Here is a 260,520-nt window from a genome sequence, read left to right on the forward strand (position 1 = left end):
ATTTGCAGAAAAGAGTTCCAAACTTCTACCACCCTTTGCATGTAAAAATGTTTCCAAAATTCCCCCTAAAGGGTCTGCTTCTAATTCTTAGACCATGTCCCCTTGTTCTAGACTCCCAGTCAGCAGAAATAGTCTCTAAAACAAAAACAGAAAATGCTGGAAAAGCTCAGCAGGTCTGGCAGCATCTGTGGAGAGAGTTAAGGTTTCAAGGCTGTATGACTTTTCTTCAGAGCTTTGAGAGTCCAGAACTGTTCCCAGTACTTCAAGTGTGATCTGAGCAGGGCTTTTTTTAATAATGGTAGCATAACTTGACAGGGGGTTGACAAGGTAGATATTATTTTCACTGGTTGGGGAATCTAGAACACAGGGGCTCAGTCTCAGGGTAAGGAGTCAATCATTTAGGATTGAGATGAGAAGAAATTTTTTCATTGAAAAGATTGTGAATCTTTTGATATTCTCTACCTCAGACGGCTGTGGATTCTCCATTGTTGAATGTGTTTAAGGCTGGGCTAGACACGTTTTTGATCTCTCAAGGAATTAAGGGATATAGAAAGCAAGCAGGAAAGTGGAGTTGAGACAGCACATCATCCATGATGGTACTGAATGGCTCGAGGGGCTGAATGGCCCATTCCTGCTCCTGTTTTTTATGTTCTTAACTTCTGCCACATTGTATTGTCATCCTCTTGCTATAAAAGCCAGCATCCATTAGCCTTTTTAATTATTTTCTGTATTTGTTCATGGCATTTTAATGCATCTCAAACCCCAAGGGCAGAATCGTCCCAGATTGGCACTAAGTACGGTAGCGGGTGGGAAAATGACGTTTTACTCGCCGGCCGCAATGGCGGCTTCTCACACTGTATCATCCCAAATCCTGCCACATTAATTATGCATTCCCGGGAAACACGCTGTTTCGATGGCAGGCGGGCTCTCATTCACCCACCGCCCCATCACCTCGCTGCTTTCTCACATCGGGCGCCAAGCTTAAAGTGCAGCCGCGCACACACCTCTCAGTGCTGCCAACCCAGGACTGTTGCACGGAAGACATGGCCCTGAAAGGCAAAAAGACTGCAGCCCCCAGGTTTAATGACAAGTTCCTTGAATGCCTTTTGGACGCAGTGGAGGCCCACCGTGATGTCCACTATCCCTGGCCTGGCCGCAGGATAGGCAGCAACATCACCAATCTGGCTTGGGAGGTAGTGGCAGCGGTGGTCAGCGCCAACACCCTGTAAAAGAGGACAACCACCCAGTGCCGAAAAAGGATAAATGATCTCCTCCGTTCTGCCAGGGTAAGTCACTGTTCTCATCACTCCCAACTCACACACTCACAAACCTATTCACAGGGGCCCCACTCACTGCCAGTTCAAGGAACATCACCATTCGCTCTCTCTCACACACCTTCAATGTCCTCATCCCGTCCATGGGACCACTCACCACCCACACATGCCAGGCACACTTATCATCTGGCCCAGCAGGCATCCTGCTTACACTCTCTCCATCTCTACTCATGCAGGATAAGCTGGCACACAACAACAGGGAGAGGCTGCAGACCGGTGGAGGAATGCCTGAAATCAAGTTCCTGACGGACTTTGAAAACAGAGCCATCCAGCTGGCCGGCCACGATCTGGACCAGTCCCGTGCTGACGGTGAGGTCGGTGGTGCTCTACCAAGTGAGGACCCAACAGTACAATATCCATCTGACAACCATGCTGTGAGTGATGTGTCCTATTTCACAGGCCACTGCCATGCACTAATTATCTCTCCTTGCTTTCGCAGGCACATCTGGGAAACTGCCGACAGAGTCCACGACCCAGGGCCTCCAATCAAGTCTGGAAGAAACTTCTGAAGAGGAACCTGAAGGCACCTTAATTGAAAACCCACCACAGCGCTCACCCACACCCTCCAACAGCGCAGAGACACACACCTCAGAGGAACCTAGCTTTAGAGCAGCCTCGGGATCACAATCTGGTGAGCACATCGCACTGTCTGATCCACAGCAGGTGGTGGCAGGGACTTCCCAGATCCCCGGCACTCGGAGGACTGCTGGAGGCCCGAACGTTGTTGAGTCCGAGTCAGATGACAAACCTCTGGACTCAGTCATGTCACAGTTGCTAAAGCTGCAAAGGCAAGCACGGGAACATCAGGAAGGGATGTCCGCTGCACTCCTCAGATTGCAAGGCACGATTTGTCTGCCTTCACTCTGAGGTGATACCGCTGGCATGCCAATGCACCGAGGTCAACTCTGGTAGGATGGTGGCCGCCAGGGAGATCTTGTCCAGGATGGTGCTCCCGCACTGCTGCGCGGGCTGAACTCCATTGCTGATGCCATTGATGGCCTCCAACGGTGTGTACGTGAGAGGGGTGCAGAGCAGCTCAATCTCACTCCAGCTACCCCTTATCCTCAAGGAGTCAGCCTGGGGCTCTCGAGCACCCATAGGGAGGTGCACACTCTGGGACCAACCACCCAGGTGACTCCGGGAAAGTCCGGCCTATCCGAATCCCCTCTTCCTGTGACCCCAGCAGCTCCAGCTCCACGGGCTGAGGAGGGTGCCGCTGCCACACAGCGGGACCCTCCCCAAAAACAGGCCGGGGCCAGCTCTCAGCCCTCCAGAGGACGCCCACCAAGGTCATCACAGACAGGGCATCGCAGTCAGCAGGCTGCCTCCACCTCTGTTGTGGGTATCCAGGGAGCACCAAGACGTAGTGGCAGGGTTAGGAAGGTTAAGATGTAACTCGTTTTTTGTTATGAAACGAATAAACTAAATTAACAATCGAGGGACAATTTAAAAGACAGCCCCTTAAAGGAAGACTGCGAAAACAAAAGACAAAATTTAAAGGAAACTTACAAATATTAAACCAAAATGTGATTAAAGGGGTTGATAAAACATCCTAGTCCCCTGGTGCCCACCGGGCATGGGAGGCCTCGACGGTGCCAGTAGACACTGCGTGCTCCCTCTCCAGGGACACCTGACCATGGAAGAGGGGCAGACAGTCGGGTCAGACGACCCACTCGATCGCCCGCTGCCTGGACCTGTTAATGGCCAACTTGGCCAGGCCCAGGAGCAGGTTCAGGAGGAGGTCCTCCTCCCTCCCGGCACCCCCTCCGCACCGGGTGCCTGTAGATCAGGAGCGTGGGACTGAAGTGCAAACAAAACAAAAGCAAAAGGATATTCAAATAACTAAAAAAGGGGGTGCAGCCTACAACACCCCACGCACACATGGTCCATGGATTCCACAAGGCCGCAAAAAGCGCAGGTCTCTTGGGAATCCGTGAACCGACACATCCTGTGGTTGTACGGAACTGTTACACGCAACACCCTCCACCCCAGGCCCCCGATGGAAATCGGGAGGGCACCTCCGTAAAGGGCCACCCACTGGGGACCTCTGCTGTCAGACAGCAACAAGGCACGCCAGGGCGTGTCCGGACGGCGGTCGAGGGCAAGGAAGTGAAGGGTGTGCATCAGCAACCCAAACAGGAAACCCCTCCCAGCCGTGCTAAAGGGCACGGAAGGCATTTCCGTGAGGCAACTCAGGTTGTGGGGCACCAGCTCCCAAGGGAGGGCTCGGGGCATGGGGCCAATGTGGAATTCCGTCCGAACATGGGTACGCCCTGCGCCCCGGGAAGGGCATCTCCCACATTGCAATACTCTCCCCCAGGACCCCCGCGTAGTCGCTCCCCAGGATGACCCAGAACGCACCGAAGAACTCCATGGTCAGCCCGCCCAGCCCCGGGGATTTGCCCCTGGAGAAACTGTCGAGGGCACCGGTCAGCTCCCCCAGACTTATAGGGGAGTCAAGCTTTCCAGCGCCCTCCAGACCGACCTGCGGCAGGTCCTCCCACAAAACTCTATGATCATCCTCGCTGGACGGATCCGGAGGGAACAGGGCAGTGTAGTAGTCTCGGGCAATGGCCCTGATGCCCTCCGGATCTGAGACAAGGGATCCGTCGTCGGCCCGTCGCCGTGTAAGGAGCTACTGACGGACCCTGTGCCTTTTTTCCAGCAAGTAGAAGGGGGAGCTGCGGTCCAGGTCCTGGAGGAACTGGATCCGCGACCTCACGAATGCACCACAGGACCCGACGAGTTGCAGGTCCCGCAGCGCGCCCCTCTTCTCATCATACACCAGCCGCAGGGCCGGGTCCACGTCGGGCTGACGGAGACGTGCCTCCAAGTCGAGCACCTCCTTCTCCAAATCCTCGACGCTGGATTTCTGCCTCTTTGTCGACCCCTTCGCGCACTCCTGACAGAAAACTCGGACGTGAGTCTTGCCCACGTCCCACCATAGCCTCAAGGAGGGGAAGCCTCCCTGCTTCCTTCTCCAGCCGGCCCAGAAACGACAAAACGAGTCCAGGAACCGCTCGTCCCCCAGCAACAGGTTGTTAAAGGGCCAGTCCGCGGACCCCATCCGAGCGCAGAACAGAGCGAGCTCTGCCCACACCAGACAGTGGTCCATGCATGGCACCCACTGCATGGAAGCTGATGGAACGTAGGACACGTACGTCCTCGAAATGTAAAGACGGTCGAGTCTGGACACTCCGACTCCAGGTGACACAAAAGTGAAAGCGCTGAAGTCAGGATGGAGATGTCACCAAACGTCCACCAAGTTGAAAGACCCGACCAGGTCCCGCAACTTACTCACACCGAGCGTGCGGTGCTGGGTACCGTGATGGTCCCGGGCCTCAGGGGTACAGTTGAAATCCCCCCCAAGGGCAATGCACTCGCCTGCGTCGATGGAACCCAGATGAGCGGACACTTCCTCAAAGAAGTTTGCTTGCTGCTGCGCGCCCAGGAGAGGGTACACATTCACAAAGTGAAGCGCTGCGCCCCCCAGGCGCACAGTGAGGTGCAGCAACCGGCCTGGCACCGGCTCCTTGACCCCCAAGATCTCTGGCTGAAAATGCGGGGCCAACAAGATAGCCACCCCGCCAGAATTGGAGGCCAGGTGACTCATGTAGACCCCACCTCGCCACTACAGGAGCCACCTAGCTTTGTCTCCCGGAACGGTATGGGTTTCCTGCAGGAAGCACACCGCATACTTCCTGTCCCGGAGGCCCGAGAAGTTCTGGAACCTGTGCTGTGTGTTCCTGCTGCCATGGATGTTGAGGCTGGCTATGGTAGTCTTCATTGTCAGAAGTATGTGCTACCATCACCTGAATAAAAGAAGGAGGGGACTTTTTTAAAGTCTTGCTCTCCTTCAGGGGCCCAGTGAGAAATGTATGGACCCTCTGCTGGGCGTTCCTGTCCAACTCAGGGGCATTTAGGGCCTCATGGGTGGACCAGAACATCAGCGGAAAAGAATACCACCGGTCCATAGCCAACTCAACTCTGTCTCGGCAACTGCGATTGTCCCACTAAAAAATCCTGGAGTTCCCGCACAGGGATGAGGGGAGAGTCAGTGGGGAGCACCTGGGGATCCACCACCTCACCCAATAATGACTCTAAGTCGTCCCCGGTGCTCACCAAGGAAACTCCGTCCTCCTCCAGGTCGTCGCCTCCCCCATATTGAGTACAGGGGCTGGTCCGGAGCTGCCAGTCAGCTCCACCTCCACCTCGATCCCACCTCCAGGATCAAGGCCAGAGGGGTCCTCTCTGGTCTCACTTTCTGTTTCTGGGCCACATGCGATAGCAGTTCAGAACCCCGCTCCTCCCTGGGAACCGGGTCAACCAGGCGAGTCCAGAAAAACTCTGGATCCAGGACGGAGGTGCCCGGCGCTAAAGTTTGGAAGGGAGCAGGGAGGCCCTCCTCACCACTGCAGCCCAGTTACCCAGTGCTTGGGGCCATAGAGGGACTGCTGCAGTCCCCTGGCGGGCCAGATGGCACCTCAGAGGTACAAGGTGGCTCGTGGTGGGGCACCACTGCAAGCGAGGTACCCTCACTGACCCACGAGGGGCCCTGCTCAGGGGGCTGCAGCAAGGGGATGGGGATTTGGGCTCCCCCCAGAGGGCAGAGTGAGGTGGTGCCACCACCTATTCACTGGGAGAGGAGACACAATTGCCCTCACCAATAATGAGGTCCTCCCCCCTCCAAGGGGTGGCTATCTTCTGGAATAGGCTGGGGGCTGGGGAGACCTCCCTGCCGCCTCGTCCAGCCCCTCCGGGCGGTCCGCCCTCTGGGGTTTGGGCAGGTCCTCTCTCTTTAGTAAGACCGCCGGCTCGGGGTCACGCGCCCCCATCACCTCCGGGCCCGGGAACCCGCACGGGGACGACGCTGGGCCCAGCACATGGCGCTGAGGCACACACAGGCCCGGGAGCAGGCGCGGACACATCGCAGGGGGCCGGATGGTGCTTTTCTCCCCCGGCTGGTCTCGCTGGGTGTCTGGGGATCAGGGTTGGTTTGGGGAGTTCGGGGGGTTTGGGGGGGGGGGGGGGGGGGACGGTGGGGGGGCTGCCTCCAAATGCCGGCTCTTCCTCTGCACCTTCTTCTGGGGGGGGTGTCTCTCCCTCCACCTCGGCAGCAGCTGAGGTGACGGTGGCTGCCGGCGGCTCCTCCCTTGAAGGAAGGAAGATGTAGTGGTGGCGGGGGGCGAGGAGCGGCGGTGCCAGCCGTGGCTGCCTGGGTGGTATTGGCAGCCTTGGTGGCGGGGCAGTTCTTCCTTACATGCCCCACCCCCTTGCAGACATGGCACCGCACGCCATCCGCGGACCAAAAGCGCGGAAGGCGGACCCCTCGAGGGTGACATCAAAACCCCCTCGGTGCACTCCCCCTGGGGCCAGTGTACAGAAACCTGGCGCCGGAAGGGGTACACGTGCAGGAGGCTGGCTTCCTTCAGGCTGAGCGAGATCGGTGCCCCCCCCCGCACCCCACAACCTCACCTCTCACAGGTGACAAAGGTGGGGGAGGAGAAGCTCATCGGGATGAAGGGCGGGACGTTAGATAAGATAAGTCTCTGGGCGGTGGCCTCCAGAGGGTCCGCCACCAGGAACCCACCGTGGGCCCCTTATCGAGGGCGAGGTGCACCGCCCGCTCGGCCTTCAAATGGAATACGGCCTTGCCGTACATCTTAGAGGCTACCACTGTGGCCGAGGGGCCGACAGCCCCGGCCAGAGCCTGCACACACGCCTCAGTCGACATGGTGGAGGTGGGGTGCAGCTCTTCACCCCGAGCTTGCGGGTCAGTAGCCTAAAAGGTGACAGGGCCACAGGGGAAGCAGGAGCTGAAGAGGCCACCGCTCCCCCTCTGCCACCGGCTACACCCACCCCCGGTGCAAGCAAAATACACACAACAAAAGAGCAAAGGGGAGTGGGAGTAAGGGAGAGCGAGAGGGAGGGGGGGAGGGGGAGACAGAGGGGGCAAAGGCAGGCAGGCGGTGGGGGGGTGGTTTCTTGAGGTGGGGGGGAGGGGGGAGGCGGGTAGCACTCCCAGGCACAGTTCAGGATGATGGTAGATGTCCGTAGATGCAGCTGGCTCTGGGTAGTACTAGCTAACCCAGGCGTGGCAAGGGAGGGCAGAGCGGGGTGCAGGCTTTCTTCCCCTCAAAGTGCAGTCTCTCACAGCCCTCCCTGCTCAGATGTTCTATTCCTCCCTCTGCAGACAACCAAACAGACAAAAGGCCGTTCTTTTCTCCCCCAGGCACCCACCTCTTGCAGCAAAATTCCTCCCCCTCTGGCTGGAGTTGGGTCCTCGCCCCTCCGGCTCTCTCCAATCTCCCAGGCTCTTCAGGCCTTGCTAGGGCCGACCCTGTAGCAGCAGCAGGTTGTAGGAGTCTCCAAAAAGAACAGAGTCCAACTCCCAAACTCCTTACTCTTCCCAGTGGATAGCAGAATTCTTCCTCCAGATGAAGGCCAAAAACAGAAGCCCCAGAAGCAGCAATCCAGAGGCAGAAACAACAATCCAGAGGCAGAAACGGCAATCCAGAGGCAGAAATAACAATCCAGAGGCAGAAACAGCAATCCAGAGGCAGAAACAACAATCCAGAGGCAGAAACAAAAATCCAAAGGCAGAAACAACAATCCAGAGCCAGAAACAGCAATCCAGGGGCAGAAACAAAAATCCAAAGGCAGAAACAACAATCCAGAGGCAGAAACAGCAATCCAGAGGCAGAAACAACAATCCAGAGGCAGAAACAGCAATCCAGGGGCAGAAACAGCAATCCAGGGGCAGAAACCACAATCCAGAGGCTGAAACAATCCAGAGGCAGAAACAACAACCCAGAGGCAGAAACAACAATCCAGAGGCAGAAACAAACATCCAAAGGCAGAAACAACAATCCAGAGCCAGAAACAGCAATCCAAAGGCAGAAACAACAATCCAGAGCCAGAAACAGCAATCCAGAGGCAGAAACAACAATCCAGAGGCAGAAACTACAATCCAGAGGCAGAAACAACAATCCAGAGGTTGAAGCAGCAATCCAGAGGCAGAAACAACAATCCACAGGCAAAAACAGCAATCCAGAGGCAGAACCAGCAATCCAGAGGCAGAAGCAACAATCCAGAGGCAGAATCAACAATCCAGAGGCAGAAACAGCAATCCAGAAGCAGAAACAGCAATCCAGAGGCACAAACAGCAATCCAGAGGCAGAAACAACAATTCAGAGGCAGAATCAACAATCCAGAGGCAGAAACAGCAATCCAGAGGCAGAATCAACAATCCAGAGGCAGAAACAGCAATCCAGAGGCAGAACCAGCAATCCAGAGGCAGAAACAACAATCCAGAGGCAGAATCAACAATCCAGAGGCAGAATCAACAATCCAGAGGCAGAAAAAGCAATCCAGAAGCAGAAACAGCAATCCAGAGGCAAAAACAGCAATCCAGAGGTAGAAACAGCAATCCAGAGGCAGAAACCGCAATCCTGGGGCAAAAACTACAATCCAGAGGTAGAAACAACAATCCAGAGGTACAAACAGCAACCCAAAGGCAAAAACAACAATCCAGAGGCAGACACAGCAATCCAGAGGCAGAATCAACAATCCAGAGGCAGAAACAGCAATCCAGAGGCAGAAACAACAATCCAGAGGTAGAAGCAGCAATCCAGAAGCAGAAACAACAATCCAGAGGCAGAAACAGCAATCCAGAGGCAGCAGCAGCAACCCAGAAGCTGAAACAACAAACCAGAGGCAGAAACAGCAATCCAGAGGCAGAAACAGCAATCCAGAAGCAGAAACAACAATCCAGAGGCAGAAACTGCAATCCAGAAGCAGAAACAGAAATCCAGAGGCAAAAACAGCAATCCAGAGGTAGAAACAGCAATCCAGAGGCAGAAACAACAATCCAGAGGCAGAAAAAACAATCCAGAGGCAGAAACAACAATCCAGAGGCAGAAAAAACAATCCAGAGGCAGAAACAACAATCCAGAGGCAGAATCAACAATCCAGAGGCAGAAACAACAATCCAGAGGCAGAAACAGCAATCCAGAAGCAGAAACAACAATCCAGAGGCAGAAGCAACAATCCAGAGGCAGAAGCAGCAATCCAGAAGCAGAAACAACAATCCAGAGGCAGAATCAACAATCCAGAGGCAGAAACAACAATCCAGAAGCAGAAAATAGAACAATCCAGAGGCAGAAACAGCAATCCAGAGGCAGAAACAACAATCCAGAGGCAGAAACAGAAATCCCGTGGTTGAAGCAGCAATCCAGAGGCAGAAACAGCAATCCAGAGGCAGAAAAAGCAAGCCAGGGGCAGCAAAGCAATCCAGAGGCAGAAACAACAATCCAGAGGCAGAAACCACAATCCAGAGGCAGAAACAACAATCCAGAGGCAGAAACAGCAATCCAGAGGCAGAAACAACAATCCAAAGGCAGAAACGGCAATCCAGAGGCAGAAACAGCAATCCAGAGGCAGAATCAACAATCCAGAGGCAGAAACAACAATCCAGAGGCTGAACCCACAATCCAGGTGAACAAACAACAATCCAGAAGCAGAAACAGCAACCCAGAGGCAGAAACAGTAATCCAGAGGAAGAAAAAGCAATCCAGAGGCAGAAACAACAATCCAGAGGCAGAATCAACAATCCAGTGGCAGAAGCAGCAAATCAGAGGCAGAAACACATATCCAGAGACAGAAACAGCAATCCCGAGGCAGGAACAGCAATCCAGAGGCAGTAACAACAATCCAGAGGCAAAAACAGCAATCCAGAGGCAGAAACAACAATCCAGAGGCAGAATCAACAATCCAGAGGCAGAAACAGCAATCCAGAGGCAGAAACAGCAATGCGGAGGCAGAATCAACAATCCAGAGGCAGCAACAGCAATCCAGAGGCAGAAACAATAATCCAGAGGCAGAATCAACAATCCAGAGGCAGAAACAGCAATCCAGAGGCAGAATCAACAATCCAGAGGCAGTAACAGCAATCCAGAGGCAGAAACAATAATCCAGAGGCAGAAGCAACAATCCAGAGGCAGAAACAGCAATCCAGAGGCAGAAACAAAAATCCAGAGGCAGAAACAGCAATCCAGAGGTAGAAACAGCAATCCAGAGGTAGAAGCAGCAATCCAGAGGCAGAAACAGCAATCCAGAGGCAGAAACAGCAATCCAGAGGCAGAAGCAACAATCCAGAGGCAGAAACAGCAATCCAGAGGCAGAATCAACAATCCAGAGGCAGTAACAGCAATCCAGAGGCAGAAACAATAATCCAGAGGCAGAAGCAACAATCCAGAGGCAGAAACAGCAATCCAGAGGGAGAAACAAAAATCCAGAGGCAGAAACAGCAATCCAGAGGTAGAAACAGCAATCCAGAGGTAGAAGCAGCAATCCAGAGGCAGAAACAGCAATCCAGAGGCAGAAACAGCAATCCAGAGGCAGACAAAACAATCCAGAGGCAGAATCAACAATCCAGAGGCATGAGCAACAATCCAGAGGCAGAAGCAACAATCCAGAGGCAAAAACAGCAATCCAGAGGCAGAAACAGCAATGCGGAGGCAGAATCAACAATCCAGAGGCAGCAACAGCAATCCAGAGGCAGAAACAATAATCCAGAGGCAGAAACATCAATCCAGAGGCAGAAACCACAATCCAGAGGCAGAAACAGCAATCCAGAGGCAGAAACAACTTTCCAGAGGCAGAAGTAACAATCCAGAGGCAGAAACAGCAATCCAGAGGCACCAAACATCAATCCAGAGGCAGAAACCACAATCCAGAGGTAGACGCAGCAATCCAGAGACACCAAACCACCGGCAGAAAACACACTCCCAACTGCAGCTCAGGCAACAACGAAGTGCAGCTGAGCCCAGTCAGGAAGATGTCGTTGCTCAGCCTGGGCACAGAATGTGGTGGGCAGGCAATGTGAAGATCTATGGACTATCCCGCTGCATGTTGTCATCATCCTCCTGGAATTGAGCGACTATTAGGGCCATCGCTGCTTCTCCATGACAGAAGCTTTATCATAGAGGGTATGCGCGCTGCCATAAGCCAGTCTGGAGTCAAATGTTCGCAGATGCAACATGAGGATCTATGGCGTCTCCTCACTGTATGTCGTCATCATCCTCCACAAATCTAGCAGCTCTGAGGGCCTTCTGAGCCCGCCTGCCTTGCCTGGCCAGTGCGAGGGGCTCATCGCCATCATCGTCACCTTCGAGGACCTCTTCACCCTCATCCCCATCGACATCCTCCTCATCAGAGGAAACCTCCAGCTCCTCCTCAGCCAGCTCCTTTCTCCGCTGCAGCACCAGGTTGTAAAGGGCGGAGCAGGCGAGGACGATGTGCGACACCCTCTATGAATTATATTGCAGGGCTCCACCAGACCAGTCCAGGCACCAGAAGCTCATCTTCAGCGAACCAATGGTCTGCTCCACCAAGTTGTGAGTTGCAGCATGAGCCTCATTATATCGTCGCTCTGCTGCAGTCTGAGGCCACCGCATGGGTGTCATCAGCCACGGCCTCTGCGGGTAGCCCTTGTCCCCCAGGAGCCATCCTTGCAGCTTCTGTGGACCCTGGAAGACTCCAGGGACCTGTGACCAACTGTGTTCATGGACACTCCCTGGAAATTGTGTGTAGACCTGCAGGATGTGTTTGTGGTGGTTGCACACCAGCTGAACATTCAGCGAATGGAAGCCCTTGCAATTGATATAGTTAACCTTATTGTAACAGAGATCTGAGTGCCATTTGAGTGCAGTCGATGGCACCCTGCACTTGTGGGAAACCCGAGATCTGGGCAAATCCAATCGCTCTTGCATCCTGGCTGTCCTGGTCCCAGCAAAATGTACTAAGTTGTGTGCCCTCACGAAGGTGGCATCCGTGACCTCATGGATGCATTTGTGGGTGGAGGTTTGTGATAATCCATAGAGGTCTTCAGTAGCATGTGCGGGAGCTCCAGCTGGCCCTTCTTCCTTAGGGTTCTGCTCCTCCCTCTGCGCAGCCAGGTGCCTCCGTTGCTCTCTTCTCCATCGTCTCTGCTCTCTGTAAACCATGAGGCATACAGTTAGTTCACCAGGCTCCATCCTCCTGATGTACTCCTCCTGCAGGATGAAAGAGAGAGACTCATGGGTTAGCATGGGTGTACTAAGAACCTCTCTTGGTTATTTCTGAAGGCCCCAGAGAGCGCTGGCCACCACTTGGATGGCCAGAGATTAGTGCACTGCATGGCTGCCCGAAACCCCACCCACCTCCACCCCACTCCACCTGACCAATTGGTGGTAGCTTTGCCCATTGGACTGCATGCTGTGCTCTCAGCTCAGGCACAGGCATTCTTCTAACCCACACTGCAAGGCTGCACTGTTAGCTTGAACCAAGGAGGAGACTGGTCCAAACTGGGATGATGATATTGCAAGGGGCTGTGAGCACTTCCTCCAGTGACTGCTCCAGGGCCAGCTTTCGCAAGGAGACTGTACAATGTGCCCAGTCGTCCAACTGTTCTGCAGTCCACTAAAACACTCATTAGTTTGCAGTCTGTGCCCAAGGGGCGAAAAGCTCTGGAGCACTTGGTGGCACTTTCATACCACTGCCTTGCTTGAGTGGGCAGATAAACTAGAAGCATCTGAACTGTCTCAACTGCAGAGGAATTGTTACTTTACAAGGTTTCCCTAATGCGTGACCGCTTCCCTCCCCCTCACCCTATACATGTTTGTGCACTACTTTCAACTGCAAGGCAGCTCTTACCTCCACCCCCAAGTCACCTCAACAGCAGGGTAGCATTTGCCCCCCACCGCCCAATTTGCCTCAACCGCAGAGCAGCCCTTGCCCCCCTCGCCCACATGCCTCAATGCCTCAACTTTCAAGTCCAACAGGCAACCTTCACGAGTGCAGCGCAATGTTACTGTGTATTCACCTCTGCGTTTCCCTCAAAGTGCTGCCTGCCAAGTGCAGGTCTTATATATGCTGTTGTGAAACACGTTGGTGTGATTGGATGATCCAGTGTGGGGGCGAATGATTCTGGCAAGCTGGCCTTATAATAATATGCAGATGTATTACAATGAAGTTCCCAACGTCCGATAGCGGGAAACATGACCTGCCATTGATGGGCAGAGTGGATGATTACAAATTGGTTTTACAACCTCGGTTTTTGGCCTTCTTGCCATATTGTTCACTCATGCCGCCGAACATGCCCTACGCCAATGAGCATGAAAAATTCTGCCCCAAGTTTCTTTTCTTTGAACCTCCACTGGTTTTAACTTTTCCCCATTTAGATAGCACTCTGTTCATTTCAGGTCCACAGGGGATGACCTCACATTGACATCCATCTGCCACGGTTTTGTCTTTCACTTGATCTCTTAATATCTATTAGTAATTTTATACTTCTATCTATACTGCTTACAATGCTGGCTACCTTTTTATCATTTGCAAATTTGGATATGTGACTTTCTATCCCATCATTTTAGTTGTTAATAAATATGGAGAATAGTTGAGGCTCCAACACAGATCCTTACAGGACACCACTAGTCCCACCCTGCCAATTACTACCTACCCATTATCTTTACTCTCTGCCTCCTGCCACACAGCCAATTTCCTAACTAACCTTCAATTCCATGAGCTTCAATTTCAGCTAACAGCCTCTTATGAGGAACTTTATCAGATGCCTTCAGGAAGTCCATTTAAATAACATCCATAGCCATTCCTCTGTCCACTATTTTAGTCACCTCTTCAAAAAAATTCAATCAGGTCCATCAGGCATGACCCACACTTTACAAATCCACACTGGCTCTCTCTGATCAGCTGAAAATTTTCAAGGTGTTCAGTTACCCTATCCTTTATTAAAATTCTAGCAAATAACCAACAACAGTTAGGCTAACTGAAAGATAATTCCCTGGGTTCCATCTCTCAGTTTTCTTAAATAGCAGAGTGACATGCACAATTTTTCAATCTAAAAGAATGGTTCCTGAATCAGGAGAACCTTGGAAGATTATAATTACTGGACGCAATGTTCTCACTTTTTCTTTCAAACCTGGGAAAAAGCCTTCTGGTCCTGGGGATTTGTCACTGTTTAGTGTCATTAATTTCTCCATTACTGTTCTCTTGCTTACATTAATGTTGTTGAGTCACTGTTCCTGATTTAATGTCAGCTTCCCTGGGATGTCTGGCATGCTGACCTCTTCCTCTACTGTAAATACTGATTTAAAATAATTATCCAGCATATATGCCATTTCCTCATTTTCATTGATATTAGCATAGGGCCCACATTGCTTATGACCACCCTACTTTTTCTAATGTAATTGCAAAGATTTTTATGTTGAATGTGCAATCCCTTGCAAGTTTCTCTTCATTCACTGTGTTTGAAGCTCTGTTTCACCACCCTTTACTACTCTTTTTATCTTTTCCATTCCCCAGGGCCTGCACTATTTTTTGTATTCTGTAAAATTGCATTTTTACATCTTACCTATCAGGGGTATAAACTGGTTCTGTATTACATTACATTTTCTTTTGAACACTTCTCACTAATCTTCTGTTGTTTTACCCATTAACAGACTTGTCCAGTATACTGTGGACCCTCTTTGTCTCATCTCATTGAAGTGAGCCTTACCTAAATCAACAATCTTGGGAGCTGTTTCACATTTCTCCCTTTAATATACAACTTTGAACTCGATCATATTATGATCGCTTTCAGATAAATAACGCAGTCAGGCTGTTATCTAAATTTGGCTCATTTCTCATTATCTTGTAAAGCCTCCCTCTCTCAAGGCCCATCTCCATGGCAACGTGAATCAAAAGGGCCTTGTATCCAGGTAGATAAACTGATTAGCTATTCTTTAGACCCCAACTCTATTCTCCTGGAAGTAAATGGGCAGTTTAAAGCATAACTGTTTACAACTCGACATTCTCAACACCTTCCTGAGACTTTGGAGACTAGCAGTCTAATTACTTTAAAACAGATGCTGAGGTCATTTTATCCAAGTGTGAACACCTTGTACCTTCCTTCCAGCAAAACAACCCGGGCCTCCCTTTAATCTTTAACAGCCATGGCACGCAGGCCTGTTGTTTGGCAGACTTCAGAACATGTCATGTGACCCCCTTCATTTTATCTTAAATTAAAGACACAGTCCTGAAACATAGCAATCTTGTAAATCTTCTATCTGTAACACTAGTTTAAAGTCCTTATAACAGCCCTGTTTATCCTTTCCACTAGGGCCTGGTCACAGTCTCATTCCGATGGTGCCTGTCCCAGTGGTACAGTTTCTTCCTGTCCCAGTACTGGTACCAATGAAATGGAGCCCCTCTTTCTTATACCACTCATTCAGCCAAGTGTTCATCTCCCTAATTTGCTTATCCCCACACCAATTTGTTCATGGCTTTGGTGATCATCCAGAGTTTATACCCTTTGAGTTCCTGGTACTCTCCAAGCAGGATTTTTGTTCTACTCTTCCTGTTGGGCGCAACATGGATTACAACAATTGGATCCTTCCCCTCTGTCTCTAATATCCTTTCATGTTGCTTTGAGATGTACCTCTACCTGGAACCAGGTAAGTAGCAGACCAGGCAAGATTATTCATCCTGCTTACAAAGGATGTTGTCTGCCCCCTAATTATTAAATCTCCTACAACTGCAACATTATGCTTCCCCTGATCCTACTCCTTCTCCTCCCTGTTTTGGACAGCTCCTGCCATGGTCTGCAATCTTGCTGTCCTGACAGTCTTTATCTTTATCCTCAAAGATAGCAAGTACATTATTAAATTTATTAATTTTGCTTCCAATTTCCACCCCTCCATCATTTTCACATGGTCCATCTCTGACACTTCCCTTCCCTTCCTTGACCTCTCTGTCTCAATTTCTGGTGATAGACTGTCCACCAATATTCATTACAAGCCTACCGACTCCCACAGCTACCTCGACTACAGCTCCTCACACCCCACTTCCTGTAAGGAGTCTATCCCATTCTCTCAGTTTCTTCGCCTCCATCGCATCTGTTCTGATGATGCCACTTTCAAAAACAGTTCCTCTGACATGTCTTCCATCTTCCTTAACCAAGGTTTTCCACCCACGGTGGTTGACAGGGCCCTCAACCGTGTCCAGCCCATCTCCCGCGCATCCGCCCTCACACCTTCTTCTCCCTCCCAGAAACATGATAGGGTCCCCCTTGTCCTCACTTATCACCCCACCAGTCTTCGCATTCAAAGGATCATCCTCCGCCATTTCCGCCAACTCCAGCATGATGCCACCACAAAACACATCTTCCCTTCACCCCCCCTGGCGGCATTCCGCAGGGATCATTCCCTCTGGGATACCCTGGTCCACTCCTCCATCACCCCCTACACCTCAACCCCCTCCCACGGCACCTTCCCATGCAACCACAGAAGGTGCAACACCTGCCCCTTTACTTCCCCGCTCCTCACCGTCCAAGGGCCCAAACACTCCTTTCAAGTGAAGCAGCATTTCACTTGCACTTCCCTCAATTTAGTCTACTGCATTCGTTGCTCCCAATGCGGTTTCCTCTACATTGGAGAGACCAAACGCAGACTGGGTGACCACTTTGCAGAGCACCTTCAGCCTGTCCGCAAGCATGACCCAGACCTCCCTGTCACTTGCCATTTCAACACTCCACCCTGCTCTCATGCCCACATGTCTGTCCTGGGCCTGCTGCATTGTTCCAGTGAAGCTCAACGCAAACTGGAGGAATAGCACCTCATCTTCCGACTATGCACTTTACAGCCTTCCAGACTGAATATTGAGTTCAACAATTTTAGACCATGAACTCTCTCCTCCATCCCCACCCCCTTTCCGATCCCCCTTTTTTCCAATAATTTATATAGATTTTTCTTTTCCCACCTATTTCCATTATTTTAAAATGTATTTCCATCCATTGTTTTATCTCTACCTTTTAGCCTATTTCGATCCCTTCCCCCGACCCCACCCCCACTAGGGCTATCTGTACTTTTATTAGCACATTCCTTAGATAATATCACCAGCTTCAACACCTCTTTGTCCTTTTGTCTATGACATCTTTTGGTTATCTCCACCTATCACTGGCCCTCTATCCAGCTCTACCTGTCCCACCCACCCCCCCTTAAACCAGCTTATATTTCACCTCTTTTCTAATTTTCCTTAGTTCTGTTGAAGAGCCATACGGACTCGAAACGTTAACTGTGTTCCTCTCCGCAGATGCTGTCAGACCTGCTGAGTTTTTCCATGTATTTTTGTTTTTGTTTTAGTACATTTTACCTGTTAGTTAAGATCAGTTTCTCTGGATCCTAATTCTCTATCTCACTGAGTTCCCTTTATCCTGTACACTACAAGTCACACTGACCCCATTCTAAACCTGCATCTCCCCACCTGTTCACCTGTTATGACCAAAGTCTGGAGCAAGCTGTCCACCCTTTGTGTGTCTCCAACTCGCACTCCAGCTCAATGACTCTGACCCATAGAGATTCGAGAGGAGTTCATCTCCTGCAGATACGTTCACTCGGGGCAGTTTCACTGTCCACAAACTCCCACATTCTGCAATCCTAGAACAACCTGCTCTGCCAAATCTTAGTCTAGATTATATAAATTTACTTTTTACAATTTTACACACCAACTTGCACTAAACGTTAAAACATGTGACAATTTTAAATCCTTATTGCCTCATGCTTACATGAACCACTACAATTATTAGAGGAGAAACTCAACATCCCCTTCCCCTCTGCACCGAATTTCCACTTTCACCAAATTTCCAACTTTTACATTCTGTTTACGATGCACTTGTCTATAAATGCACTGAGCGACTTCCCAGTCCGCAAGCAGATACTGTTTACGCTTAACGTCAATATTAGAGGTGGGGAGGGATAGAGGGATGGGGGGGGTTTGGTGGTGTGATAGAGGAGGAAAGCATATAGGGATGAGGGTGGGGGTGGGGTGCTACAGAACCAGCCACTAGTGCAAACTCCTGAATCATTGATAATACATTTAATTCACCTGCTGATGGCCAAAGTGGATAAATAGATCTCATCATTAAAACGATTATTCCGTGTGAATAACCCAATGTTCTGTTTGTCAGCTTTGTACTGACAATTTCTCTGAACTATATCCAACTCTCTGATCCAGCAGTAATTGCCTAACACAAATATACTGACACATAACTACATCACTTGTCAGACTTCAATCAGCAAATTTACCAGTTACCCTCATTCTTAGATTCCATGCTTCTTTTAAATAGTTTCTCACTTGAACTCAAGCAATATGAATGCTGCAGCCTGGTCCCATTTTAAAATAAAAATTACGAGCCCTCTATCCATCCCAAGCTAATCCATTTCACCACTATTTCCCCATAGCCTGCTGTATCAATTCCAATCTAATCCCGCTGCCCGCTTTATCCCTGTGTCAATCCCAAACTAATCCCACTGCCCCACTCTCCTCATAGCCCTGTGTCAATCCCAAACTAATCCCACTGCCCCACTCTCCTCATAGCCCTGTGTCAATCCCAAACTAATCCCACTGCCCCACTCTCCTCATAGCCCTGTGTCAATCCCAAATTAATCCCACTGCCCCACTCTCCTCATAGCCCTGTGTCAATCCCAAACTAATCCCACTGCCCCACTCTCCTCATAGCCCCGTGTCAATCCCAAACTAATCCCACTGCCCCACTCTCCTCATAGCCCCATGTCAATCCCAAACTAATCCCACTGCCCCACTCTCCTCATAGCCCCATGTCAATCCCAAACTAATCCCACTGCCCCACTCTCCTCACAGCCCTGTGTCAATCCCAAACTAATCCCACTGCCCCACTCTCCCCATAGCCCCATGTCAATCCCAAACTAATCCCACTGCCCCACTCTCCTCATAGGCCTGTGTCAATCCCAAACTAATCCCACTGCCCCACTCTCCCCATAGCCCTGTGTCAATCCCAAACTAATCCCACTGCCCCACTCTCCCCATAGCCCTGTGTCAATCCCAAATTAATGCCACTGCCCCACTCTCCCCATAGCCCTGTGTCAATCCCAAATTAATGCCACTGCCCCACTCTCCCCATAGCCCTGTGTCAATCCCAAACTAATCCCACGGCCCACTCTCCCTCCATAGCCCCATATCAATCCCAAACTAATCCCACTGCCCCACTCTCCCTCCATGGCCCTGTATCAATCCCATGGCCCACTCTCCCTCCATAGCCCCATATCAATCCCAAACTAATCCCGCGGCCCACTCTCCCTCCATGGCCCTGTATCAATCCCACGGCCCACTCTCCCTCCATGGCCCTGTATCAATCCCATGGCCCACTCTCCCTCCATGGCCCTGTATCAATCCCATGGCCCACTCTCCCTCCATAGCCCTGTATCAATCCCATGGCCCACTCTCCCTCCATAGCCCTGTATCAATCCCATGGCCCACTCTCTCTCCATAGCTGTGTACAGCATTAGACAGACAAATCTATCCCTTACTTTCTTGCCTCCTGCATCCTGAGTTAAAATTGTAACATTCCTGCTCCTACCTCAGGAGTTCTCACCATGGAGGGGAAAATCAGCATTGACTTCCCCCACTCCGCAACTTCATCCAATTCTCCCTTCTCAGGTTGTATGGGTACGGCCACCAATTGAGGACAGGATTGTGACGCCTATCATGGCCCAACAGCATGTGAACACTCACTTTCTAAGCTGTGGCTCGGTGGATCACCCTCATGCCTCTGAGCAGAAGATTGTGGGTTTAAGCCCCGCTCCAGAGGTTTGCACACATAATTCCTGCTGACATTCCCAGTGCAATGCTGCAATACAATCCCAGCTCTGCACTGTCAAAGGATCGGTTCTGAGGGAGCACTGCACTGTCGGAGGGCCAGTACTGAGGGAGTGCTGCACTGTCGGAGGGGCAGTACTGAGGGAGTGCTGCACTGTCGGAGGGGCAGTACTGAGGGAGTGCTGCACTGTCGGAGGGGCAGTACTGAGGGAGTGCTGCACTGTCGGAGGGACAGTACTGAGGGAGTGCTGCACTGTCGGAGGGACAGTACTGAGGGAGTGCTGCACTGTCGGAGGGACAGTACTGAGGGAGTGCTGCACTGTCGGAGGGACAGTACTGAGGGAGTACTGCGCTGTCGGAGGGGCAGTACTGAGGGAGTGCTGTGCTGTCGGTGACCATTGTGGTATCTGGCTGTGCATAAGGGGTGCAGAGGAGATTCACCAGGATGTTGCCTGGGATGAAATATTTAAGTTATGAAGAGAGGTTGGATAGGCTTGGGTTGTTTTCGTTGGAGCAGAGAAGACTGAGCGGTGACCTGATTGAGGTGTACAAGATTATGAGGGGCATGGACAGGGTGGATAGGGAGCAGCTGTTCCCCTTAGTTGAAGGGTCAGTCACGAGGGAGCATAAGTTCAAGGTGAGGGGCAGGAGGTTTAGGGGGAAAAACCTTTTTACCCAGAGGGTGGTGATGGTCTGGAATACGCTGCCTGGGAGGGTGGTGGAGGCAGGTTGCCTCACATCCTTTAAAAAGTACCTGGATGAGCACTTGGCACATCATAACATTCAAGGCTATGGGCCAAGTGCTGGTAAATGGGATTAGGTAGGTAGGTCAGGTGTTTCTCACATGTCGGTGCAGACTCGATGGGTCGAAGGGCCTCTTCTGCACTCTGTGATTCTGTGAAGTTGGCTGCTGTGTTTCCTGCATTACAGTGACAACACTTCAGAAGTACTTGATTGACTGTGAAGTGCTTTGGGACATCCTGCGCTTGTGAAAGGCACCGGATATATGGGAGTTGTTCCTTCTCTAGCAAACAGATGAAGAATAACCAGTGGATTTGTGTGTGTATAACCAGACAGCAGGATCTCAGCACCTTCAGGGTTTAGTGATAGGGAGAATAATGATCGAACAGGGATTTTATCAGCAGGTATAATCAGCAAGGAAAAGACATGTCTGTGCTCAGGTCTGCATCCAGATCCCCCTGCACTGGGCTCCCTTTTCAATCTTCAAAGCATTTGTAACTGTTGTGAAACGTGAAATGAATTTCCTGTATGAATGCTCCTCCCACAGCATGAATCCTGTTCACTGTCAGCAAACTGGACCTGCTGTGGAATTAGAGGGTGAACTAAATCTCTCCCCTCCCCAGGTACCGATGACATTGACCAGTTTCCTCACATCAGTCAACCACAGAAGCTTCAATAACTCCACTGCTGCAGAAACAATTCCCTCAGAGTCAGTACTCACTGATCGAGGGGGCCATACTCACTCACTGATCGAGGGGGCCATACTCACTCACTGATCGAGGGGGCCATACTCACTCACTGATCGAGGGGGCCATACTCACTCACTGATCGAGGGGGCCTTACTCACTCACTGATCGAGGGGGCCATACTCACTCACTGATCGAGGGGGCCATACTCACTCACTGATCGAGGGGGCCATACTCACTCACTGATCGAGGGGGCCATACTCACTCACTGATCGAGGGGGCCATACTCACTCACTGATCGAGGGGGCCATACTCACTCACTGATCGAGGGGGTCGTACTCACTCACTGTTCGAGGGGGCCATACTCACTCACTGATCGAGGGGGCCATACTCACTGGCCTGTTGTACCGTGCAGGTTGGACTGAGCCTCAAATCTCCCTCTGGCATCCAGTCTATCCAGATTGGGACTGTAAACTCATTGGCCTGTCACTTCCAGTAAGGGCTGACTGCAGGTTGTAAATTCAGTGACTGACTGTAACCGGGAGATTAAAATCGGGGAGGCTCAAGAGGGCAGGATTAGCGGAGTGCAGATATATTGGAGGGAGAAGGTTACAGCGATAGGGAGGGCCCAGGTCAATAATTTGAAAAAAAGGATGAGAATTTTCAAATCAAGGCATTGCCAGATTGGGACCAACATTGCTCGGCAACGATGAAGGGGGATGTGTGAGGGGGGTGGGGCGGTGGGGCTGCGGGGGTGATGGGTGAACGAGGCTCAGTGGTAGTTAGGCCATTTGCAGCAGAGTTTGGGTGAGGTGAAGTTTACGGATTTCTACAAAGTTTACAGATTGCATCCAAACTTTGTGGAATATGGGAGGCTGACAAGGAGGGCCTTGGAATAGTCCAGGTTGGAGGTAATGAAGACAGGGATGAGGGTTTCAGTGGCAGGTGAACTGAGACAGGGCAATGTTGGGCGTTGTTACAGAGGTGGAAGAAAGTGGTCTAAGCGATGTGTGCATTAATGCTAAAGGCGCTATATAAACATAAGTTGCTGTTGTACACAAAGGGCCAACTGCTTGTTTCAGGCATTATCTCTGGACACCTCCTTTTCTGTCCTTACCAGTATGGTGGACAGTGCAGTTCCGGCACAGAATGAGTCTGTGTGGCCAGGTTGCTATACTGGACACTTGGGCATCATTTTGGGCCTGAATGTGTGGCGTTATCAGATTTCTCAAAGTCACTCCTGACCCCTCAATTAACAGGGAGGTGGTGGCATCCTGATATTGTCACTGGACTAGTAATCTGGAGTACAAGGCTAATGCTCTGGGGGCCTGGGTTTGAATCTCCACCACAACAGATGGCGAAATTTGAATTCAATAAAAATCTGGAATTAAAAGTCTAATGGTGACCATGAAACCATTGTCGATTATTGTAAAAACCCCTATTGTTTACAAATATCCTTTAGGGAAGGAAATCTGCGGTCCTTACCTGGTCTGGCCTACATGTGACTCCAGACCCACAACAATGTGGTTGATTCTTAACCGCCCTGGGAAATGGCCTAGCAAGCCATTCTTTTTTTTATTCATTTATGGGATGTGGGCGTCGCTGGCTAAGCCAGCATTTATTGCCCATCCCTAATTGCCCTTGAGACAGTGGTGGTGAGCTGCCTTCTTGAACCGCTGCAGTCCATGTGGTGTAGGTACACCCACAGTGCTGTTAGGGAGGGAGTTCCAGGATTTTGACCCAGCGACAGTGAAGGAACAGCGATACATTTCCAAGCAGGATGGCAAGTGGCTTGGAGGGGAACTTCCAGCTGGTGGTGTTCCCATGTGTCTGCTGCCCTTATCCTTTTAGATGGTAGCGGTCGTGGGTTTGGAAGGTGCTGCCTAAGGAGGCTTAGTGAGATCCTGCAGTGCATCTTGTAGATGGTACACACTACTGCCACTGTGCATCGGTGGTGGAGGGAGTGAATGTTTGTAGATGGGGTGCCAATCAAGCGGGCGCTTTGTCCTGGATGGTGTCAAGCGTCTTGAGTGTTGTGGGAGCGGAACTCATCCAAGCAAGTGGGGAGTATTCCATCACACTCCTGACTTGTGCCTTGTAGACAGTGGACAGGCTTTGGGGAGTCAGGAGGTGTGTTACTCATCGCACAATCCCTAGCCTATGACCTGCTCGTGCAGCCACAGTATTTATATGGCTAGTCCAGTTCAGTTTCTGGTCAATGGTAACCCCCAGGATGTTGATAGTGGGGGTTCAGTGATGGTAATACCATTGAATGTCAAGGGGCGATGGTTGAATTCTCTCTTGTTGAAGATGTTCATTGCCTGGCACTTGTGTGGTGCAAATGTGACTCGCCACTTGTCAGCCCAAGCCTGGATATTGTCCAGGTCTTGCTGCATTTGGACATGGACTGCTTCAGTGTCTGAGGAGTTGCGAAAGGCGCTGAACATTGTGCAATCATCAGCAAACATCGCCTCTTCTGATCTTATGAGGGAAGGAAGGTAATTGAATGAATAAAAAGAATGGAAATTGACAACAAGTTAATAAATTCCAAATAAGAATCATTTCTGCATTATCACTCATCCTATATCCAGGATTTTGAAATCCCCAATTCCTTTGATTCACTTCCTGCTTGCTGTTGCTCAGCAACAGTGCTGAGCTCCTCCTGCTTGTGCCCTTGGTAACTGCAGCAAAACAACAAACAGGAGCTCCAACAGAAACCAACCAAGAAAGCAATAGCAGCAAACAGTTCAAACAATCACAAGACAGGATCACTGTGTCAGGAGCTGGCAAACACAGCTTGCTACAGGTCAGTTCGGTTCATCGCAACCCCTCCTTGTTAACCCCCTCCCCAATACTCCCCCTCACATGGTGATTGAGGGGAGGCTGGACTCATGGCTGTGAAAGGGGGTTTCTGTAGGGCCATGAGGGCAGGTCGCACATGGACAGAAAGATCCTTCCCGATGAGAGCATCTGACCTTTCACTGTCCATCCCACTGCCCACTCCCCTGCTCATTACCCACCCTCGCCATCCTCCTGCCCCTCTACCACACCCAAGCCACCTTCCACCCCTCTTCATCCTTCCCATCACCAACCCCCTCCACAACACTGGTCCCGTCCTTTTCATCTGCTCCCTCCCACTCCACATGCCAGCACCACCACCCCCACCCTCCCAACCCCGCAGGCTTCAATTAAAGATGCAATATTAAATGTATCTTCTGTGCTCCCACCTCTCAATAGGTTGTGGATTAATGTCTCACTCCAGAACACATAGTCTATGCTAATGCACCCAGGATGCAGGAGCGCTGCACTGTCTGACAGGAAGTACTGAGGGAGTGCTGTACTGTCAGAAGGGCAGTACTGAGGGAGTGCTGTACTGTCGGAAGGGCAGTACTGAGGGAGCGCTGTACTGTAGGAGGGTCAGCATTGAAGGAGTGCTGCACTGTCCCAGGTGCCATCTTTTGGATGGGATGTTAAACAAAACCATGCCTTCCCTCTCAGGTGCACATGATTTTTCCATGGTGCTGTTTAGAAGATGAGCTGGGAAGTTCTCCCCAGTGTCCTGGACAATACTTATCCCTCAATCAACATCTTTAAAATAGATTATCTGATCATATCACATTGATGTGACCTTTATTCTCACATTTCTTACACTACAACAGTGACTACACTTCAAAATATGTCATTGGCTGGGAAACACTTTGGGATGTTCTGAAGTTGTGACAGGCATTGTATAAATGCAAGTTTTTTTTTTATTTTTCTTTACATCAGTGTAGGATGCTGTAAAAGGAGCTTGATGCACTGGCCCCTCCTGAGATCTGTGCACTGCATCATGGCTACTCAGAGAACAAATGAAACTGAGTTGGAAGTGGGTGAGCAACTAATGGGTTACATCGTTGGCCAGTCTCTACCACAGGAAACACAAGTAAGACCAGGGGAATATAAAAAATATTCCTTGTCGTAATAGCACTCTCTTGTGCCTATTTGTGCATGTATGTATATAAACCAAAATCAGAATAAACCAGTTCAGTTATGTACTTGAACTCCATGTGGCACACAGTCTCTTTTTGTCCTGCAAAAATGTCACACTAGTTTTTTTTTTAAATGTCAAATTATTTCTATTATTGCACCTCCCTCCAAATGTTGGTGTTGTGTCTTCTGGTTTCCATAACTTCAAAATGCTCACACTTTTGGACTCAAAATGCTGGAGCTTCATCAAGTATAAATCCTACAGCTCCCAATGTGCTGGTGGGCTGATCCATTGTTTCTCAGCACATGACTACAGTGCAACAGTGAATGTGGCACCCTGGATTCGCATAATAATTGGTTCCTGACTCTTTACGAATAATATAACAGTATAACAGTTGAGCAAAGATAAAAACAAAAAAATAAAAGCTACTGCGGATGCTGGAAATCCAAAACAAAAACAGAATTACCTGGAAAAACTCAGCAGGTCTGGCAGCATCGGCGGAGAAGAAATCAGTTAACGTTTCGAGCCTTCATGGCCCTTCGGCAGAACTGAAGCATAGTTAGAAGAAGGGAGAAATATACAGTTGAGCACCTGCTCATTAAAGCCAACAATCTACCCAACAAAATTACTAACAGCTCACATCAAAGTCTTAGAGAGGATGAGGAGAAGTTTTACCAGAATGGTACACAAGAACAGAAGAAATAGGAGCGGGAGTAGGCCATATGGCTCCTGGAGCCTGCTCCACCATTCAATAAGATCATAGGTGATCATCTGCCTCAAATCCAGCTTCCTGCTTTAACCCCATGTCTCATGATTCGGCTAGTATCCAAAAATCTATCAATCCCAGCCCTGAATATACTCAATGATGGAGCATCCACAAGGGGCACAGAATTCCAGAGATTCACTGTCTTGTTTTTGTTTCTATGATGCAGACAGGCCATCGACATTGTAGCTGAGCTAACTTTAGTGATAACACATTTTCCTAACATATCTGCAGTAAATGAATTCTATCGAGACAGGTTCCAACATGTGCTATCTGACCTTCAACTCCAGGTCAGGTGACCCCCCCTATCTAGTACAGAGTACCGTATAGTATCTAATACTGGAGTCCACTACCACAATCAACTATTATCATGACATTTCCCTTTTATTTAAGAAAACAAACTTTTATACAACTCAAGTACCCAATGTCTCTTATCTATTCTTTCCCATTCTGTTTTGATCAGTCTGTTTTGTCTTTTACTCATCTCTGTATCTCTGTGGTTTGTTCACAATTCTTCCACAGGATGTTCTGAATGGTGACAAGAGGTGATTTTGAAGGACAAGGGGCCTTCTCCAGCTCTGTGTCACTATCTCCCCTTGGATAGTGTTCAGGACTCTCAGGCTTTGTCTGGTTATTTGTTGCTTCTCTGGTGCATTCTGATTTTTGATCTTCAGCCACACTTTCTGGTTCAGAGCAGGGTTGTGTTTCATTTGTTTTCCGTAAGAATTTCCAGTTTCTCCTGTGCTGATGTCAGCTTGGAGTCTGCGCTATGTAAGACCTTGGTTCTCCTGTGATTCCTGTGACAACAGCAGGATTCCAGATCCCTTCATGCCGAATCCTCCCTGTCTCTCCCGTGTTCAGGTCAGGCAGAGGTCGGGCGCCTCAATCAAAGCTCTGTTTCTGCTTCTGCTGTCTCAGTTTGAGCAGGACCTGCACGCAGTAGTTCACTGGCTGTGGAAATAACAGGGCGCAGGTGGAAGCTTAGTTCTTAGCCTTCTCCCCGTCAGGAGCTGTGCTGGAGATAATCCAATGCCCTTTCATGGGGTATTCCTGAAATCCAGCAGAGCCAGGTGGGGGTCTCTTCTGTCTGCCTTTGCCTTCTTCAGCAGATGTGTTAAGGTGTACACGGTACGTTCCACCATTCTGTTGGATTGTGGATATTTGGGACTTGACGTAATGTGGCAAAACTCCCAGTCCTGTGCAAATTTGCGAAACTCAGTGCCTGAGAATTGTGGACCGTTATCTGAGCTGAGCGCTTCAGGTATGCCATACGAACAAAAATTGATTTTAAATGATTTATTACAGCGATGCTCTTGCTATCATTTCTCAGCAGCACAGACTCAAAAATCTTTTGAGTAATAATCTACAGCTAGTAGGCACTCACTGCTGTCAAATATCAACAAGTCCACTCCAGTTTCCTGCCAGGGCCTCTCTGGAACACTGTGTGGTTGAAGTGGTTCTTTTTGTTGCGATTTACTGTACTTTGGCACACTGCACACGCACTCACCATTTCCCTGATTTGTGCTCCCATTCTAGGCCAATACATTACATCTCGAGCTCTTCTCCTGCATGTTTCTATGCCGAAGTGACTTTCATGTATGCGTTGCAGCATTTCTTTCCTCAGTGTTACAGGAATTATGATCTTTACTCCCTTGAAAAGTATTCCTGCTGCTACATGAAGTTCCTCACGAAAATTCCAGTACTCTTGTACAGCAGAAGGGGCTCCGCTCCGATGTGTGGGCCAGCCAGTTTACACAATCTGCTGCAGTTTTCTCATTGTTCTTGGTCACTTCCCTGATCTCATCCAGTTTGGTTACAGCCACAGGTAAGTTCTTTGTCAGCATTTGAACCTGTGTTTCCATTTCTTTATCCTCTTCCTCCGTGATGGGTAGGTGTGCACATGACAGAGTGTCTGCGATGTACATTCCCTTGCCCGGTTTGTATTTAAATCTGATCTAGTTCTTCTGCAGATGCGTTAGTAATCTTTGATTCTTGGTGGTGCACAGTTCGGGGCTTTTTAAGTAGAGCTCCCAAAGGCTTACAGTCAGACTCTACCTCCACGTCTTTGCCATAGACAAACTGGTGGAAGCGTTCTAGGCCAAACACAATTGCTAGCATTTCTTTCTCTATTTGGGCACACCACTGCTGTGTTTCAGGCATTGCCTTTGAAGACTATGCCACTGGTGCCTCATTTTGCAAGAGGACAGCTCCCAGGCCAGTCTTTGAAGCGTCCTCTGAGATGTTGACTGGCTGACTAACATCGTAATACTTTAACACTGGTGCCTGGCTCAGTGTTCTCTTCAGACTGGTCAAAGCTTCCTAGTGACTTTGTTCCCAGTGCTATTCCACGTCATTTTGTAGAAGTTCTCTGAGAGGTGCTGTCAGGTCTGACACATTTGGAATGAACTTCCCAAGATAGGTCATTCCCAAAAACTCCAAGTCTTTCTTACATTCTGGGGGTGGCATGTTCACGACTGCTTCAATTTTATTCAGGTCCAGCTTTAGCCCCTCACTTGTTGGCACATGTCCCAAGTACTTGATTTCATGAAGGCCTATTTTGCATTTTTCCTTCTTCAACTTGAGGTTCCTCTCTGTAGCCCTGGCCAGCATCTGCCTCAGTCTGTGGTCATATTCTTCTCATGAGGCTCCCCAGACCAGCACATCATTGATATAGGTTTCCACATCCTCTAACCCTTCAAACAGTTGCTTCACTCTTTTGTGGAACACCTCCGGAGCTGAATTAATACCAAAAGGTAAGCGTAAAAACCTGTATCGCCCGAATGGTGTGTTGAAGGTACAGAGATAGAAGCTGCGCTCATCCAGCTTGACCTGCCAGAAGCCTGAACTCGCATCCAACTTGCATCTAAATGAATAGCGTTTAGCATCAGCTAGCTTACACGTGATCTCTTCCACCGTGGGTAGCTGTTAATTTTCTCTTTGTGTTGCCTGGTTTAGATCTCTGGGATCCAGACAGACTCACAGATTCCCATCTGATTTTTTTACACTTACAATTGGATTAACCCACTTTGTTGGTTCTTCAATTTTCTTGATGATGTGAAGTTTCTCCATTCTGTCCAACTCTGCTTTCAATCAGTCTCCCTGCATTACTGGTATTTTCCTGGGCGGGTGTATTTTGGGTGTCACACAGTTTCATCAATCTTGGTGGTGTGTTCTCCTTTTAGGCAGCCAATCCCCTGGAACACATCTTTATACTCGCTCAGGATGTCATCAGTGGCAACAGTCATTATTCTCTTGATTAGCTTCAGATTTTCACAAGCTTTGATGCCAAGCGTGGGTTTTGCATCAGTTTTCACCACTGTGAATGGAAATGCTTGAGACTGTTTTTTGTGGTTTCCTTTAAATGTGCACTTGCCTTCTACTGCAATTTTTTCACCTGTATAAGTAGACAGCTTCACTTTTGTTTTAGTTAGCTGTTTTTCTTTGCTTATCTTACCACACAGGCTTATGTGAATGACATTTGCTTGTGCACCTGTGTCAAGCTTGAAATTCACCATCATGTTGGCAATTTTTACATCAGCCTTCCATTCGCCTTCTTTGGAATTTGTTGTTACTGCAGCAACGAAAAGTTCTGTTTCAGTGACTGTGTCAATCGTGTGCACTTTCTTCGATTTACACATCTTAGCGAAGTGATTTAGTTTATCACAGTTCTTACGCTGTTTCCCGTAGGCTGGACAACTACGTGATAAATGCTCTGTTCCGCGTTGGCTACATTTAAATGTTTTAATAGCAGTTTTGTTCTTTTTACGTTCAGACTGTCTATTTGTTCTTTCCTGTGGCTGTTTCTGTTTAACTACATCTAACTGTTTTACTGTGTGTGGTTTATCATCTTCTGTCATCTGTTTAATCTGGCATTTCGTTGTCTCCGCCACTCTGAAGACATTTATTGCTTTCTCCAGCGTGAGATCAACTTCTCTCAAAAGCCATTCTCTCAGAGAGTCATTTGCGATTCCACAAATTATTCTATCTCGGATGAGTGATTCTTCAAGCTCTCCAAATTCACATGATTTAGCTCATTTTCTCAGCTTATTTACATACTGACTAACGTTGTCACTGCCTTGTGTGCACGTAAAAAATTGGTATCTTTCATTCGAGATGTTTTTCTTAGGGCTGCAGTAGGCTTTGAATTTTTCCATTATTTCTTTCAAGTCATTTCATTTCTCATCACTTTCAAATGTGAACGTGTTATAGGCTTTGAGGGCTTCTTCCCCTGCTACATAAAGAAAGATGGAAGATTGTCCTGAGGGTCTTTTTTATCACTGCCTGTTGCTGTGAGGTACAGCTCGAATCATTGTTGGAACCTCCTCCAGTTTTTGGCGAGATTTCTCTCCAAACTGAGCTCTGTCAGTGGGTCCAGAGCCTCCATTGCTGTGTTTAGTTCACTTCTGACACCATATCTTGTTTTTTTGTTTCAATGATGCACACAGGCTGTCGACATTGTAGCTGAGCTAACTTTATTAATAACACATTTTCCTAACATAAACACATATCTGCAGTAGCTGAATTCTATCAAGACAGGTTCCAACATGTGCTATCTGACCTTCAACTCCAGGTCAGGTGACCCCCCCCATCTAGTACACAGTACCGTGTCGTATCTCCTCAGCTCAGTCTGAATTTTCCAACCTCTTATTCTGAGAATGTGCCCTCGTGTTCTGGACTCTCCATCCAGGGGTAACAGCCTCTCTTTGTCCACCTTGTCAAGCCTCTTAAGAATTTTATATCTTTCAATGGGATCACCTCCCATTCTTCTAAACACCAGGGAGCATAGGCCCAGTTTACTCAGTCTCTTCTCATGGGACAGCCCTCTCAACGCAGGATTCAATCTAGTGAATCTTCATTGCACCCCCTCTAAGGTGAGTATACCCTTCCTTAGGGAAGGAGACCAAAACACACAGTACTCCAGGTGTGGTCTCACCAAGACCCTATATAATTGCAAAAGCAAAATACTGTGGATGCTGGAAACCTGAATCCCTATATTAATTGTAGAAATGTGTCCTTACTCCCATACTCCAGCGACCTTGTAATAAAGGCTAATTTATCATTTACCTTCCTAATTGCTTGTTTGTATTGCATGTTAGCGAGTTCACCTTTTAACTCTCTTGGATTTCTACAACGTTTGAAATTAATTTTCAAAAATAATTAGCCAACTTCACCCTGAGGTGAGTAGATTCTGTCAGTTTATTTTACTTGAATGCTACAATCTGAACTAACAGGTCTTTTGCTATTTTTACCGGGTGTCCAGTAAAGTTTAACACTTTTGACATTAGCTAACATCGCACCAGTTCCCAAGGTGCTTTTGTGCAGCAGTGGAGGTACAATGCTGTTCAGGGTATGGAGGCGTAGCGGTTGTGTCACTGAGTTAATAATCTAGTGGGAGGTGAGTCCAAATTTCGCTGTGGTAGATTGAGAATTTGAATTCAGTAAAAGTGACCTTGAAGCTGTTGGATTGTTATAAAAACCAAACTTGGTCACTAATGTCCTTTAGGGAAGGAAATCTGCCGTCCTTACTCGATCTAAACTTATTTGTCACTCCAGTCCCACACCAATGTGGTTGACTCTTAACTGCACCATTAGGGTGCAACTAGTCATGGGCAATAATTACTGGGCCTTGCCCTAAGATGTGTGAAAACAATTAAGGTCAGGGTCAGATGTGGATGAGCACGGGGTTTGGAATTTGAGGTAATGAAGAGGGAATTCTGCTCAAGTCTTTCTTTTGACTCCAGATTACTCACCACTTTTAAACTCTCATTGTTATCTCCGGGAGATTAAACAGAGCAAAGAGTGCGTGACAGTTCCTCTCAGGAGATTTTGAAAGCCATTGAATTTTGTTTTTAAATAATTGAAAACACAGAATGCTTTTCCTGGACTTGACTCCATTAGAATGAATTCTTCATTTCCAATAAAAGGGATTTACATTTTCAAATAGGAAAAGGTTCATTACTGGTCAAATCTGTAGTAAAATGAATCATTACTGCATTAAAATTTTGAGTTGGGATATTTAAAAGGTACAGCTTTTGAGACATTCAGTGCAGAATTGGTTTTATTAATGTTCATGGCTAAGAACCATGAAAAATAAGGAATTGTTCAAACTGCATCAAGCTATTAAACAAGCTGGCAGCTATCAGAGTCCAGCATGACAGTGGCTGCAATAACTGTTCCCCTGCAATTTTGATAAATGAAGCATTTTGCCTATTGCTGTGAGGAGGTACGGCCTTAACTAGCTGCACCACCACCAAGACCACCTACTTTCACCTCAGTAATATCGCAAAAATCCAGACCTGCCTCAGCTCATCTGCCTCTGAAACTTATCCATGCCTTTGTTACCTCTAGACTTGACTATTCCAATACTCCTGTCTGGCTTCCCATCTTCCGCTCTCCTTAAACTTCAGTTCGTTCAAAGCTCTGCTGCCCTCACATCCTAACTCAAAACAAGTCCTCCGTCACCCACGTGTTTGCTGACCTGCAGTGGCTCCCATTCCTGTGACACCTCGATTTCAACCATCTGTTTTAATCCCTCCATTACCCCTGCCCCTGCCCTACCTCTGTAGCCTCTTCCAGCCCCACTACAGTGCGATCAATATAATACAGAAGGAGGCCATTCATCCCATTGTGTCTGTGCTGGCTCTTTGAAAGAGCTGTCCACTTAGTCCCACTCCCCTGTTCTTTCTCCTAGCCCTGCCACTCTACTGTAAAAGGTGTTATATACATGAAAGTTCTTCTAACCCACAATTCCTCTTTACAGGCTCACGCTGACCTGTAAAGTATTTTCAGCACTTCCTTTTTTAACTTCAGCTTTCCAGCATCAAGTATTTTTTTAAATTCCTTTTTATTTATTCTTCCATTTTAATTTCTGTGACCACTCGCTGATTGTGTTGGTATTCCTGCTGCCAGCTCCCAGATCACTTTCTCTCTGTCTCACTCTCTCTCTCTCTCTCCCTTTTCCCTTTTCCGTGACCTCTGATTCTAACCTCACCGTGTGTGTGGGGATTGAATTACACTCTAAGTCTGGCGTCCTGCATCCAGTACCGGTGGTCACAGTCAACAAGACAGTGACGCTGAGAATGTTTCAAGTTTGCTTGTCCTGTGTACTAGGAGAGCAGGTTGTGTGCCTGATGTGGAATACATCCAGCCCGTGACCTGCCCTCAGTGTGGGGGCAGTGAAAAGGTTCCGGCTAGCTGTGAGTCACATTGATTCGAATTAAGCTTCACGTAAATCTGGTGATTCAAACTCCCCGTGAGGTCTCGTCCAATCCTCCTTTTATGTTAATTCTGCCTGAGTTAACAAGTGCAGCTGACTTTCAATCTGCTCTACCGTGTTACGGGATGTAAATGGCCAGTGTGTGTCTCACAACTCCCTCGTGGAAGGGGTTGAACATCCCACGGGAAAATTAATCCTGGTCAGAGATGGAGCGTCATGAATTCAGGTGGCTCTTTTAACATGGCAAAACGTTTGTGTCTGCATCAGGCACTGTAACACCGTGGCTGTATCAATGCTGCCAGGGGAAATGGGAAAGGCAGTTTTATGTCTCAATATCTCACAAGCTAAAATGGAAAGATTATTGTTGCAGGAACATTGCCTCAAAGGAAAACATTTATATGGTGCCTTTCAGAGTCACAGGACATTCCAAAGCACTTTACAGCCATTGATGTACTTTTGAAGTGTAGTCACTGTTTTAATTTAGGAAATGCAGCAGCCAATATGTGCACAGCAAACTCCCACAAACAGCAATGTGATAATGATCAAATCGTCTGTTTGGTGATGTTCATAGTGGGAAAAACATTGCCAAGGACACCGGGGAGAACTCTCCTGCTCTTCTTTAGAATAGTGGCCATGGGATCTTTTACATCCATCTGAGAGGGCAGACAGAGCCTCAGTTTGACTTCTCATCCAAAAGACAGACCTCTGACAAAGCAATATTCCCTCAGTACCTCCCTGACAGTGCAGCGCTCCCTCAGTACTGCCTCCCTGACAGTGCAGTGCTCCCTCAATACTGCCTCCCTGACAGTGCAGTGCTCCCCCAGTACTGCCTCCCTGACAGTGCAGTGCTCCCTCAGCACTGCCTCTCTGACAGTGCAGCGCTCCCTCAGTACTGCCTTCCTGACAGTGCAGCGCTCCCTCAGTACTGCCTCCCTGACAGTGCAGCACTCCCTCAGTACGGCCTCCCTGACAGTGCAGCGCTCCCTCAGTACTGCCTCCCTGACAGTGCAACGCTCCCTCAGTACTGCCTCCCTGACAGTGCAGCGCTCCCTCAGTACTGCCTCCCTGACAGTGCAGCGCTCCCTCAGTACTGCCTCCCTGACAGTGCAACGCTCCCTCAGTACTGACCCTTCAATAGTGCTGCACTCCCTCAGCACTGATTCTCCGACAGTGCAGTGCTCCCTCAGTACTGCACCGCCACCCCGCCCCCCACCCCCCCACACCCCTCCGATGGTAAACCGCTCTCTTCTTACTGACCCTTTAATAGTGCTGCGCTCCCCTCAGTACTGCCCCTCTGGCAGTGCAGTGCTCCCTCAGTACTGCCCCTCTGGCAGGGCAGTGCTCCCTCAGTACTGACCCTCTGGCAGTGCAGTGCTCCCTCAGTACTGACCCTCTGGCAGTGCAGTGCTCCCTCAATACTGCCTCTAGCCTGCCTTCACCTACACTTCTGCATTCTCTCAGTACTGCACTTGAGTGTCAGCATGCATTATGCGCTGAAGTGACTGGATATTGAATCCATGACCTTCTGACTCGGAGATGAGAATGAGAACCACAGACAATTAGTCCACTTGGCCCACCTCGTTCCCCAGCACCAGATCCAGCAATGCCTCTTTCTGATTTGGACTGGGAACATACTGATCAAGGAAGTTCTCCTGAACACATTTCAGAAATTCCTTTTCCTCCTTCCCCTTTACTCTAACACTATCCCAATCAATATTTGGATAATTAAAGATCCCTGAGCTAATAACCCATATCATTCTATGAGTTCCCTCTCTCTCTCTCTGTCCTACCCCCACCTCACCCCGTCTCTTTCTCTCTCTCTCTCTCTCCTTCCTTTATCTCTCCCTCCGTCTTACACTTTTTAGGTGAATTTTTAACCTTTTTTATGAACAGAAACTGGACTGGGGGCTGTTAAAATTGGCTAAGAGCCTCACTCACCCACATGTCTCTCCATTCACTCTGTCTTTGATTTTAACAGGTTCTTAGGAACAGGCAAAGGGGAAAATTATGAGATTGAGTTCAGATTTGAAGGAATATAGCATGACAAATGTTTACTGTGACTTTGCATTTCAATAGTTATCTGAAAAAATACCGCCCTATATTCAATTTTGAATGCATGTTGCCTTGATCCCTGTTTCAGCTGCTGGCTGAGGTTTCTGCTTCACCGTGTGTTCAGGGTCTAGATGGGGTTCTTTGAGGTTTGCCTACTTGCCTTCGGTAACCTACTCAAGACTGTAGTTTGTTCAAACCATTATTTATTTACAACTCCATGTACATCTTAGGAACTCTACGCGTGTTTGTCTTCACCTCTTTCAGATCTCTGTTACTTAGTCATGTGTCATTTCATCATAGTTACACAGGCATCATGTGCTTCTGATGTTAACCCTTTACTTGACGGTTTTGAAGCTTCCTCACAAAAGGAGTCAGGGTGAAAGGGCCACCAAGAGGCCCCTCTTTATTTACTTACCTTGTGGGATCAGGTTGAGCAGGGTTGTTCCTCTGGGACCCACATGGCCTAGCTTCCCCCCACTCCCTGAATTGCCCCCTCTCCTCCCGCCTCCCCACCCCCCACTTCTGAACCTGACCCTCTGCAAAACCCCTCACCCAGTGTCAGGGGAACTTCTATTCTGACTGATCAATTCCAGCCATTTGAAATTCATCACCTGCTCACCCAACACTGCTTGAACCTCAGCTCCAGGTGAGTGACTGACCAGTGCTTAACGTCACCTGGATCTCACATTACCAAGCTCAGGGTGGGTGAAGGTGAAGTATTGACACTCTCGTCTCCCAACACCCACGCCACTCAGACTCCAGCTTAAAATAAGGTTTGTGTCTTTGTCTCTGTGTTGCTGCATCTCTTTCACTCTCTCTCAATCTGCTTGTCTCCACACCTCTTAGTCTCTCACTGTCCCTCTCTCCCTGTCTGTCTGTCTCTCACACACTAGCACTCAGCATAGAGTGGAATCTAGTGGAGCTCCTGGGAGCAGGAAATGAGGTGGCCTTAATCATGGGAGGTGAAATGTCAGCCTCCCAATGATGGGATGAAAGTTGAGAAGTAAATTGTCAGCAGATTGAACATGGATCGTGATTCCCAATGGCAAGTGGTGGGAACCTATTCTTAACACATCAGCATGTCATGCATAGTCATTAAAATTAATCTGGTCACCAGATTAAATTATACCTTTGTGATTAAATTGGCAACAAATGAGAAACACGTGCCTTCAGGCTTATAACTGGTTAAAGTTGGTGTGCAGCAGCTGAGGTAGTCTTCCTGGTGGAACTGGATGGAGTAGGAGCAGCTTTTCTTGTATGGAGAATGTTGTTGGACCAGGGGAGATAAGGCTGAGCTGTTGTGTTGAGCTCAGATAGCGGCTATACAGGGAGGCTGGGGCATGGCTGTCCATGGAAGGAAGGTCAGGTCATGGTGGCCCGAGGAAGGGTCATGGCAGGACAGAGGGAGGGAGCTGGATGACAGAAGGATGGTCAATCTCTACTGAAGACAGCACAAGCAAGATAGAGGGGAGAGCAAGGGTGATTGAGGGCAGGTCAATGGTAAGATTGGGAGAGTTGAGGTTAACCAAGGGCAGGTCAGGGGTGATAGACGGAGGGTCAAGGGTGATGAATGGCAGGTTGAGGGTGATGGGTGAGCAGGTCCAGCTTTCCAAGGTAATGGAGGAGGGGCAGCTCTAGGTTGACAGACAGTTGACCAAGGTGATGCTGGGTGGTTTGAGGGTCATAGAAGGCAAGGCTATGGTGATAGAGGGAGAGTCAAGGATGATGGCGGGAAGGTCAAAGGTGACTGAAGGGGTGTGCAGGGTGTTGGCTTTCAGCTACCGCGATCCAAGTGTGGAAGGTGGGGAGGTGTTGGCAATAGCTTCAGTTCAAATTGCTCCTCTCAGACAGGCAGAATGATGATGCTGGCTTCCAGAGAGTGGATGCCTGTCCGAATGCTGTTTAAATAAAGTGCCCAAAACCTCTACCACTGTGAGGTAATGGTGGGGTCGGCAAGTCCCTGCAACCCAGGCCGCACAATTCGCTCGGCCGTTAGATCATGCATACATAATTGGCTGATCGCTGCATAATTGCCACTGAGCAGAAGTCCTGCTCACTTCCGGTCCCGCCGTTGGGACACTCAACACTGCAACAAGAATCTGCCTGCAACTCACACACACACACACACACACACACACAATCACACATACAGACACACACACGCACACACACAGAAACAATCTCACACACACACACACACACACAAACAATCTCACACACACACACACACAGAAACAATCTCACACACACAGAAACAATCTCACACACACACACACACAGAAACAATCCCACACACACAGAAACAATCTCACACACACACACACACAGAAACAATCTCACACACACACACACAGAAACAATCACACACACACACACACACACACACAGAAACAATCTCACACACACACACACTAACAATCACACACACAGACACACACGCACACACACAGAAACAATCACACACAGAAACAATCACATGCACACTAACAATCACACACACAGACACACAAACACACAATCACACACACACGCTAACAATCACACACACAGACACACAAACACACAATCACACACACACACTAACAATCACACACACAGACACACAAACATACAATCACACACACACACTAACAATCACACACACAGACACACAAACACACAATCACACACACACACTAACAATCACACACACAGACACACAAACACACACAGAAACAATCACACACACACACTAATAATCACACACACACTAACAATCACACACACACATATACACATACACTAACAGTCACACACACGCACACAAACACACACATACACAGAAACAATCACACACATCCTATCACACACACACTAACAATCACACACACAGAAACAATCACACACACATTAACATCACACACACACTAACAAGCACACACACACACACACACACACACAGAGAAACAATCACACACACAAACACACAGAAACAATCACACACACACACTAACAATCACACACACACATACAGAAAGAATCACACACACACTAACAATCACACACACAGACACACACACACACACAGAAACAATCACACACACACACACACTAATAATCATGCACACACACACTAACAATCACACACACACATGTACACACACACTAACAGTCACACACAGGCACACAATCACACACATACACAGAAACAATCACACACACCCTAACAATCACACACAAACAATCACACACACACACACGTACACAGAAACAATCACATACACACTAACAATCACACACACACAAACAATCACACAGAAACACACTAACAATCACACACACACACGCACTCACACATGCACACACAGAAACAATCACACACACAGAAACAATCGCACACACTAACAATCACACACACTAACAATCACACACACACACACAGAAACAATCACACACACAAAGAAACAATCACACACACACTAACAATCACACACACTAACAATCACACACACACACACACACACAGAAACAATCACACACACAAAGAAACAATCACACACATGCACACACACAGAAACAATCACACACACACACACACACTAATAATCACGTACACACGCTAACAATCTCTCACACACATGTACACACACACTAACAGTCACACACAGGCACACAGTCACCCACATACACAGGAACAATCACACATATCCTAACAATCACACACAAACAATCACACACACACACACACAGAAACAATCACACACACAGAAACAATCACACACACTAACAATCACACACACACTAACAATCACACAGAAACACACTAACAATCACTCACACACGCACACACAGAAACAATCACACACACAGAAATAATCGCACACACAGAAACAATCGCGCACACACTAACAATCACACACACCAACAATCACACACACACACACACACAGAAACAATCACACACAAAGAAACAATCACACACATGCACACACACAGAAACAATCACACACACACACACACTAATAATCACGTACACACACTAACAATCTCACACACACATGTATACACACACTAACAGTCACACTCAGGCACACAATCACACACATACACAGAAACAATCACACACACACAGGAAACAATCACGCATACACACAGGAAACAATCACACACACTTACAAGCACAGACACACACACACACAGAAACAATCACACACACACACTAACAACCACACACACAGAAACAATCACACACAGACTAACAATCACACACACAGACACACACACTAACAATCACACACACAGATGCACACACAGACTAACAATCACACACACAGACACACACACTAACAATCACACACACACTAACAGTCACACACACACAATCACACACATACACAGAAACAATCACACACACTAACAATCACACACACAGAGAAACAATCACACACACACACACACACAGAAACAATCACACACACACACTAACAATTTCACACACACATTAACAAGCACACACACATACACTAACAATCACACACACACTCAGAAACAATCACACACACAGAAACAATCACACACACACACAAACAATCACGCGCACACATACAGAAACAATCACACACACGCACACACACAGAAACAATCAATCACACACACACTAATAATCACGCACACACACTAACAATCTCACATACACATGTACACACACACTAACAGTTACACACACATGCACACAATTATATACATACATAGAAACAATCACACACACTAACAATCACACACACAGAAACAATCACACACACACACACTAACAAGCACACACACACTAAAGCACACACACAGAAACAATCACACATACACACACACAGAAACAATCACACACACACAGTAACAATCGCGCACACAATCACACACACACTAACAATCACACATACAGAAACAATCACACACACACACTAACAATCACATGCACACACACACTAACAATCACCCACACACAGATACACGCACACTAACAATCAGACACACACACACACAGAAATAATCACACACACAGAAATAATCACACACACACATACACAGAGAAACAATTACACACACACTAATAATCACACACACACACACTAACAATCACACACACACAGACACACGCACACTAACAATCAGACACACACGCACTCAATCACAACACACATGGAAACAATCACACACACACTAACAATCACACACACACACACTAACAATCACACACACACGCGCACTAACAATCACACACACACTAACAAGCACACACACACACACACACACACACACACAGAAACAAGCACAGACACACACATACACACAAACAATCACATACACACACCTTTGACCTTCCCGCCATCATCATTGGCTCTCCCTCTATCACCATAGACTTATCTTCTGTGATCCTCAAGCCACCCAGCATCACTTGATCAACTGTCTGTCAACCTAGAGCTGCCCCTCCTCCATCACCCTGGAAAGCTGGACCTGCTCACACATCATCCTCAACCTGCCATTCATCACCCTTGACCCTCCATCTATCACCCTTGACCTGCCTCGATTGACCTCAATCCTCCCAATCTTACCATTGACCTGCCCTCAATCACCCTTGCTTTCTAGCGCTTTCTTCAGTAGAGATTGACCTTCCCTCTGTCATCCAGCTCCCTCCCTCTGTCCTGACCATGACCCTTCCTAGGGCCACCATGACCTGACCTTCCTTCCATGGACACTCACACACTAACAATTACACACACACACACACACACACACACACACACAAACAATCACACACACAGACACACTAACAATCGCACACACATTAGCAATCTCTCACACACACACACATTAACAAGTACACACACACACTGGCAATCTCTCACACACACACATTAATAATCACACACACACAAACAATCACACACACACAATCACACACAAACACACTCACTATATTCACACACACACACTAACAGTCACTCACACACATATACAGGAACACACACTAAAACACAGTCATATACACTCAGTCACACACACTCTCTCACTAACACACACACACACATACACACACAAACACATACACATATTCACACACACAAGCACACACACAATGTGGTTAAAGAGCCCTTCACTGCTGCATAAATACTTCAGGCACTGCAGCCTGGTTTGCAGTTGAGATGAGCCAACATGCAGTGTCAAACATTGATAATTCAGCACTAACTGGGCAATTATAGACATGTGTTTATAAATGAACATGATTGATAACTATGCTGATATCACTGCTTTCCGGCTGCCTGGAGATTAAGGCACTCTGATGGGACAATGTAGGGAAAAGAAAAGCTTAGAGTCTCTGCTACATAGTTTCTGCAGAGAATCAGAACTCTATGAGTAAGAAGTAAACTGTTAACATTAAGAACATAACAACATAAGAAATAGGAGCAGGTATAGACCATATGGCTCCTCGAACCTGCTTCACTATTTAATACAATCATGGCTGATCTTCTGCCTCAACTCCACTTTCCTGCCCTCTCTCCATATCTCTGGATTCCCTGAAAGACCAAACATCTGTCCATTTCAGTCTTAAGCACCCACAACCCTCTGGTGTAGAGAATTCAACACCAGATTCACAACCCTCTGAATGAAGAAATGTATTCTCATCTCAGTCCTAAGCCTATCCTGAGGCTTTGACAAAGTGATATCCCAATAACAACAGCTTGCATTTATATTGTGCCTTTAATGTTGTAAAACATCTCAAGGGACTTCTCAAATTGATTGTCAGGAGTCATGTGACCTGCCCTACCTTGTCTGCATGAAAGCTTTTGACAAAATGCCAGATGAAGGGCTGCTAATTAAACTGAAAGCTGTGGAAATTCAGGATAAATGCTGGAAATGCATTAGAAAGTGGTTGACGGGCAGGAGACAGTCAGTACTGGTTAGAGAGGATATGCCAATGTGGACCAGTACAGAGTGGAGTGTCTCAGCAGGCAGTACTGAGACTGCTGTAGTGGCGAATTCACATCAGTGACCTGGATTCAGCAATTCAATACAAAACAATCAGATATTCAGATGATGCCAGACTGGGAACGGGTACTGGGATCGGATGAGGCCATTCAGAAATTACAGAATAAGATGCATAAAATATATGTATGCAGAACGGTGGTTGATGAAACTTAACACTGAGAAAGGTGAAATACTACACAAAGGATGAAAAATATGTAACAGCAATTCTCATGTGTGGGGTCTTTAGCCCTGAAAGATCGACTGACAGACTGAGGTTCCTCCACAGATGCTGCCTGACCAATTGAGTATTTCCAACTTTTTCTGGCTTTGTTTCAGATTTGCAAGTTCTGCAGTATGTGTTTCCTGTTGGGGCAAATGCAGAATGTTTCAAATGATTGTGGGCCATACACCGAGGGCTCATAGAAATACCATTAAAGTTTACAGCACAGTGTTATGATATGGATATGTACCTTTAAGGGAGCATAACTTAAACTGCTGTCAATCACTAATACTCTGACAGGATGTGATGTATTAGTCTCATGACTTGTAATCCATCTACAAGCAGCAGGATTAGAAGTTAGACATATGTACTTAGCCTCCTACTTAACCCTGTCTGTATATAGTCTTCTCTTTAAATTAAGAACCCATAGTACAGTTTCACCAATCCTTGTTGTATGATTGGCATGTTTACATTGAAGAGAAGAATGTAACATGGCGGCAGCATGTTATTGAAGATTTGACTGATAACTATACAAGCCTCAACCCTTCACACACAGCAGAAGAAAAGAACTGGTGTGAAAGTGAAACAACTACCAAGCCTGACACTGTGATTTTGCAGCTCTGTAGGAATCCTACACTCTGTACCTTCATTCTGGGACATTGTCATACCAGCCAGCAGGCACTGAGTCTCAGTAAGATTGTGCAAATTTGGGAGAGCTTAAATAGTATAAGTTTAGCTGCTGTGAGGTTTAAGCAGGAACAGAAATTAAACAGCTGACTCTGGAAAGTCTAACTTTAAGCAGAAGTTTCCGACAGGAGAGACTCCATTACTACTGCTTACTGTCTTTACGGGAGGTCTGGGGAAGTTAAATACTGCAGACTAGGCTGGGAAGAAGAATCCATCCAGTAACAGCCCCTAACAGCCTGACAAAGCCCGCAAAAAAGCTTTTTTCACTGTTTAATTTTAGTCCTGAAGTTTGCAGTACACATTCACACCAAAAAGCACCGTTTGTGGGCGGAGCTTCAGGAAACCCTGAAAAATCAGAAAGAGCTCAACAGCGCCACCATTGCAGTCAAGCAATAACCTCTGACCAGCTATGGCAGTGGCCACCAAAGGTACTGCAACCTAGAGCTAAATTCAGAAGCGCTGTCAAAACAGCTTCAAAAAGCTGTCAACAATTCCAGAGAGTATTAAAAATCCTGAAAAAGCTATAAGATGACCACAAGATTTCCAATATTCAATTGGAAGGCAACAGATCGCCTATCTGAATTTACTTTGTTCTGATACCGCTTAGAACTGTGTTTTCTGGACCTCAATATTTTCGAACCAGATAAACAAGCCATTAAATTTTAAATTGCTACAGGCAATGAAGGTCTCTACAGACTGAATATATCAAGCCTGTCCGATGATCATCCTAAAAATCCAGATAAAATATGGTCAACACTTGAGGATCAATTACGAGTGAAGCTCAACTTCCAAATACTTCGTCTAGAATTCATACCCTTTAGAGAACAACCGATGGAGACCAGTGATCAATTTATAAGTTGATGCAGAGACAAGGGACTTGTTGTGATTTCACAGCAGCAGAGCTGGCCAATTGAATAATCGAGTTTGTGATAGCATCTACCCCAATAGAAGCATTCCATAAAGATCTCTTGGACCAAGCCAAAAGCTACACTGTTGAAGCACCACTGGAAACCGGAAGGAAATATAAAGCCATACTAATGGGATAGACAGAGTCTACAGGCTATGCTTAATTCATCCACCATCAATAGCCAATGCAGGCAAGTCGAGTAAACAATGTGGGCAGTGCAGCCTCATACATGCACCCACACATTGCTCAGCTTTTAACACTCTATGCAAGGCATGTGGTGCCAGTGGGCACTGGAAGCCCCAATGCAGAAAGCAAAGGCCAAACAAGTGGTTCAACATCATGAAAAGCCACAACCAGAGGCCAGACAGCTACAGCATTCCAACCAAGAGCACGTACCAAACAGCGTGAAGACATGATCCACAAAATGACTGGTCAAATGACATGGTCAGATGATGAGAGTGACACACATCATTGACACACAAAGTCAGCCAACATTCAATAGGTGAACACCAAAGTGTGTATTAGCACAATGGTACCAACAGAAGCTTTTGCAACCATCCAGATTATATATCCACAGATGCAGGGTCAGCATAACCTATATGCAAAACTGGATACTGATGCAGGTGCAAACATCCTTCCATTTTGTACACTGAAATGTATGTACCCACACAAGTGGTAAGTGATGGATCAATTAACTAATGCCAAACTCACTGCATACAACGACTTGGAGACTCTTGTCCCTGGGATCCATTAAACCCAGGTGTCACTACAACAACTCATCCTGGTCACCCCAGATATTTTATATTATGGACATCAGTGATGGCAGGCCTATTGGCGTTAGTCACCATTCATGATAACGTCAAGGCAATGATGAAGACCACAAACCACAAGTAGCACCATTGGAAACTCTGTGCTTACAGTGGGAGAAGACCACCTAACTTTGCAACACAGATCATCAGCCAACAGGACACACGATACGGTGTGAACTGAATATGCATATTCCGAATGTGCACACGTCATCATACTGCGGAACAAACAGGGAATTACTATTTGGCAGACAAGTGTGACAAAGCTCCCCAGTCATCAATTGTCGGTATTCCCGGGAGCATTACTCGAAAAACAGGGGAAGATGAAAGATGTCCATGACCGGCATGCTGGTGATGAATTACCCAACCTGAACGTCGGACAGAAATTTCAAGTCCAACATCCAACTGATGGCACATGGAATCCAGCAGAAATTGTCAGCAAATGCTCAGAACCAAGAACATATCAAATACAAACACCAAATGGCATGAGAATGCAACAATACGGGTGCCAAATCAGAACAATACCATAACCAGAAACACTGGCTAAAGGAGCTGCTGATGGTGGCATTAAGGTCAGAAAGCAGCGACACACAGCGACACACAGTCTAAGATGTAACACAAAGAGCCTCTAACCAGAATTCTAAAAATGTACAGCAGCCTCCAGCCAGGAGGATCATAACTAAGTCTGGACAGATAAGCAAATTGTTGATACATTTCAGAGACTTGTAAATGTATTGTTTTTTTATAATGGTTTATTCAGACATAGTGCTATTTTGTTTTGTTGTCATGTAAGTAATTTGATTCTTTAAAGATAAACCTCTATCTTAAAAAAAGGGGGATGTTATGATATGATGTATATGTACCTTTATGGGTGCGTATCATTTACTGCTGTCTATCACTACCCCCTCAATAGGATGTGATTTATTAGTTCCATTACTTGTGATCAGTCTACAAGTAGCAGGAGTAGGAGCCAGACATGAATACTTAGCAACAAAAACAGAAAATGCTGGAAAAACTCAGCAGGTCTAACAGCATCTGTGGAGAGAACGACAGAGTTAATGTTTCAAGTCCATATGACTCTTCTTCAGAGGTAAAGAGAAGTAAAAATGTGATGAAATTTATACTGTTTAAGGGGGGATGGAGCAGGTGAAGCTGGATAGAAGGCGAGCAATATGTGGAGGCAAAGGAGAGATTGGCAAAGATGTCATGGACAAAAGGACAAAGGGGTGTTAATGGTAGTGGTACTGGCTAAAGGAGGTGCTGATGGTGGCATTAAGATCAGAGAGCAGAGTGTGATAATAGCAGAACAAGGGTAAGCACTCTGGAAAGAACAACGTGAACAAGTGACAGATGGCCCTAGTGGGGGCGGGGTGGGGGGAGGGGACGGTGGTGGGAAAAAAGATCGAAAATAGGAAAAAAGTGGGGGTAAAACAATGAATTAAAAAAATGAATGAAAATGAAAATAAATAAAAATAAAAATAAGTGGACAAAAATAAAAAATAAAAATGAATATTGGAAAAGGGGGATAAAAAAGGGGTGAAGATAGAGGAGGGAGTTCATGGTCTGAAGTTGTTGAACTCAATGCTAAGTCCAGAAGGCTGTAAAGTGCCTTATCGGAAGATGAGATGCTGCTCCTCCAGTTTGCGTTGGGCTTCACTGGAACATTGCAGCAGGCCAAGGACGGACATGTGGGCATGAGAGCAGGGTGGAGTGTTGAAATGGCAAGTGACAGGGAGGTCTGGGTTATGCTTGCGGACAGACCGAAGGCGTTCCGCAAAGCAGTCACCCAATCTGCTTTTGGTCTCTCCAATATAGAGGAGACCACATTGGGATCAGCGAATGCAGTAGACTAAATTGAGAGAAGTGCAAGTGAAGCACTGCTTCATCTGAAAGGAGTGTTTGGGCCCTTGGAGGGAGGAGGTAAAGGGGCAGGTGTTACACCTTCTACGATTGCATGGGAAGGTGCCATGGGAGGGGGATGAGGTGCCGGGGGTGATGGAGGAGTGGACCAGGCTGTGCCAATGGGAACAGTCCCTACGGATTGCCGATAGGAGGGGTGAAGGGGAGATGTGTTTGATGGTGGCATCATGCTGGAGTTGGTGGAAATGGTGGAGGATGATCCTTTGTACGCGGAGGCTGGTGGGGTGAAAAGTGAGGACAAGGGGGACCCTATGATGGTTCTGGGAGGGAGAGGAAGGTGTGAGGGCAGAGGCGCAGAAGATGGGTCAGACACGGTTGAGGGCCCTGTCAACCACCGTGGGTGGAAAACCTCAGTTAAGGAAGAAGGGAGACATGTCAGAAGTGCCGTTTTGGAAAGTGGCATCATTGGAACAGATGCGACGGAGGTGAAGGAACTGAGAGAATGGGATGGAGTCCTTACTGGAAGCAGGGTGTGAGGAGCTGCAGTTGAGGTAGCTGTGGGAGTCGGTGGGCTTGTAATGAATATTGGTGGACAGTCTATCACCAGAAATTGAGATAGAGAGGTCAAGGAGGGGAAGGGAAGTGTCAGAGATGGACCATGTGAAGGTGAATGCTTACCTTGTCCTGCTATTACCACATTCTATGCCCTGTAAAACTGAAGCATAACCTCCTTACTTTTATGTTCAATGCCTCTCCTAATAATAGATAGCATCCCATTAGCTTTCTTTATTACTTGCTGTACCTGCACACTAACTTTTTGTTGAGTGCTTCAGGAGGAGTTGAGGTTTTGAAAGGTGCTATAAAAATGCAAGTCTTCCTTTTTATGTCAGCACTCCCACACCACTCAAGAAGCTTGACACCATCCAGGACAAAGCAGCCTGCTTGATTGGCACAACATCCACAAACATTCACTCCCTCCACCACCGATACACAGTAGCAGCAGTGTGTACCATCTACAAGATGCACTGCAGGAATTCACCATGGCTCTTTAGAAAGCACCTTCCAAACCCACGAGCACCAGTATCTAGGAGGACAAGGGCAGCAGATAGATGGGAAAGCCAGCACCTGGAAGTTCCCCTCCAAATCACTTACAATCCTGACTTAGAAATATATCGCCATTCCTTCTCTGTTGCTGTGTCAAAATCCTGGAATTCCCTCCCTAACAGCACTGTGGGTGTACCTACACCACATGGACTGCAGCAGTTCAAGAAGGCAGCTCACCACCACCTTCTCAAGGGCAACTAGGGATGGGGAATAAATGCTGGCCAAGCCAGCGAAGCCCACATCCCGTGAATGAATAAAAAAAAATTTAAGTAGTTGAGGAAAATGACATGGGAACATAATGGACACGTAGGATTTGAATATTGCTCATGTGGAGGATAAACACCAGCATGAAATGGATGGGCTGAATAGCCTAACACAGTTTGTAATTTCCATATTGTTCTATAGAATAGGGTTGTACCTACCCTAGTGTGTGCTGATAACCAGTACTGACAGAAGGGGGCTGAATTTTAACTGGACTGACACAGCAGGAGATGCTCAGCTTTACAGAGCCAGTATGGTGGCGTTGGGAAAGGTTTGCACTCTAGACGAGACAGTGGGATGCTCACACGGTAACCCGGCTGTGTGCTCAAAAGTGTTTACATTCTCATGTCTTACCATCAAACGGTCAGTCATTCTGATATTTTTGGGAAGGTGACTGATACTAAACTACTTTCTTGCTTTGACTCGCAGGGCCACAGCTCCCAGTCACCCCAAACACAGCAACTGGACAGTGAGATGGAAACTCACAAACAGGTTCTTCAGAAACAGCTTCCATTCTCAAACAGGGATAAATTCACCAGTAATCAGATTAACCTCTTGACTTTGGAATACCAGGAGAGGTAAGATTAATCCTCTGAGACTCTGAGAATGGTCTGATTGTAAACAGTGTCTCATGTTATGATCCCAGCTAGAGAAGTCTTAGACCTTTCCTGTCTTCCTTCTGTGGTATACACATACCAACTGAACTAAAATATCGCCCTGTGCCCTCTGTGGGTCTCTCGCTAATCCCCTGTTACTAGGCAACAGCGCAGTTTTTTTCTTATTTTTTAAATTTGTTTTAACTTCCCTAAACTACTAACCCCTTGGTAACCCATCTCTTCGCTAAAAATGCATGTATACAAACAGGGGGACTTCCCAGCTCCATTTCAAAAAAAACACTAAAAATTTAAACCAAGCCCATCTTAACACACAAATGAAAAAAGAATAAATTAAACTGAAAGTTCCATCTCGTTCCTAACGCCCACAATTACAAATATAACTTACTTAAAACTGTATCTAGTTCCTAACATTCAACAATCAAATACACTGGGCCCAGTTTTAGCCACCTCATGTTGGGAGAAGGTGGAGTAGTGGTAATGTCACTGAACTAGTAATCCAGAGCTAATACGCTGGGGGCACGGGTTTAAATCCAACTATGGAAGTTGGTGAAATTTGAATTCAATGAATAAGTCTAGAATTTAAAGCTAGTCCTGTTGATTGTTGTAAAAACCCATCTGGCTGATTATTGTCAGTTAGGCAAGAAATCTGCCGTCCTTACCCAGACTGGCCTATATGTGACTCCAGACCCACAGCAATGAAGTTGACTCTTAATTGCCCTCTGAAATGGCCCAGCAAGCCACTCAGGTCAAGGACAATTAGAGATGAGCAACAAATTCTGGCCTTGCCAGTGATGCCCACATCCATGAAAGGATACAGAAAAAAACATAGTGGCTGGTATTGAAGAGGGACATTAGACTAAATCCCAATATTAAATACCTTAGTTATTCAAGGATACTGTGCCTGTAGACTTTAGAGAAACATAGAATTGGGAGAGTTAGATGTGAAATAACGATTGTGTTTATGTGGGACAATTTAACTGACTATTCCCTCTACATAATCCAGCCTGATCCCTTGTCCAGCTCTGACTATACTGTCATTGACAGGGTCATCTCACTGAACAGAGGAATTGAGCAGAAAGAACAGGACCTTCAGAGACTGAAAGCACTGATTGCTGAGAGAGACGCTGAGCTCCTCGCTGCACATCATCCTGTGACAATACCTTCCACACAGTTGGTGTCGACTTGGTTTGAGGTGCAGGATGCAAAGACTAGCTTGCTGGAGTTACAGGCAATGTAAGTGCCACTATTTTACTTGATGTATTAGCCAGGTCAGTAACATGGGTCAGATTTAGTGTAAGCCTGTCCTCAACACTCAGATAGTACCTGGGAGATGTGTCAGCCTCTCACCTGATCCAATAACTATCCAGGAATGGAGTCCCAGGGCAGTCAGATCAGCAAGAGGCTTCCCTGGTACTTCTTATAGCTGGGCTGACACAACAGGGGATGTCTGCAGGGGATGTTGGGGGAAGATTGCACTAACAGAAGGATTAATTCCAGCAAGCCTGGTATTATGAGAGGTCCTTTCAGAATGTGCTGGGTCCCACTTTCACCTTTGTGAATGTACAGTTCATCTGCTTCTTTTTATTTATTTTTTGGGATGTGGGCATGTTGGCAAGGTCCCACTTCTTGCCCATCCCCTTCAGTCCTGAAAAGGCTATGAAGCAGTTTGGGAAGTCTAGAGAACATGAAATGCGTTACATAAATGCAAGTTCTTTCTGTCCTTGTATCTACGGAAAGTGAAACATTCATAAATATAAATATAAGTACATTTTATGCTATATTTGAACTAACCTAATTGACCTAGTTATTGTCTGCAACATTTTTTTTCTATTCTTTCACGGCATGTGGACATTGCTTGGTAGACCAGCATTTATTGCCCTTAAGAAGGTGGTGTGAGCCGCCTTCTAGAACCGCTGCAAGCCAATGTGGTGTAGGTACATCCACAGTGCTGTTAGAGAGAGAATTCCAGGATTTTGACCCAGAAACAGTGAAGGAACGGTGATATAGTTCCAAGTCAGGATGGTGAGTGGCTTGGAGGGGAACTTGCAGGCGGCGGTGTTCCCATATATCTGCTGCCCTTGTCCTTCTAGGTGGTAGAGGTTTCAGGTTTGGAAGGTGCTATCAAAGGATGTGAATTCCTAAGAGCTGTGGCACACCTTGGTTTGATCCAGGAGAAGTGAAGAAACCCTGAACATCCTGGAAAGTATGGGGAACTCTTGGGTGGAATTAAAAACAGAACTGGAAATGGTCTGCTCTGGTTTTTGTGGTCAAAGCATAAGGGTTTACGAAATATAGTGTAAATTAGTAATACTTGCTTTGTTTAATTCCTGTACAGTAAAAGCTTTTGTTTAAAATGTGAAACTTTGTGGTATGGTTCTTTCAGTCAATAATTGGGTGTTTGATTTTCTGGAATTCTCTTCCCAACAGCACTATGGGTGTATCTACACCACATGGACTGTAGTTGTTCAAGAAAGTGGCTCAGCACCACCTTCTCAAGAACAATAAATGCTGGCCTAGCCAGCGACGCCCACAACCCGTGAAAGAGTAAAAATAAACTTCGATTCTCTTCAGTGTTCCTGCTATTCTGTGAGTTTTGAGATTTCTTGGGGTCCATCCATTAGCATTCAGCCAGGCAGCCCTCCAATTGTCTTTAAGCACCTTATGATTGTGGACCCTCCAGTTCAAGTATGGGCTTCACTGCCTTCTTGCTTAGTTGTTTACAGCTCCTGGCAGATGTCTCGTTCCCTGCCTGATTTAAAGCTGGCTTTACCTGTGAGAAAACGCACAGATAAACCCCAAACAAAAGAGTGCATCCCTGCAATCTATCCCCATGGCAATGTAGCACCTATGGAAAGTCCCAGGTGGAGATTTAAACCCAATTGCCAAACCTGTGCTTTGGTTTGAAGACTATGTGTATACTTTAAGAAATTCCCTCGTTTACCAGTTGCTTTTCAGCCTTTCTTTGATCTGTGGAATTACGTGAGTAATTAATTTCTCCAATGAAGACAGGGCAATTCTTCTCAGGCTTATCGGGCCTGAGCTTCCTAGGAGTGGCAGTCAGAGATGGATTGCCACTCCGCTCCCAGTTTTTTACCTGAATTTTTTTTCCATCCTGTCTCACCCGACCTTCCGATTCAGGCCGGGCAAGATCCAGGCAGCGTGGCGCATCCGTAGGGCCTAGCTTTGAGTGCAGCTCTGTCAGATGCAAGGATGCCACCCTCCTAAATTTCTACTGCACTAGCTGCCGTAAACCAGATAAATTAAAGGCCCAGCCAAGTTTAAAGGTCCTTGCCAGGCCAGGGAGAAGGGTAAGTGTATAAGGTATGTGGGTAGGATTTGTTGGGGGGAAATTTGGGGCAGATCGGTTGGGTCGGATTGGTTGGGTTGGATTGGTTGGGTCGGGTCAGGCCTCAGGGGGGCTATGGGTTGGGTCGGACCACAGGGGACAGGGGCGGGTCGGGCCTCGGGAAGGGGGCCTCCGGATTGGGTCAGTTTGGATCGGGCCTTGGGCAGGTGGACGACAGTTCGGGCCTCGGGGTGCAGGGGCAACAGGTTGGGCCTCAGTAGCGGGGAAAAGCGTTGGGTTGGGCCTGGGGGTTGCAAGGTTGGTGGTGGGTGGGTTTAGGTTGAGCCTTGGGGGTGTGGGGGTGAGAGTCGGGCCTGGCGGGAGGAGGGGAGAGAGTCCCCATGAGGGTGGAGGTAGTCCCGTGGGTTGGGGAGTTGCCGTTGGGAGGTTTAGTCCCTTGCGAGGGGGGGGGAGTCTTTTGAGGGGGGAAGTCAGGAGGTGGGGAATACCCCTGGGTGGTCAAGTGGCAGGGGAGTCTCCGTGTTGGGGAGTAGTCGGAGGTGATGGGGGGAAGACCCCTGCTGGTTCGGGGGTGCGAGGGAGGGATCCCGTGGATTCTCAGTGTGAGTCTGTGCAATAGTTACCCAGAAGTTAGAAGTGGTTTTAATTCCTCTAACTTATTCTGGGTAACTATTGATATAACCCAGTCATTTAAATCACAATTTTTGAATGGTTCCCAATGCTCAGGGGATGTTTGTATTTCCGGGCAATTGCTGTGCAAACAATTTCTGAAATCCAGAGTTTTAATTATCTTACATTTACAAATTTAATTTCCCCAACAATGAAACTTATATATTGCTACAACATATGAATCATGAAATTAGACATTTTCACAACACAGTGCAATATATTTGCTCAAAGAGTAAGACTTTTCATGAAATGTGTAATCAGCCTGCACTTTTTCAGGGTTTGTTTTTTTCATTCCTGGGTTGAGGGCAGCACTGGAAAGGCCAAAATCTCTTTTCCATCCCTAGCTTCCCTTGAGAAAGTTGGTGGTGAGCTGCCTTCTTGAACTGTTGCAGCCACAATGAAGGAACATAAGAACATCAGCAGATAAGAAGTAGGAACATCAGTAGGCCATTTGCTCCCTCGAGCCCTCCCTCTCCACCATTTAATAAGGCCCTGGCTGATCTGCAACCTTAACTCTAATTTCCCACCCAATCCCCATTTCCCTTGATTCTCTTAAGAGTTCAAAAATTTAACAATCTCAGCCTTGACAATTCCAACACACTCCTTGTTGGCCTCCGATGTTCTCCTCTCTGCAAACGAGAGGTCATTCAAAACCCTGCTGACCACATCCTAGCTCGCACCAAGCCCCATTCACTCAACACCCCTGTGCTCACTGAGTTACACTGCTTCCTGGGTCGATCCTGATTGGCCAAGGTGTTTGATTTGATCAGCCAGCTGTTGGGACGTAAGAGCCGACTTGCCAACCAATCAGCATCCATTTCTCCTGTAGTATAAATGGTTTGAAATTTGACATTCTTGCATTTGTCCTGATGACAGCGAGATGAAAAGCTTCAGGAACATGTCCCTCTTTTCAACGATATTCAAGTTCTGTACTACCAGTCAAGAGTCGTTAGTCTGTGGAATTCTCTTTCACAGAGAGAAATGGAGGCTGGATCATTGAATATATTCAATGACAGATTTTTCATTGGCAAGAGAGTTAAGGGTTATGTGGTAACAGGCAGGAAAGTGGAGTTAAGACCACCATCAGCCATGATCTTATTGAATGGTGGAACAGTTTCGATGGGCCGAATGGTCTACTTCTGCTCCTACTTCTTATGATCTTTTAATCAGTAGGTTAGATGACAAGTTGTTTACATCAATGCCATTTTATTCAGCCTCCTCACCATATGTATCTATCCCAACCCAACACTGTTCTCTGAGGAATACTCAGTTATGGGATTAGAAGCTGATTGATGTAGACAGCTCGTGACACCTCCTATACAACATTCTCTTCATATAACAATTAATCTTTATGCTGAGAAAAGGTGTCATAACCATTTTGTAACATTCTGGAACATTCTCTTGGGAAAGGTATGAAGAAGAAGCTGCTCAGAAAGTCAGACTGCAGGAACAAATCCAATACCTGAACCAGCAGCTGGAGATACAGAGTGAGCGGCACAGCAAGGTAAGATGACAGCAGCTGCACAGGAGATCGACCCACTGTTTATCACCCCTCCGTCACCTTTCCAAACGTTCTGCCCTCCTCTCCTGAAGGCCTTAGTTTCCATGTAGGTCTAGCAAATCCGCTAAACCAAAACTCAGCAAAATCACTCCAACTCTTTCACCCAACATCGCTCCCAACTCACAGTCCGATCCAAAAAACACCTGTATTTATTCAGAAAATCAGAAGATTTTACAGCACAGAAGGCTGTTCAGCATACCATGCCTATGCTGGCTTTCCCATTCCTTTGGCCTTTCCCCATAGCCGCTTTTTTTCCTTTTCAAGTATTTTTCCATTACTCATTTGAAAGTCATGCTGGATTTTGTTCCCCTCACTGTTTCTGGCTGGAAACCTGCATTCTTTGGTGATGATCTGAGATTGATGTCCTCTAGTGTCTCCTCACTGACCAGTACAAATAGTATTTTTCCCAATTACCTCTTCTAATTTTAAATACTTCCGTCAGATTTCCTCTTAACCCTGTTTCAACCCAGTGAATCTCTTCTCCATGCTCTCCATGGCCTTCATTGCCATCCTTTCGAAAAGTAAGATATTCAAAATGGGATCCCCATTCCAACCAAGGATTGTGCAGTTTTGCCATTTGGCACGGAATTGGCCCAGATTTGTACTAAGTGCGGTAGCGGATGGGTAAAATGCCGCAATGGAGGCTTTTAACGCCGTATTGGCCCAAACCCGCTGCATTAATTTTGCATTCCTGGGAAATATGCCATTTCAATGGTAGCCGGGCTCTCATTCACTCACCACACCATCACCTCGCTGCTTCATCATGCCCAGAGCCATATTTAAACTCCAGCCGTGCACACCTCTCAGTGCTTCAAGCCCACGACTGTTGCAAAGAAGACATGGCCCTGAAAGGCACAAAGACTGCAGCCCCCAGGTTCAATGACGCGTCCTTCGAATGCCTTTTGGATGTAGTGGAGGCTCGCCGTGATGTCCTCTACACCTGCTCTGGCCACAGGATGGGCAGCAACCTCGCTAATCCGGCTTGGGAGGTGGTGGCAGCGGTGGTCAGCGCCAACGCCCTGCAAAAAAGGACAGCCACCCAGTGCCACTACAGGATCAATGGTCTCATCTGTTCCGCCAGGGTAACTCACTCTTCTCATCACTCTCAACTCACACACTCACAAACCCATCACACATCCACAGGGATCTCACACCTCAAGGGACACCACCACTAACTCTCACACACACCCTCACATCTCCATCAGGCTCATAGCCTCTCGGGCTCGAGTCCTCATCCCATCCAGGGCTCCGCTCACCACACAAACATTCCACGCAGTGCCATGTGTCCTACTCACACTCTCTCCATCTGTTTTCATGCAGGAGAAGCTGGCTTACAACAGCAGGGAGAGGTCCCAGACCGGGGATGGACTGGCCAAATTAGGCCCCTCACTCACTTTGGGGAGTGTGCCATCGTGCTGACTAGTGAGGACATGGACCATGCCTGCGATGATGTGAGGTCAGCAGTGAACATCCTCATAAGGGTCCTGCACCACATCATCCCTCTCTCAATATAACTGTGAGTGCTCTCTCTCCTGCTTTTGACTCTGCTGCCATGCACCAATCATCTCTACTTCGGTTCACAGGGAGCTCTGCCAAGTGACCGACACCCTCAGCCACACAGTCCCTCAGCTCCATCCTCGTCCTCACCTCCAGCCAAGAGGACACCTTCTCTATTGAAGAACTGGAAATAAGCAGCCTGGAAGAACCATCACAGCGCTTACCCACACCCTTCACCAGCAGAGACACACACCTCAGTGGGATCTAGATCTAGAGCAGGCTCCGTTCACAATCTGGTGGTCCCCACATGGACACATGTCCGAAGCAACAGGAGGCAGGTTCAGCTGAGCTCCCCGGCATTTGGAGGGCTGCTGGGGAAGATGCATCTGTGAGGCCCGAGTCAGATGACGAGCCTCTAGTTTCAGCCTTCCAACTCATCCTGGAGAGTCAGCAGACAGGAACATCACACAGAGCTGTTGGAAGCCCTCAACAGAGTGGCACACAAGTCAGAGGAGTGCGTCCACCTGCTCTCTGATGAAGTGGTGCCCACATGTGTGTGTATGGACATCTCCATGGGGAGGATGGCGGACACCATGGAGACCCTGGTCCAGCAGAATGTGGAGATGTGTGCAGACCTGCACTCCATCGTGGTAGTCAATGGTGAGTTCCTGCAGTGGCAACGCGAGAGGGAAATGGGGCAGCTCAACATCCCTCCAGGCGCTCCTTCCCCTCAAGGAGTCAGGCCGGGGCCCCAGGGCACCCGAAGGGAGGAGGAGCAGCAGCTGGACACCCCTGGGTCATCCACTCAGGAATCTCAGAGGCTGTCCTCTCCCTCCGAGTCCCCTTTGCCCGTGAGCCCCTCAACCTCGCCCTCTGTCACTGCAGAGGGAGCAGCTGGCCAACGAGTGATTCTGGAGGGAGAAGTGTGTGTGTGGCAGGGCCTTTCGGAGCCTCATGCAAGCACTGTCCCACGCACGGGGATCCTTCACGTATCACGCTCACCTAAATGCCCTGAGCATTTTGAATGCTGCTGGGGTTCATTTTCAGTTGTCTATCTGAGCTGACCTGCATCTCCGTCCACACACTGACCACACTCCATGCAGCACCTGATCTCGCCCTCCACAGCTCTTGTTTCACTTTGATTTAGACACCCATGGTCTGGAGTCCGTTTTTCATTTGCTACCCCATTTTTCCCCTCCCTCAGTTACCCATTTCCTTCCCCCATCCCTGGCATCACCTTCCACCTCCCCTCCGTGACCTACCAGCCACAACCCTTTTCCATCAGGGATGTAGGTGAACATTCATGTTTCCTTCTTTCCCGAAAATCATAGCCCCATCCACATTCACCTCCCCGACCTCTTCCTTCTCACCCCCAAGGTCTGTGTCTGCCTCCAAGTCCCCACCAATCATCCTTGCCGTCCCTTCCACCACTACCATTGAACCCTCATCCTCCTACCCTATGGCCTCACCCTGCCCTCAGTCATTCTCTCCATTCTCTCATATGTTGCCCACCCTCAGTTCGTTACCCAGGAGGCAGTCATAGATCCATCAGACCCCTCCCTTGCATGTTCACCTGGACATCCCCCTGCCACAACCCCCACCCCAGGCCCTTCCCCCCTGAACCCCATCCCCCTCTGGACCCCTTCCCCCCTGGAACTCCTCATCCCCTGGAACCCCTTCTCCCCCTTTAATCCTTCCCCCCCTTGCTTAGTACCCCCCCCCCAACTTCCTGACTCCCTCAGACACTTTTACTTCTTCCTTCACCCTTAGTCCTTCCCTCCTCCCGACTCCTTGCTCCAGCCTTGCCTCTTCTTCCACCTCACTTCTTCCTCCAGCTTTTCTCCTCCTCCCTTCCTGACTCCTTCCTCCACCCTTACTTCTTCCTCTATTCTTACTCTCTCCCATCTTTGCACTCCTTTCTCCCCCAGACTCCCTCCCCTCGCCACATTCCTTCCTCCACCCTTACTCCTTCCCCTCTCCGGACTTCTTTCTCCCCCTGGACTCCTTCCCTCTTCCAAACTCCTTCCCTTACACCTTCCACCCCCCCTTACACCTACCTCCTCAGTTGCCATCTTCTCCCTTGTTACCCCCTCCTCCCCCATACTCCCTCCCGGCCTCCCAACCTCACCCCCGACACCTTCATTCCCACCCCCCTGACACCTCTTCCTCTCAGAGCTGATCCTAGACCTTCCTCCCCCGCCCCCTTGACCATCATCCGTTGTGAGCATCAACGGTGACTTTCCGACTTCTGTGAGCTGCCTTACGGCAGAGCCATGTCTGTGAGAAACCCCCCAACATGCCACGGACGTTCCTCCAGTGTGCCATTGGTGTCAGGCTCCAGCATCTTCTGCTCCTCGGAGTCGGTGATGTGAGCAAGGCCCTGGCGGTAAGTCCCGATTTCTGCAAGTCACACTTGTCAAGACGTGTTCTGCACTGGTGTGTCCTCCCGCTGATGTGGGCGGATGATCCAGCGTGGGGGGGGATTAGTCCGGCAGACTGGCCTTATAATGATAGGCAAATGTATTACAATAAGGTTCCTGATGTCCAATGGCAGGGAACGCGGCCCTCCATCGATGGGCTGAGTGGACGAGCGCAAACTGATCGTGAAACCGATTTTTGGCCTTCTCATCATATTGTGCATTTATGCCACTGAACGCGCCCGACACCAGCGGGCACGGAAAATCCCAGCCTTAGTCTTTGTTTTTCTGTGCTCTTTCCCAGTTTAGAGAGCCCAGGAGCCTGCAGAGGGAAACTTCCCTCATCCAACTCCTGTGCCAGCTGCCATACAGCGAATGTCAGCAAAACGACCAACTTCTGTAGGTGAGTTCCCACCCAGCTGATCTTCCCAAGTCCACGGTCCTCCGTCTATGACGTATGTCCAGCTACCAATCCAGGATAACTCCTTTCCTGCCTTTGTTTTACAGGGTTTCACAGCTTTATCCAATCAGTAACAACGTATAGTGCTTTCATTAAATAAATATGCAATTTCTGAGAATTCCCTAGCCTGTAAACTTCAAAAAAATCTTTCAGTAACCCACTCCTATTTTTCACAAACACAGATCTTAAAACCCCCATGTTCAAATTCTTCCATTCCATGCCTCCCAGGTTCTGTAGCCTCCTCCAGGCTCACAACCCTCTGAGATATCTGCTTTCCTCCAATTCTGGTCTCTTGCCTAAGATTTTAATCATTTCACCATTGCCGGCTGTGTTTTCAGTTGCCTGAATCTTAAGTTCTGGAATTCCCTCCCTTAATTTCTCTGACTCTCCATCTCTCTCTCCTCCTTTAAGATACCCCTTAAAAGAATTTGTTTATCTGTCCTAATATCTCCTTATGTGGTTCAGTGTCAGTTTTTGTTTGATAACTCTCCTGTGAAAGGCATGAGGATGCTTTAATATGTACTGTAGGGTGGCTGAATGTACTATTAATGATAGAGTTGATCTGCAGACACTTCTTGGGTGGAAACTTTAAGTTTATTTACAATATACTCAGCAGCAACTACACGTGCGCTTTCAACTCCAACTCTATCACTACACTGTCTGCTGAGGTAGCCCATGCTACTCTCCTACTGGTCACTACAGATCATGTGATCTCTCCTAACAAGTGTTTTGCTTAAAGGTACATTACACACTAAATAAACCATAATCACTACATTCCTCCCTCTTTAACTCGGCTATACATATTAAGTCTACAAGTACATATTTTTCAAGACAACATAATATTTACACTGGGTAAGGAATTTACAAGTTCAGTCTTTCAGGTGATTTCCTGGTACGTGTGGAATGTCGCAGCTCCACAGCTTCAGATTCTTTGTCAGGAACCTCCTTTTCCAGAGTTGCCTGAACATCAGGTGCTTCTGTGGGCACTTGTAGTTCTGTATCCTCAATTCTTACAAGAACATCAGACATGTCAGTCCTGGGTTGAGTATCCTCAACAGGAAATGCAGACCCAGTCATGGTCACTGGTGGTACCAAATCTTGGTGATTTGTCTCTCTCTTCCTTAAATGGTCCATATGTTTATGGATGATCTGGCCTTCCACCTCCACGTGGTAAGATTGAGGTCCAGTCACTGCACTTATTTCACTCGGTAACCACTTTAGTCATTCCCCTAAGTTTTTCACATATACCGGATCTCCCGTGATAAATTTCCTCTCGTGTCTATGCCAGTCGTGTCTAGTTTTCTGGCTTCCCTGAATCCTTTCCACCTTCCCTTCTAAATTCGGCATTATTACGCTCAATCTCATCCTGAGACGGCGTTTCAACAATAACTCCACAGGTGTGACACCTGTTGTTGTGTGAGGGGTAGTCCTGTAATGAGAGAGAAAGCGTGCTAGCTTGGTTGCCAAGGAATCGCCAGTTAGCTTTTTGTTGCCTGTCTTGAACGTTTGATCTGCCCTTTCGGCCAGTCCGTTTGAGGAAGGGTGATAGGGTGCAGTTTTCACATGAGGGATACCGTTGAGGCTGATAAACCATTGAAACTCAGCACTTGTAAATGCCGTGCTGTTTTTGGAAATGACTACTTCTGGTAGTCCATGAATGGCAAAACTTTGACGTAGTTTTTCAATTGTAGTGGCCGACGTTGGATACTTCAACTCATACACGTTCAGCCATTTTGAAAGGGCAGCGACAATGAGCAGAAACATTGTTCCCAGGAAAGGTCCAATGTAGTCAATGTGTAACCGCACCCAGGGTCTACCTGGCCACTCCCATGAGTGTAACAGAGCTGTCACTGGCAACTTTTGCAGTTGCTGACATTGCACACAGTGCTTTACTAAACTCTCTATTTCGCCATCCATCCCAGGCCACCATAGATAGCTGCGTGCTATGGTCTTCATTCAGGAAATTCCTGGGTGGGCACTGTGTAGTTCAATTAAAAGTGGCTCCCTTCCATTTGGAGGAACTATAACATGTGGTCCCCACAATAAGATGCCATCCTATTTCATGTCTTCTGTTAAAGTACGGCTTCATTTCGTCAGACATAGGCTCCTGTGACCAATCATAAAGCACTTGTTCGTGTACTTGCGATAGGACTGGGACCTGACTTGGCATTTACAAGTGCTGAGTTTCAACGGTTTATCAGCGTCAACGGTATCGTTCATGTGAAAACTGCACCATACCAGCCTTCCCCGAGTGGACTGGTCCAAAGGGTGGTTGAAACATTCAAGACAGGCATGAAAAGGCTAACTGGCGATTCCTTGGCAACCAAGCTAGCATGCTTTCTTTATCATTACAGGACATCCAACAACATACAATACATGTCACACCTGGGGAGTTATTGTTGAAACGTCATCTCAGGACGTGATTGAGCTTAATAATGTCGAATTTAGAGGGGAAGATGGAGAGGAGTCAGGGAAGCCAGAAAGCCAGACATGACTGGCATAGTTGCGAGGGGAAATTTACTGGGAGATCCGGTATACATGAAAAACTTCAGGGAAGGACCAAAGTGGTTACCGGGTGAAATAAGTACAGTGACTGGGCCTCAATCTTACCACGTGGAGGTGGAAGGCCGGATCATCCATAAACATATGGACCATTTAAGGAAGAGAGAGACAAATCACCAAGATTTGGTGATGACCGGGTCTGCATTTCCTGTTGAGGATACTCAACCCAGGACAGATATGTTTAATGTTCCTGTAAGAGTTGAGGATACAGAACTGCAAGTGCCCACCGAAGCACCTGATGTTCAGGTAACTCCGGAAAAGGAGGTTCCTGACAAAGAATCTGAAGTTGTGGAGCTGTGACGTTCCACACGTACCAGGAAACCACCTGAAAGACTGAACTTGTAAATTCCTTACCCAGTGTAAATATTGTTGTCTTGAAAAATATGTACTAGTAAATATAAAGTAAAAGGAGGAGATATGTAGTAATTATGGTTTTATTTAGTGTGTAGTGTGCCTTTAAGAACTTTGCTAAGATCACATGATCTGTAGTAACCAATAGGAGAGTAGCACGAGCTACCTCAGCAATCTATGTAGAGATAGAGTTGGAGTTGAAAGCACACATGTCGTTGCTGCTGCACATATTGTAAATAAACTTAGGTTCCACCCTAGAAGTGTCTGCTGATCAACTCTATCATTAATAGTACAACTCGGCCATTCTAAAACACTATTTATCCTTCAGTTGACATCACTGAAACAGATTATTTGGCCATTTTTACATTGCACTTTGTGGGATCTTACTGTGCACAAATTAGCTGCCATGTTTCCAACATTATAACAATTTTTACACTTCATAAGCACTTACTTGACATTTAAATGACCTTGGGATGTCCTGTGGTTGTGAAAGGTGCAATAGAAATGCAAGTTTTTCTTTCACATGACGATCTCAATAACTGCTGCTTTACACTCTCAACATTTTTTTCCACAGGAACTTCAGACCATGAGTAAGAGAATCGAAAGGTCAAAGGTTTTGATTCAGCAACTTGACAAGCGAATTGGAAGAGGTTACGATGAAGCAACTTTGAAAATCATGCTTGAGGGCGAGAGGGAGAAGGCAGAATTTGAATTTGGGATGTTTCAGCAGAACATCTCAGAAGCCTACAATCAAAACGTACGCTCAGATGTTTTTATACAGTAATTCTGTCCATTTGAAACAGTGCTGAAGATGAACATGAGTGACAGGAGGAAACCATTTAGCATTTCAACACTGCACCGCCCTTCAATTTTACCATGGCAAATCTGCAGCTCCATTTGCAAGTTAAATGCCCTTCCAGACAATAAACATTCAATCAGGCCCACAAAATGCAGGAAATCTCACTGAGCTGCGAGGGACAGAGCCCACACTGAACTGTGAGGGATAGAGCCCACACTGAGCTGTGAGGGACAGAGCCCACACTGAGCTGTGATGGACAGAGCCCACACTGAACTGTGAGGGACAGAGCCCACACTGAGCTGTGAGGGACAGAGCCCACATTGAGCTGTGAGGGACAGAGCCCACACTGAGCTGTGAGGGACAGAGCCCACATTGAGCTGTGAGGGACAGAGCCCACACTGAGCTGTGAGGGACAGAGCCCACACTGCGCTCTCAGGGACAGAGCCCACACTGAGCTGTGAGGGACAGAGCCCATGAGGGGATTGAGGTGCTCTGCACTGCTTTGTGGAATCAGAAATCTGACCTTTTTCCAGCATATTCAATACACACTTAGCCCAGAGTCATCCTTCCCAACCGTCTATTAACAATCAGAAGATATTCAGATTGAATCTCAGGGTGGTGCACCCAGGGATATCATTCTTCTCTCATTAGCTGAAGTATGCATTTAAGCACAGTCGCATAATGTGTGTATGAACTGAACAGTAAAGGAATATGTGCGTGTAAGCACTTACATGTAGACCCTTTCTCTTGAGCCTGATGTGAATCAGGGACACCCTCTTCTGCTGCCGGAATTATCAATCATCGATTCACCAGGGATTCACAGCAATGAGAAACACTCTGAAACCTGGCAGACCTTGAAATAACAGTGTTAGCAGAGTATGAACACATGGATGTTATATGTTGTACTTAAATCACTCACATAATAACCGACTGTCACTCAGTGACTGGGAAGACAGGATGAGGTCCTGACTTGTGCATTTAGAGGATGGACGTTTTATTTTTCTTATTTATTCAAGGTGCTTTTTTATTCTTTCACGGGATGAGAGCAAGGCCAGCATTTGTTTCCCAATCATAATGGCCCTTGAGAAAGTAGTGCTGCACTGCGTTCCTGAACTGTTACACTCCGTCTGATGCAGGTACACTCACAGTGCTGTTAGGGAGAGAGCACCAGGATTTTGACCCAGCGACAGTGAAGGAACAGCAATATATTTCCAAGTCAGGATGGTAAGTGACTTGGAGGGGAACTTGCAGGTGGCGGTGTTCCCATGCGTCTGCTGCCCTTGTCCTTCTAGGTGGTAGAGGTCACAGGTTCGGAAGGTGCTGTTGAAGGAGTCATGGGAGTTGCTGCAGTGCATCTTGTGGATAGTAAACACTGCTGCCATTGTGCATCGGTGATGGAGGGAATGGTTGTTTAAGGTGATGGATGAGTGCCAGTCAAGTGCGCTGCTTTGCCCTGGATGGTGTCAAGCTTCTTGAGTGTTGTTGAAGTTGCACTCATCCAGGCAAGAGTATTCCATCACACTCCTGACTTGTGCCTTGTAGATGGTAAACAGGCTTTGGGGAGTCAGGAGGTGAGTTACACTCTGCAGAATTCCCAGCCTCTGACTGTGTGACATCATAAATGATGAGCTTTCCAAAATCTTTTAATGAAATTACAATGTAATGTTTAACTGGTTAAAGAAAGACTTGTATTTCTATAGTGTCTTTCAAAATCTTAGGATGTCTCAAGATACTTTACAGCCAATGAATGACTTCTGAAGTATAGTCACTGTTGTAATGTAGGAAATGCAGCAGCCAAATTATTTACAGCAAGAGCCCACAGCAAGCTGTTAATGACCAACCAGGTAATCTGCTTTTGTGATTTAGTTGAGGTATGAATATGAACCAGGACGCCAAGGCTAACCCTCCTGTTCTTCAACAAATAGTGACTGTGGGATCTTTTTGAGAGGACATATGGGGCCTTGGTTTATCATCTCTAAGAACAACAGTGCCTTGAACAATGCAGCACACCCTCAGTATTGCCCCTTCAGTACTCCTTCAACACTGCCCCTACAACAGTGCAGCACTCCCTCAGTACTGCCCCTGGGACAGTGCAGCTCTCATTCTGTACTGCTCCTCCGATATTGCAGCACCCCCTCGGTATTGATCCTCCGACAGTGCAGTGCTCCCTCCGTACTGCCGCTCTGACAGTGCAGCACTCCCTCCGTACTGCCCCTCCAATAGTGTAGCACTCCCTCCGTACTGCCCCTCCAATAGTGCAGCACTCCCTCCGTACTGCCCCTCCAATAGTGCAGTGCTCCCTCCGTACTGCCGCTCTGACAGTGCAGCACTCCCTCCGTACTGCCCCTCCAATAGTGCAGCACTCCCTCCGTACTGCCCCTCCAATAGTGCAGTACTCCCTGTGTACTGCCCCTCTGACAGCGCAGCACTCCCTCATTACCGACCTTGAGGATACTGAGGGTTTATTGAAAGGGCTGCTCTATTGATCTAAAGTATTGAGGCGATGACTGAAGGGAAGATTTAGGTTCTAGTAAGTGCTTATGGTGATGAATCTTTTATTTTAATCAGGTGGCAACATTAATCGCACTGCAGACCAGTGATCAAATCCTGCTGGACCATGAGAAGTCACAAAGCCGACAGCTTCACCAGTGCACCGAGGTTCTCAGAGAGCAAGTCACTGCTCTGCACAGTAAGGTTGATATTCCTCAGCCAGGGCACACCTCAAATGAACCCTACCTTGATCTTTGCACAATGCTATGCCAATCACAAAAAGCAACAATTGTTATAATCTAGAATGTGCTGTCTGAAAGGGCGGGGGAAGCAGATTCAATAATAACTTTCAAAAGAAAATTTGATAAATACTTGAAAAGGAAAAAATTGCAGGGCTATGGGGAAAGAGCACAGGAGTGGGACTAACTAGATAGCTCTTTCAAAGACCTGGCATAGGCACACTGGGTTGAATGGCCTCCTTCCATACTATATCAATCTGTAATAAGTCATTATTACCAGAAAGAATCCATGGTTAAGCAATGTTCACGTATTTGTGTCAGGAATTTCCAATTCCTGGTTTTTTTGTGCATTGTGACTTTCTATTAATTTCTGGATTTTTGCTGATTCCTCGAATACCAAACCTTCAGCCTTCTGTCCGACTGCTGTCCTGTACGTTAAACACTTTGAGAGGTTTCTGAGAGGTGTGATCAGATGATCAAAACAAATCTTATCTCTTCCTCCTTCTCAGAACAGGTGAGATAAGACAGACCTGGAGCAACCTGAGGCAGCAGGAGACCAAGTTCAGTTGGGTTGAGAAAATCGGACGTGGTAATTTGGAGGGTAAACAATAAAAATTATAAAGATAGGCTCACATTTCTCTAGCATCTTTGACAAACTGAAGAATCGCAAAGCGTGATTACATATAATTGATGAGTGCCAAGAAATCCTTAAAACGAACCTTGCATTCAGCGTGGGTCTGTAGCTAACACACCTTTCAAAGGTGTCACTCTAACAAGTGTGATATCAGGACATCATAATTCCCTCTGGCAAACAAGTAAGTAATTAACCATAATCTACAAAGGACCATAAGCATCAATAACAGGATAGGCTAAAATATGCACTTAATCATTTAGTTGCCAATCATGTAACATACGAACCCAATATAAACACAAATAGCACTGAGTAACCAGCTGATTTCAGGGTCAATATTTACAAAGCAACAAAGCTCACCAATTAAAACTCACCTATCAAACACTGAAGCATTTTCTACTCACCAGCTTCCTTTACTACTTTGGTCAGATTGTGAAAGTATTTCACAATCTATATCAGAACAAGAACGGAAACAAATGACATAATTCTAGAATTTATCCACAATATTGGTGATGTAGAAAAGGACGGCACTTCTGACCTGCCTGAAACTGCACTGGGCTTTCACCGGAGCAGAGAGGTTTGGGGATTGCCAGATTCTCTCCACAAATTCTACACAAGAGACAGTCAGAGAGGTCGATACATTCTTAGTTTTGTAACAGAGAGAGCGGTGCCTTGTCAGAAGGCCAGTACTGAGGGAGCGTCAGTACTGAGGGAATGCTGCACTGTCAGTGGGGTGATGGGCAGTACTGAGGGAATGCTGCACTGTCTGAGAGTCAGTACTGAAAGAGTGCTGCCCTATCAGAGGGGCAATACTGAGGAAGCCCCACACAGTCAGAGGGTCAGTATTGAGGGAGTGTTGCACTTTCGGAGAGGCAGGACTGAAGGTGCGCTGTAGTGTTGGATGGACAGTACTGAGGTAGTGGTGCACTGTTGGAGGGTCAGTACTGAAAAAATGCAGCCCTGTCAGAGGGACAATACTGAGGAAGCCCTACACAGTTGGAGGGTCAGTATTGAGGGAGTGCTGTACTTTCGGAGGGGCAGGACTGAAGGTGCGCTGCAGTGTTGGAGGGACAGAATGGAGGAAGCCCTACACAGTTGGAGGGTCAGTATTGAGGGAGTGCTGCACTGTCGGAGCCTCAGTACAGAGAAAGTGCTACACTTTTGGAGATACCATCTTTCAGATGAAATTTTAAACTAAGTCATTGTCTGCCCTCTCAAGTGCATATAAATATCCCATGGTGCTACTTTGAAGAAGAAGAGAACCCAGAAGAGCCAGTGAGTTCTCTCCAGTGTCCTGGCCAATATTTCTCCCTCAACCAACATCACTAAAACAGTTTATCTGGATCACTACCACATTCCTGCTTATGGGATCTTACTCTGTGCAAATTGACTGTCTCATTTCTTACATTTCAACAATGACTACACTTCAAAAGTAAATTGGCTGTAAAGCGTTTTAAGACATCCTGAGATGGTGAAAGGTGCTATAGAAATGTAAATTCCCCAGAGGCCATTGTTGGGGCCCTTGCTCTCCCTGATAAATTTTAATAACATAGACTTTGGTGTGCAGGGCACAATTCCAAAATTTGCGGATGATATGAAACTTGGAATCATTGTGAACTGTGAGGAAGATAGTGTAGAACTTCGAAAGGGGCATAGATAAGTTGGTGGAATGGGCAGACAGGTGGCAGATGAAGTTCAATGTGGAGAAATGTGAAATGATTCATTTTGGCAGGCAAAGCATGGAGAGACAGTGTAAAATAAAGGGTACAACTCTACAGGGGTTGCAGGAGGAGAGGGACTTGGGTATATACATGCATAAGTCATTGAAGGTGGCAGAGCAGGTTGAGAGTGCAGTTAATAAAGCACACAGTATCCTAGGCTTTATTATTACATGATAGAGTACAAGAGCAAGGAAGTTATGACGAACTTGTATAGGACACTAGTTTAACATTAGCTGGGGTATTGTGTATGGTCCTGGGCACCACACTTTAGGAAGGATATGAAGGTATTGGAGGGAGTGCGGAAAAGATTCACGAGAATGGTTTCAGGCTGAGGAGGTTCAGGCATTAAGATAGATTGGAGAAGTTGGGACTGTTTTTCCTGGAGAGGAGATTTGATAGAGGTATTCAAAATCCTGAGGGTCCGGACAAAGCAAACAGGGAGAAACTGTTCCCACTTGCGAAGGATTGCAAATGAGAGGACACATATTTAAAGTAAAAGACAAAAGAAGGAAAATTCCCATGAGGAATATCCTTTTCACCCAGTGAGTAGTTAAGGTTTGGAATGCGCTGCCTGAGAGTGTGGTGGAGGCAGGTTCAATCGAAGCATTCAAGAGGGAACTGGATTATTATCTGAAAAGGAGGAATGTGCAGGGTCATTGGGAGAAGACAGGGGAATGGTGCTAGGTGAATTGTTCATTCTGAAAGCTGGCGAAGGCATGATGGGCCAAATTGTTAATAGGATCCAAGCCAATTGGTGTGGCTGAAACCTAGACACGGAGGTTTTTTTTTATTGAGAGAGTTAACTGACTTGTTCAGTGTCACAGCTCACCTTCCACTCCCCCAGTGTCCCAGCTATCCCCTATTTATATGTGCTCAAAGATAATTCATACCCTTCATTTGTTTCTCATAACCATAACAATGTAATTGACAAGACATTAACACAAATGGCCTCCTTCTGTGCTGTAACAATTCTGTGATTCTGTGAAGCTCGTTCTTTTCCTTTCTGAATAAAACTGCTAGATTCTTCCCGTTCCTTGTCCAGACCCTTCTTGATTTTGAATAACTGTCTCAAATCTCCTCTCAACCTTCTTTTCTCCAAGGAAAACAGCTCCAACTTCTCCAATCGATAAACATAACTGAAGTTCCTCATCGCTGCAACCATTCTTGTGAATCTTCTCTGCAATGTCTCTAATGTCTTCACATCCTTATTTATTCTAGCATATTCTCCACTACTAAAACAAAAGAAAGATTTGCATTTATATAGCTCCTTTTATGATGACCAGACATACCAAAATGACCCAGACCTCCCTGTCGCTTGCCATTTCAACACACCACCCTGTTCTCATGCCTACATGTCCGTCCTTGGCCTGCTGCAATGTTCCAGTGAAGCTCAATGCAAACTGGAGGAACAGCACCTCATCTTCCGACTAGGCACTTTACAGCCTTCCGAACTGAATATTGAGTTCAACAATTTTAGGTCATGAACTCTCTCCTCCATCCGATCCCCCTTTTTCCAATAATTTATATATATTTTTCTTTTCCCACCTATTTCCATTATTTTTAAATGTATTTCCATCCATTGTTTTATCTCTACCTTTTAGCCTATTTCGATCCCTTCCCCCCACCCCAACCCACCCCACCCCCACCCCACCCCCACTAGGGCTATCTGTACCTTGCTCATCCTGCTTTCTACCCTTAATGTCCCCATTAGCACATTTCTTAGCTAATATCACCACCGTCAACACCTCTTTGTCCTTTTGTCTATGACATCTTTTGGCAATCTCCACCTATCACTGGCCCTCTATCCAGCTCTACCTGTCCCACCCCCCCCTTAAACCAGCATATATTTCACCTCTTTTCTATTTTCCCTTAGTTCTGATGAAGAGCCATACGGACTCGAAACGTTAACTGTGTTCCTCTCTGCAGATGCTGTCAGACCTGCTGCGTTTTTCTAGCACTCTTTTTATTTCAGATCTCCAGCATCAGCAGTATTATGCTTTTATAAAGTCTGTTTTTAGTGATGTTGATTGAGGGATAAACATTGCCCAGGACACGAGGGAGATCTCCCCTGCCCTTCTTCAAAATAGTGTAATGTGATCTTTTGCATCCATCCGAGAGCACAGACAGGAACGTGGTTTAATGCCTCATCTGAAAAATAGTACAACACTCCCTCAGTACTTACACTGGGGTGTATATCTTAACTGTTGGGCTCTAGTCCTGAAGCAGGACTCGAACCCAAAAACCTAATGGCTTAGAGGCAAGAGTACTACCTGCTAAATCACGGCTGACATAACGCTCTCAGGCTAACTAACCTGTAGTACCCTGTTCCCCTCATTTCTTAAATGGTAGTGTTACATTTGCTAATTTCCAACCCACTGGGACCATTCCAGAATCGAGGGAATCTATAGGGTCAAGAACAATGCATGATCTAACTCTGCAACCAGCTCTTCTATAATCAGGTCCATGGGATATGTCAGCTTTTCAGTTCCATTAAGTTCTCCAGTACCTTTAATATTAATATTAATTACTATAACTTTCTCACTCTTATTAGACACTTGATGCCCCACAATTTCTGACATATTCTGTGCACTGTAATGACAGACAGAAAATATTTGTTTAATGCCTCTACCATCGCCTGATTCCTCATTGTCATTTCTTGTCTCAACCCACATTTCATTTCAACAATCTCTTCCTTTTATGTACTTGCAGAAGTTCTTTGGTTCTGTTTTTATATTTCTTGCTAGTTTATTCTTATTCTTCCTCTTTATCAATTTCTTGGCCCTCCTTTGCTGATTTTTAGAACGCTCCCAATCCTCAGGCTTGCTACTCTTCTTGGCAACATTATAAACCCCTCCTTTTAATCTAATGCTATCCTAAACACCTCTAGCTAGCCTTGGATGCATTACTTCTCCAGCGGAATTTTTATTCTTTAGGGAATGTTTATGTGTTGACTATTATGAAATATTGCTTTAAATGTTTGCCTTTGCTTAAGTATCATCATGTCTTTTAATCTAACACCCCAATACAATTCAAATAATTTGCTGCTGATAACTCTGTAATCTGCTGTGTTTAAATCTAAGACACTAGTTTTGGACTTAATCGCATCACTCTCAAACTTAATATGAAATTTTACCGTGCTATGATCACTCTTCCCAGATGATCTATACGATTGCTAATTAATCCTGTCTTATTGCACAATATCTGTCTTTTCTAAAAGTCAAGTACCCTGGATTATTTAGTTCCCAACCTTGGTCACATTGTGACCACTTGTCCCTAATGCTAATTAGATCAAACTCATTCATCTCTATTTGTGACATTAACTCATCTATCTTGTTACAAGTGCTTCTTGCATTCATATATAACAGGTTTAATTTTAACTTTAACACCCTACTTTCCTCCCCACCCATGTCCCTCCCACCACCTGAAATAAAGCTCAAATATTGATCTTTTAACCATATTTGTGATAGGTCATGTGTTTTGAGTAGGGGAATGTTGTTGTGTTGTGGGTACTGTCAGAGGAAGCTCAGTGCCAGATGTTAGCTGGAATGTTTGAGCAGGAAAGTCACTACAATCAACACTGTCTTCAAGCTCTCCAGGAACAGATTGAGGTCAGTTTACAATGCTGTTGACTAAGCAGATGTACCAGATGCTCTTTTCCTGCTTAAGCGTATCTTACTGTCTGATTGCTCTGTTAATTGTTTAATGAGCACCATGTGCTGCTGACTGCTGAGACCCATATAATTCCAGGTCCCAGATTTGATCTTTGGGCTGAACATAGGAACAAGAGAAGGCCATTCAGCCCCTTGAGCCTGTTCCAACATTCAATTAGATCACTGCTGATCTGGAGCTTGAATCCTTTTGCCCACATTGGCTCCATATCCCTTTTAACTTCAACACCCCGCTCCTCCCCAGCTACATCCCTGCCAACTCCTGCAAAATAACTCAGATATTCATTTTACCCTTGGTATGATTTGTTAATAGTTCACTCAGGGAGTCCAATTGTATGTTGTTTTGTGCATGTTGTGGTCTGGATCTGTGGATAGTGATGGTAGAGGCTCCAACATTCTTTCCATCACAAGGCTGACCAGGAATCTCTCCTCCTCTGTCATTGCCGTGTTTTGGAAGGATTTGCAGGTTGATGCTCAACCTGTTTGGCTGCGTTACAACCACATCTTCCTTGCCCATCAAATCCTGGGGTGGGGCTCAAGCCCAGAGCTTCTGGCTTAGAAGCAGGGACACTACCCACTGTGCCACAAACCATCCTCATCTTACCTTTAACCCAATAAAGACCTACCTATCTCAGTTTTGAAATTTTCAGATGACCTCAGCAGCCACCACCATCACCACTGCCCCCACCACCCCACTCCCCCATCCCCCTCCAGCCTCAATAGCTTTTTGGGGAAGAGAGTTCCAGATTTCTATTAGCGTTTGTGTGAAAAGATGCTTCTGGTCCCTGTAGGGCCCGATTCTAATTTTAAGGTTGTGCCCCCTTGCTCTGGACTCCCCCGACCAGAGGAGATAGTTTCTCTCCAGCCCCCCTATCAATTCCTTTAATCATCGTAAACACCCCATTTAGATTGCCCCTTAGTCTTCTGTACTCCAGGGAATACAAGCCAAGTCTATGCAACCTGCCCTTGTAAATTAACCCCTTTCATCTTTGTATCATCCTGGAGAATCTGAATTCTGATTTCTAATATCCTTTGGATAGTTTCATTCCTGGGCAGCCTGGTTCTAATTTTAAGATTATATTCCTTGTTCTGTATCACAGGCTGGGGGGCAGTTGGAGCATCGGGAGTCACTGGACAGGCGAGGGAGGCTGTTGGAGAAGTGGGTGGGGAGCTGCTCGAGCAATGAGAGGACAATTGGAGCAGTGGCGGGGGGAGCTACTTGTCAGTTGGGGAGGGGGTGCTGTTGGAGAGGTGAGGGAGGCTGATGGAGCAATGAGAGGGGCTGATGGAGGGTTGAGAGAAACTGATGGAGTTGAGAGAGGAGAGTGATGGAGAGGTAAGAGAAGCTGATAGAGGGGCGAAGAGGGCTGATGGAGCAGTAGGTGGGGGATGATGGAGCAGTGGGGGTGTGATGGGGTAGCGAGGGGGCTGGTGGAGCAGTGAGAGGGGCTGGTGAAGAAGTGAGGGAAGCTGGTGAAGAAGTGAGGGAAGCTGGTGAAGAAGTGAGGGGGGCTGGTGGAGCAGTGAGGGGGGCTGGTGGAGCAGTGAGGGGGGCTGGTGGAGCAGTGAGGGGAGCTAGTGAAGGTGAGGGGAGCTGGTGGAGCAGTGAGGGGGGCTGGTGAGTGAGGGGAGCTGGTGGAGCAGTGAGGGGGGCTGGTGGAGCAGTGAGGGGGGCTGGTGGAGCAGTGAGGGGGGCGTGGAGCAGTGAGGGGGCTGGTGGAGCAGTGAGGGGAGCTGGTGGAGCAGTGAGGGGGGCTGGTGGAGCAGTGAGGGGGGCTGGTGGAGCAGTGAGGGGGCTGGTGGAGCAGTGAGGGGAGCTGGTAGAGCAGTGAGGGGGGCTGGTGGAGCAGTGAGGGGGGCTGGTGGAGCAGTGAGGGGGGCTGGTGGAGCAGTGAGGGGGGCTGGTGGAGCAGTGAGAGGGGCTGGTGGAGCAGTGAGGGGGGCTGGTGGAGCAGTGAGGGGGGGGTGGAGCAGTGAGGGGAGCTGGTGAAGACGTGAGGGGGGCTGGTGGAGCAGTGAGGGGGGGTGGAGCAGTGAGAGGAGCTGGTGAAGACGTGAGGGGGGCTGGTGGAGCAGTGAGGGGGGCTGGTGGAACAGTGAGAGGAGCTGGTGGAGCAGTGAAGGGAGCTGGTGGAGCAGTGAGGGGGGCTGGTGGAGCAGTGAGGGGGGCTGGTGGAGCAGTGAGGGGGGCTGGTGGAGCAGTGAGGGGGGCTGGTGGAGCAGTGAGGGGGGGTGGAGCAGTGAGAGGAGCTGATGGAGCAGTGAGGGGAGCTGGTGAAGGTGCGGGGAGCTGGTGGAGCAGTGAGGGGGCCGGTGGAGCAGTGAGGGGAGCTGGTGGAGCAGTGAGGGGAGCTGGTGGAGCAGTGAGGGGGGCTGGTGGAGCAGTGAGGGGGGCTGGTGGAGCAGTGAGGGGGGCTGGTGGAGCAGTGAGGGGGGCTGGTGGAGCAGTGAAGGGAGCTGGTGGAGCAGTGAGGGGGGCTGGTGGAGCAGTGAGGGGGGCTGGTGGAGCAGTGAGGGGGGCTGGTGGAGCAGTGAGGGGGGGTGGAGCAGTGAGAGGAGCTGGTGGAGCAGTGAGGGGAGCTGGTGAAGGTGCGGGGAGCTGGTGGAGCAGTGAGGGGGGCTGGTGGAGCAGTGAGGGGAGCTGGTGGAGCAGTGAGGGGAGCTGGTGGAGCAGTGAGGGGGGCTGGTGGAGCAGTGAGGGGGGCTGGTGGAGCAGTGAGGGGGGCTGGTGGAGCAGTGAGGGGGGCTGGTGGAGCAGTGAGGGGGGCTGGTGGAGCAGTGAGGGGGGCTGGTGGAGCAATGAGGGGAGCTGGTGGAGCAGTGAGGGGGGCTGGTGGAGCAGTGAGGGGAGCTGGTGGAGCAGTGAGGGGGGGCTGGTGAGTGAGAGGAGCTGGTGGAGCAGTGAGGGGAGCTGGTGAAGGTGAGGGGAGCTGGTGGAGCAGTGAGGGGGGCTGGTGGAGCAGTGAGGGGAGCTGGTGGAGCAGTGAGGGGGGCTGGTGGAGCAGTGAGGGGGGCTGGTGGAGCAGTGAGGGGGGCTGGTGGAGCAGTGAGGGGGGCTGGTGGAGCAGTGAGGGGGGCTGGTGGAGCAGTGAGGGGGGCTGGTGGAGCAGTGAGGGGGGCTGGTGGAGCAGTGAGGGGGGCTGGTGGAGCAGTGAGGGGGGCTGGTGGAGCAGTGAGGGGAGCTGGTGGAGCAGTGAGGGGCTGGTGGAGCAGTGAGGGGGCTGGTGAGTGAGGGGGGCTGGTGGAGCAGTGAGGGGGCTGGTGGAGCAGTGAGGGGAGCTGGTGGAGCAGTGAGGGGGGGTTGGTGAGTGAGGGGGCTGGTGGAGCAGTGAGGGGGGCTGGTGGAGCAGTGAGGGGAGCTGGTGGAGCAGTGAGGGGGGCTGGTGGAGCAGTGAGGGGGCTGGTGGAGCAGTGAGGGGGGGGTGGAGCAGTGAGGGGGGGGTGGAGCAGTGAGGGGGGCTGGTGGAGCAGTGAGGGGGCTGGTGGAGCAGTGAGGGGGGGGTGGAGCAGTGAGGGGAGCTGGTGGAGCAGTGAGGGGAGCTGGTGGAGCAGTGAAGGGGGCTGGTGGAGCAGTGAGGGAGGCTGGTGAAGCAGTGAGGGGGGGGTGGAGCAGTGAGGGGGGGGTGGAGCAGTGAGGGGAGCTGGTGGAGCAGTGAGGGGGGGGTGGAGCAGTGAGGGGGGGGTGGAGCAGTGAGGGGGGGGTGGAGCAGTGAGGGGGGGTGGAGCAGTGAGGGGGGCTGGTGGAGCAGTGAGGGGGGCTGGTGGAGCAGTGAGGGGGCTGGTGGAGCAGTGAGGGGGGGGTGGAGCAGTGAGGGGAGCTGGTGGAGCAGTGAGGGGGCTGGTGGACCAGTGAGGGGGCTGGTGGAGCAGTGAGGGGGGCTGGTGGAGCAGTGAGGGGAGCTGGTGGAGCAGTGAGGGGGCTGGTGGAGCAGTGAAGGGGGCTGGTGGAGCAGTGAGGGGGCTGGTGGAGCAGTGAGGGGGCTGGTGGAGCAGTGAAGGGGGCTGGTGGAGCAGTGAGGGGAGCTGGTGGAGCAGTGAGGGGGCTGGTGGAGCAGTGAGGGGCTGGTGGAGCAGTGAGGGGCTGGTGGAGCAGTGAGGGGCTGGTGGAGCAGTGAGGGGGGGTGGAGCAGTGAGGGGGGGGTGGAGCAGTGAGGGGGCTGGTGAGTGAGGGGGGCTGGTGGAGCAGTGAGGGGAGCTGGTGGAGCAGTGAGGGGGCTGGTGGAGCAGTGAGGGGGGCTGGTGAGTGAGGGGGGCTGGTGGAGCAGTGAGGGGGGCTGGTGGAGCAGTGAGGGGAGCTGGTGGAGCAGTGAGGGGGGCTGGTGGTGCAGTGAGGGGGGCTGGTGAGTGAGGGGGGCTGGTGGAGCAGTGAGGGGGGCTGGTGGAGCAGTGAGGGGAGCTGGTGGAGCAGTGAGGGGGGCTGGTGGAGCAGTGAGGGGGGGGTGGAGCAGTGAGGGGGCTGGTGAGTGAGGGGGGCTGGTGGAGCAGTGAGGGGAGCTGGTGGAGCAGTGAGGGGGCTGGTGGAGCAGTGAGGGGGGCTGGTGAGTGAGGGGGGCTGGTGGAGCAGTGAGGGGGGCTGGTGGAGCAGTGAGGGGGGCTGATGGAGCAGTGAGGGGTCTGAGGGTGAGTAGATTACAACAGTAAGTACACTTCCCAACTGTTTCATTAACTGTAAAGTGCTTTTGAAAGTCCTGTGATTGTAAACGGCAATGTATAAATGGGAGCTTAATGGTCCCGTGCTATTTACTGTTCCCAGGTCTTGTGTCAGCGGCTGAGTCAGCTGGATGAAAGGTCAGCTGTACAAACAGCACCACTCCCTCCGCAGGACGAGGCTGAACTGGTGATGAGGCAGCGAGGAGTTACTGAGAACAGGTACCAGACTATGACCTGTTAGGTGTATATCACTCAGCCTCTGAACTCAAGTAAACATCATTAACAGTAAATTATTCAGCATAACACTATGTTCAGATTACATTCATGTTAAACAGTGACAATTTATGTTAGTTTAGCATCTTTAACGTAACCATCCCAATGTGCTTCACAAGAGCATTATAAAGCACTCAAGTCCTTTCTTTCTTTAAATTGTCCAGTTTGAGCTGCAGAGCAAGGTAGGATATAATCTGAATGGGATTTGAATCCAGGGCCTTGTGGCTGAGCAGCAAGAGTGTTGCCCACTGATCTATGACTGTCAACAAGGCACAATTAGCATTCAAAGAAGGACGGCTTAATGAATGCTGTGTAATACAATTAGTGAGCTTTAATATTCTGTGATTATCAGTCAGGTATCCTCTTGGGAAGCTTCTAACATTTCCCTCCTTTCTGTGAATCAAGGCTACATAAAGAGTTGGCTGGTTGGTCCTGGAAAAGCTCCGGAGAGGATTCTTGTGAAACACAGGGCCAGGCAGAATCTGACGGAAGGAGCCCCGACCTTAGAGAGAAGGAGGAAACTGAGGGGAAGGTGTCAGGGACTGCCCAAGATTCCCAGATCGAAATTGGACCTGCAATCTCTCCATCAGCCTCTGCACTCGTCCAGGGTGAAAAGCTGCAAGGTCCAGGTAAAATAAAATCAAAATACTGCTGGCGCTGGAAATCTGAAACAAGAAACAAAAATAGCTGGAGAAACTCAGCAGGCCTGACAGTATCTGCGGAGAGAAAGACAGAGTTAACGTTTCGAGTCCGTATGACTCTTCTACAGAACTAAAGAGAAGTAAAAATGTGGTGAAATGTATACTGTTTAAGGGGGGTGGGACAGGTGAAGCTGGATAGAAGGTCACTTCAGTCTCCAAGTTCGGTTTGAAACTGTGAATACTAATTTTTACTCTCATTTTACACAGATGGACATTGTGTTTATAGCATAGAAACAGACCATCTGGCCCAACAGGGCTCTGATGGTGTTTATGCTTCACACAAGCCTCCTCCCACCCTCTCTCCATCTCACCCCATCAGCACATCCTTCTATTCCTTTCCCCCTTGTGTGTTTATCCAACTCCCCCTTAAATACATCTCTGCTATGCAGCCCAGCTATTCCTTGTTGTCACGAGTCCCACTTTCTAGCATTCCCTGAGTAAAGAAGTTTCTCTGGAATTCCCTATTGGGTTTATTTGACTGCCTTATCGTTGTGGCCCCCGGTTCTGGATTTGTCTGCTTGTCTAATTTTGTTGTGCGTGTGGGACTGAGTCCTCTAGGGCAGGGGACCCTGCGGTTTGATTGCTGCTCAGTGCTGACTCAGTTGGTCACAGCCTCATTGGTGACGGACACCTTAGTGCCCCAATGCTAAAAGAGAAAAAAAAAACCAGGTGGGATTCACATGCCCGGGTGCAAATTAATTCTACTAATATTAAATGTGGACCAGGGTGGGCTCCGAACCTCCTTGTATCTGAACAGTGAGGCAGCATTCAGTGTCTAAAGACAGACTGTTTACTGAGGTATCAAACACTGGCTCTACCCACCTCAAAGCAGAGTCACTAAGCTGGGGCAGGACATAGTTGTTTAACTTCAATTCACTGAGTGGCTTTCAAAGGATTTTCCCAGCATTTTCTCGTGTGTTGGGGTGTTCTTCTCCATACTCTTAATGCTGTGAATGTCTGCCTCTTTTAACAGATTCACAAATCACCCAGGAGTCAGCAACAGAGAAGAACTGGGGCTCTTCACATCTCGCAGCCAGTGGGAACCCAGCAAAGTCCAGGTACCAGTGCGGTGCAGACCCAAGGGAATGGCCTGAGTGGATCTGTCAGAAACGCACCTTGTCATCTTACATCAACTGTGCTGGTGACTCGTGATTGGTGCATCTGTCAGTGCTCTCACTCTCTGTGATTGGTGCACCTGTCAGTGCTCATCCTCTCTGTGATTGGTGCATCTGTCAGTGCCCTCCATCACTATGATTGGTGCATCTGTCAGTGCTCTCACTCTCTGTGATTGGTGCATCTGTCATTGCTCTCACTCTCTGTGATTGGTGCATCTGTCATTGCTCTCCCTCTCTGTGATTGGTGCATCTGTCTGTGTCCTCTCTCTCTGTGACTGGCATGCCTGTCATTGCTCTCCCTCTTTGCAATTGGTATACCTGTCTATGCTTTCCTTTTCTGTGGTTGGTGCATAATCCCTCTAACAACAACCTAACGGAACAATAAAAACACCATCAGACCTTGGTTTAAGTTACAAACTACCAAACAAGTTTGTTCAAAGTGAGCAGCAAGAGGCAATGTATCAACTTGCAAGCTATTTTTGCTGACGTGTTAATGTAACGTGTTGCTTAGAGACAAAATGTCTGATACTTTGCTAACTCTGCTGATAGTTTTGTAGAGTAAAGGGTTAACTCATCAGAAGCATACATAATGCTGATATAGTAATGATGACCGATCACATGACTGTGAAGTAAGAGAGATCTGGAAGAAGGAGAAGCTCCAACCTCTTGTAAAGGTCCAAATGTGTAAACATTTGCTGTAAATAAAGAGTAATGGTTTTAAGAAACTACAGATTCGAGAAGCATACTTTGGGAGAATAGACAATCTCCAAAACTTCCATCTAGACCCCAAGCACACAACGAAACATGGTGGTAGTGAGCAAAAGACCCAGTGGACCTTAAAAAGAACATACAGGGCTGTTAAGAAAAGAGATCCTTGTAGGAAGGACAAAAGGAGAAAAATTAAGACTCACCAAGACATCGGAACATCGCGGGAGCAACTGATACAAGGTGAGATACAGACCCAGAGACCGGACAGCAGTAAGCACAGGCCCAAAGTAGCAAATAGCACAGAAGCAGGAACAATTCCAGAGCTCAACAGAAGCATGGAATCCACACCACCACTCCCAGACCATTTCAGAGTGCAGAAGGCTTGAAACAGGCCCAAAACTGCGACAACTTCAGAAAAGGGTTCACAAGGTTCAGAGCTGCTTTAGGATTACACAAAGAAAATCAAAAGGACCAGGTCAGTACACTACTTTATGCAGTAGGATCTATTGCTGACAACATCATAACAAGGGAGGAGGTTGATGAGACTTCAACTTCTTATGAAGAATTTCTGCAAGCTTTCAACTCTTATTTCGGCATCTGTTGGAATTTAATAATTGAGAGGGCTAAATGTAATAAAAAAAAGCAAAGAGCAGGCAAAAGCATGGATTCATTCATCAATGATCTCTAGGCGGATAGGGAATTGCAATTATGGAATCTTTAAGGATGAGCTGATTTATGACAGAATGATAGCTGGGGTCCTAGATGAAGCATTATCAGATCTCTTATAGAACAAAAGAGGATTTAACACTAGTGAAAGCAGTGCAGATTGCGAGGCAAATGGAGCTCAGGAAACAGAATCAGGTATTTGATCGGGTAGGAGATGCCCCGTGGAGAAGATCAATTGAGACCATTCAGTTTGTAGGCCATAAGAGAGAAAGCATGCCAAAGCCCAAGCCTATTAAAATGGGGTCAGTATTGGGGCCTGAATTATTTACAATTTACATCAATGACTTGGATGAAGCGACCGAATGTATGGTTGATAAATTTGCTGATGACTCAAAGATAGGTAGGAAAGTAAATTGTGAAGAGGACATAAGGAGTCTGCTAAGGGACATAGATAGGTTAAGTGGGTGGGCAAAAATTTGGCAGATGGAGTGTAATTTGGGAAAACGTGGAGTTGTCCATTTTGATAGGAAGAATAGAAAAGAAGTATACTATTTAAATGGACAGAGATTGCAGGACTCTGAGGTACAGAAGGATCTGTGTGTCATGATACATGAATTCTTAAAGGTTAGTATGCAGATACAGCAAGTGATTAGGAAGGCAAATGGAAAGTTGTCATTTATTGCAAGGGGAATGGGATATAAAAGTAGGGATGTTTTGCTACAGTTGTGAAGGACGTTAGTGCGATTGCATCTACAGCACTATGTACAATTTTGGTCTCCTTATTTAAGAAAGGATGTAAATACTTAAGAAGCAGTTCAGAGAAGCTTCACTCAACTGGTACCTTGGATGGGGGGATTATCTTATGAAGAAAGGTTGGACAGGCTGGGCCTGTATCCATTGAAGTTTAGGGGAATGAGAGGTGATCTTATTGAAACATATAAGATCCTGAGGGGAGTTGACAAGGTGGATGCTGAAAGGATGTTTCCCCTTATGGGAGAGACTAGAATTAGGAGAGACAGTTTATAAATAAGGGGACTCCCATTTAAGGTGGCGATGAGAATTTTTTTCTCTCAGAGGGTCATGAATCTTTGGAACTCTCTTCCCAGAGAGCAGCGGAGGCAGGGTCATTGAATATTTTTAAGGCCGGGGTAGATAGATTCTTGACTAACAAGGGAGCCAAAGGTTATTGGGGATAGACGGAATGTGGAGTTGAGGCCACAATCAGATCGGCCATGATCCTATTGAACGATGGAGCAGGCTCGAGGGGCTGAGTGGGCTACTCCTGCTCCTAATTCGCATGTTTGTATGTTTGATTAGAAATGGTTAACCATGAAACAGCCCAGGCACATCTTTACCTGAGCGTAGGCTATCAATCAATAGAGGGCTCCTCCCTTCCTCCACTGGGATAAGGGGTCAGCACTATCAATCCTTCAAAAGCATGTAAAATTCGCAATAGATTCTGGAACGCAGATCAATCCAAGTTGTATTTCTCCTCTACCTCCAGAGCAACTACCTGTGTAAAGATCGAGGAGGTGGATTGCAAAGGTTGCTTTGTTCAACTCTTCAACACCTCCTATGACAGGAATGTGGATCTCAGTGGCTACACCCTGCAGCAGAGAGTTGGTGCTTATGCAATCTCCCTGTACCGCTTCCCACAGTACACGTGGCTCCCAGCACAGCGATGTCTCACGGTAAATGCGTCAATAGCCAAGTGTATGTCTGTTGCTACTGCCTGCATATCATTACTATCTGTCTCAGTTTGTCTGGTGTTGTTGTCTGTCTCGATATTGTTACTATCTATCTATCTGTCTGTCTACCTGTCTATCTATACATCCATCTACATGAAGGTTTTTGAGTGGCTGTCTCATTTCAAAGTACCAGAATGATAAGCTCCAAACGCATCTCTGGGTTGAAAATTTGCTACTGGCCTTGGCCTCCAATCAGGCCTTTCAACTCTGCTGAAGGATCAGCCAGTAATAGTTGGGCAATTTAGCACCCCCCCCAACTCTGGCCAGGTTCTTAAAAATTCATTCCCGGGATTTGAGCATCACTGTCAAGGTGCCCGTCCCTATTTGCCCTGAGAAGGTAGTAATACAACTGAGTGGTTTGCTGGGCTCCACTTCAGAAGGCAGTTAAGAGTCAAACCTCATTGCTGTGAGTCTGGAGTCACATATAGTCCCGGGCAGGGTAAGGGCAGCAGGTTTCCTTTCCTAAACGACATCAGTGAAACAATTGGTCTTTATGATAATCCAACAGCTTCGTGATCACTTTTACTGATAGAAGAATTGTTTGTGGGATCTTGATGTGCACAAATTGGCTGCTGCATTTCTCTACCTGACAACAGTGACAATACTTCAAAAAGTACTTCAGTGGCTGTTACATGTTTTGGGATGCACTGAGGATGTGAAAGGTGCTCTATAAATGTGAGTCCTTTCTTGCTGTTCCTGCTCCATGACCCCTTCAACATAGCCAAGATAGGGAACGCAGAAGCGAATCACAACCCCACATTAAAATGTCCATTGCGTGCATGGTGTTCCACCACCCCCCACCTTACTTCACTTTGTTTCTCTAAGCAGGTTTGGGCTGCAGCAGCTGACAACTCCCAGAGACTTCCACCTGACATTGTGTGGAAAGAGCAGCACAGATTCTGGAGTGGACCACAATGTACCACAACTCTTTGCAAATCAAATGGACAGGTAAAGGAGGGAGGGGGAGTGGACCCCAGAAAACCTGCTCTGAATTGGCCTGGGACACTCAGGCCTCTCCAACTGCTGTCTGATGCGATGCTTCAGGTCTAAAGGCTGCCAACAGCCATCTCATTTTTCACAGCCGTTGATCAAATCTGCAAATCCAGCTCTCATACGGGCTGTAAAACCCCAGTTACAATTTCCAGGTCCCGGTCTGCTAACGTCAGTTTCAAGCTTTATGTTCAACGACAAAGCAAGTTGGCTCTTCGTTGTTTGACATATTGAGGGAGTGCAGACAAATCTATATCTCACTGTGTTAAACCAATATCTTATGTAAATTAAACCAGAACTAGGGGCCATAATATTAGATAGCTATTAATAAACCCAATAGAGAATTCAGGAGAAACTTCTTTACTAGAGAGTGGTGAGACTGTGGAACTCGCTACCACAGGGAATGTTTGAGGTGAATAGTATAGATGCATTAAAGGGGGACGCTAGATAAACCCGAGGGAGAAAGGAACGGAAGGATTTTCCTGTAGAGTGAGATGAAGAGGTTGGAAGGAGGCTCACGCGGAGCATAAACACCAGCATGGACTAGTTGGGCCAAATGGTCTATTTCTGTGTTATCAAAGTTTGCCCCTCAGTTTTGTAAGAGAAAGGGAGAATTCTTGGGGCAGAATACAATCCACTTCAGATGTCGGTGAGTGGAGTAAAGTCTGCTACAGACTCTCGGTCAAGTACTGTTTAACTCAATAATGACGAGAGAATGGTGCAGTCCAGTTCATAAGGGATTGAGGTTCACTTACTGGAGCGACCAGCGATTACCTAAATGACCTGAAGTGATATCCCAAGGATGTATCAAATGGACAGATGTACCACAAGAACTGGATTGTGAATGACATGCGTATGGTTTATATGCTCAAGTCGAACGTTAATGGATTATTGCTATCTACTCTCGCTGCAGGCCATCGCTTGGTACACCCCCTTGCACAGATCCTTGGCTGCTGCTAACTCCTTTGATGTGGAAGATGATTCCTCAGATGAATGGGTCCCTCTACCCCTGAACAAACAGCAGACATCTCAAATGGTTTCCCCACAGAAACAGTGCATGAAGGAAGAAGGCTCAGCTCCCAGTCCTGAAACAATAATTCAATCTGATACTCGGAGAAACAGCTGGACAGACATTGTGCCGTTACAGAAAAGGTAACAATACACAATCACTTCAAGGACACTTAACTGGGCCTGTAGCTGGTATTCAAGAGCCAGTTAGATGCTGCGGATCTGCGGAATTGTAATGGTTCCCAACACAATAGAGTTTACTGCACAGAAGGAGCCCATCACCCCACTGTATCTGTGCTGGCTGGTAGCTAGAATAGTCCCACTGTCTCACTCTCTCCCCATAGCCCTGTATCAATCTCAAACTAATCCCACTGCCTCACTCTCTCCCCTTAGCCCTGTATCAATCTCAAACTAATCCCACTGTCTCACTCTCTCCCATTGCTCCGTATCAATCTCAAACTAATCCCACTGTCTCACTCTCTCCCCATAGCCCTGTATCAATCCCAAACTAATCTCACTGTCTCACTCTCTCCCCATAGCCCTGTATCAATCTCAAACTAATCCCACTGTCTCACTGTCTCCCCATAGCCCTATATCAATCTCAAACTAATCCCACTGCCTCACTCTCTCCCCATAGCCCTGTATCAATCTCAAACTAATCCCACTGTCTCACACTCTCCCCATAGCCCTGTATCAATCTCAAACTAATCTCACTGTCTCACTCTCTCCCTATAGCCCTGTTTCAATCTCAAACTAATTCCACTGCCTCACTCTCTCCCCATAGCCCAGTATCAATCTCAAACTAATCCCACTGTCTCACTCTCTCCCCATAGCCCTGTTTCAATCTCAAACTAATCCCATTGTCTCAACCTCTCCCCAAAACCCTGTATCAGTCCCAAGCTAATCCCTCTGCCTCACTCTGTTCCCATGGCCTTGTATCAATCTCAAATAATCCCACTGTCTCACTCTCTCCCCATAGCTCTGTATCAATCCTAAACTAACCCCACTGCCTTGCTCTCTCCCATAGCCCTGCATCGATCTCGAACTAATCCCACTGTCTTTTTCTCCCAATAGCTCTGTATTCCTCTGGTTCAAATATTATTTCAGTTTTTCACTTAAAAGACATGTTTCAGCCTCTCCCTGAAGTAAAGAATTCCCTGCTCCAACAACCCTTTGTGAAAAGACATCCTTCTAACCTCTCTTCTCACTCTCCCAGTGACCATTTTTAATCATTGCCCCTCCTCATCACTAATTCCCCAACCAGAGAAAATATGCTTCTCTTATTCAAAATACAATATAAATTTAAAAATCTCTATAAGATAACCTTATACCTTCTCTGCTCCAGTGGAAACACTCTCAATATCTCCAAACCTCCTCATAACTCTAGATTCCATTCCTGGATCCTAGTAAATCTACACAGTCTGCTCTCTGTGGCTGTAGTGTCCTTTCTGCAATGGGCCACAAAACTGTCTTTAACTGTGGCCTAACCAGTATTTTGTACAAAATTATCATTATTTCTTTACACACGCACTCTATGCTCCATTTATAAAACCCAAAATACTATTGGCCTTTTTGATAACTTTATCTCCCTGTATTTGGACTTTCAGTGAATTCTATATTTAAATCATAGGGATGTCTCTGTTTATCCTCACTCTCTAGTGTCTTTTAATTTAGTGTTCACTTTGATTCCTTGTTTAATTTCCCAATATCTACTCCCTCACACATCTCCACATTAAACTGCATCTGCCACCTGTCTGCTTGTATTTCCCTAACTGGCACATTGTCTTCCTGAAGTTTCTCACCATCCTCCTCATTGTTTGTGTCATTAGCAGATTTGGAAATTGTACTCCCTTTATTCAAATCCAAATCATCTATGGACACCAAGAGGTAAAGTATAGCCAACTTTGAAGCCTGGAGCACACACTGTCTCCAATCTGAAACTTGCAATTCACTCTACCCCAGTGAGCAGAACAAATAATAATATAGGAATAGGAGGAGGTCATTTAACCCTTCAAATCTGTTCTGTCATTCAATGAGATCACGGCTGATCTGCATCCCAACTCCATATTCCTGCTTTAACCCATCTTCCTAAATACCTTTGGATAACAAAAATCTATCAATCTCAGATTTAAATTTACAAATCTAGTATTAATTGCCATTTGCGATTCTACCAGCCTTTGTGTGTGGAAGTGTTTCCTAATTTCACTCCTGATAGGCCTGGCTCTAATTTTCATACTGTGTCCCTTAGTCCTAGCCTCCCAACCAGCGGAGATAGTTTCCATTGATCTACCCTGTCTGTTCTCCTATTATCAGAAAAACTTTGATCAAATCACCACCATTTCATTAACCTTTTTAATTCCAGGGAATTAAAGTTTGTGTAATCTCATAATTTAACCCTTGGAGCCCAGATATCATTCTGGTTAATCTAGGCTGAACTCCCTCCAAAGCCAATACATCCTCTCTAGGTGTGGTGCCCAGCACTGTTCACGGTAGTGGTCTGACCAGGGCCAAATACAAAATAGTTTTAAACTACTGAGGGGGCTGAATAATAATGAGCTGATATTAATAACCATCTTCTTACGTCTTACCCTAGGGGAAGTATTTCTGCTCTTTTTTCCTCAAAAGATGCACATCCCCAGTCCAACACCTCCAGCCTCACAGAACACAGCAGTTTATGGTCTCATAGCTTGGGAGAAACAGACATTAGGTCCTATCTACAGTCCAGTCTTATATCTCTGCCATCAGATTCCTTACCAGGTAAGTCTGTTCTAAGTGCGTCACACCCTCTGCAATTCTGTGTCCTCTGTATGTGTTTTTCTTGTTGTGTTCCGTGCCTCTTTTTCCAAGGATCTCCAGCAGACAGGTGCCACATTTACCTCGTCCAGATGGCACTGTGAAATTCAAGTGGTTTCATCACATAACTTCCATCCGCCCCACCCCAATACCGTGTGTCAGCTGTGTGAGTGTTAGCCTTGGCTAGTGGATTGCCCATGTCTGTCTGTGAGTCAGGACATAGTGGGCTCATAGTCCCACTCCAAAGATCCCAGGATGTCCCAAAGTACTCTACAGCCTTTGAAGTAACTTTGAAGTGCAGTCACTTTTGTGGGAACCAAAAGCTTTTACAAACAGAAGTGAGATAATGACTGACAATCTGTTTTGAATGATGTCTGTTGAAGGATAAATATTGCCCAGGACACTGGGGAGAACTCCCCTGCTCTTCAAGTAGTGGCTGTGGGATCTTTTATGTCTATCTGAGAGGGCAGATGATGTCTTGGTTTAACATCTCATCTAAAAGGCAGCACCTCTGACAGTGCAGCATTCCCTCAGTACTGCACTGGGTTGGGACTTGAACCTTTGCCCTTTTGATTCCTAGGGGTGAGAATGCTACCCACTGAGCCTTAGTCAACACATGCAGTGTTTTACCCGCTAAGACAATGTAAAATGAGATTGTCCTTCTCAGCTTGTTGTTAAATTCTCTGTCTGCCCCTCATTTCCAGGTTTAGTTACTCCCGATTCCTCCAGGCTGCAGTCGCCAATTCAGATGTCCAGACGATCAAGTGACGTTGAGGGACTAAATTTAACTGTAAGTGACAGAATGTACAAGCTGAATGGTACAAATCACAATCAACACTGTGTTAACATACAAGCCACCTTAAAGTTTGGCGCCATCTGACCCCCAGCTTCCGACAAAGCTGGTGACTCGAAAAGATCCCTTCAAACAAGACATGTAAAAACATGTAATTACATGCCAAGTGCAGCGGGACATGGGCTTGTACCTCAAGTTTGGTACCTGAAGACACGAGTCTGGCTGCTTCCACTTTTCTCCTCTACTCCTCTCCCTCCTCCCTTCCCCTCCAAGTCATGGTCTCTCTCTCTCCCTCTCTCAATGCTGCCTCATCTCTTCCCCCCAGTAATCAGTGGGCCTGATATCTCCCTTCCTTCCTATATCTCACAGCACATCCCTATACATGCCCCAAGTGGTGAAAAATACCAGTGCAGATTTCCTGACACCACATCGTGAGTCATAGAATCACACAACACAGGAGGAGGCCATTCAGCCCATCATGCCTGTGCTGGCTCTTTGAAAGAGCTATCCAATTGGTCCCACTCCCCCTGCTCTTTCCACATAGCACTGTAAATTTTTCCTTTTAAAGTATTTATCCAATTCATGTCCTTTCATGAATGGGCAAACGTCAGAAACCAGATTGCTGTGATACAGGAACTGGCTGCTCATTCTTCCCTCTGAGTCAGAAGGTTGTGGGTTCAATTCCAATACCAGAGGTTTGTGCCCTATAGTCTTGGCTGATGATGCAACATGGTACTGAAAGAGTGCAGCACCGTCATGGGGTCAGTGCTGAAGGAGTGCTGCACTGTCAGAGGGTCAGAACTGGGGGAGTGCAGCACTGTTGGAGGGGTGATATTGAGGGAGTGCTGCACTGTTGCAGTGGCAGTACAGTGGGAGTGCTGCACAGTCAGAGGGGTGATATTGAGGGAGTGCTGCACTGTTGTAGTGACAGTACTGTGGGAGTGCTGCACAGTCAGAGGGTTGATATTGAGGGAGCGCTGCACTTTTGGAAGTGCTGTCCTCCGGATGAGTCGTTAAACAAGGCCCCATCTGCTCTCTCGGGTGGTGTAAAAGATCCCACGGGCACATTTTGAAGAAGAGCAGGGAGGATTTTGACCGGTGCCCGGGCCAATATTTATCCCTCAAACACCATCACTAAAATCAGATATCTGGCCATTATCTCACTGCTGTTTGTGGGAGCTTGCTGTGTGCATATTGGTTGCTACATTTCCAATATTACATCAGTGACTATATTTCAAAAGCAGTTCAGTGATGGTAGAGTGATTTGGAACATTCTAAAGTTGTGAAAGATGCTATGGAAATGTAAGCTCTTTCTTTTTTCTACCCAGTAACTTTCTGGATTTGTATCTGTTTGAACAGGCTGTTCCACCTCGACTAGATAAGGCTCGCTTACTGACTGGGTGGGTCAATCAAAGGAACGCACGCCCAAAGTATGGACTTCGATTTATGAGCTACCCACCCTTCACAACAGACACACACGTTGCAAGGAGATAGGGAAATGTCACTGACATGGATCATTGAGATTGTGAAGAAGGAAAGCATTAGGAGGCCATTCAGCTCCTCAAGCCTGCTCCACTATTCAGTTAGATCATAGCTGATTTTTGCCTCAACTCCGTCCACCTGTCTTAGCTTCATATCCTTTTATACGCTTTCTAGCAAAAATCTATTGATCTCAGATGATTGAGCCACTATCTACAGTTTTTTTAATGGGGTAGTTCCACAATTCTACTACCCTTTGCACGAAGGAGTGTTTCCTAACTTCTTCCCTAATGGCCTGGCTCTGATTTTAAGGTTATGTCCCCTTGTTCTGAACTATCCCATCAGAAGGAAAAGTTTTTCAGTATCTATCCTATCGATTGCTTTCAAAATTCTCAAAAACCTCAATCGAGTTACCCCCTTAACTTTCTACATTCCGAAACCAAGTGGAACTCAGCTGGTAAGTGGGGCTGAGCAATCAGTCTGATCAACCAGTGTTACCCTCGTCCCTCCCGTGAGTGATACACAGACCATTGGGAGGAAGGGGGACAGTTTGCTCAAGAAAATGGGAAGAGAGCACCACAATGGAAAGAGGGGGAGCTTGCTCAGGCCTGCAATAGCATCTCCTATTTCAGTTTGTTAATATTGCAGAACATTTAAAAATCCTTGAAATTCTTGATAAAGCCTAAAGGCTGAGGCTGCTTTTCAAGCCATATATTATTTTTCTTAACTACTCTGGGGAGGTGGGTGTTGCCGGCAAGGTCAGCATTGTTGCTCATCCCTCATTACCCTGAAAGGCAACCACTGCAGTCTGTGCGGTGATGCTGTTCCCATGACTTATTTCACCAGGTAACTTCCAAGCGTTTCAGGACAGACTGAGCTACCGATTGGATTGTCCTTTCCAATGGGAACAATGGGGTGAGTGTGAAGGTACGGACTGGGACCTCTGAAGAGTTCAAATCCCACAATTTGAGAATTTGAATGAATTTAAGAACAAAATCTGGAACTGGTTTCAGTAAAAGCGACAGTGAAGCCATCGGATTGCCGTAAAAACCCAACTGGTTCATTAATGTCCTTTCAGGAAGGAAACTTAATGTCCTTACCCGGCCTGGCCTATATGTGACTTCAGTTGCACATCAACATGGTTGACCCTCAACTGCCCTCAGTTGTATCAAATCATTATCTACTGCGGTTCAAGAAGATGGCCCAACACCCTTTCTCAGGGTAACTAGGGATTGACAATAAACACTGGCCTTTTCAGTGACATCCCTATCCCAAGACTGTTTGAATATATAAAACAAGGAATTCAGATTAATTTTTACTATCATATAAACATGTTCAAAGCTTGTACAACAGACTTCCAAGTTCTAAATAAAGTTGCTACACTGTGTATACCCAGAGAGCGTATAATAAAGTTATCACTAATTCTATTTCTGATGATTTTGTTCAATACATACGGATTTTTACATGCTGGGATGGTTTGAAAGTCTAGTCTAGTTTCCCAATAACTTACTAACACGGACCATAAGAATACAAGTAATAGGAGCTGGGATCGGCCATTCAGCCCTTTGAGATTACACCACCATTCAGCAAGATCAAGGTGATCTTCTACCTCAACTCCACGAACCTGCACTATCCCATTGCTCTTAATCCCCTTAGTATCCAAAAATCTATTGGGCTCTGTCTTGAATACATTCAATGATTGAGCATCCACGATCCCCTGAGGTAGAGAATTCCAAAGATTCACAATCCTCTGAGTGAAGAAATTTCTCCTCATCTCAATTCTAAACGGTCGCCCTCTTATTCTGAGACTATGACCCTGTGTTCTAGATTGTCCAGCCAGGGGAAACAGCCTCTCACCATCTACCCTGTTAAATTTATATGTTTCAATGAGATCTTCTTTCATTCTTCTAAACTTCAGGGAGTACAGGCCTAGTCTACTCAATCTCTGCTCATAGGACAATCCCTTCATCCCAAGAATCAATATATGTTGCCTATATTGCACTATATTGCACTATATTGAACCTATGTTGCACTTTCTCTAAAGCAAGTGTTACGGACCGAAGGGTGGTGGAGTGTCAGTTCAAACAGCACTGTAGTGCAGCAGAGCTGGTAGAGACCCTCACTACAGAAACTTACCCCTTGGAGGGCACGGCACTACGTGTGCCTGAGCCGGAGAAACTCTCAGGGAGTGTTTGGAGTTCTGTCCTTCCAGGAGCCGCGTCCCCGTACTCATCCCAAGAAGTGAGCAAGTCCGTGGTGCTGCTCTGGGATACAGGGGCCACTCAGCCCTTAATGTTGGAGGCAGACATAAACCTACCCACCAAGTTCTCCCTGAAAGCCAAGGCACTGATCAGTGGAGTGGGAGGAGGATCTGTGTTTGTCCCTCTCCATAGGGTCCACCTAGAGTGTGACCTACTTTCAAGCCCCTGTGATGCTAGGAATCGCCCCTGAATTAGCCAGAGAAAGAAAAGAAGCCAATATTGGCAGGCAGGAGTCTGCAGGTGTGCAGAGAGTTGGAGAATGTTCTGAGGCCCTAGAGGGTGAAGTAGAACCAATAACCATTGAGCGAGAAATGCTAAAATTCAACAAGGCCGAACTTCGGCCAGTAGAGTTAAAAAAGGCCCAGGGAGGGTCAATAGAGTGTAAACCAGACCCACAGAATATCCCAGAATTAAACAGGGACCAGAGGAGTCCCAGAGCAGGGCAAGAAATAGTGAGTGAGACACCTCACCCAGTTGAAGAGCCACAAGAGTGTATAGCAGGAGCTGAACCTCCACTTGAGGGCGGAAGTGTTCCAGGGGGCATGGAGCATGTTAGAAGAGCAAACGCTCCCAAACTAAAGGCACGGACTAAGGAGCCAATGGTTGGTTTAGCTGATAGCTTTATGGCAAATTTAAATGGGGTCCCGGGAAGTTTCCAAATAGAACCAGATAGAGAGAGGGTGATGCCTCACTTAGTTGAGAATCAACAGGGAAGTAAAGTGGGAGCTGACCATCCACCAGATGGCAAAGGTGTTCCAAAAGACATGGGACAGCTTAGAGGGAAACCCACTCCCAAAGCAAAAGAGAAAGCAGGGAACAGTAACAATGAATTGCAGAGAGAACCTAGGTGAAGCCCACGTTGAACCCCTTGTGATCCAACTGACCAACGGAGAAATTCCAACAAGATTGGACCCCATCCTCACCCACCTTAATGCAGAATTGCAATGCAACCTAACAAGGCTGCCGACTGCATTTAAAACACCCTGTAAATGCACACCAGGCTGCATCACTGTAGCCCTACCTGGTATGGATGTGGGAGAGATCCCTTTCCTAGGGCAACCTCTTTATCATCTGGCCCAGGTTCAGGAGAACATCACCCGCTTGATGCAGTGCCAACCCATAGTGCCTAACAACCTTATTGGAATGCCCCGGCGAGTCTCCAAAGCAGCTTCTTCCTGGCTGGATGTCAATGCAGTGCTGGGGCAAGGGCTCCAGTTGGGGGGGTGGTGGGAACAGGTGGGACAAGGCAGCACAGACTGAAGGAAGTACACAAAACACATGCCGGGGGTGGGGGTGAAGAAATCGGCCAGGCACTTGGAGAAGCATTTCAAGGTTGAACGTTCCTCTGCAGCTGAGACCTTTCAGCTTCAGCTCCATTGACATGCTGGGAGTCTGGCTTCTGAAACAATTATTCCCAATTAAACAAGACAAATTCCTGATGGTGCCACTGATTGCTCCTGAACTTTTAACCCCTCGGGCATAGACTGCAAAATAATCTGAATTTTATGGGGGCTGCAGAACAATCGGGGCGACTGGGCAAGTTAGAGGATGCCCTTGCGAGAGGTGGGCATGGAACAGTTGCTGAGGGAGGCGCTCAGAACCCTTGCTTTGTAGTTATTCAGGCTTTGAGCTGTAACCCTCACGGTCCAAGCTAACCACGCAGCCTTGGGGTGCAGGTTAGGATAATACCTGCGCCTGAGCTGAGAGCACAGGATGCAGTTGAGTGGCCGAAGCTGTCCCCACTCGGTCATGTGATGTGGGGCGGAGCTGGGTGGGATTTTGGTCAGGCATCAAGCAAACTAAGCACTGGTCATCCAGGTGGTGGCCAGGACTCTCCAGCATGCGTGAAGGGGCCTTGAGACACAGCTGGAGCCAGACACTTAACCAAGAGAGGTCCTTGGGAGACAGTGAGGAGACCATCAAGAACGTGGAGACTGGTGATCTCGCTGCCTGCCTCATACCTTATAGGCAGGATAGAAAAAGGAGATGAATATGATGGAGGCACCTGGCCTGGCAAAGGGAGGAGCACAACCCTCAAGATCAAGGGGCAGCAGAGCCTCCTCCACATCTAGAGGCAGGTCCACAGAGAGGCATCATTTGTAGGTGCCTTGTTAGACCCAGGGTATATAGACAGTGCTTGCCCTACCTGCAGATGAGCAAGAACCGTTGTCACCAAAGGCTGCGATTCTCAAGGGAACTGGTTACTCACAGATGCCGCCTTCTGCAGGATTTGGCGCCTCGGGGACTCGGAGGGCATCCTCTGCCAGTGGCACTGGAAATGACCGCTACGCTCAATTTCTACGGCAGTGGCTCCTTCTAGGGCTCCACTAGTGACCTGTGTGGGATCTCTCAAGCCTCCACCCACAAACGTATCCAGGAGATCGTGGGCACCATCTTGGCCGAGGCACAAAACTTTGTCAATTTCAACCGAGATCAGGTGAGCCAGGAAGCAAGAGCACTGAGACTCACTGAGATTTGTGGTTTCCCACAGGTGCAGGGTGCCATTGACTGCACTCACATGGCTCTAAGATCTCCATGGCAACAGGCAGTCCAGTATGTGAACTGCAAGGGGGCTTCCGCTCACTCAACATTCAGCTGATCTGCACACGATACCCAGGGAGCGTCCACAACTCCTACATCCTCAGCAGGTCTCAGATCCCTAACATCTTCCAGGGTGCACAGGGGCTACAGGGCTGGCTCCTCTGGGACAAGGGTTACCCACAGAGGATGTGACAGATGATGCCCGTGCAGTGGCCTGAGACTCCAGCTGAGAGAAGGTACAACGAGGTTCATGATGCAGCCCGGACTTTGGTGAAGCAGACCGTTTGGATACTGAAAATGAGGTTCCGGTGCCTCGACAGATCTGGTAGGGCACTGCAGTGCCCCCCCTCAGAGGATGTCATGTGTCATCATGGCTTGTTGCATGCTGCACAACCTGGCGATGCAAAGGTGGGAGGTCCTGGATGATGAGGAGACGGAGGAGCTGCACGTCTCCTCCGATGAGGAGGAAGTGGAAGAGGGGAGGGTGATGAGGTCCTGGAAGCCCAGGATACAGGTGATGAGGCCATTGCTCTGGCCAGATGAGGCAGAGGTCCTTGGGAGACACGGGCTGACCCTTGTGTCTTTCTTTTTGATACTGCAGTGAGGAGACCATCAAGAACGTGGAGACTGGTGATCTCGCTGCCTGCCTCATACCTTATAGGCAGGATAGAAAAAGGAGTTGAATGTGACGGAGGCGCCCGGCCTGGCAAAGGGAGGAGCACAACCCTCAAGATCAAGGGGCAGCAGAGCCTCCTCCACATCTAGAGGCAGGTCCACAGATAGTTGTCATTTGTAGGTGCCTTGTTAGACCCAGGGTATATAGACAGCGCTTGTCCTACTGCAGATGAGCAAGAACCGTTGTCACCAAAGGCTGCGATTCTCAAGGGAACTGGTGCAAGATTCCATGAGGAGGCTGGTGAGATGCAGTAAGGACTCTCCTGAGAGCACAAGATAGCAACTGGGAGCGTCTGGCACCAGCCTGGCAGAGGTCATCACACTCACGCTCTGTGCAGAGTCTCATCGCATGGAGACCTCGCTGGGATACAACAGGAACATTGACTTCAAAAGTGCTTGATCCGTTTGCATGCATAATCACCTGTCCCCTTCAGCATCACACCTTCATCTGTCTAGAATGCAGACGAGAAGGGGGGGGCAGCCCCACCTCAGATGTGTTCAGAACACACGTAGCATCACATGACCCAACAACACTAGGTACGATATTCCTGCAGTAAACACAACCAACATCAAGGTGCAGGCATCACTGAGGTGGGCTGTAACTTTGGGATGGGACAATCTCTGTGGTCAGAGGGTTACGCACTGCACAGACAAGAGGCCCTAGACTGTGACTTGTGACTTCATTTTGTGCAGGGACCAAGGTTTCACTCCTGAATGACACAAACACACCTCATCATAACAAGGAGCCATAAACAGGAAGACACGATTATAAGTGAATTTACATTGGTGAACATTATTTACAAGTGATTAACACCAGTGCCAACATTGTGCCACAACATCTTCTTGGCTTTCTTAACCCTGCCGCTATGTCTTGGTGCTCCATCAACATCCACAGTGGAAGTGGAGGCAGCCTGCTGACTGCTACACCCTGTTACGTGTGATGACCTTGGCAGGTGTCCTCTGGAGGGCCCTGGCCTGCTTTCAGGTCCTGCGTGGCAGTGCCACCCTTCTTGGCCTCTGAAGCTGGAGCTCCTGGCATCACAGGAAGAGGGGAATCGGATTGGCCGGTCACTCCCAGAGTCACCTGGATGGATGACGTCGGGTGTGCACCTGCTGAACCTCCTCCCTACGGGTGTCTGAGGGCCCCTGGCTGACTTCTTGAGAGGACGGGGCAGCTGGACTGAGCTCAAGATGCCCTGCCTACTGATGGATGCCAGCTAGTGCCTCAGCGATGGAGTGCAGCTCCTGCAGCAGTGCAGGACCGATGTCCTGGACCAAAGTTTTCACAGCAGCCGCCGTCCTACCAGTGTTGATCTGAGTGCGTTGCAATGCCAGCGCTAACACATCAGACTGAAGGCAGACAGACTCCTCCATCGTGCCTTTCAATCTGAGGAATGCAGCAGACATCCCTTCCTGATGTTCCCGAGCTTACCTTTACAGATCCAGCAACTGATGTAGAACTGAATCCAGAGGCTCATCTGACCTGGACTCAGCAGATTCCTGGCCTCCAGCAGTCCTCCGAGTGCCGGCACCCTGGGATGTCCCTGCCGCCGCCTGCTTTGGATCAGACAGTGCGATGTCCTCGCCAGATTGTGACTCTGAGGCTACTCTAGAACTACGTCCCAATGAGGCGTGTGTCTCTGCGCTGGTGGGGGATGTAGGTGAGCGCTGTGACGGGTCTTCAATTAGGGTGTCATCAGGTTCCTCTTCTGAAATATCTTTGGGGCATTGAGTCGAGGGCCTGGCTTATGGACACCCTTGGATGTTTCCCAGCTGTACCTGCAAAAGAAAGGAGAGATCATTAGTGCAAGGCAGGAGACTGCGGAACAGGAGACATCACTCGGAGCATGGTTGTCCGATGGATGTTGTAATGCTGGATCCTCACTTGGTTGAGCACCACCGACCTCACCATCAGCACAGGAACGGACCGCAATCTCGCTGGCCAAGCGAATGGTTCTATTCTCAAAGTCGGTGAGTATCCTCAGTTTGGGCATTCCACTCCCGGTCTGGGACCTCCTCCTTTTGTTATGAGCCAGCATGGCCCGGATGAAGACGGATGGAGAGATTGCAAACAGGACGCCTGCCAGGCCAGGTGATAAGGATGCCAGGCATGTGTGGGTGGTGAATGGTGCCATGGAAAGGATGAGGACACAATTCGTAGAGGAGATGACGGTGTGTGTGAGAGAATGAGTGGGATCTGTGTGGATGTGTGATGGGCTTGTGAGTGTGTGAGTTGAAAGTGATGAGAAGGGTGACGCACCCTGGCAGAATGAAGGAGATCATTCATCCTCTTCTGCACTGGGTATCTATCCTCTTTTCTAGGGTGTTGGTGCTCAGCATCGCTGCCACCACCTCCTATGCTGGATCTGTCACCTTGGATGAGGGTCTTCACCCGGAGCGGGGGTAGAGGATTTCGCAGCAGGCCTCCACTGTGTCCAGTAGGTGCTCAAGAGAGGTGTTACTGAATTTGGGGGCAGCATGTTTCCTCCCTTTGGAAGCCATGACTTTCCACCAGCTTTTGATCCTTTAGAGAGTGCGAGCTCTGTGCAGGGGCAGCCTTTAAATATGGCACCTGGATTACAGAAGGCCTGAGGTGACAGCAGAACGGGCGAATCAGAGGATGCCCTGTCAGCAACCCGACATGAAACCTGTGCCTCTTAACTTTTTCATCAAAGTAGCGCACTAAACGGCGAGAAAAGTCGCCATTGCTGTCGGCAGGTCAAACGCCAGTTTCACTGCCCATTTTCAGACTTTGCTGATTTCAGGGAAAATTCTGCCCACTGTTTCTTATTTTTAACCTGGAATTTTCTGCTGAACAAAGCCGATTAAGATGGTTGACTCTCTGTCTGGAAATTATCCCCAGATGTCTCTGGAACAAAAGAATTCTCTTCATTTTGGGAATGTTGCACCTCATTATGCCTAAGGAGCTTCTAACAGACCACCTGTCCACTGGAGAGACCAAACGCAGACTGGGTGACCGCTTTGCAGAACACCTTCGGTCTGTCCGCAAGCATGACCCAGACCTCCCTGTCGCTTGCCATTTCAACACACCACCCTGCTCTCATGCCCACATGTCCGTCCTTGGCCTGCTGCAATGTTCCAGTGAAGCTCAACGCAAACTGGAGGAACAGCGCCTCATTTTCTGACTTGGCACTTCACAGCCTTCCGGACTGAATATTGAGTTCAACAACTTTATGAACTCTCTCCTCCATCCCCACCCCCTTTCTGATCCCTCTTTTTCCAATAATTTATATAGATTTTTCCTTTCCCACCTATTTCCATTATTTTTAAATGTATTTCCATGCATTGTTTTATCTCTACCTTTTAGCCTATTTCGATCCCTTCCCCCTACCCCACTCCCACTAGGGCTATCTGTACCTTGCTCGTCCTGCTTTCTACCCTTAATGTCACCTATTAGCACATTCCTTAGATAATATCACCACCGTCAACACCTCTTTGTCCTTTTGTCTATCACATCTTTTGGTTATCTCCACCTATCACTGGCCCTCTATCCAGCTCTACCTGTCCCACCACCACCCCTTAAACCAACTTATATTTCACCTCTTTTCTATTTTTACTTAGTTCTGATGAAGAGTCATACGGACTCGAAACGTTAACTGTATTCCTCTCCGCAGATGCTGTCAGACCTGCTGAGTTTTTCCAGGTATTTTTGTTTTTGTTTTGGATTTCCAGCATCCGCAGTTTTTTGCTTTCACCTTGTTAAAGACAATTACTAGTTAAACAGGTGATGGGCATTGATTATCCCATCTAAACAGAATAAAAAGATACAGCTGGAACACTTTGTGTGGAAGCCAGTAGCACTGAGGATTTGTCTTGAAAATAAACCAGCTTGAACCAAAAGACCAGCCTGGATTAATTCTTCCACTACAACCTCTTATTGTGAATAACAGTCGGTTTTATCCTTGTTGCTAAATGTTACAGCTTGATGGAGCAGCTGGTTTGGTGAAGAAACTTTATTTAGGAGACATTTAGAGGTGCTTGCACACTAGACGCGATCTCTCTGTCAGAAGCCCCGCCCACCAGATTACCCATGCAATAAGCTTATTGGTCGAAGTCCCTGTAAACTCATCACATGATGAGTGATTGACAGGAGGGAGGGACAGTACAGCCAGTTACTACAAAGATGGTACATGCAGGGTGATGAAACCCCCAGAACAATGTGAGTGGACCCCAGCGTGAGAGGGGGAGAAAAATCAGTCTAGGCTAGGACCCCAAAAATGGATTCACAAACATGTTTCTGGGGCGTGTAGCATCATCCCCCAAATGGCAGCAGGTGCTCGGTTTGCAGCAGTGAGGAGCTAGTGAGTGTCAATGATTTTGTGAAGTGTTTTGGGACACCCTGAGACATGAGAGAAATGCAGTTCCTTCCTTTTTATTTATTCCTTTGGCTGCTCTCAATAACCTTCACCCTCCTCCTCCTGCTTGGTATCGTTTCCTAGCACAAAATGATTTGTAATGTCTCCCTTCACCCAAGGAGGCAACAGAGACACATGTGATACAGCCTTTTGGCCAACAGATGGTGATGGTTAGCCCACAATTTTGTTTCCTCAATAACAATAACTTAAATCAGACCTGTTAAAATCTAAAACTTAAAACTAAAGATGTCTGGGCTGTAATTTAATCCAAGGCTGCAGATGACACTACAAACCAAAGACAAAGTTGTAATCTGAACCTTTGGATTAAATTAGAACTGTAAATCACTTTCTCCATTGCTGTGACTAATCTATTTACATTAATGTGCATGTGGAACCCTAATGCTCAGCTATCTTTGTTCCCTTCCTTTTTTTTACATCTCTCAGGAACTCTAATACCTCAACTGAGAGGGCAGGAATGCCACCTGCTCCCAAAATGAATGGATTGACCACAACCCCCACAGATTTTTCTTGTATTCCCTTGATACCGGGGCTCAAATGGAACTTTCAAGACCAAGGGGAGGGAATATTCCCCTCATCGGGCGGGTGCAGCAGGCGGGCCTGGGAGCGTCCGCGAAATGGCCCGCTTCCCGGGATCAGGCCCCGACAGCGATTTCACGCTGCTGGCCAATTAATGCGCTGGGAGCTTCAGCGATGCCGGGGGCTTCAGCGATGCCGGGGTGGGGCTGGAAGGAGCGCGAGCGCTGAAGTTTGCGCACACAGTGGGGTGCACTCTCTGAAAGCTTCCTGAAGGCACAGGGCTGCCTCAGGCAGCTGGAGCTTTTTAAAATGACAAATAACGATTTTAAAAATAAGGAAAACGTCACCACATGTGACTCTGTCACATGAACAGGGACGTGAAAAATGAGTTTAAAACATGTTTATTGTTTTTTCAGTCACTGTTGAAAGCCTCATCCCGCCCGTCGATGTGGTTTTGCAAAAAATGCAAAAGCCGCCTGGCACATTCACCCACCACCAACTGTAAGGTTGGATGGACAGCAAAAAATTCAATTTAATTAATTGATTCATGGGCTTAATAGCCCCCTTAATTGTCGGCAGGCATGCTGCCGACTCTCACGCATGCTGCCGATCAAAATATTGTGTGCTATTTCACGCTTATGCATGTCGGGTACGTGCCTGCATGCCGATTTGAAAATCCTGCTCCAAGTTTTTGTTTAGTGAGGGTATTAAGGGATATAGGGTAAAGGCAGGAAAATGGAGTTGAGGCACAGCTCACCTATTAACTAACTGAATGCTGGAGCAGAATCGAATGTCAGAATGGCCTCCTGTTTCTGTGGTCTTCTGATGCCTCATGAGTTTATTCAGTATAGAGGCCAGCAGAGATCAGAGAGCCTGAGCTGTTAATCAAGCAATGTTTTTTCTGGGGCGCAGCTGTTTCAACAAGAATAATAGTTGTCCATGCTCTCAGGCAAGCATACATAATGAGGCTTGGTTGAGACCCAGTCAACCATTAGGCTTGTTGAAACAGCTGTGCCCCAGAGAAAACATTGATTGGCAGCTCTCTGATCTCTGCTGTCAATTTCACAATTTTTGTTTACACAACCTTAAGTGGTTTCAGGGGTTTGTAGTTTTTGTTATTGATACTTTAGAGGGTCTGGATGATTGACACATTGGTTTGTAGTGAAATGCCTTTTTATCAATGTAGGAGAAAGATATGAATGAATTACTTTTTAAAAGCTTATCTTTTACATATGCTACTGTTACGATAGGATTCATTGGTTCTAGATAGTGTGTAGTGGGTCAATGGGCATGGAAGGGCCAGAGGCATAGGGAGCATGGGAGCCATAGAGGGTGGGTGGAAGGGCAGAGCTTGGCACAGGGGGCATGAGAAGGACCTTTTGAACTTACCTTTTATAAGAACCCCTCATGCAAAAAAATGTTGATGGCTCTCTGAAGGGCCGTGAACCATGACTCTTTAAAAATCTGGCCTGACTCCACGAAAATTGTAGAGGAGTAGGACATGCCTATCTCTCAATGGAGCCGGCCAGGTTGGGAGTACCAGATATGGACTTTTGACAGAGACCACCCCACACCCTTTAAAGGCACTTCTAAAAATCAGACAGCCCAGGAAGGGGATTGGGAATCCCGGAATCGGGACCTGTCCGCCATTTTTAAAAGGCTTCCGAGTTATCCTAACTCGATCAAAATCCAGGCCCAAGTGTCTTAGGAATAGAATTCCAGACCTTGCCTCTGCTGGGAGAGAGAAAGAGAGAGTGAGATGTTTGTTAATTCGAATTAAATTTTAAAAAGATGTAAAGTTCTAATAATCTGTTTTATTGATGTTGATTGAGAAATATGTATTGACCAGGGCAGTGGAAAGAACTCCCTTCCTCTTCTTTAAAATAGGACCTTTTACCCAATTGAGAAGATGGGGCCTCAGTTTAACATCTCATCTGAACAGTGCTGGGGATGAGGGACTTCAGTTATGTGGAGAAACTAGGATTGTTCTCCTTGGAGCAGAGAAGATTATGGAGAGACTTAATAAGATGTTCAAAATCATAAGAGGTTTTTGATGGAGTGAATAAGGAGAAACTGTTTCGATTGGCAGGAGTGTCAGTAACCAGAGTGCACAGATTCAAGGTAATTGGCAAAAAACCAGAAGGGCGATGAGGAGAATTGTGATCTGGAGTGTCTGCCTGAAAAGAGATGGAAGATTTAATAGTAACTTTCAAAAGGGAATTAAACAAATACTTGAATAGGATAAAATTGCAGGAATGTGGGAAAGGTCAAAGGAATGGAACTAGTTTGATAGCTCTCACAAAGAGCAAACACGGGCACAGTGTGCCAAATGGGCTCCTTCTGTGCTGTATCATTCTGTCTAAACATACTGCACTAATTGTAAATTTATCTTTACTTGGACAGGATGCATTTTTCAATCAAAATAGAGTGTTAAATTCTTCATTTGAGCTTTGTGGAACTGCAGTATAGCGAATGCGCAAAGCATTTGTTCGCACTTCCAGGTCTCTCAGTTTCCATATTATAAGATGCAATTTAATTATTTCTGATATTTTTCACAACTGTAACTCATGATTGAAAGTGTTTGAAACACAGTGGCAGTGCATAAAATATCCTGGACTTTAGGATGATGTATCACTACTGTTACTCCATCATCGCTGAGCCAGTGTCCCACACCACCGTGGGAGCACCAACATCACCATTTAGACTGGCAGCGATTCAGGGAGAGACCTCAGTGTCATCGCAAGACATTCAGGGCACTGGAAATTCCCATGTTTCAGATTTTCAGTATTTTACTTGGGTGAGTTATTGGTGTATGACTTTTGAACCTTGGGACCATGCCCCTTCTTGCATTAGATTTTTGAATTTCTTGCAGATTTCTTAGCTTTTCCTATTTTCAGTCTGAATGAAATCAGAATGCGTGTGTTGTAATTGTGTTTGATGTGTGTTTTGGTGCTCACTCTATGCAATTCAAAAATACCACACACAGTTTAGATTGTTGCAATGCTGTCCAAATTCCTTCCTTATCTCAAGCAGTGCTTTGTGGCTATAAAATGATGGGATGGGTAAAGCGTGATCTTACTTGTGAATTATGCTTATACTTGTTGCATTAGTGTGAAAAGAGCTTTACTGATTTCATTGACTTGTGCTAGAGGCAAATCCTGTCTAAAATGGCCTTAACTATAACCTCCATTACAACCAGCAGTGCCAGTTAATAAGTGGATAGCACTCTCGCCTCTGGGTCATGCGTTCAAGTTTCCACGCCAGAGACCTGAACACCGAATCCAGGCTGACATTCCCAGTGCAATACTGAGGGAGTGCTGCATTGTCAGAGGTGCCGTCTTTTGGTTGAGATGTTAAACTGAGGCCCCATTCACCCTCTCAGGTGCATGTAAAAGATCCCACAGCACTATCTGAAGAAAAGCATGAGTTCTACCCCAATGTCCTAGGCAATATTCATCCCTCACCCAATACCGAAAACAGATTTTCTGGTCATTATCACATTGCTGTTTGTAGGATCTTGCTGTGTGCAAATTGGCTGCTGCATTTCCTACATTACAGCAGTGACTACACTACAAAAGTACTTCATTGACCGTAAAGTGCTTTTGGACATCCTGTTGTAGTGAAAGGTGCTATAGAAATGCAAGTCTTTCTTTCTTTACACCTCCTCTGCATCTTTGGCAAGGCATCCTTCCTAAAATGTGTTCCCAGAATTGGCCACAATACTCCAACTGAGACCGAACCAGCGATTTATAAAGGTTGAAGGCATCCCTGCAAGGAACATGCTGCATCCCAGCTTGACACTTGAGTCATACTCATGGGTCCCAAGTGGTTTTGACTAAGAGTAATGAGTTTAGTGATTGCTTCAGCTGTGAGGTGGGGCATTGGAAACAGAATCTGGCAGGCTGCCTCCCTCCATAGCTGGCTCCTGACTGAAGTGTGCAGAGCTGGAGCCAGGCGCTATGAAGGAATACATGACCTGCAGGCCAACATTCCAGGGTTGGAGGAAAGGGGTGTGATAAAGGGGGAAAATAGACAATATAGCATTCATTGTAAATTATTCCTCTTCAATCTGCTCAATTAATAATAGGTTCATTTAAAAAAAAATCATTCTCGGGATGTGGGTGTCACTGGCAAAGCCAGCATTTATTGCTCATCCCTAGTTTCCCTGAGAAGGTGGCGGTGCACCTTCTCCTTGAACCACTGGTAGCAGGTTTGAACCAAGTGAGTGTCTTGCTAGACCACTTCAGAGACCAGTTAAGAGTCAACCATGTTGGTGTGGGATTGGAGTTACAAATAGGCCCAGAACAGGGCAAGAACAGCAGGTTTCTTCCCTATAGGATGTTAGGGATCCAGTTGGGTTTTTACAATTCAACATCTTCAGGGTCACTTAATCAGCCGCTCCTCTTTAAAACAATGTGTTGGGTGGCTCCTCTCACATTAACCTAGAACAGTCATGAGTATATGTGACCATTTCCTCACTCTCCGCCAAGACAGTAAAGACTGGAATTCCATGTGAAATTCACAGCACCCAAGATCTTGCACTATTATGAAGCATAGAAAAGGGACTGTTTGCTCTCCCAAGCCACAGCTGGGTCCCAGGGTATATCTCCAGGGCCATGTTGATTTGACAGTGCTTAGTTGCTGGGATGTGGGGTTAATGGAATAGGGCAGTACAATATGCAATCAGCCAGGGTTCCCTCCCATGATCATCATCAACTTCCCCATTCAGGGAAGTACAAAAGTGCACACTGAGTGATGCCTTTCACAGCCAAACAGTCTAAAACTCAAAGACAGGAGTCACATTTACAAAAAAAAAAATCTTACAATTATAGAGCATCTTTCATGACCTATCCAGCTAGCCAAGTGCTTTTTGAACTGTAGACAGTGTTGGAATGTAGAAAATACAGCAGCCAATTTATGCACAGCGAGCTTCCACAAACAGCAATGAGATAATGACCAGATAATCTATTTCAGTAATGTTGTTGAGGGATAAATATCGGCCAGAACACCAGGGAGAACTGCCCTATTCTTCTTCAAATAGTGCCAAGTTACTTGAGCAGGTAGACTGAGTTTAATGACTCATCTGAAAGACTGCAACTCGACAGTGCAGCATTCCCTCAGTACAGCACTGAGGCAGCCTGGATTTTTGTGCTCAGGCTATTGGAAAGGGACTTGAGCTAAAATCTTTTGACTCAGAGGCAAGAGCGCTACCCACTGAACTACAGTTGGCTCAGCCCAAGAGTTGGCCACCTGGGCAAAGTACTGGATGGTGGTTGGCACTGGTGGAACTGGACCTCAATGCCTTTAAGAATGGAATAGGAGAAAAATATGAGTGGTTGGGGCAGTAGAGGTGGGTGGTGGGAAAAGAGAAAACTGGCAGATAAATAGTATCTCACTCTATAATAGAACACAAAACATTTAAATGCATTGCCAGGCAAAGTGGAATATTTCATATTTTTTATTTAAATGCGATGAAAACAATAATTTTTAGTCACCAACAATCCAACCATTTACAGTAAAAAATAAATACTGTGCTATTATACAATTCTACATCAAGTTCCCTTTCACCTTTTGTGCCTTGATGTACTGGAGAACCAGGCACAGATTACATTATATACGCAGTGGTAATCAGTATGTATATCTAGTTATTCACAGAAATAACACAACACACATTGTTTCAGATCCTTTGATGATTCAGATGGTGAAAGGATGAGCCCATTTGAACACTTGTGAAGTGGGTGCTTAACCAAATGTCTTTGACATGTCAATATTCCCAAAATTATGTCCATATTTTGCTTGATGTCCCTGAAAATGTCTCGGGCCCAGCACCTTGTATGAACTGGTCACAAAGCACTCACCACACAGCTTCGTACCCCTCAGCACAGACTTCTGAGGACATTGTGAGGGCTATATACACAAGGCACTCAGCTCCAATGCCAACCTCTCCTCAACAGCTGGTACCTGCTGCTCACGTGAGTACAGTTAGCTGTGCTTAACTTGCTGGGACTCCTTGTTGAAACTGATGACCTTATCAGAAGCACTGGAGTTAACAGGAGAGGGCGCAAGGGCAGCAGGATAAAGCATTACTTCTGTATTCTGGCTGTTCTGAGTAATTAGTACATGCACAGACAAGCGGATGAGATGATTCAGTGTGCGAGAAAATTATATTGGCTGTACAGTGCAGTACAATATACAGTCCTTTTCTCATTAGAAAGGAGTTAAATCAATTTTTTTTAAAAAAGAAGAAATGATTTAATCCAAACATGGGGAAAACATGACCATGTCATCCTTTGAAGGAAATATAGTGAGGGGAAACCATTGATACTTGTTGTTTGATTTTGTGTGGCTTTCTTGCTGCTTGCGTGAGGGAAGTTCACTTCAACCCATTGAACACTTTGTAGAGAAAACCATGAATTACTTGTTTTAAAATTACGGTAATCTATTACAAAATTAACTTGTGAATAACTGGAGGGATGAATGTTAATATCTCTTATAAAATTCCAGACGAAATCATTAGCTGTTAGCAGATCCTGTATTGCTAAAGTCATAATGTATAGACATTAAAGATGTTTGTGATAAATATTAACACTGTCTTTGAAGGGCATTAATTTTATTTTTGTTTTCGCCATTGTTTCCCATTTGGATAAACCCCCATTGATCAGAAGTACACTATAGAGAAGCTCACTTTATACTTGAACGTCACAGGCTGCTTATTAATCCACATTAACAATATTACAGCTCTTTCTGGGCATCAGAAATTAACATAATTTACACTTCAAAGTAGAGCACAACCTTAATAGAGGCTGCAGTATGCATCCACCCACACTCTGTGATTCTGTGGGCACTTCATATGCCCATCATTTAGTGAAATAAAAGCAAATTATTGAGTGCACATATGTCTATGTATGTGTGTGTATATTTTTATATTTGTGTAAATATATTTTCATATATGTGTGACTGTGAATATTTGTGTATTTAACCAAACATTTCTTGGTTGGAGGCACACGATAGGAAAATCTGTGTACATGTTTAAATGTGCATTTGAATGTTTGTATGTGTGTGCAAATTGTGTAAGTGTAAGCACATTTACAGTATGTTTCTTGGGATGGGAATACAATAAATTAATTTAACTTATATTATTCTGATGCAATTCCTTAAGAAAACCACACAAATCTTCCATAGTAAATGTCAATCAATTGTGTTACTGTCTGCTTTCAAGTCACTTCACTCTAGTTATTTCACAGTCTGATTTTTGCCATAACTAAGTAACACCTAAAATTGCAGCATTTCAAAATGTTGTTTGCCATTAAATCTTCCTAGGAAAATATAGTAGGGTTAAACAGCAAGTCTGGTAATATGACTGTACATTTGTTGGCTTTTAAAGGCCTGTAAACAACATACTGCAACTTCTAATCATTTAAGCAGTAATTTATATTAACTGTGTGGGTGTACAACAAACATGCATTTGTGTGATTGGCTTATCCATCCTTTTCATCTCCAGGACCAGGGTTGAAGACAGGTGTAGTAAAAGTGTTTTCTCACTTTCCCATGCTCGAGAGTCATAATTAAAAGGTTTTCAGACAGTTACAACGGAGCACAAAATGGGCCTCATTATCCAGAACTGCTACAAAGTAAACAAAGGCAACATCACTTTGGATCAAAATCAATAGAGGTTATAGTAAGTTCTATAATAGAGCCCTCCATCTTTTAACATGTGAAACAGGTGCTTTAACAATGTGACAAAGAAACATGAAAACAACAAGTTGCATTTAGATAGCATCTTTAACAAAGTAAACTGTCCCAAGATGCTTAACATGACAAAAATTGACACTGAGCCACATAAGAGATATTAGGTGCCCAAAAACATGGCCAAAGAGGTAGGTTTTAAGGAGCATCTTAAAAGAGAAGTTGAGAGAAGCAGAGATACAGGTCAGTTTAGAGAGGGAATTCCAGAGCTTGGGGCTTAGGCAGCTGATGGCCTAGCTGATGAGGTGATGGAAATCAGGGATGCACAAGAAGCCAGAATTGCAGGAGTGTAAGTAGAGAGGAGTGAGGTCATGGGGGAATTTGAAAACGAGGATGAGAATTTAAAATCAAGGCATCTGGGGACTGGGAGCCGTTATAGGTCAGGAAGCACAGGGGTGATGGGTGGAAGGACAGCTGCAAATCATCTTAAACTCTGATGAATTAAGCTCACTGCAGATCCAATTACTGTTCAATATGGTTGTATGCTCTTATCTTGATCACAAATGATTCAAAAATATTTTTTGTAATAATTTTCAGTTGAGCAGAATGGAAAACTGGAACAAATAATTCAATCATGGATCCACATATGATTATAGAGCACATAATTTCCCAAATGATGGGGTGAGTCATTTGATTTCCTGGAAGTATGATGACAGCATTTAACCCCACAAGCACTGATAGAATAGGTACATTTTCTCAATTGCTAATGTCAGTGAATTAGTCTGAAATATAGATAAATGTGATATAGCTCTGAAACAGTGGAACATCTGAAAACAATTCAGTTTGTGACACAGCGATTCAGTGTTAAGACTTCCTGATTTCTCTTGAATTATTTTCACATTAAAGGAATTGATAAAATCGAGTTCAGACAATACCTTTTGAGATTGCCATAAACTCTGGAACCAGGGACACAGGTGCCAGTTTAGAAGATGATGGGACACAATAATCTTAGGTCTAAGTACTTAACACTAAACTGGGTTGGGGTGGGCGGGGGGGGGAGTGAACATGCAGAATGGGTTACAGGGTGTTATAGATAGGGTGGGGAAATTTAAGGAATTCTTGGATAGATAACTAAGTGTTGGGCCAGACAGATTACTGCAGAATCTCCTCAGCACCCACATTTTTCTGCACTCCTATTCCAATCTTTTCATCAACAGGAAAAGTACATCAGCTCAATCAACATCTGCAGAACGGGTAGGCAGTCTACTGTTTGGACTTGTATGTTTCTTTGGTAGAAAATGAAGGGAGAGTAGGACAAGAGGCTCAGCACTTGAAACTGAAGACGATTCATTCCCTATGTAGACTTTGGTGTCTGGTTCCTTCAATTTCTATAATTTTTCAGATTTCTAGGTACACAGTATTCTGCATTTAACCATTCTTAACTGTGGTCTTGCATTTGGAACAAAATACTTGTGTGTCAAATAAGCGAATCAACATTTAACTCAGGACATTTCAGAAGGGGTTTCAATCGATTACAGACATCTTTCTACGCACATTTAGATTTTGTAGGGATATCAGCGTTTTTAGTTTTGTACAATATAAACAGATTAAAGTAGTTTATTTTGTAATCATCACAGAATGGTACAAGACATGATTCTTTAGGAACCTTTGTAGGATGTCTTTTACAATTTGTGATACAGCTTACTTGTTGCCAAATGCACCATAACATCAGAAATATACATCTATATAGCATCTTTATTGTAGATAACTATCCCTAGGGAATTCAGTGGTGAAAGCAGCATAAAAATGGACACTGAGCCTAGGAAAGAGATATTGGAGTTGACTTAAAGTTTGATCAAAGAATTGGAGTTTAATGAGTGTCTTTTAAAGCAGGAGAAAGGAGAGGTGAGAAAGGAAATTCCAGAGTATGGGGGCAAGTTAGCTGAAGGCATCATTGCAATGATGTGCACACTCCCATCTCTGCCCCAAGAGAGAAGCGGGGAATTGTGGAGGGCATTATAGGGCTGAAAAAATTAACAGATATAGGGAGGGGCCGGGGCCATGAAGGGTTTAAACATAAACATGAGAATTTTAAATTAATTAAATCAGCAAGGAAAGAGGTGCTGCATGAAGGATAAGTGGGATTTTTGGATGAACTCAAGTAGGGTGGAGGATGGGAGGTTCGACCAGGAGAGCAGTGAAATAGTTTTGTCTGGGGTTGACATGGACGAGGGTTCAGCAGCAGGTTGTCCGAGGCACGGATCGAAGCAGGCAATGTCACAGTGGTGGAAATAGGTGGTTGCTTTGATGATGAGGATATAGGCTTGGAATTTGAACTCAGGGTTGAGCAGGATGCCGAGGTTGCAAATAATCTGATTCGGCCTAAGACAGTGGCCAGGGAGGCAGATGGTGAGAATACAGAGCTTGTGCCAAGGTCTGAAGATGAGTGCTTTCATCATACCAATTTTTGGTTAGAAAAATTGCATGTCATCCAAAACTGGTAGTTGGACAAGCAATAAGACAGCACTGAGGCACACGATGGGGGAAGAGAGATGATGGAGAGGTAGAACTGTGGATGTAATCACCACAGGACAGCATGAAGTTCAAGAACAGGAGTAGGACCATAAGACCATAAGACATAGGAGCAGAGATTAGGCCATTCGGCCCATCGAGTCTGCTCCGCCATTCAATCATGGCTGATAAGTTTCTCAACCCCATTCTCCCACCTTCTCCCCGTAACCTTTGATCCCCTTACCAATCAAGAACCTATCTATGTCGGTCTTAAATACACTCAATGACCTGGCCTCCACAGCCTTCTGTGGCAATGAATTCCATAGATTCACCACTCTCTGGCTAAAGAAGTTTCTCCTCATCTCTGTTCTAAAAGATCTTCCCTTTACTCAGGGGCTGTGCCCTCGGGTCCTATTCTCTCCTACTAATGGAAACATCTTCCCCACGTCCACTCTATCCAGGTCTTTCAGTATTTTGTAAGTTTCAATCAGATCCCCCCTCATCCTTCTAAACTCCATCGAGTATAGACCCAGAGTCCTCAAACGCTCCTCATATGTTAAGCCTTTCATTCCTGGACCTTGGGAATATAGGTTAAGTATTTTAAGGTGGGAGAATAATGTTGGTTTTGAAGGGCAGAAAGATAGTGCCTGAGGAGATGAAACTATTTACAAAGGCAGGTAGCAGGGGGACCGGGAGGAGAGATTGGGCAGTCAGAAATTTAGTGGGAATAGAGTCGAGGAAATAAGAGGTGAATCTTGTGAAATTAGCAAGGATTTCAACTTTTATCTCAGAGCAACAAATATTTAAGGGTGCAACATTTTGCATCATGCATACAATGCAAGAGATTGATGTGTACCATTAAAAATCTCCTAAGCATTCTAGTGGTCCATAAAGTGCATAGAACAGTCTGTGTTTATACCTATAGACATCAGCTTGTTGTCTTGTTTCCTCTGCTGGGCAGAAGCAATGGTCTGTTTGGCAATCGCTGTAGCGCAGCCTTAGCAGTCAGGGGTCGTACAGGGTTCAGGGAGCGAGGTCTCTCAGGTGTTTTTGTGGATGAACGGATTATTGGCTGATGACTGTCAATAACTTTTTGAGGTCTCCTGTCAACCTTTGACCTGTCAATAAAATAATATTCATTATATGTTGTTCATCTGAGAGAAGCAGGGGAATTTGATACATTGGTTCGTCGCCAGGTTTTAGTGGTACTGATGAGAACATTTTCTGCACTGGATGGCCAACCCCTTCTGTGCAGCATTGGCACTGACTATCACTGCCACCGCCTCCCAAGCCGGAGTGGTGAGATTGCTGGACCTCCTGCGGCCAGAGCAGGGGTGGGGGACATCACGGCGGGCCTCCAAAAAGCATTTCAGTGATGGGTCACTGAACTCTTCTTGGCTGTCAGGGTCATGTCTTCACTGGAACAGTCCTGCGCTGCAAGTGTCAAGAACTGCGGCTGCAGTTTAGATATGGAACCCAAAGTGAGCAAATGGTGAGGTAACCAGTGAGACGGCATGTTTCCTGCGGTTGCATAATTAATGAGGCAGGAAGCGGATGATACGGTGTGAAAATACACCATTGCAGCCGGCGGGTAAAATGTAATTTTTCACGCCCTCTACCTCACTTAGTGTTATTCTGGGACAATCCCGCCCACTGAATCTTATAGCACAGAAGGAGATTATTTGGCCCCTTGAACCTCTGTTGACTTTCTGAAAGGGTTCCCCAATTAATCCAACTCCTCTGCTCTTTCTCCACAGCCCTGCGAATTATTCTTTTTAAAGTTATAAATCCAATACCCAATCTGAGCGATTGAAAAATCTGGTGCTATATTTTCTTCTTAGATGAACAATGTCAAAATGCTTGTTTTAATCAAAATTTTTAGCTTGCAAACAATGAAAACACATGATTGCTGGTGACCTGATTTTGTCAAAGGGAATGGAAGAAGACAATCACAGTGCACATATCATATCACAGTAATTCTTTAACTCTTCTCTAACAAGAAATTAGTCCATTAAATTTTACAAATGCAAAGTTTGTTACTCTGCTTGTGGCGTGAATAATATTTAAATTCTAAAAGCCCGTTTTACTGGGCAATCCCGGGCATGTGGTGAAGGTCAATCCCTAACTATACAAAGGAGACAACACAGTGATCATGATTTCACGGTCTAAATGATCACTTCATCTCTCACTTACAAAGTTTGCATGGTTAGACTGTGCCTCAAGCTGCAGTTTGCAATTGCACTTGCATTCATTCTCCATTATATCAATCTCGCTGCCGTGACAACCAGCACTTTCAACTTGAAATTGGTGGATAACTATTACATGTGCCTAAATATAGTGATACAAAACTGTAGTGGGTTCTGTTGTTGAACTAGCAATCCAGAAAACATAGAATCATAGAGTAATTTATGGCATAAAAGGAGGATATTCAGCCCAGTGAGTCCAAACTGGCTCCCTGCAGAGCAATACAGTCAGTCACACTTCCCCACTCGTTTGAATTTGAATACTGTTTTTTAAAAAAAATCTGGAAATAAAAAGCTAACTTCAGTAAAAGGGACCATGAAACTATTAGATTGTCAAAGAAACCCAACTGGCTCATTAATGTAACTTAGGGGATGAGGTGTAAGAGAGAAAGGAGGAGGAAACAGCACAAAAATTGTGTGTGTAGCAAACATGTACTGAATTTGTCCAAATTTCCTCTGGAACTCAAATAATGCCTACTGTTTATAGGTGTAGAGTGAAGTGGACCAACCATACATGGGGGAGACACAACTGTGACAACAAAAACAGCAGACCATGACCTAATCATCTTATCACCTACTCCTCACACATACACAATTATATTGTCAGGTAACAGTAATCAGTGGTTCTGTTACTAGATGGATAATCCAGTAACTGTGGCATCTCACTCACTGCAAGCTCAAGGGACATCACCACTCACTCTCTCACACACCCTCACATCTCCATCTGGCCTCAACACCTCTGGAGACTGCCTCCTCAGTCCTCATCATCTTAAGGCCACTTGCACAGATCAACATGTGCCCCCACACATATCCTGGGATACACCCCATCCCCAGTACAACCCTCACCCTGTAGCCTCTTCCCTTGCCTGAGGCTACTTCTCCCCCTTTACCAAACAAGCCCAATCCCTGCAGCTGTTGAAAAGCCACCCCGCCTTACAGCTGGTCTGATAGGTAGGGACCTGCCTGTGAACCCCCTAATGTGATGTGGTGTTGCCTACGAAGCTTGGCGCTGATGACCGCGAATGCTGCCCGAAGCCAGCTAGGCAAACAAACCTCGATGTCCCAAGCAAAGTGCAGCTCGCCAGGTGCATGTCGCTTATGTACAGTTGAGAAACACATCAGCGTGGTGCCTGGATGATCCAGCATGGGGGGGATGATTCCGTCGAGCAGGGCTTATAATGATATGTATTAAAATGACATTCCCGATGTGCAGCAGAGGGAAACGCAGCCTGCTATTGACGGGTGGAGCAGACAATCGCAAACTGGTTTCACAACATTGTGAAACCGATTTTTGGCCTTCCTATCATGTTAGCCGCTCATTCCCGCCATGATGCCCAACGCCAACGGGGACAGAAAATTCCGCCCTATGGGTTTTGGTATCAGCGATTTGAGAAGGTGCCTCAAAACCACCTTCTCAAGGGCAATTAGGGATGAGCAACAAAATGATGGCCTTGCCAGCGATGCTCAGATCCCATGAAAAGAATTTTTAAAAAATCAAAGTTGCCTTGCTGTAAACAAAACAAGTTATTCTAAACTTGTGTCAACCTTGCAAATAATACTCAATGGTATTGTGATTTAGCTAGATATTATTAATAATATAGATAGAAGGCACAGTATTGTGCGAGCATTCATACTTTACACTTCTTAATCCAACTGTGGCTGGTCCAGAAACTGGTCTTAAGCTCTCGACAGCAGAGTACACAGTCAGCCTGTCCTCAAGCCTATTTCTTGGTTGAACTCCATGTGAAAATGCAGCTTCTCTGTTTTCATCAAGCACAGTATAGTTCTCATCACCTCTTTGCAACAGTTTGCTTTCCATCTGGACAGACCTTCTTAAGCATCTAACCCTAAAGTCAAGTACTTTGTGAGACCTTGTGGGTGCTTCTTGACGTGATGGAGGAACAGGAGACAATGTTCGATTAAAGTCCGCAACCAGCAAGCTTTCTGCATTGGAAGGGAAATCTGAAAGAAATACATTTACTGAGTAGGGAAACACAACTTTAACTGGCTCTAGAGCTCTAGTCTTGAAGTACTGCATTCAGTGCTGGACACTGCACCTCAGGAAGGGTACATTGGCCTTGGACTTGATGCAGCGCAGATTCAACAGAATATTATTGGGTCTTAGACAATTGACAAGATGAGTACAGGCTGCTTATACTAGGCTTGTATTCCTTTTAGAAGATTAAGGGGTAATCTGATTAATCACTTCATAATTCTTGCATTAAATTGTATCTGCCATGTGTCTGCCCATTTTACCAGTCTGTCTATGACTTCCTGCAGTCTGTTGCTCTCCTCCTCTGTTTACATCAGCAGCAAGCAATATCTTCCCCAGGGCATTGCTGTTTCAAGAGAGTAATGGATGTCTGAGCTCTGGCTCTACACATGAAACTTGAAAATGTAGTAAACAGAGGAGGAGAGCAACAGACTGCAGGAAGTCATAGACAGACTGGTAAAATGGGCAGACACATGGCAGATACAATTTAATGCAAGAATTGTGAAATGATTCACTTTGGTTGGCAAAATGAGGAGCAACAAAATAAATTAAATGGTACAAATTTAAAGGGAGTGCAGGAACACAGGCGCCAGTATGTACATAAATCTTTGAAGGTGCAAGACAAGTTAAGAAGCCTGTTTAAAAAGCATATGGAATTCTTGATGTTATAAACTGAGTACAAAAACATGAAAGTTTTAATAAATCTTTATAAAACACTAGTTAAGCCTCAGCTGGAGTACTGAATTCAATTCTGGGCCCCTCACTTTAGCAGGAGGATGTCAATGTCTTGTAGAGGATGCTGGGAAGATTTACTAGAATAGCACAGGAATGGTAGATCAGTTAAGTGGAGATATTAGAGAAACTGGGTTTATTCTCCTACGAGTGGAGAAGAATAGAAAAGATTTGATACAGGTGTTCAAAATTCTGATTGGTTTCAATGAAGTAATAAGGAGAAACTGTTTCCAGTGGCAGAACAGACAGTGTCAAGAGGGTACAGATTTAAGGTGGCTGGCTCAAGAACCTGAGGCTACATGAGGAAATAATGTATGCAGCAAGTTATGATGGTCTGGAATCTGCTGCCTGAAGGGGTGCTGGAAACAGGCTCAATAGAAACTTTCAAAAAAAGAACTGGATAAATATTTGAATGGGAAACATTTACAGGGCTTTGGGGAAAGAGCAGGAGAGTGGGACTAATTTGATAGCTCTTTCAAAGAGCTGGCACAGGCAGAAAGGAAGAAGGACCTCCTTTTGTGCTGTGTGAATCAATGATTCTACGGCTAGGTTTTGTTGTGATAATATAAACAGCCAACTGAAACCACATGTAAAGTTTAAGACCTTAGGCAGCAAGTCAAAATGTGCTGGAGTAGTTTCCAAACAACATTCATACCTGAACAAGCCAGAAACTGAATTGCATTTTTAAATCAAATGATCCAACTTACATGGGGATGAAGGGACTGATTCTGGTGAAACAGGGCCATTCCATTCATTGGAGCAGTTGTCCTCCTTCTCCTCATCACTAGAACTGTTACTCAGTACACCATTATCATTATGATCAATCTTCAACACTTGTGTGTCTTGTTCCTTCAGAATAGCTTTGAGGCGCCTTTAGAAGAAGTTATGTAAGAGTCATTGCTCATCCCTTCAGTATTGATTTATTTTTACTAAGGCTGGAGACATAAACAAAATTGTTTGAGATCTATTATTTCAGATAGTTCCTACAGATGTGGGTATGCGCAAGAGATTCTTTTATTTTCCCTGGTCTCTGTATTTTCCTAAAGGCACACTCATGGACACAACAGCCTTCTGCTAACTTGCATAAGTGCCTACTCTTGTAACCTTAGTGAGTGGCTGTAGACTATTCAACCATAGCAAGCATTACTGCCCAGTCTGATCCTGTTCTCATCCAATGTGTGTGCACACATACATGCACATAAACACACAAACACAAATATGCACATACAACAAAAAACATTTATATAGCACCTTTAATGAAGTAAAACATCCCAAAGCACCTCACGGAGTGTTATCAAACAAAATTTGACCCCGAGTTACATCAGGAAATATTAGGACAGACATGCTCAAGGGATAGATTTAAAGGAGTATTTTAGAGCAGAGAGAGGCAGAGAGGTTTAGGGAGGGAATTCCAGAGCTTAGGACCCAGGTAGCTGAAGGCACTGCCGCCAATGGTGCAGCAATTAAAATAAGGGATGCGTATGAGGCCAGAATTGGAGGGATTTTGGAGGGTTGTGGGGCTGGAGGAAATTATAGAGATAGGGAGGGGGGCACAATGGAGCGATTTCAAAACAGGAATGAAAATTTAAAATCAAGACATTGCTTAACTGGAAGCCATTGTAGTTCAGCGAGCACAGGGGTGATGGGTGAACGGGATTTGGTGCAATTTGGGATATGGCACAAAATAGTTTTGGATGACCTCAAATATATGGAGGGTGGAAGATGAGAGGTTGGCTTGGTGTGTGTTGGGATAGTGAAGTTTAGAGGTAAGAATGATAGAGGTGAGGTTTTAGCAGTAGATCAGCAGAGGGAAGGGCCGAGTCGGGTGATGATACGGGCGTGCAAACAGGCGGTCTGAAGGTGTTGTATCTGAATGCACGCAGTATACGAAATAAGATAAATGAGCTTGTGGCGCAGATTGAAATTGGCAGGTATGATGTGGTGGGCAACACAGAGACATGGCTGCAAGGGGATCAGGACTGGGAGCTAAATATCCAAGGATATACATCCTATCGAAAAGATAGGCAGGTTGGCAGAGGGGGTGGGGTTGCTTTGTTAGTAAGAAATGAAATTAAATCGATAGCAAGAAATGACGTAGGGTCAGATGATGTAGAATCTGTGTGGGTAGAGTTGAGGAACCGCAAAGGTAAAAAAAACCATAATGGGAGTTATGTACAGGCCTCCGAACAGTAGTCAGGATGTGGGGCACAAGATACACCAGGAGATAGAAAAGGCAAGAAAGGCAAGGTTACAGTGATCATGGGGATTTCAATATGCAGGTAGACTGGGAAAATCAGGTTGGTAGTGGATCCCAAGAAAAGGAATTTGTGGAATGTCTACGAGATGGCTTTTTGGAGCAGCTTGTGGTGGAGCCCACTAGGGAACAGGCAATTCTAGATTTAGTGATGTGTAATGAGGCAGATTTGATAAGGGAGCTTAAGGTGAAGGAGCCCTTACGAGGAAGTAACCATAATATGATAGAATTTACCCTGCAATTTGAGAGGAAAAAGCTGGAATCAGATGTAACGGTATTATAGTTGAATAAAGGCAACTACAGAGGCATGAGGGAGGAGCTGGCCAGAATTGGCTGGGAGATGAGCCTAGCAGGAAAGACAGTGGAACAGCAATGGCAGGAGTTTCTGGGAGTAATTTGGGAGACACAGCAAAAATTCATCCCTAGGAAGAAGAAGCATACTAAAGGGAGGATGAGGCAACCATGGCTGACAAGGGAAGTCAGGGACAACATAAAAGCTAAAGAGAAAGCATACAATGCGGCGAAGAGCAGTGGGAAACCAGGGGATTGGGAAGACTACAAAGACCAACAGAGGACAACTAAAAAAGAAATAAGGAGGGAGAAGATTAAGTATGAGGGTAAACTAGCCAGTAATATGAAAGAAGATTGCAAGAGTTTTTTTAGATATATAAATGGTAAGAGAGAGGCAAAAGTGGACATTGGGCCGCTGGAAAATGACGCTGGAGAAGTAGTAGTGGGGAACAAAGAAATGGCGGAGGAACTGAATAGGTACTTTGCGTCAGTCTTCACAGTGGAAGACACGAGTAACATCCCCAAAGTTCAAGAGAGTTGGGGGGAAGAGGTGAGTATGGTGGCCATTACCAAGGAGAAGGTGCTAGGAAAACTGAAAGGTCTGAAGGTGGATAAATCACCTGGATCAGATGGATTACACCCCAGAGTTCTGAAGGAGATAGCTGAAGAGATAGTGGAGGTGTTAGTGGTGATTTTTCAGGAATCACTCAAGTCAGGGAGGGTTCCAGAGGACTGGAAAATCGCTAATGTAACCCCCCTGTTTAAGAAGGGAGTGAGGCAAAAGATGGGAAATTACAGGCCGATTAGCCTGACCTCGGTCGTTGGTAAGATTTTAGAGTCCATTATTAAGGATGAGATTTCAGAATACTTGGAAGTGCATGGTAAAATAGGGCAAAGTCAGCATGGTTTCATCAAGGGGAGGTCATGCCTGACAAATCTGTTAGAATTCTTTGAGGAGGTAACGAGTAGGTTAGACAAAGGAGAGCCAATGGATGTTGTCTACTTGGACTTCCAGAAGGCCTTTGACAAAGTGCCATACAGGAGGCTGCTCTGTAAGATAAGAGCCCATGGTGTTAGAGGCAAGGTACTAGCATGGATAGAAGATTGGCTGTCTGGCAGGAGGCAGAGAGTGGGCATAAGGGGGTCTTTCTCAGGATGGCGGCCAGTGACTAGTGGAGTTCCGCAGGGGTCAGTGTTGGGACAACAACTTTTCACTTTATACATTAATGATCTAGATGAAGGAACTGAGGGCATCCTGGCTAAGTTTGCAGATGATACAAAGATAGGTGGAGGGACAGGTAGTATTGAGGCGGGGAGGCTGCAGAAGGATTTGGACAGGTTAGGAGAATGGGCAAAGAAGTGGCAGTTGGAATACAACGTGGGGAAGTGTGAGGTCATGCACTTTGGTAGAAAGAATAGAGGCATAGACTATTTTCTAAATGGGGAGAGAATTCAGAAATCTGGAGTGCAAAGGGACTTGGGAGTCCTAGTCCAGGATTCTCTTAAGATTAACTTGCAGGTTGAGTCGGTAGTTAGGAAGGCAAATGCAATGTTGGCATTTATTTCGAGAGGACTAGAATATAAAAGCAGGGATGTGCTGCTGAGGCTTTATAAGGCTCTGGTCAGACCACATTTAGAATATTGTGAGCAATTTTGGGCCCCGTATCTCAGGAAGGATTTTCTGGCCCTGGAGAGGGTCCAGAGGAGGTTCACGAGAACGATCCCATGAATGAAAGGCTTAACATATGAGGACTCTGGGTCTATACTCGATGGAGTTTAGAAGGATGAGGGGGGATCTGATTGAAACTTACAGAATACTGAAAGACCTGGATAGAGTGGACATGGGGAAGATGTTTCCATTAGTAGGAGAGAATAGGACCCGAGGGCACAGCCTCAGAGTAAAGGGAAGACCTTTTAGAACAGAGATGAGGAGAAACTTCTTTAGCCAGAGAGCGGTGAATCTATGGAATTCATTGCCACAGAAGGCTGTGGAGGCCAGGTCATTGAGTGTATTTAAGACCGACATAGATAGGTTCTTGATTGGTAAGGGGATCAAAGGTTACGGGGAGAAGGCGGGAGAATGGGGTTGAGAAACTTATCAGCCATGATTGAATGGCGGAGCAGACTCGATGGGCCGAATGGCCTAATTTCTGCTCCTATGTCTTATGGTCTTATGGACTAACAAGGCAAGGGAATACACAATGAATGGTAGGACCTTAGGAAGTACAGAGGATCAGAGGGACCATGGTGTACATGTCCATAGATTCTTGAAGGCAGCAGGACAGGTAGATAAGGTGGTTAAGAAAGCATGTGGAATACTTGCCTTTATTAGTCAAGGCATTGAATACAAGAGAAGGGAGGTAATGATGGAGCTGTATCAGGCATTAGTTAGGCCACAGTTGGAGTACTGTGTGCAGTTTTGATCGCCACACTATAGGAAGGATGTAATTGCACTGGACAGGGCGCAGAGGAGATTAACCAGGATGTTGCCTGGGCTGGAGCATATCAGCTATGAAGAGAGACTAGATAGGCTAGGGTTGTTTTCCTTAGAGCAGAGAAGGCTGAGGGGGGACCTGTTTGAGGTGTACAAAATTATGAGGGCATTGATAGGAAGAAACTTTTCTCCTTAGTGGAGGGGTCAATAACCAGGACACATAGATTTAAGGTAAGGGACAGGAGATTAGAGGGGATTTGAGGAAAAATATGTTTTCACCCAGAGGGCGCGGCGGGGCGGGGGGGGGGGGGATGTGGAGAGGTTCTGGAACTCACTGCCTGAAAGGGTGGTAGAGGTGGGAACCCTCAACATTTAAGTAGTATTTGGATGAACACTTGAAACACCATAGCTCACGAGCTATGGGCCAAGTGCTGGAAAATGGGATTACAGTAGATAGGGGCTTGATGACCAGCATGGGCATGTTGGGCTGAAGGGCCTCTTTCTGTGCTGTAAAAATCTACGACTCTATAACTGGGACACTGGGAATAACTCCCCTGATGGAGTTTAGAAGGATGAGGGAGGATCTGATTGAAACTTACAGAATACTGAAAGGCCTGGATAGAGTGGACGTGGGAAAGATGTTTCCATTAGGAGAGAATAGGACCCGAGGGCACAGCCTCAGAGTAAAGGGAAGACCTTTTAGAACAGAGATGAGGAAAAACTTCTTTAGCCAGAGAGTGGTGAATCTATGGAATTCATTGCCACAGAAGGCTGTGGAGGCCAGGTCATTGAGTGTATTTAAGACCGACATAGATAGGTTCTTGATTGGTAAGGGGATCAAAGGTTACAGGGAGAAGGCGGGAGAATGGGGTTGAGAAATTTATCAACCATGATTGAATGGCGGAGCAGACTCGATGGGCCGAATGGCCTAACTTCTGCTCCTATGTCTTATGGTCTTAGCGATGGTGTGGATATGTGATTTGAAGCTCATCTCGGGGTCAGATGCAACACCAAGATGCAAACAGTCTGGTTAAGCCTCAGATAGTTGCCAAGAAAAGGGATGGCATCGGTGGTTAGGGAACAGAGGACACACAGTCACGGACACACACATGCAAACACAATCTAATGCAATGGGCTGGATAATGTCTGAAGTTATTTCAGTGCCTGAATTGAATTATGCTCATTACATATTTAACATATAGCTGATTCCCAAATGTACTGACTGTAAACCTCTAGCCTTTCTTTTGCAAATTTCAAATTAACTTTTCTAGCAAAGGAAGTTCCCTCATGTTGCAAAGCCATCATTCAGATTAGTCCCTGAATGAACCTGAAGGAATAGCAACTAGTTCCATTTTGGTGCAGGATGCTCCCACAGCTATTTGTTACAATCCTGTTAGGGACCGTTAACGTTTAAAAAAGAAATCCGAACAGCCAGCAATTACCCGACAGAACTATGCCTCAAGATTTTACGTTTTTAAACAAAAACAAACTTTATTGTATATAAAGAGAAATTAAACAAAGCAAGAACCACTAACTTAACACTATAGCTTATAAAGGCTTATGCTATGAACTCAGTTCTACTTTTTACTTCCCATAAGAGTTTCCTTATCTTACAAAATCTTGATGGTTTATGCACTTTTCCTGGGACCAACCCAAAGGTATGCCCCAGCCCCTGGAATTCACTTTAATTCTTCCCAGTAGTCCAGCTATCCTCCAAGGTAAGATTCTATAGGGGTCCTTCCATTAGCTTTTGGCTCAACGATCCTTCACCTTTACAGACCTTTTCACGACTGTGAGAAAGCAGATAGCCAATTGCTTTCCCACAGCTTTCCAAGCTAATTCTGCTGACTGCTGTCTGCCAAAAGGTTCTGTGAGGACCACCATAAGTTTCTTCCACTAGCTGTAGGCAAATCTTCCAGCTGCTATTTCCTCACAAAATCCAAACTGAGATTGAGCCCCACCTGCATTCCACATCGTGAATGATGAAGTTAGTATTTTCTCTGCTTGAAGGGCAGACCTAATTAACTACCATTTCCTGTTAGCTCTCTCAATCCAGATGCAGTCTACACAAAAGCAAAGCTACAACTGCCTTGGTGCCCGAAACTGAACTGCTTGCTTTTGTCAGCAAACACACTTAGATAACTTATACAAAAGAACCTTCCACCCCAATATCCCATTTCTTTGGCAATGTGGCATGCTTTGAGGCATCCTCAAACAGAAATGTAAATTATTATTTTACCTTCAACACAACTCTTTGATTCTGCAACCCATATGAATAATTTATATTGCTAATGCAGTTTAACAACTCTTTCTTTAGGCTCCCTTAATCCATGAAGAAATCTCATGTTTGTAAAGCTCATTTCAGCTTTCTTTCACCTGGAACTACATACATAATTTAAATCTTTTTTTTTTGAAGTAGGGACAGACCTGGCTCTATTATGCTAAGATAGAAAACACCATAAAGTCTACAGTTTTCACAATGTTAACTCTAACCTCGAAGATAAACATAAGTTTAAGTGTAATCAGCTCCAAGCTTGTTTGAATTGTATTTACATCACAGTTATTACCAGTTTCTCAATTACAATTTTCCTTTTATCTTACATTTAACACTTTAATTCCTAAAACTAAAAGTCATATTCTAAAACAAATAAACCATGAGAACCAGATTTTCACATATTAAATAGCAATTGGAAATTTCACTTGCTGGTATAGATATTGTGTTTCAGGATGGCCTGATTTTACCAATAAACATCCATCAATATGAATAACTTTCTTGAAATAAAAAGAGCAAGTTCTGGACACACAATGCAAGTTAGTAAAGGTTAGAGTGCAATTTAGTTAAGTTTAATGTTGAGACTTTCTACCCTCTTGTAAACTTGAGGTCATTCAAAACTCTGCTGCTGTTTCCTAGCTTGAACCAAGTTCCGTTCCCCTAACACCCTTGTACTTGCTGACCTACATTGGCTCCCGTCAAGGAATACCTTGATTTTAAAATTCTCATACCTGTTTACAAATCCCTCCATGTCCTTGCCCCTTCCTATCTTTGTAAGCTTCTCCAGCCCCACCACCCTCCGAGATATCTGCACTCCTTTAATTCTGGCCTCTTGTGCATATCCGATTTTAATTGTTCCACCATTGGTGGCCATGCCTTCAGCTGCCTCGGCCCCAAGCTCTGGATTGCCATCCCTAAACTTCTTCACCTCTTTACTTCTCTCTTCTCCTTAAAGACACTATTTTGAACCGACCTCTTTGACTAAAATTTTGGTCATCTGACCTAATGGGCTGTAATTTACAAACTCGCCAACGTTGGATTTGAGGGATACCCCAATGATGCGCTGGGGAATCCCTCTCAGAAGTTCCCAGGTAAGGGTTTGCATGGCAATTGCCCAGAAGTGCACACTTCCTCTGGACAACGAAATGCGAAAATGCAATTTAATTGACAAATTTTGGATGGTTCCGCCAGGGCTACACCAATAGTTACCCAGAAAAATTAGAAATAAAACCTCTTCTAATTTCTGGGTAACTATTGTAAACACCCAGACCAACCCCCACGGGACTCCCCCCACCTCCCCACAGGACACCACCCACACCCCTGACCCCCCCACCTCACAGGATTCAACCCACATCCTTGACATCCCTCCCCAAGGGACTCCTCCCACACCCCCACAAGGACCCCCTCCACCCGTGGGCCTGCACACTATTGACCTCTGATCACCCCTGCAGGCCCGACCTGATCTCCCCTTGACCTTCAGTACCCCCCCACTCTCCCATCCCCCCAACCTCCAAACCCACTCTACCCTCCCCCCCCCCACCATCCTCAAATCCCCCTTACACCCCCCAAATCCTATCCACTTAGCTCAGACACTTACCTTCTCCCTGGTCTGTCAATTTTACTGGCCTCTTTAAACTTGACTGCTTTATGGCAGCTAGTGCTTTAAAAAAGGCAGCGTAGCTTCCTTGAATCCGCCAGAGAGCTGCACTTCACTGGGGCTTGCGAGGCAGGCGAGGTCTCTCGATGCAGGCCCAAAGCAGCGCCAGTGATCAGAAGAGTCAGCGTAATTTTCGAAGGCAGGTAAGTATGTATTTACTTCTCCTAATTCCTGTTGACCATCTCTTTCTGACGCTAGTCAGAAGTTACGACTCAATAGCTCTTTATGTGGCTTGGTGTCATACTTTGTTTTAAAATGCTCCTGTGAAGTGCTTTTGGGATATTTTATTAAAGATGCTAGATAAATATAATTTGCTGTTGTCTTTTCAGCACAGTTAATCAAACTTGATATTCCCAGCGTTTTCTTTTCCTCTGTTAATTATTTTCTGAGCTTGAGAATTCTAAGTTGCATTTATTTGCACAACAGAGAGTACCTACCTGTTGTGCTCATCTCTCCAGGCCCTAAGCTCCGAGAAAATATCATCTCGGGTTCTGCTGTCAATTTCCAGTGAATCATAGGTGTGTTCTGGCAAGTGAGAATACTGACTGAACCAATTCCCTGCTTCATCACTTGATGCCTAAGAAAGATGAACAACAATTAATGGGTACATCTGCAGCAATCATATCGTTCCAACATTCATCTGCAGTTTGTACCTTTAGCTTTGTACAGTATGTATAAAGCAGGGCTTTCCAAACAGTTTTCCATTACAACCCCATTTTCACACTTGAAAATTAATGCAATCCCAGGTGCCAATAGAAACAAAATAGCAATAAATCAGGATCAGTGTATAATTATTAAAGTTCGCATATTATATTGTATTATATGAATATGAAAATCTGTAATGAAAATCCTGGCTTTTGATGATTGGGCTGCTGCCGGTCACAAAATTTGTGCCGTTTCCACTGCCACAGCTCCAAGAAGCCACTCAAGGAAATCTCTAAAGTATTTATGTAAACCATAGTTACGTCATATCTCGCCTGATCAGAGCTGCCTCAGCCAATATAGGGAGTTCCTTATGAGGGGACGGGAAATTAATATGATTTTATTCCTTGTAACCCCATTTGTTGTTTCTGTGTTTTGGAACCGCAGGTATAAAGCTTCAAGTTCCCCTCCAACATGGCAGTCAAAATTGCACATGATATTATCCCACAAATAGTAAAGTGAAAATGACCAGATAACCTGTTTTTAGTGTGTTGGTTGAGGGATAAATATTGGTCAGGACAGCGGAGAGAATTCCCCTGAATTTTTGAATCAGTGCCTCAGAGGTGAGAGCTCTACCCACTGAGTCACAACTAATCAAACTCTTTTCTAAGTACTCAAGTCTTCAGAATGACACCACATCATTTGGAAAAGAATTGACCTATTCGATTTTTACAGATTTGCATGTCATCCTTTTTTCCTGTTGTGGCTACTGATTTTTAATAGAGGATGATGGATCCTTCATGACAATGCTTACATAATCTGAGGTGGTTAGGCTGGAGATGGCGGTGCATGGAATACACTTTTTTCAATATAAGAACAAGATCTTATACAAGTAATATAATGCATTCCTCTGCTGTTACAGGGAGTGATATGTAATCTGAAACAAAAACAAAAAAAGCTGGAAAAACTCAGCAGGTCTGGCAGCATCTGTGGAGAGGAATACAGTGAACGTTTCGAGTCTGTATGACTCTTCATCAGAACTAAGGAAAGATAGAAATGAGGTGAAATATAAGCTGGTTGAGGGGGGTGGGACAGGTAGAGCTGGATAGAGGGCCAGTGATAGGTGGAGGCAAAGAAGAGATTGCCAAAGATGTCATAGACAAAAGGACAAAGGGGTGTTGACGGTGGTGATATTAGCTAAGGAATGTGCTAATGGTGACATTAAGGGTAGAAAGCAGGACAAGCAAGGTACAGATAGCCCTAGTGGGAGTGGGGTGGGGGGAAGGGATCAAAATAGGCTAAAAGGTGGAGATAAAACAATAGATGGAAATAAAATTAAAAATCATGGAAATAGGTGGGAAAAGAAAAATATGTTAAAAAAATTTATAAATTATTGGAAAAAGGGGGATCGGAAAGGGGGTGGGGATGGAGGAGAGAGTTCATGATCTAAAGTTGTTGAACTCAATGATCTGGCCATTTAAGGCTACGTTTGCTGTTAATATGAACATTGGAGGTCAATTGGAGACAATTTTTTAAAGAACGTTGTGAGGTCAATTAGAGCAATTGTTTCAAGCACATTCTGAAGTCAATTCTGAATATTTTCTGTGCCTGCTGTTGTGAGGATGTGCAATTTCTAATTTTTCTTATCTTGGCTGGATTTTTAAAAAATAAACTGAAAGCAGTAGAGGCTACCCAGATGGCTACTTTACACAACTTGCATTCCGCCAAGTGGGATGGAAAGAAAAGACATTCAACCCCCTGGGGAGCGTGAAAGACCCCATCTCCTGTTGGCTTGACACTATTCAGAAACTTTGCAAATGTTTCTGAGATGAGACATCAAAATGCAATTACCTGTTCCAAGAGCAATGACTGCAGCAGACATGGGCAAACAGAATTTCTCTCAAATATACAGCCAGCAGGATACTTTAAGGGACTGTTTTACCAAGCAGGAGAGAGATCAAGAGAATGCTATACTGAAACAGGCTGTCATATCTGTTTGCACTCTCTCTCTCTGAAGTATTGTGTCTGGATTTGCAAAGTAACCATCCTGAGAAGAAAAATCTACTGCAAATTGAGATCTTTTTGGAATAAAACATGGAAATCTGCTCCATACAACCAGGAAGACAATGGAACAAACATGGGATCACCGCATCAAGACCAGCCAAAGAACAGCTAATCCTATACTCCTTTGTTTTATCTTCATGAACTGTGAAAAAAAAATCCTTAAGTCTATCCTCTTATTCTGCCTTCTGTACGGGTCTGTGTGTATGTGGTGCCAGTCTAGTGTGTATGACGTATGAATGGTGGTTGCAATTTACACAGTTTTTTTTAAATTCGGGAAATAATTTCAATAAACTCGTCTTGTTCTTTGTTTAACCTAAGAAAACATGTCTGACTAATTCTTTACAATCTGAAAGTGTAAATAGCTCAACTGTTGCAGCACTGCTTAAATTCTTTAAATTCACAAAAACCTTGTAACGGTCAGACCTGGAGCGGGAGAATAGGGGAGTAATTTCACCCCTCCTCACGTGGTTGTAACACTGGACAAGTTTTGCTGAAGCCTACAGAGACTGTGATTATTTGTATCTTTAAAAATATATATTTTTACTCTACAAAGACAGTAGTGATCTGCATGGACGTTTGCACGTGCACACACACACACCACACACACACAGCTGTGAAGATATCAAGTAATGGAATGACACTTCCAAAGCACTGATGATGGAAAAAGTGAAGAGAATTGATTTGAGGGACAGACAGAAGGTTTTGAGAGTACAACAATGAAGAGGCAAAGGGGAACTTCACAAGAGGAGAAGTGTAAGTGATTGGATGTGTCCAGGCTGTTGTGGAATCCTGAACTTGCTTCAAATAGGCCAACTTGGGTAGCAGGTGTAGTGCTTGCTGGAGGATTTTTCTGTACAGCAGACACAATTCATGCATCAGAAATACATAGCACAACCACATGATAGACTTATTCCAAATACTGTCAATAAAACCACAGAAAAGCCTTACGCCTTGCTTCTTCTTCCGAGCTCGAAGAGCTGTGACAGGATTTCCACAAAAAATGCTGCCAGCACCTGGAAAGAAAATTAAGTAAACATTAAGGTGGTGAGTCTGTTAATTCTGGATGTATATTTATTACGAAATGACTATTTTGGCAGGATTTGTCTCAATGTTTAAATAATGCCAAGCTCTTCCCTCTGATGTCACTCAATCATCTCCTTTTCCGGAAAATTCCCAGATCCCTCCTGAATTTGCTAGCCATCTCCCTCAATAACTTGATCTAAACATTTCCCTCACCACCTCTAGAAACCTGTTATTTCTAAACTATCTGCTCGCTTATCCTTTGCTGTGCTCATGTCCCTGGTGACTATGTCAGGATGGCTCCTGCTGGTGCTAAAATTACTGGAGTTTGTTGGGTCAGTGGGAGCACACCTCATTTGCATGGGACTGGTGGGAGTCTGTGACTCGAGGGGTGCCTCTCTGGGTATAACCAATTCTTGTTAAGTCAGGGATTTCCCCTCTCCAGCTCTCCCTCAGCCCATTCCGTAAAGAGCCTGATCCAAATTGATCTGTGACTCCCTGGTGTTGTTGGCTTTGTTAGCTGACAGCCTTGCTGTAGTGGTCTATTGTTCTCTCAATATCCCTTGCAGTTGGCAGTGACAAGGCAAATTGATCATATTTTCATATATATTTTTGATCAACAAAAATAAATTTTAAAATCTTCACTAATGATTTTAGAGTTCAGAGATCAGAAGAATTTACCATTAACTTGCGACAGTCACCTTTTATAAGTTGCTCTGAAACACCCACTTTTTTAACAAATCTTCCTGTGTACCACATATTGATATGATTTGCCTCAGTTATTTCTAGCCTTGAGTTAATTTTCTTTTAATCAAAAAAGCCAAGCTAATTCAGAATACTCTGCACTTTGAGGTCAAATTATTTACAATTTGCTCACTCTGGTACATTCCATTTTTTTCCAAGGACATTAGTTCTTTCACTACAGTAGATATTCAGAAGATATGGCAGATGATGTTTCTGGATACTCAAGGTACATTTGTATTATTGTACTTCATAACATCAAATGCAATAACAGTGAATACACGTTTTCAAGACATTAAGGGGAACAGACAGGGTAGAGAGGGAGAAACTATTTCCGCTGGTTGGGGAGTCTAGGACTAGGGGATATAGTGTAAAAATTAGAGCCAGACCTTTCAGGAGTGAAACTAGGAAATACTTCTATGCACAAAGAATGGTAGAGGTTTGGAACTTGCTTCTGCAAACGGCAATTGACGCTAGATGAATTGTAAACTTTAAATCCTGAGATTGATAGATTTTTGTTATCCATAGGCATGAATGGATATGAGGAAAAGCTGGGTATATGAAGTTAGGTCGCAGATCAGCCATGATCTCGTTGAATGGAGGAATAGGCCCAAGGGGATAAATGGCCCGCTCCTGTTCCTATATTCCCACTTAATTGAAAAGAGCAGAAATACTGAAAGGTGCAAAGGATATCAGAATCATTGAAACATTCCACACACAAGGGGGCCATTCAACCCATTCTGCCTGCAAAAGAGTTATCAATTATTCCCACTCCCCTGCTCTTCCCCCTAGCACTGTAAATTAAATTTTTCAAATATTATCCCATTTTCTTTTGGAAGTCACTATTGAATCTGCTTTTGCCATACTTTTTAGCAGCACATGCCAGAACATAACAACTCACCGTGTTAAAGAAATTGATAGCACTACTTCAAAAGGGATTAATTATAGAAAGAACTGACGTTTCACTACCATGTGTTAGGTCGCTCGCGCCATCATGAAGCCTGGCATCAGGAATTCCTGTCCTTAAGACGCCAACAGTGGATCCTGTGGAGAGTCTCCCAGCGCTGTGTGGCCTCTGGGAAGTTGATGCCTTTCGAGATGCGCAATTCTGGTGCTTTCGGGAAGCTGGCTTCCTGGTGGTTGTACTATCACCTGTATGTTGAAAAAGAGTTTGCTTTTACAGAAGGCTATCAACACATATCTAAAAAAAGACTCATTTTGTGAGATAGTAAGGATTTGCATACATTTTTACACTGACTATTCAAATCAAATGTATTGAATATGATACTTAACACCTAAAGGGTCTGTCTATTGTAGGCTTGTCCAACCCACGGCCCACATCAGACCCCCTGAAGCCCATCCACGTGGCCTCCGGAGCCAGTTTTCAAAATGCAGGTCAAACAGGTAAGTTGGAGCGGAAGATTCTGCAAGGAACTGCTCCTCCAATCACAGGCTGCTTCTCTCCCTTTTCTGCTGCTGAGAGGCTCACTAGTGAGCCTATCAGCAGCAAACGCGAAGAGAAAAGTCCTGTGATTGGAGGAGCAATGAACACCAGCAGCTGTGAATTTGTTGGGGAGATAAAGGTTCTCTTTCAGGAACGGAAGGATGAGAGAGTGAGAAAGAGACAGTGTGCTGGGAGCAGGTGGGGTGGCGATGAGTGTGCTGTGGGGTGGTGGGGAAGTTTCACGAGAATGCCAGGGCCCCAGTGAGGCCTCAGGAAGGAGAGGCTTACTTCGAGGCCTGGGACTTAGAGGCTGTGGAGCCCAGGGTTGGGAAAGAGGCTGGCTGGCGTGTGTGAGACATTGAGTGTGTGTGCGTGCGTGCATGAGAGAGAGAGAGAGAGATGGAATTGAATGTAAATGTAGGAGAGGGAGACTGAGCATGTGTGTGTGGGGCAATGACAGACTGAGTAATTTTATTTTATTCATTCATGGGGTGTGGGCTTCGCTGTCTAGGCCAGCATTTATTGCCCATCCCTAGTTGCCCTTGAGAAGGTGGTTTTTGAGCTGCCTTCTTGAACTGCTGTTGTGAATGTGGTGTAGGCACACCCACAGTGCTGTTAGGGATGGAGTTCCAGGGTTTTGACCCAGCAACAGTGAAGGAACGTGATATATTTCCAAGTCAGGATGGTGAGTGGCTTGGAGAGGAACTTCCAATTGGTGGTGTTCCCATGTGTCTGCTTCCCTTGTCCTTCTAAATGGTAGAGGTCATGGATTTGGAAGGTGCTGTCTTAGGAGCCTTGGTGAGTTCCTGCAGTGCATCTTGTAGATGGTACACACTGCTGCCACTGTGTGTCAGTGGTGGAGGGAGTGAATGTTTGTGGACAGGGTGCCAATCAAGCGGGCTGCTTTGTCCTGTATGGTGTCAAGCTTCTTGAGTGTTGTTGGAGCTGCACTCATCCAGGCAAGTGGAGAGTATTCCATCACACCCCTGACTTGTGCCTTGTAAATGGTGGACAGACTTTAGGAGTCAGGAGGTGAGTTACTCACCGCAGGTTCCTAGTCTCTGACCTGCTCTTGTAGCCACAGTATTTATATGGCTAGTCCATGTTCAGTTTCTGGTAAATGGTGTGTGTGGGAGTGAGAGGCTGAGTGTAAATGTGCGGGAGTGGGAGAGTAAGTGCGTATGTGTGTCTGTTTAGGAGTGAGAGATTGACTGTATGTGTGTGTGTGTGGGATTAAGTGTGTGTGTGTGCGTGTAGGGGAGAGAGAGAGCAAGAGGGAGTGTGTGGGATCGAGAGTGTGTGTATATGCGTGAATGTGGGATTGAGAAAGTGTGTATGTGTGCGTGTGGGATTGAGGCTGCGTGAGTGTGTGGGATTGAGGCTGCGTGAGTGTGTGGGATTAAGACTGCGTGTGTGTGTGGGACTGAGACTGCATGTGTGTGTGGGATTGAGACTGTGTGTGTGTGGGATTGAGACTGTGTATGTGTGTGTGTGTGTGGGATTGAGACTGCATGTGTGTGTGAATGTGGGATTGAGACTGTGTGTGTGTGTGTGTGTGCGCGAATGTGGGATTGAGGCTGTGCATGTGTGTGTGGGATTGGGACTGCGTGTGTTTGTGCGTGTGGGATTGAGACTGGGTGTGTGCATTGCGACTGTGCGTGTGGGATTGAGACTATGTGCATGTGCGTGTGTGTGTGATTGAGACTGCATGTGTGTGTGTGCGTGTGTGATTGAGACTGCATGTGTATGTGATTGAGACTGTGTGTGTGTTTGTGGGATTGAGACTGAGGGTGTGTGTATGTGTGTGTGCGTTTGTGTGATGGAGACTGTGTGTGTGTGTGTGTTTATGTGATTGAGACTGTGTGTGTGTGTGTTTGTGTGATTGAGACTGTGTGTGTGTGTGATTGAGAGTTGTGTGTGTGTGCGAATGTGGGATTGAGACTGAGAGTGTGTGTGTGCGCGAATGTGGGATTGAGGCTGTGTGTGTGTGTGTGGGTTTGAGATTGTGTGTGTGTGTGGGTTTGAGATTGCATGTGTGTGTGGGATTAAGACTGCGTGTATGTATGGGACAGAGACTGCGTGTATGTGTGATTGAGACTGTGTGTGTGAATGTGGGATTGAGAAAGTGTGTGTGAGAATGTGGGACTGGGACTGTGTGTGTGTGAATGCAGGATTGAGGCTATGCATGTTTGTGTGGGATTGGGACTGCGTGTGTGTGCGTGTGGGACTGAAACTGGGTGTGTGGATTGCGACTGTGCGTGTGGGATTGAGACTGTGTGCATGGGATTGAGACTGTGTGCATGGGATTGAGACTGTGCGTGTGGGATTGAGACTATGCGTGTGGGATTGAGACTATGCGTGTGGGATTGAGACTATGCGCGTGGGATTAAGACTATGCGCGTGGGCATGGGACTGAGACAGAGTTTGCGTGCGCATGGGACTGAGAATGTGCGTGTGGGATTGAGACTGTGCTTTTGTGTGCATGTGCGTGTGTGTGATTGAGACTGCGTGTGTGTAATTGAGACTGCATGTGTGTGATTCAGAGAGCATGGGCAGGGTTTTCAGTTTGATATGTGGGGGCGGGCCCCGCACGTCCGCGCGTAAAATGACGTGCGGTGACGCTGGGCGAGCGTCCTGATGTCACCGCGCGCTATCGCAATATTTCGCCGGGCGGGCGCATGATGAAGTCCAAGTGCACCCTGCCATTAATTAATGGGCCAGTAATTTCAATCGACAGTGATTTTTAGGCACCCGTGCGATCTTCGGGTCAGCGCACGGGCACAACAGGCAGGCGGGTAAGAGACTTTTCTATGAACCTCATCCACGGGCAGGATAAGAGGGCTCTGTGGGGTGGTCAATCTGCTTTGTGGAGTATTTATTGGATGAAGTATTTTAAACTTGCCTGTAGCAGTTCAGAACGCATTCCAGCAGCTTTCTGTGTAATTTTAACCTTCAGGTCAGCACTCCTGCAGTCGGGAATCTTTTGTGGGCCTGTAGCTTTCCGGAAGCCTCCCCTTAGCCTGGGTATGGGATCTGATATGTCCACTGGAGGCAGCTCCTTTGAGGAGGAAGGGAGGGCTAGGAGGAGGAGGCCTGGAGTGCACATTCAGCCTCCAGGGGAGCCATCTTTGGGAGTACAGGCACAGGCACAAGAGGCACAGGGCCAAGAGGTTGTCCAAGGTGCAAGGGGCTGCAGAAGACGCCACTATCCTGCTGCCAGGGTATACAGGCGGTGAGGCAGTTACCTCAACATGTCTGAGGTGCAGTGCCGAAGGAGGCTCTGACTGTCAAGGAAGACAGTCAACTATGTCTGTCAGACGATAGGCCCTGAGATCTCCCCCAACTGTGTGGGCGGACACCCCATGCCAGTGGCTCTGAAGGTCACAGCTGCCCTCAACTTCTATGCCTCTGGCTCCTTCCAGGGGTCGGTGGGTGATCTTTGCGGTGTCTCCCAATCAGCTGTCCACACTTGTGTCAAGCAGGTTACAGACGCTCTGTTCAGGGTGCATTGACCTTCATCCACTGGGACCAGGAAAGCCAGGCACAGTGAGCCAGAGGCTTCGCGGCCATTGCTGGCTTCCCCTGTGTCCAGGATGCAATAGACTGTACACATGTGGCCATCAAGGCGCCAGCAGGTGAGCCCGGTGCCTTCATCAACAGGAAGGGCTTCCACTCCATGAATGTGCAGATAGTGTGTGATCACAGGATGCAGATTCTGCAAGTTTGTGCAAGGTTTGTGCAAGGCAGTTCCCACACCTACATCCTCAGACACTCCCAGGTGCCGGGGCTCTTCAGTGCTTTGGCCCGGCTGGATGGATGGCTGCTGGGTGACAAGGGCTATCCCCTCAGGAGGTGACTCATGATGCCTCTCTGCCATCCAATATCAGAAGCTGAGCATTTTAATTTTCAAATCAGATGTTCTCCCAATTGTAAAACAATACTGTAAGCAAGCAAAAATAAATTATAAGGACCTAATCTCAGGCCAACACAAAAGCACCAGTGAGAAACCCATGGTGTGCCTAATGTGCCTTACGTTTCCATTTGCGGGTGCTACATCTTGGTGCTGCCCCATCGCTCGAGTGGCACCTGAGACAGCCTGCTGACTCTGCTGTCCTGTTGGCCTCGATGACCTTGGCGGTCATCCTCTGGCCTGTGGAACCTGCGCTGGGCCCGCCTGGGAGGGATCTGCCAGTTCCACAGCTGACATCTCCACAGTCATCGCAGCCTCACCGGATGATACAGTCACTGGGAGAGGGGCGGAGGGGCTGGTGCCCTCATCTGGAGCGCCCTGAGAGGAGCCCGCAGAGATGACAGGCAGCTGCTGCGCCGACGTGAGGTCGCCTCGGACCTCCCTGCTCATCGTGGATGAATGGGCAACGAGCTGGGAAGCTTGAAGCCCAGACCATCTCCCACACTGGCACTGACCAGCTGTGGCCAATGGTGCTGTGAGGGCTTGCAGGTCCGAGTGTAACCCCACGAGAGTCGCCACTCTCTATATGGAAGAAGTATGACACTCTGCCATGAGGCTCATTGCATCAATGATGCTCCGCGTGGACTCCTCCACCACGGACACCAAGCGAAGCACAGCCTCACGTATCACTCCCAGATGCTCCTGCACACCCGGCCGCATTTCCTGCAGCTGCTGCGCCGCAGACGACTCCAGAGGCACATCATCATGCCCCGACTCAGCATGTGCCTGGTCCCCTGTAGTCGTCCGACTGTTGGCGCCATGGGCACTCTCTGTCTCTGCCAGCTCCTCCAGCGATTGTGAAGTGTCCTCTCCACTGTGCCTTGCGGCACTAGCCGATGTTCCAATGCCCACAGAGGTGCTAGTATCTGCGCTGGTGCCTGCCTCGCAGAAATAGTGTGATGTAGGTGAGACTTGAGGGCCCTCAGGTGTGAGAGGGGGCATCTGCAGTTCCTCCTGGCAGCCATGCTCTGATGATGCTGAAATGAACAACAAGGGCAGTGGATCAGTTAGCGTACACATAGTGACAGACTTCATCCCTTTCCCCCTGGCTCATTGTGCGCTCAACCTTCCAGAACCAATGGACACGAACGTTGCTGGGGTGGTAAATGGTGAGGAGGATAGCCTTACATTACAGGAGGATACAGACGGGCTGGTCAGATGAGCTGATGAGTGCCATATGGAATTTAATGTGGACAAGTGTGAGGTGATGCAGTTGGGCAGGACAAACAAGGCACGGGAATACACGATGAAATGTAGGACCGTGGGAAGTAACGAGGATCAGGGGGACCTTGGTGTGCATGTCGACTGGTCCCTTAAGGTAGCGGGACAGGTACATAAGGTGTTTAAGGAGGCATATGGCATACTTGCCTTTATTAGCCGAGGCATAGAATATAGCAGCAGGGAGATAATGTTTGAACTGCAGAAAACGCTGCTTAGGTCACAGCTACTGCGTGCAGTTCTGAAATTGACTTTATGGGAGGGATGTGATTGCAGTGGAGAGAGTGCAGAGGACGTTTACTAGGATGTTGGCTGGTCTGGTGAGTTTCAGTTATGAGGAGAGATTGCATAGACTGGGGTTATTTCCCCTGGAGCAGAGGAGACTGAGGGGGCACACGATTGAGCTGTATAAACATATGAGGGCCATAGATAGGGCAGACAGAAAGGAACTTTTCCCTTTGGCAGAGGGATTAGTTTGGCAGGGGGCATAGAGTTAAGGTAAGGGCCATGAGGTTTACAGGGGATGTGATGAGCAACTTTTGAACACAGAGGGTGGTGGGAATCTGGAACTCACTGCTTGAAAGGGTGGTAGATGCAGAAACCCTCATAACATGTAACAAGCATTTGGATGTGCACTTGCTATGCCATGGCATACAAGACTATGGGCCTAGTGCTGGAAAATGGGATTAGAATAGTTAGGTATGTGTTTGACCCGCGCATCCTCAATGGGCTGAAGGGCCTTTTTTCTGTGCTCCACACCTCTGACTCTATCACTCTGTGACCGAGCAGTGTTGCAACAATAACAAATTTAACAATCATCAGTGCTATGGATGTTGGGAGGACATTGTGGATCTCACTGTTGGCCTCAAATACCTGGCTGTTCCACCCCAGCCTCACCAACACCAGTTGACCTGGGTGCATGCCGCCTCTCCAGCTCAAGGGCCTCCTGCTCAAAGCGGCTTAACATGAGGAGGTGAGACTGGCTGCCTCCAGTCCTCGAACGCGCCAATGCATTATGAGCATTCTTCTCCTGAGAAAGAGAGAACACCATTCATTACGGCAAATTGCACATGGACTCTGCCCGCACACACAGCACCCCAACCACAGTGGGCCATATCAGGCCACCAGTGCCTCCTCTCCCCGCTACTGCTGATCATTCACACAAAGATAGTACGCCTGCTCCCAACCCCCCCTACGGCCACCTTGGACACATGCTGCATACATCACTTTAGGAACCACATGGTACTTGCTCCGGTAGTAAGGATGTGCAACTACGTGCAGTGTCGAGGGCAGCAGATGGTTCTTTGTCACGACACCTTGAGGCTCCCCTTCCACCATCTCATCACCGTGAATAGGACATGTGCTGGAGTTCTGAGTATGTGCCTAACTGCACCTTCTGCAGGTTGCCCCACAGACTAGTCATGTGCGACTTAAGACATGATGTGGGGGAGAACTCATCTTCTCATGAACCACTCAGGCTGATCTAAGCATGGGCACTATCTGCTTGCCCACCCAGCGAAGGAAAAATGCCCTACATGATTCAATGCAGTCACGACAGTAAGACTCGGGGGGTGGCCTCAAAGGCTAAGGTTACCTGCTTGGTTAAATGCCCAATGCCAACATGGTACTCACCCTGCCAGAGCGCAACAAATCATTGAAGCGCTTACAGCACTGAATCCAGGTGCGCCGCACCACGTCGTGGGAGCTCACCACCTCCGCCACCTCCTCCCAGGCACGTTTCGTCATGTGGGGGGGCCTCCTCCTCCCATCCTGGGGGACCAACACCGCCTGCCGTGCAGCCACCTCCTCGAAGAGGGCAACAAGGCATTCATCTGAAAAGTGAGGGGCACATTGGCCCCCCGCTGGCCTACCCTGCAGCCTGCCCTGCTCCTGTGGCAGACCCTGCAGCCTGGCCTGCTCCTCTGCCCTTCTCTCCAGTCTGGCCTGCTCACTCGACTCCCTGTGGTGCGCCCTCGAACTGGCCATTGGCAGCAGCCTACAAAAGGCTGCCAGGCCTTCTTTTAAACATGCTGCCAGGTTGCCATTGGACCCGGCGGTTTGTGCATGCCCGCCGCCGCCCACACACTCCTGCTATCCACGGGAGTCGGCAAATACACTGGCCGGGCCTTAATTGGCCCACTCGCGTAAAATGGCGGCACGGACCCGATCACGGGCCGTGTTCGGGTCCGTGCCCACCCACAATGGAAAATTCTGCCCCATGTGTGTATGTGTGATTGAGAGTGTGTGCGCACGCGTGTGTGTGTATGTTTGAGACTGTTTGTGTTTGAGACTTTGTGTGTGTGTGTATGTTTGAGACAGTGTGTTTGAGAGGGTGTGTGTTTGAGACTCTGTGTTTGAGACTGTTTGTGTGTATATTTGAGACTGTGTGTGTGTTTGAGAGGGTGTGTGTTTGAGAGGGTATGTGTGTTTGAGACTGTGTGTGTGTGTTTGAGACGGTTTGTGCGCGTGTGTGTATGTTTGAGACTGTGTGTGTGCGTGTGTTTGATTGAGACTGCATGTGAGCGTGTGCGTGTTTGAGCCTGTGCGTGCATGTGGGATTGAGACTGTGCGTGCACGTGGGATTGAGACTGTGCGTGTGGGATTGAGACTGCGTATTTGTCTATGACTGAGACTGTGTGTGTGTGATTGAGAGTGTGCGCGCGCGCGTGTTTGTGTGTGTATGTTTGAGAATATGTGCGTGTGTGGTGTGTGTATGTTTGAGACTGTTTGTGTGTGTGCTCGCATGTGTTTGAGACTGTGTGTATGTATGTTTGAGACTGCGTGTGTGTCTGTATGTTTGAGATTGCATGTGTGTGTGATTGAGACTGCGTGTGCATGTTTAGGACTGTGTGTGTGTTTGTGTGTGAGAGTGGGTTTGATATTGCGTGTGTGTGAGTGGGTTTGAGACTGTGTGTGTGTGTGTATGTTTGAGAATGCGAGTGTGTGCGTTTGAGGCTGGTTCTGTGCGTGTGTGTTTGAGACTGTGTGTGCATGCACATTTGAGACTGTTTGTGTGTGTGTGTGTGTATGTTTGCGACTATGGGTGTTTGAGACTGTGTGTGTGTGTGCGCGCGTTTGAGACTCTGTGTGTGTGTGTGTGAGACTTTGTGTGTGTGTGTGTTTGAGACTGTTTGGGTGGGTATGCTTGAGACTGTGTGTGTGTGTTTGAGGCTGTGTGTGTGTGTGAGTATGCGTGTATATGTTTGAGACTGTGTGTGTGTGTATGTTTGAGACTGTGTGTGTGTTTGAGACTGTTTGTTTGTGTGTGTTTGAGACTATTTATGTGTTTGAAACTGTGTGCGTGTGTGCGCATATTTGAGACAGTGAGTGTGTGTGTGTGTGTGTGTGTTTGAGACTTTGTGTGTGTGTGTGTTTGAGACTGTTTGGGTGGGTATATTTGAGACTGTGTGTCTGTGTATATTTGAGGCTGTGTGTGTGTGTGTGCGTATGTGTGTATATGTTTGAGACTGTGTGTGTGTGTGTGTATGTTTGAGACTGTGTGTGTGTTTGAGACTGTTTGTGTGTGTTTGAAACTGTGTGTGTGTGTGTGTGTGTGTGTGTGTGTTTGACTTTGTGTGTGTGTGTTTGAGACTGTTTGGGTGGGTATGTTTGAGACTGTGTGTGCGCGCATGTACGTGTGTGTATGCCTGAGACTGTTTGTATGTGTGTGAATTTGAGACTATTTGTGTGTGTTTAAGACTGCGTGCGTGTGTGATTGAGAGTTTGTGTGCGCGCGTGTATGTTTGAGACTGTGTGTGCCTGAGACTATTTGTGTGTGTTTGAGACTGTGTGTGTGTTTGAGACTCTGTGTGTGTTTGTTTGAGATTGTGTGTGTGTTTGTTTGAGTGTGTGTGTGTTTGTTTGAGTGTGTGTGTGTTTGTTTGAGTGTGTGTGTGTTTGTTTGAGTGTGTGTGTGTTTGTTTGAGTGTGTCCATGTTTGTTTGAATGTGTCCGTGTTTGTTTGAGTGTGTCCGCGTGTGTGTGTTTGAGACTGAATGTGTGTGTGATTGAGAGTTTGTGTGCGCACGTGTAAGTTTGAGATTGTGTGTGTGCCTGAGATTGTGTGTGTTTGAGACTGAATGTGTGTGTTTGAGATGGTTTGTGCGTTTATATATGTGTATGTTTGATCCTCTGTGTGTGTTTGAGACTGTGTTTGTGTGTGTTTGAAACTAAATGTGTGTGCGTGTGTTTAAGATGGTTTGTGCGTGTATATGTTTGGTACTGTGTGTGTTTGTGTGTGAGAGTGGGTTTGATATTGCGCGTGTGTGTGTGTGAGATCGAGACTGCGTGTGTGTGTGAGATTGAGTGTGTGTGCGTGTGTATGTATGCTTGAGACTGTGTGTGTGTCTGAGACTGTATTTGTGTGTGTTTCAGGCTGTTTGTGTGTGTGTCTGTGTTTGAGACTGTGTGCATGCGTTTGAGACTGTGCGTTTGAGACTATTTGTGTGTGTGTGTGTTTGAGACTGTGCGCGCGCGCGTTTGAGACTGTTTATGTGCGTGTGTGTTTGAGACTTTGTGTGTGTTTGAGACTGTGTGTGTTTGAGACTCTGTGTGTGTGTGTGTGTGTGTGCGTTTGAGACTGTGTGAATGTTTGTGTGTGCGTGTGTATGTTTGAGACTGTTTGAGTGTGTGTATATTTGAGACCGTTTATGTGTGTGTGTGTGCTTGAAGCTGTTTGTGTGTGTGTGAGCCTGCGTGTATGTTTGAGACTGTGTGTGCGCGTTTGAGACTGCGTGTGTGTGAGTGGGTTTGATATTGTGTGTGCGTGTGTGTGTGTGTGAGATTGAGACTGTGTGTGTGTGACTGAGAGTGTATGCACGCATGTATGTGTGTGTATGCCTGAGACTGTTTGTGAGTTTGAGACTGTGTGTGTTTGAGACTGTGCATGTATGTTTGTGTGTTTGAGACTGCGTGTGTATGTGTTTGAGACTGTGTGCTTGAGACCGTTTGTGTGTGTGTGTATGTGTGTGTGTGCTTGAGAGTGTGTGCGTGAGTGATTGAGCACCCTGAGACTGGCAGTAAGCCTGGCACACACGCTATGATCCTCTTACACTCAGCTCATTTTTAATTACTCTTTTTAACGTAACAATTTATTGCTTTGACATTGCTTTATTTTTGCTCAGCAAGTTGTTTCTTTTCTTAATACACAACTTTTTTTTGCAATTCAGTTTAATATTGCGCCAAACTTTATCTTTCTGAAATTTGCTCATTGGCCCCTTGAATGAGAAAAAATGGAAACGTGGCCCCTCCATGTGAAAAGGTTGGACAAGCCTGGCTTAATGTGTGTGATTAGATACAACTTTGTTTTAATTTTAATGGTCCAATAGCATTTTTGTGCACCAATGTTAGCAGCGTGAGTAAGACCTTATAAGACACTAGAAAAGTTCCCGTTAATGACCACATTTCATGGGTGCTTGTGGTGCTTTTAATAATTGCTTGGGAGTTATTCCACAGACCTAGATATTCAAGATCCTCAGCTGAGATGCCATCCTTAATGGCTTCCTTCACAATTAGCCAATCCTTACTGACGGTACAGTTAGACTGAATGCAGGTCTCACTCACAGGAATGTCGTCCAAATACTTCAAGTGTGGGATTAATTTTTTAACCGTCTCCCTGTAGTTACAATTTGAATCCTGGAACGGGTGGGGTAGAAAAAAAGACAATAATTACAACTAATTTCTTCACAAATAATGGACATTGCCAAGACACTCTTAAGTGACATTTCTAATGAAAGTTGAAAAACAAAATTCTAAGTGGTCAAAGCTCTTTGCAGATTAATGTTTGATCAATCGTGACAACAACTAACTTTTATAAAGCGCCTGTAACAGTTCAAAAAAAAAGATCCCAAGTGCATCATAGTGGGTATAAGACAAAGAAACAAATGATGAAAGTAGTTAGAATGGGCAGATTTTGTGCCATGCTCTAATTAAGCCATGGAGCAGTAATCAACTCAATGCGTAAAGGATACTGTGTACTTAGCCAGTACAAGCCAGCAAGATGCTGACCAGAAAATTCCTCTGGGATAATCCTACTGCACTGGTGTAACTTTGCAGAAGTGCACCAGAGCAGGACATGGCTGTGGAGTTTCTTAATTGTTGTATTCAATTCCCCTAGTCTGTATGAAACTAAGCTGAACTCAATCCCTAGACCAATATGATCTTCTGATGTTAAATTTCAGAAAATTAAATTGTTGGTCCTGTGCATAGGCTTTGCGAACGGGGGCTTAAGCCTTTGTATTTGAATAAAAGTTGCCTTGGCAATAACCAAATTGAAGGAGTATTCGCTTGTTGTATACCCCTCCCATTCTCTTGCTATTTCCTCCATTCAAAACATAAACTGATCTGCCCTCGAAGGATCAGAACCATCTGCATGGATACCACAACAGCATATAGTTTCTGACTCTAAGGAAAACCCAACACGCATTTGCATAACAGCACAGATACAACAATTTTCATTTACATAATCCCTTTAACATAGTAAAACGATTCTAGCCATTTCACAGAAGAGTTATCGGACAAAATTTGACACCGAGACATGAAACGAGATATTAGGGCAGTTTACCAAAATCTTGGTCAATGGTTGGTTTTCAGGAGCATCTTAAAAGAGGAGAGAAAGGTGAAGAGGTTTAGGGAGGGAATTCCAGAAATTAGGGCCTAGGCAGTTGAAGGCATACCGCCAACTGGATAGCAAATTAATGCCAGGATGGAACTGAAATCATCTTTGAACACTGTTAACACCAGCAGGCAAAGTGCATGGCCCCAGATTATTTAGTTAGTGCACAGGATTCAACAATGGTTTCTATTTGGCTGCAAAAATGTTTCTGTAATTGCGCAGTACTCTGATGTAGTAAAGTATGTCAATCCATTTCAGATATGCAAAGATGGATGCTAAGCAGAAGCAGCAGAAGAATTTGAGAGTAAAATCTGAATATATGGCTAGAGGTAGCTTTGAGAAGACATTTGAAAGATAATGAGAGGTAGAAAGAGAAAAAAGGTTAAAGGCAGAGTTCCAGGGCTTAGGAATGACAACTGAAGACTGAAATACCAAAATGTGATTTTTCAATGTATAGATCTATCCTCATTTGTTGAGAAAATAACAAAATTTGAAGATGAAATTGTTTAGCATCAATTTACTTCTCGACAGATGAGACTCTGGGCCACATATTAGCCAATATAAAACATCAACCTTTCACTCCATTGGCATTATGTTATGTACTTTTCTTTGTATAAATTGCCTTTGCTCGATTTGGCTGGAGTTGACATGTCTGCTGCTACAAGTTGAGTGGATAGCCTGCTTGTCTTCACTGTAATTGGCTAACAGGATGCAATAGGTGTTTCCAGGTATGACTTTGCTCCCTTTGCCTACAATGATTCTCTTTCCCCTACCACCACTTCCAAGTAGAGAGTTACTGCAATCCCCAGTTAGTGATGCTCAGATCAGATAAGTAACAGAGTGTGAAACAAGATACATTTGCCCTCTGGTTATGTTTGTTATAGAGTTGATTTTCCAGGCAACTTTTCTTGGTGGAAACATTGAACTTTATTTACAAGACAGCAGCAGCAGCTACATGTGTGCATTTAACTCTATAACTAAAGAAGAACTCCCTACTAGAGGTTCCCCACGCTGCTAACTCATTGGTTTACACAGATCATGTGATCTTACAACACAGGATTATTCTTAAAGCTACGGTCCTATGTTTATCAAAACTATAATTACTACATTCCTCCCCCTTTAACTTTTCTGTACATTTTGTATTTATAAGGATATTTATCTCATGACATTACAATATTTACACAGGTCATGAAATTACAAGTTCAGTCTTTTGGGTGGTTTCCTGATCCATGTGGAACACTGCAGCTCCATAACTTCCGATTTTTTTGAACCACATTCTCTGGAACCGCATTAACATCAGGTACCTCATTAGGCACAGACAGTTCAGTGTCTTTCACTCCAACAGAGACATTGGGCATGTCTATCCTTGGTTGAGCAACTTCAACAAGAACCACAGGTTCAGCAGTGGTTACAGATGGAACATAATTTTGTTGGGGTGTCTCTCTTCTTTTTAAATGATCTACATGCTGACAGGTGATCCGGCCCTCCACTTCCACGTGGTACGACAATGGTTCAGTCACAGAGCTTACTTTACCAGGTAACCACTTTGGTCCTCCACTGAAATTCCTTACATATACTGCTTTTCCAACAGTAAATTGTTGCTCATGACTTTGCAAATCATGAGTCGCTTTTTGGTTCCCTTGGCTTTTCTCCACCTTCCCCTCCAAATTGGGAAGTATCAGGCTTAGTCTTGTTTCAAAACGGCATCTCATCAGTAACTTTGCAGGTGTTGCACCTGTTGTAGTGTGGGGGGTTGTTCTGTAGTGAAATAAGAAATGAGCAAGGTTAGTTTCCAATGGCTCACCTGTTAGCTTTTTCATTCCACCTTAAAAGTCTGTACTGCTCTTTCCGCCAGTCCGTTCGATGGCAGATGGTATGGTGCGGTCTTCACATGGTTGATACCATTTCGGCTGACAAATCTTTGAAATTCAGCACTCGTAAATGCAGCACCATTATCTGGGACGATTATTTTGGCAACCCATGGATAGAAAAGCTTTTGTTTGGTTTTTCTATAGTAGAGCTGACATTGGCGACATAACCTCATAAACGTCTAGCCACTTGGAATGAGCATCTATAATCAGTAGAAACATGGTTCCAAGAAAAGGTCCGACGTAATCTATGTGCAATCTCACCCAGGGTCTACAGGCCACTCCCATGGGTGTAATGGGGCTGCCACCTGCAACTTTTGTAACTGTTGTCATCGCACGCAGTGTTTAACCGCCTTCTCAATATCATCGTCCATTCCCAGCCACCAAAGATAACTTAGTGCTATCATCTTCATTCTTGAGATTCCCGGATGGGCACTGTGTAACTCTTCTAAGAGCGATTCCCTTCCTTGTGAAGGAACACTACTCGCGCACCCCATAATAGGATACCATTTTGAGTGTTCATTTTGTGTCTTCGGCTGAAAAATGGCTTCAATTCATCATCAGAGGCTGGTTCCTGGGACCATCCATGTAACACTTGGTCTCTCACTTAAGACAGGGCTGGATCACGATTTGTCCAGTTTCGTTATTTGCCTGGCACAGACTGGTGAGGAATCCAGGAAATTCATCATTAATACAAGCTCTTGGGGAATTGGGGCATGGTCATTGTTCTCTTGCAAAGGAAGGCGACCTAGGGCACCGGCATTTGTTATATGAATCCTTGGTCTATGCACAAATGTGTATTCATATGCCTCTAAAATTAGGGCCCATCTTTGAATTCGCACAGAAGCTATGGGAGGGATAGCCTTTTCCTCCCTAAACAGACCCAAAAGTGGTTTGTGGTCTGATACGATTGTGAAGTGTCGCCCATGCACATTTTGGTGGAATATTTTTTACACCAAAAATAACCAGCAGGCCTTCCTTTTTGATCTGAAAATATCCTTTTCCAGCTGTGGTAAGTGTCCTGGATACAAGGCCTATTGGCCTCTCCGTACCGTTGTCCATCTTGTGAGATAGCACCGCTCCTGCTCCATAGGGGGACGCATCGCAGGTTAGCACCAATTCCTTTGTCGGGTCGTAATGCGCTAACAAATTTGAAGAGTGCAAGAGCTGTTTTATTTTCCTGAAGGTTTCTTCTTGTGGTGACTTCCAAACCCAACGTTGGTTTTTCTTTAGTGAAAGTGGTGGGGCTAGAACCATTGATAAATTTGGTAGAAATCGGCCATAATAATTTACCATCCCTAAAAATGATTAAGTTCAGGTGCAGGTGCCTCTCTGATTGCTTTAACCTTCTCTTCAACGGGGCCATCTTGGGCATCTACCCAGTAGCCCACATAAATCACTTCATTTGCCTGAAAAGTGCACTTATCCTTCTTTAGGCATACTCCTGCTTCTAAAATCGTTTCAGGACTTCCTCTAGATTAGCAAGTGTTCAGTTTCCGTGAATCATCATCCAGGTAGACCACAACTTGAGATAGTCCTTGTAGCAAGCTCTCCATCGTCATCTGAAAAACGGCACAGGCTGAAGAAACACTGAAGGGCAGGCACGTGTACTGACATAACCCTTTGCGGGTGTTTATGGTCACAAATTCTCGGGAGGCATCATCCAGTTCCAGCTGATATGCGTTACTCGTGTCAAACTTTGTATACGTTGTCCCTCCTGTCCAGTTTGGCTGCTTTGTTGACCATTAGTTTATAGTCCCCACAGATCCAGATGGTCTGATCCAGGACAGGGACTATATGTGCTGCCCACTCTGAGAACTGAACCACTTTTATGGCACCCAGCCTCTCTAGCCGATTCAACTCAGCGTCAACCTTCTCTCTCAGGGCGTGTGGCATCAGTCTTGCTTTCAAGAAGCGAGCAGTTGCTTCTGGGTCCATGCAAATCTTGCCCTGTAGGCCTTTGATTTTTTCCAGTTCATCCTTGAAGACAGTGTCATATTTTTTTAGCAGCTCTCGCAGTCCTCCTGCTCGCAGCTGGAAGATTTATGACCAGTTTAATTTAATCTCTTTCAACCAATCATGACCTAGAAGATTTGGTCCTTCTCCTTCTACCACCATCACTGGTAGCTGTGCTGTTTGGTGTCTATAGTAAACAGGTACTCTGGTGATCCCTTTTACCTAGATTTCTTCACCTGTGTACGTTTCCAACTTGGCAGAAGTTTGTTCCAAATTTAATTGTTGAGCACCTTTATTTAAATATATGAAAGTGTATTATTCTACCACAGTGGTAGAAGCACCAGTGTCTACTTCCATTTTTAAGGGTTTACCATACACTTGAAACGTGACAGTAATTGGCTCTGTCTTCCCAACCTTCATGTTGAATAAGGAATAAATGTCGTAATTGGTTGTTTCTAGCTCTTCCACGCTATATATTTCATTGGACTTCATTTGTTGCCTGGAAGCCTGTTTTAATCTCGCTTTGCAATGTTTCAATATGTGCCCTATTTTGTGACAAAAGTAACACTCCACCTTTTTAAATTGCCAATCGTTAGGAGCATGATTTTTCCATGTCAGTAAAAATTAGTTTTCGAATTTGCTGCTAAGCTGTTTCCTCTAAATTTTCGGTTAGCGAGGGCTGTTTCCCGCTACGTGGCAGAGCCCCGACTTTTCGCGCCACTTTTGGCTGGCCGTTCCCACCCAACTAGGAAAACAGCGCCATTTTGCGCAGCTTGAATTGCTTGTGAATCCCTTACAGCGCTTTCTATCACAAGTGCTATTTCTAACACTTTCTTCTAATCAAGATCCACTTCAGCCAGCAACCTTTGCTGACTAGCATCCTCTTGCACACCACAGATCAAACGAAACGATCCCTCAGCATATCATTCAGGGTTTCACCAAAATCGCAAAAATTTGTTAGTTGTTTTAATTTCGCCACTTAGTCTCCAATGGTCTCCCCTGGAGCTCTATTCCATGAATTGAACCTGAACCCTGCATTGTGACTGAGGGCTTGGGTTGAAAATGTCGCTTAACGAGGCCTACTAATCCACTGTGCTGTGCACTCGTGGGTTCGTATCCCATCCTCTTCGCCCGTTTGTTATAGAGTTGATTTTCCAGGCAACGTTTGTTGGTGGAAACATTGAACTTTATTTACAAGACAGTAGCAGCAGCTATATGTGTGCATCTAACTCTATAACTAAAGAAGAGCTCCCTACTAGAGGTTCCTCGCGCTGCTAACTTATTGGTTTACACAGATCATGTGATCTTACAACACAGGATTATTCTCAAAGCTACAATACTAGGTTTATCAAAATTATAATTACCACAATAATGGACATCAAGGTATAGCAAGATGTTTCTGAAATTGATAGTGCACAAAAAATCCTAGATAATTTCTCATTTGAATAACTGGGTGGGAGGGTGAGCTGTGAGGAGGATGCAGAGATGCTTCAGTGTGATTTGGACAAGCTGAATGGGCAAATGCATGGCAGATGCAGTACAATGTGGATAAATGTGAAGTTATCCACTTTGGTAGCAAAAACAGGGAGGCAGGTTATCATCTGAATGGCTATAAATTGAGAGAGGGGAATGTGCAACGGGACCTGGGTGTCCTTGTACACCAAGTCGCTGAAGGTAAGCATGCAGGTGCAACAGGTGGTAAAGAAGGTAAATGATTTGTTGGCCTTCATGGCGAGAGGATTCGAGTACAGGAACAGGGATGTCTTGCTGCAATTATGCAGGGCCTTGGTGAGACCACATCTGGAATATTGTGTGCAGTTTTGGTCTCCTTATCTGAGGAAGGATGTACTTGCTATAGAGGGAGTGCAGCGAAGGTTTACCAGACTGATTCCTGGGATGGCGGGACTGACATATGAGGAGAGATTGAGTCGGTTAGGATTATATCCGCTGGAGTTCAGAAGAATGAGGGGGGATCTCATAGAAACCTATAAAATTCTAACAGGACTAGACAGGGTGGATGCAGGGAAGATGTTCCAGATGTGGGGGAGTCCAGAACCAGGGGTCACAGTCTGAGGATATGGGGTAGACCATTTAGGACTGAGATGAGGAGAAATTTCTTCACCCAGAGAATGGTGAGCCTGTGGAATTCGCTACCACAGAAAGTAGTTGAGGCCAAAACATTGTATGTTTTCAAGAAGGAGTTAGATTTAGCTCTTGGGGCGAAAGGGATCAAAGGATATGGGGAGAAAGCGAGAGCAGGCTATTGAGTTGGATGATCAGCTATGATCATAATGAATGGCAGAGCAGGCTTGAACGGCCGAATGGCCTACTCCTGCTCCTATTTTCTATGTTTCATGGAAACATCATGTAATATTTTACTTCTACTAAATAAAGCTGCTAAATAACATGCGGATCTGCAGTTATTTATATACCACAGGCAGCTTTCTCAGGGCAATCTCCTCCCATTAGTTGTTTAATTGTCCACCACCATTTTCAACTGGGAGGACTGCAGAGCAGATGCTCTTTTATACTTCTCATTGAACCAGGATTGGTTTGATAGTAATGGTACAGTGAAGGATATGTTGGACCATGAGATTACAGATTATCATGGAATTTAAATTTGCTGCTTATGATGGTCCACAGCACCTCATGGATGCCTAGTTTTGAAGTGTTGGATTTGTTATGAATCAATCCCATTTAACACGGTGATAGTGCCACACAATATGACAGATGGTGTTGTTAGTGTGAAGAGGGCACTTCGTGCCTGCTGTGCGGTTATCGCCCCTACCAAACTGTCATAAATAGATACATCTCCAACAGATAGATTGGTGAGGACAAGGTCAGGTAAGTTTTTTCCTCATGCTGGTACTCTAACCACCTGTCACAAGTACAGTCTGGCAACTATGCCAGTAGTGGTGCTACCAAGCCACTTTGTAGAGTTCCACACTCAAGAGTACATTCTGTGTCCTTGCTGCTCTCAGTGCTTCTTCCAAGTATGAAGTCTTCTTCAATATGAAGGAGTACTGATTTATCAACTGAAAGAGGGTGACATATGGCAATCAGCTGGAGATTTCCTTGTCTATTTTGACTTGATGCCTTGAGAATTCAGAGTCCAGGGTCAATGTTGAGAATGCAGGGTCAATGTTTTAGCGCAGCTCCCTCTAGAAGTATACCACTGTATTGCAACCTCTGGTGGGTCTGTCCTGCCAGTGGAACAGGACATACCTAGGGTTAATGATGAAGAAATCTGGGACATTTGCTGTAAGGTATGATTCTGTGAGTATGACTCTGTTAGCCTGTTGCTTGACTCATCTGTGGGACACCTCTCCGAATTCTGGCATATGTCCCCAGATTGAGTGCATCTTAGTTGTGATTGAAACCTGTGCCTAGGTTGATGCTGGTTAGTCCATCCAGTTTTTATTTTATACTTTGCTGTAGGTTTGGTACATCTAAGTGGTTTGCTAGGCCATTTCAAAGGCAGTTAAGAGTCAAAACCACTGCAAAAAATGATAATTCGCATGGACTGCAACAGTACAAGACAGTAGCTCATCATTATATTCTCAAGGGAATTAGCTATGGGCAATAAATGCTGGCCTGGCCAGTGACACCCATGACCCATGAGTGAATAAAAACAATCCCAGCTGCTGTAGTGGGATTTTAACTCATGTCTTTGGATCATTGGTCCAGCCCTCTGGATTACTAGTTCAGTAACACAATCATAACCAGAACCGGAGTTCTGACAAAGGGCTGATGATTTGAAACATTAACGCTGTTTCTCTTACTACAGATACTGCCAGGGCTGCAGAATATTTCCAGCATTTTTTGTTTTCATACATAACCACTATGCTATCATACCATGGCCAGCTTGATCTAAAACAGAAATGCAACCTTTATATTTTCCTGGCTCAGCTGTTTTCAGATATTTGCTATATCTGTTGTTTCTTAATTCCTTTATAAATGAATTGATGTAGAATTGTGATTCATATGAAGGTTTGTACTATTTCAGTAACTGACCTTTCCTGAGTCATTAATCTGACCATTCTGATAGCATTGGCTTTTATTGCCAGCTGTGATAAGGAGGAAAAGGTTTTATTGTTCACAAGGGAATAGCTAGTTACTGATCTTCACTTGGTATGCAGTGTGCAGCAAAAAACTGATCACTCCATATAAATACAGAAGCTAATAATTTATATATTAAGTTAATAAATTTATTAATTTATATTTTTGTTAATGTTAATTAATAAACACTAAGTTAATTTAAACTAGCTAAATGTATTATTGTTAAAAAACTAAAAATAAACCAAATGAATTAATTACATAAAACTCGAGTAAATTTAATGGATAAACTAGGTTAGATAGATAGCAGTGCAGGAGGTGTTAATTGTATATCAATTTATATGCAGATAGAGGGCATTAATCGGAGTTTTACTTGAGCACATATAAAGGGACGTTTGGGGGGGTTTCCTGTATGGACTGCTGCTGCACACCCTTCACTTCCTTGCCATCATCAACCATCTGGACATGCCATAGCATCCCGTCCTGCTGTCCAGAGGTGATGGGGGCCCTCGGTGGAGGGCTCTCTATTTGGGAGTCCTCCCCTTTACCATTGGGAATCTGGCATGGAGGGTGCTGCATGCAGCAGTCCTTTATAACCGTAGGTATGGTGGTTCATGGACTCCCAGGCCGCCTGTATTTTCTGTGGCTTCAAGGAGTCCATGTACCATGAGTATATAGGTGTGAAACAAAAACAGAAAATGCTGGAAAAACTCTGCAGGTCTAACAGCATCTGTGGAGAAAAAAAAGAGTTAACGATTTGAGTCCTTATGACTCTTCTGTTTTTGTTTCAGATTTCCAGCATCTGCAGTATTTTGCTTTTATCTTAGTATATAGGTCTGGTTGTTTGTACCCCCTTTTTAGTTTCCTTAAGGGTTTACTCCTTAAGTTTTGGTTGCACTTCAGCCCTATGCTCCTGATCTTTGGCCAACCAGTGTGGAGGGTGGAGGGCAGGGTGGAGAATCTCCTTGTAAGTCAGCTCCTGGGACTGGCCAAGCTGGCCATCATCAGGTTCAGGCAATGGGTGGTTGAGGGGGTCGTCCGCCCTGATAGTCTGCACTTCTTCTGTGGCTATGTTCAGTGTTGGGTGTCCTTGGAGAGGGAGCACATGGTGTCCACTGGCACAACTGAGGCCTTCCGTGACTGGTGGGCACCGCTAGAGAGGGGCTAGAGTGCTTCCTCACCCAACAAAATGACATTTTGTTTTGATTTGATAAGTTTCCGTTAGGATTTAGCCTTTTGTTACAGTGCCCCTTTAGGGGGCGATCACTTTATTTAATCTGTTAATTTGATTATTTGTTTATTTGATTTCCTCCAAAGAGTATAAAGAGACACTTGAAGGGCATCTTGTTCGGGCTCCTGCTGCACACCGTTCACTTCCTCGCCCTCGTCAACCATTCCGACATGCTGTGGTGTTCCATCCTGCTGTCTGGAGGTGGCAGGGGCCCACAGTTGAAGGATTCTCTACACGGGAGCCCTCCCCTTTACTATCAGGGATTTGGCATGGAGGGTATTGCACGCAGTAGCCCCGTGCAATAAAAGTTTAAGATGGTTCACGGACTCCCAGGTCACCTGTCTTTTCTGTGACCTTGAGGAGTCCATGTTCCACATCTTTATAGATTGTGCAAGGTTGCAGCCCCTTTTTTAATTATTTGAAGCGGCTGCTCCTCAAATTCTGGTCTCCCCTGTCCCGCGCTCCTGATCTTTGGTCACCCAGTGCAGAGGGGGTGTGGGCAGATCATAGGACCTCCTCATCGGTCTGCTTCTGGGCTTGGCCAAAGTGGCCATTAACAGGTCCAGGCAGTGGGCAGTGGAGGGGGTTGTTAGACCCGACTGTCTGCCCCATTCCGCAGCTATGTTTGCGCCCAGGTGTCCCTGGAGATGGAGCATGCGGTGTCCATCAGCAAGCTTGAGGCCTACCACAGGCGCCGCAGGGGCTGGAGTACATTGTCAGCCCAGGGAACAATATTTTAATTTAATTAGATAAGTTTCTTTTAAAGTTTTTGTCCTTTTAAGGGGCTGTCACTTTATTAATTATTCTATTGATTTATTTTTTATTTAAAAGGGTAAAAAGGGACACTTGAGGGGTTTCCTGTATATACGGACTGCTGTTGCACAGCCTTCACTTCCACACCCTGATCAACCAACCGGACAGCCATGGTGTTCCGTCCTAGTGTCCACAGTCGGTGGGGGCCCCCAGTGGAGGGCTCCTTATGCAGGAGTCCTCCTCTTAACCATCGGGGATTTGGCATGGAGGGTGTTGCATGCAGCAGTCCCATGCAATATAAGGTTAACATGGTTCATGGACTCCCAGGCCCCTGTGCAGTGGAACTCCTTGTAAGCCTGCTGCTGGGCCTGGCCAACATGGCATTTACAGGTCTGATTGTCTGTCCCTCTTCCGTGGTTACGTTCGCGCCCGGGTCTCCCTGGCAAGGGTGCACGCAGTTTCCACCGGTATGCTAGAGGCCTTCCACAACTGGTGGGTGCCACAGGGGTGCATCATCAGTCCTGGAAATAATATTTTAATTTAATTTGTTAAATTTTGCAAGTGTTGTTTCCTTTGAAAGTTTTGTTCTTTGTTACAGTGCCACTTTAAGGGGCTTTCAATTTGTTAATTAGTTTATATTTGTTTATTCGTTTTTTCAAAACAACATATAATGGGACACTTATTGAACCTGTGGTGTCGTTCAGTTAGGAGTTGTATGCTTCTTTATTCTTGAACTCCAGTCCCCTGGCAATAAAGGCCAACATGTCATTTGTTTTCCTAATTGCTTGCTACATCTGCATGTTAACTTCTCGTGTTCATTGTACGAGTGCAACCAAGTCTCTCTAAACTTCAACATTTACAAGTTTCGCACCTTTTTAAAAAAGTGGATAATCTCATACTTCCCCACATTATACTCCACCTGCCAACTAGTTGCCCATTGACTTAACCTGCTATACCGCTTTGCAGCCTCTTTGTGTCTTCATCACAGCTTGCAATTCCGTCTAGCTTTCTACTGTCAGCAATCTCTCTCTTTGTCTAAGTTATTAACGTAGATTGTAAATAGCTGAGGCCCCAGCAGCACTCCGCTAGTCACAGCCTGCCAGCTTGAAAATGCTTCAATTATCCCTACTCTCTGCTTCCTGTCCATTAACCAATCCTCTATCCATAATATATCACTCCCAATTCCATGAGCTCTTATCTTGTGTATTAACCTTTTTGTGGCACCTTATCAAATGCTTACGTCGATTGGCCCTCCCTTTATCTACCTTACTAACTACATCCTCAGAAAACTCTTAATAAATTTGTCAAACATGATCTCCGCAGATGCTGTCAGACCTGCTGAGTTTTTCCAGGTATTTTTGTTTTTGTTCTAGATTTCCAGCATCCGCAGTATTTTGCTTTTATCTTAGTGTTTAATTTGACTGCCACCTCTCTTCAAGGAATGTCTGCCTTGAAGAAGTATTGCTCTTCTCTCCGACAGGATTTCCACCTATCTCTTTTGCCCTGTTCACCTTCATTGCTTTCCATTTCTCTCCTGGTGTTTGACAAGGTGTTTACTAAAACTCGCTTTCACAGCCATATTTCATTCCTCAGTTAAAAGCAAAAAACTGCGGATGCTGGAAATCCAAAACAAAAATAAAAATACCTGGAAAAACTCAGCAGGTCTGGCAGCATCTGCGGAGAGGAACACAGTTAACGTTTCGAGTCTGTATGACTCTTCAACAGAACTATGTAAAAGTAGAAAAGAGGTGAAATATAAGCTGGTTAAAGGGGAGTTGGGGGGGGGGGGGGGGGGGGTGGACAGGTAGAGCTGGATAGAGGGCCAGTGATAGGTGGAGATTGCCAAAAGATGTCTTAGACAAAAGGCCAAAGAGGTGTTGAAGGTGGTGATATTATCTAAGGAACGTGCTAATTAAGGGTAGAAAGCAGGACAAGCAAGGTACAGATAGCCCTAGTGGGGGTGGGGTGGGGTGAAGGGAAGGGATCGAAATAGGCTAAAAGGTAGAGGTAAAACAATGGATGGAAATACATTTAAAAATAATGGAAATAGGTGGGAAAAGAAAAATCTATATAAATTATTGGGGAAAAAAGGGGGGATCGGAAAGGAGGTGGGGATGGAGGAGAGAGTTCATGATCTAAAATTGTTGAACTCAATATTGAGTCCGGAAGGCTGTAAGTTGCCTAGTCGGAAGATGAGGTGCTGTTCCTCCAGTTTGCGTTGAGCATCACAGGAACAATGCAGCAGGCCAAGGACGGACATGTGGGCATGAGAGCAGGGTGGAGTGTTGAAATGGCAAGCGACAGGGAGGTCTGGGTCATGCTTGCGGACAGACCGAAGGAGTTCCGCAAAGCGGTCACCCAGTCTGCGTTTGGTCTCTCCAATGTAGAGGAGACCGCATTGGGAGCAACGAATGCAGTAGACTAAATTGAGGGAAGTGTAAGTGAAATGCTGCTTCACTTGAAAGGAGTGTTTGGGCCCTTGGACGTTGAGGAAAGGGGAAGTAAAGGGGCAGGTGTTGCACCTTCTGCGGTTGCATGGGAAGGTGCCGTGGGAGGGGGTTGAGGTGTAGAGGGTGATGGAGGAGTGGACCAGGGTATCTTGGAGGGAATGATCCCTGCAGAATGCCGCCGGTAAGGGGGGGGGGTGAAGGGAAGATGTGTTTGGTGGTGGCATCATGCTGGAGTTGGCGGAAATGGCGGAGGATGATCCTTTGAATGTGGAGGCTGGTGGGGTGATAAGTGAGGACAAGGGGGACCCTATCATGGTTCTGGGAGGGAGAGGAAGGTGTGAGGGCGGATGCGCAGGAGATGGGCCGGACACGGTTGAGGGTCCTGTCAACCACCGTGGGTGGAAAACCTCGGTTAAAGAAGAAGGAAGACATGTCAGAGGAATTGTTTTTGAAAGTGGCATCATCAGAACAGATGCGACGGAGGCGAAGGAACTGAGAGAATGGGACGGACTCCTCAGTGACTGTCTCCGTCTCTGACTTACCCCACGTGGATTCCAACTGAAGTTCCACCCCTCATGTTTCGAACCCACCCAGGACTACAGGTATCTCCGGGACATACAACGCTTTTCGGACTGCTGTTCTCGTCACATCCTGAGATTCACACTTAGTGCCATGCACCGCCATATGAACACACTCGACCTCTCCCTCCAGCAGCACTGATGCACCCTATTTCTAAGCTGTCCTTGCCCCCAGTTTCATTTTATTCTTTGTCTCATCTGACGCCTCAACAAAAAACTTTGTCTCTTTCTTTCAGATGCAAAGGAACGCAAGCTCCAACAACTCATCGACACCAACACCCATCCAGGACCCTCCACCCCTGCCCGTCCCTCTGTCCCCATCCCGTCTTCCAATCCCAGCCCCGGCCGTGTATTCACCGTACCCTCTAACCTTCCCCTTTCTGAAGCTGAACGTTGAGTGCTCAGCAAAGGACTCAGTTTCATATCCTTACGTCCTCACCTCAATGAACTTCGGGCTCGACACGATGCTGAACTCTTCTTCCGCCGCCTTCGTCTCCGTGCTCACTTCTTTGGGCAGGAGTCCTCTCCCCGTTCAACGGATCCTTTTACCCGCCTCCAATATTCTCCCTCCACCTGGACCCCTCCCCCTGTATTTTTACCTGCTCTTGATCTTTTCGTTGAGAACTGTCGGCGTGACATCAGTCGTCTCAATTTCTCTGCTCCTCTCACCCACTCTAACCTATCTCTTTCTGAACTTGCCACACTCCGTTCTCTCAGGTCCAACTCTGACTTTGTCATCAAACCCGCTGACAAAGGTGGTGCTGTTGCTGTCTGGCGCACTGACCTCTACCTCGCAGAGGCTGAGCGTCAACTCGCAGACACTTCCTCCTACCTCCCCCGGACCATGACCCCACCACTGAACATCAAGCCATTGTTTCCAGGACTGTCACTGACCTCATCTCCTCTGGAGATCTTCCCTCCACAGCTTCCAACCTCATAGCCTCCCAACCTCGGACGGCCCGCTTCTATCTCCTACCCAAATCCACAAACAGCACTGTCCCGGCAGATCGATTGTGTCAGCCTGTTCCTGCCCCATGTAACTCATTTCTTGCTATCTTGACTCCATTCTCTCTCCCCTTGTCCAGTCTCTTCCCACCTACACCCGCGATTCCTCTCATGACCTACATCATATCAACAATTTCCAGTTCCCTGGCCCAACCGCCTCCTCTTCACCATGGACGTCCAATCCATCTACCCCTCCATCCCCCACCGGGATGGTCTGAGGGCTCTCCGCTTCTTCCTCGAACAGAGGCCCGAACAATCCCCATCCACCACCACTCTCCTCTGTCTGGTTGAACTTGTTCTCTCACTGAACAATTTCTCCTTAAACTCGTCTCACTTCCTCCAAATAAAAGGTGTGGCTATGGGTACCCCCATGGACCCCAGTTATGCCTGTTTCTTTATGGGGTATGTGGAATATTCCTTGTTCCAGTCCTACTCAGGCCCCCTCCCACAACTCTTTCTCCGGTACATCGATGATTGCTTCGGTGCTGCTTCATGCTCTCATCTGTATCTGGAAAAATTTATTAATTTTGCTTCCAATTTCCACCCCTCCATCATTTTCACGTGGTCCATCACTGACACTTCCCTTCCCTTCCTTGGCCTCTCTATCTCAATTTCTGGTGATAGACTGTCCACCAATATTCATTACAAGCCTACCGACTTCCACAGCTACCTCGACTACAGCTCCTCACACCCCGCTTCCTGCAAGGACTCCATCCCACTCTCTTAGTTCCTTTGCCTCCGTTGCATCTGTTCTGATGATGCCACTTTCAAAAACAGTTCCTCTGACATGACTTCCTTCTTCCTTAACCGAGGTTTTCCACCCACGGTGGTTGACAGGGCCCTCAGCCGTGTCCGGCCCATCTCCCCCGCATCTGTCCTCACACCTTCCTCTCCCTCCCAGAACCATGATAGGGTCCACCCTGTCCTCACTTATCACCCCACCAGCCTCCGCGTTCATAGGACCATCATCTGCCATTTCTGCCAACTCCAACGTGATGTCACTACCAAACACATCTTCCCTTCAACCCCCCCTAGTGGCTTTCCATAGGGATTGTTCCCTCCGGGACACCCTGGTCCATCACCCCCTACACCTCAACCCCCTCCCACGGCACCTTCCCATGCAACCGCAGAAGGTGCAACAACTATCCCTTTACTTCCCCCCTCCTCAACGTCCAAGGGCCCAAACACTCCTTTCAAGTGAAGCAGCATTTCACTTGCACTTCCCTCAATTTAGTCTACTGCATTCGTTGCTCCCAATGCGGTCTCCTCTACATTGGAGAGACCAAACGCAGACTGGGGACCGCTTTGCGGAACACCTTCGGTCTGTCCGCAAGCATGACCCAGACCTCCCTGTCGCTTGCCATTTCAACACACCATCCTGCTCTCATGCCCACATGTCCGTCCTTGGCTTGCTGCAATGTTCCAGTGAAGCTCAACGCAAACTGGAGGAACAGCACCTCATCTTCCGACTAGGCACTTCCGGACTCAATATTGAGTTCAACAATTTCAGATCATGAACTCTCTCCTCCATCCCCACCCCCTTTCCGACACCCCTTTTTCCAATAGTTTATTTATTTATTACAGCTATTTTTTTTTCTTCCTTCCTATTTTTAAATTTATTTCGATCTATTGTTTCATCTCCACCTTTTAGCCCATTTCGATCCCTTCCCCCCACCCCACCCGCACTCGGGCCATCTGCCACTAGCTTGCTTCCCTTAATGTCCCCATTAGCACATCTTTTAGATAATATCACCACCATCAACAGCCATTTGTCCTTTTGTCTATGACGTGTTTGGCAGTCTGTTCTTGGCCTCACCTATCACTGGCCCCCTATCACGCTCTCCTGTCCCACCCCATTCTACTAGCTTATATTTCATCTCACTTCTATATGTCTTAGTTCTGATGAAGGGTCATACGGACTCGAAACGTCAACTGTATCCCTCTCCGCAGATGCTGTCAGACATCCTGAGTTTTCCCAGGCATTTTTGATTTTGTTCTGCTTTCATTAAAACTATGTTGACTTTGTATGATTTTCTAAGTGCATTGCTAAGGCTTCCTTAGTAGTAGATTCTAGCACTTTCCTGATGACTATGTCAAGCTAACAGGCCTGTATTTCCCTGTTTTCTCTCTCCCACCTTTCTTGAATGGCAATAAGATTCAATTTCATTACTGGAGGAGTGCTTAACTGCTGCCTTTAGGATAAGATTTCACACCAGGGCCCTCGCTTTTTGTTCCGTATTAAATATAGCGAAGGAAAGGAACAATCCTGAGGTTAGCCCTGGATTATCCGTACAGAGCAGCCAAATTTGAATTTGATTGAAATGCTTTCTCTGGCGCTAGGCCATCACCACACAAAACAAATAACAGGCCATTCATCTCATGTGCTGTTTGTGGGAATCTTGCATTTTTTTGTCTTCAAAAGTAATTGATGTGTATTTTGAGACATTGAGGAAATGATATGGCTCCAAATATATAAAGTTATTTCTTATCTGTAGTACCACACAAGACACCTCAATAATTTATGGAGTACCATGTATCTATTAATCTAAGATCTTTTTAAAACTCATATGCTGGATAAGTAATTGAAGGGAAAAATTTGCAGGGTTATGGGGGAAGTGCAGGGGAGTAGAACTAATCAGATAGCTCTTTCACAGAGACAGAACAGGCACAATGGGCCAAATAGCTTCCTTGTGTGTTGAATTGTACAATGGTACTATGAAAATAAACATCAAACAGTGGCATTGAAAGGTATGGGCCTGGGGGGACAACAATCTATTCGAGAATCTTGGGGAGAATTTTCCTCCCCGTCGGCGGGGGGTTGTGCGGGGGCAGGCGCAAACCTGATCGGCGCCCCCGATTGGGTCCGTGCTGCCATTTTACAGAGGTGCCTCAAGGAGATTATTTAACTTTTTAAACCTTAAACTAAAGAAAAGAAAATATTTTAAGACATGTCCCCTCAAGTGACAATGAGCTGGGATATGTCAAGGAACATTAATGAAAAAATTTATTTAATTTATAAACCCTTTATGAAACCTCATCCCGCCCGTGGATAGGGTTCCATGAAAAATGTGAAGGCTGCCTGGGCTCTTTGCCTGCCCGCCAACCTTGAGGTTGAACGGGAAGCTCTGTTAATAACTTTAATCGACATTTAAATGGCCTTAATAGACCTTTGACAGTTCAGCGGGCACACAGCCGACTCGGCTGCGCGCCTGAACTGCAAATCTAAATGACGTGCAGTGACAGCCTCGGCGAGCGGGCCCCGCCCCCGCTCGCCTAGCCAAAAATTTTGGCCTTGGAAAGGAAATGGAAGGTTGGAGATGGGGTGTATTTGGTGAGGACATGGGAGTCAAGAGTGGGATTTGGAAGAAGGGGTGATAATGACAGTTTTGAAAATGAGAGGGGCAGTAGCTGAGGAGAGGTGATCATTTATGATATCAACTACAATGGGAAATTGGGTGATTAGTTGGAATGTGATGTGGACTAGAAGTAAGATTTTTGACAGTTCCAAATAAAATCCTTAGTAATCAAAATACATAGTTAGCGCATATTAATTTTTCTTTTTTTTATTCTTTCATGGGATGTGCATATCACTGGCAAGGACAGTCTTTGTTGCCCATCTAATTGTCTAAGAAGGTAGTGATGAGATGCCTTCTTGAATCCCTGCATGCCTTGTGGTGCAGGTAAACCCACAGGCAGTTTGGGAGGGAGTTCTGGGTTTTTGACTCAATGACAATGAAGGAATGGTGATCTCGTTCCAAATCAAGATAGTGTGTGGCTTGGAGGGGAATTTACAGTTGGTGGTGCTCCCATGCGTCTGCTGCAACTTGTTCTTCTAGGTGGTAGAAGTAGTGGGTTTTGAAGGTGCTGTCGAAGGAGTCTAGGCAAGTTGCTGCAGTGCAGCTTGTAGGGTGGTACACACTGCAGCCACTGTGCACCACTGGTGGTGGAGGGAGTGAATGTTTAAGGTAGTGGATCAGCTGCTGATCAAGTGGGCCACTTTGACCTGGATGGTGTTGACCTGGAGCTTTTTGAGTGGCGTTGGAGCTGCACTCATCCTGACACTAATAACTTAAAATTCAACTGGAGCTGGAATTTATTCTGTATTTCCAGCTGCTCTACTTCAGACTGGGCCAAAATTACCATATACCAATTGTTTTCTGGATTGCAAGCAAGCTACTGATAACCATCAGCACACTTCTATAAAACTGCCGAAAACTACAGAAGGGAGGTTTTCTGCTTCCACAGATTGGGAAATGATACAACCTATCCGGTAGTTTTTCAACCAATAATTTCAAGAAAATCAATGGAGGACTGTCGAATTTCACAATATGGGCTCCTGGCAGGTATTGGGAGCACTGGAACAGAAAATCTCCTCCAGTATGTCAATCATCATTACACAAGCATGAGCCTTGTGCACGGCCACCTTGTAACAATTACAAGCTAAGTAAAACATCCAAGAAATGACCCAGATGTACAAATGTACTTCAACCTTGGCTCACTCCCACGATAGCTTAGACTTTTGGTGAGCCTTAGTTAAAACTGTAAGGAAAGTTTTACAGAAAAACTCGCAAGTTTAGGTCTATATCAATTAAGGGGAGGCAATGGCTAGTCGTATTGTCACTGGACTGGTAATCTAGAGACCCAAGGTAATGCTCTAGGGACCCGGGTTTGAATCCCATCACGACAGATGGGGAATTTGAATTCAATTTTAAAAAATCTGGAATTAAAAGGCTAATAATGACCATGAAACCATTGTCGATTGTCATAAAAAAACCCATCTGATTCACTAATGTCCTTTCGGGAAGGAAATCTGCTGTCCTTACCTGGTCTGGCCTACATGTGACTCTAGACTCACAGCAATGTGGTTGACTTTTAAATGCCCTCTGAACAAGGGCAGTTAGGGATGGGCAATAAATGCTGTCCTAGCCAGTGATTCCCACATCCCATGAGTGAATACAAAATAATTTGAGTCAGCAACATTCCATATTAGGCTGAATCTTCCTTGGAGTGGCAATCACCATCGGATTGTCACTCCCCTCAATTCACTTTAGTCTGGAGCTGCAAATGTCTCATGCGGACTTGCAACCCAGACCTGCTGAGAAATGTGCAGCATGGTTGTTCCTCGTGTCCCTCCAGTGAAGAGCAGGATTGTCAAGAAGTGAAGCCACGTTCCCTTTTTACAGCACTATGAGGGGGAGGGGGAAGAGGGGAGGGAGAGGAGGGGGAGAGGAAGAAGAGAGGGGAGCGAGGAAGAGGGGGGAAGTGGGGGGAATAGGAGGTGGGGGGGGGGGAGGAAGAGGGGGGAGGGGGGAGAGAGGGGAGGGGTGAGCATCTTCCGGGTGGGTAAACATTTCTGTGCGTTCTGGAGTGCTTTGATACGACAGCTGATTTACTTGAGAGTTTCGCTGGTTTTATACCTGCTATGAAAAACTGAAAAATTGAAAATTTGAAATTGAAAAAAATTGAAAAAAAGTAAATCCATGTAAAAATCAAAGCAAATCACAGAGCAATCCAGGCGGGGTATAACCAGCAAGCGGAAGTTTAAATTTCTCACATTAAGTACTGGGAATGTGCTTACTTCGGGACTTCCCATGGGTCCCATGCCTATCTTTAGGAGTACCTCAGATCTCTGACTGTCTGGAGACCGGAAGATCTGGGCCAAAAATAAGGCAGGAGCTGTGTTTAGTTACTTCACGTTATCGTCTGACTTATAACAGTAAAATTGGCAGGAGCTTAGCAGCACCAGTAACGAGGATTTAATTGTGGGCCAGATGGTAGCAGGTGTGAATTCCTAAACTGCCTGTCTGCTGCCTCTTGTAGATGGCTGGGTGGATGCTGGGGAGATAGCTTGCGCTGCTTGAATTGCAATTTGCGGCAGACAACAGCAGAGAAGCAATAACATTGAGGAAAAAGTACCATTTTCTTTTAGTAGAAAACACACACAGACACACAATGTTTCTCAATTGAAGTCTGTTAGCCCATTCTGAGGAAACTGTAATAAAAATAAACCACAAACAGAGACTGAAACTAAATTTTCAGAGCCTAGCGATGCTTGGTATATGTACAGAATACTGTTGATTGGAGAAAAATTTCAGCTCACTTGCTACTTAATGTTTTTGAGAATACTCAAATAAAAAGTTCCCAAATGCAAACTTTTAGAGATTTCATTGAAAATACTCTAGACAGGTAGTGTTGCAAAATTTTTTGCTACCAGAATACTATGTCACTAAAATAATTCCTAATGACTTTACTCACTAAATCTACCCATGGTTAGTTACATTGGAAGCACCAGTTTAAGTTGAAGTACTCCATCTAATTCGAGCAGAAATAGCTGTACTAAGGGTCACTAAAAATTTAAGGGCAGATTGGGTTTACAGAACTGGGAGCAATCCTGGTCTAAATCACCCACTAATGTAATACACAAGTGAGACATTGAATTAGAGTGAACAACTCTGGCGTGGAGTGAGTACCGGCCAGCGCAAATATGATGGACCAAATAGCCTCCTTCTGTGCATGGGATATCACAGAATCATATAATAGTACAGAACGAGACCATCCAGCCCATCAAGTCTGTGACAGCTCTTTCAAAGCAGAATCTGGTAAGTCCCACTTCCTCATTCTTTCCCCATAACTCTGGAATGTTTCCCCTCCCAAGCACCTATGCAATTTTCCCTCAAAAGCTACTCTTGAATCCACTTTTGCCACCTTATCAGGCAGTGAATTCTGAATCCTAACTACTTGCCGAGTAAAAATGTTGTTCCTCATGTTGCCTCCGGTTCTCTTGTTGATCCATTAAATCCATGGCCTCTGGTTATTGATCCTTCAACCATTATAAACAGTTTCTTTTATTTAGTTTATCTAAGCCTTTTTGGATTTTAAACAGTTATATTCTGTATGCACAGGTCCAGCTATGCAGAGTAACTCTCAGTGTGGGAAAATCCAGTTCACACGGTTGCATTCAGTGTTGACTGGCCAAGTTCAGTACAGTTGTATTCAGTAAAGTCAGGTCCAGGTCTGCATGGTCATATTCTGTGTTAAAGGTTCCATTTCAGCATGCTTACATTCAGACCTGACAGGTCCAGTTTCTGCATTGTTACATTCAATGTAGACAGGCCCTCTTCAGAATGGTTTCTTCCCATGTGAACCTGACCAGGTCAGAATAGTTATATTTAGTGTGCATGTGACTAGTCCTTCACAGTTACATTCAGCATGCTCAGATCCTGTTATGTGGTTTCTTTCAATGTGGCCTGGTCTAGCTCAGCAGGTTACATTTATTGTGGAACCATTCCGCTGCCACCATAACATTGAGTATGCGCAAATGCACCTTTATATTAAGTGTGGACAGGTCCAGTACAACGTGGTTACCTTCTCTGTCAACAGGTCCAGTACAACACCTTTACATTCAGTATGCACAGGTTCAGTTCAGCACAGTTATATCAGTTATTCCTCGATTATCCTTAAATTCTGTCCCTTAGTGTAAAGGTACATCGATCAGCTAATCCTCCATCATCCAGGCAATCTCCTGTTCAACAAATGCCTGGGGCAAGGTAAAGGTACCTAAAAGATCATTTTCTATTACATGGATATTCTGTTCCATTCACCAAACATCTGTGCCCTGGTAAAGTTAAATAAGATCACAAGAATATAAAAACAGGAGCAGGCGGCAATATAGTCCCTCCACCCAGCTCCGCCATTTAATAAAATCATGGTTCATTTTCTACTTTAGCACCACATACCCATATCCCTCAATTCCCTTTGAGTCCCAAATACCTACTGATATCAGACTTGAATATATTCAAGGATTGAGTATCCACAGCTCTCTGGAGTAGAGGATTCTGAAGATTCATAATCCTTTGAGTCAGATTTTTCTCCTCATCTCTGTCCTAAATAGATGACCTCTTATCCTAAGACTACGCTCTCTTTTCTAGACTCTGCAGCCAGGGCAAACACCTCATCAGCATTTACCCTATCACGCCACTTCAGAATTTAATGAGTTTTAGTCAGGTCTCATTCTTCTAAACTCCATGGACCATAGACCCATTCTGCTCAATCTCGCCTGATAGAACAACTCTCTGATCCCAGAAATCAACTTAGTGAACCTTGATTTCACCTCTCTAAAGCAATATATCCCTAATAAGGATGGAGACTAAATAGTGCATGGTATTCCAGATGTGGCCTCACCAAAGCCATGTACAATTGCAGGAAATCTTCCTTATTTTTACACTCCAACTTCCTTGCAATAAAGGCCAACAGACAATTTGCTTTCCTATTTGCTTATGGTACCTGCATGATATCTTTGAGTGTTTCTTGTGCAAGGCCACCCAAGCTCCTCTGACATGAACCAATAATTGTTTCCCAGCATTTAAAAATATTGTTTTTTTATTCTTTTAAAGTGAAAAAAATCATACTTGCCCACATTATACTCCATCTGTTATCTTCTTGCCCCCTCTCTTAACCGGTCTATAATCTCTTTGCAGTCTCTTTGTGTCCTCCTCACAGCTAACTTTCCCACTTAGCTTTCTATTGTAAACAAACATGGACACAATGCACTCTGTCCCTTAATCTAAGTTATTAATACAGATTACAAATATCTGAGACTCTGCATTGATCCTTATGGCACTCTACGAGTAACAGCCTGCCAACATGAAATTGGCACATTTATTCCTACCCTCTGTTTTCTGATGTTTAACTAATCCTCTATCCCATGGTAATATATTACCCTCAATACAATGAACCCTTGTTTTGTAAGCACTCAGACATTTTAAAACAGTCTGAGTTAGAGAAAACAGTTAGGAGTAAAGAAAGAAGTTAAACAGAATCATAACAAAAGAGAAAGAAATAGGTGGGAAAAGGCAACTAGATTTTGTTTCCAGTTTGAGTGTGTGAGAGTGTGAGGAAATGTCCTGAACTGTGAATGTAAGACCGTCTTAAAAGAGTCTGTGTTATGTTTGTTTTCAATGCAAGCATCACTCACTCATTCACTGATGGATCACTGTTTAACCCATTGTAGTTAATATCCTGTGTTGCTCTCATTTCGTTAAGTATTTATCCTATGTATGCATTCATGTGCATTATTTCTCTGAAAATTGATTCTTAATTTTGGTTCTGAACTAGATGAACATGTATGCCTTGGGCTCAAGACCATGGGAATATAACACAACCTTTGACAATTTGAGTTCATGACCTATTACAGGGATCAATAGGACTGTGACAAAGGTAAATTTTCCCTTCTGACCTGTCTGTAGCTTTGACACGGTTGACACACCATCCTCCTCCAATGCCTCTCCACCGTCGTCCAGCTAGGTGGTCATGAAAAGTTGTATGAATGCAAATCTTTCCTTTTTTCTTTTAAGGTACTATATAAATATAAGTTGTTGTTGTTGTAATAAGACACACATCTCATTTGGGTCCAAGGTTCTGCACATACTGGTCCAATAGTCAATAATAGGCACCGGAAGCATTCATCAACATCTCGTGGAGGCTGTTGGACTAGATCTTCCAAAATGTTTCAAGAAGAAGGTCTGATTATTGTGGTGACTAAAAAGCCTAAGTCACAGTGCTACATGTTCTCAGTAATCGTTGCTCTGTGAAACCCATCAAGCCATCAGCACCCATTAAAGAAACGCAAAAGCAAAATACTGCAGATGCTGGAAATCTGAAATAAAAACTGAAAATGCTGGAAATTCTCAGGAGCTGTGGTGACAGAAACAGAGTTAACTTTTCAGGTCGTCAGAACTGGCTCTCTCTCACCTGACGCTGCCTGACCTGCTGAGTATTTCCAGCATTTTTTGCTTTTGTTCCATTAAAAAATGTTGAAAATTTACTACATGTTTATGGTGGATTGTAGCACTTTACTCCCAAAGAACAGCAGACATGGATAGCACTTATCTAGCTCAAACAGTGATGTAAAGTGTCAGTCTGAAGAGGGTCCCTTTCTCATTACGTTAAGGCAGCTGCCATTAATACAGCATAATTGCTTCAGTATTTCTGTGCTATTATATGACTGCTTAGAAGACAATACACGTGGATTTCATTGAATATTAATGCGATATGATGTCACAGAAAATTATAATTATCAATGGAGTGCTTCTCAGTGCTTAATGGAAGATACAGGAGTCTGTGGAGCATCGCTCCCTTCATTCAACAGCTGAGATGCATGGGCAGAAAGGTAGAACAAATACCCTTCCAGCTAAATTAGAACTTTTTTTTTTAAACTCGATCACTCGTGTCTTTGGTTAGGGTTGGGATCACTGCTCTCAATAATATACTGGTTAAACCTCCTGTGGTGTTCCAATTGGGAGTCAAGACAACATGTTGTCTTTAGGTGAAGCAAAGCTAGAGGGTAAAGGATAATTGCACCAAGGTCCTTATATTAAAACAAAACATTCTTATTTTATATATTTTTAATAATATTTCTAGGATTTTTTTGAAAGTGAATGCTGAGTGTTTTGATACTTTGCTGCTCAAAGGAATTGCAAGCAAAACATTTTAGGGCATCCTGGGGCTATGAAAAGCATCATGTAAATGCACATCTGTCTAGCCTTCTGATGTTTTAGTAAGCAAACATGGACTTGTGGTGCAGTTTGATACCTGCAGATAATGTTTAGGTCTTTCTGTAGTTTCTTGTCCATTTCACATGACTTATCGTTCCCCACCAATTAAGTAGCATCTGTGTTCCTGAATCCAAGTTGTTTATGTGGAGCAGAAACAGTTTGGATGTGAAACCAATCCACTAGTGTGCCTCCCCAGTCTGACTTCAGTAGTCTCTGCTTCCTGGCTTTCAGCCAATCTCTTGTCCACTTCCATAGGATATCCAACTACCTTAGGCCATTATAGCAGCCTTTGATTTGAGGTGCATCTCAGGATACCACCACCTCAAATAAAAAGTCACTAAGGTTGAGGAAGGTTCTCCCCTTCCTGAAATCAAATTGATATTTACATTCAAGCCATCCTCAGGTTCATTCCAATACCCAGTTCCATTGTTTTGCCCATTATTGGTGAGAGACAAATGGGTCTGTAGTTGCCCTGTTTTGTTTTGTCCCCCTTTGTAAAACAGGTACCATGTTGACTTGCTCCGGGACACTGGAGCTTCCTCTGTATTTAAACATTACTTTGAATATTAAGACCTAATGATAAAAACGACTAATTCTAATAACTGAACATTGTTGGCAATTTGAAGATCAGCTTCCAGAAATACATGATGTACATCTGTTCTAGGGGTTAGAAGGCTATTACTTCAGTGATTCAAATGGCATCATAAATCCACAAGAGTAACACTTGAGCAAGTGACCTGCATTTATATCGCCTATATTTTAGTGAGATTATTGAGAGTCACATTAGCAGATGAATACATCATATGTTTGTATGATAATCCTCTTGCTTTAAAATAAACTGGTCCATGCTGGTGTTTATGATCCATATGAGCCTTCTTCCACCCTGCTTCATCTAACCCTATTCGATCAACCTTCCATTCCTTTCTCCCTCATATACTGTCTTGAGCTTCCCCTTAAATGCATCTATACAATTCTCCTCAATCACTTCTTGTGATAGAGAGTTCCACATTCTATCCACTCTTTGGTAAAGAAGTTTCTCCTGAATTCTCTATTGGATTTGTTAGTTACTATCTTGTATACAGCAAAGGCTGTGGACTTTAATAACATCCTGCCTGTAATACTGAAGATGTGCTCCAGAACTAGTCATGTTCTTAACGAAGTTGTTCCAGCACAGCCACAGGCATCTACCCGACAATATGGAAAATTTCCCAGGCGTATCCTGTCCACAAAAAGTAGGACAAATCCAAGCTGGCCAATTCCCACCTCATCAGTCTATTCTCAATCAGCAAAGTGATGGAAAGCGTGATTGGCAGTGGTTTCAGGTGGCAGTTACTCAGCAACAACCTGCTCTCTGATGCCCAGTTTGCATTCTGCCAGGGACACTCAGCTCCAGACCTCATTGCAGCCTTAGTCCAAACATGGGCAAAAGAGCTGCATTCCAGAGGTGAGGTGAAAGTGACTGCACCTGACATCAATGCAGCATTTGACCAAGCGTGGCATCAAAGCCCTTGCAATATTGAAGTCAATGGGAATCGGGGTGGTGGTGGGAAGCTCACCACTGATTGATTGGAGTTATAATTAGCACAAAGGAAGATGGTTGTGGTTGTTGGAGGTCAATCATCTCACTCTCAGGGCAGTGCTGCAGGAGTTCCTCAGGGTAGTGTCCTAGGCCCAACCATTCTTCCTCAATGACCTTCCCTCCAACATCAAATTAGAAGGGGGGAAGTTCACTGACAATTGCACAGTATTCATTACCATTTGCAGCTCCTCAGATACTGAACCAGTCCATGCCTGCATGCAAAAAGACCCAAACAACATTCAGGCTTGGGCTGCTAAGTGGCAAGTAAACATGGGGTTGCGCAGGTGCCAGGCAATGACCATCGCCAGCAAAAATGAATCTAACCATCTCCCATGACATTCAACAGTATTATGATCGCTGAATCCGCCATTATCAACATCGTGGATCAGAAATTTAAATGAACTGGCCATATAAATACTGTGACTACAAAACCAGGTCAGAGGCATGGAAATTCACATCTTGACTCAACCAAGCCTGTCCACCATATACAAGGCACGAGTTAGGAGTGTGATGGAATACTCTCCTTGCCTGGATGACTGCAGTTCCAACAGCACTCAAGAAGCTCAATGCCACCCAAGACAAAGCAGCTGCTTGATTTGCACCCCACCATCTTCAACATTCACTCCCTCCACCACTGGCACACAGTGGAAAGCATGTACCATCCACAAGATGTACTGCAGCAACTTGCCAAGGCTCTTTCAACTGCACTTTCTAAACCCATGACCTCTACCACCTGGAAGCACAAGGAGCAGACGCATGGGAACACCATCACCTGCAAGTTCCCCTCCAAGTCACATGCTATTCTGACTTGGAACTATGTTGAAATTCCTTCACTGCTGTTAGTTCAAAATCCTGGAACTCCCTTCCTAACAGCACTGTGGGTGTACCTACATAGGATATACAGCACTGAAACAGGCTATTTGGCCCAGTCTGTGCCAGTGTTTATTTTCCTTCCATCTTTTCTCATTTAAATCTATCATCATACTATTTGTTCTCTTCTCTCTCAAATGCTTGTCTAGCTTCCTCTTAAATACATCAATACTATTCACTTCAAACACTCCCTGTGGTAGTGAGTTCCACATTCTTATCACTCTGTGTCAATCATGGGTCAGTTGGTAGCATTTCATCTCTGAATCACAAGGTTGTGGGTTCAAGTCCCACTCCAGGGCTTGAGCACAAAAATCAAGGCTAACACTGCAGTGCAGTACTGAGGGAGCACTACACTGTGGAGATACCAATTTTCAGATGAGACGTTAAACCAAGGCCCCATCAGCCTGCTTGGGTGGATGTAAAAGATTCCATGGCACTATTTCAAAGAGCAGGGTCCTGTGTCCTAGCCAATAATCATAACTCAATCAGAATCACAAAAAACAGATTAACTGGTCAAGCTGTTTGTGGGAGTTTGTTGTGTGCATATTGGCTGTCCAATGTTTCCTACATTACAATAGTGACTACACTTCATAAAGTACTTCATTGGCTGTACAGTGCTTTGAGATGTCTGGTGATCGTGAACAGCGCATATAAAGCAAGTTTTTCTAAAGAAGTTTCTTCTGAATTTCCTATTGAATTTCTTGGTGACCATCTTATATTGATGGCCTCAAGTTATGCTCTTCCCCACAAGAGGAAACATTCTCTCTGTAACCACTCTATCACAAAACCTTTCATAATTTTAAAGACCTTTAGGTCGTCCCTCATCCTTTTTTCAAGAGAAGAGACCCAGCCTGTCAATCCTTTCCTGATATGTATACCCACGCGTTTCTGTCCATCACATGAACTGCAGCAGTTCAAGAAGGTGGCTCCCGGATAATTAGGGATCGGCAATGCTCACATCCCATTAATGAAAAAGAAAAATTATGGTCCCTATTTCTGGCCTCCCTGACATGTGCAAACATCTCTACTCTATCAAATCCTTTCAAAATCTTAAAGACCTCAATCGGGTCATCTAGAGTACTGTGTACAGTTTTGTTTTTTTTATTTAAGGAGGGATCTACTTGCATTGAAGGCAGTTCAGAGAAGGTTCACTAGGTTGATTCCTGAGATGAAGGGGTTGTTTTATGAGAAAAGGTTGAACCTATATTCATTGGAGTTTAGAAGAATGAGAGGTGACCTTATTGAAACTGTTAAGATTCTGAGGGGGCTTGATAGGGTAGATGTTGCGAGGATGTTTCCCTGGTGGGGGAATCTAGACCAAGGGTGCATATTTTCAGAATAAGGAGCTGCCCATTTAAGATGGAGATGAGGAGGAATTTAATTTTGCAGACGTTTGTGAATCTTTGGAATTCTCTATCCCAGAGAGCTGTGGAGGCTGAGTCATTGGAGATATTTAAGGTCGATACAGACAGAATCTGGAACCATAGGGTGTCAAGGGTTATGGAGAACAGGCAGGAAAGTGGAACTGAGACCAAGATCAGATCATCCATGATTGCACTGAATGGCCGGCAGATCACTCTCGAGAAGATACATGGCCTGTTCCTAATTCTTATGTTCACTCCTCAGACTTCCTTTTTCTAGAGAAAAGAGCCCTATCCTGTTCAATCTTTCATCATAGTTACAACCTCTTAGTTCTGGTATCATCCTTGGCAATCTTATTGTACTTTCTCAAGTGCCTCAAAATCCTTTATTTTCTCAAAGTTATGGTTGTCAGAGGAGTGGGGACAATCTGTGCTGACTATAGTTATACAATAAGTAAAGTGCAACAAGTCTAGATTGATTGACAGTCTGCACAGTCATATCTAGTGAAGGCAAGGTATACAGATGAATCCTGCAGCCTATCATCATGACAAATAGGATGACATCTGCATGTGGCTCAACTTGATGGCAAAGTAGTCAGACGTCAAAGGGAACTGCCTGACTGACTGACGAGACCTGCTAAATAGCAGGTACAGTGAGATACTGGCTTAAAAAGAAACACCACAAGCACCAAAAGCAAAAGCATTGAAAACCCTGTTGAAATCACAGTTAAGTTAATTCAGCCATGAAAGCAACTTAGCTACCAAAGTCAGAAGAACAAAGAATTTGTGAGCAGCAAGGGGCTGGAGTTTTTAGAGATTGGAAGGGGCGAGACATAGGAAATAGGAGTCAAAGTAGGCTATTCAGTCCCTCAAGCCTGATCCGCCATTCAATAAGTTTATGGCAGATCTTCTGCCTCAACCCCATTTTCCCATCTAAACCCTTAGACAGTTCAAAAGTTATTGGTCTCGGTCTTGAATATACTGAACAACTGACCATCCATAGTTCTCTAGGGTAGTGAACTCCAAAAATTCACAAAGCTTTTAGTGAAGTAATTTCTCCTCATCTCAGTCATGTGCAGCAACCCCTTATCCTGCAACCACATCCTCTAGTTCTAGACACACCAGCCAGGGTAAATAACCTCTCAACATCTACCCTGTCAATTCTACTAAGAATTTTGTATGTTTCTTCTAACTTCAGAGAATATAGGCCTATCCACTCAACGTAGGGAGCGTGGAAGGATTTAAACAGAAAGATAGCAAGATAGCAAAGATATCCACCACAATAAACGGGGCTGTTTTGTTCTAAATGGTGTCTTCAAGCTTCTTGAGTGTTGATGGAGCTGCACCATTCCAAGCAAGTCGAGAGTATTCCAGCACACAGCTGACTTGTGCCTTGTTGACCGTGGACAAGCTTTGGGGAGTCAGGAGGTGAGCTACTCTTTGCAGAATTCCCAGCCTCTGACCTGCTCTTGTAGCCACAGTATTTATATGACTGGTCCAGTTCAGCTTCTGGTCAATGGTAACCCCCAGGATGTTGATAGTGGTAGCGATGGTAATGCCACTAAATGTCAAAGGGAAATAGTTAGATTCTCTCTTGTTGGAGACGATCATTGCCTGGCACTCGTGTGGCATGAATGTTACTTGCTACTTATCAGTCTAAGCCTGAATATTGTTCAGCTCTTGCTGCATACGGACACAGACTGCTTCAGTATCTGCGGAGTCATGAATGGCGCTAAATATTGTGCAGTCATCAGTGAACATCCCCACTTCTGACCTTATGATGGACAGAAGGTTATTGATGAAACAACTGAAGGTGGTTGGGCCTAGGACACTGCCCTGAGGAACTCCTGCAATAATGCCCCAGGATTGAGATGATTGACCTCCAACAACCACAACCACCTTCCTTTGTGCTAGGTGTGACTCCAACCAGTGGAGGGTTTTCCCCCGAGTCCCACTGATTTCTGTTTTGCTAGGGCTCCTTGATGCCACACTTGGTCAAATATTGCCTTGATGTCAAGAACAGTCACTCTCACCTCACCCCTTGAGTTCAGTTTTTTTGTCCTTGTTTGGACCAACGCTGTAATGAGGTCAGCAGCTGAGTGGCCCTGGCAGAACCCAAACTGAGCATCAGTGACCAGGGTATTGCTGAGTAAGTGCCGCTTGATACCATAGGTGACGACACTTTCCATCACTTTGCTGATGACTGAGGGTAGACTGATGGGGCAATAATTGGAAGAGTTGGATTTGTCCTGCTTTTTGTGGACAGGATATATCTCAATAATTTTCTGGGTAGATGCCAGATGTAGCTGTAGTGGAACAGCTTGGCTAGGGGCCCGGCTAGCTCTGGAGCAGAAGCCTTCAAGCTATCGCTGGAGTGTAGTCAGGGCCCATAGTCTTTGTAGTGTCCAGTACCTTCAACCATTTCTTGATATCACGTAGAATGAAATGAATTGGCAGAAGACTGGCATCAATGATGCTGGGGACCTCCGGAAGAGGCAGAGATGGATCATCTACTCGACACTTCTGCCGACGATGGCTGCAAATGCTTCAGCCTTGTCTTTTGCACTGATGTGCTGGGCTCCTCCATTATTGAGGATGGGGATATTTATGGAACCTCCTCCTCCAGCAAGTTGTTTAATTGTCCACCTCTATTCATGACTGGATGTTGCAGGACTGCAGAGCTTAGATCCGATCTCTTGTTTGTGGGATCGCTTAGCTCTCTCTATTGCATGCTGCTTCCACTGTTTGACATGCAAGTAGTCATGTGTTGCAGCTTCACCAGGTTGACACCTCATTTTTAGGTATGCCTGGTGCTGCTCCTGGCATACCCTCCTGCACTCTTCATTGAACCAGGCTTGATCCCCTGGCTTGATGGCAATGGTAGAGTGGGGGATATGCAAGGCCATGAGGTTACAAATTGTGGTTGTATACAATTCCACTGCTGCTGATGGCTCACAGCACATCATGGATACCCAGTTTTGAATTGATAGATCTGTTCGAAATCTATCCCATTTCGCACAACAGTAGTGCCACACAACACAATGGAGAGTATCCTCAATGTGCAGATGGGACTCTTGTTGGTTCCCTCACCATCTGCACTAGTCTGGCAGCTATGTCTTTTAGGACTTGGCCAGCTCGGTCAGTAGTGGTGCTACCGAGCCACTCTTGGTGATGGACATTGAAGTCACCCACCCAGAGTACATTCTGCGTCCTTGCCACCCTTAGTGCTTCCTCCAAGTGTTCAACATGGAGGAGTACTGATTCATCAGCTGAGGGGGGACATTAGGTGGTAACCAGCAGAAGGTTTCCTTTCCCCTGATGCCATAAGACTTCATGGGGTCCAGAGATGATGTTGAGGACTCCCAGGGCAACTCCCTCCCAACTGTATGCTACTGTTCCACCATCATTGTCTGTCAGGTATGATGCCATAAGCATGGCTATGTCAGGCTGTTGCTTGACTAATCTGTGGGACAGCTCTCCCAATTTTGGCACAAGCCTCCAGATGTTAGCAAGGAGGACGCTGCAGGGTCAACAGGGCTGGGTGTGCCATTGTCAACTCCGGTACCTAGATCAATGCCAAGTGATTCGTCTAATTTCATTCCTTTTAACTTCTTAGCTGTTTGATACAATTGAGTGGCTTGATAGGTCATTTCAGAAGGTATTTAAGAGTCATCCACATTGCTGTGAGTCACGTAAGCCAGGCCAGGTAAAGATGGCAAATTTCCTTCTCTAAAGGACATTAGTAAACCACATGGGTTTTTATGATAAATCGACAGTGGTATTGTGATCATCATTAGACTAGCTTTTAATTCCAGATCTATTAATTGAATTTAAATTTCACCAGCTACAGTGGTGGGATTTGAACCTCAGAACATTAGCCCAAGCCTCTGGATTACTAGTCCAGCGACCTTACCACAACACCACCGCCTCTCCTCATGAATTTATATAGTGGCCTTCTCATGTCCAACAGACATCATAAAGTGCTGTACAGCCAATGAAGTGCTATTGAAGTGTAATCACTGTTGCAGGAAGTGCAACAGCCAATTTTCGCACACCAAGCTCCCACAAACAATGTGATAATATCGAGCTGACCTGTTTTTGTGACGTTGATTGGGATTAAATATTTGCCATTCCGAGTATTCTTCCAGACACCTTCCGAGTAGGTGTCTGGAAGAATACTCTTTTATGGAAGAGTATTCTTCCTAGAATCAAAAAAAGTCATGGTGCAGAAAGAAGCCATTCAGCCCATCGCATTTGCGCCAGCCAAAAAAAATTTTTTAATAAAACTAGCCGCTCATTTTTAATATCACTTTCCAGCACCTGGTCCGTAGCCTTGCAGATTAAAGCACTTCAGGTGCAGATCAAAGTACCTTTTAAATGAGTTGAATGTTTCAGCCTCAACCACCAATTTAGGAAGTGAATTCCAAAAGTCCACCTGAAAGGGCAGACAGGGCCTTGGTTTAACATCACGTGCAAAAGATGGCACCTCTGACAGAGCAGTACTCTCCCAGTACTGACCCTTCCACACCTCAGCAGTCCCTCAGTACTGCACTGGATTGTCAGCCTAGATAACATGTTCAAATCATTCTCTGTGGTAGGACTTGAACTCACAAACCTGTGACTCAGGAAGAGTAGGACACTGAGCCACATCTGACATCACAAGGATGCATTCAAGATCTGAAGAGGACCACGGGGCTAAACCTTCGCGCCAATGGATAAAATTATAAAGGAAATGCAAGAAACGAAGTGGAACTTTGCAGCATTAAAATAGGCGGTGAAAGAGAGGCCTTCTTATAGGGATACGAAAGATATTGAGCTAATAATCCTGTCAATCACATGTTAGAAAGGTACAACATAGGATTACAGAGGATATATGACCCAGAAACAGGCCATTCGTCCCAAATTGTCCATGCCAGTGGTTATGTTCCTTTTGAGCCTCCTCCCATCTTTCTTCATCTGAATCTATCATCATAACCCTCTGTTCCCTTCTCCATCATATGTTTGTCCAGTTTCCCCTTAAATTCATCTAAACTACTTGCTACAACCACTTCCTCCAGTAATGAGTTCCACATTCTCATCACTCTATGCGTAAAGATGTTCCTTCTGAACTCCCTTTTGAAACAAGCTGAGACTGGGGTATTGCCAGCTGTAGCAGGTGGTAACATACTAACATCAGGGACAACCCTACATTCAGATCTATGTACAACAGGAATCGATACATTGACTACCCAAAAAGCCAACTCTTTGGATTCATGCCATAAACTTGAGTTGATCCAAAACTCTGTGGCCCATGTCCTTACTAGCACTAAGTCCTGATCACCCATCAACCTTTTGCTTGCTGACATACATTGGCTCCCAACCCAGCAATGCCTTGATTTTAAAATTCTCATCCTTGTTCTCAAATCCCTACATGGCTTTGTACCTCCCTATCTATGCAATCTCCCCTAGCCCTGCAACCACCATGACATCTCTACACTTCTCCAATTCTGACCTCATGAGAACCCGATTTTGATTGCTCCACCATTGTTGGCTGCTCCTTCAGCTGACAAAGTGCTAAACACTGAAATTGGTGATTACCTTATATTTATGGTCTTTAGTTATGCTCTTCCCCACAAGGAACAACTTTCTCTCTGTATCCAATCCATCAAATCCAATCATAATTTCAAAGAACTCTATTAGGTCACCCCTCAGCTGTCTTTTTTCAAGAGAAAGAGAACCACAGTTCAATCCACTTCTGGTAATATCCTTACGAATCTTCTCTGCAAAATTACATTCCCTGGCCAGGAATTAAAACATGGCCCAAGTTGCAAATGCAAAGAATCCTAACAACTGTACTGTACCATACTGTACAGTACTTGGAAAGATAGAAAAGGTTAATCTGTAGTACCACTTTAAGTTAATTTCACAGTACAAAAAGTAGCACAATGTAGTCAAAGTTCAGTTCAGAAGCGATGACTTCTGCACAGTGAAAGAATCCCTGGCTCAAGTCAGGTAGGCCAGCTGAAAGCTGTAATAAGGCATTATGGGCCTTTTGTGGAATGGCCTACTTAATCTATAGCAACCTGTGTGATCTTTGAAATTGGGACTGCTAATGGCAACACTGCACTGCACATACAGGAACACCAATCTTTGAATAGCTGTCTCAATTATCATCCTCACCTGGGCTTTCGGGGGGCCAAATGCATCAATTTTAACATGCTCCTCTGAGAAAGAAGGGCCCAAAGTGTGACACTTCTTGCATTAATCAAGACTGCTTCCTTGTAAATTGGTTGGAAAAATACATTAATGGTACCCAGAGAGATAGATGTCTGCAAGCTACAGTGTCCTCTTTTGACTGAGATAGACAGTGTGGGCTGAATGAGGAAGGTAAGAAATTAAAGCATTAAATAAAGTGAAGAGGGTGTCTGATAGTTGTTAAAGAGACTAAAATTAGCCCTGAAATAACACTGCAATGCAGCCTCAACATGAATTAGAGAGAGAAAGGAGAAATCAAGTTTCTTCCTTTGACTTTGCATTATTTAAAAACAGCATTAGATTTCTTCCAGTGCAAGTTGCTCACATTTCTATTCAATAGGAAGTGCACCGGTGATCACAGTCACCGAAAATGAGGCATCCAAGGACTACACACTTATTCAAACAGTTACAGTATGAATGTTTTGACAGTTGAGAAAGTTGAGACTGGAGTATTGCCAGCTGCAGCAGGCGGTAACATACCAGCATCAGGGACAATCCTGCCCATTCACATCTACGTACAACAGGAATTGATATATTGACTACCCAAAATGCCAACTCTTTGGATTCATGCTATAAACTGGAGTTGATCCAAAACTCTGTGGCCCATGTCCTTACTCGCACTAAGTCCTGATCACCCATTAACACTTTGCTTGCTGACCTACATTGGCTCCCAACCCAGCAATGCCTTGATTTTAAAATTCTCATCCTTGTTCTCAAATCCCTACATGGCTTTGTACCTCCGATCTATGCAATCTCCTCCAGCCTGGCAGCCATCATGATATCTCTGCACTTCTCCAATTCTGCCCTCATGAGAACCCGATTTTGATAGCATTGGTAGCTGTGTCCTCAGCTGACAAGGTGCTAAACTCTGAAATTCCCTCCCTAAACCTCTCTAACTCGCATTCCTCTTTTAAGACGTTCCTTAAAACTTATTGCTTTGACCAAGCTTTCTGTCATCTGCCCTATTTCCTTAAGTAGTTCAATATCAAATTTGACTTTATAATGCTACTGTGAAGGGAGTTGGGAAGCTTTATTACATTAAAGGCGCTATACAAGTTGTTGTTGTTGCTACTGTGCCTTCCCTAAGAGTGGATGTCCGACAGAATATTACTAGCTCAGTTTGTTGCTATTATTAGATAAATACATTTTACACCTGATCATTTTGAAGCCTGTTAAAGTAAAGCTGTGTTTCTTAATATCATAGTACTATCAGTACAATTATGCACATAAGGTGGCCAGCCCATTGTGCCTGTGCCAGCTTTGTGAAAGTGCTATCCACATAGTCCCATTCCGCTGCTCTTTCCCCATAGCCCTGCAAACTTGGTTTATTTATAGTTTTTTAAATAATAAATTTAACTAGTTTAAATTATTAACTTAATGTATAAATTAATATTCATGAAATATATACATTATATTTATTAACTTTATATATAAACTAATAATTTATATATTTAAGGTAATCAGTTTTTTGCTGCACACTGCATACCAAGTGAAGACCAGTAACTAGCTACTTATTCCCTTGTGAACAATAAAACCCTTTCCTCCCTATTACAGCTGGCAGTAAAAGCCAAGGCTATCAGAATGGTCAGATTAATGACTCAGAAAAGGTCAATCACTGAAATAGTACAAACCTCCACACAAATAGAAATTCTACATCAATTTATTTATAAAGGAAATTCATAAAGGTGTGACAGATCTGCAAACAGCCAAGCCAGGAAAATATCAAGATTGTATTTCTGTTCCTAAATGCTTAGACCAAATTGGCCAAATCACCATGTTCCATGTTCGAGTGAACGGGTTATGTTACTGGACTAGTAATCCAAAGACGTGAATTCAAATTCCAACAAGGTAGCTGGGGAATTTAAATATAGTTACTTTAAGAAAATCTGAAATAAAAAGCTAGTCTCCATAATGGTGACCATGAAAGCACCGGATTATTGTTAAAAACTCAACTGTTTCACTGATGTCCTTTAAGGAAGGAAATCTGCTGCTTACATGGTTCAGGTCCTATCTGTGATTCCAGATCCACAGCAATGTGGTTGACACTTAGCTTATCTCTGAACTGGCCGAGCAAGCCACTCAGTTGTACTAAACCCACAACAAAATGCAATAAAAATAAAGCCAGACTGACCAGCCAGCATCAACCGAGGCATCAGATTCAGACATGACAAAAGCACAACCAGCCCAGTCGACCTGCAAAGTCCACCACATTAACATCCAGGGACATGTGCCAAAATTGGAAGAGTTGGCTCACAGGCTAGTCCTGGCACAGTCATACTCAAAGAATTGTACATTTCAGATGAAGTCCCAGATGTCTCCATCACTACACCACACATCGGATCAAAGCTCGGCAGTCCTGCCACATCCAGCTGTGAATGGTGGTGGGCAATTAAACAACTACCAGAGGAGGAGGCTCCGCAAATAGCCCCATCCTCAATGAAGGCAGAGTCCAGCAAGTCAGTTCAAAAGACAAAGCTGAAGTGTTTGCAAACATCTTTAGCCAGAAATGCCAAGTGGATGATCCATCTCCGCCTCCTTCATAGAAGCCAGTTTTCAGCCAATTTGATTCACTCCACTTAGCATTTCTGGCTGAAGATGGTTGCAAACGCTTCAGCTTTGTCTTTTGCATTGACATGCTGGACTTTGCCTTCACGCCACGTGATCTCAAGAAATGGCTAAGCGCACTGGATATAGCAAAGGCTATGTGCCCTAACAACATCCTTCCTATAGTGCTGAAGATCTGTGCTCTATAACTAACCGCACATGTAGTCAAGGTGTTCCAGTAAAGCTACAACGCTGGTATTTACCCACACAAACTTAGCACAAAGGATGACAGTTGTGATTGTTGGAGGGCAATCAACTTAGCCCCAGTTCTTCAGCGTAGCGTTCTAGGTCCAACCTTCTTTAGCTGCTTCATTACTTACACCCCCTCCATCATAAGGTCAGAAGTAGGCATGTTCACTGATTGTACACTGTTCAATTTTTTTTATTTGTGGGTGTTGCTGGCAAGGTCATCATTTTCTGCCCATCCCTAATTGCCCTTGAGAAGGCGATGGTGAGCCATCTTGAACCTCTGCAGTCCATGTGGTGTATGTGATAAGTATATTCAAGGCTGAGATAGACAGATTTTTGGAATAGCAGGGAATCAAGGGATTACAGGGAGTGGGAAGCAGAAGGCCAGGCTTGATTGTATTGAATGACAGAGCAGGTTTGAAGAGCTGCATAGTTTACTCCTGCTCCCATTTCTTATTTTCTTATACAACTCTGATGCACTATAGCTGCAAGGTGTACTACCGCAGTAGCTCACCAAGGTTCCTTAAACAGCACCTTCCAAACCCACAGCCTCTACCTTCAAGCAAAACAAAGGTTTTAGATGCATGGGAAAACCACCATCTCCAAGTTTCCCTCCAAGTCACATACTTGCCGAGCTTGGAAATATATCATTATTACTTCATCGTCACCAGGCCAAATTTCTGGGACTCCCTACTTAACACCAATGTGGGGGCACCTTCACCATAATGGGCTACAGCAGTTCAATCGCTTGCTCACCACCATCTTCTCAAGGGCAATTAGGGAGAGGCAATAAATGTCAGCCTAATCTACAAACCCACATCCCATGAACGAATAAAAGTCCTGATTTACCTCGTCTTCATATCTACTCTGTTCCAGTTTGCTGGTGTCCTACTCAATGAATCTTGGCCCTTCTCCAACAGGAGAAATAAAGAACTATATTCAAACCATGCAACACTAATGAAGCATCCCAGACGGCCTTGAGAAATCAATGACAGACAATACCCTGCTGTTGGTTAGAAAACAGCTTTCAATCAGCCATTTATGCTGAGTACTGACATCCTAAAAGACTTCAGAGATAAATACTGTATGGGGGTCATGTAACCTGCATTAAATGCAAGTGCAACCACAGGGATTAAATTGTGAGATGATATACCTACCTGCATCAAAGGAATAAGCTTGAAAAGGGATATAAAAACAGAAAATTCTGGAAAAACTCAGCAGGTCTGACAGCATCTGATTGATTTTATTTCAGATTTCCAGCATTTGCAGTATTTTGTTTTTAAGCTTGAAAAGGGGTTGGAGAGGGCATGCTGGGATTTGCTCTGAAAATATACGAACATACAAACATACAAAATAGAAGCAGAAGTAGGCCATTCGGCTCCTCGAGCCTGCTCCGCCATTCATTAGGATCATGGCTGATCTGTTTGTGTTTTGAATTCCACATTCCCATCTACCCCTGATAAACTTTGATTCCTTTGCCTAACAAGAATCTATCTACCTCCGCTGTAAAAATATTCTATGACCCCGCCTCCACCGCCTCCTGAGGCAGAGTTCCAAAGTCACACAACCCTCAGATAAAAAATTTCTCCTCATCTCTGTCTAAAAAGGCAACCCCTAATTTTAAAACAGCTTTTATTTTCCACAATAACCTTTGATGTGGCACCTTATCAAATATCCAAATGTTAACGACAATATGAAGAGAAAGAAAATTAACATCTAATGTTTCAAAGGTATTTTTTATGCATTTATAAACTTCTAACTAAGAATGATAAATGGCAGTGATTCAATGTCAGGCATTCAGATAGTAATAGCTTAAGGCAGGAGCCCATCTACCTCCAGTGTTTCCTTGGTGCAGCTCTATTAACCGTCAAATTCCTTTTGTTGACCAGAACCTGTCTAATTCCTTCTAGAAACCTATTAATGTTTCTTGTGCCACTATCTGGATCACTTAATAAACCACATCATCAAAGAACAAGCAGTTTAACAGCAGGGTGAAGGGAAATAAACAATACTAAAATTAGCCCTGGACCATCTGGACAGTGAAGCCTGAGCTTGGAGGTAGTTAAAATATATTCTTTGGCGTTGATCGAAGGAGGGCAGGGGAGTTCTTCCAGTGAACTGACCAGCATTCTTCCCTCAATCATCATCATACAAAACAATTAACTGGTCATTCATCTCATTTGCTGTTTGTGGGACCTTACATTCAGAGGGGCATATATAGCTCAAGAAGAGGGCATTCTGCCCATCGATTCAACGCCAACTCTCTGTAGAGCAAATGAGTCATTCCCATTCCCCTGCTTTATCCCTGTAGCCCTGCAATTTTATTTCCTTCAAGTCTGCATCCAACTTCCTTTTAAAATCATCGATTGTCTTCGATTCCACCACTTTCATGGGCACAGAGTTCCAGGTAATTACCACTCGCTGCATAAAATAATTCTTCCTTGCATCCCCGTCACCCCTTGTCCACTTTATTCAAGCCTGTCACAAGCTTGTACACCTCTATTAAATCTCCTCTCAATCTCCTTTACTCAGAGGAGAACAACTCCAGCTTCTCCAATCTAACCTCACAGCTAAAATCCACCAATCCTGGAACCATTCTGGTAAAGCTCCTCTGCGATCTCTCAAGGACCCTCACACCCTTTGTAAAATGTGCCAAGAAGAACTTGACACAATGTTCTAGTTGTGGCTCAACCAGAGCTTTCCAAAAGGGTCGGCATAATTCCCCTGCTTTTGTACTGAGTACCTCTGTTTAGGAAGCCCAAGATCCCATATGTTTTGCTAACCACACTCTCAATATGTCCTGCCACCTTCAAAGATTTATGCACATCCGATCCCAGGTCCCTTTGGGCACAATCGTCCCAGATTTGCACTAAGTACGGTAGAGGTAGGGTGAGATCCTGCAGTGGCAATGCAAGAGGGGAAGAGGGCACCTCGATGTCCCTCTAGGTGCTCCTTCCCCTCAAGGAGTCAGGCCGGGGCCCACAGAGGGAGGAGTCCCCTTTGCCTCTGAGCCCCTCAACCTCATCTTCTGTCACCGCAGAGGTGGCAGCTGGCCAACGTGTGAATCTGGAGAGAGACGTGTGTGTGTGGCAGGGCCTTTTGGAGCCTGGTGCAGGCACTCTCCCCAGCACGAGGATCCTTCCCGTATCACGCTCATCTCACTGTCCTGAGCATTTTCAATGCTGCCTGCTAAGGTTCGCTTTCAGTTGTCCATCTGAACTGAACCGCATCTCCACTCACCCAATGATCACACTCCCATGCAGTGCCTGGTCTTGCCCACCATGACTCTCGTTTCACTTTCAATTTAGCAAGCATGGTCTTGATTCGGCTTTTCATGTGCTCCTCTGTCTTTTCCCCTCCCCCAGTCACCCATTTCCTTTCCCACATCACCGTTGACCCCCTGGCATCACCTTCCACCTCCCCTCGGTGACCTACCAGCCACAACCCTTTTCCTTCAGGGATGTCCAGGCGAACGTGCACGTTCCCTTCCTTCCCGAAAATCCTACTCTCATCCACATTAACTTCCCCGATCTCCTCCTTCCTACCCCCAGGGTCCGTGTCTGCCTCCGAGTCCCCACCAACCACCCTTGCTGTCCCTTCTGCCGCTACCGTCGAACCCTCACCCTCCCACCCTACCACCTCACTCTGCCCTTGGCCCTTCTTATCATTTCTTCGTTCCACGCCCTCAGTTTGATCCCCAGGAGGCAGTCATGGACTCATCAGAGCCCTTCCTTGCATGTCCACCTGGACTTCCCCCCCACCCCAGAACCCCTTCCCCCACTTGGAACTCCTTCCCCCGACCCGGATTGCACCCCTGCTTAGTGTTTTCCCCTTCCTGACTCCCTAAGAAACCCTTAGTTCTTCTGCCACCCTTAGTGCTTCCCTCCTCCTGACTGCTTCCTCCCGTCTTACTCCTTCCTCCCGCCTTACTCCTTCCCATTTCCTGACTCCTTCAGACACCCTTACTTCTTCCTTCAGTCTTAATCCCTCCCCTCTCCGCACTCCTTCCACATCCCCCCCGGACTCCCTTCCCTCTCCGCACTCCTTCCGCAACCCCCTAGACTCTCTTCCCTTTCTGCACTCTTTCCCCCCTCCGAACTCCCTCCCTTACAATTTCCACCCACCTTACACCTACCTCCCCAGTTACCGCCTTCTACCCTGTTACCCCCTCCTCCCCCTGTACTCCTTTCCCCCTCCCAACCTCCACCCCAAAACCTTCATCCCCCGCCCCTCCGCAACCTTACCCCATTCCAACTGACACCTCTTCCTCTCTCAGTCGATCCTAGACCTTCCTCTCCCACCCCCCGGTACATATTCATCTCCACCCACTCAACCATCATCTGTTGTGAGCAGACCCTCAATGTTGACATTCCAGCTTCCGAAGGTTGCTTTGCAGTAGAGCCATGTCCATGAGAATCCACCCAGCATGCCATGGATGTTGCTCCAGAGTGGCGTTGCTGTCGGGCACCAGCATCTCCTGCTCCTCGGATGTCCGCGATATGAGCAAGGCCCTGGTGGTAAGTCCCAACTTCTGCACGTCACACTTGTCAAGATGCGTTCTGCATCGGCATGCAATCACGCTGACATGGGCGGACGATCCAGCGGGGCAGGGGGGTGGGGGATGATTCCGGTGGGCTGGCTTTATAATGATATGTAGACGTATTAAATGAGATTCCCGACGTCTGATGGCAGGGAATGTGGCCCACCATCAACATGCTGAGCAGACGATAGCAAACTTCTTTCACAACGTCGTGAAACCGATTTTGGCCTTCTCACAACATTGCCCGCTCATGTCGCCAAAAATTCCGCCCTTTTTCCCTGAACACTATTTAGAACTGTGTCATTAAGGCTACATTACCCCTCCCTATTCTTTCTGTCAAAATGCACCACTTCACATTTCTCTGTATTAAATTCCATCTGCCACTTGTCTGCCCATTCTGCTAGCCTGTATCCTGTTAAAGTCGATTTGCATCATCCTCCCTCCAAGTTTGACTTTTATCTAAGACATACATATAAAAAGAAATCAGTGGTCCTAGCACTGATCCTTGGGGAACACCACTGTGTACAATCCTCCAGTCTGAAAATTTACCATGACTTGCAGCTTTCTGTTCTTCTACTCCATGAGCTGCAACTTTGTTAACCAGCCTTTTATGCGGTACTATGGGGATATCCTTTCTTTAAATATTGTACACAATATCTACTGTATTCCCTTAATCAACCTTCTCTGTTACTTCATCAAAAATGAGTCAAGCACAATCTGCCTTTTACAAATCCGTGCTGGCTCTTCTTAAATAGCACAAACCATTCCAAGTGCCTGTTGATCTTTTTTTCTCTGATTATTGTTTCTAAAACATTAACTACCGCTGATGTTAAACTAACTGGTTTGTAGTTAATAAGATTGTCCTTGTACTCTTTCTTGAATAAAGTTGTTAAATCTTCTGGCACCTCCACCATATCAAGGGAAGATCTGAAGATTATAGAAAACTCTTCCACTATTTCCACCCCATTTCCTTTAGCAACCTGGGATGGTTGCTCCCCCCCTGCACTTAGCTGGAAAAGCGTGTGTATCACCTACTGTCAATGGCTGTTAACTTGAACCTAACAATAGCATTTAGAAATGGTGGCAGGAAGTGGCATCGAGATTTGAGGAGCAGAGAGTGGGAAAAATATCCGGTAGAAATTGCCAAGCAGATGCGGCAGAGAATGTGTGGAGCAGGGAAAGCAGCATGAAACTGGGAGGTTAGACATTCAAATTAAGAAAAAACATCCAAGAGATTTTTATTGAAAATCACGTAAAGAAAGCATAGAACTGGGCTTTGGGCAGTTTTCACACTAGGATGAACGACCTCTCACTATTAAGATACCCCTATTACATGGAAATGTCCAAAATTAGTTCCATTACAACAAATAGTGGGGCAGGATTTCAAACCTGGAGCTGCTTGATCCTGCCAACCTGCATGACAGACAGACATATAAAACTTTCTCCTCTGATGCTGTGTCCTGATCTAAAAAATGCAGTTCTCAACCCATCAATGATGATGTCATTGCTGAACATAAACGATTTGACCTCTGTTGAATTGATGGAAAGAAATCTTTGTCAGAAAGACTGTTGTTTTCTGGCATTTCGGATGTGAAGGTTTGGCCATCCATGGAGTGCAGCTTCACAATGCGCCATTGCGCTTGGTATCAGTATATGATGGGAGTTTCATTGCATGAGCGTTGCTCAAGCTGCAGTTATTAATGCAGATGTGATGGCCCCAATAATTACAGGGGAGGCGTGGGGAATGCTGGAAATACAGAGTGAGGTCAGCCTGCTGGATTTAATGGCAGGATCTCACTATGATTTTTCTTCTGTTTCCCACATGGCAGCTGGTCAAATTGACAGATTGAGCCAGATGTTGGGCAGGAAAAGTTGTGAATGGAGGCCACAGTCAAACATCCTTAGGCAATCCGGAGAAGGGAAGACTAGAGATTGGAACATGGGGTGAGGAGGTAGATATTGGCTGCGATTTTAAGAAGTCACAATCAACAGTGAGGAAGCAGAAGGGAGCACTCCTGTTCATCCTGGCCCACAAGGTGTGCTGTAAAGAGGCATTTACCTCTTTCAGCTGGCAGCTTCCTCCTCCCTTTCGCTGTTAGTATTTGCGAGTTCTGGCAACAGTTAAATTCAAAGCAGGCTCCCAATTGCACTGCAGAAGCCCAACTTAAATATGGTAATGAAATGTCCCACAATGGAATACTGACACATCATAAATCCTGCTGCTGTAAAAATGTGATTGGGTGTGTACGCAATGTGTTATGAGAGCCAGACTCACCTTGGGGTCCCAGCAGACCTCAGGGTTTCTGCGCATGCACAGACCAGGAGCGGGCCACAAATGCGCAGTTCTGCATTTTTAAGTTCTTTGGGCCCAGCGGACCTGTGCATAAAGGAAAACTGCAGGAAACCACAGGTCATGTGACAGGGAGCAGAGCATCATTGCAGTCAAGCATTCCAGGCAAGGGACAGGGTGAGGTCCCAAAAGAAGTGTCCCAGACAGGGCACAGGGACAAGAAGGGGTCCCAAATAATTTTTTTTTAAAAACAGCAGAGAAATAGGCTCCAAGCAGGATAAGGGGTGCAGTTACAGACTTTAAGTGAAGATGGTTCAGGAGAACCCCTGGCAATCAAAGAAGGCAGCAGAAGGTTGGTGACTCCATACTCCCTTGAAGCAGCATTGTTCTGCTTGGCCCGGCTGAAGATCTGAAATTGTGCTTGTGATTTGATGCTCAAGTGCAGATTTGGTAATCCAGGGGAACAGAATCTTGGGAGACAAGATTGAAACCCTGCGAGATGGGCCATTGTTGAGGCCATCTGAGATGGAGCAACTTTTGGAAAGAATTCCAAGGCAAGATCTTCGAAGGTGAAGACGAGAACCCCTCCTGAGAGAGATAGAGTTTCAACGAGATTGGTTGACTCAGTGATTACTGACGTCTGGGTGGGTTATTGAGAAATCTGTGGACTCTGTCTTGGTTGCATGTGCCATTTATTGTGAAGTGTGGTGTGCTCGACCATAGTTTGCCTGTTAAGTCACACGTACTTCATATTAATCCTGAATGTTAGAGTATAAGCTAGATATTGTAAATTGTTTTATCTTTCTGGCCTTGTATAGTAAAGTTTATTTTCATTTCTTCAAAATCTATAGAATCTTATGGCCTTATTCTCTTAGTAAGTGTCTTGAATCTCAAACTTAGTCTGCTTTAAACAAAACGTTATTGGTCCCTAACCTGATCTTACAAAAATTTGGGGGTCTGGTCAAGGATCATAACAAATGGGATGAAGTTACATTCCCGGTTATTCACAATTTAATCCCCCTCCTCCGTCCAATGCCCTCACACTTAGCTGTGGCAGGGCAGGATTGATTTTGGGTGGGGGGCAAAGGTGGTAATATCAAGGCCATTCTGTCAGACAGCACTGGTGGTCACTCAAAGTAATTGATGATAGAAATTTTCTAAGAATTTACTGTAGTCATTTACCAGGGAAGTATAAGTACAGTAGCTATTGTAATTCATTGCTTTTATCAAAAAATGCCCTAACTTACTCTGTAGGACACCAGCATACTTAATGCATTCATCTGGAATTCCTCTCTACTGCATTATAGCAGAGACATTAACTCAGGTAGTTAAACAAGTTAACACTCCACTAAAGAGGCAAGAGGTGGAATTTCAGAAACCTGTTCTGAGTTTTCATATGTTAGTGCCCATGGCATAAACTCAGAGCAAACTCGAACTATATTGTTAACACGTTTATGTTCCAGTGAAGGCTATAGAACTCTCTGGATGCAGCTGTGGAATTGTTTTATACAAGTCCATATGTGACATAAAAACCCATAAATAATCTATCTTTCTGTTTTCTAAAAGACCATTAAATGGCGGTGCTGCTCTCTTCCAAACAAAACCTCAGCAGACTTCCTGGAAGAACGAAACATGGATTATTGAGGTCACTACACAATCAAGGCACTGTAGAGAAGTAATATGATGTAAGCCAATTTTGTCAAAGATTCGATCTATAACTGCATGGATACTTTGCTCCACAAGTGAGGCTCATCATAACTCACAAGCAATGAAGCTGCAAGTGAGTTATGGCCATCCCCAGGAGGGATGTATTCCATTTCTCATCAATGCTGCAACAAATTCTATTTACAAGGATAGATATTGGTCATGATGAATCACGAGCAAGCTCTGGTGTTTCAGTGAGAAATTACTGGCTTGCAGTTGGAGGCCAGAAGCTCTGCTTGTGTTTTGCAGATTCCCCAAGTGGACAAGAATTACAAATCCATAATCGTAGGCGGTTGCTAACACTGATTTTGGCTCAGCTCCAAGCAATGTCTTTACATATTATACAAACAGTGAAGGACAGGAATAATCAGCCAGTCTATCAATCCTGTCCTATATACATTTATGTTAACCACAGGCCATGGAGAGAGAGGATATTTATTTAGTATTTCACACAACTGGATGATCTTCCCTGGTATTATTCAAAGGGTAGGTTCCAGGTGGGATTCCCACAGCTAAGATGGATTCTACCAGTGCTGAAGAGGGAAAGAAGTGGATTTTGCAGCAGGGATGCCACTGCAGCACCAAAAGACAGAGTTATGGACCTTAAAAGGGGAAGGAAAGCCCTTAAATAAGACAGAAGCTGCAGCAGGTAAGCACACGAGAACAGGATTAATAGGCAAAGATTAATAGGTAATTAATATGGAGCTGGAGGTAATATATTAGCATGGATAGAGGATTGGTTAACAGATAGGAACCAGAGAGCGGGCATAAATGGGATTTTTTCAAGTTGGCAGGTAATGAAGTGACGTACCACAAGGGTCAGTGCTGGGGCCTCAGCTATTTACAATCAATATTAATGACTTAGGTGAAGAGACAGAGTAATGTATTTAAGTTTGCTAATGATACAAAGTTGCGTAGAAAGGTAAGCTGTGGGGAGGACACAGAGAGGCTGCAAAGAGATATAGACAGGTTAAGTGGGTGGGCAACAAGATGGCAGATGGGTTATAATGTAGGGAAGTGTGAAGTTATTCACTTTGGTCGAAAGAATTGGAGAGCTGAATATTTTTTAAAAGGTGAGAAATTTGTATGATGTTCAAAGAGACTTGGGTGTGCTTGTACAAGGAATACAAAAAGTTAGCATACAGGTAAATCAAGAAATTAGGAAGGCAAGTGGCATGTTGGCCTTTATTGCGAGGGGATTGGAGTACAGGAATAAAGAAGTCTTGCTGGAGTTGTACAGGGTTTTGGTGAGACCACATTTGGAGTAGTGTGTGCAGTTTCAGTCTCCACAAGAAAAGATATACTTGCATTAGAGGCGGTACAGCAAAGCTTCACTAAATTAGTCCCTGGGATGAGGGAGTTGTCCTATTGTGAGAGGCTGAACAAATTGGGTCTATTTTCTCTGAAGTTTAGAGTGAGAGGTGATCTCATTGAAACATATAAGATTCTGAAGGGGTTTGACAGGGTAGATGCTGAGAGATTCTTTCTGCTGGTCAGGGAGTCTAAAACAAGGGGGCACAGTCTCAGGATAAAGGGGCCGATCATTTAGGACTGAGATTAGGGAAATTAGTTCATCTGAAGGGGGGCAAACTTTTGGAATTCTCTGTCCCACAGAGTTGTGGATGCTCTGTCGTTGAATACATTTAAGGCTGGGATAGAGAGATTTCTGGTCTCTCAGGCTATTAAGGGAAATTGGGAACAGGCAGGGATGTGCAGTTGATGCCTAAGATCAGCCAAGATCGTATTGAATGCCGGAGCAACCCTGAAGGGCCATATGGTCTATACTCGCTTTTATTACTTGTGAAGAACAGGATGCTTTGAGGCCCTCTTCCTCCATTTAAATCCATCAGGACCATTATCATTGCTGGCTAGGGCTAACACCACCTTCACCAGGCTGCCTTTGGGAGCAATGCTAACAATGATGATGCAGGAGGGTGGGTGGGGATATGGGATGGAAGGCCAGGCCCCACCCTCCACCAACACTTACATTCAGCAGATGGGAAATAGCCAGCCAGTAGCTGTGCAGGAGTGGGGGGGTAACTCAGGTCAGGACGGCGAGGGGACTCCATTGTCCTGTCCATTCTCAGTAATAGAGCTGATCACACAAGCAGGAGAACAAAATGTGCAAGGATTCGTGATGGCAGAACTATTTCCCTTCTCCATTACACATTTCTCTTAGTGGGGGAGAACTTTTTTTTAATTCATTCATTCGCAGGATGTTGGCTTCGTTGGCAAGTATAGCTTGATTGCCCATCTCTAATTTCTCTTGATGGTGAGCTGCCTACTTGAACCTGCAGTTCATGTGGTGTAGGTACACACACAGTGCTGTGAAGGAGGAAGTTCCAGGTTTTTGACCAGCGACAGTGAAGAAATGGTAAAATATTTCCAAGTAAGAATGGCTGTGTAGCTTGGAGGGGAACTTGCAGATGGTGGTGTTCCTGTGCATCTGCTGCCCTTTTAATTCTAGGTGCAGGAGGTCGCGAGTTTGGAAGGTGCTGTCGAAGATAAAATCCCTCCAAATTCTGGCGATGCTTTGTGTACTTAGATTTACTGGGTTTGGACTGCGCAGAATCTGAGTTTATTGGGAGATTTTTAAGCTATTTATAATGGTAGATAGTATTCACAGAACTGCTGAAAGTCACAGATAACCCGTAGAATGTTGTTGATCTAATCACAGTGATGCTTATTCTCCAAGATACCTGCTGACAACAGATACGTCATAAAGACACACTGATAATATTATGATTTTCTAAATCTCCTGCTACTACTTCCTTACTAATGGATTCCAGCATTTTCCTAATGCTGATGTCTGGCTAACTGGCCTATCGTTTCCTGCTTTATGTCTCTCTCCTTTCTTGAATGAGGGTGTTACATTTGCAGTTTTCCAATTCACTGGGACCTTTCCTAAATCCAGGTATTTTTGGAAGATTACAACCAATACAGCCACTTCTTTTAAGATCCTAGGATGTAGGCCATCAGGTACAGGGATTTACCACCCTTTAGTGCCATTAGTTTTCCTAGTACTTTCTCTCTAATGATCGTGATTGTTTTAAGTTACTCCCTCCCTTTTGCTCCATGATTTTCTCCTATTATCAGGATGCTTTTTGTGTCTTCAAATGCAAAGACAAGATACAAAATACTTGTTCAAAGCCTCTGCCATTTCCTTGCCTCCCATTAATTCCCCAGTCTCATCTTTTAAGGGACCAACAGTGTAGCTACTGTTAGGGGGCCTATAAAATACTCCCATCAGTAACTACTTTTTCTCGCTATTTCTTACTGTGAACATCCAACGTTTACTTTAGCTACACTCTTTTTTATAAACTTGTCGAAGCTGTTATTGACTGTTTTTATACTTCCTGCTAGTTTACTCTCATATTCTAATTTCCCCCTCCATTTTTTTTTGTCATCCTTTGCTAGTTTCTAAATGTTCTCAAACCTCTGGCCTACCACTACTCTTCATAGCACTGAGTGCATTTTCTTTCAATTTGATAACATCCTTAACTTCCTTAGTTAACCACAGATGGTTCATCCTTTTTGTAGAGTCTTTCTTTCTCAATTTTGTTGAAAATTAAGAAATATCTCCTTAAATGTCTGTCACTGCATATCTACTGCCTTAACTTTTAACCCATTTTTCCAGTTTACTTTAGCCAAATCGGTCTTCATACCTTTGATTGTCTTTATTCAAGTTTAAGACACTAGTTTCAGACCAAAGTTCCTACCCTCAAAATGAATGCGAAATTCTATCATGTTACAATCACTGTTACACAGATGATCTTTTACTATATCATTAATTAATCCTATCTCATTACACATTACCAGGTCTAAAATTGCCTATTCCCTAGATTGGCATTGTTCTAAGAAACTGTCCCAAAAACACACTATGTACTTTTCCTTAAGGCCACCTTTTCCGATCTGATTTATCCAAACTGTATAAAGACTAAAATCGCCCATGATTATTTCAGTACCTTTCCTTAAAAAACATTATTTCTTGATTTATACTCTATCCCACAGTGTAGCCACTGTTAGGGAGCCTATAAACTACTCCCACCAGTAACTACTTTTTCTTGCTATTTCTTACAGTGAACATCTAAGTGCTGGAAAAATCTGTATTTTCTTTTGTGCAACATCCCTTTAAGCTCAGGGTGAACTGGGGAGCATTCTGAAATAGGGTTAATTGGTTTCTTGATTATGACAACATTAGGTTCCAAGAAATGCTCATGCGACCTAGGTTGCCACGAGGATGAGCAGCTAAGAAGCAAAGAGTAAATAGAAAGCTAATTGCTGTGGGGTTGGGTCAGCCTGTGTTTTTTTGTTGGCAGTGCAGAACACACTGATAATTCAAGTAAAGAGGAAACAAGCAAGGTTCTCCCTGAATGGAACAGTTTTCTGTTTGGCAGTCTTTGACCAGATCCTGGTGTTGAAGCGGGTCTCTGAAAATAGAGCAGAGACTGTGTTACTGTGTGTTATACAGTTGAAAAGAGCAGAGAGCCAAAGACAGGTAGGGCAAGTGATTGTGGATTGGACAAGACCCATTGCTGCTGTTTCAGTGGTGCCAAAGTCCAACAGACCATTTAAGGAGATCAGAGAAGAGAGTCTCTGGGGATTGTGTGCCATAAGGACTGTCGTGGCCAGGGAGAGAGAGAGTTTGCAGTCATGCTGCTTGTCGGTGATAACCATATCTGGGGACTTCGGATGGAATAGAGCTGCTGGTGAATGCGGCTCAAGGGCTGAAACAATTGAGTGGGAAGTGAAAGATCTTGCATTGCAGAGACCAAGTTAGAAAGTCTATGATGCTACATTTTTTTTCCGTTCTTGGGATGCGGGCGTGGCTGGATAGGCCAGCATTTATTGCCAATTCCCGACTGCTGTTGAGGTGGTGGTGGTGAGCTGCCTTCTTAAACCACTGCAGCCCATGTGGTGTAGGTGCACCCACAAATGCTGTGAGGGAGGGAGGGAGTTAGAGGATTTTGACCCAGCCACGGTAAAGGAATGGCAGTATATTTCCAAGTCAGGATGTTGAGTGATTTGGAGGGGTATTTCTAGGTGGTGTTTTCCCATCTGTCTGCTGCCCTTGTCCTTCTAGATGGTAGTGATCAAGGGTTTGGAAGATGCTGCCTAAGGAGGCTTGGTGAATTCCTGCAGTGCATCTTGTAGATGGTACTTGCTGTTGCCACTGCGTCGGTGGTGGAGGGAGTGAATGTTTGTGGATGGAGTGCCAATCAAGTAGCTTGCTTTGTCCTGGATGCTGTCAAGCTTCTTGAGTGCTGTTGGAGCTGCACTCATCCAGGCCAGTGGAGAGCATTCCATCTGATTCCTTACTTGTGCTTTGTAGATGGTGGTCAGGCTTTGGGAAGTCAGGAAGTAAGTTACTTGCCGCAGGATTCCTAGCCTCTGATCTGCTATTGTAGGTACAGTATTTATGTGGCTAGCCCAGTTCAGTTTCTGGTCAACGGTCACCCCCAGGATGTGGGGAATTCAGCAATGATAATGGCATTGAATGTCAAGAGGAGATGGTGAGATTCTCTCTTGTTGGAGATGGTCATTGTCTGGCACTTGAGACATAAATATTACTTGCCACTGGTCAGTCCAAGCCTTGATATTGTCCAGGTCTTGCTGCATTTGGATGTGGACTGCTTCAGTATCTGAGGCGTCACAAACGGTGCTGAGCACTGTGCAATCATCAGCGAACATCCCCACTTCTGATTTATGATAGAAAGAAGGTCATTGATGAAGCGGCTGAAGATGGTTGGGTTTAGCACACTACCCTGAGCAACTCCTGCAGTGATGTCCTGGAACTGAGATGAGTGACCTCCAACAATTACAACCATCTTCCTTCGTACTAGGTATGACTCCAACCAGCAGAGAGTTTCCCCCCCAATTCCTATTCCCTTCCTTGATGCCACACTCGGTCAAATGCTGCCTTGATGTCAAGGGCAGTCACTCTCAACTCACCTTGGAAGTTTAGCTCTTTTGTCCATGCTTGAACCAAGGCTGTAATGAGGTCAGGAGATGAGTTACTCTTGGCAGAACCCAAGCTGAGCGTCAGTGAGCAGGTTATTGCTGAGCAAGTGTCGCTTGATAGCACTGTTGTTGATTCCTTCCATCACCTTACTGATGATCAGCGTAGGCTGATGGGGCGGTAATTGACAGGGTTAGATTTGTCCTGATTTTTGTGTACAGGATATACCTGGGTAATCTTCCATATTACCGAGTAGATGCCAGTGTTGTAGCTATACTGGAACAGCTTGGCTAGGGGCACAGCAAGTTCTGGAGCACGTCTTATTACTATTGCCGGAATATTGTCAGGGCCCATAGCCTTTGCAGCATCCCGTGCCTTCAACCGTTTCTTGATATCACGTGGAGTGAATCAAATTGACTGAAGAACAGCACCTGTGATGGTGGGGACCTCCGGAGGAGGCCAAGATGGGTCATCCACTTGGCATTTCTGGCTGAAGACTGTTGCAAATTCTTCAGCCTTATCTTTCGAACTTATGTGCTGGGCTTCTCCATCATTGAGGATGTTGTTTAATTGTCCACCACCATTCACAACTGGATGTGGCAGGACTGCAGAGCTTGGATCTGATCCGTTGGTTGTGGAATCACTTAGCTCTGTCCATCGCTTACTGCTTATGCTGTTTGGCACGCAACTAGTCCTGTGTTGAAGCTTCGCCAGGTTGACACTTCATTTTTAGATATGCCTGGTGCTGCTCCTGGCATGCCCTCCTGCACTCTTTATTGAACCAGGGTTGATCCCCTGCCTTGGTGGTACTGGTAGAGTGGGGATATGCCAGGCCACAAGGTTAAAGATTGTGGCTGAGTGCAATTCTGCAGGAAGTAATGCGGGTGCTTGTAACTACGTGAGGCATATTGACTATTTAAACTGAAACTTACCTTTTTATTTGAAGTAGCCTTTGCTTGTTAATTAACGTTTGAATTATATTGATTTTAGTTGGTTTGTTACTATCGTCAACCAAACCAATTCTACATAAGAATCAGAGAATGATTACAACACAGGAGGTCGTTATTCGACCCATCATGGGCATACATGTGCCCATAAAGGCCAGCTGTCTCCAACAACTTGATCTTCCAAGACACGATCATTTGTCAACACTGTATTGATAACACCTTCTTTTCCTTTCTTCCTATCCTTCTGAAATGTCAAATAACCTTGTCAAATATCCTTGAATATTCAGCTCCCAGCCTTGGTCACTTTGCAAACATGTCTCTGTAATGGCTATCATATCATATCTATTTATGCTTTCAATTTATCCATCTTGTTACGAATGCGTGCTTTCTGATAAAGAGCCTTTAATTCACCATTTTTACAATTTTTCCCTAAAATGTCCCTATTTGCTGGTGCATGCTTACGTTTGCATGCTTTGTACCTTCCTGGCACACTCTGGTTCTCATTACCCATATCATTACCCTACACTATTGCCTTGTCCTTTCTCGTTAACTTTCTAAATCTCTATGTTATGATATGGCAGGTGGTAATTGCTGGGCTGACCAAATCCCAAAGGGAAACTTGATCAAGCTATCACAATGATTTGCAATTTGTATTTTATGACAAGAAGGTATGTGCACTGAAATCAGAAGTAAAAATTCCACTACCACTTTTGGAGATTTTAAATATTAAATTAAAACACTTATTAACGAAAGAAAACTTAAACACACAAGATTACAGTTACACAGTTAAATGTAGACTTATAACATTTCCCAAAAGTTTTCTACCTAGCAGACTCCCAAGTAAATACCGTTTTCCAGACAACAGTTCAAATAGATTCTTAGTCTGTAAAACATCCAGTAGTATTACTGCAAGGCACCCACTGTTGCTATAAGGGAGATACTTCACAGGGTTTCCCTCTTCCTCTCACTCAACAATGGAAACACAACCTTGCTTTCTGGAACAAACAAGCACTTCTCTGGGGTGGCGAGAGACCGCTTTTTCACAAATCCGTCTTCATACAGCAAACCTTTCAAGATCTCACGTGGCCACTCCCCTCATACAGTTTTCAATCTTTCCTTAAATATATTTTCTACCCTTTTGATCTTTAAATCCATTGTTCTAAACTTTCTTTGGAAGTTACATTTCCCAGAGTATAAAAATCTTTCATAGTGTCATTATGGCCAGCACTCTTGGGAAAAATAAACTTAATAACTCCGCCTTATTTATTTACGATTTTGCCAGTTAAATCTGGTCATATCTCTTTGAAATTCAAACAGCTACCAATTCACTCCTCACTTATCTCAATGCAAATTCCCATTCATACTGTATCTACTGGGATCTCATCCTAGCTTGCCCACCTCCATTTCAAAATGGCTGCTTTTACACCTAACCCCTTTGATGATTTAAACCCTTGTAGTCTGACTGTCTTCAGTTTAATTAAATTAGTCATACACATAAAACACACACAAGCTTCAGTATCCCACAGTAATATTAGGAAAAATTATATTCTCTTCACACTCCCCTCACAATGACCTTCCCCTGCACGATTTAGTTTAAAGCCCTCTCTACTACTCAGTTCGCTAGGACACTGGTCCCTACATGAAATCAGTCCCAACAGAACAGCTTTCCCTTTCCTCAGTACTGGTGACAGTGTGCCATGAATTGAAACCCATTTCTCCCACACCAACCTTTGAGCTACACATTTTACTCTCTGATTTTATTTATACTATGCCAATTTGTTCTTGGCTTAGGTAGCAATGCAGAGGTTACCACCTTCTTCTTTTTAAATTTAGTCCCTCGCTACTCATTCTCTCTGAGCAGAACTTCCTTCTTAGTCCTACTTATGTCATTGGTACCCACATGGAGCACAACAACTGGCTTCTTCCCCTCCTACTCCAAGTTGATCTTCAGCCCTGAGAAGATGACTTCAACCTTGGCACCAGGCAGGCAACACAGCCTTCGGGACTCATGCTCTCAGCTACAGAGAACAGTATTTATTCCCCCTAACTATTGTGTCTCCTACTACTATTACATTTGTTTTTACTTCCCCAATTTGAATGGCCCCCAGTACCATGATGCTATGGTCAGTTTGCCCATGACCCCTGCAGTCCTTGCTCTCGCTCACATAGGATGCAAGAACCTCAAACCCGTAGGACAAGTGCAGGGGCTGAGGTTCCTCCAGTGCTACCTTCTGGATTTCCCTTTTGCCCCACTGCTGTCACTGTCAATAAAAATTCCCATCATCACATCTTGATCAGCACTCAAAATTTAAATGTTTCTATACAAGTAAGTTTGAACTCTGCATTGAAGCAGTCTCAGGCTACCTTAGCTTTATATGAGATTACATCAGTTAATTCCTTTCCAATGCCATCCATTGTTCTGCTGGCTCTGTGAGCTTCAATGGAGCTTCAGGATTTTATCATTTATTTGAACCCAGAGGAGACAAATATAACTATTCTTCTAATACCAGACATTCTGTGTGTGCTTCACCTTGAATGAATCCCATCAATCACGGCTGACATAGCACATTTCTCAACAGTGAGGAACCATGTTCATCACCATGTCAACACTGAATTACCAATCATTTTTATTTTCTAAGTTTCACTGAAGATGGTTGTCAGCACTGCCAGTACTACAGTTTGTACTCAATTGCGCTTCCTTGTTGTACTTCTTCTCCTCCACTACATGATGGAGAGTTAGAGACTGTGAAAGTAGAAAAAGAAGGAATCTTGGGCCTTTAGAAAAGAGAAGGCTGGGGGTAATAAAAGGGTTCAACTGGGTAGATGTAGATATTGTGGTTCAACTTGTGGGGGAGTCCAAAACTAAATCATAAATATAAACTAGTCAAAAATAAATCCAATGAGGAATTCAGGAGAAACATTTTTATCCAGAGAGTGGTTAGAATGTGTAATTCACTATCCTAAGGAGCAATTGAGGAAAATAGCATAATTCATTAAAGAGGAAGCTAGATTAATATATGAGGGTGAAAGGAATAAGTTATGCTGATAGGGTGAGATGAAGAGGGGTGGGAGCAGGCTCATGTTCTGCACGGACCTTTTGGGACCAATGTTCTGTTCCTGTGGTGTAATTCTAAATAAGGAGGAAGAGGAGGGAGAGATCTTATACCTGCGCTGGTTCAAGTCACAAACATCCTGCCGCTGATCCTGACTCATTGACTCTCACCCTCCTCAACTCTCTTCTGCTTTCATCTTCCTCGAACAGCTGTTGTCATCAGTCCAGCTCTATATCTCATTGCAGAAAATAAAGGATAATTTTTTTCAGGTGAGTGTGCCTGCTACTTCCCACCCAAACGTGGATTTGTGCAAAACTCGGTCAGTAGCATTGACCTTACAAAATTTATCCTTGCAACTCTTCCGGTGGCTTCTACTTCAGTATGCGGACAGTCACCTCTGCCATCCCCCAGGGCGTCAGCCTCTTCTTCATTTATATGCTCAGCCAAAGCAACAATCAGCTGGAAGCATCGGATCAGATTGAACACGCATGCCATTGATACCCACATCTCCCTCTTATCTCCTCAATCAGCCAAGTCTATTGCCACTCTCTAACTGGATTCAATTACATTTTCCTCCAGCAAAATGTCACAAAAAATATATTTTTTTAAAAGTTCATCAAGCCTCGAGGTACATTAATTCTTTGAGCCCAAGAAGTTGCCCACTGCACTGTCCTTCTGTCTTCTTTACTTTTCCCTGAGGAACAGCAGGGTCTGTGCCAACAGTGGGCATTCAGATGTGATTGAAGCATGAGGAAGCACTCCTGACATTTCAATTTCCTCTCACTGGCTTAAGGTTTATTGGTGGAACATTCACTCATTTCTCAACTCATACAAGGCTTTGAACACCAGAATCTACAACCTCCTTCATTCCTCCATCCAAGTACAGATCAGCAAAGTGAATGTGTGACTGCAAGATTGGAGTGGGAAGGAGGTGTTCCATTTCATGGGATGCTGGAACCAGTACTGGGATAGGAAGGAGCACCACCTGAACCAGACTAAAGTCTTAGCAGAAGGATAAATGGGAGTCTAGACAGGACTTTAAAACCAATGAAGGTGGCAGTGGGTCTAAATGAAAAATAAAACCACCTAAAGTTTAAAAAAAGAGGGTATAAGAGACAATTCCTCAATGACACACCATGGAGGCTCAGAGATGATGACGAATGGTCGCTTGGGTCAAGCACTGGAGGAGAAACAGTGCCCACAGACTGTTCACCCAGCAAGTAGTCAGTTACAGAGAGCAGAGCAGAGAGATGATCAAATTACTGAGAATATAAAGAAACTATAGAGATAAAGAGCCCAGTTAATCTCCCAATGGCTCAGTAAACCTATCCAAAGACAAGCTGGGTTGAGGTGGCTTGTTTTTTATTCAGAAATCTGAACACTTTACATAATTGCTTGTACTTTTTCCACATACTCCCCTGACTTTGATATTAACCACAGCTAAAAAGGAGCAAAAACAAGCACAACGTAACTAATTTACCTCTGCTCTGCACTTGGGAACTGCTTGCTTCCAGGTTCAAGTCAAGGACAATGAGACTGAATCAGATTCAAAACTAGGGTGAAGGTCAAGGTTAGATACCCCTCACCTTTGTTAGACTTTGGTGCTTATCTGGCTGTCTTTGCATTTCAGGTTTAAGTCATGGCAGTCGCTGGGGTGCAGGTCTGCCAAGAAATATATAGTGATGATCTGGGTTTTGTCAATTTCCAGCCAAATAATATTAACATTGGAGTAGGAGATCCAACACTATTCCACCTCCACAGAAAAACACTCCAACCTGCCCTCAATAAAATGAACCAGTAGAATGCACTGCCACAGAGGTCATCAGCTCTGTCAGCACTTACAGTTTCATCAATTATTTAATTATTTTTACTTCATTGTTTTAATATTCAGCTTATGGTAAAAGAGAAGAGGCAGAGAAGAATTATCTTCCACTTCTCGCCTGGTGAATTTGTCCCATTAAAACAATAGTATAAAGTCAATAAATTATTTGTGACACTGCAAGCTGCCAAGGTTGGATCTAATGAGAGTATACAGTTTCATTTCCTGTTGTGTTGTAGAAAGGAAGGTGAACAGAGGCCAGTAGCTACCAGTGTGTATTATAATGAGGACAAAATAAATAGGACCTTTTTTAATAAAAGGGAAGATTAATAAGTAAATTTTAATTGCTTGTAGCGATAAGGATGTCCACAGTTAAGGCAGCACACGGAGGGTGCGTCCCACTTAAACTGGACTTGTTAAGCTTGCTGATTGAATCAGAAAACCCCTTCTGAATCAGTCAGAAATAATTAGGGCCTATTTGCAAATATCATTCATAGTTCCTGCTGATTTTATTTTAAAGTTTGCAGGCATTCTCACAAATTGCATTATGCAAAGCTACTGCAAAACGAGAAGCTGGGACTAAAACAATGTTAGGTCTAACATTACTTCAATCATTCAAAAACTCCCCTGTGAAAAGGTTTTACTCATCACGAGTGCCTACAGATCAAGCATTCACTGTCTTTCAAATTCCCTCACAGTTGAAAAGACTCAAACAAAGAGCAAAATAAAATAAATTTGATTTATACACTATTCTGTTCCCTTCAGAGATATGAACTGGTTTACCAGATTTTGTTGTTGGTGTTATGTAAGTAATGCTGAACCAGCTTGACAGCACATGCAGAAAACATGAATTTACTCTTTTTACCTCTGAGTTTTGATGGAAGCAAAAAGGGTTCCCCTCCAATGTGAGTGTGTTCAGCTTGCTGCACAGAGCTACATAGTGGATCTGCACAATATCATCAATGCTATTCCCTTCCAGGTCTAGTACTTCCAGGTGTTCCAGCATGCTCACCAGGCTGACATCTGAAATACTGTTATACGCCACATATAGTTCCTACAGAAGAGATAAGAAAATGTAACTCATAGGAACAAAAGAAGGCCATTCAACCCCTCAAGCCTGTGTTGCCATCCATCTGGATGATGGTTGATCTGTATCTCAACTCCGCTTATGCACATCATCACCACCTAGCTCTAATTTTCAAGTTGTCTCTCCTTGCACTAGACTCCCACCTCCAGATAAAATAGTTTCTCTCTATCTACCCCATCAATTCCCTACATCAACATTCAGACTTGGGCTAATAAGTGCCAAGTAACATTCACACTACACAAGTACCTGACAATGAACATCTTCAACAAGAGAGAATCAGATCATCTCCCTTTGATATTCAATGTCGTTACCATTGCCCTACCATCAAAATCCTTCGGTGGGAGGGGTATGGGGGGGTGGGGGAAGAGTGCGGTGAAAGGGAGCTGTTCTATTAATCAGAAACTTACCTGGACCAGCCAAAGAATTACTGTGTCAACAAGAGCAGGTCAAAGGATGGGAATTCTGCGGTGAGTTACTCACCTCCAGACTTCTCAAAACCTGTCCAGCATCTACAAGTCACAAGTCAGGAGCGTGATGGAATACTCTCCATTTTCCTGGATGAGTGCAGCACCAAGAACACCCACGAAGCTCAACACTATGCAGGACAAAGCAGCCCGCTTGATCAATTACCCCATCCACCACCTTAAATATTCACTCCCCAGCTGTGGCAGCTGTGTGCACCATCTACAAGATGCACTGCAGCAATTTATCAACAGCATCTTCCAAACCCGCAACTTCCACCACCTTAAAGAACAAGGGCAACAGACACATGGGAACACCACCAACTGCAAAGTTGCCCTTCAAGTCATACATCATCATGATTTGGAACTATATTGCTGTTCCTTCACAGGTTTGTTGGTAAAATTTCAAGAACTCCCATCCTAACAACACTGTGGGCATACCTACACCATACAGACTACAGCAGTTCATATAGGGTAGCTCAACACCTCCTTCACAAGGGCAATTATGGATAGACAATAAAGGCTGGCCTTGCCAGTGACACTCACATCCCATGAATAAATAATGAAAAAAAAATCATCTCAAATACGGAAACCACTGCCTGAAAGGGTGGTGGAGGCAGATCCAATAGCAAATTTCAAAAGGTAATTGGATAAATATTTGAAAAGGAGAACTGTGCAGAGCTACAGGGAAAGAGATGGGGAATAAGACTAATTGGACAGCTCTTTCAAAAAGCCAGCAAAGGCATGACAAGCTGAATGGTCACCTTCTGTCCTCCACATTTCAATCATTCTATGAACTCATCTCACTTGTTATGCTCAAACACACCCCAGGATTTTGCCTTCCTGTCGCTCACCTAGTCACCTCACTCTATTATGGCATTAAGCTTAGTAACAGAACCCCATGAAACAACCCATTCCCCTGCAAGATTCTACAAAACAGCAGAGAAAATAAAACTCGGTGACCACAGCAGTGTCAGGAAGGAAAACCTCTCAAGAGTGGTGACTAAGTCAAGAACTCATTCAGCAGACCAACATTCACAAATGAAAAATTCTAAATCTTAATTGTTAAAAAGCAGCTCAGTATTCATAGCTAGAGTTTAATGGGTATTAACTCAGGCTTGTAAACTACTTAGACCTTTAGTCTTCTGATTCAGGATACGTTTCTGCATTGTAACAGAATCACAGACACTTGTTATTCCCTGCACAATGAACTTGAGAAACTACAATGTCCGAGCAGCAATGATTTGAAAATCCCAACCAAAATGTTTTTCATTATTGGACTCAGGCATTCCAGAATTATTACTATACACACATATGTAAGAGTAATACAAATGTAGCAGTATTAAAACAGAAAACACTGGAAACCCTTTGCTGTTCAAGCAACAGAGAAACAGGGTTAACGTTTCAGGTCCTTTCATCAGAACTCAGATTGTCAACTTGAAACATTAACCCAGTTTCTCTCCACAGATGGCTGCCTGATCTGCTGAGTATTTCTAGCATTCTCTTTTTTTATTTCAGATATCCAGCATCTGCATTATTTTGATTTTGAGGTAATGGAGTCCCTTTACTTTAGTGTGTGACGACATATCCCAAACTTATGAAAGTGGTCTCAACAACATTCCATGATCCAGTAACAAGGTGGCACAGCCTGCTGGATGCCTAAACTCCCTAGTTCCTGGTTATACCCAGCTAGCTGACCACTTAAATTCAGAGAATAGGGAAAGATTATTTCTTTTGAATGAGGCCTCATTGACGAAGTGTTATCATTTAAAAATTGTCACAAAAGTGTGAAGGATTTCCTTCCTTCACACAGAGGACTGAGGAACATAGAATGTTTTGCCACAGGCATCGATTGAGGCAAAAACCATTGCCTTGTAACTGAAAACTGGATAAATATTTGAAGAGGAAACTAAAAGATGAGCGCCAGTGGTGGGATTAGTTTTGGATTGAAAGAGCTATGGAGAGAGCACGCAGCAAGTGGGATTAGATTGGGATTGATACAGGAGTATGGAGAACAAGTGGGGATGTGGGATAAGTTTGGGATTGAAACAGAGCTATGGATAGGGAGAGAGTGAGTGAGCACGGGACAGTGTGTTTTGTTTGGGATTGATACAGAGCTATGTGGGGAGAGAAAGCGGGACAGTGGGATTATTTGGGATTGATACAGGGCCATGGGGAGAGAGCAGGGCAGCAGGTTTAGTTTGGGATTGATACAGGGCTGTGGGGAGAGAGTAGGGCAGCAGGTTTAGTTTGAGATTGATACAGGGCTGTGGAGGAGATCACAGAGCAGTGGAATTAGTTTAGGGTTGATACAGGGATATGGGGAGAGAGTACACACAGTGCGATTAGTTTTGGATTGTCCCAGCAAATAGCTGGCAAAGCCAAAGGGACAAACAGCCTCCTTCTCTGTTGTAAACTTTATTGATCAAAATCTAATAACCCAGAAGCCTACTTGCTAAAAGGAACTTGTTCAGTCCCATATGGCTGTGGAGGTGCTGTCTAAGTAAGCTTGGTGAGCTGCTGTATAATCTTAATTATGTTTATCAAATCAGTCCTCAGCAGTAGATAATCCCAAAGTAGCTAGTCTTTCCTCATTGCTCTATGCTTAAAAACGGGCTTAAATAATATGTGGCCCTTACCGGTTGTAACCTCATAACTTCATATCACTCTACGTGACTACCATCTTAAGAATCACTGCACAAATCAATTACCTTTAAAGAACAGAAGGAAGGAATTCCATCCAAGTCTGTCAGACCACAGCGAGCCATCCAGAGCACCTGTAGTTTTGTTAATGATGTCCCAAGATCCCTAGACATTCATTTGGAAAAAGTGGAAAAGCAATTATTTCTACTAGCCACTAAACCACTGGAACTTAAATACTGTTCTGATAACTTGCAGAAAAAATGCTCAACATTTCACTCTGTTAGAGTAATTACTGGAAACAATCCAGGAGAGTTCATACCAAAGTATTGCTTTACTTAGGGCCAATAAAGAACAAACAAATGGAAATTTATATAGAGCCTTTTACACCTTCAGGTGACCCCAAAGTGCTTCATAGCCAACACATTACTTTTGAAGTGTAGCCAACAACAATAGCAACAACAACTTTCATTTACATAACTTCTTTAATGTCAGGAAAATATACAAATGCATTTCACAAATTGAGAACAAGCTAGAAGGGAGAAATTCAGAGACAAACAAAAGCTTTTTAAAGAAGTGTCCTGAAATGGTTTTAATGGAGAAAAAGAGTTGGAGAGTTCCAAAAGTTATTGCTGTTCTGTAGGAAAACATGTCAACCAACTTGCACACAGCAAGATCCCACAAACTGCAAATGTAGAAATGGTCCAGTTTTGGTGGTGCTGGTTGAGGGATAAAGGCAAGGCAAGGCACCAGGAGAACTCCCTGTTCTTCAAATAGCATCATGGGATTGTTCAACTCTTCCTGAATAAGCAGATGAGGCTTCAGTTTAACAACACAACTGAAAGATGGCACCTCTGACAATACAGCATTCCCACAGTACTGCACTGAAATGTCATTGTAGGTTTTGTGCTCTAGTCTCAGGAATGAGGCTTGAAATAGCTACTTAAAATTAATAGCACATCTCTCACAGATGCTAAGGTACTGTAGGAAGTTAATAAAAATCTAGCAGAAAGTTACAACACTCAAACGTAGTGATACCAGCACTTGCCATTTCAATACTAATTTCTAGATTTTGCACTATTGTTTTGATGTGCACCATTCAGAAAAATAGTTAGGAGAGAAAAAAATCACACTCTTCTTCCTTCCCAATTCCACGAACCATGAGCAGAAGGAGATGGTGGACCATCATTAATCATTGACGACACTGCCAGCATTGAAAATGTCTTTGGATAATTCCAACTTAGCATGGGAGACTGGAATAAAAGCAAAAAACCAATTCATGTTGCACAATTTCACTGCAGCAAGATGCAGTCAGACATAACAAGGTTACAACACAATCAAATGATGCCATAAGCTGTGGGCTACAGCTCAAACAAGTTCTCAAAACCCATGAATGCTGAGAAACATGCTCTCAGATAAGTAAGGTCTGCCAGAATATATCATGGGAATGGTACCTTTATACTTCTCACTGTGCTGTAAAGTTTCCTATATGCCCAGCTCTAGTGACTGTTATACTAGACAATTATACAGGAGATATAGGGTTATGGAAAGAAACCACGGTGTCACGGACAGTGCAACAGAAATGGCAAGTCTCGTGTCCATTTTCACCTCCTGTTGTCATCATTTTTGATCATACTTGTGAACATTTACCATTGAAACTGACAATGTAGACATTTAGAATGGCAGCAAACAGTTGGTGGTAATGTAGTACCTGTCCACTTTGGCACATAGGGGGCTCTGTAGAGTAACTTTCAGAAGTTTCTCTCCCAACTGCATATGTGTACTCAGAGGTGCCAACTGGGAGAAACTACATGTTCATTTAGCTTTAGCCAAGGTGGCCATAGGTAACATACTTAAAGCTGATGTGAATATTCAAAATGCTGCATGGCATTAAAGATAAAAGTACTGAACAAACAGAGAAATACTTGATTGTAGTATTGTCACACAGAAATTAGATTGTTTTCTGGTGGTGACAGAGCCACAAATGGAGTGCATTATATTCAAGGTCACAAAATATCAAGGATGTTTTAGTAGGGCGTTATTGTACAAGGATTCGATAATTCAACCGCAAAGTCTGGTATTTAACAAAGTTTCTGAATCAAAGTTATTAAATATCGAAAAAAATGACACATTGGTGTGCAGTACTGCACTTATTATCAAGGCCTTCCAGATAAAAATATAAGAATGATTATTAATACTGTTACAGTCTGAAATGCACTCCCTGGGATAAATACTTGAAGGAGTAAAATTTGCAAGGCTATGGATAAGAACAGGAGAATGGAACTAATTGGACAGCTCTTTCAAAGGGCCGGTACAGGCATGATGAGCCAAATGGTCTCCTTCTGTGCTCTAATATTCTATGATAGGTGATTCATTTTTTCCATTCAGAAGTCCAGGTGAACTCTATGGGATTTCAATGTTAATTAAGTCCACACCTGTTATACATCTAGTGATACCTGTCTGGTCATGTTTTAATAGGATTTTCCCATTGACTTGGTAATCTGTGGTGTAAGTAAATTTTAAGAGTTGCTTTCACTCAGGGTGCAACTGCAGATTTTGACCACTGGGAGACACTGCACCACAGTTTGCTGTCTTCTCCCAGCTCTGAATGGCCACCATGTTCGATTTCTACTGTGCAAGAGGAGAAGATGATGGAACCTTTTAAACATTTTAGGGATGTAATCTTTAAAAATAATTTAACTTGCTTTACTTGAGCCACTATTTCTCACTCCAGCCATTTGGCTTCAAGGCAACAGGATTTCTGCCCATTCCTGTCTCACAGATTGGTCGTTTGGGCCACTGGGTGAGACCACACCTATTGATACTTTGCCCACTCAGGCCTCAAAGGTTTTGTAGGCCCTTCTTCCTATGACCATGTGGCTGCCTCAACATCCACGAGCTGAGCGTTTCCACCTCACTCTTCCAACCCGCTAGTCCAGGAACAATGCTCCCTGGCTGGGCACTTCATAAGGGCCTCCTACCCTGCACTGCCCCCAAATAATCAATGTCAGACACTCCATACAGAATACATGCAGATGACCGGTACTTCACAAATAGGGAGCTTGGAAATTCTCCTCTCACCCCTTGTACCCTTTCCCCCTTACATCTGGTACCCTCATCTCTCTCCTCCTAATTGAGTATTTCTCACCACTCTCCCCAGTTTACCCTCAATAACCCTCTTTTACTCTTCCCCCCCTCTGCAAAAGTCTTTAAGCCTCCTCTACCTCTACCCTATAGCCTCTAACCCTACACGACCAATCTCTAACCTATTCTACCTCTTCCCCCTCCCACCTCACTAACTGCCACTCTTCAGCACCCTTATGTTCTTCTGAGTCCAATTATCATCCACACTGTAACCCCATATCACTAAGACTACATTTGGTCTTGACTCTCTGTACGAAACATCATGGGAAATTGACCAGCATTTCTAACAAAGTTTATTTACAACACACAAGCAATATTTGTTCTGGCGACGTGGAAATCACTGGCAAGGCTGGCATTGAATCCTCACCCTGAGTGGTGCTTGTTTCACTACAAATCTGTTTGTAGTAACACTTTCTGGTGATGTAACCCACTGCATTAAAGCAAAGGGGATGTTGTTGGTCCCTATTTTTGGGCGGGAACTGGGTGACTGAAATAACCAACGTGGTTTGCTAGTTCAGTATCACAACCACCACTCTACCACACCACATATAACTTGGGAAACCAAATGTAAAAAAAAATTTTAATTCCACGCAGTAACCAGCTGCCAACTTGGAATATTAAATCGTCCAGAACAAACAAGTTGATTTGCATTTCACACTGAAGATTAATTCCTTCCCCAAACAATATGCAAAATTATTATAAAATTGTGTTAGAATTTTACATAAATGAAACATTGCTGAGCAACTCATTTCTAAATGTTAAAGGTTTCACTGGAAGGAAATTTAAGCCCAATTTAAGACCTATTACGTTTCATGCGTTGTGACAGATGGAAGCTCTGAGAGAGGAAACAGCTTCCACTGTCTGCACATGATGTCAGCATCATGCACGATCTGCACGCAGAGAGTATCTGCCCAAAACGATGCCCGAACCAGTACACGATCCTAAGCATTATTTAACGCCATCATAGGCAATTCACCAAGGCTCCTTTGACAGCACCTTCCGAACGCACAAACTCCACCGCCAGGGACAAGGGCAGCAGATGTTTGGAAATACCACCATCTGCAAGTTCCTCTCCAAGCTACACACCATCCTGACTTGTAAATATATTGCTGTTCCTTCACTCTCGCTCGGTCAAAATCCTGGTACTCCCTTCCTAACACTACATGGACTGCAGTGGTTCAAGACAGCAGCTCACCATCACCTTCTCAAAGGCAATTAGGGATGGGCAATAAATGCTGGCTTAGCCCACATCCCGTGAAAGAATAAATTTTTTTTGAAATTACCATCCCTAAACAACTTCAGTAGCTCAGAGGTCTTTTGAAGGCAGTTGGGGTAGGCCACAAATACAGCATTGCTGAGGCCATCAATATGTCCAGAATAAATTAATAACAAGCAAGAAGTCCTTACCTACACCAGGATATTACCATTTTCATCCTAAACAGAGAGTAGTGGAGGCTGGATCATTGAATTATATTCGAGGCTGAGTAATACAGATTTTTGATCTACAAGGGGCCCAAGGGCTATGGGGGGCACGCAGGAAAGTGGAGTTAAGGTCACAATCGGATCAGCCATGATTTTATTGAATGGTGGAGCAGGCATAAGGGACCAAACAGCATTCTCCTGCTCCTAATTCTTATGCTCTTATCTTACTAAACACTAGCAATCCAATGAATTTTGATTGCACTGTAGAATTTTTACAATGTGCATTTATTACCATATATTGCACAGGATCAGAATTTGCTGGGAAAACAATAGCAAGATTTGTGCGCTGCAATTATTAACACATGAAACATTTAATCATTTTTGAATTGTGAGTCACCACAGATTATTAGTTAATTTGCACCACTCTGTTTGCTGTTAGCAACCTCCCCATGTGCTTTAGGGAATTGTCTTGTTCTGATGCTACAGACTTCATGGAGTTCAGGGCAGGTTTGATGTACTTGTTGGCCTTTTCCTGTCCATCATTCTCTTATGTTGGTATTATGCTCATTTTGAGTTTGATGGCTTCTGGAAAGTAGGGTACAGTTCCACACAAGTTGGGGAGGATCTCTTGAGAGGCTGGTGTCACTGTCTGATCAGTGATATTCAGCTGTCTCCACAGACACAGTTGCATTGTTTCTAGAAGTAGGCTGCATGATTACACCTACTCACCCCAGCTTTGTCGCTGGGGCATTTGGGTGGGTGTTGCAGCTGCCTTTTGCAAGGCAGATGTTATGTTCAGAGAGTTCTATTCAGTTATGTATTTCATTCTGTCTGTACACTCAGGTAAAGGTGACAATTCAACGGTATTCTATTCTCCACAGTGCATAAGATGCCCAGCCACACATCTAGTCCATGTGCTTGTCAAACATGATTTGATGGCATCAATCTGTGCAGCTTTAGAATGGAAAAAAACACCACCTAGACCATATTAGGTGAGAAGACAGTAGAAAACAATTTCTCTCCATAGGTTTTCCCAATGCAAAGGCAAGAGGTAAAAATACTTTTATTTATAGAATGCCTTTAATCTCAGGACTTCCCAAGAACTTTACAGACAATGAAGCACTCCAGTGTGGAAGGGACTGGGAGAGTCTGTTGTACTGCAGAGCTGTCAAGAATAAACCTGTTTGAGTTAAAAAAAAAATCCTTTCAACTCATTCTTCCAATGACAAGCACTCATTGTGAGGAACAATATAGTAAGAATAATTTCAAAGTCTGCAGATGATACAAAACTTAAATGTAGTACACAATGAGGAGTGCAGTAATAGACTTCTGGAGGACAAATAATGCTAAAATGGATAGGTACATAGCAGGTGCAATTTAACACTAGAATGTCTTTCATGATCTCAGGACTTCCCAAGAACTTTACAGACAATGAAGCACTTTCGAAGTATAGTGACTATTATAATGTATGATGAAGGGGTCCAAACCAAACTGCCAACTCTACCTCAGAGAGATTTTTTTTCAGGATGATTATGTCTGACTTTTTATTATTAGAGATGTCACACAGCTGCTCTTAGGTGGAGTACAAGCTACAGTGTCCATTTATTATTGGATCAGCAGATAATGAATAATTCCTCTACACACTGCACATTAACAATCCACACGTATTTAAAAGTGAACATGCACAACACAACTTAGCTTAAAATGCCAAAGAGAGATTTGCATTTATATAGTGTCTTTCATAGCCACACATGTCCTAAAGCACTTCACAGCCAATGAAACACTTCTGATGTGTAGTCACTGTTACAATGTTAAAGTGCAGCAGTCTCAACAGGTGAGGTGAGAGTGACTGTCCTTGACATCAAGGCAACATCTGATCGGGTGTGGCATCAAGGGGCCTTTGCAAAACTGAAGTCAAAGGGAATCAGGGGTTAGTTGGAGTCATACATAGTGTAAAGGAAGATGATTGTTGGAGGTCAATCATCTCAGCCCAGGACATCAATGCAGGAGTTTCTCAGGATGGTGTCCTAGGACCAACCAGCTGCTTCATCAATGACCTTCCCTCCATCATAAGGTCAGAAGTGGGGATGTTCGTTGATGATTGCACAATGTTCAGTACCAGTTACGACTCCTCAGGTACTGAAGCACTCCTTGTCCACATGCAGCAAGGCCTGGACAATTCAGGCTTGGGCTGACAAGTGTCAAGTGGCATTCACGTCACACAAGTGCCAGGCAGTGACCATCTCCAACAAGAGAGAATCTAACCATCACCCCTTGACATCCAATGGCATTACTATCATTGATTCCCCCACTATCAACATCCTAGAGGTTACCATTGACCAGAAACTGATTGGGACTAGCCATATAAATACCGTGGCTACGAAGGCTGGAAATTCTACGGAGAATAACTCACCTCCTGACTCCCAAAAGCCTGTCCATCATCTACAGGGCCCAAATCAGGAGTGTAACGAAATACTCTCTGGTTGCCTGGACGACTCCACGTCACTCACCATCGTGACTTGGAAATATATTGCCGTTCCTTTATTGTCGCTGGGTCAAAATGCTGTAACTTCCTTCCTAACAGCATTGTGGGGGTACTTAAACCACATGGACTGCAGCAGTTCAAGGAGGCAGCTCACCACCATCTTCTCAAGGGCATCTAGGGATGGGCAATAAATGCTGGCCCAGCCAGCGAAGCCCACATCCCGTGAAATGAATTAAAAGAAAAACGACTGCAGCTCCAACAACACTCAAGAAGCTCGACGCCATCCAGGACAAAGCAGCCCGCTTGATTGGCATCCATTCCACAAACATTCACTCCCTCCACCACCGTTGCACAGTAGCAGCTGTATCTACCATCTACAAGATGTACTGCAGTAACTCAACAAAGTTCCTTCCACTGCACCTTCCAAACTCACGACCTCTGCCACCTAGAATGACAAGGGCAATAGATGGGAACACTACCACCCGCATGTTCCCCTTCAGGCCACACACCATCCTGATTTGGAACTACATTGCTGTTCCTTCACTGTCGCTGGTTCAAAGTCCTGGTACTCCCTTTTTAACAGTACTGTGGGTGTAACTATACCGCATAGACTGCAGTGGTTCAAGAAGGCAGCACACCATCACCTTTTCAAGGGCAATTAGGGATGGGCAATAAAGGCTGGGCTAGCCAGTGATGCCCGCATTTCATGAATGAATGAAAAAAAGGGGGCACAGGAAGATACCTCAAACAGCAATTAAATGACTGCATGATCTGTTTGTGGAATAAATGTTGGCCAATACACCAGGGCGAACTTTATTTTCAAATAGTTCCACGGGGTCTTTTCTGCCCACTCAAGAAACAGACGGAGCTGGTTTAAGTTGCCAATTCTTAAAGAATGCACATCAAACAGTACTGCACTGAAGGGAAGTGACAGCCTAGATTTATACGCTCAAGACTCTGATGTAAAGGCATAACTTTAGGGCTAGGGTTGCCAGCTGGTGATGAATCAGGTGAAAGTCAACACAAGCTGCTAAAGGACATATGGTACATAGGGAAGTAAACAGCACTTAAAAAATGAGACCAGAAGAATCCCCAAAGACATGGCCAAAGGGGCCAGTTACCAGCTGCTAACACTGTTTCCCAGTGGATTCCAGTGAAGTTATATTGGGAGACTGGTCAAATCACCACAGATATTCACTGCCGCAAAGATCAGATATACTTTACCAGACTGGAGTTTGTTTACTGGGGATTATAACATTTTCACAATGTCTTAAGATAGAAGTATTAGTAACTGTAGAAGGATGTGATATAATAGCTACAAAATATCAGACAGGCCTGGGAACATAATGTGCTCAGTTATCACATTTCCAGGGGAGATAGAGAAGGCTCCACATATGTATGGTGACTGCGTTAGTAAAGGATTCGAATTCAGTGCTAGAACCTAAGGGGTTGCATTAAGATGGAATTCATGTCCGGAGTTAAGGAGTAGAAAGGGAATTGAGTTCACAATACCTAAATGATGAAGGTGAAAAGGGAAATTAGAAAACTTTAAAGGGGGCATGATAAAAAGCTAACAGATAACGAAATAAATTAGTAAAGGCTTTTATTGACACAAATTATAGGAACAGTTAAAGAGGTTAGAATTGCTCAGGGATGAAAGAGATGGGAAATCTAGATGCAGAAGATAAAAGTTATTTAGAAATATTTTTTAAAATCATGTCAGCTTTTACAAATGTTGGCAAAGCGGGTTAAATATGGCAATTAAAGATTAGTCAGCCTAATGTTGGCCATGAAGAAACTTTTAGAGATAATAATCTGGGATAAAATTAACTGGCGCTTGGAAAAGTAACTTAGCACAGATCTGTTAAAGGCCAATTGCCTTTGACTAACTTGACTGAGTTCTTTGATGAAGTAGCAGAGACAGCTGATGAGGGCAGTGCAGGTGATGTTGTTTATATATGCACTTACAAAAGGCGTTTGAGAAAGTCCCACATAATAGATTTGTTAGCAAAATTAAAACCCATGGTTAAAGGGTCAGTGGAAGCATGGTTACAAAATTGGCTGAGACAGGAATCAGAGAATAGTGATGAATGGTTGCTTTTCAGACCAGAGGGAATTATATGGACAGTGGTTTTCCCCAGCGGTTGTTGATGGGACCACTTCTCTTTGATATATATTGGTGACCTAGACTTGGAAATACATGCCAATGTATCAGTAATTACGTTGTCAAGGTCCAATAACAATCTTCTTGTTGACTGGCAATTACATTGTTAAGACAACTGCTTGTTAAAACAGGTAATAGGCATTGGTAAATGTACCCATTTACAGGTGAGCTGTAACACCCCAGTGTGGAAGGGACTGGCAGAGTCTGTTATACTGCAGAGCTGTCTTGAGAATAAACCTGTTTGAAGTAAAAGACTACCTTTGGACTCCTTCTTCCATGACAAGCGCTTATTGTGAGTAACAATCCAGGAACAATCATTTCAAAGTCTGCAGTTGACACATAACTCAAATGTAGTACACAATGAGGAGCATAGCAATGGCTTTCTAGGGAACAAAGAATGGTAAAATGGATAGATAATAGCAGGTGCAATTTAACACTAGAATGCCTTTCATGATCTCAGGACTTCCCAAGAACTTTACAGACAATGAAGCACTTTTGAAGTATAGTGACTATTATAGCGTATGAGGGAGTCTAAACTGAACTGCCAACTCTACCTCAGAGAGATTTTTTTTCAGGATGAGTATGTCTGACCTTTTATTATTAGAGATGTCACACAGCTGCTCTTAGGTGGAGTACAAGCTACAGTGTCCATTTATTATTGGATCAGCAGATAATGAATAATTCTTCTACACCCTGCACATTAACAATCCACACATATTTAAAAGAGAACATGCACAATACAACTTAGCTTAAAATGCTAAAGAGAGAGATATTTGTCCTGAAATAGTTAAAAGTCTATCTCAATTTTCCAAAAAGAGACAGGCTTGCATTTATATAGTGTCTTTCATAGCCACACATGTCCTAAAGCACTTTACAGCCAATGAAACACTTCTGATGTGTAGTCACTGTTACAATGTTAAAGTGTAGCAGTCTCAACAGGTAAGGTGAGAGTGACTGTCCTTGACATCAAGGCAACATCTGATCGAGTGTGGCATCAAGGAGCCTTTGCAAAACTGAAGTCAAAGGGAATCAGGGGTTAGTTGGAGTCATACATAGTGCAAAGGAAGATGATTGTTGGAGGTCAATCATCTCAGCCCAGGACATCAATGCAGGAGTTTCTCAGGATGGTGTCCTAGGACCAAACATCTTCAGCTGTTTCATCAATGACCTTCCCTCCATCATAAGGTCAGAAGTGGGGATGTTCGTTGCACAATGTTCAGTACCAATTACACGACTCCTCAGATACTGAAGCACTCCTTGTCCACATGCAGCAAGGCCTGGACAATTCAGGCTTGAGCTGACAAGCGTCAAGTAGCATTCACACCACACAAGTGCCAGCCAATGACCATCTCCAACAAGAATCTAACCATCGCCCCTTGACATCCAATGGCATTACTATCATTGATTCCCCCACTATCAACATCCCAGAGGTTAGCATCGACCAGAAACTAAACTGGACTAGCCATATAAATACTGTGGCTACAAAGGCTGGGAATTCTGCAGAGAGTAACTCACCTCCTGACTCCCCAAAGCCTGTCCATCATCTACAAGGCACAAGTCAGGATTGTGATGAAATACCCTCCACTTGCCTAGATGGCTGTAGCTCCAACAACATTCAAAAAGCTCGAAACCATCCAGGACAAAGCAGCGCACTTGATTAGCATCCCATTCACAAACATCCACTCCCTCCACCACCTTTGCACAGTAGCAGCCGTGTCTACCATCTACAGGTAGAAGACATTAATAGCATACCAAAAATGCGAAATAATCATGGGGCAAAAAGGTGTGGGAGGAAATAATACAGTAACTATCACTGCACAAAAAGTACTAGGGAAACTAATAAGGTTAAAGGCCAATAAGTCACCTGGACCTGATGGGTTGCATTCTAGAATATTAAAGGAAATAGCTGTAGAGGCAGTGGATGCACTGGTAGTAATCTTCTAAGAATCCTTACGTTCTGGAAAAATCCCAGAGGATTGGAAAACTGCCAATGTAATACCCTTATTCAAAAAGGGAGACAAAAAACAGGTAACTGTAGGCCAGTTAGCTTAACATCTGTCATTGGGAAAATGTTAGAGTCTATTATAAAGGATGTAATAGCAGAGCATTTAGAAATGCATAATATAATCAAGCAGAGTCAGCATAGCTTCATGAAGGGGAAATCATGCCTGACAAATTTATTAGAATTGTTTGAGGAGGTAACAAGCAGGATAGATAAAGGGGAATGAGTAGATGTAATTTATTTGGATTTCCAAAAGGTGTTCGATAAGGTACCACGCATAAAGCTACATAATAAGATAACAGCCCATGGTGTTGGGGGTAGTATATTAGCATGGATAGAGGACTGGCTAACCAATAGAAGACAGAGGGTTGGGATAAGGGGGGAATTTTCAGGATGGCAACCTGTAAGTAGTGGAGTGCCACAGGGGTCACAATTATTTACAATATATATTAATGACTTGGATGAGGGAAATGAATGTACCATTGCCAAGTTTGCGGATGACAAAAATAGGTGGGAAGGTAAGCGGTAAGGATGACACAAAGAGTCTACAGAGGTAGACAGCTTAAGTGAGTGGGCAAAAACGTGGAAGATGGAATATAATGTGGGAAAATGTGAGGTTATGCACTTTCGCAGGAAGAATAGAGGAGCTGAATATTACTTAAATGGAGAAAGACTGAAGAAAGCTGCATAGAGGGAATTAGGGGTCCTCGTGGATGAATCCCAAAATGCTAGCATACAAGGTCATCAGGTAATAGGTAAGGCAAATAGAATGTTAGCCTTAATTTCAAAGGAAATAAGAGTATAAAAATAGGGAAGTCTTGCTAAAACTATACAAGGCACTTGTGAACAGTGAACAGTTTTGGTTCCCTTACCTAAGGAAAGATATACTGGTATTGGAGGCAGTCAAGAGAAGGTTCACTAGATTGATCCCGGGTATGGAAGGATTTTCTTATGAGGAGAGGTTGAGTAGGTTGGGCCTGTACTCATTGGAGTTTAGAAGAATGAGAGGCGACCTTATTGAAACATATAAGATTCTTAGGAGGCTTAACAGGGTGGATGTTGAGAGGCTGTGGGTGACTCTAGGACCAGAGGGCATAATCTCAGTGCTTCCTCCAAGTGGTTTTCAACATGGAGGAGTTCTGATTCATCAGCTGAGGAGTACATAGCAATCAGGAGGTTTCCTTGCCCATGTTTGACCTGATGCCATGAGACTTCATGTGGTCATGTGTGTCAATGTTGAGGACTCCCAAGGCAACTCCCTCCTGACTGTATACCACTGTGCCACCACCTCTGCTGGGTCCGTCCTGCCGGTGGGACAGGACACACCCAGGGACGGTGACAGTGGTGTCTGGGACATTATCTGTATGGTATGATTCCGTGAGGATGACTATGTCAGGCTGTTGCTTGACTAGTCTGTGAGACAGTTCTCCCACTTTTGGTGCAAGCCCCCAGATGTTAGGAAGGAGGGCCTTGCAGGGTCGACAGGGCTGAGTTTGTTGTTGTCGTTTCTGGTGCCTAGGCCGATGCCGGGTGGTCCGTTTAGTTTCATTCATTTTAGACTTTTTAGCGGTTTGATACAACATTTCAGTGGGCATTTAAGAGTCGACTACATTGCTGGGGGTTTGGAGTCACATGTAGGCCAGACCAGGTAGGAATGGCAGATTTCCTTCCCTATAGGACATTAGTGAACCAGATGGGCTTTTCAGACAATCGACAATGGTTTTATAGTCATCATTAGTCTTTTAATTCCAGACTTTTATTGAATTCAAATTCCACCATCTGCCATGGTGGGATTCAAGCCTGGAACCCCCCAAGCATTACCCTGAGTCTCTGGATTACTAGTGCAGCGGCAATACCACTCCCGCACCGCCTCCCCCTAAAAATACAGAGCAGAGTCAGCATTGGGAAACTACGTTTATGAGGAGAGACTTAAGATTGGGGAGGTGATGGCTTAGTGGTATTGTCACTGGACTAGTAATCCAGAGACCCAGGTTAATGCTCTGGGAACCTGGGTTTGTAACCCGCCACAGCAGATTCAATAAAAATCTGGAATTAAAAGTCTGATGATGACCATGAAACCATTGTTGATTATTGTAAGAAACCCATCTGGTTCACTAATGTCCTTTAGGGAAGGAAATCTGTCGTCCTTACCTGGTCTGGCCTACATGTGACTCCAAACCCACAGCAATGTAGTTGACTCTTAAATGCCCTCTGAAATGGCTTAGCAAGCCACTCAGTTGTACAAACCACATGGACTGCAGTGGCTCAAGAAGGCAGCTCACCACCACCTTCTCAAGGGCAATTAGGGATGGGCAATAAATGCTGGCCTAGCCAGCGAAGCCCACATCCCGTAAATGAATGAATAAAAAAAAAAGTGCTGGGACTATTTCCACTACAGCAGCAAAGGGTACAAGGAGATTTATGGTTATGAAGGAATTAAATGGAGTAAGTAGGAAAGGCTCTCTCCTCCAGTTGGGGACTGAGTAATGAGGGGTTATCAATTTGAAACTGTCATTAACTGAATGAGAAGAGCATTTGAGAAACTTACTTGCAAAGAGTTGCAGGACCATTACCATGGGTAGAGACCGGGGTAAATATCATTGTCTCTTTTAAGGGATGCTTGCAAGCATGACACAAAAGCCCTAAACATCTATTCTTGCACCTGGAAGACACTAGCCAATGACAGAGGGAAGTGGCTGTACCTCCTGTGGGTTGGCCTGCACCATGGTGATCCATAGCTATAGCAGCTTCACAATAGGCCCCAACACCAAAACAACAATGTCGAAAAACCGCTTTGTATGTGGCACTTGTGGCAGAACCTTCCTCTCACAGACTGGTCTCTGCAGCCATCAACAAAAGTGCACCATAATGAAGATAACCCATTCCTAACAGATTTGATTTACTGCAAGTTCATCATGTTACATAGATGGAAGGATGCCAATTATGTCAATTTAAGGGAACACTGGATAAGTATTAAAGTGGAGGAAGATACAGGGCCATGGAGAAAGCAGGGTAGTGGGATTAGTTTTAAAATTCTTTAGCTAAGAGCTGGAAGGCTGAATGGTCTCCTTCTGTCCTGTAAACTTCTATTGTTCTCTATTATTATGATGAGATTTTAATTCACAAGTTATATATTTATATGTTTATTTTAAACTATCCATATTAAACAGTCCAATTAGGGTTGAAAATAAAAATAAAATGGAATGAACTTCTGTTTGTACTTTCCATACTTCTAAATGGTTGATCAAGTCTGATCATCACATTCACCAGATTTTGCTTGTTAAAACAAGTTGATCAGATACAGATAACAGAGCCATTCAGGAAAATATCTGAAACTTTACTGTAATTATGCGTCTGCAAGACGCTAGCATCTACTTAGATTGTCAACACCCATGGGAGGTCACTAATAGAGACTTGAAAAGAAAATTGTTAAACATAAAAGGGATTGTTTCAAAACTACACATCATCCACTTGTGTAAAGGTCCCCTGCAACAGAGCCACATAAAAAGCAAGTGCAATCTCCAGGAGACTGCTGATTGTCATCAATTATAAATGATAGTACTGCACAAGGGGCTAAATTTCTGGGCCTGCAAAAAGATGCTGCTGAAAGGAAGGTAGTAAATGTTATACTCTTTCTGCAAACAGTAGTAAAACAGACAATCTGGCAGAGAGTTAGTCTGCCCACAGCTTGCAAAAACACTATGGTCTTAAAAGACAGAAGGTAATACTTCAACTCACTTAAATAACAGGAAGCCTCATTGCTCAAACAGGCAGTTGGGTGTGTGTGTGTGTTTTTGACTCCCAACCAGAATGTTGCAAGAGCCCTCCTCTCACTCAAATAACAATTGGTTGGGTTTTGTCAGTTGTTAAGCCACGCTCCAAGCTGGAGTAATCAAGTGTGCAGTGTAAAAACTAGCCTGCTTCCAGCTTGAGGGGTGATGGGTGGGGAACTAAAACAGGAAAAAGATCTGATAGACATGACCTAGCTTCCCTGCTTGAACTGAACCATTAGCTGACAGCATGGAGCATTATCCACAGGGGGCCCTGCAGAACCTCGCAGCCTCGATTATCCCACCCTTACAGCTGCACAAAGAAGCAGTTTGACGGTGGTTTGAGTTGGTTGCAAAAAAAGGAAATCGCTCATTCGCAGCCTCATTCACACTTAAGCGCTCTATGATTACACAATTTATATAACTAGGCCATGCCCCATTGCATTTCCAATCATGGAACAGCAAAATAAAAACCAATGTAGATAGACACAGAGAATTTCAGACTTTGAGAATATTTTTCTTGTAGCAAAAATTATAAACTCAGCAGGTGGATAGCTTTCAGACAAGAAGATTCTTCTGTTCAAATAACTAGGCCTCAGAGAGGCAACAGTCTAGACCACATGTGAGGCAAGTGTTTAAGACATTGCACAGAACTATTACAGACTAACTAAACAATGTACAAGATGATCAAATCAGATTTGCTTTGAATGAATTGACCGACCCAATAAATGTTACTTTCCTCCCCCCATTCCTTGCAAGTTAATAGGACATTGAATATAATAATTTCCTTTGCTAAGGTTTTTTTTTTAAAACAATGATCAGCACTGCTCCTGAACAACAGTTTGGAGATTCATATTTCTATCCCAGGGGTGTGTTTGACCAGTATTGGCCAGACTGTTCTGAGGTAGAGGGAAGGGAAAGGAAATAGGAAAGAATGTCCAGTGGGTGCCTCCCTCATTACTGAAGCAAATTTTCCAGTCACGTACCAGCAGTGATACTATCCAAGGAAAGGTCAGAAGGATGGGTCATAAAAAGTGTTTTCACCTGTGAAGAAGAGCAGAACTCAAGCCATCAATATAAAGATAGCCACCATTCACCATCCCAACTTCAACCCCCTTCACCTCACCAACTCCTTTGACCTCACCACCCCACCAATTCCCTTGACCTCACCACCCCACTAAGCCCCTTCACTTTACCACCCCACCAACACACTTTACCTCACTACACCAACCACTAAACTCCTTCGCCTCACCACCATTACCCACCACCACCATCAAAGCCCCTTCCCCTTACCACCATGATCCTTTTCAACTTGACCACCTTCCTCCCTACTCCACCCCCAACTTCCCCAGAACTTGCCTTGTTGCTGACAAGCCTTCCTTTGGTTGGGCCAGTCAAAATAAAACTTGCATTTCTACACCGTCGTTCATAAAATCCTCAGGATATCCCAAAGTGTTCTATAGCCAATGAATTACTGTTGAAGTGATGTCACTTTTGTAATGTAGGAAATGTAACAACCAACTAGCACACAGCAAGCTCCCACAAACAGCAAGGTCCCATGAACAGCACTGTGATGACAATTAGATAACCTGTTTTAGTGTTGGTAGTTGAGGGATAAATATTACTCTGTGGCCTCTGGCTGCTAGAATTAAGTTCCTGCTTTGGGAGGGTAGTTAAAATAAAGCCAGGGGCTAAAATCTAAGTGTTAGTGTATTTCTTATCCACACATCCTCCTGTGTGATTGAAGCTCATTGGGAGATAAATTCCTAGAGCAAAACAAGAAAATTAGAGTTCCAAGACAAGGCTGAAAAGGAGTACAGCCATAAATGCACAATTTAATGACAAGAAAATTACTTGTAACAGTAAGAAGTTAGTCAGGGAGGAAGTTGTATGGAATTGAAAATGAAAGTGTACAGCAGACAGTTAGCATGCTTCAGTGCAGTTCCAAGAGAGTGCTGCATTGTTGAAGGTGCACACTTTCAGACAAGATGTTAAAAGGTAACCACATCTGCCTGTTCAGGTGAGCAAAAAAGATTGCATGGCACTATTCAAAGAGTATCCTAGTCAACATTCTAAACAGGTTGAGTGGCTGGAAAACCAATAAATCTTCTAAAACAATGAACCATGCTCCAGTATACTTAAGGCAAGGAAGGAGGTTTGTGAATCTCTGATGGCCATTTTCCTGGAGTCAAGGAATACTGGAAAAGTTCCAGCAGACAGATTTGCTAATAGGCAAATGTAATTCTCAAATTCAAGAAGGGCAACAGACACAAACCTGACAAACAACAGAAACAAAGCTAGTGACTATGAATACATTAGCAATACTATACATGGTAACAGATCCATTAAGCCAACATCAGCAAAAATTTGAAATCCATAATCAGAAACAAAATGGAAAGAATGTTTGAATGATAATAACCTAATGGCTTCAGAAAGGGTTGATTTTTCTCTAGCTAACCTCAGACATATTTGAGGCAGCCAGATTTCAAATTGATGTGTTGGGGAAAGCCAGTGGATGTGGTGTATCTAGACTTTCAAAAGCCTTTCAACAATCAAAGCTGCGATGCGTTCTTTTATAGGAAGGTCAGTGGGGGTTTCAAGTACAAGAGATGGACAGATGCCAGGATGTATTTCTTTGCACAAAGGCTATTGAACAGCTGGAACTGGTTGCCAGGGTTGAGGCAGGGACACTGGATTCATTTAAGAAACAGCTGGACACTGTAATGGGAAGACCATAGGGCTCAGATTGTGGAAGGATGTGATTTTTAAAAATGGACCCAAGAGTCTTTTTCGACTGATCGCAATTTGTGATTTTATAAATCTGTGTAGAATATGATAATGATGTGTAAAATATAAAAATCAAAGGTGAGAAATGCGCAGTTTTATGGTAAATAAGGATGCTTTGCTAGTGCAAGTCAAACAAACTGGAGCTCAACTGGTCGGACAGAAAAAAATATGTTAGTACAGGCATTAGTATGAATAAGGTCTGCTACTAATCTTGGTTCATTCAGAGGCACAAAAAGGAACAGCTTGGATTTTCATTATTTCATGGTGAAGTTGGTAACCTACCTTACTGATGCAATAAAACTGCTATTGAGCTTCAGTTGAACCAAACTGGGTAAATGAGCACCTGTAAGTAGACAAGATTTTTTGTATTGATTTATAATGAGAAAAATGTGCCCGAATTAAAAAAGTCACAAGTTTAAAATGGCGAAGATCCATGGCATTCTTTGAATGCCAATATGACTCGGTCACCAGTTAATAAACTGAGCTACTTCTGAGGTCTTCTCCTGAAGTTCATTAAATCAGTCACAGTTACACACATAGAGCCCACATATAATAGCAATAACAAATAATGCATTCAGAAAGGCCTTGGGATCAATTTCCTTATGAACGCTGATCTCATACCTCGGTACTCTAAACTATGCATTTGATGGCAAGTTTTCACATGTTGTTGTCACTATACTACCGAGTGAAACGTATAGTTCAAACAAAAGGATAAAAAGTATTTACTTCAAACAAAGACCTTGAAAGCCCCAGAGATAAATTTTCACAGACACCACAAAAAAAGACAATTTTTTTTCAAACATACTGCTGTAAGCAGGGCTGATGCAGGGCAGAACTAGAACAAAACTTTGCTTCAGCTTAGGGACAACAGAAGGAATTATACTTAAAATTCAATTGCTTTATTTTACTTGTTTAACTTGCCCAGTTTGTCCACATGTGTAATTATTTTGCACCAAAATGGTGACTGTATGAAGTAGCAATACATATTACAGCAGGCAGGTTTACTTAAACCTCACTTCCATTATTTTTACAGTTTCATCTACTGTTTCCTGAACACAATACAATTCTAGGCATGTTTTCAGTCTGGCCATGATGAAAAAGGAAAGTTAGTGATATAGAGAGAAAGGCAAAGCTAATACAGCATCCATGTTTATTGAAGAGCTGTACTTGTTTTTATTTCATTACCACCCATGGATTTGCCTTTTTCTTTCCTCAGGATGAAAAGCTTGTGCTCTGCTTTTGTCAGAGGAGATGTGCAGGGCAAGTTTTTTTACACAGAGGGTAGTGAGTGTCTGGAATTCGCTGCCAGAGGAGGTGGTGGAAGCAGGTACGATAGTGGTGTTTAAGAGGCAGCTTGACAAATACATGAATAGGATGGGAATAGAGGGATACGGACCCTGGAAGTGCAAAATGTTTTAGTTGACGGGCAATATGATCGGCGCAGGCTTGGAGGGCCGAAGAGCCTGTTCCTGTGCTGTACTTTTCTTTGTTCTTTGTCAGTGCTTTTCAAAACATCAGCTCTACAGACGGCTGAAGGCTGAGGTCCAGCAATAAACCCGCGACCTAAAGAACACATGGTGGGTGGAGAAAGCGCAGGAGATCCAACAGTTAGTCAACAACCATGACCTGTGAGGTTTCTTTAGTGCAGTCAAGACCACCTACGGCCCAAGCATCCAAGCCTCACTCCACTGCTGGCCAAGAACAGAGAGGTGCTCATCAAGGACAGACAGGCAGTCAGCGCCTGCTGGAAGGAACACTTCGAAGTTCTTAACAGGGACTCTGTCTTCAATACAAGTGTCCTCAACTCCATCCCGCAGCATGCTACCCACCACCATCTCAGCACAGCCCCCAACCCAGCATAGAAAAGACCATTTAACAGCTAAAGAGCAACAAGGCATCAGAAGTAAATGGAATGCCCACCGAAGCACTAAAGCATGGCTGAGAAGCACTATTGGCTTGAATACATGGTCTCATCTCCCTTAACTGGAAGGAGGAGAGCATGCCAGGAGATCTCAGAGACGCCGTAATTGTGACCGTCTTCAAGGAAGATGACAAGTCCGACTGCGGTAACTATAGAGGGCTCTCCCTGCCGGGGGCCTGGAATGGGCTCTCCCTGCCGGGGGCCTGGAATGGGCTCTCCCTGCCGGGGGCCTGGAATGGGCTCTCCCTGCCGGGGGCCTGGAATGGGCTCTCCCTGCCGGGGGCCTGGAATGGGCTCTCCAGTTCTCACATCCACAAGATGTAAGGGCTGGATAACTGTCTGCAGCTATCAAGGACCATGACATGGAAAAGACCATGTGCTTATAGCCAGTCACTTTGCTGAAATGCAATCTTCTATGTATAGCGGTTTTGATGAAACAAAAAACACCCATAAAAATGGCAACATCCAAAACATGAACCAGACAGAAGGCAGGTGACTAGGAAGCAGATGCCAAAATCTGAAATAAAAAATGAAAAGCAGGTCAGGCACAAGCCAGTTGATGGCTCAGTTACAGATCCTTCCCCAGAACGGCAAGATATTACAGGTGTGCAGTATTTTAAAAACCAAAATAAGAAGAAAGGTGAGGGATAAGAAGAAAGGTGAGGGATAAAATACACACAATGACCACCCACTCACAGAGGAAAGGATATAGAACAACCGGTAAAATGCCTCATTGGGGAACAGGAAAAGGTTAAATGGTAGAAGTGATAAATGGGCTGGAGATAAATGGAATAAATCAAAGAAATAAGAAACATATACAAGATACATGTGAGAAGAACTGAAGAGGCGAGTAAAATAAGAAGCATGAAAAACTGACAAAAATGGAACAGGCTCCAAGGGTGCAGAGCTCTGGTGGAAAGGTAAAGTGGGCCAACACCAAGGATTCAGACCATCCTGCTAGTCTAATGTTCGGACAGTGCGATCTCTACCCTAAGCACCAACTAGTTCCCTCCCCCATCTCCGGAAGGCAGCACACCCATCCTTCATCATTATTTACAAAGAGAGATTGGGGGCTATCATTCAGGTCTGAATTTATTCAAGTCAATATTAAGGACAAAGTTCCATTACAAAGATGAGGTACTGTTCCTCTAGTTTACCTTGAGCTTCATTGGAACAGTGCAGAAGGCCAAAGGCAGAAAGGTCAGAGTTGGAACAGAGCAAAGAACTGAGGTGACAAGCAATGGGGAGTTTGGCGTCCCACTCTCACATATATTGGAGATTTTCAGTAAAGTGCTCACCCATTGTGCATTTGATGTCTCTGAACATCTGCATAGGAAGGTGTCAGAAGGAGAGGAAGTGATAGAGTACGATGGAAGAGTGAATCAGGGCCTCACAGATCCCACCACCAAACAGATCTTCCCCTCTCAGCATTCTGAAGGGCTGATCTGAAAGGCATGACACCCGGGTTGACATTTCCCATTGCCATTACCCACTTGCTTTTCTTCCCGTGTAAGGAACATCTGCCCAATCACCATCTCTCAGATCATTGTCCGGGGCCCAAAAATCCATCTGGGTATTCAGTGCTTGTAGTGTAGCCTCTCTACATTGGGCATACATCAGAAGGGCCCCAGAGAATTCCTGTAACAGTTAAATCAAAGCATCAACTAATGCTCGCTAACATTTGGCTTGATTAATACCTCACTGCTACTATAGTACACCAACTTTGGGTGAAATTGTCTGGGTTGTCATTGGTCACATGGTCAGGATCATTCTGAAGAACCTGTGTTTCTATGGGGTCGGACCACTATTACTTCTTCTCAGATCACTCTGTTGTCTGTCTCAGGATCAGGTCAGATGTAAGAGAAACTCATCCAATGTGGAGATTCAAGCATGAATATCAGGCAACAACATCAACTTGCATTTATATTGTAGCGTTAAAGTAGTAAAACAGTCTAAGACACTTCACAGGAGCATTATCAAACAAAATTTGACACCGAAATGCATATTCCTTATTCCAGGTCTTGGTCTAAAATGTAGGCTTTAAGAAGCATCTTAAAGGAAGACAGAGGGTTACAGAGATCTAGGGAGACATTTCCAGAAGTTACAACCTAAAAAGCTGATGGAATAGCCACCAATGGTAGAGTGAAGGAAATCAGAGATGTACAAGAAGTCAAAATTAAAAGGACATAAGGTTCTCAGAGGATTGTAGGGCTGGAGGCAGTTACAGAAACAGGGAGTGATAAGGCCATGGAGAGATTTGAACACTAAGGTGAGAATTTTAAATTCAAGATGTTGCTGGACTGGAATCTAATGTAGGTAAGCAAGTAGAGAGTGATGAGTGAGCATGACTTGTTGCAATGGGACACAGGCAGCAAAGTCTGGATGAGCTGAAGTTTACAAAGGGTGGAAGAAGGGAAGCTGGCTAGCAGAACTTTGGAATAGTTAAATCTGGAGGTAACAAAAATGTAGAGGGGGGTTTTTTTGATTCAGACAAGCTTTGATATCAGTCTATTGTTACTGGGATTGCTTGGCTAGGTTTTATTCAGTTCAACATGTTACAGCAGTCCTATTAGGATTAAATAATGGCATCAATTTCATGAGAAAAAAGTGATGTATTTAAACAGTTTCACGCACTAGTAAAGTGCTTTACACCTACATTCTTCACATACCTAAAATTCATCTCTAAGCAACAGCAACTTACACATGCCAAGACACAATAAAAATAAGATATCAAACGAGGAGACCCTTTGAATAAAGAGCTGTGATTAAATAGCTCCATGTGATAAACAGATTTCCTACCAAAGTTACCAAGACTGTTTTCCTGTGTATCTACATACATCTCCAGAACTTTCACCTGTCGTAGGTCCTCTGTCTTGGTCAGGGCTCGCTGTAAGAATAAACAAAGATGGATGTACAACCAACATCAACTTACATTTATATAATAAAATATCCAAAGGCATTATAAAACAACATATGACACCAAGTCACATAAGGAGGTATTAGGGAAGATGATCAAAAGTTTGGTCAAAGAGGTAGGTTTAAGGTGTGTCTTAAAGGAAGAAAGTCAGGTAGAGAGGTAGTTAAGTTTGCAGAATCGCAGAATCACAGAATCACACAGTGCAGAAGAGGCCCTTCGGCCCATTGAGTCTGCACTGACACGTGAGAAACACCTGATCTATCTACCTAATCCCATTTACCAGCACTTGACTCATAGCCTTGAATGTTATGACGTGCCAACTGCTCATCCAGGTACTTTTTAAAGGATGTGAGGCAACCCGCCTCCACCACCCACCCAGGCAACGCATTCCAGACCGTCACCACCCTCTGGGTAAAAATGTTTTTCCTCACATCCCCCCTAAACCTCCTGCCCCTCACCTTGAACTTGTATCCCCTCATGACTGACCCTCCAACTAAGGGGAACAACTGCTCCCTATCCATCCTGTCCATGCCCCTGATAATCTTGTACACCTTGATCAGGTCTCCCCTCAGTCTTCTCTGCTCCAACGAAAACAACCCAAATCTATGCAACCTCTCTTCATAAGTTACACACGCCAAGGTCCCTTTGTTCCTCAGAACTTCCTAGTGTCATGCTGTCCATTGAATACTTCCTTGTCAAATTACTCCTTCCAAAGTGTATCACTTCACACTTTTCAGGGTTAAATTCCATCTGCCATTTGTCTGCCCATTTGACCATCCCATCTATATCTTCCTGTAGCCCAAGACACTCAGCTTCACTGTTAACCACCCGGCCAATCTTTGTGTCATCCGCAAACTTACTAATCCTACCCCACATAGTCATCTATGTCATTTATATAAATGACGAATAATAGGGGACCCAGCACAGATCCTTGTGGTACGCCACAGAACACTGGCTTCCAGTCACTAAAGCAGCCTTCTGTTATCACCCTCTGTCTCCTACAACTAAGCCAAATTTGAACCCACCTTATCAAATTACCCTGTATCCCATGTGCACTTGCCTTTTTTTATAAGTCTCCCATGTGGGACCTTGTCAAAGGCTTTGCTGAAATCCATATAAATTACATCAACTGCACTACCCTCATCTACACACCTGGTCACCTCCTCAAAAAATTCAATCAAATTTGTTAGGCATGACCTCCCTCTGACAAAGCCATGCTGACTATCCCTGATCAAACCTTGCCTCTCCAAGTGGAGATAGATTCTCTCTTTCAGAACTTTCTCCAATAGTTTCCCTACCACTGATGTGAGACTCACTGGCCTACAGGTCCCTGGCTTATCTCTACAACCCTTCTTAAATAGCTGAACCACATTAGCTGTTCTCCAGTCCTCTGGCACCTCCCCCGTGGCCAGAGAGGAATTAAAAATTTGGGTCAGAGCCCCTGCAATCTCCTCCCTTGCCTCCCTCAGTAGTCTGGGGCACAAATAATCCGGGACCTGGAGATTTATCCACTTTTAAGCCTGCCAACACCTCCAATACCTTGTCACTCCCTATATCAATTTGCTCAAGAAACTTGCAGACTTTCTCCCCGAGTTCGATACCTTCATCTTCATTCTCTTGGGTGAAGACGGATGTGAAGTATTTGTTCAACGCTCTACTGATGTCCTCTGGCTCCACCCATAGATTGCTCCCTTGGTCCTTAATGGGCCCTACTCTTTGTAAGGGAATTTACAGTTTAGGGCCAATGGGTTAAGGATTGGTTTTTGAGGAGAGAGGTGATGATGGTAGATTTAAAAGGAGAGAAGGACAGAACCCAGGGAGAGAGAACCATTAACAACATCAGCCAGGAAAGGAAGTTAGGTGGTCAGTAGTTCAGTGGGAATAGGGTCGAGGAGCAGGTGGTGCATCACATGGTCAGGATAAGCTCAGAGGTGGCATGTGGGGATATAGGAGAGAAACTACGGAAGGAAACTAGTTCAGGGCTAGGGCAGGGGGGAGCCTTAGAGGAAGTTTGACTCAGTGAGATAGGGTAAGGAAGGTAAGCTGATGGAATGGTCTCAATCGTTGTGACAAAGAAACCCATGAGGTGCTTGCATTTGTTATTGAAGGTGAAGGTGCAGGAGACAGGGGTTTAAGACGGCTTACAATAGAGAAAAGAAGCCAGGGGTTACCTTACAAGAGCAGGGACCAATAGTGCTTTATGTGGTCCAGCCAGATCTGGCAGCAAATGGCTAAGCCAGTTGTTCACCATAATGGTTCAAGTCTGCATTCCTTGGACTTAAGGGAGCTAAGGTGAGGGCCATACAGGGGGAGAATAGCAAGGGTGAAAACCAGCAGGTGATTCTGCAGTGTGAAATGCAGCTTGTAGAATATTAAAAATGATAAAGGAAAAGGAACAGCAACATATGAATTAGGAGCAGGAGTAGGCCACTCAGCCCCTCGAGACTGCTCCACCATTCGATAAGATCATGGCTTATCTGATTGTAACCTCCACTTCACATACCTGCCTACCCCCAATAATTTTCACCCCCTTGTTTAGCAAGAATCTATCTAGCTCTGCCTTAAAATATTCAAAGACCCTGCTTCCACTGCCTTTTGAGGAAGAGAGTTCCAAAGACTCATGATCCTGAGAAAAAAATTCTCCTCATCGCTGTCTTAAATAAGCGGCCCCTTATTTTTAAACAGTGATCCCTAGTTCTAGATTCTCCCACAAAAGGAAACATCCTCTCCACACCCACTCCCACAGGATCTTAAAAGTTTCAATCAACTCGCCTCTTACTCTTCTAAACTCCAGTGGGTACAAGCCTAACCTTTCATCATAAGACAACCTGTCCATTCCTGATATTAGTCTAGTAAACCTTTTCTGAACTGCTTCTAATGCATTTACATTCTACCTTAAATAAGGGGACCAATACTGCACACAGTACTCCAGATGTGGTCTCACCAGTGTCCTGTATAACTGAAGCATAATCTCCCTACTGTTGTAATCAATTCCCTTCACAATAAACCATAACATTATATTAGCTTTCCTATTTCTTGCTGTACCTGCATACTAGCCTTTTGAGATTCATGCACTAGGACACCCAGAACCCTCTGAAGCTCAGAGCTCTGCAACCTTGCACCATTTCAGCAATATGCTTACATTTTATTCTTCCTGCCAAAATGGATAATTTCACATTTGCCCACATTATTCCCCATTTGCCAGATCTTTGCCCACTCACTTAACCTATGTCACTTTGTAGCCTCCTTAACAACTTACTTTCCTACCTAACAGGGCAACAGCTTCAGTGCACAGGCAATGTGAAGTTCCCATCAATACTAATGGTCATTTCAACCCCTGACATGTTATAAACTTCCACTTTAAACCAAAATATATCACATAAACATTAGCTAATTTTAAGTTAACAGGTACATATTGAAGCATGTCATTTAATCTCAGCAAGGCTTCATAGACAGCACTTTCCAAACCCACGACTGCTACCATCTAGAGGGACAAGGGCAGCGGTACTCTGGAATACCACCACCTGGAAGTTCCCCTCCAAGCCACTCACCATCCGGACTTGGGAATATACTACTGTTCTTTCGCTGTCACTGGGTCAAAATCCTGGAACTCCCTCCCTATACAGAACTGTGGGTGTATCTACACCACATGAATTGCAGTGGTTCAAGAAGGCAGCTCACCACCGCCTCCTCAAGGGTAATTAGAGATGGGCAATAAATGCTGGCCTAGCCAGTGACACTCGCATTCCATGAATGAATTTTTTTAAAAATCAGTCATTATAAATGTTAATCAGTCTAGCATACAATTACCCTTTTGTACTTCTGAAAAAACTATGTGTCCATTAACCTAGTAGCCAATGAGCAGATGCTGAGATGTCAATCTAATATTGGTTTAGGTTATGAGTTCAAATCCCACTCCAGAGACTTGAGCTGTGTTATTTGGGCTCTGTAATGCAAGTGACAGCATAAAATTGTAAAGGAACCTTTTACTGCTGTAAACTCAGATGACACTGTGAAATCCAGACTGAATGTCATATGTTCAGCTTCTATAAATCCTGGTAATATGTCAAAAGGAAAAGCCAGGAAATAAGTGAAACACTGTAGTTGCGTGATAATATCAATGCACAGATCTAATTTCCATTATGACAACCCTGACTGCCTTCATTTCCGAGATTAAAAATTATGTTAAATATATCAATTTCTATTTTAATCCAATGAAAACAACTGCAATTCTGATTATATCTCTTCAAAAAATGAAAATATGACAAAAGAGCAACAAAACTTATAAATATGGACAAACTATGGCTTTTGTAGCTGAAAACATTACCAGAATTTCTTCTTTTCATTTTCCAGTAATAAAAGCCACTTTATAATAGAATCAGGATATTAAAATAATCTGGTTCGAACCCTGACCCAGCACACTAAACTAGCACCAGGAACACAGGGATTGCTGGACCCAAAAAGACCCAGTCCATCTCATTCATATCCTAGCATCCTGGTAGTCACATGATCCTACGATATTGGAGTTGTTTGCTAATCACAACGATCAATCTCTATCAATTAAATCTAGATCCAGGCGTGAGGAGAGAAAAAACCCCAATGGAGGATAGCTTTGGGAATCACAGGTCCAAAGTCACCACTGCTCCCATGAGCGCTAAACTCACCATAGGTGATGACGTACTGAATTTTACTAGCTGGTTGATCAGTTTGTCAATTCCGAATCAATAGTTAGAGATGCCATGCTCATGTGGCTGTTGGCGGAGGCTGAACCTGAAATCATCTTTGATGGTTTCCAGAATAAAATAATTCATTGATACAAAGGTGTACAGATGGAGAATAACTACAAAGCTAGGATATCAGAAGGCTAGAGAATTTCATCCTAGCAAAGTTATTGACTTTGTATTATGTCACTCTCACGCAATATGAATTTATGGAGTATAGTTTCAAAATGGACACTTCATTTAAAACAAAATAGAGTGAGAGGTCAGGTGACCTTTTTCTTTCCTGTCAATAAACATGGAACTACACAAGACTCCTGGGCTAACCTTCATGTCTGAACAATACATTAAAATGCAAATGAACTTCCAGGACATATCTTTGAAAGTCACTAAAATGCAACAGACCTTTCCTGTGGTTAATGGCTGCCCTTCTTCAAATAATTAAAGAAACTGTTTCACATTGCTGCTTGCAGACTTATTGGCTTCAGAATGAAATTCCAGAGAATGATTATGGAAAAACCCTATTCCATCACAATGATATGCGAATGGGTTTAGCTCAAACCCCATTGTTTGACAATAACCTAGTTGTCAGAAACTTTTTGTGAGGACAATGGACAGAAACACTCTGGTCATATTACAGACACCACATTTCAGGTAAGGGCATACCCACCTGGTCCACTACCGTCCTTTAGGGAAGGAAATCTGCCGTCCTTATCTGATCTGACCTATGTGTGACTCCAGACCCACAGCAATATGGTTGACTCTTAAATGCCCTCTGAACAAGGGCAACTAGGGATGGGCAATAAATGCTGGCTGAGCCAGCGACGCCCCCATCCCATGAATGAATTTTTAAAAAAGCATATATTTGGAGCAACAAGGTACAAAGATCCAGGCCTGCAAAGGAACAGGAACCTGTCTAAGAACCAACACCAGGCAGAGATTCGGGTTGGCCTTTATGTCTTTATTTGAGGAAACAAACCAGGTTTTCACTACAGGGGTTCAACTGCACCTTGACTGGAGTAGAGTAAGAGAACTTGCTGCTGCAAGAAATAAGCCAAAGCAAATTAGTTTTCCTAACTGCAGGATTTTATTCTTCAGTGGAGCAACAAAGCAATCACAGGCCTGCAATGTTTCAAGACTTCATCTCAGGAAAAGCAAGTGCAACAGAGAACTTTCAAACTTTTAAGAACCAAGTACGCTACCTTTTGTTAATCACAATCTTTTCTTGAGTATGTGTGTGCATGCCTGGATGAGTGTGAGAGTGGGTTTGGTCTCATTCAGGTGTTGAATAATAAACATTTATCCTTCTTTTTAAAACTTCTGAGAAAACCTGCCATTTGTCTGCTCTTGGCAGTTACAGCATTCGGGGTTAAAACACTTTCTTTTAAAACACTAAGATAAAAGCAAAATACTGCGGATTCTGCAAATCTAGAACAAAAACAAAACTACCTGGAAAAACTCAGCAGGTCTGACAGCATCTGTGGAGAGGAATACAGCTGACGTTTCGAGTCCGTATGACCCTTCATCAGAACTAATACATATAGAAATGAAATGAAATATAAGCTGGTAGAAGGGGGTGGGACAGGAGAGCTCGATAGGGGACCATTGATATGTGGAGGCCAAGAAGAGACTGTCAAAGATGTCATAGACAAAAGGACAAAGGGGTGTTGACGGTGGTGATATTATCTAAAGGATGTGCTAATGGGGACATTAAAGGAAGCAAGCTAGTGACAGATGACCCTAGTGCAGATGGAGTGGGGGGAAGGGATCGAAATGGGCTAAAAGGTGGAGATGAAACAATAGATCGAAATAAATTTAAAAATAGGAGGGAAAAGAAAACAATATAGTGTAAAAAAATTATAAATTATTGGAAAAGGGGGGATCGGAAATGGGGTGGGGATGGAGGAGAGAGTTCATGATCTGAAATTGTTGAACTCAATATTAAGTCCAGAAGGCTGCAAAGCGTCTAGTCAGAAGATGAGGTGCTGTCCCTCCAGTTTGTGTTGAGCTTCACTGGAACATTGCAGCAGGCCAAAGACGGACATGTGGGCATGAGAGCAGGGTGGTGTGTTGAAATGGCAAGCGACAGGGAGGTCTGGGTCATGCTTGCGGACAGACCGAAGGTGTTCCGCAAAGCGGTCACCCAGTCTGTGTTTAGTCTCTCCAATGTAGAGGAAACTGCATTTGGAGCAGCGAATGCAGTAGACTAAATTGAGGGAAGTGCAAGTGAAGTGCTGCTTCACTTGAAAGGAGTGTTTAGGCACTTGGGCGGTGAGGAGGGGAGGAAGTAAAGGGGCAGGCGTTGCACCTTCTGCAGTTGCATGGGAGGGGGTTGAGGTGTAAAGAGTGAAGGAGGACTGGACCAGGAGGGAACGGTCCCTATGGAATGCCGACCGGTGGTGGGTGGGGGGTGGGGGGGGGGGCGTGGTGGCATCATGCTGGAGTTGGCAGAAATGGCGGAGGATGATCTTTTGAATGCGGAGGCTGGTGGGGTGACAAATGAGGGCAAGGGGGACCCTATCATGGTTCTGGGAGGGAGAGGAAGGTGTGAGGGCAGATGCGGGGGACATGGGTCGGACACGGTTGAGCACCCTGTCAACCACCGTGGGTGGAGAACCTCGGTTAACGAAGAAGGAAGGCATGTCAGAAGCGCCGTTTTGGAAAGTGGCATCATCGGAACAGATGCGATGGAGGCGAAGGAACTGAGAGAAAGGGATGGAGTCCTTACTGGAAGCAGTGTGTGAGGAGCTGTAGTTGAGGTAGCTGTGGGAGTTGGTGGGCTTGTAATGAATATTGGTGGATAGTCTATCACCAGAAATTGAGACAGAGAGGTCAAGGAAGGGAAGGGAAGTGTCAGTAATGGACCTTTTGAAAGTGATGGAGGGGTGGAAATTGGAAGCAAAATTAATAAATTTTTCCAGGTCCAGATGAGAACATGAAGCGGCACCGAAGCAGTCATCGATGTACCAGAGAAAGAGTTGTGGGAGGGGGCCTGAGTAGGACTGGAACAAGGAATGTTCCACATACCCCATAAAGAGACAATATAGAGCAGTGGAGAGATTTAGGGAGAGAATTCAAGTACTTAGGGCATAGGCAGCTGAAAGCCCAGCCACCAATGGTGGTGGAATGGAAATCAGAAATGTACAAGAGGCCAGAATTGGAGAAATGCAGAAATCTCAGTGGATTGGAGGAGGTTATTGAGATAGGCTGGGGAGAGGCTGTGCAGGAATTTGAAGACGCAGGTGAGAATTTTAAAATTGAAGTGTTTCCAGGCTCTTACAATTCATAAACTGCCACATGCACAGAACAACATGCAATCAACAATGGTGGTTTCTTCTCCAGTGCAATCATTGTAAGAGACACCACCAACTGCATAATATTCTGCTCTCCATCACCATAGCAATAGAAATAATCACCTCCTCAAAGCAACTGCCTATGTAGCACAGCACGAGTCGTCTTTCAAATCAATACTGTGCTTGCTAAGCATTTTAATAGCTTTTACCAACATATTTTCATTACTACATTAGAATATAGAAATAAACAAATTAAAAGGACTTTCCATAAAAACAAGATGAAACCACGGGCCTGAATCTCACGAGCAGTAGCAATGCGCCCTGTGCGAAAATTCTCCTGACACGATGCTGCTGTACACTGCTACTGGGATCTTCCGATCCCGGCTGTCACAGGTTGCGCAACGCAGCATCCCCTGCAGAACTCCACTGAAGCAAAGTAGAGTCAGCGGAAGACCCCCTTTTACGTCACTAGCTGCTGTATTCTCTCTGGTAAGTTTAAAGATCCAGTCTTTGAGTGTTGGTTAGTGGATAGGAGATTGGGCGGGTGAGCAGGCGAGTGGGCAGTCAGGTGCTAGTCGAGTCTGGTTGGAGGGTGGTGGGTAGTTGGGTCCAGTCCAGGGGGATGCAGTAGTTAGGTCAGTGGGTGTGGGGCCGGGGTGGGGGGGGTTGTAGAATTTCCCAGGTGTTAGACCAGTGCCAAGGTCTTCCATGTCCGCTGGCATTGGATGTGTGCAGTGGCGTGAGTGGACAATACGGCAAGATGGCCAAAAGTCGTTTTCATGATGGCATGAAACCAGTTTGCGATTGTCCGTTCAGCCCGTCGATGGCGGACCACATTCCCCACCATTGGACATCGGGACCCTCATTGTAATACATCAGCATATCATTATAAGGCCAGCCCGCCGCACTCATCCCACCCCCGCCCCCACTGGACCGTCCGCTCGTGCTGACGGGAAAACATGCCGGTACGTTTCACAACAGCCTATATAAGACGTGCACTTGGCAGCATGCACTTCACTCGGGACTTCAAGGTTTGTTTGCTTACCTTGCTTCGATCAGCACTCGCAATCATCAGTGCCAGGCTTCGCAGACAGCACCACATCACTTTTGGGGGGTTCAAGGGCAGGTCTCTACCTACCAGGTCAGCTATATGTGGGTGGCTTTTCAATGGCTTGGGCTTGCTTGGAGAAGGGGGAAAAGTGGCCTCAGGCAAGAGAAGAGGGTGCAGGACGAGGGCTGTACTGCAGAAGGAGGGTATCCCAGGGTGTGTGTGGGGGCACATGTTGATCTGTGCAAGTGGCCTCAAGGTATTGAGGGCTGAGGAGGCAGTCTCCAGAGCAGATGAGGCCAGATGGACATGTGAGGATTTGAGGGTATGTGTGTGAGAATGGGTGGCGATGTACCTTGAGCTGGCAGTGAGTGAGATGCCAGTGAATGTGTGATGGGCTTGAGTGTGTGAGTTTAGAGTATGAGGCGGTATGGATGAGATCATTCATACTCTTTCTACATTTGATGACTGACCTCTTCTGTGCAGCATTGACACTGATCACCACTGTCATCGCCTGCCAAGCCAGAGTGCAATGTTGCTGCCCCTCCTGCGGCCAGAGCAGGTGTAGAGGGCATCACACCGGTCCTCCACAGCATCCAAAATGCGCTCAAGGGCTGCAGTTTTCTTGTCTTTTGGGGCCATGCCTTCTTTGCAGCAGTCCTGGGCTGGAAGCACTGAGCGCGGTTGTGCTTTAAATGTGGTGTCTGGTATGATGAAATGGCGAGGTGACGGCGTGACAAGCAAATTGGAGCCTGCCTGCCATGGAACCGCCATGTATCCCAGGAAAGCACAATTAGTGCAGCAGGTTTGGAACAAAACAGCGTGAAAAGCCACCATCGTGGCTGGCGGGTAAAGTGTCGTTTTGCCCGCCCGCTACCGCACTTAGTAAAAATCTGGGACGATTCCACCCCAGGTTTTAAACTGTCTAACATTTCCTGGTAACTATCCAGCTAAGTACCATGGATCTCTCCCAAGTCTCTGACACTAGCAGTGTTCTGGGGAGCAGGGAAATTGCCCATGGGAAATGTAAACTTCACGAGCAATTCCCATTTTGGTCCACACATTAGAACTTCCACAGAGTGCTGACACGCATTTCCAGTCATACATCTGATCTCTAACAATCCAGAGACAAGAAGATTTGGGCTGAGGTGTCAGATAATGGAAATCTCCAGCTGAACTTTAGCAGCACATGATGCTTGCAGTATCAACCTCGGTTAATGGATTGGTTACCGTAGTAAAGTTTTAACCTCTTTCTAGTGAGTTAACGAACTTCAAGTTAAAAAATTATTTTAGGATTACAAATCTTGTTTTCCCCACTTGCAATGCCATAAGTGATCAACTAGCAATACAATTATTTTCTTGGTTTAAACAATGGAACAATGGACCAACAGTTTTGATTAAAGATCAGCAGAACAGCAACAGGATATTTCAATAAAAGTGCTGCATTCCCAACATACAATTTGTCCTTTTCAATGTTTTACACATAAACATCATAAATGCCTACAGTTATAAACATGTTTGCATTCATAAACCTAAAGAAGCAAATGAATTCCATTTCATTTGAGAGAAAATAAGAAATCTGTGCATTTCTATAATGCTTTTCACAACCATCAGATGTCTCCAGTGCTTTACAGCCAATGAAATACTTTAGACATGCAGTCACTGTTGTAATGTAGGAAACACAGTGGCCAATTTGCACTCAGCAAGCTCCCACAAATAACAATGTACTAAGGACCAAACTGGGGACCCAGGTTCAAATCCCACCATGGCAGATGGTGAAATTTGAATTCAATAAAAATCTGGAATTAAAAGTCTGACGATGACCAGGAAACCATTGGCGATTATCATAAAAACCCATCTGGTTCACGAATGTCCTTTAGGGAAGGAAATCTGCCATCCTTATCTGGTCTGACCTACCTGTCACTCCAGACCCACAGCAACGTGGTCGACTCTTAAATGCACTCTCAATAAGGGTGGGCAATAAATGCTAGCCTAGCCAGTCACACCCACATCCTATGAACAAAATCCTATTTAAAAAAAAAACACTTTCTGTGTTGTTGATTGAGGGATGGACATTGGCCCCAGGACGCTGGGGAAACTCCCGTCTTCTTCAAAATAGTGTTGTAGGATCTTTTACATCCATCAGAGAGGGCAGATGGTGCCTTGGTTTAATGTTTCATCCAAAAAACAGCACCTCCAATAGTGCCACAATCCATCAGTACTGCATATGAATGTCTGCCTCAATTTTTATGCTCAAGTCCACAACTTTCTGACTCAGAAGTAAGCATGCTACAAACTGAGCCACAAGGAACACACCTGACTATGTATGGACGCATCCCCATTTACACTGCATCAGACTGGGAAATTTCTCAGTACTAGCTCTAAGTACACACAATGCAGCAGCATCTCGCAATGGCTTGTTGCCAGACTCTCCTGATAACATGCTTGTGGTGGGAATAATGGAATGGAAAGCATAGAATCGCTCTGCATCCCTGTTCTGAGTTCCAATTAAATAGATAGTGGGAGTATTTATGTTTTGCTCTGGAGTGAATGCTCCTTTTGGTCTAGTCAAAGGACGTGCTGTTTCACAATACTGGGATTATTATACCACGAAATAGTAATTTTAATCAGCAACATGTCTTATAGTGCTGCTGCGCTGCCTCTATTAACCTGCCTGGGTGAAGGAATGTTTTAGCTGGTTGTTCATAAGCCAGCACATGTTCCACTTGCTGCATAACAACAGTGACTACACTTCAACATTTCAAAAGTATTTCGTCGGTTTAAAGCACTTTGTGACATCCCCAAGCTGTGAAAGGTGCTTTTTAAAGGCCCCTCTTTCTTTTAAATGTCAATTTAATAAAAATTCCAATTTTGTGGAGTATGCATAGATCATGGGCATATAAAACACGCAGTTTATTAAAACTAGGTTTGTCTTTGACATTTTTTCTTGGTCTTTACACAACAGATCTTGAATTTGTAAAGCGCCTATAACAGAAAATTATCATAAGGTGTTTTAGAGCCCTAAGTTAAAGAAGGCCTCTTCAACCCACAATTTTCTCATTTTTCTCTGGAGTTATGTCTTTCTCTTTCCATGCTTTTCCACACTTTTGTTTGCTCCCCTTGAGCCTCTATTTCTATAAAAATAACCACTTCAAAATAATTTTCTTGCCAATGACCTGCATCAAAAAGTGTCATGCTGTTCCTTGTTTTGAAGTCTTTTGATAAAAACAAATTCAATTATTGCTATAGCCTGGGGTTCCTCATACTTGCAACACAGATTACCTGCTAATAATCACACCAGAGGTGTCAGCTTCAACTCAGTTAGTTCAATTCTCACTCCAAAGACTTCAGCATATAACCTAGGCTGATCCTTCAGTCTGATACTGAGTGAGTTGGAGGTGCCTTCTTTCAGATGACACATTACATGGAGACTCTGTCTACCTCTCAGGTGAACGTACAAAATCCCAGGCACTATTCAAAGAAGAGCAGGGGAGTACTCCTGATGTCCTGGCCAATATTTATCCCCTAATCAAACTTGTTAGCTTGCTGAGTTCAAACTGGTTGCCACCAGGTAAACCTGCTGGCCTCCCAGCAGATTCAGGGGCCTTCCAATTCAGGCATTCTTTGGCCCATAGAGGGGGCTCCAACAGTAATGGCCAACCTCATGGCAACAGTGCTACCTGCCTGCATGAGCCCCATTTGTGGGGCCTGCCTGACTGGCCCCCAGACTCCACTTACCTGGTTGTGAGAGCGCGCCTCTGTTGCTTCCCCCGTCCTCCTCCAGGTTCAGTCACAGCAGTGGACAATGTTCCCAGTGACACTGCTGAGCTTCTGGCCCTCTGATTTTCTGGCAGCTCTCAGGGGTGGGCAGCTATGCCTAATTGGCTACCACTGACAAAATGTGGCCCCAGGTCCCACTGACCACCAAAGTAGAGTTAATTCCCGCTTTTTAGGGCCCTCGCCATGCCACTAAATTCTGGCACCTTTCAGTGTAATTTCCTTGAACCCCACAAGTGTTTTAGATATCTGCAGTCCTGCGTATCCCTGACTTCAATCTTTCCGCCATTGGGGGCTATGCTTCCAGTTAAGCCCCAAGCTCCAGAATTGCCTCCCTAAACCTCCCCGTATCTCCCTTCTCTTTTGAGATGCGCCTTAAAACCTACAACTTTAATCAAGCTTTTGGGCCCCTGTCCTCAACCTCATTCTGTGGCTCAGTGTTTTTACTGGCTCTTGCTAAGAATCTTGGAATGTTTTACAATGTTAAGTGTGCCATCTAAATATAAACGGTTGATGCTGGAATAAACATGCCATAGGCCTCCAGTGAAAAATTCTCAGGCATGTTTTAAAGCTTCTACACGGAATTTTAAAGCAAAAGATTGGTATGTCTCCTTTTTAATTGGTCACTATCGCAGATTGGCTTCTTCTCATTCATGAATTTATTCTGAATTTTGCAACTGATAGTTTTCATTCCTGCTGGCCAATTTCTCAATGCTGCGTGTCCTACATTTCTGGGCATTTTTGTTTTTTTTTTCACAAATATCAAATCTGAACCAAACAGTTGCAGTTACAATGCCCCAAGGGGACAGGGAAGATTGCAATAGTTTTTGAACAGGTCTGTAAGAATGATGAGTATAATCTAGGACATTATTCATTTCAATCTATCATCTGCCAGGCCATTCATTGTAAAGTTGTTTGCCAAGAATGGAGAGACTGGAGAAGCTGGGATTGTTCTCCTTAGAGCATAGAAGAAAGTTGAAGGGAGATTTAATAACGTTGTTAAAAATCATGAAGGGGCTTTCATGAAGTAAATAAGAACAAACTGTTTCCAGGGGCAGGTGGGCCAGTAACCAGAGCACACAGATCTAAGATAATTGGAAAAAGAGCTAGAGGGGAGGTGAGGAGATTTTTTATTTACGTAACGAGTTATCGTGATCCGGAATGCCTGCCTGAAAGGGTGGTGGAAGCAGATTCAATAGTAACCTTCGAAAGGGAATCGAATAAATATTTGAAAAGGAAGTAAAATTGCAGGGCTATGAGGAAAGAACATGTGGAGGGAGACTAATTGGATAGCATTTTCAAAGAGCGCACACAGGTGCAATGGGCTGAATAGCCTCCTTCTGTGCTCTACATTTTATGACCAACTTCGGGATTCTTTTATTTTTTTTCCCAACAATCGATACTTTTCAGTAATTTATTAAAAGTTTCTTCCGATCCAAGTATTATGCAGACAGTTCAGTGCTGCCACCACCAAAGGAGAGAAATTTCCAGACACCATTTTAAAGTAATCGCATATTTGCAAAGAGATGACAATTCAGAGTTGAAGTATTTTTCTCTTATGTGAAGCTACACAAATTAGTTATTTCCTGTATAAGCAAGAAATGTATGTGAAACACCGAACAATGGAAGGATATCCTCAACTACCGTCAATGCAGTTCGAAAAAAGTGTTTCTCCAGAAGTACCAACAGAAATTATAGTATTTGAAATGCATTTTACTGGCATAATTCCAAAAAACAACTTTTTGATGGTTTAAAACATCTTTTTCACTGAAAATGGCAGATGATCCAAAATGTTTAACATTTGGACAGGGAAAAGGATGAAGTACATTTAATAGGTGACACGCGTACTCAATTAATTAATTTGCAATAACAAAGAAAGAGGTTAAAAGCTTAGTAGTCTTAGTACAGAAATACTCTACATTCAAGATGTCCAACCACGAATGATCAGCAATTAATAAAATAAATAGAATTTTGAATTACACAGCCAGAACTGTACAATAAATTGATCAAACTGTGCAGGGCTCTGCTTAGACTGCACTTTGAGGACAGAGTGTAGATCGGGTCACTGAGACACAAGGGAGACAGTAATGTGCTGGAAACAGTGCGGAGAAAAATCACGACATCAATCCCTAGTACTGAAAAAAGAGGGGAGAGATTTAGGCTTTCAGCCTGGAAAAGAGAGTCTGGGAGAATAGAGTAGATCCTTATAAAAGGATGAAATAATCATTGGTATGAAAAAGGTCAATCCAGAACACTACTTTAAAGTGTAACCAGAGTGAGTAGGACAAGGAGCACAGATTCCAACTAAGAGACGAAGGACTAATACCGGTGATTCTCCTTCACACAGAGTGTGTTTAACACTTGGACTCCATAGCGTGGTGGAAGCAAAAACTCTGTAGTCATTTAAGAAACAACCAGATGCAGCAATGGGGAAGGGGTGTTGAAGAGGAGGGAGCATGAGATGTACAAAGATGAGTCAAAAGGCCTTCTTCATTATTTGGTACCTTGTGATCATCTAAGACATCTCCAGTAATCCTGATTTAGGTGATCGTCCTGAATTTAGATCCTGAAGATTGAAACAGATCTGTGGATAAGTGGCTGCTCGACAGATCTCCCAGTCAAGCTTTCACTGCAGCCACGAGGTAGAGATGGAAATGGAGAATTACATCAATTGTGGTTTCATCAGTGGTATTGATGTCAGTCACAAAGACATTTGCAATCCTCATTCCCCCTGCTTTCCTGGAATTAGGTAGCATTCTGAAATAAACTAGTTTGCTGGAATTGAATAGCATGGGATGTACAGAAACACCACACATCAACAGCTTACACAACACCAATACCAAAAAGAATCATTGGAGAGGGTGCAAAAAATATTTACAAGGATGATACCAGAACTGACAGTTATACCTATCAGGAGAGACTGAACAGGCTCTTTCTCTAGAAAAGAGAAGACTGAGGGGTAACCTGATAGAGGTTTTTAAAACTATGAAGTGGTTTGATAGGGTAGACATGGAGAACATATTTCCACTTGAGGGAGACCAGAACTAGGAGTCATAAATATAAGATCTAGTGAATCCAATCGGGAATTCAGGAGAAACTCCTTTACCCAAAGAGTGAGGATAATTCTGGAACTTGCTACCACATGGAGTGGTTGTGCATTGGATGCACATAAGCGGAAGCTAAAAAAAGCAAGAGGGAAAGAAAAGCAGGATATGCAAAAGAGGTTTGATGAAGTAAGGAGGCTTGTATGGAACATAAACATTGGCAGGACTAGGTTGGGCTGAGTGTTCTGTCTCTGTGGTGAAAAGTTCAATGTCATTCTCTGATGTAGTGAGAAACAAACTGATATTTCACAAGAAAATTTGCTAACAATTTACTATTTTTATCTTTCATTATGCTATTATATTGTCACAAATGATAGTGCACTCGTCATATTTGTTGTTGTACAGTGCACTGTCTTGCATATAAGAGGGGGAAAAAAGAGGCACATCTCTCCCTGTACTGTGGAACTGAGCAGCTACGTAGTTCCATATTTGTGCAGGGAGCAGTGCAGATGTATGTGGTCCTGTAAGACATATCTTTGTTGTATCGACTATTTAAAGTGAAATTTACTTCTTTATTTGAAGTATCAATCACCTGTTAACTCATGTTTAATTTATACTGATTCGTGTTAAAGTAAAAGTTACAAAAAGTGAAATCTTGTTGGTAATTTCTTCTTGGGGATCATTCGGTAAATTTGGTTTACGGTTCCCCCACACGAATCGTAACACAAAAGATATCCTGTGCAACTGTGACCTTGGCCCTTCTTGACCTATCCGCAGCCTGCTACACACAGCTGACCACAACATCCTCCTCCAATGGTGGAGCATCCTTGTTTTTAAATCCCCCTTGGCCTTGTCACTCCCTATCTGTGTAACTTTCTCCAAATCTACAAGTTTTTCAGATCTCTGCACTCTTCCAATTTTGCCATCCTGCACATTTTCAATTTCCATTGTTCCACCAATTGAGAAGGATTTAGGGGAGTCAGTGGCATAGTGGTAATATCACTGGACTGGTAATCCAGAAGCCCAGGTTCATGCTCTAGGGACATGGGTTCAAATCCCACCTTGCAGCAGGTGGAATTTAAATTCAATTAATTAATAAAAATCTGAAATTGAAAGCTAATCTCAGTAATGGTGCCACAAAACTACCATCAATTGTCATAAAAACCCACCTGGTTCACTATTGCCCATTACGGAAGGAAATCTGCCACCCTTACCTAGCCTGGCCTAAATGTGACTCCAGATTCACAACAATGACTCTTAATTTCCCTCTGAAATGGCTTAACAAGCTACTCAGTTCAAGGGCATTTAGGGATGGGCAACAAATGCTGTCCTTGCCAGCAACGCCTACATCCCACGAAAAAAATAAAAACAAATGTATTTTCTCTATCATCCAGCAGGGTACATATTCTTGTCTGTTTCCATTCTTAACACGTCATGGCCAGGGAGATCATTTGGCCTAATATGCCTGTACTGGCTCTTTGAAAGAATTATCCAGATAGTCCCATTCCTTTGCCCTTCCCCCATTGGCCTACATTTTTTTTCCTTTACTTAACCAATTTATTTCTGAAAATTACAATTGAATCGGCTTCCACCACCCTTTCAGGTAGTGCATTCCAGATCACAAGAACTCACCACATAAATTTTATTTCCTCTCCTGCAGCTTCTTGTTCTTTTGCCAATTACCTTCAATCCACAACCTCTGGTCACCAACAGTAGCTCCCCTCCACGGGAAACAATTTCTCCTTATTTACTCTATCAAAAAAACTATGGTCACTGTTTAAAAATAAGAGGTCGCCCGTTTAAAACAGAGGTGAGGTGAAATTCTCTCTCTCTCTCTGAGGGTCATGAGTCTTTGGAACTCTCTTCCTGAAAAGGTGGTGGAAGCAGAGTCTTGAATATTTTTAATGCAGAGGTCGATAAATTCTTGATAAGCAAGGTGGTGATAGGTTATCGGGGGTAGGCGAGATGCAGATTTGAGGTTACTATCAGATCAGCCATGATCTTATTAAATGGCGGAGCATGCTCGAGGGGCCGTATGTTGTTCGTATGATTTTGAAGACCTCTATCAAATCTCTCCTTAACCTTCTCTGCTCTAAGGTAATGATCTTTAATATGTACCTTGTTACTATAGGTTTGGGCTAATGATTCTAACATCTACTGTCCCGTAGTTTGTTTGTAATATGTTTGAATGCCATAACATTTCTAGCAGTAGACATCATTAGAGACACAATGAGATTACACCAAGCTTTTTGTCGCACTTAGGTCCATGTATTTGCAGTCTTGTAGGCCACATAGTAAATCTAAATCCCATTCATTTAAAAGTATCTCAAGTTGCCCACACCGACGGATTTCGTTTCTAGTTCAGAAATAATCTACCAATGAGGCAATAGTGCTAAGAACCTCTGGGCCCAAGAAATTCAGGACAGGCCAACCAGTGACTACAATATTCAACTCCAAATAGTATTGAGCTTCCTGGGCTTTGTGAGCGAGATGGCCAGGGCTGAAGGCCCATTGGGCATAGCTTGAACACACTTCAGTTACACCAATAACTTCACACTCCCATCCATGCAAACCTTGCATAGCATCTCAAAAAAACATTTGAATGGGTCCAAAGCAACCTTTAAAAGGATGAATCCTTCTCAATGGAATCTACAATCTAAGTATGCTTTTTGATTTTGAAAACCTTTAGACAGAATTACTTGCACAATTTTTTTTTTTTAAATGTCTCACCAACTTGGATGGAGAAAGATATTCTTCAATAAGGAACTCAGTTTCATCTTTGATAATCGGATTGGGATTTAGTAAACCTGCCTGCCCAAAGTCCAGGACCCTAACTGTTGCAGTGCCTGTGCGAGTAACAAAGGCTGGGCGGTGATGAAGTTCCATTGATACCCTGAAAATAAAGAACAGTGATGAGTATAACTGTAACTTTAGAAAGATTAGAAAATTCAGAATGACAACAATTATAATTTAACTTCTCAATTTACAGTTTGTAAAAATGAAACTAAACCCAAGGGTCATAATGCTGCTTACAGTTTTATAAGGATGGGAATGTAACATCATGTCTTTAATAGTAGATTATTCTCCTTTTACAATGGAGCTGAATCTCTTAAATTATGAAAGTTAAATTGTTAGCTAAATGCAGACTCAGTCAATTGAGTTATGCGGTGAAGGAATTTTGTGGTTTGGAAACAGTCTCCAAGTTTCAAATTGCAAATTAAAACCACCCAGCAGTGAGTGGCATTCTCTCTCTTTTTTGCCCCATTGTGCCATTTGGCACATCTCCTGTGGCATTGCTCACAGTATTTGAATTACACACTTTATTTATTTATTCATTCACAGGATATGGGCATTGCTGGCAAGACCACCATTCATTACCCATTCGTAACTGCCTTTGAGAAGGTCATGGTGAAATGTCTTAGCAGTTTGCTAGACTATTCCACAGGGCAGTTAAGAGTCAACAACATAGATTGCAGGTCTGGAGTCACATAGTAACTGCAGTGGTGGCCATGAAATTAATGGATTGTCATAAAAACCCAGCTAGTTTACTAATGCCCTTCAGATAAGAAAATCTGCCATATTTACCCAGTCTGGTCTATATATGGCTCCGAACCCACAGCACTGAGCTTAACTATTCTCTGAAATGGCCTTCAGTTGTACTAGGGATGAGAAATAAATGCTTCCCCTGTCATGTGACTTGAACATTCCATGAATGAATAAAGATGATCACACAGCATACCCCTTTGCTTTGAAGTTCATTATCCAATGACGTATTGAGCACAATTTTTATTTTGATTAGTTGCAATTGCCCTTGTTTCTGTAGAAATTCGAGGGAATAGATGAGCATTGTATAGTTTGCAAATATTAAAAAAAGATGCTGCAGAATATAGACGGTGGGTTGGTGAAGTCATATTGTCACTTAAAGCTCAAAAAGGATGCTGAATAATTTTTCTTTATTCATTACACCAGCATTTATTGCCCATCCTAATTGTCCTTGAACTGCTAGGCCATTTCAGTGGGCATTTAAGAGTCAACCACATTGCTATAGGTCCGGAGTCACTTGTAGGCTAAACCTAAAGGACATTAGTGAACCATATGGGTTTTTCCAACAATCGAATAATGGGTTTTTTTTTATGGCCATCATTAGACTTTTAATTCCAGATTTTTATTGAATTCAAATTCCACCATCTGCCACAGTGGGATTCGAACCCAGGTGCCTAGAGCATTACCCTGGGTCTCTGGATTACCAGTCCAGTAACAATACCACTACACCACCGCCTCTCTGAAACATCAACCTTCAATGCTGAGCAACCAATCCACTGCATGGAAGTGAGGGAAAAGCATACAAATATATCTTCAGCTGGATATTAAAAAAAATCAATGGCTACATTTGTCAATCTAACAGCAATTCATCATCTGTAAAGGAATCCTGGAGATCGGAAAGGTGCTACAAAAACGCAGGTTCCTTCTTTCTTTCTTATTTCAAACAACCCAATTTCTTCCAAGCTTCAGATTAGCAACATATACATGATAATAGTTTCAGACATTAATATCAGAAAGGACTTGCAGATCTTTTTCACGTTGCTGACGCTCTTCAACCGATTACCCTACCTTGAAAGCCAGGGGAGTGAAGAAACCGTGCAAGTTCACCATCAGGATCTGCACAGCTTTTAACGACTCTCCAAAATTGGAGCAAATTTATTGGGCAATCAGGTCATTGACCCAGCAAGGCATAAATGCCTATCACAATTGTGCCTACAGGAGATAGAGGGAAATTACCCTCTGCACAACCTGAACAAAGCAAATAGCAAGTGTGCTCTGCTAGGACCTTAACCCTAGTGCTTGAACTTGCATTGGGGACTCATTCATTACTGTGGATGAAACCTTAGTTGTTCAGTATTGGGGACAAGCCCGTGGTGAGAGAAAGCCAGGCACTTCCAGGTTCTTAAAGCTGTCAAATGTGTTATGCAGGAATCATCCTGATGCAGTAATAATGTTGAAATTGGCATTTTGAGACATTCTAGAATCAATAGTGCACTCTTTTTGACACAGCTAAAATACATTGTTTTCTGACCAAAGGTTTTGATTTGCAAACTGACAGGTATTATTGTGTGGGCCTTTTTAAATGTGGTTTTGATGCTCCATAGGCAAGATACTGGCTGAGCACCCAAGCAAGAGTCAGGCAGAGCTCCTCTAGTAAGCCTTTGAAATAGTGCATAACAAAGAAGCACCTTAGTAACAAGTGGGAGATATGCAGACGCAGCTCTTTCAATAATGTGCTGTTGAAAATCTGTTATTGCGATATCATTGCATTTTCAATGTGGAGGAATAGGGAAAACAAGCATGGGCGTGAAGAATGCTGTTGTGGGAACAGGGAGAGGATGCTGGTTTGACTGTGAGGTTTCTTTTTTTACTCAAGGTGGAATAAAGCAGCTGTAAGATTGCAGGGGTTGGGGGGACGGAGGTGGGGCGGGGAGAGTCAAGGGGGAAGTGTGCACTGCTCTGTGGTAGAGGAACAATGGTTCAGGAGAGGGCCAAGAAAATTACTTAAGCATCGCCAAGGGTGCTTGTAGTTGTTGCTCTTCTTCTGCTCCAAATAAACCATCCCATAAGATTATGAGTGATACTTACCAGGCATCATTTTCCATCCCTAGGTGTACTGAAGGTATTAAGAAACAACCACATAAGCAAGGCCAGGAAGGGGTGTAGGTTCCCTCCCCAAAAGAGTTTTAGTGAACCTGTTAGCTTTTTGGGTTGGGCGACAGATGTGATAACGAGCTAAGTAATCCTCCAAAGACACTTCAAAAGGACAAGAACAAAAACAATCAAACTTATTTTTGGTAGCAAATGATAACCATAGGTCTGAAAGTCTCCAAATTTACCTCTTCACTGATCAAGGGATGGCAAACTTCACAAGTCAGGTCAGTGCCTGCAAATAGAAAACAGAAACTTTGGATCACAAACAATTCAATAGAAAATGTGATGTTTTTATGGATTTTAGAATGAATTTATTGATGAGCTTTTTCATTAGGAATTGCCTTTATTTCAACTAATAAAAATGTCAGTTCCCACTTCAGTAAAATGCCCTCCCGTATAGCAATGTACAGTTAAATGCTTAGAGGATCTATTACCAGATTTTTTTTTAATGTATATAAATATAAAGCAGTTCCATTGGCATTCAAAGGGTTAATGTTCAAGTTGGAGGCCCTTTGTCAGAACTGATACAGGAGTAGGAGAACATAGACAGAAAAGACTTACATTCCTATATTCTAAAGTGCTTTGCGGCCAATGAAGTACTTTTGAGATGGTATAATGTAGGAAACGAGGTAGGCAATTTGAACACAGCAAACTCCCACAAAAGCCATTGTGATGATAGGTTAATATGTTAGGAGGACACTGTCACCTCAAAAGGAATGGGAAGGAGGGGAAATAACATGTCACAACAGGCAAAGGCCTAACCCTAACCCTCGCTCACGTGGATGATTGCCTTCCATGTGTCTGAAGATGGCTGATGAGGCCGATACAGGATCTGCCAATTTTATAGCACGTAGGACATTTGTTGTAATGAGGGATGTCTGGTCACGTGTTATCTGTTCAGGGCATGGCGTGTTCTTTTTGCCGCTCGCGCTTTTCCTCTCCATTTTGTCGTTGTTGGGTCTCAAACTGCTGAGATCCTTCCCACAGACATTGCCGCCATCTGGTTTGATCCAAAGCAATGGTCTCCCAGGAGTTAATGTCAATGCTGCATTTCTTCATGTTGGCTTTCAGCACATCTTCTGTCCTTGATCTTCTGGTACATTGACCCTGACTGAGCTGGGAGAAGACAACCCACTTTGGGAGCCTGCTAAATGATGGTAAGAGGTGCCTCCTATATGTTGTCCATATTTCAGCCCCATACAGTAGTGAAAGGATCACAACCGTGTGGTAGACCATGAGCTTAATTTCAGTTTTGATGTCGTGAGCTTCGTCAGGTGGCCAAAGGCTGCATCAGCAGATTTCAGGCGATGCTGGATTTCTTCGTCAATGTCAGCCTTCTCTGAAAGATAACTTCCAAGGTACTGGAAGTGTTCCACATTTTCCAGGCACTCATCATGAATCCTAATCAATGGGGCCTGGGGTGTGTGCATTTGGGGCTTGCCAATGGAGGACTTTGGACTTCTGAATGTTGAGTGGAAGTCTCATCTTCTCATATGCCTCAGTAAATACGTTGACAATTCACTGGAGATCCGTTTCCAACACAGCACATACTGCAGCATCATCAGCCTATTGGAGTTCAATGACTGAGGTCAGGGAGGTCTTGAGTCGTCTGAGAATAAATAGCTTGCCGTCCATTCGATAAATAAGTTGCAATTAAGCAGGGAGCTTGTCTCTAGTCAGACGGAGCATGGCAGCAAAGAAAACTGAACTAAGAGTTGGAAAGATGGCACAACCTTGTTTGACTCCTGCCTTGAACTCAAAAGAGGCTGTAATGGATCCATCAATGAGGATCACCACTCACATGTCATCATGAAGTAGGCAATGGATGGTAACGAATTTTGGAAGACACCCATACTTCAGCAGAATCTTCCAGAGTGCCTCACAATTTAGAGTCAAAGGCCTTTGCCATGTCAAAGAACACTATCTAAAGAGGTTGTTGTTGTTCATGACATTTTTCTTGCAGTTGGCGAGCTATAAAAATCATGTCAGTCATGCCTCTCGATGGCCTAAACCTATATTGAAATTCGTAGAATAGCTCTTCAGCAAGCGTAATAAGTCAATTCAGAAGGGTTCTTGTAATGACTTTTCCTGCAATGGAAATCAGGGAAATGCCTCTGTAATTTCCACAGTTGTATCTGTCTCCTTTCTTGAAGGTTGTCACAATCATGTCGTCCTTAAGATCATTTGGGACTTCCTCTTCATTCCAAATCTGTCAGGTAAGGGCAGGGAACTATAATGTTAGCCCCTCTCATCCGTGCTTAAAGACTTCAGCAGTGATTCCATCACCTCCTGATACTTTGTTGTTCTTCACTTGTGTGATGGCTTTCATTACGTCCATCGGCATTGACAGAGTTCAGAGCTCATCTCTAACTGGGTGTTGTGGGATTGAATTGAAATCACTTGTCAAGAACTGATTCTGGAGGTCGTCAAAATGCTCCTTCCAATGGATGGTGACAGCTTCCCTTTCCTTAATCAGATCTCTCCCATCCTTGGGCCTCAGGAGGACCTGGTCCTTGAGTATTTGGGCTATAAATGGTCTTTGGGCAGTGAAGAAGTCACGAATATCGTTCATATCAGCGAGATGTTGAATTTCCTTTTCCTTCTCTGCCCACCACATTTTTCATGTCACAGTTGCACTTTTGTATCTCAACCTTTACTTTTTGGTAAGCTTTTGGTCTTTTGCATTGAGTTTGGGTTATTTTTGCCAGGCGCAGAAAGTCTTGTGCTTGTGATCAATCCTTTCACTGATATCCTGATCATTTTCATCAAACCAATCCTGATGTTTCCTTACAGAAAATTCAAGTGTCTCTTTGCAGGCATTGATGATATTGGACTTAAGGACATCCCAAGCACTGCAGACATTCTTCTTCTGTTCTTGATTGAAATCTGAAATTTTTCCCTAGGGCATTGTTGGAATTGGTCTCTTTTGATTGGTTCCTTCAGAGCTTCAACATCGATCTCTGTTTTTTTTTCCACAGACACTATCAAAAATTGCCATTGCCGACTATATTTCAAGTCGTCATAGCGGGGTATTGGGAAAAGTTTTCTAGACATAATTGAACAAATAAATTGGTTGACCCATTTATAATTAGTATAACAAAGCATTTAATAGCATCTGCCATTTAGCCTACTTACCCAATTAACCTTAGCCAGTTCTCCCCCACATACCTATGTAATTGGCTTTGTTTAAGATTTTTGTTTGCGATTGGAATATGTCACTTTTGAACTTACCATGTAATTGAATGGTATTATGGTCACTATTTCCAGTGGATCTTTTACTGTGACATTAGTAATTAACCCTGTTTCATTACACTATACTAGATCTAAGTCAGCTTTATCCCTAGTCGGTTCCACTACATACTGCTCCAAGAAACTGTCACGAAAACATTCTACAAACTCATCTTTTAGACCATTTTTGCCAATTTGATTGTCCCAGTCCATATAAAGATTAAAGTCCCTTACAATTATTACATTTCCCTTGTTTCAAGCTCCACTAATTTCTTATTTAATGCTCTGCTCAATGGTATAACTACTGTTGGGGGGGCCTATAAGCTACCCCCATCATTGTTTTCTGACTCTTGCTATTCCTAATTTCCACCCATACTGATTCTTCTTCATGATCTTCAGAGGCTAGATCTTTTCTCACTAACCTTCTTACCCCACCTCCTTTGCCATTCTCCGTCTTTCCGAAATATTGTGCACCCTGGAATATTTATTTCATAACCTTGATCACCTTGTAGCCATGTTTCTGTAATGGCGATTAGATCTAAATCATTTACCTCTATTTGCGCCACTAATTCATCTATCTTATCGCAGACCCTTTAATTTTATTTTTCAACTTCTATTCCTTGCAATGACCTTATTCACTGATGTACACTTTTTGTTAAACTCATGGTCCCTTCCTGTCCCACTCCTCTTGCCCTTGCCCACATCACTGTACTGTTCCATTACCTTGAACTTTCTCTTTGGATTTCTAAGTCTTCCTTCATCCGAACCCTCCCCCCACACCCCACTGTTAGTTTAAAGCCCTATTCAGAGCCCTAGTTATAAGATTGACGACGACATTGGTCCCAGCCTGGTTCAATTGGAGCTCATATTACATATTGTAAACCCCAAAATGCAATACAAGATGATGTCTGAAGTTTTCAGTGCAAGAACTCACTGCTCTGAAATGTGGCACCCACAAGCTGAAAATAAAACACCACTACTCTGTTAACCAAACTCACTTTCATGAGTTTTAACAGTGATTAGTCCAACCAGAATCTTTAGCGCGAAAGAGAACAAGGCTTCCTGGACATCTCCAGTTCTTGCTTTAAACACAAGTACTATTTTTTCTGTTGACCTGGAGTGGTTGTGTTAATAAGGGAATCTTTCTGCCCTAGAAATGTAGAACAAGCTTTTACTGTCCTGTTGGTATCATTACTGACCAACAAAACAAAACCAATACTACTTACGTTCACATGCTCTTTTTAAAATAGAAATCTGATGTCATTCCAGATTCCATTTGCAATTCTGTGGCAGCCAGTTATTTCTATACAGGCTGTCTGGAGTCTTTACACTGACAAGTGAAATCATAAAATAATTATATCAACTTAGGCTGCATTTTGTGTCCAAGGAACGGGAACATGGTTTTGCGTTCTATGCAGCTTGAAATAAGAAAGACCTTACACTAGTACTCTGCTTAATCACATCATCGGAGTGTTCCAAGCATAGATCACAAATCACAGAGCAGCTGGACCAATAGTCAACTAAACAAAGATCACTGAGTGCAGATGATCACAGACACACACACTCCCTTTTCATCCCAACTCAGCAACGTTATGCCTCTATAAAGTTCCTTGGAACATTTTGTACATTAAAGGTGCTACAGTAGTGCTACCGAATGAAAATTGCCGACCAGCCAACATATGTGGCTATGGCAACATTGTTTTCGCCACATGCAATAATTTTAGTGAAAAATGCCTCATATACACTCACATAATAAAGATAAATATACTTCACTTGTCCATATCTAATCAAATATCTACTATTTAATAATCAAGGAAGCATTCACCATTTCCTCATCATAGCCCTTCATAATTTTAAAAACTTCTTAAATCTCCTCAGTTTCAGTAAGTGAAAACAGCAACTTGCATTTATATAGCACCTTTAGTGTAATAAAGCATTCCAAGGCACTTCACAGCACATTATCAAATGAAAACTGACACTGGGACAAAGGAGCAAATATTAAGACAAGTGACCAAAAGCTCGGTCAAAGAGTTGTGTGTTACAAATCACTCAGGAAGGCAGCGTTGCTGTGGCAACATGCACTTTAACATGCGTGTTGTAGTGTGGAACTTTGGGTATCAACAGCAGATGCTCCAACTTTCCTTTCACCACACAGCTGACCAGGAAACCAGCCCACTCTTATTGCCTGCCATTTGCCTGTGTTGGAAGGATTCACAGGTTGATAAATCGACCTGCTTGGCCACATTGTTAACACACCTTCCTTGGCCGTAAAATCCTGGTGTGGGGCTCAAACGGCCATATGGTCTACCCCTGCTCCTATTTCTTATGTTCTTATATAATTGTAACAAACGTGTAATATAGATTTTTAATATTATAGATTTTAAGGCCAACTGTCTTAAAGGAACATTTTTGCTTTCAATCCCTTAAATTGAGTATAAAAGCCCCTTTCAAAATGGAGGTATGGACAAATATCTTGGCACCTTTTTGTGTGTGTTCAAACCTTGTCAGACAGTGTCATTAAAATGCACACACCTCCAGGGATTTCCACTGAATCATCTAAAGGTGTGAAGATTCCTTAGCTTCTGACTGAACAGGAGACAGAAAGGTGCTTCAAAGACCTCAATATAATAACTTCTTTGCCTGGTGTAACAATGGCTCATTTGAAATTAACCTAACAGCCATTTTGCTTTGGTCAAGATAAAAGCAGGCTGCGAAAGCCATGTGTGCAGAACCCTAGGAAGAACTATGAGAGACATCATCAACCAAGGGAGAATAAAGAGGAAGGTATCCAGAAAGCAACTGTTGTTCTGCTGAAAAAGACTCTGTGTAATCTTCAAGTGTTGTAACTGCAGAGCTAGAGAGGAACAAGAAACCTTATCACTCTCTCAAAACCTGCTTGACCTGCTGAGTCAACCTGAAAAGGCAATCACCGACTAACTGGCTACAGAAGCTATCAAAGATGCTGAACACAAATCTTCAACTTCAACCCTTCACTCAAGGCAACCAACACTTCAACTGCAAGCTATGGGCCTGCAATGAGATCTTAAAGGACTGAGCTGAATTTCATCTTTATAAGTATCTTTTATCTTTATCTGCATTTAATCTTTGTATGTATTCAGTCAGTAACTTCCAGTAGTTCCGTAATAAACAAACCTTTATCTTGTTTAAGATTAAAGCTTTGTTGCCGGGTATTTTTAATTTGAATCTCGCACACACACACACACACACACAGACATTCTTAGCTCACGGACCACTTTGAGGAAACACTTTTACATTGTAGTGACAATAATAAATGGAACCGATCGCTTTGACCGGGAGCTTCTGGCTCAAGGGCAGGGATATCACTCATTGCGCCACAAGACCTCCATGGTCAAAGAGACACATTGTTACGTAAAAAATAGGACCTAAGAAATAAGAACAGGAGCAGACAAGACGGCCACTCAAGCTCCCCATATTCCTTGATTCCCCAAGAGACCAAAAATCTGTCTCAGCCTCAAATATGTTCAACGATGGAGCATCCACAACCTTCTGGAGTAGAGAGTTCCAAAGATTCACAACTCTCTGAATGAATAAACTTCTCCTTATCGCAATCCTAAATGATTTACCCCTTATCTTGAAACCTTGCCCCTGTGCTCTAGATTCCCCCTGTCAGGCCTCTTCAAAACCTTATTTGCCCAGTATCTAGATGTATAGAGTTTAGTAGTTAAACAGAGAACCTTTACCCTAGCATTTTGGCTTTTTAGATGCCTGACAAGATTTCCTTAACTTCCTTCTCTGACTGTGGATTACAAACTATGAAGATGAATTTATTCAGCATTAAACAAGTAAATTGTTTAGTTTAAAAGCAAAAATCTGCGGATGCTGGAAATGCAAAACAAAAACAAAAACAAAAATACCTGGAAAAACTCAGCAGGTCTGACAGCATCTGCGGAGAGGAATACAGTTAACGTTTCGAGTCCGTATGACTCTTCAACAGAACCAAGGAAAAATAGAAGAGAGGTGAAATATAAGCTGGTTTAAGGGGGGCGGGGGGGGGGGGAGGGGGGGAGAGACACAGGTAGAGCAGGATAGAGGGCCAGTGATAGGTGGAGATTGCCAAAAGATGTCATAGACAAAAGGACACAGAGGTGTTGACGGTGGTGATATTATCTAAGGAATGTGCTAATAGGTGACATTAAGGGTAGAAAGCAGGACGAGCAAGGTACAGATAGCCCTAGTGGGGGTGGGGTGGAGGGAAGGGATCAAAATAGGCTAAAAGGTGCCTAGTCGGAAGATGAGGTGCTGTTCCTCCAGTTTGCGTTGAGCTTCACTGGAACATTGCAGCAGGCCAAGGACGGACATGTGGGCATGAGAGCAGGGTGGTGTGTTGAAGTGGCAAGCGACAGGGAGGTCTGGGTCATGCTTGCTGACAGACCGAAGGTGTTCTGCAAAGCGGTCACCCAATCTGCATTTGGTCTCTCCAATGTAGACAAAACCGCATTAGGAGCAGCGAATGCAGTAGACTAAATTGAGGGAAGTGCAAGTGAAATGCTGCTTCACTTGAAAGGATTGTTTGGGCCCTTGGACGGTGAAGAGGGGGGAAGTAAAGGGGCAGGTGTTGCACCTTCTGCGGTTGCATGGGAAGGTGCCGTGGGAGGGCGTTGAGGTGTCGGGAGTGAATGAGGAGTGGACCAGGGTGTCCCGGAGGGAACGATCCCTGCGGAATGCTGCCGGGGGTGGGCGTGAAGGGAAGATGTGTTTGGTGGTGGCATCATGCTGGAGTTGGTGGAAATGGTAGAGGATGATCCTTTGAATGCGGAGACTGGTGGGGTGATAAGTGAGGACAAGGGGGACCCTATCATGGTTCTGGGAGGGAGAGGAAGGTGTGAGGGCGGATGCGTGGGAGGTGGGACGGATACGGTTGAGGACCCTGTCAACCATCGTGGGTGGAGAACCTCGGTTAAGGAAGAAGGAAGACATGTCAGAGGAACTGTTTTTGAAAGTGGCATCATCAGAACAGAACAGGAGGCGAAGGAACTGAGAGAATGGGATGGAGTCCTTACAGGAAGCAGGGTGTGAGGAGCTGTAGTCAAGGTAGCTGTGGGAGTCGGTAGGCTTGTAATGAATATTGGTGGACAGTCTATCACCAGAAATTGAGACAGAGAGGTCAAGGAAGGGAAGGGAAGTGTCAGAGATGGACCATGTGAAAATGATGGAGGGGTGGAAATTGGAAGCAAAATTAATAAATTTTTCCAGGTCCAGACGAGAGCACGAAGCAGCACCGAAGCAGTCATCAATGTGCCGGAGAAAGAGTTGTGGGAGGGGGCCTGAGTAGGACTGGAACAAGGAATATTCCACATACCCCATAAAGAGACAGGCATAACTGTGGCCCATGCGGGTACCCATAGCCACACCTTTTATTTGGAGGAAGTGAAACGAGTTTAAGGAGAAATTGTTCAGTGAAAGAACAAGTTCAGCCAGATGGAGGAGAGTAGTGGTGGATGGGGATTGTTCGTGCCTCTGTTCGAGGAAAAAGTGGAGAGCCCTCAGACCATCCTGGTGGGGGATGGAGGTGTAGAAGGATTGGACGTCCATGGTGAAGAGGAGGCGGTTGGGCCAGGGAGCTGGAAATTGTTGATATGATGTAGGGTGTCAGAGGAATCGTGGGTGTAGGTGGGAAGGGACTGGACAAGGGGAGAGAGAATGGAGTCAAGATAGCAAGAAATGAGTTCCGTGGGGCAGGAACAGGCTGACACGATCGGTCTGCCAGGACAGTCCTATTTGTGGATTTTGAGTAGGAAGTAGAAGCGGGCCATCCGAGGTTGGGAGACTATGAGGTTGGAAGCTGTGGAAGGAAGATCTCCAGAGGAGATGAGGTCAGTAACAGTCCTGGAAACAATAGCTTGATGTTCAGTGGTGGGGCCATGGTCCAGGGGAAAGTAGGAGGAAGTGTCTGCGAGTTGACGCTCAGCCTCTGCGAGGTAGAGGTCAGTGCGCCAGACAACAACAGCACCACCCTTGTCAGCAGGTTTGATGACAATGTCAGGGTTGGACCTGAGAGAACGGAGTGCGGCAAGTTCAGAGAGCGACAGGTTAGAGTGGGTGAGAGGAGCAGAGAAATTGAGACAACTGATGTCACACCGACAGTTCTCAATGAAAAGATCAAGAGAAGGTAAGAATCCAGAGGGAGGGGTCCAGGTGGAGGGAGAATATTGGAGGCGAGTAAAAGGATCTGTTGAACGGGGAGAGGACTCCTGCCCAAAGAAGTGAGCACGGAGATGAAGGCGGCGGAAGAAGAGTTCAGCATCGTGCCGAGCCCAAAATTCATTGAGAGGAGGGCATAAGGATATGAAACTGAGTCGTTTGCTGAGCACTGAACATTCAGCATCAGAGAGGGGAAGGTCAGAGGGTATGGTGAATACACGGCCGGGGCTGGGATTGGAAGACGGGATGGGGACAGAAGGACCGGCAGGGGTGGAGGGTCCTGGATGGGTGTTGGTGTCGATGAGTTGTTGGAGCTTGCGTTCCTTTGCACCTGAAAGAAAGAGACAAACTTTCTTGTTGAGGCGTCGGATGAGACCAAGAATAAAATGAAACTGGGGGCATGGCGGCGCATGGCACTGAGTGTGGATCTCAGGATGCAACGAGAACAGCAGTCCGAGGAGCATTGTATGTCCTGGAGATACCTGTAATCCTGGGTGGGTTCAAAACATGAGGGATGGAACTTCAGTTGAAATCCACGTGGGGTAAGTTGGAGATGGAGGCAGTCACTGACGAAGGAAATATGGCTGTGAAACAGTGAATAAACAAATTATATTGTTTATTCGCTATCCTAGGTGCATAGTAATTACATACTGCTTGGGGATACCAAAAAGAAACACACAAAAATCACTTCTTTAACACAGTATGATCTGAACCTTGAAAAAACTCAAGTTTTTTTTTAGGAAGTTCAGTGTTACTAAGCCATGGAATCTCTAACCCACCCTCATCACTGCTAGCTTTATAAGTGACTGGGAGGCTGGATAGAGGTTGCCAGGTATAAACTCAAAGCAACACAGCCCTGGAAACGGAGCTACCAGTCAAATGGACAACACAGAATCACTGCATCCACCCTCACTGACATGACTCATCACTTCCTTTGATTTCTAGGTTACAAAGGAATTAAAAACGTTTATTCAGACAAACGCAGCTGCCATTCACAAGCGGGTTCAAACAAATCTAACTGGTCTCTTTGCTTGAATTGAAGTTTCAAGTCGATAATCTAGTAAATATCTTAAAAGATACAAAGACATTTGAATTGGATAATGGTCTGCCTTCCTTGGAGAAAATGAACATGTCCCAAAACACTATGAATAACCTTGGGAGATGTTCTCCCTTCCTAATGCAGCACATCATAATATACCAAGGCTAATAAGACCTTCCTGTTCTGGCCTTTACCTCTGCCTTGTTCTGATGCCAAAGATGTCAAACTAGGCCTATTCTGTAGATGAGACTCATTTTAAACCTGAGTGTCATGTGTAATCAGAAACAAAATAACCAATAACATGATGCAACAGTACCAAATACTTCATTATTGTCACATGTTCATAACAGGCAAAGTTGGATTTATTCCTGTGCAAATTTTCTTCCCTTGCCTTCTGATGCATTCCTGACTTGCTTAGGTACAGCTCCAGGCGTAGTTGGTGGCCTTCAGTATCTTGTCATTTTTTTATGCGTGAATATTTTTGTTAGGTATTGATTTTAAAATTCCCAACTTTGTTTTCAAATCCTCTGGGGTCTTGCCGCTTTGTATCTCTGTAACCTCCTTCGGCCTCACAACTGTCTTCTAATTCTGGCCTCTTCTACATCCTGATTTTAATCGCTCTTTCAGGTGTCTAGGCCCCAAGCTTGGAATACACCCCCTACAGCTCTCCACCTCTCTTTCCTCCTTAAAACATACCTCTTTGACCAAACTTTTGGTCTGGTTCTAATATTGCCTTTTATGGCTTGGTGCTTACTTGGTTTTATAAGGCTCCTGTGAGGCCTCTTATGAGCGCTATGTAAGCTATTACGAGGTAAAGGTATTGAGGAGCACAGAATCAAAGCCTCCTTTCCCTGTGTAGACAATGAGTGGCAGACTATTTAACTACAACAGCATCACACATCAGGCCCATCCTACTCTTACGAGATCACCAAGGGCACACATTTCAACAAGCTCACTTACTAGTGATTAGAAGCAGGGACACCAGCTTCAGCAGTGCTTAGTTCAAGTACAACAGAGATCAGGAATCTATTATTAAAAGAACTTGCATTTCTTTATAGTAATCCAAAACTAAAATACTGCAGATATTGGAAGGCCAAAACAAAAACAGACAAACCTGGAAATACTCGGCAGGGCAGGCAGCATCTGTGAAGAGAGAAACAGGGTTAACATTTCAGGTTTGCAAATGATAAGGCACAGACCTAAAACATGAACTCTGTTTTTTCCCTCCACAGATGCATTTCTTTAGCACCCTTCAGAGTCTCAGGACATCCCACAGCGCTTTTAAAACCAATTATAAGTGTCATTGCTGTAATCTAAGAAATACAGCAGCCAAATTGTACAGAGCAAGATCTAAAAATGCAATAATGCACTTTAGTGATATTGGTTGATAGATAATGATTGGCACCAGTACACAGCTAAGAACTCTTCTTCATAATGCCAAGGGAGCTTTTATGTCCACCTGACAGGCCAGTTGGAGGTTCAGTTGCACAGAGCAGCGCTGCCCCACTAATGCCCCCTCAGATGGCGCAGCGCTGCCCCGATACTGCCCCTCAGACGGCGCAGCGCTGCCCCGCTGTTGCCCCCTCCGACGGCGCAGCGCTGCCCCGATGCTGCCCCCTCCGACGGCGCAGCGCTGCCCCGCTGTTGCCCCCTCCGACGGCGCAGCGCTGCCCCGCTGTTGCCCCCTCCGACGGCGCAGCGCTGCCCCGCTACTGCCCATTCCGACGGCGCAGCGCTGCCCCGCTAATGCCCCGTCCGACGGCGCAGCGCTGCCCCGCTAATGCCCCTCAGACGGCGCAGCGCTGCCCCGCTAATGCCCCGTCCGACGGCGCAGCGCTGCCCCGCTAATGCCCCGTCCGACGGCGCAGCGCTGCCCCGCTAATGCCCCGTCCGACGGCGCAGCGCTGCCCCGCTAATGCCCCGTCCGACGGCGCAGCGCTGCCCCGCTAATGCCCCGTCCGACGGCGCAGCGCTGCCCCGCTAATGCCCTTTCCGACAGCACAGTGCTCCCGCAGTCTTGACCTCCCTGCTCCCTCCCCTCCCCCTCCCAACCCCCTCCCAACCCCTCTTCCCTCCCTCCCCTCCCCCCTCTCCCTCTACCTTCTCATTCTCCTCCCCCTCTCTCCCTCCCCCACCTCGCTCTCTCCCTCTCCTCCCTCGCTCTTCTCCCACTTCGCTCACTCCTCCCCTCCCCCCTCTCTCCTACCCCTCCCGCTCCCCCGTCCTCCCTCTCTCTCGCTCTCTCTCCTCTCCCCCACTCTCTCTCCCCTACCCCCCCTGTCCCCCGCCCCGCTCTCACTGCCTCCCCTCCAAACTCACTCTCTCCCCATACCCCACCTCTCCCCCCTCCCCACCCTCTCCCTCCCCCCCCTCTCCCTCCCCCCTCTCTCTCACCCTTGCCCCCTCTCCCCCACCTCACCTATTCCACCCCACTCCCCCCCTCTCTCTCCACCTACCCCCTCCCACTCCCCACCCTCTCTCTCCCACCCACCCACTCTTTCCTCCCCACCCTCTCTCTCCAACGCTCCCCTCCAAACTCTCTCTCTCCCCTCTACCCCCCTCTCTCCCCCTCCCCCCTCTCTCCCCCTCCCATCCTCCCCTCTCTCTCTCCCCCCCCTCCCCATCTCTCTCTCTCCCCTCCCCTCCCCCCTCTCTCTCACCCTCCCCTCCACCCTCCCCTCTCTCTCTCTCTCCCCTCCCTCTCTCTCCCCTCCCTCTCTCCCCTCCCCCTCTCGCTCTCTCTCCCTCCCCTCCACCCTCTCTCTCTCCCTCACCTCCACCTCCCTCTCTCTCCCTCTCCATCCCTTCCCCTCTCCCCTCTCTCCCTCCCCTCCGCCCCTCTCTCTCTCTCTCCCTCCCTCCCCTCCACTCCACTCTCTCTCCCTCCCCTCCCCTCTCTCTCCCTCCCTCCCACTCCGCCCCCTCTCTCTCTCTCTCCCTTCCCAACCCTCTCTCTATCTCCCTCCTCTCTCTCTCTCTCTCTCTCCCTCCCCTCCTCCCCTTCTCTCTCTCTCTCCATCCCCTCCCCCACTCTCTCTCTCTCCCTCCCTTCCCCCCACTCTCTCTCGCCCCTCCCCTCCCCCTCTCTCTCTCCCCTCCCCCTCTCTATCCTTCCCCTCCCCCTCTCTCTCTCCCTCCCCTCCCCCCTCTCTCTCTCCCTACTTCCCACCTCTCTCTCCCTCCCCTCCCCCACTCTCTCTCCCCCCACTCTCTCTCGCGCCCTCCCCTCCCCCCCCTCTCTCTCTCCCTCCCCTCCCCTCTCTCTCTCTTCCTCCTCCCCCCTCTCTCTCTCTTTCCCTCCGCTCCCCTCTCTCTCCTTCCTCTCTCTCTCCCTCCCCTCCCCCCTCTCTCTCTCTCCCTCCCCCTCTCCCTCCCCCCTCTCTCTCTCCCCCTCCCCCCTCTCTCTCCCTCCCCTCCCCCTCTCGCTGTCCCTCCCCTCCCCCCTCTCTCTCTCTCCCTCCCGTCCCCCCTCTCTCTCCCTCCCTCCCCCTTCTATCTCTCTCTCCCTCCCCTTCTCCCTCTCTCTCTCTCTGCCTCCCCTCCCCTCCTCTCTCTCTCCCTCACGTCACCCCTCTCCCTCCCTCTCTCTCTCCCTCACCTCCCCCCTCTCCCTCCCCTCCCCGCCTCTCTCTCTCTCTATCTCCTCCACTCCCTCCTCTCTCTCCCCTCCACTCCCTCTTCTCTCTCCCTCACCTCCCCCCTCTCCTTCTCTCTCCCTCCCCTCCCCGCCCTCTCTC

At 45.1% G+C, this 260,520-nt stretch overlaps 1 protein-coding gene across 2 annotated transcripts; it reads right to left on the minus strand.

The window, feature by feature from the left end:
* Positions 1-104,674: 104,674 nt before the first annotated feature.
* lrrc56 (leucine rich repeat containing 56) lies at positions 104,675-243,523 on the minus strand. 2 transcript variants are annotated; one of them, XM_078549338.1, is made up of 13 exons: positions 243,367-243,523; positions 224,639-224,726; positions 220,201-220,261; positions 202,216-202,312; positions 198,822-199,010; positions 139,201-139,378; positions 128,082-128,264; positions 126,300-126,364; positions 123,083-123,222; positions 114,445-114,608; positions 112,647-112,974; positions 109,689-109,887; positions 104,675-106,196 (listed from the first exon to the last, which is right to left on the minus strand). In XM_078549338.1, exons 1-12 carry the CDS (start codon positions 243,520-243,522, stop codon positions 109,698-109,700), a joined length of 1,839 nt encoding a protein of 612 aa, XP_078405464.1. In that variant the 5' UTR covers position 243,523; the 3' UTR covers positions 104,675-106,196; positions 109,689-109,697. The 2 variants fall into 2 exon arrangements, with proteins under 2 accessions (XP_078405464.1, XP_078405465.1); XM_078549339.1 differs by lacking the exon at positions 224,639-224,726 and having other exon boundaries at positions 243,367-243,452.
* Between the last annotated feature and the right edge of the window lie 16,997 nt (positions 243,524-260,520).

This window comes from Cetorhinus maximus, chromosome 9, assembly GCF_964194155.1.
Source record: "Cetorhinus maximus chromosome 9, sCetMax3.hap1.1, whole genome shotgun sequence".
Classification (NCBI taxonomy): domain Eukaryota; kingdom Metazoa; phylum Chordata; class Chondrichthyes; order Lamniformes; family Cetorhinidae; genus Cetorhinus; species Cetorhinus maximus.

Bases quoted from the DNA above. Each gene is read 5' to 3' on its own strand.
- lrrc56 (XM_078549338.1), bottom strand. From the start codon at position 243,522: ATGGAACTTCATCACCGCCCAGCCTTTGTTACTCGCACAGGCACTGCA. The intron at 199,011-202,215 runs GTAATTGATTTG...TCTCTTCTGTAG, and splicing joins CTTCCTTCTGTTCTTTAAAG to GAACTATATGTGGCGTATAA. The intron at 123,223-126,299 runs GTAAGGCTTTTC...CATCTTTCTTAG, and splicing joins CTCGGAAGAAGAAGCAAGGC to GCATCAAGTGATGAAGCAGG.